Source organism: Ambystoma mexicanum, chromosome 9 (genome assembly GCF_040938575.1).
Source record: "Ambystoma mexicanum isolate Mex_15411 chromosome 9, UKY_AmexF1_1, whole genome shotgun sequence".
NCBI classification, from domain to species: domain Eukaryota; kingdom Metazoa; phylum Chordata; class Amphibia; order Caudata; family Ambystomatidae; genus Ambystoma; species Ambystoma mexicanum.
This window is the reverse complement of record NC_090931.1, coordinates 1,299,956,983-1,300,245,340: the sequence shown is the minus strand read 5'-3', so window position 1 is coordinate 1,300,245,340 and position 288,358 is coordinate 1,299,956,983. Positions and strand designations below refer to the sequence as shown.

Sequence of the window (288,358 nt, the reverse complement as noted above, 5' to 3'; positions counted from 1 at the left end):
GTCAATGGCTAGGACAAAAATGTCCTCTAGATTTGGGAAGGATGTTGGTCTGAACCTAGGTTCGGTGGACGCTTGGTCCCTCAATCTGGTCTGGGTGGCTCCTGAGCTGCAGGGTTCCCACCTTTGCTGTTGAGGTCCTAGTTCTTATTGCGGTAGGAAGATAAATGAAGGGTCTAACTCCCAGGTCTTGTGTTTGGAGACTCTGGCCAACCTATATTTGGTCAAGGCTTGCAATCCCACTTCTCATACATATGTCACAATCACGAATCAGCAGTCAAGTTGAAGTCAAAGTAAGGTCACAGTAACTTCACTATGTATAAAGCAAATCTGGGGATTAGGGTTAGCTGGGCACATGGGCTGGGGTACTGAAGTGGGTATAGCTTAAATCTCTCCTATGACTATGGCGTAAGTCCTTCCCTTTACCCCAGACAAATTCACCTTGCTGGAGCAAAACAGTAATTCACTGTCTCTGGAGTTTATAGTGCCTTACTCTTCTTACTTGGTCTTGTGTAGGGTCTTTCCGGGCTCGCCTTGGTATGTCAGGATGATGCCTTGAACCTCCTAGGTGTATTGGTTACCTGCCACTACAATTCCTCGTCCATTGGTTCATCTGTAAGGGGTTGGGTGCCAGATCTTTTGAAGATTGCAGATCAGGGTGGCATGTCATTGTTTATCATGTTGGACCTGTCTGCCGCATTTGACGCGGTAGACCATAGAATTTTGTTGAGATGGCTCGGGGAGGTTGGAAGGGTCTCAGAACAGGCTAAAAAATGGCTTGAGTCATTTTGAACTGGAAGGGAACAGAGAGTTAAGTTGAGGGATTTTCTGTCGGACTCTTTCTTGCAGTTGTGTGGGGTTCTCTAGGGTTTTTCACTTTCCCCACTTCTTTTTAATCTATATATTAAACCCCTTAAGGAAACATCAGGTAAAATTCCATTCTTATGCAGATGACTTTCAGGTGTTCCCGAGAGTAGAGAGATCAGAGGAGACTTTTGAGCTGGTGCAACAGTGCCTAAAGGAGGTACAAGCCTGGATGTGTTCCAATCAGCTGCTGCTAAATGCTAACAAAACGGAGGTTGCATTATTTGGTTCAAAATATCAGTTGCAAATGAATATGCAGACATTATCAACATGTTTTCTGGAATCGCAATTGGAGTTCTGGGAGGACAACATGGGATGTGGAACACAGGTTAGCGCTAAGGTGCAGTCTGTGTTCCACACCCTACAAATGCTCAGACAGATCCTGCGGTTTATAGCAGAAAAGAACCGAGCAACAGCTATAGGGACTCTTACCAATTCAAGATTGGATTATGGAAATGCACTGTTGACGGAAATCCCAGGATTCCAACTACGAAGACTGAAAGTAGCGCAAAACAAGGCAGTCAGACTGATGGTTAGAGTGACAAAATCATCTCCAACCTACGGAGATCCCTACATTGGCTGGCGGTGAAAGAGCGCTTTGAGTTCAAGATCCTCTATCATGATTAAATGTATGAACCAGTTAGCTCCAAGTTATCTCTCAGATAAAATCCTGTCCTACATCTCAGCTCGCCATCTACGATCTAGTAACAAGAACTTGTTGAAAGTACCACGCTCTATATGTGTAAGTAAAGGGGACAGAAGATTTAGTGTTTACGGACCAAGACTCTGGAACAACCTCCCGAGAATTATCAGAAAAATAAATACTCTCACAGCATTCCGTAAAGCCGTAAAGACCTGTTCTTCTTAGAGAATATCATCTGGTATAACTATTGAATGGTGTATGGTTGTTCTGCCCAACTATCGCTTTGAAGAAGCTTTGTTGTTTTTTTGTTTTTGACATCAGCACCCAGATACGATTAATTTTTTCAGGTGCGCGATATAAATGAATAAAATAAAATAAAAAATCAGAATCTTTCACAATTGTAGGACCCTCTGTTTGTCAGGCTTAAACCTCTTTCCCTTTTTTCAGTGGTGAGCCTTTCTAGATGCTCCAGCTATCAGGGGTTCTGTAAAGCATTTTCACCTAGGCTTCAATTTACACATGATTGCAGGTTTCAGGCATCAATCTTATGCCCTGCTGCTCTTTCCATTGCCCCCTTTCACCTTTACTCCCTGCCTCTTACTATTCATCCTTTCTTCTTATTGTGTTTCTCCTTCCTTGTCTTCTGTCTGCTGCTTGCTTCCTTTCTTCTCCACTAAATGTACCTTCTCTCCCTTCCTTGATACCCTCTCTGTTGCTAGCACCTCGGGTCTAGTCTCTCAATTGTCCTCATTTGTGCTCTCTTCATCCCCTGCCTCTTTCTCCTCTGTGCCTCCTCCAATCGTCACACTCTCCTCTATCTTCTCAAACTCCTTTTCTCCTCCCCACCTCCTCCATTCTTCTCATCCCCTTTTCCCCAATACTCTCCTAAGCCTCTTCTCTACCTCCTTCACATTTGACTCTGTCCCAACTATGCCCATATTTCTCCATCTTTGATCTCTGCTCATCTTTCTCTATTTTCTGTAAAAACTCTTTCTTCTAACTCTTATGCTATTATTTGTTGTTGCTTCGAAGTAAAGTGGTGACTCGGGAAATATGTGTATGGTGTGAGTTTATTAAGCATCTATCGAAATGATAATTTCCCACTGCCTGGATACATCAATGCTGGAGCAATCCGCTTCGGCTCCCAGCAATGTCTGTCCTTCACACGCCAAGCTTTGAACACATGCATTGAGCCACAAGCCTGCCCCTCAGGCCTCTGTATCATCATGTGTGCACCTCAGAGTCCTTCGAAAGCACACACTACTGGGCCACCAGATAACTCCTTTTCTTAAGAAATAATGTCAGTGTTGTGGATACAGTTCATTTCATAGTCACAATATTTTGCTGGTTTTCTCTTCTTCCTTCTAGGATTTGCATGGATGGCATCTCTGAACTAAAAATATTCTAAGAAGACCCTGATATGGATTTATCAAGGTCTATAGCTTCTCTTTCTTGATGTCCATCAAAGTCACTGCTTCTCTTAGAATTTCCTTGATCTAACAGAGAAGCACTTTCTTGCAAATTCCTACTGCAGTTGGGCACATTTTGTTGACTTTCACTATACATCTCCATGGGTTTTGCCTCTGATGTGCAACTCCAGTGTGAACCATGTTTCCTACCAGATACTAGCTATTTGCCTTGAAAAAAAACCACGAACATTTGAAACACGTGTTGGATGGCTGTTTTTAAGCTTGTGTACACTAATCAAATGGCTTAATTTTTCTGCTTATGCACATTGTTAAGGATTTCAATCAGGCGATACACTCTGCTCTCGGCTTAGTGTACAGCGCAATGGAAAAACTTATTTGATATATGGATTAAATTATTTGGAAGATGTACCACTCGTATCACACCCCTTACTTTAAAAATACCCCGAGTCACGCTGGACCAGGAATCAGGCTGGTTTGTAAAAGGTATTATTTATTTATTTAAGATCAAAATCACAATATAGATATTAATAGGTAAACAACAATCACCAATGGGGTGACAGAACACAGAATAATATCTTTAATACACTAGAAATAAGCAAAACAAATGCAGCACAGAAAATAATACTTTTGTGTTGGTTCAGATCAGATAGCACTATGGTTAGAGGTTCCCCCTGCAACACACCTCAACCCCCAATAGGCAATGCAAAGAGATGGAAGGAGAGAGCAGGTATTCAGGAATAGTACAGATCAAACAGTGCCTCCCTTCCCCCTTGCCCCCTTACACAGAAAGAGAAAAACGAAGTGGGCTTTTCAATTGTCAGAATGATTTTTAAAGTGGCTGAGCAACAACTCTAAATGTGTGGAAAAATTCTTAAATTATGCTAAATTCTTAAGAGAGCCGCTTTGAACAGTTGCACACAATCACCAGCAATGATTTAGTCCAAAGAAAACATTTGAAATCTTCAAATCCAGGTCGGTAACATATAAAGATTTCTCAAAATGGGAATTTGCGGGAAACTTTCCCGTGCGCATATTTGCGATAACGGGGGATAACGTTAACGATAACGGGAGAATCGCACTGTTTTCGGGTTCAATGGATAGCTATAGAAGTTAGGTACAAGTAGGAATTGAAATGTCGTTTCTATCACAAAAACTGAGGGAGTTATAGAGGTTTTAGTAAAGGTCGTTTTTGTGAGATAGGTGCGAGAATGGAAAGAGGCTTCCGTTTTAAAATCAGAAAAATATTGACTATGGACTAGAGCATCCAAGCTAAGCCACCAGGATGGCACAGATAAGAGTCGGGAGCGATTTGCGACTCAGTCCTGGTTCCTCGCTATCCACCTTGGAGCGCTAGGCTGGTCACTCGAATTAAATTAATAGATCAAAGTTGACAAAGATGACTAGGAAAAAGGATGTTTTACAGATAGACAGAATAAGATTTCACTACGGATTCAGACAATGTTACTGATTATGGAAGTAAGGATAGTTCAAGGTTAGGAGGGGACAAGATAATGCATGGGAATCAACAGTTTCTAGCTTCCTGTTAATACTCGCAAGACAAAATGGATTTGAGATTCTGGACCGTCAGGATTCTGGACCGTCAGGATTCTGGACCATTGAATCGGATCTATCAGGGACTGACAGCTGGGCACATCGGACTGGACAGGTTCAGCAAGGCGCTCTGGTCACAGCACGGCACAGGACTGAACGGAATCTGCGCTTCTTGGTTCTGAGGATATTTCAATTCAGCAAGCAAGCATTAACAGCACACCCGGCTGTATTATGCTTCCCCTAGGCTTTTGGGGTTCTGTTCTAGAATTTGAGGCCTAGCTGAGAATGGTTCAGCTATGCATGGGCCTTTGCTTTGCCAAGTTTCTGGAGTCTGGAACAAGGAAGATATAGATTCCAGCAGGAGGGCGCTCCGCCAGCATCAGGAAAGTGAGTGGATCTGTCTGTCTTTATGTGCTTTTAGCTGTCTCTATTTATGCTCTAAAATGACAAGTGTGGCCGGTTTAGCTAAGCTTGCCCCTTTGAGCTGGGATAGGGTCAGCACTTCATCTCCGCCTTGCATTTGGGGTGATTGGATCAAGGCCGGCTGATGTCACATTTTATGATTTACTTTACAGTCCTCAGAGACCTCCCTTTAGCCACTGGTCTCAAAATCGGATTTTACACTAAACACACATTTCTACATTAGTCACCTTTATATAAATCACACACAAAGATGCCATATTTTGTGTAGCATCTTTCATCAAAATCTCACAGCTGTAGGATCTTGTTTTAACCTTCTACAGAATGTTGTCCTTTTCGCTATGCACACAGTTTCCAAATGTTATGCAGCTTTCTACAAATGTGCGTGTTTAACATAGGGATAGGCGTGTACATTTTCACAATTCTAACAGTAATACATTTTGCATAAAATCACATATCTTGCCATTCCTGTCCAGAACATGTCACACAGTTCTGCCGCCTCTTCACACGTGCAGCCAGAATTTAAATTAACAACTCTTTTTTGAATTTTGAATAGCAAGTTATAAGTCTTTAAAAATGTGTTATTTGTTCATGTTCAGCAACAGATGGTCGCTTGGTTCCACCTCTTTTTGTCTCCCTGCAGTCCAAGGCATCCCCCTCCTGGCTTGTTCCTTCCAAGGGAGTTTACAACTGCCTTCACACCTCCAGTTTCCTGGGCTGCAACTTTGTCATTGTTCCTTTGCCTTCTGTAGACAAGATTCTGCTGTAACCTGCAATTAACACCTCCCCGTGTGTTTCTGCTGAGAGGAAGGCCCTCCTTCTGGGAGAAAGACCTGCGTTTCCAGTTTTTTTGCAGCTTCAGCCAAGCTGATTAACTTTTAAACCTAGCAAAAGCCACATTTGTTGCATCACATACACATACATTTCTTTGTTGGCCTTAAAATATGTGGAATCAAAAACACAACTAAAATCTGTGTTCCTATTTGGCAACAATCCTTTTTCTGTTTGCTAATCCAGCAGGCTTTTGACTTCTTGCTCACTTTAAAAGTTTCATCAGTCTCTTCTGACAGCTGTCATTCAGGCAGCCCCGGGTACTGCACCCAGATTTTGGCATAGACTTTGTATGTTTCACAATGTTTCAATTGACACATGAATTTTAGCACCAGACAAGATTGTGAATGTTGAAAGTGTTGTGTTATAGGCATTTTGGAGTTTTTGGCAACAAAGTAAATGTCATTTCTAGGCACATTTATGGGTTTCATTTGCAAAGTGCTGCCTCTCTCTCTGCACTCTGTTCGCTGGTTATGGAACCCACTGGCACATTTCTGCAGGGTGTGCACCATTCCGCTGCACATGCAACATGGGTGGCAGGTTGTGCAGCCCTCTTTATGTGTGCTGAAGCACACGGTTTTGGTAGGTTTTTGTAGGTTTTTTGCATGCACAAGGGTTTTGCCGCCATTGTTGCTGTTACTTTCCCCATAACTGGCAGGGTGATGCCTCATAGCACAGCGGAGTGGGTCAATTCATACCACAACATCAATTACACAGCCCTTTGGCATCGTTTTAAAATTACTGTTCTTTTGTACGTGTAAATCAAATCAATCCCCATACGGCTTGAAATATTACCTTTCTACAATTAGTTGGAACTTGCACATTGCTGTCAAAGACACCATGCCCTTGTATCTGCTCTAGTGAGGGAGCCTTGGGCATTGGGCTCATAATCCCTGACACACACTGCAGCTCACACCCTGGAGATAGCCCTTCTCAAACAGATAAATTTAGGTAGCCAGCGCAGTTGGTTCGTTTGTTCATGTGCCCCATCTACCAAGTCATTTTTCTATGTTCCACTTTCACTCATCTTCTGTAACTAGGAGGTTTTAGCCCACTTTGACTACCCTCTGTAGTGAGCCATATTTCGACAGTCTGTCTTGTGGTTTCCCTTAATTATGACGAGTCACCTACCTTGAAGGCTGGACTTCTAGCATATTGCTTTTCATCATAACCTGTCTCTATGTTTCTTTCTCAGTCTCTCCAATCTGTCTTCTCGATGTGCTGCTATGGCTGTCTGATGTAGGTCCATGTTTGGGGTCTGCTGACAGTGTTTGGCTACCTTTAATGAACATGTTTGCACTTTCCATGTGCCCATTGTCCATGGTTGAGAGCAGTGCAGCATAAAGCTGCCTTGCTCTGGGTTATGCTGTTGGCCGCTAAGAACTTCATGTCTACAGAGGCTAACTGGTCCTCATTGTCGGTTTCATCTGCCATGGTATGCATTCTTCTTAAGGATTTCTTGGAGGATCCTGTTGAATGTGGACATGGAGATTTTAGATAAGACCTTGAGGTTGATAAATTTGGAGAAGTAGTCAACTGAAACCTACCCAAGCAATGTCGCCCTCACCCATAAGTTATCCAGAGAGCAAATAAAGTTCAGGCCAATGGAATCCCTCCTGTTCCTCCAATTCCTCTTGTACTGCAGTGGTTGGCTGGTAGGCATTGTCCATGGTCCTGGTGAATGGATCTGCGTGATCCGACCGCGGCTGATTTTCCTGCGGCCGGAAAGTTTGCATGAGAAATGTGCGAACCACCAAAGGTTCGCACATTTCCCATGCGAACACACGCACACAACACCTACATACCCATACCACCACCCGCACACATGACACACCCCCACTCATACCCTCAACACACCCCCACCCCCAACATAAACATACCCTACTTACCTTTTTCTTCACGCTGAATCCCTACGGTGCCAGTTTATTTTTTTTTAAACAGAGGCTGCAGGGGTTTCCACCGCAACCCCCGCTCACTGTACTGTAAAGTATAGTGAGCGGAGTGTTGCGGGGGACACCCCCGCAGCCCCAGTTTTTAATTATTTTTGGGTGTGCTGCGGGGGTGTCCCCCGCAACACCCCGCTCACTATACCACACAGTATAGTGAGCGGGTGTCGCAGGGGACACCCCTGCGGCCCCCGCAGTTTTTTCTTTAATACTTTCCTATAATGCTACCACCAAAGGTTCAAACTTTTGGTGGTTCGAACCTTTGGTGGTAGCATTTTTAGGACTTTTTGTCCATGCAACTTTTGGATGAGGTCCGTTCGTACAATTCCCTTGTAAATTCAGACTGAATTTTAAAAAGGCATGGCATTTGGAGCTACTGAACCTGTCAGTTTGACCTCAATGGAAGCCCCCTCTAAGTAGTTATCTTCTGTCGCAGATGGGGAAAGGGGTAGAGTAGATCCTTCCTCTGATCCTGGACAGCGTGAACCTTCATGTCTGGCTATTGAGAGACAAGGTCCATCATCAGGACCTCAATCAATGGATGCAATGTTGTAGGCCTGTAGTCAATCCACAAAGGGGGTCTATGCCTTCCAGTGGAAGAAATGGTGCCTTGTTCAAAGTATGGATTCATTTTACTAAGCAGCTTTTGTTGTAGAGGTTTATTTTTTCTTGGCCGATTCTGGTATTGATGTTAGGTTTGCTTTTAAGGGGGATCTAGGAAGTGTACTTCTGAGCAGGGTTAGTATTATACTATTTGTACTGCCAGTGTCATACTGATTCTGAAACTGGGGATTACTTCTTCCCTCTGAGACCTTTCTTTCATCTTGGGACGTGAGCAATATCTTCAAATTTTTAATGGCAGTTCCTTCTGCCGCTATGCATTCTTGCCCGCTGCTTCTCCTCACCATTAAGACCATCTTCTGAGCAGCTATGACTTCTGTGTGTCGGGTGACTAAACAGGCATTTTCTACAGAGACTACTTTCTTGGTGTTCTCAAAGGTAAAGGTTATTTTGAGATTGAGGTTTTCTTTTTTTCCTAGAAAGATTTTTTTTTGTATTGTTGTGTCCTCCTATACATCCTTCACGGGTGTGGCAGTGGTTTCATCTCTGTGATCCAAAGGAAGCAATGAGCATCTATGTATCGAAGGCCCACAACAAAGGCCCTTCTCTGTTCCTTGTCCGCTACCGGAACTCAATGAGGACTTCTTCCCCCTCTTGGACGCTCTGAGCATGCCACTCCTACAACCTGCAGTGAGCCAGAACTACTGTGTCTCCTTCTACACAACTATTGTTTGCCTGCTTCCACCTAAAACTCTCCTTCCCTTATGACAGTCCAACCTTCTCTCCATCCCACCCGATTACTCATCACTTTGCCTGTGACGCACTGTAACTTACATCCTCTGCTGCAAACTCGAATTTCAGCTTTTTTTAACATCTTCTGCAAAATCGAATTGTAGCCTGTTTTAATATATGCTGCAAACTGGAATTTAGTTTTTTTTAACATCTGCTGCAAATTTTTTTTCTTTTCTTCTGGGCCTTTTTGTTTGACTGTGTACTTCTCTCTTAGCCCGGTTGCCAGTGACTGCATTGTGCTTCTTTACCCCGCTGTTCCTAACCTGTTCCTCCTCCCCTGCTTACCCCCTTGCTCTACTTCACCCACGGCACTCTGTTTCTCCTATCTTCTCAAACTGTTTCACCATCCACTATCCATCCCTTCTCACTAAGTCTGGTAGGAAGAAGTTCAAAAAGGATATCTTAGGCCTTTAACCCTGGTCTCCCTATTGCTGACACTTATACTAGCGCTTCTGCCAGACAGACTCTTTGTCGTTCCCTCGCCAGACCTATGGACTCATCATATGGTCTCTGTGCTCAATCCTTTCTCCCTTTCTCCCATTAATGGTGGCACCCATTGGGAGGTCCTCCTAGCCCCCTTCGACTCCTCCAAGGTCATCATTAACGTCTACCTGAATGGCGTCGTCCTCGTCCAAGGCCCTCAGGCCAACCTCCTCCTCTTTGATAGACGCTTCCCATGCCTCATCAATTTCCTTTCATCTCCTGCTGTCCCTTCTCTCCCATGCTTGTCTTCCTTGCCTCTCCCCTCTGCTTCCTGCTTGACTACCTTTCCTTCTCCTCTTTCCTCTTCTATCCTCCGCCTGGCTCCTTTCAAACCTCTGCAGGGCGTACCTCTTATCTGTACCCCTCCCTGGAAGTCCTTCAAGGATGGCAACCTTCTCCATATGGCCACTCTCAACTCTAGCTCTACCGTCAAACACTCCTCTGATATCTGCCACCTCCTTGAAGAACTTGACCTTGATGTCCTCGGTCTCACCGAGACATGAATGCAAAAAAGGTAGCAGTTGACACTCTCTCAAAAGAACATGGCATGATAACAGGTTCTGTGGTTTTTACCCACTTTGAGAGTCTGCAGCCATAGCTTTTAGCTCCATGTACTTTTCACAAAGGAGGAATATCCATTTGGATATCATTCTTTGTCCCGCCCACAAGGGCAGTCCAGCACCGAAAGGGCAGGCAAACCTCCTTTGAACAAGAGTACCAACAACAACCCCATAAACATATTTCAGCTTTGTTGGGCTTCATCATTGAGGTGGAGCTGTGCCTCTCTGAGCACAGTGCCAAGGGGTCCACGTCTGGGTTCCCCCAGGTAACTTCTGGGAACCCAGACGTGGGCTCCCTGCTCACTGTGCTAGGAGATGCACAGCTCCACTGCACTGATGAGGCCCAACAAGGATAAAACATGTGTATGGGGTTTATTTATTATTATTTACTATTAACATTTATAAAGCGCGCAACAGTCCGAGGGCATCGTGGAGCTGTTGCTGTAGGTACTCTTGTTCAGAAGGGAATTGCCATAGCATTTCGATGCTGGACTGCCCATGTGGGCGGGACAAAGACTGATACGCAAATGGATATTTCCCATCTGTGAAAGGTACAGTGAGCAAAAAGCGATAGCTGCGGACTCTCAAAGTGGGAAAAAAACACAGAACAGGTTATCATGCCCTGTTCTTTCTAGAGATGGGCGTCTGCTACCTTTTTTTAAAAGAAAACTCACCGAGACATGGTTCACGGCCAGCTCTGTCATGAGCTTTGACACTCTCCTCCATGAAGGCTACAAGATCCTCTCCGCTCCCAGATCCACATGGTCCGGAGTGGGTGCCTGATTTTCCCTGAGTGGATTCCTGCCTCTGTCATCCCTCTCTTTCGAATGCGTTGTCTGCAGGCTTTCTGGCTCTCCTAGCCACTCTCTTGCTGTGGCTACTATCTATCGGCCACCTGGTCTGATCACCTCCTTCCTTTCTGAGTGGGCGGACCTCTCCTCCTCCCCCCCTGGCATCCACCACTCAACTCCTCCTTCTGGGTGACCGCGATTCTCCCTCTCTTTATATTCTCCCCTCTGCAGGGCACACTCTGGACATTCTGATCTCCTCTGACTTCCCCCTCTGCACCCCTCTGACCACTCCTCTTTCCTGGAGTGATCACTCCCTCCTTTCATCCCATCTCTCAATTTCTACCCCTCAGGCTAAGCCAACTCAAATACTGCCACCTACCTTCTCGGTCATCCGACCCATGAAGCGTGTCTGTCAAGGCTTTTGCTGCCACTTTTTCTCCCCCTCCTCCCGCTCTGGCTGTCTCACATCCTGACACAGCCCTCTCCTCACTCTACACTTCTAGCTCCGATACTCTGGATGTTGTTGCCCCTGTCATGAGGATCCGCTTGAAGCCCAAAGCCAAGTGCAACTCTTGGTACGACTCCATCCTAGCTACCCTTAAACGGGAGTGCAGGGTGGCTGAGAGGAAATGACGGGCTTCTTGTACACCCTCTGACAAACTGGCCTGCCACCTGCTCCAAAGTCAATACCGTCTCGTTGTCCAAACTAAGAAGATAACACATTTCCAAGCCCGGGTCTCTGCAGCATCAAACAACTCAGCCTAACTCTTCAAAATCTGCAAGGAGCTGGCCAACCCTGCTGCAGTCTCTACCTCTCCTGTCACTGCCCAGGCCCTTCGCACAGCCCTGGCCTCTCACTTCATCAAAAAATAAAAAGACAGGACTTGATGTCTACCCTCCCTTCCTCTCCTCCTCTTCGCCCATCTTTATCTGCCCCTCCTGCAGGCACCACCCCCTCCCTCTTTCTCTTCCTTTCCTCTGTTCTCCCCTGATGAGGTTTCTAGACAAGTCCCATCTATGAACGTCTCATGAAAACAGGTTCTTCCCTGTTCATCAAAAACCATCAAGGACCACATTGAAACCCTTGCTCCTGCTCTGGCCGACTTCTGCAATCTCTCCTTTGCCTCTGGAGCATTCCCCTCCCCACTGAAGCACTCAATTGTGCACTCTCTTCTCAAGAAACCTCCAGCTGACCCCTCTAGCTCAGCTAACTTTCGCTTCTTGTCCAACACTCCATTCCTTGGCAAACTCCTGGAAAAGCTGGCCATCTCCCAGCTTAATCTTCACACTGATTCTGTGCGGTTGTCTCCATGACCATCAGTCTGGCTTTAGAGCTGCCAGAAGCATGGAAACTGCTTTCCTGAACATACATGAAGACCTGCTCTCAAACCTTGATTCTAACATACTTTCTGTCCTCATCCTACTTGATCTCTCTGCCTTTGACACTATCCACCATGCTATCCTGCTCAACAGTCTCCGTGATAACCTGGGTATCACTGATCAGTCCTTGGGCTGGCTGACCTCTTTCCTCTCTGACCGACCCTCCCAAGTCCATCTTGGGTCCTTCCTTCCCTCTATCGCACTCTTTAGCTGTGGTGTTCCCCAGGGGCCTAACCTCTCTCCCTGGCCCTTTAATCAATACCTGGCACTCTTTGCCCAAAGTATTGCTGATCTTTGTTCTAACTTTCAGTGCTATGCAGGTGACACTCTGATCATTTTCAGGCTTCCCTCTGCCACCTCTTCTCCCTTTCTCATCTCTGATTGTCTGTCTGCTATTCAGGAGTGGTGTGCCACCAATGATCTCTGCCTCAATGCCAGTAAGACGGAGATTCTCCTCATCGGCACACCTGCACCCTCCTTTACTATCATTCTCTGGCCGGACTTACTTGGCTCTCTTCCTGCTCCCACCCGCGAGGCTAAGAACCTCAGTGTCTGCTTCGACTCCACACTTTCCTTTTCTCCTCGCAGCTCTGACGTCTCTAAAAAGTCAAACTACCAACTGCACCTCCTCAGAGGTATTCTTCCTTTCCTCTCCTTCACCCAGACGCTTACTGTCTCCAAAGCACTGGTTCTCTCTAGGCTGGTCTACTGCAACAGCCTCTTTGTAAATCTGCCTGCTTCTACTCTCTGCCCTCTGCAACTCATCCAGAACAGGACTGCAAGACTTGTCCTTGGCCTCAAGCCCTGGGATTGTATCTCTGCAGCCCTGAAATCTCTTAATTGGCTCCCAGTGGCTGGAAGGATTAAATTTAATATCCTCTGCATTGTCCAAAAGGCTTTCTGGGGCCGGGGTCCAAAATACCTTCAACTCTCCCTCCGTAAATACCTTCCCGCTCGAGCTCTCTGCTGCTCTGCCTCCAACTCCCTGTGGGTCAGTCGTTTCTACAAGCAACGAGTTGTGGGTAGATCTCTTTCCTCGGCCAGGGCCTCCCTCTGGAACAGCCCCCCTGCCACTCTGAGCACGGACTCGGGGATCGAACTTGTATTGCTTGGTGTCATCTTGCTTCCAAGGTGAGCACATTGCCCATGAGATATCCCCCCAAGACTATATATAGAGCAAAGGCCTGCAAGACAACAGCCCACTAGACTGATCCTCCAACAGACCACTCCAGTCTTCAGCTTGCTCTGACTGGTGCAAAGAGAGGGAACTGCTAAGCGAAGCAAAGAGAGCACGCACAGCCGTCAGGAACGCTGTGCATGACCCAACAGTTGCAACAAAGCATCCCAAGGAAGATATTTATGAATTCACCACAGAACAGTTTCCTGACAAAACCTAAGATTGTCCCATAATTACCATGGATGGATCCCCTAGAACGAACCGGAACACTTTCCAATACGGGCCGCCATGTTCCTGGCACTGCAGACCCGAACAGAGAACCATCTCCGGTTCCGGAAGTACTTCAAGACCTTCCTCTTTGCTTCTGCATTTGCTCTTCCTCTCCCATGCTAATCTTGCTGCTTCGGCACCTGCACCTGGCTACCCTCTGATTTTGGGCCCAGGTCCCGGCCCACCCAGCCACACACCCGCACTGCCACCTGGCAACCCTTGCACTTGGGTCTGTATCTGTTACCCTACAGTCCCCTTACCTGCACTTATCTGACATCCCTTGCCTGAGCTTCTAAGCTTGCACTTGCCACCTTGCTGGCTGCACTACCAGTTTGTTGTTGTTTATAACCCTTGCTCAGCACTTCTCCCCTCACCCTCTTGCGTTCTCAATGTTACTGGGCCCAGTAAGATCGTTGTTTTTGTCCTCCCTCATTCCCCTCCTCTCCCTTGCCTTGTCGCGCTCTGAAACACGTGTGTATGAGCGTAATACAAATAAAATGTCATGTCATATCATATATACAAGCAGTACTGGATAGTTCATTAGCTGTGTGCTGGGTTTTCTGGACAAACGGACCACCTCTACATGTATTTATTTATTGGTTATTTTTTAGGCACTTATACAACAAGTAAATTGCATTTCAAAGAGCCCACAGGGAAACAGGGAGGGAACATGGGATAGAAAACAATGAATACACTGGAAGATAAAGAAGAACCTACTAGGCGTTTTGAGCATTCACAGCGTGCAAGTGCAGAGAGAGGAGAGGGGAAGAGTGGGGTCTGCGGGGTAAGTGCTGGAGTGCCCAGGCTCGTGAATGAGCAGTAGGTGTAGGTGCCCAGAGTAGGAAGTGCTAGGGAACTATCGTCTGTAAAAAATTTAAAAAAATGGGTATGTGCAAGCCTACAGTGGTGAAGGCCAGTAAGTGTCAAAGCAAGAGCTGTAAGTAGGCAGAGGAAGAAGGTGATGGGGTGTGGGAGGCCAGGACCCCGAAGGACACATAAGGGCCCTGGTCCCCAATCACAGCAGAGGAGGGAAGGAGGGAGGGAGGGGGTGAAAAGGAAAGTCTTGAGGAGCTTCTGGAATTTTAGGAGGTCCGGCTCAAGACGAATAGGAAGGGGAGGTTGTTCCATAAGAGGGAGCCAGCTGAGGAAAGAGATCATCCTCCGGCCCTTTGTTTACGCTAAACGCTTGACACACAGAGAGTTGGTACAGAGGAACGTAGCGGTGTAGAGGGACAATATTTAGTAAGAGCAAGTTGCAGATAGAGTGTCCCTGGCCCCAGACAGCTTTATGGGTGATGCAGAGGAATTTGAACTTGATCCTTGCAGCAACAGGGAGCCTGAGAAGAGATTTTAAGGCAGGAGTGAGGGGCTTAAGGCGAAGGATGAGTCTCGCTGCCCTATTATGGATTAGCTGGAGGGGTCGTAGAGAGGAAGAGGGTAGATTCAAGAGAAGGCTGTTGCAGTAGTCTAGCCTAGAAAGAACCAGAGCTCTGGTAACATTGAGCTTCTGGGGGATAGTGTGAAAAGGGAGAATTCCTTTGAGAAGGAAGAGTTGAAAGTTGGACTTCTTGGCAATGTTCTGAATGTGAGGGAGGAAGGAAAGAGAGGATTTGAAGATGACTCCAAGGTTTCTGGCTTCAGATGAAGGGGGAGAGCCCATAGAGGATGGCCAGAGTGAGGGGAAAAAAGAGGGTGCAGAGATCCAATTGGAAGGATCTCAGTCTTGCTGGCATTGTGGCAGAGATCCTTGGAACTGCAACAGGACTGGGTGTCAGATAGGCAGTCCGGGACAATGGAAGGTGCCAGAGGGTCTGCAGGAAGTTTGAAAAAGAGTTGTGTGTCATCTGTGTAACACTGGAAGTTGAGGGAGAAGGAGGAAATGAGGAGTGCCAGCTGAGCGAGGTAGTGTTAAAGAGCCAGGGGGAGAGGTTTGAGCCAGGGTCATCATTCAGGGGACGCCAGAGGTCGCAAAAGCGACCTCTGCCGATTGTCTGGCGACCTCTGCCAATCTCTTGCAACCTCTGAGGGGGCAAGGCCATGAGGGGGCGTGGCCACCACAGCAAGCAGGGTGCCGCGTGTGGCAGGGCTGCGGTGTGTACACTGCCAGGGGTGAACAGTTTCTGAGCCCGCCCCAGGTGCTGCAACGTGCACACATGCAAAAGGGTGGTGATTCTGGGCCTCTGTGCATTGGCGAGCACAGTTCGGGAGCGGTTTCACATCAGGGTCCACAGTGCGTGCACTGAGAGGACATGAGCTCTGTAGTGAGCACTAGTCGGAAGAGGGCGTGGTTCTGGGACTGTTTGCTGCTGCATGCGTAGGGACGATACGGGACGGCACCTGGAGCTGAGTGCTGCGATGTGCACCAAGCAGTGAGTGCTTGTGGAGCTGAGCTGTTGAAGGAGGGACCCTGGTTGGTTGCCGGCAGTGGGTAGCATTGAGCGGCTGCACCGCCACACCTGTGATCGCCCCGGTGCCGGGACGCCCCTCCGGCGTCCCTTTCTCTCCTGGATTTCCGGCCCATGGCGGCACTGCAAGGCGGGTGCGGCTGCACCCTGACGCCCTTCTCCATCCAGGACATCCTCAACAAGAAGGAGGATGCGTGGAGGGAGCTTTGCGCTCCATCCGGTGGGGGCTGGTGGCGCCTCTGCCCCGGCCCGGGCAGCGAGTCCTGCTCCCTGGGACCAGAAGAGCTGGGCGGTGGGGATTCAGCGGCCAGCGAGGGTGAGGCCTGCGGGGGAGCTCGGGATGGGCAAGGAGGCAGCCGGGCCCGGCCCGCACCGAGGAGGAGGAAGAGAAGCCGGCGGGGCACAGTGACAGCGAGATGTCCACAGGAGCCTCAGGTACTGGGAGTTGAATGCCACACTCTGAGCAGTCCTGGGGGTCTGCAACAGAGGGCCCGGGGACGAGGGTCGAGGTAGAGTGGGGCTAGGGGCTAGAGTAGAGGGCTGTGTGGGTTCCTCAATTTTTCCTTTCATCCTTCCGAGAGTCCCACGCACTGGGCTAATAATCTCAACTGTTATTTCAGGCTTTGATACATTTGGGTTTGTATCAGCACTATATGAAAACTAGATATTCCCCTGGCACCTATCAAGTTCCCCTGCCCAGCCTGACATAGCTATCAAATCACAGACCCTCCTACAAAGCTGTCTCCTGAACTATACTCTGGTCTAGCCCCTCCAATCAGCAACATTAAACACATGTTTAAATTCTAAATCTGCGCGTATCTCGTGCTCTCTCTTTGTACCTGCCAAGTCACCACAGCCCAGTCCCTCTCCAAGATCTTGTAACCTGTAAATTTCCATTAAACTGAGGCTATACTGAGCACCGACCCAACTCGTGCATTGAAAAGGTATACATAGAGTATTCTTAATTTGAGTATTAACCCTGCTCTATGAGTTACAGCGTTTCCAGTATTTCTACTGCTTAAATCTGTTTTACAGCATTTTAGAAACCTTTTTATACTACTGAAAGCAAGAGGGAGGGGTGCCTGCACCCCCCCTCTCGCCCCACCACCCCTCCACATCCGTTTAACCTGACCTCCAACCAACCCACCACCTACCTTTAGGCGGCAAACAACGGAAATTAAAAATACCGTTAAAAAATGGAACAGCTGAATTCTGACAAAAGCACATGATCGTATTATTATATCGTTTAGAAGCGGGATGAATCCAGTGTGAAGCGCTACATTAAAAAAAATCTGATACTAGTGTGCAATAACCGGGAATCCTTTTTCACGTTTGACACGATTATTTTGCGTGTACACTCATTTGTGTTTATTTAAAAAGTACACAAATAACCTATTTTTGCAGAGCTGATATCTGTATAAACTAACTTATATTTTCGGATGCGAGCTTCCCTTACCCCTAGGTCCCTTCTTTATACCCTTATCATAGTTATGTTCACAGCAGTCCTCGCTATAGGGATGTGGACACAGGCCTGTGCCAGTGATAGGCTGGTAGAGCTGGGGCAGAGTCACTCACATGCCAAGCTCTGCCTACAAGACTTGGGTCAAAGGACATTCACTGTCGTGGAAGGTACTGCTCACAAGGCCTGGGAAAGGCCAGGCACATGTACTTGCTCTGCCTGCAGTGCTGGGGCAGCGTCTTTCACATGCTAGGACAGGCCTAGAAAGTACGAAGCAGAGTCAGTCACATGTAATGCTCAGGGTACCCATTGATCAACTGCCGATTTCCCAAACATTTCTGCTAATCCACAAAAATGTGCGTCTTGGTTGGTTTTCATTCACTTTACCTTCTGTTTTCTTCCTAGCACGTGTTCCTCTTACCATATATTATGGCTCCTCTCTGATACTGGCGGCAATGGGACGTTTTATCCTGGCTCTCCCCTATCCCCGCCTATCTGCACCTGTCCCCCCCCCAGAATGTGAATTTGCTCTGTAGTCCTGTTGAAATAACAGGGCGGATCCACATAAAGAGGGGATTTGGGTTCATACATTTCCCATGGCAACCTGGGCCTTGACAACTTGCTATGTATGATGATCCATTCTTGTATGAAATGTCACAATACAGTGTTATTGTAACCATATTTTTCTTAGTACTGAGGGATGCTATATGATGCCACTTCCTGTGATGTCAAGTGGGGATGGGGTCAAATGACATCACTTCCTGTGATGATGTGGCATTGTGATGTCACTTCCCCTGACATTTTGGTGAAATGACGTCTCTGGTTGGAGCCTTTGAGGATCCCACAGGTGGAGAAAGAGGTAGGTGAGGAGAAGGTGCCCAGAATAACCTGGGATGAACAGTCAGTTAGGAAGGAGGTCAGCCTTTTCAGTGCCCGGTCTGAGATACCCAGGGTATCATGGAGCCGTTTTATGAGGATGGAGTGGTTGACCATGTCAAAGGCTAAGAAGAGATTGAGTAGAATGAGGACAGCTGGAGAGTTATAGTCCAGAGATGCGAGCTGTTCTTCACGGGTGTTCAGAATAGCAGTTTCCGTACCTCTGGATGCTCAGAATCCAGGTTGATGGTAGTGGTGACCGCCAACAATTTCAGTGTGTTTAGTAAGTTGGGGGAAAGCTCACTTCTCCAGGAGTTACCCAAGGACGGGGGAGATAGAAATAGGGCGGTAGTTGGCTGGACAGGTAAGGTCTGCTGAAGGTTTTTTCAGGAGGGAGCTTACAAGGGAGTGCTTGAGGGAGGAGGGGAAGAACCAGTACCAAAGGAGTGGTTGCAGAAATCAGTGAGTGCAGGAGCAAGGGAGCCAATGTTGTCCTTGATAGTTCTGGAGGAGCAAGGGAATCCTGTTTGGAGGAGACCTTCATAGAGCAGACAACTCTAATGACCTCATCCGGTGTGACAGGGGAGAAGGAGGAGAGAGAGGCAGAAGGAGGGTGGGAGGGGTTGTGGGTGAGGGTAGCTAGGGTGCTCATGATGTTCAGCGTTTTAGTGGGGAAGTGTGTGGCCACTGTGTTGCAGGGGAAGAGGGGAGGAGGAGACTCCGGAAGGGTTGGCTAATTCCCTGCAGATTTTAAAGAGTTCAGCCGTGTTGTTGGATGCACCCGATGCCCGTGCCTGGATGTGGGCCATTATCTTAGCACGGATGGAGAGTCTGTATTGCCTTGGGACCAGGCAACAGACCAGTTTTATAGAGGGTGAGCCTGAGGTTTGCCACTTCCATTCCGCAGCTCTGCACTTGTGTTTCAGGGTTGCAAGTTCGGAGTCGTACCAGGTGATGTGCAGGATTGCCATGCTATGCTATGATGTGCAGGATTGCTATGTTATGTTATGTTATGCAATGCTATTGGGCTCTCCCATACAGTTAAGCCTCAGACCATCCATGTGACCTCCTTCAGGCACCCTGGGCCTGCTCTGCACGACACCCACGACAGGGCCAAACCCCTCCTAGGGCCGAGGGCACATCAGGCATTCCGTTACGCTTATTCTCTAAGTTAAGATATCAGAAGGGGTTTCTGCGAATTCAGCTTATTTATAATACAACACAATGTCCCCGCAGGACTGCGTCACAAGGAAGATGTCGACAGTTATTCCCAAAAATCTGTAATGTCATGCCAAGTAACACCCCCATTGTGAAAGTACAGAAACATAGTAGTGTTTGCCTATGATATGCTATATAAACCGGAACTCATGGATGGGGGAGCTAAAGCGAGCTCCTTGTGCCGACTGCCCGGACACTTGCATGCTGTTTTTTCCTGCTGATTGTATGCTGTTTATTTGTGATTAAAAATACATGAAACTGGATTTACCAGCCGGCTATCTGATCTCCTTATTTGCTGCAAACTGAGGCTTGTCGAGGGAGCCTTATCTTCTGGTCAGGACTGAGCAGGACCACCTCCACCGCCAGCCCGCTACATTAGGTCCTCATACTGAGCGTGCTGTTAAGAAGCATTGGCACACCTGTTATCTGCAAAGATGCCACATTCAGTGGTGTGATTGGGGAGTGGCATCCGGAAAACCTCTGTCGCAGAGCACAACCGTGAACCTGTTTTGATTTTCCTCAGACAGAGTGGTAAATATTAACCTTCTGCATATAGCACTGTGTTTTCTTGGCACTGCATGTTATTCTGACTAAAATGTCTTATATGCTCTTTCTCTTGCTCTTTCTCTTGCTCCTTACATGCCCTGATGTTTTGTGTTGAGTATTTATATGTGATAGCAGCACGGAAGAGAGTTTCGGCTCTGTCGAGCACATTCATTGTGTTTGTCTATGGTCTGTCTGTTGTGGGCTTCTAGGTGCTAGATGCTGGCTCTGGTGTAGAGATAAAATTGAATAACTAAGATTGAGTGCAGCAAGCTATCTTGCGTGTAAGGATGTTTCTTTTTTACTAGCCATTTACTGAGAGATAAATAGTATTACAAGTTTGTGTACAGTTTATAGCAGGCAAATAGAGAAATTGATAGTGTCCCATAGTATCGCAGATCAGTGCCCTTGCATTTGCCCATGATCCGCTCTTCCCTGTATCAGTGCAGAATGATCTGAATGCGGAAAGCGCTGACACAGCTCAACATCGAAGCAGAATGTTTAATGTTCAGTGTTTGTTTTCACAAATGTTCTCGACAAACATAAAACAATGATAAAGTCAAGCTCTGGACTACAGAAATTATGAGCAGTGTTGTTTTTTTTGAAAGGGCCTTTCTGACGAACAACTGACCTATCGTGGAATGTCATTTCTGTCTATTTGTCATGTTTTGGGTAAAAATGAAGGAAGTGTTGTTTATACTGCTGGTATATTTGGCATTGCTTGTTGCACTGGCTGTTTGGATTATACATTTGTCGTGTTGTGTTTAACTGTTTATGTTGCAGTTCGTTTTGCTGCTCACACTGTTTGAAGATGATGTTTAGATACTGATTGCATTTTCTTGTGATTTAGGAAAGTGTCTGTGTGCTGCCCGAGTCGATTTCTGGTTTTGGAGCTAGTGAGACATGATGCGGTCTCCTAGTTAAGTCGGTTGTGAGTCACTGCGCCCGTGGAGTGTGTGCTGTCACATAAACACGGTTTGTGACTAGGTGTGGGGGGTCCAGGTGTGTTGCCACTCTGTGGCTATTGAAGGTATTTTCTCGGGATTGCTTGTTGTGCATTCCTGTGGGCTGCCGTTTCCAGGATTGAAGCAGACAGGATTTGTCTTGTTTTTTTTCTTACTCTCTCCACCATCGTATTATTTTTTTCCATTCACAATCTATTGCAAAAACAGGACATGTCGCTGCCCCCAGATGGAGGGAGTTGGTAATTCATTACTGCCACAAGTACCACGATTTTGGTCCCGGGTTGGTGGTATCATTGGACAGGATTGTGCGCAGATTTTGATGCATATGTCCTTCGCTGGTTATTAGGAGCTCTGTGTCTGTGTTGTGTTCTGTGTCAGCACACAGTCACAGTTTTATTTTGGTGGTGCACAGCTGATTGATTGTCCTTGTGATTATTCTCTGTTACTGAGTTAGTTTTGACTTTCTACATGCCGTGGCTTACATTTGCTACTCAATTAAAGGGTCGCCGTGGTATGCCATTACCACACATCCATGGCCTACGCCAGACGTCTTTAAATTGCTGCCTGCAGGCCCGCCTTGTTTATGGAATTACCATATTCCTTTGGGGTTACTTGTAATTGTCATTTTTTTGAGGAATTGACTTTGGGTTTTATTTCTTGATTTATGGTGGGATTTGTGCATGTACTGTGCATGCTACAGCAAGCTTAGTACCGCAGAAATACCTATGCGCTTTTCTTCTAGACAGGGAGGCCTTCATTGACAAGAAGAAAGTTCCTGCTTAACTACATTTGCGTGATTGGCCTCCCACTTTCATTGCTATACTTATCACAACACTCCCAAGCCCTGCGGACGATATCTATGTTCTTATTTCAGTTATAGAGGAGAAGTAAAGGGCATTTTGGCCATTTAATAGTTGTGTCAAATTTTATTGCTGAAATAAACCAGATAAGGTTCCTCTGGTCCTTCTTGTATATGACTATATTCAGCAAACGCTATCAATACTTTCTTGCTCTTGTCTCCCTTTCGTGTACCACCTCTCCTGTTTGTCTTTAAGCTGTCACCACCTGCAAATACTAATGGGCGGGAGATTTTTTGCAATATCCCTCTCGGTCTGCAGTACCTTCGGGCCTACCTACCTTTGTGTCTCCCCCGCTCTTTTGGATTTCTAGACTTAGCTGTGGGCTCTGAGCTTTCCACAACTTACTCCTGGTGTAGAGACAAAGGCCTTCTTCATGTGTTCGACGAATGGTGCAGTCACCTGTGAATATTTGAAAGTGTGGAATTATTTGGGTCAAAAGGGGTTTCAGTGGCCACTGGAGGGGGAGTTTCAGGCAGACCACCTTGTTGTCTTGTGCGAGGCTTTGGAACAAAGAAAGTGCAAGGTGTCTGATGGTCATTGGTCAGTTTCTTTCGCATGGTACAAAGTGTCTATGGACAGACTGCGCAACAGTCACACTAGATCGCTTAAGAACTCTCAGGCTAGGTTGGAGAAAGAATTAGTGCAGTACAGGCTGCTCACAAAAGCCAGCCGGCAAAGAGTAGACACACGGGCAAAACAGGCCTCTACCCAAGTGTTTCTGCAGTCACCAGTAGAGATGTCGGTTCAGAGGCACCTACAGCACCACCTGTTGACATTTTAAAAGAACTGGCACCATACTCTCCTCATCTAAGAGCATGCACACCTCCTTTTCCACCCCCACCGCCACCAGCTACCCCACCACCAACTGCCACATTCCCACACCACTCTCCCCTGCCTGCTTCCTCAACCGATCTATCCTCTCAGCGAGGAGACAGGACAACGTCTCATCATCATATCCCACCTCCACGTCTGCCACCAGCAGCCTCTACTTACACGCCACCCTGGACCCACTCTCAGTCAAGTAGGTTCCCACCTCAAGGTACATTCACTCCCTTACCCACCCCCCAGTCCTACAGGCGCATGTCTTACTCAATTTGCCATAAATACATGGAGGACCTGCAAGCACTGTCCGACTTGGACGCTTTTAAATCCAGGCCAAGACAAATGACCAGGCAGGATGTTCAATTGTCAGATTCATCCCTGTCTGAGCCTCTCTCGCTACACACTATGGATGCCTCCACATCCTCCGCTGTGGCCACCACCCTTATGCCTATACGCACCTTCCATTGGGCAAATAATGAAGCAGAACCCATGATAATTCACACTCCCCGGAGCTCCACTCACTTATACCATATGGCTCAGCAATTCACAACATTGCCTGACAAACAACCCCACTGCTTTCATGTACCATTTGAACACAGTAATTGCCTGTTATGATCAAACGACTGGAGGCCTTAAACAACTCCTACGGGCGGTGCTCAAAGATACTATAAAAAGAAAACACATTTGGGACAAACTGCAATGGCCTAAAACCCTGACGAGGGGGGGCTATTACTGCAAATATTACAACACTTACCACCCTCATCAAAGAGAAATAACTGGTCAAAGATGACTGGTCAAAGATCGCCACGTTCAAACAAGACCAGTAGGAATCTACCTCTGACTACCTGTCTAGATTAACTTACTGTTTCACTAAATACTCAGGTATTGCGAATGCAGGGGAACAAGCTAAACCTGCATTAGTTTCTCATTTTGTGAATGGTCTCCTTCCTGATATTTCAGACAATGTACAGAATGTGCAAATTGGGTGGCAGGCTGAATCTATTGAAAAAGCACTGCAAGCAGCACAACATTTCTATGACAAACTCAAATGCCAGGATTAAGATGGCACTGCACGCCCAATGGCTTTGAAAATACAGCAGGCTCAACAAAAGAGGGCCTCTGAGGACCGGGGACGCCTTGGTATTCCATGCCAGACCTATGGCCAACAGATTCCTCCTCCACAACAGAATTTTGCGCACCCATTTTTGCCTGCACAACAACCCCTGCCAGGGCAACCTTTCTGCAGATATTGTAGGCAGGTGGGTCATCTCGTCCAACAATGTCCTACCAAACCTTCCAGACCACGGCAATATGGTCCCACTTCTCCTCGCAATGATTTCATTCCTCTTAACAGTTCTAATGGCTACCCGACACCCACACAACCTGCCCCTTGACCTCCTCCTCCTAATGGGGGCTACCAGGATATTCAGAACCCCTATGGTCCACCATGACGTTGCCAGAGGAACCCTGTCGGTGCGGTCTGCTGCTTTTGCTACCACTGGACCGGTCTGGTCCCTATCTCAAATGTGACATTCAGGGGAAGAGAGTGAACTGTCTGATTGATACTAGGGCCAGGCACTCCACGCTGCGAGCGGCTGAATTTCCAAATGTGGATGTCTCAAAGGAAATTGTCAATGCTGTTGGCATATCTGGCACCACTATCCGACGCCCAGTATCAAAGGAATTGTCTGTGTCTATTGGTCCCATTTCGGAACACCATGTCTTTCTGTTAAGCCCTTGCTCACCTGCTAACTAGTTAGGTATTGACCTCCTTTGTAAGATGCATTGTACAATGTATTGTTCACTCGAGGGCAGTGCCTTAAGTGGCACTACAAATCGAGCCGGGGCTCATCGAGGGGGCGTGGCCTAACAACAGGGGTCTTCATGGGCCGTTAGGCCACGCCCCCTTGACGAGCCCCAGCTCAATGGGCTACTGGCAACCCTGCCAGGCAGCCTTTTGTAGAAATTAGCACCCTCTCCTCTATAGAGGAGAGGGTGCTGACCTCTGCATTTATTTTGTGTAGGCTTGCCTGGCAGGGGACAGCGCCTCGCCTATTCAGCCTTAATGGTGGCGCTGCCCCTCGCCAGCTGGGGAGGGGCAGCGTCACCATTAACGCTGAAAGGGTGAGGCCACTGGAAGCAGAGGCCTTTTTCCTAAAGACTGAAACTCCTGCGAATCCGCGGGAGCTTCAGTATTTAGAATGCAAGGCCTCTGCTTCCAGCGGCCTCACGTTTTCTCCATAATGGTGGCGCCAGCCCACGTGCATCACTTGATTAAAGGGATGCCTCGCGGGTGCGGCGCCACCATTATGGCTAAAAGGCATTTTGTTCTGAAGCCTGAAGCTCTCGCTCACGAGCGAGAGCTTCAGGCTGTAGAAAAAAATGCCTTTTCGTATAGTGGCCGGGGCTGCCAGGGGAGATTAGTGGGCCCCGGCAGGGCCCCGCGTCAAAACGAAATTTCGGAGCCTGCCGGGGCCCAGCCCCGGCAGGCCCCGGCCCACTTAAAGCCCTGCTCGAGGGTATTTATCTAGAGGTTCCACAATCTAGGCAAGCTGAATGTTTGTTTCTCCTTCAACAGCCCACTCACAAGGAGCCTCCGACACAGCCTCTTTCATTATTGACACCTGTACAAGCTACACATGAACAACACCCTATTGACTCTGTGCCGGTGGCCCTCTGGGCAGCACATGCCAATGAGGTAGAACACATGGACACATTCTCTCTGCTAAACCCGTGTGCCTCATCCTCAATCCAGAAGTTCCTCTCTTGCATGTGCCCCAGTACAGACTATCCCCTTGAGCAGAGGAAGGTATCAAGCCTGTCATCTCTTCCCTCATTGAAAAGGGAATTCTGTACTACACCACTAGCCTGTGCAATACTCTGGTGCTGCTGATTGAGAAAAAGGGCACAGGAAAATTCCATTTTGCTCACGATCTGCACGCACTTAATAAGGCGGTGATACCCTCCCATCTGGTGGTCCCGAACCCCCAGACCATTCTCTCCTGTGTCCCAGCCCACGCACAATTTTTCACTTGCATTGATCTTGCCTCTGCCTTCTTCTCTTCCCCCATCCACCATGACTCTCAGTATCTCTTTGCGTTCACATACATTTGGCGTCAGCTCACCTACAGGTCCCTTCCGATGGTCTTTGTGGACTATCCCTCCCTCTTCTCCCAGATTCTGCAGCAAGACCTCCAGGATGTCACCTTCCTAGGTAGCTCTACTATGATCCAATACATGGATGACCTACTATTAGCATCACCTTCCTTTCAAGCCCCCCTTCGCCGACTCCAAAGTGCGCCTCACTGACTTGGCAGAAAGAGCTCACTAAGTGTACAAAGCAAAATTGCAGCTCTGCCTAACTACAGTTTGCTACCTAGGACATGACATTTCACACAGCGCTAGCCGCCTTGCCCCCTCTTGAGTGTCCTGCATCTTACAATGTCCCATGCCTGCCACTAAAATGCAGCTGCGCTCCTTTTTGGGAATGAGCAATTTATGTTGCCCCTGGATCCTTGATTATGCCTGCATAGTTGCACCTATGCAGGTGATGCTATATGACTCCCAGTCTGACAAGGTCATGTGGTCTCCAGCACTTCCACAGCCTTCGCCAAGGGCAAGACAGCCCTCTCCATTGCTCTGGCCCTCGCCCTTCCCGACTACGGTAAATTATTCACCCTGTTCTTTGATGAGAAAGATGGGTATGCCTTAGGCATACTCACACATAAGCACAGGGACCTACAACGCCATGGAGCCTAGTTTGGCTCACAATTAGACCCTGTGGCTTCCACATTTCCCAAATGTCTCAGGGCGGTAGCTGCTGCACTTCTTACAAAAGCTGACATCGCCCTAGCACAACACGTAAACGTAGCAGTACCACACGCTGTATTAGCACTCCTCCTCAGGGGTAGAACACAACACCTATCGGCTGCACGTCTCACCAAATATGAAAAACCGCTCCTCTCTGCCACCGAAATCACTCATCAGATTCGTCCCATTCAACCCTGCCACCTTCCTGCCTACACCCAATGGCGGTCACCCGCACGACTGCATGGCAGCGGTTGACGTATCATCACCAAGACCTGACCTCAAGGATATCCCGCTCCCCAATGCAGACCTCATTCTCTTTGTTGACTGGTCTTGTCTTAGAGATTCAACATGTAGTATCCAGGCAGGTTTTGCCGTGTGCACCTCCTTTGAAGTATTGGAAGCTTTTCAGCTCCCATCAGTACAAGTTGCTGAACTCATTGCCCTAACACGGGCTTGCACGATCACCACACAATGCAGTCACGATATACACAGGTTCAAGCTACGCTTTTGGTATTTCACATGACTACGGGACCCTCTGAAAACAGAGTTCTCAGTGCACCCTATGTTGAAGCCTTGCTTAATGCGATGGCCATGCGAAAAATGTGGCCCTCTGGCTCCAGATTATGTGCCACTGTTTCTCCTCTCAGTGGAGGACCCCCTATCATCTCTTTCCGTCCTGGCAGACCTCCAAGACGCGGCCCCCCAGGCTGAGATACAGGGCTGGGGAAAGCATGAATGCATTTGTTGGTCCGATCGCCTATGGCGTGATAACACAGTCCGGTTAGTGGCCCCACTAGCACTCCTACCATACCTGCACATGTTGCTCACTCTGTGTCCCATTGAAGCAAGGGGATAATGACCTCTGCGGTCCAGAAATATTGGTTCGCCCCCAGGTTCCCCCTCCATTGCTCAGAAATATTGTGCTCACTGTCCAACATGTCTCACGTTTAACCCTGGAAAGCCTATGAAAACCACTCCAGGGGCACATGAAGTCCCTTATGGGCCTTTTGTGAATATCCAAATAGATTTCATTAGCGTACCCAAATGTGCCTCCTTTAAGTACGTCCTAGTAATAATTGATACATTTTCGAGATGAAATGAGGCCTACCCCTGTAAATACGCTGATTCCATTACGGTGGCCAAGAGACTGCTAAAAGTGTTTATTCATCGCTTTGGCCTTCCAGTTTCCATGAACTCTGACAGAGGCACCCATGTCACTGGAAAAATTGTACAGAACATTTGCAGTGCTTTGGGGGTCCTCCAGCACCTGCATTGTAGTTTTCACCCACAATCGGCAGGGTCAGTGGAATGCTGAAAACGTCAACGTGAAGCTCCACCTTGCCAAGGTCTGCCAGGAACCCGGCCTAAACTGGCCTGATGCCCTCCCTCTTGTCCTCATGAACCTAAGAAACTCTGTAAACCGAGTACATGGACTCTTCCCCCCACGAGATCCTCATGGGGAGGCCCATTCAAATGCCAGTACTCCACCACCTTCCCCTGAGCTCTTTGGCTTACAACTGAATGATGATCTGGTTGTGTCATATTGCAAAAGACTAATGCTTATTATCAGTTCTCACTTCCAGCAACTCAATGAAGCTCTGCCTCGACCGCCTGAAACGCTGTGCCACAGCCTGCTGCCAGGAGATTGGGTGGTCCTTAAAGTACATCAGCAAAAATAATCTGCGCATCCTCCCTAGAAAAGGACCTTTCCAGATATTACTGACGACCCACACAGCCGTTCACTGTAGAGAAAATGACTCCTGTGTTCACGCCAGTCAGTGTGTGAAAGCAGCACCTCCACTCGATGATGGAAAACAACCAGGTTCAGGACAAAGCCAACTTGCCGTCTGTCAGCTTCGAAGACAGAGCAAACTTGAAATCTGCAGGGGTACAGGAGAAAGAGACTCCTTTAGCTGCCCCCTGTTGTCCAAGAAGCAGAAACACTGGGAACTCTGCATCCACCATTCCTTGATGACGAAGTTCCGCTACCGGTCTCAAGGTACAACTTGCGGAGTGTGGCCACCATCTCACCTGTCTCCGGTAGGTGACCCATCGCTATTAAAGTTTTTTCAGCCCCATGCATCCGTCGGCATCACCCTGACGGGGATCCTGAACTTTTACATAATCTCTCCTGCCTACTGGGTCCGGTGACGACGGACACTCTTTGGAACTTTTGGGCATAAGGCCCCAATCTCTGTAGGATTGGACTGCTAAAGCTAGGAATATTACTGCTATTACATTAGTATATGTGGAATATTTGCACCATGTAGCTGTTTCTTACCATGATATTTGCTCTACCCCACCGTACATACACTATCTTACACGCAGACACCAACACCTTCCTCAACTTCTCTTGGGTCTAAGCTGACCTAATGAATGCTTCTGATTGCTATAAATTGCTCCCACACTGCATTGTACGTCAGTGGGGGGATTCCCTTCATCCCTGTCCTGTTCAATTTTGCTGAATGGTGTTATGACCTCCAGATAAACAACGCTTAGTGTCCCAATATGACGCATCACTTTCCCCGGGGACTCTTCTACCCCAGCCGGGTAGAATTCAAACGACTTTTGGTTCACTAGCTTCTTCCATTCTACATGGTATTTTAATAATTGTTATAATTGCCGCCTTTGCAATGATAGTTTTTCTTATTTGCTGCCTTCTATCATGCTGTTATAAACAGGTGTCTCACTTGCCCACTAAGGCTAGACTGCTGCCACCTTAAATAGAGAAATTTCACATTACGGATGATGCCTCCAATGAACGGGAGATGGTAGATGTTTTAGGTCACATGTCCAACACCGAATGGGTTGAATTATTGAAATAGCATTCCTGCTCCCTGTAGGTCTGTACCCGGTTCAGGGACATCCAAACGGGGGGTTGACCCACAAGCAGGACACACTCTTAATGCCTTCATCCACTCTATTACGTTTGGAGGCAGGTTACAGGCGAATCCTCATGACTGGGGCAAGAATGTCCAGAGTGTTAGTAATGGCCACATGGAGGTTGCTGAGAGCAGAGTCAGAGGTAGAGTCTGGTGTGGGGAGACAGGGGGGTGAAGGTGGATGTGAAGGCAGCAACTGACACACTTTTCATCGGATGGATGTTCGTGAACGAGGTTGGCAAGGCTGGAGGATGTGCCGTCGGAGGGCCGATTGGTTCCAGGTAAGAGGAGAGGAGAGAGTGGTCTGACTAGGAGAGAAGTGTGATCAGTGGTGGGGCTCGGGGGGACAGTGAAAGATCGGAGTGGATGAAGGCATCAATAGTGTGTCGTACCATGTGGGTAGGACCAGAATGGAGAGGGAGAGCGAGGTACATAGGTCAAAGAAGAGTGTGGATTCTGTGAAAGTGAAGTCCAAGTGGATGTTGAAGTCGCCCAAGAAAAGGAGGTAGAGAGGAGCAGAAATCAGCCCATTCAGAGAGGAACTAGGGTGGCAGCGCCCGGGGGCCTGTAGATCGTGGCAACGGTCAGAGAGGAGGAGGGAGATATTACCAACTTGCAAACCAGGCTCTCAAAGGAGTAGTAATGCTGGGTGGGTATGAGGGAGGAAGGAACCCACTCAGGGAAGATTAAGGCAACCCCAGCAAGTAAGGTTGTGACTTGCAAATGATCTTGTAGCTATCAGGAAAAGGGAGTTAAAAGCAGTGACTGAGCTGCCATTGAACCATGTCTCGGTAAGAGCAAGAATGTCGAGGTCAATGTCTTGAAGGAGGCAGATGTCAGTGGAGTGTTTGCTGGCTGAGTGGGCGTTAAGTGTGGCCACGTGAAAAAGGTCTCCACCTTTGAAGGTTTTCCGAGGAGGAGTACAGGGGCATGGTACACTGGTCAGAGGGGGGGAGACAGAGACAGTGGTTGGGAGAGAGGCAGGAGAGGGAATCAAGTTAGTGTGGGACAGCAGGCGCCGGTAGAAGAGAAGGAGGTTGGGTTGAGGACCCTGAACCAAGACGGTGCCAGTGTGGTAGACATTAATGATACAGAGGGATGATAAGCCCGCCAAGAGGGCTTCCCACTTGGTGCCACCATTAATGGGAGAGGATGTGAAAGGAGAGAGAGATGAGATGAGGAGTGCATAGATCTGGAGGTGCGGGGGGGGGGGGGGGTTACAGAGAAGAGAATATCAGTGAAAACCTGACTGGAAGTTGCACTGACATAGGTATCTGCGATAGGTAGGCCAGGGTTGATGGTCAGGGTGTCTTTTTATTGTGCTTTGGGTAAGAGAGAGAAGGTAGGTGATAGTGTGGCATTTAGAGAAGATAGGAGAGGTGGTGAGTGCCATCAGGGTGGCAGAGGATCGAGGAGTGGTTGCACTGCACAGTCCTAGCCCAAGCTCACAAAGTCGCCTACTGGTTACAAGTGAACACAAAATGCAATGCAGCAGTGGGGTGCAAGAAGGTAAAAGCACACAAACCCAAAATCGAAATCAACAACAGTGCACAGAATGCAATGTAGCAGTGGGGTGCTAGATGTACCAAACACACCTAAATTTGAAAATCAAAAACAGGGCACAGAATGCAATGAAGGAAGGGAGAGGTAGAATATGTGAGCCAGGGAAGGCAGATCGAGGAAAGGCAGTTATGGTTCAGAATGTGAGTGAAGCAGGCAGTTGAAAGGTTCAGACATCACTCACACGCCGAGGTGCAGGGGTACAAGTTTGTGTGAGTAGTGGACGGCAGCTTCATGTGGCTGCTTCATTGTTTGTAGGGCTGAGAAAGGTTGGAGCCCTTCTGGCCCTACTCGGCCCGGACAGGCACAGACAGGGTCTCAGATGTGGGCCTTTGCTGAAGGGGCTGGCTTCCGCCTGCCGGCACCTCTGATCGGCTTAAGATGAAAGAGGCAGCCAATCATGTTGGGGGCAGCTTGCAGGCCTCGATGGCTCCTCTGCACTAGGAAGGGGCGGCCATCTTACAAGTGTCCACATTACCAGTGAGATACTCGTGGGTGGCAAAACACCCCCAAAGGAAGGTTGCAGTCCTTTACACGTGTTCCAAACAAGAGTGCTTTGATATTAAATTAATAGTGCTTATTCAGAGTCAATTTAGAGTGTGCTGCATGCTCAGCAGCGAAAATTGCAACACATTCATTCTCCCGAATGCCCAGCCAGTAACAGACCCCCTCGGGGCTTACCTTCTATGGATAACAGCAACAACGCTGTTCCTGCAGCTCCAGGTGCACAAAGTTCTTCCTCCTTTCAGGGGGAGTAAAGTTGCTTATCATTTACTCGGCTGTCACTTGGTTGTCTCTGCATGCTTTACAAAGCCTTTTCTCTGTCTTAATAACATGTCCTCTGAGATGGTGCCCAATCGTTAGCGTCTACAATCACATTTTAGGTCAGAGGTCTTTCCCCAGAGCAGAAACATCTATTTGCAAATCAGTCTGGTCACACCCACAAGGACAGCCCAGAACTGAAATGTTAGTCATTTCTCTTCTTCTTGATAAGAGTATCCGCTGCAACCACATACATGTATTTCTGCCTTGTTGGCAGTTATCAGAGGTTTGGATCATCACAGAGCGGCTGGTGGCACCCTCCCCCAGGCTCACCCAAGTCCCAACTCTCAGCCTCCCCCATAGGACTTGGCCATGCATCCTTGTGATAATGAGCTCTCAGCACTTTTTTCTCTATCAGATATAAAGCAGGCCTGAATAATTTCATAATAAGCTTGAGCCAGGCTGCTGTGCCATAGCACCCTTTGAAGATTTACATGTATACATAGACTAAGCACATGAAAATGACTTGCCCTCATAAAGCACCAGTAGTCCAGATACAGCTTTTGGCAAATCATCTTGATAAATATATGAGCATGAACACCGAATTGGAACTAGTCTCTTGTCCATTGATGTTCTCGAGTTTATTGTTTCAACACAGCCATGTTAAAACATGGCTTTTCCCATTACTGCCTGGACTCTTTGGCGTGGCAGATGAGAACCACCTATTGTAACGGGCTGCCTTGCAGCAACTATGGTCTATTCCTGTATTATTGTGCTGCTTCATCCGTCTTTCAAAGGATGAGTTATTTGTGCGAGGCTGATGTCCATTATAAGAAGGAATTACTTACATTAAGTGTTCCTTCATGTGGATGCTGTCTTCCACCCACAGAGTCTTTGTAGCTGTCCCACCTGCCCCCCAACTGTTTGTAATTATGTAACCACCATGACGCTTTGTTGTACAGTTTTCAATGCTTTTGAGTGTTCAAAAGAAATTACCACAGTCATGATGCATAGTAAGATTCTGAAACATTTCCCCAGCCGCCCTTCCATATGCCACAACCTTCTTCCCCACGCCAACAGTTTTCATTCCCCTTGTAGCCAAGTGACTATCTCATAAACCTGCAAACATTAGCAGAGCTCAACTTGACTGTAGTCCCCAATAGTACCCAAATGAGTCGAGTGATCTCAGATGTTTGGGATTTGTTAAAAAAAAAAAAAAATCTCTAGCATTGGATAGTTCGTAGTCACATGCTGTTTGAATATTTCCCGATTGTCAGGCTGGTAATTCTCAGTAACATTAAGCAGTTTCATAGAAATGCAAGAAACTGTATTCACTTTAGTGTTCTCTTAGTTTTCCATTATGTCATTTACCCTTCAGCCAATAGGCAGAGCCTCTTTTAGCTCCACCTGTGAGAACCCTGAATGTGTGTCCCTGACTAGTCCCCATGCATCTGTGATCCAGATGGCCAGGACATGGCCATCGCTATTGTATCCAGTACCTGGGGTTGGACCAGTGAGGGAGGATCACCTGGATGGGGGATCGTCGTGGAGTGGAAGTGGGATTCCCCCTTCTTATAACACCTTTTCCCCATCCGACCATTTCTGACACTAACACTTTTGCACACCATGAAAGACGACGGACAAACACTAGAGACATGACATGTCCCAACACAAGGGCCAGGCAGAGTCAGGCAATTGACCAGAATCACACACACCTGGCGGCCCTTTCCCTTCCCCACAGGGAGAAAAGGTGGAGAACAAGATGAGCAAGGCAGACCGCACGACTAGAGAGCTAACTCAGCACAGCAGTTCAAGAGGAGGATAAAGACGGCGCGAATCGAGAGAGTGTCAAGGAGAAAAGCGACCTTGCCCTTTACGAGCCAGGCATGCGAAACCTTTACGGATGAAATTGTAAGACCGTGAACAATAGCCAGCGTGTGTTGCAGCAGATGTCAATTGTACACAGGGCCCTCCTCTGCTGATAACCAAGCCGGGGAGAGACACTTGCGACCGTGGTATCAGCATTGACACCAGACTAGAAAAGCCAAGCGGTTCATCACAGCCGGTGAGTCGAGGGGAGAGCCGATAAGAAACCGAACTGTGTTGAACAAAAGTAGCAAACCGCTAACTGAAGAAGGTACAAAGAACTGTTAATACGAGAGGGGAAAACCAGCTACAGAAGAGTGAGGCACCACATGGGTGCTCCCTCGTGAATCTCTGGGCGATTACCCCATTGTTGAAACTAACGTTACCAAAAGGCCTTGGGAGAGGCGCGACAAAGGAGTCAAAGTGGTCATACATGGGTATAGTAAAATCCTCTGTACAGTCGAAAGTCTTTGACAGGCAGATGATTGTGAAGCTAAGCTAAGGGAAGGAAATCCTGCATCGTAAGAACTGTTCAAAGAAGTTGGCAAGTGTGAACCCGACGGAGGGATGCCGATGAAAAGGGGGCAAAGACTAAAGTCCCAATAAATAGTGTGTTGACAAAAGTGAACCTGGCAGAGAGATGTCCACAGTGAACTGCTTAAAAGGACATTAAGATTTGTGAATGCTACAGAGGACATTGTATTGAAAGCCATAGTGAACCCGAGGGAGGGAGGCTAACATTTGAGAGGGGTCTGAGCCTGGAAGAGATGGATCCAGGAGTGAAAAGGCGTCACCCAACGTGCATGCAGAAAGGAACTTTTGTTTATTATTTTTGGGAACACATCAGGTCCTCGGAGGCAAGAGACTTTTGGTAGAAAAGAGACTTAACCACCAAAGGTCCTGATACCTGAGAGCGGAACTGCAGTCTCGTGCTGGAAAAGCTTGCGCGTGCGCTGTGCTCCAGAGTCCGGCCTTGTCCCGTGCTCAAAATGTGGGGAAGGGAGACCCAGACTACCACATCCTGACTTTGTTAATAACTATAGGTTACCAATCAAATGATCTATTTCTCACTCTTGATGTTGGCCGATGGGTAACACAATCAAAGTACAGCCTACCTTGTCTTCGGAGCTGCAGGAAGTGATGAAAGTTCACCTGCCGCACTCTCCTCGCGCTTGTAATTAAAGCTCTTGGAGACCACAGCAGGGAAACCCTCGAAAGGGAAAAAACCCTGGGCTGCTTGAGAGCGCTGGTCAATAGAAATTGGGGTGCGTGGCTAGAGAGCGTAGTTTGATCCCCAATGTCTAGCAGGTGTATTCTACTTCACGTGGAGGTAACTATAATATAAGGAGAGAATTACTAAGCTGTTTTTGACGGAAAGGTATGTCAAAAGATATAGGAAATGAGGATACCTTTCCGGACTGTATTTCTGTTAGAACGGGAGAATAGACAGATGGGAAGTCCTGCTGTTTGAAACACGCTTGACTCCTTTGGGTAAAAGAGTAAGGAAAAAGAGAGGTTTGAAAGAAGGGAGTAGGAAGTCTTATTCAGAATACCTATTGAGGAGTTTAGTTTACCTAAGTTGACGAGGACAAGGTTCGTGACTTGTGGAGAAGGGGTTATGGGAAATGTAGTCTGATACCACGAATCCTCGTTAGCAGAAAGGAACACAACCTGAAAGGGTCGAGAATTACTAACAGCAAAAAGTAGCCTGATGGGAGTCAAGTATCTGACGAGGTACGCGACCTACTTGAAAAGAATCTTCCTTAACAACGGGGAACGCTGCTTGAAAGGGTTCCTGCGATAAGCTCGGGGCCGTGGAAGTACTCTCTGCGCTCGGTGGGCGCGGAGGAAAAGAAAACCTGGAAATATAAAGGAGTTGAAAGGTAAGAAGCAGAGGAGTTGCGGAAAGGTAGGGAAGCAGGAGGAATGTTCGGAACTGTTCGATTACTCACATAACGTAGCTACAGTAAGCAGTAGCAACGCACCCTCCTCCTGGCTTCTGCTTCAGATGTACCGTCTCCAGGAAAGAGGGAGGAGCCTCTTGTCCGCCATTCTGCAGGACTAGACTGTTACTCTCAGTTCGATGCGCCATTTTGGAAGAACTATACGTCAACTTGGGTTTAAAGCGATATGTTGACGAGATGTGACGCCAACGGTGCCAAACCGACCAAGTCCGCCGTCGATGCATAACAGACTTATTATTTGTGAACACTTCTTTCTTTCCTGTGAATCCTATCCCACACTCTTTGTATTTAGTGCAAGGATTGGTAGTAGATTTTTCTTAGTATAGGCCTTTTACTTGCCAAGACACCACTAGGACTGCCTCATTATTATTTGATGGTCGTAGCTTGCTCCCATCTTAGATGTAGATTAGACGTTTTTCCAACCTGCATATGCAGTTTAATAAACACCCTTGAACTGTGATCACTTGTCTGTCTATTCTTCTATGGTTACTCACTAGATCCTTTCTTGTCCTCATTGGAACTCTGAATTGGTACATTGGGAACCTATTGAGAAATTGAACTACTGTCCCCTTTGGGGTCGGACTAAGGACAGAGTCATCACTTCACTTCTTCACCATTTCAGACAGACCATTATGTCGGCCACGACTGACAATTCTGAGACGGTTTAGCTTGTTCCAAGGTGAGCCTAGATTTCCTCTCTCAGCTATTAGATATGTGGTCTACTATTGGGATTTTCACTGGCCAAGGTACTCTTATGTACATCATCCTGTTCTTTTCAATTAACTATTATACATATTTGTTTAAGGAAAAGAGGCCAGTTCTGACCGTATTGGGCTCTCTTGCTTCACTTCAACTCTGGAGAAATTAATGACCATGCATGGCAATTTAATTACTTAATTTCTATATTTATATCTTGCATTGTAGATCCAATTCATTTGAGATCTTTTTTCTGGTGTGGCCGGATTGTTATTTCCTGGACTTATAGACAGGCTTTCGGGTCCAGCCCCAAAGGGTCGAGACTATGATAATCATCTTTCTCCCTAATGTAACACGACATGTCCGAACCGCATGATATGGGAGAAGCTCCCTTTGTTACACTCACAGATCACCAGTTTTTAACCTTGCATTGATTGTGTTTTCTTTTTCTTTTTTTTCTCCTGATATTTTGTTTTAGGTGCAATTCTTGCCCTTTACATGTTTAAAAATGTCAAATTGTCTATTGTAAAAGTTTTTAATATCTAATCTGGGTATGTTCATTAAAGACACAGATGAATTACCAAGAATCAATGATGTTTACGGGAATGCCACGTCCTGAAGAAGATGGACATCATCTGCATTTAAGTTAGATGTGTTATTTCCATCGAAACTACTAATTCTAATGGTGCCATGCTTATTGCATTGTTTGTTTTTGTCATTATTTTTGCATGACACTCTAGTAGTCGACGTACAGCATCCCATGGCTTAATTGTAGCGTGTGTGTCTCTTGTTTTTTTGATTTATGACTCTTACAGTTTCATGTTTGTTATATAATTGGACTGCCACAATTGATTTTTTTCTTGATTATTGTTACGGTTCAGATTCCATTGGTACATTAGTTGGTTTCCTATTTAGATTTGTTCAGATGACCAGGGGTTCCCCATCTGAGTGATCCCCTTCACTCGCTGGGTCATCCGTTCTGGCACCTGCATATCAATATTTAGGATTATTGTGATTTATTCCTTTGTTATTACTTTTTTGCAGCAGCCAATACTTGAAACTAGCACTTTATCACATCATGCACTTTATTCTTGTTGCACAGTTGTATGTTATATTTTTGTACATTGTATATGAGCATTTGAATGATTTAATACTAATTTTTAAAGATATAAATTCAAATAAATAAATTTAGTATTTTACATCTATTCCAGTTTTATGTAAGGTGATCTGCGTGGTGGACTAGGGGACTCTTCCCTTCTCGTTTGGTGGGACGATGTCCTTTTGAGTGAACCCATTCTTTATTCCGCTGGTTTGACCCCTGTTCATTACTGTCTAGTCTTATTAACCATGTCTTACTTACACACCCCTTTAGGCCATCTTCAGATTCTTTAGTGCACGTTGAGAGTCCTCTCCAATGTTCTCAATTTATGCAACATTTGTACCAAGAATATTTTAATCTACAGCCGGGAACGTCATTTCACCCAAATGCCAGGGTAGCAGATGTGACATTACATGACCCCCAACGACATCACAGGAAGTGATGTCATTTGACCCACCCCCACCCCCCAAGTGCCATAACAACTGTTTCCAGGCACTCTCATTTCAGCCATATATAAGAACCAAGGCACAGAAGGAGGTGTGATTTGTCCACAATCACACATTTGAGGAATGTCATTTTCCAGATTCGACGTGGGATCTATATGTAAAACATGCATAATGCAGTACTTGTAACAGGGTAACCGAAATCTCTAATGCAGGCTACAGCTATTAAATGCAGGTGGTGTGTCTCTATTTACTCCTTTGTCAAACTGGATATTAAATTATGCCTCCTGGTGTAAACGATTGTATGTATATTGGCCTACGCCAAGTCGCATAAAACTGTACGCGAATAACTCTCTACGGCAAGGTCTTGACCTTAAGAAAATTGATGTAAGTCGCCATCTTGAATCAACCCGCCATTTTAGGTTCTCTTGCTGTGTAAAAGTCAAGCTGAACATCAAAATGGTGGACGATGCCATTCCGAACAGAACCTGGTCGGCATGACCCCGTACAGCTAATGTATAACTTGCCTGCAGGCCACTTGTTAGGGTCGTGAACTGAGACCTTGTTCTTCTGTTGACCTGCATGTAAATGGATTACCTGTATCAACGGAAACTGATCTATGTGCATACTAATGAATAAATTAGAGTTGACCTGGCAGAGACCCTAGACCTGTTATACATTCATGGAATGGTTAACCCGCAAAGGGGTTGGACAACAGGCTGGAGAAATGTATAAAAGCCTGAATGTCCCAATGTACAGTCTCTCACTGAATACATTGAACCCCGTTGAAGTTTGTTGTGTTGCACTGAGGGCCGATAGCTATCTGACCTGTCATTTGACTTTGCCATTGCTTGACCTCAAAATAAAGTACTTTCTATGTTCCTTTGTAACCGGTGTTTGGTGTGTTTCCTTTGGGTTCGCCGGCCTCATATTATTTTCCTCTTTCCACAGTTGGCGCCCGAATAGGGACCCTCAAGATTGATGCCGGACCATTGAAGGTTGACGCATGCTATCGGACCGGGATCGGATGGTGTGATACTACGGGCCCGACTGAACGAGACGCGACACCTCTACAGCGCTGCACGATCCGATCTTTGGACGATAGCCGTGCGGTCTGAGACAGCATCTTGACGAGGGTCCACTTTTGAGGCGGGCAGATTTGCCGAAATCACCAAACACAAATTTGTTAGGTAAGTTCTTTGATAAACCGTACAGTCCTCCTTAGGTTTGGTCAGGTGAGTCGTGACCCGACTCTTAATTTAACCCTGACAATTTGAATTTGGCGCATTGTATCTGCAGACACAATTATTGACCAGGTAACACCAAGTTTTTGAGAAATGCTTGGGAAATTGTCTACCTGCCTTAGGGCATTATTCTGCAGCGATCGACAATCTTTTGAATTTAGCCGCCCGGCACTACAGGAGGGGTCGCCGGCATTTACTATGTATTGTAAACATGGCATTGGAAATGTAGTATTTAATGATATTTGGCACAGACAAACCAGACATGCCTCCGAACTTCAGTGGCCAATCAATGGTAGTTTTGAGATCCCTCGTATTGAATACTTAGTCGGTCTTGTTAAAGAAAAAGGCCAGACCTGCAGCATTTGATGTTCTACAGAATTGAAAAAAGAAGCGTTGCAGCAGCTTAAGACTAGGGAAAAACATGCGCGCCGTCATAAAACGAACGCTGAAAAAGCATTGTTATATGATCAGGACAAACAGTCTGAGTCAGTTAAGAATATGGATAGGGCTTTCTCACTCGGTATTCAGAAAATCTATCCTTCTAAAGACCTTCATGTTTCTGACAAGTTTCTCGACAAATTGTTAAATGAGCGAAGGCCTGGTGCCTCTGCACCACCTCTGTATGATCCTCTTCCTGTTGCTTTGCCTCTTCCTGCTGTTATTCCTGCTCTCCCTGCTCAACCTGTTGCTCCTATTATTCCGGCTGTTGTTCCTCCGCCTGCTCTACTACCTCTTCCCATTGCACCAGTAATAACACCTCCATTGAATCTGCCTGCACCTCCACTCCCGAGTGGTTCTGTACCGACTATAGTTGATCGGGGTGCGGGGTCGAAGGTTGTTACTCGTAATACTGTCCCTACAGATAAAAAGCGGGATTTGTTTGCATGGGCTAAGCATTGTATGGAGAGAGATGATCGAGCTAATGTTTTTGCCACACTGTCTAATATGGATAATATGAGAAAAATGTTTTTATTGAAGGTTTAAGGATTCATTTATGCGTAATGTGGGGTAAATTAAATAATGTGGATCTCCCACAAGGGCTGAGGGATCTGAATACTTTAGCACTATCCAGAGATACTGTGGAGAAAGTACATGAGCATGTCGAGAGGTTGTTTGAGTATAGGAGAGATTTGGAGAAGTTTCGGAATGAGGATGATGAAGAAGAGAGTATGTATGTACAGAAACGATTTCTTCCGTGTCGTAAATGGGCATCTGAGGAAGCACAAATTTGTACAAGAGATGCGATTAGATGGATTTTGGATTTGGTTGAGGTATATGACATATATAGTCAATATACGCTAGAAATGCAGAGGAAGGTGATTCAGGTAATGGTAGAGTACCTGCAGGATGAATGTGTGAGGAAGAAGGTTAGTTGTCCCACAGAGTTACTAGGTATTTATAAGAGAGCTTTTTCGCTTGACACTTCTTCGACTGTTTTAGCGCTCGACTTAGCTCTGTTGCTTAGTAAGCGTTCGGAGTTGCCTATATCTCAGTTGCCTATGAGAGAGGTACCTCCGACATTTGTCCCCAAAGTTGAGATTGACGCTAATGCTGCAGCAGGTATAGCTGCTGTGGACATTCCTGCACATTATGTATCACAGTTTGTTCACGTCCCATTTTCGCGACAGGAAGCGAACACTATTAGGCAATCTATTCCCGACATTAGGAAAAATCCGACCAGATTCTATAAAGAGATAGAGTCCGTCTTGCAGTCCTCAGTGTTCACCCTAGGCGATATTGACTTATTTCCTGTACTTCTGCCCATAGATTTGTGGAAATAAGTTAGAACAATAGATGATGCACCTGGGTTAGGAGATACATGGGCTAATATAACTAGACTTGACAGGGAAAGGCCAGCTGGTGAGAGACCGCTTCAGGTGATACTCACTTTGCCTGACAGAATCATTGCGAAATTAAAAACTATAATTCCCGCAAAAAGAATTATTTGGGACAAGCTTACGGCCTGTGTCCAAGGAAAATCTGAGGGTGCCACCGAGTTCTTTAATTGGTTTGAACAAGTATTCTCGGACTTCAGTGGACAGGATTTAGGCACAGAATCTGGGAAAAGGTTATTTGTGGACAGATTTGTGCGTGGACTGCTGCCTGACATCCAGTCACAGATTATGTCTTGCGAGAGCACTTGGCAGGCGGAATCCCAATCAGAAGTACTGCACATGGCTCAGTACTATGAGAACCGTGTCAATAATGAAAAAGATAGAGTAGAAAAGAGAAAAGGAGACTTAAAGACTTAAGTATTGTTACAACAAATTGTTAGAGGCCCCAGAGGGGGTAGTTCGCAGATTAGAGGTCAGTATGTTCCACAAGGGAATGTGCCCTTGGGTCCTGTGAACATTAAACAGTGTGCCTATTGTCGCCAGGAGGGTCATTGGCGTGCACAATGCCCCGTCCTTCGACAGAGGTCGAATAACACATTTGGGAGTATGAGTAGACGACCCAGAGGTCGCCCCGGGGTGGGGGGCCCTGGTAGAGGTCAGTTTTCACAGGATCCTCAGCAACCTTTTTCACAGGACAATCGGACTTCGGTGTGGATACTAGAAACATATTCGATCACCCTTCTGCTGCTTACCTCTCTGAGGAGCTTCCTTCTGATGATATTCTGTTTCGTTAGGATTGCCCAAAGCAGGGTTTGGAACCTACACCTATTCCCGTTAGTCAGAAAGGTCCCTACGTTGAAATGGTAGTGGGAAATAGGAAACATCAGTTCTTGATAGACACCGGAGCACAGAAGTGCTCCATTGATCATTCTCGGGTTCCAAACATTCCACTGTCAGGGCAAACCAATGTCTCCGTAGGCACACCAGTCATTTGTCCAATTTCTTCGCCGGTACCTATTTCTTTGGGTCCCTTTACGGACCATTGTCCCTTTCTTTTGACTTCGAATTGTGGAGAGAATTTGTTGGGGTTGAAATCTGTTGAAGGAATTAAATGCGGTAATTTATTGTTCACCTGATGGAGTGCGTTTGACGATTTCACCACAGCAGTTTTCTGTTTCACAATTCTTGACTAGACCTTTGCCACCAGAATTCAGTAATGTCCCGGAGTGTTTGTGGGCGGCTGACGACAATGATGTTGGTGTTCTATAGATTGAGCCTGTTAGAATAGTCTTGAAACATGGTATTAAGCTGCCACGTATTCCGCAGTATAAGATCTCGGTTGAAGGTGAGCGAGCTTTGAAGAGCATTGTTTCCGATTTTGTGCATCGTGGGGTGATTGAGGAGATTACAGGAAGTTTGTGCAATAGTCCGATCTTACCCGTGTACAAGAAAGACGATAATGCTATTCCGTTTCGTTTTATAATTGATTTGCGTGCCATCAATAGAGTTGTCGCTCCACAATTTCCAATTGTGCCTGATGTGACGACGATATTAACTATGATTCCAGCTACGTCTACTTACTTTAGTGTTGTGGACCTGAAGAATGCTTTCTTCAGTATTCCTATACACAAGGACAGTAGAGGTTCGCGTTCACCTTAGGGGGACGCTCGTTCACATTTACTTGTGCACCTCAAGGTTACACCGAGAGTCCTAGCATTTACAGTAGGGCCTTGAAAGAACAGCTTGATACTCTTGAATTACCCCCAACTTGTATGCTGCTTCAGTACGTTGACGACTTGCTTTTAGCAGCAGATTCTGAGAGCTCTTGTAAAGAGGGCACTGTATTGTTGCTCATCCATCTAGCTAAGCATGGTCACAAAGCTTTGCTTAAAAGTTTCAATATTGTTGCCAGGAGGTCGCCTATTTAGGCTACCTCCTGTCAAAGGAGGGAAGAAGATTGACACCTGAAAGAATAAAACACATTTCTGGCATGTCTGTCCCAAGTCCACAGAAGGAAGTCAGAGCCTTAATAGGTATGGCTTCTTACTGTAGGTTATGGATCCCAAACTTTTCACTTGTGATAAAACCGATGTTGGCTTTGACAAAGAAGGGCATTTCTTCGCCATTGCCATGGAAATCGGAACATCAACAACCATTTGAGCTTCTCAAGACTGCATTATGCTCTGCACCGGTTTTTGGTACACCAAATTACAACAAGGCCTTTCTGTTGTTTGTGCATGAATGTGATGGATGTGCTTTGGCTGTATTAATGCAGGAACATGGAGGGAAGAATAGGCCGTGCGGTTACTTCTCTTCCGCCCTTGATCCTGTCGCATGCGCTTTGCCAAGATATTTGCGAGCTGTCTCTGCTGCTGCCGCATCTGTAAAACAGAGTGAGGGAATGGTCCTAGGCCATGATCTAACCCTGATGGTGCCTCACTCTGTAGATGTTCTGTTGAACAAAACCCAAACGCAACACCTCACTTCCGCACGATTGACGAGATATGAGTTAATGTTATTTGCTGCCCACATACAAATTAGGAGGTGTTGTGTTCTTAATCCGGCTGAACTCCTACCTTTCCCGCAAAATACTGTGTGCGGTGATGATGAGTCACATGACTGCCTGTATACCACTGAACAAGAAACGAAGGGCAGAATTGATTTTAAGGACATTCCTTTGGATAATGCGCAAGGGGAGCTATTTTGTGATGGCTCCTGTTTCAAACTTCCGGATGGTACATCCACAGCTGCTTATGCAGTCACTACATTGAGCACGGTTGTAGAGACCAAGCGAATTACACATAACTTCGCGCAGGCCGGAGAGATTATAGCATTAACCCGAGCTTGTGAGCTTTACGAAGGGCGAACAGTGAGTATGCTTTTGGGGTGGCTCACAACTTTGGGAGACTTTGGTCAGAGAGAGGGTTTCTAACTTCACATGGGACCAAGATTCAACATGGCCCCCTGATAGCACAATTGCTCTCGGCGCTTGCGCTCCCTAGTCAGTTAGCGATCATGAAATGCGCAGCGCATCGCAAGATCACAGACGATGTAGGAAAAGGGAATGCTTTCGCTGATCAGATAGCCAGACAAACTGCCACAGATCTTCGCACAGAAATGTATGCTCTAAGAGAAACTAGGGATGTCTATGTAATGGACGAGGATATTGGGTCTGTGCGGGATATTCAAGCTGATGCCACAATGGAAGAATCTAAGAAATGGGCTGAAGGCTTGGGGTGTTGGGTGGACACAGTTGAAGGGAAATGGTTACTTCCTAATGCCTACATAGTCATGATGGTTACTATGGCACATGGTCCCACACATGGGTGTGCTCAACAGATTATGAAAATGTTAGAGAAAGTCTGGGTAAATGATAAGATTTCGAAAATTGCTCAGCATTATGTCCAAAATTGCATGATTTGCCTACAGCACAATGTGGGGAAGGGGACGGTAACTCCAAGGGGTAGCTTTGGGCCTCCTTCTGTCCCATTTGAAGTGATACATTTTGATTTTATTGAGATGGAGCGGTGCAATAGTTTAAAATATGTCCTTGTGGTCATTTGTGCCTTCAGTAAATGGGTTGAGGCTTTCCCTGTCAAAGATGCTACAGCCATGACCACTGCAAAAATTATGATAAAGGAGTACTTCCCGCGGTTTGGGTTGCCAAGAGTAATCTGGTCGGACAATGGTCCACATTTTGTTGCTGCTGTAATTTTACAGATATGTACGGCACTACATATTGATAAGCGATTTCATTCAGCTAGACATCCTCAAAGTGGTGGAGAGACATAACGGTATCCTAAAGAACAAACTCGCTAAGACGTGTGCCGGTACCAAACTAAAATGGCCGGACGCCTTACCGATCGTGCTATTAGCCATGCGCACTACCCCTCAAACTAAGACTGGACTCTCTCCATTTGAGGTGGTGATGGGGAGACCTGCCAATATTTGGGGTCTTCCGAAACCTAAAGCACTGAGAAATGTTGAGAATGTATTGCTTTCAGACTACTGTAACCAGTTTAATAAAAATCTGTATTTCATTTATCATCAGGTACGATCAGCTTTACCTGTACGTTATGAAGGCCCAGGACACAACATTCGGCCTGGAAGCTGGGTCCTGGTGAGAGCATATGAACGGTCCTCTTGCCTCACGCCTCGCTGGCGGGTACCATTTCAGGTCTTATTGGTCACCCAAACGGCAGTACGGGTGGCTGGAAAGAAGAACTGGATACATGCGACGCATGTCAAGAAACTTCCTCACCCGACGCCGCACTTTACAGAAGAAACAGAACCCCTCGCTAACGCTGCAATCGATGATCATGAAGCAGCAAATAGCACTGTGAGTGAATCGGAGAATCTCTCTGAGCCCGTGGGGCTTGGGGAACCGTCCATTTTGTCTCCACACTCTTTGGAAAAGTCATTTCCGGAAACCATTGCTTCGAATTCTGCAACTTCCGTTGCCTCTGATACGTTGCTTCCCTCAGGGAGTGACGTTACCTTATTTCCGGATCAAACAGTACCGGGAACCACCAGATATAATCTTCGACGGAGAAAATAGACCTACAATAGACCTACAGGACAGTTCGACTGTGCATTCAAAAGAAGGAAAGAATCGTCAAGGGCTTGCTTTTTGCCCAAATTTGAGAAAGGGGGTTCTGACGGCTAGGGTTGGGGAAGGACTAAGAAGCCGCGCGACTGGGGGGTTGCCAGCAACGAACATTGGGGTTTCCATCTGAAGACTACGATGCCTGCCACCGCTACTGCCCGTATTGGACTTGTAAATAAGGGGGTGACCAACTTGGACAATGAACAATGTGCCTGGGCCCCGAAAACTTATTGCTGTGTTTTGATGATAATAATTGGGGTTTTTATAGTAACCGCTCTAGGATTCTGGTACGTCGAGGAGATTTATCCTCTAGAGCCTCTTTTGCCAACTGAAATTGCACCTACTGTTTTTACTCCTTTTGAACACCTGCATACTCTGTCACCTAGGGACTCTCAGCATAGACAGAAGTATCACAATAACCTTATGATGCTAATTATGAATTCAACACATGCCAATTTTAACAAAACCAATTGTTGGGTCTGTTCACATTTACCGCAACATGGGGATAAGGGGCTAGGTTGGTATATTCATCCCTTACCTTTGACGACTGCTTGTTATGCCTCTCTTAGAGCACTGTTCTTTGGCCGATGGAATGATAGCATCTCGGGGAACTTCGATGGAACTAATTTGAATGATTTTGAGAAACGTGTTCTGACTCCCCTGGGATGCTCGCTTTTCGCAAATAGGAGCAAACTCAACGTTGCTTCAATTAAGCCTTCTGATAGACTATCTCGTCCTTTCCAATCTTTAGTTTCCTTTAAAATGGCTCCGATAGGCAATAAGGATGCTGTGCCTCCTTCTTACTCTGTTAACCAAAGCCCCCGATTCAGTTTCTTTCTGCATACAGAGGAATGGTACCCGGTCAATGGGAGATTTTAAAGGCTGTGCCAACGTTGCAAATTTGACTGGGGAAGACAGACCTTTGTATGTGGGCGAACCTATCTATTTCGTTTGCGGTAATCTAGCATTTCCATGGTTACCCAGGGATTGACAGGGAACCTGTTATTTAGGGATCCTGTTACCTGGGGTATTCATAGCAAGTACTTTGGAAGTTTCAAAGGCTCGTCCATGATGGGACGAGAATGGTGATACCCCCGCACAAGTGATGGGAGATATAGCGAAATCAGTTGTGCCATTTTGGGGGCAGATAGCAAATTCCGAAGACATCAGGAGACTAGCGAGAGTACTGGAGAGAACCATTTACCGACCCACAGATATACTCTATAACATGACATTAGAGCAGAAAGCGATAAGATTAGTAGCACTCCAGAACCGGATGGCATTAGATGTCATTCTGGCTGAACGTGGTGGAGTATGTAAATTAGTGGGGTCCGCTTGCTGTGTTTTTGTACCAGACTCCTCCCCAACCATTTTCAAAGCAATTCAGAATCTGCACGTCCTTAGCTCAGAAGTGCATGTTCCCGAGGGGAACTGGAATCTTAGTGCTTGGTTTTGGGATTTCTTGCGATCTTGGGGTTGAAAGGTACTTTCAGTTTTGTTGATCATTTTGGGAGTTCTGCTATTCCTTTGTTGTTGTATCCAATGTCTGCCTAGTATATGTTTGATGCTAGGGGGATGTTGTGCTCAGGCAATAGGTACGATAGGACACAAAGTACATGCCCCGGATAAATCTTCCAAGGAGTATGTGTTAAAAGAGATCTTAGTGAACGACCTGATGGCCATAGATATCTCTGACAGCGATTCAGGGTGTATGGACGATGACGTATGGAGTTACTTGCAAGGAGATCAGAAGTAGTCTTAGCACTTGGCATAGGCCAAAAGGAGGGTTTGTCAAACTGGATATTAAAGTATGCCTCCTAGTGTAAACGATTGTATGTATATTGGCCTATGCCAAATCGCATAAAACTGTACGCGAATAACTCTCTACGGCAAGGTCTTGACCTTAAAAAAATTGATGTAGGTCGCCATCTTGAATCAAACCGCCATTTTAGGTTCTCTTGCTGTGTAAAAGTCACCCTGAACATCAAAATGGTGGACGATGCCATTCCGAACAGAACCTGGTCGGCATGACCTCTGTACAGCTAATGTATAACTTGCCTGCAGGCCACTTGTTAGGGTCGTGAACTGAGACCTTGTCCTTCTGTTGACCTGCATGTAAATGGATTACCTGTATCAACGGAAACTGATCTATGCGCATACTAATGAATAAATTAGAGTTGACCTGGCAGAGACCCTAGACCTGTTATACATTCATGGAATGGTTAACCCGCGAAGGGGTTGGACAACAGGCTGGAGAAATGTATAAAAGCCTGAATGTCCCAATGTACAGTCTCTCACTGAATACATCGAACCCCGTTGAAGTTTGTTGTGTTGCACTGAGGGCCGATAACTATCTGACCTGTCATTTGACTTTGCCATTGCTTGACCTCAAAATAAAGTACTTTGGGTTCCCCGTCCTCATATTATTTTCCTCTTTCCACACCTTCTAATAGTAGAGACGGAACCCCTAAATAGGTCTATGCATAAACAGTAGACAGGACTATCGGTTAAACATGTGGAGGAAAGAATAATAAAAAGGAAGGTTAGTAAGGACCTACCCCAGACGGCATGAGAGCACGCTAGCGACTCTACAGCAAGCACCAGAATACTGCAAGGCGTCTCTTTCAGGGGCATGCTTCTTCAAGTGTTTATAAATGTCCACCAGAATTCAAAAAAAGAAAAATAACAAATCAAGGTCCATAATTACAAAGCCAAGGGAAATCCGATGCAATCCTGTGTTTAGTCTGAGGTCATTTCAAGGAGGGGGGGGCGTCTGCGTCACAAACCGTGTTTGTTTGTCGTGTAATGAGTAGCAGAAGAGGAGATGTTATATCCTGATTCGGGATCGAACGCCAAAGAAGAAGCAATATCAAGGAGGATCCGCGGGACAAATTTAGTTTGTTTGCCGCGTGACAGAATGGTAGAGTAGATGACAATTCCTGAGTCGGGATCAAAAAGCTAAAGAAAAAAACAAGTCCAAAAAAGTGTTTCAGGGAAAAACAAACAGAGCGAACGTTGTGGGATCAACTTACGCTTGTGGTGTTGCCATACGCGCCATGGTAACCGCCACCTCCGTAGCAGTGAAAAGGGATGCCGAAGCCACCCGCCATACATGCAGTGCGTTGCGCGGCAAACCATGACAGGGGGTCCTCGCTACTCCAGTGCCCAGGAGCTTCTGTTTATAAAAAACAAAACTTTTTTTTTAACACAGGGGTAGCAAGGGAGACCCCTGGTAACCCCTACCACCCCCCCTCCAAATGACATCCCCGTCTACAGCTTCAACTTTTATCTCTTGAAAGCTACAAATAAGTACTTCTACAATCTCTTGGTCCTCTTCCAAGGGGACACAGGTTTATTCAGTCTTCCTTCAGGGAAGAGTCCATTGAAGTGTGCCTTCCTCTGCTCATCATGACTAGTGGCTTTATTGGCTTTGCTCACAACTTGGGGTCCGGTTCTATTTTATTTCAAGTCGTTGGTCAAGGAGGTTTTGCAAAAATAATCTACATGGTGCTTATAAAACCTCTGATCAAATTGTCTTTTGTCTGATATCTCTTGATTTAATTATTCAAAGATATTCTGAAACTAATAGCTATGATATAAATCATTTATAATGTGCCTGTACACAAGTGTTTCTAGGTGCTACAAGACAAGGAAGGGGAGACAAAGGGAGGACAAAACAAACAACCTTGTTTCATTCAGATTGTGCGAGGTGGATCTAGAGGATAAGTGCCAGGGGGAGGGAGGGGTGAGAGTGCAATGTGCAAAGCTCAAGTAAGTGTCACTGAGGTGGCTGGCTGAAGTAAGTGCAAGAAGGCAGGGGACTGTAGGGTTGCAGATACAGTCCCTATGTGCGTGGTAAGGCCGGAGGCAGTGCAAAGGGCTACTGGTCATGAAAGAGCCTGGTGCCCGTGAAAGTTCAGAGGGTGGCCAGGTAACCAGTTAGCACAGCAGACCGGTATATTAGCAGGGGGTGAGAGAGAGAAAGCAGCAGGGGAGTGAGAGAGAGAGAAAGCAGAAGCAAAAAGAAAGGTCTTCAGTTGCTTGCAGAACCTTAGGTGGTCCTGATCAAGGCAGGGAGCCTGTTTCAGGGGAATGTAGAAGCCGAGGAGAGAGATCTACCCCCACTCTCTGGATGGAGAAATGCCTGACCCTCAGAGAGTTGGAGGTGGATGAGCGGAGGGCTTGAGAATGAAAATACTTAGGAAAAGAGCTTTGAATGTAGTGTGGTACTCAGCCCCAGAACGCCTTGTGGACAATGCAGAGGGTCTTGAACTTGATCCTTGCAGCCACTGGAGAGATTTCAGGGCTGGAGAGATAACAATATCTGGGCTTGAGGCCAAGGACAAGTCTCGCAGTCCTGTTCCGGATTAGTTGCAAAGGCTAGAGGCAGGCAAATTTAGAAAGATGCTGATGCAGTAGTCCAGCCTACAGAGAAACAGAGCTCTTGAAACAGTGAGCTTCTGGGGGAAAGTGAGAAAAGGAAGAATACCTCTGAGGTGGTGCAGCTGGTAGTGGGACTTCTTAGAGATGTCTGTGATGTGAGAGAAGGAGATGGTGGAGTTTAAGATGACATCAAGGATGTTTGCCTCGCAGGCATAGATCGTTGGAGGTGCACTATTCTTGACTCATGGATAGATATTCAGGAATGAGAGGAGAGGAGCCTGAAGGAGAGCGGAGTGTCATCCGCATAGCACTGAAAGTTAGGAGAGAAGGTAGAGATGAGTTGGGCTAGAGGTGCCAAGTAAAGATCGAAGAGCCATGGTGAGAGGTTAGAACTCTGGGGAACACCACATGTGGAGAGAGAAAGGGCCTGGGAGGGTTGATCGGAGAGGAAGGAGGTCAACCAGGCTAGGGCCTGATCTGTGATGCTCAGGTTGTCACAGAGACAATTGATCAGGGTGGTGTGGTTGACTGTGTCCAAAGCAAAGGATAGATCAAGGAGGATGAGGACAGATGGAAGTCTAGAGAGCAAGTCTTCTTGCCCAAGAAAACAGATGGCAAAGCCCTTCCGCTTACTTCCCTGGGTTCCCAACAACATTTGGAAGGGTTGTATGTTAGAAATCCAAATTTGTCATGTTTTGCAAAAGCTCGCTGAAAAGATCACCACATTTTGGGGATTTCCTCATTTATGTCATATTACCAGAGCCTGTCTATGGCCAGACTTCTGAGGCAAGGCATGTAGAAATCATGCCCAAAATCATGCCCAGGAAAACTGTGCACAGCCCCTCTGCTTACTCCCCTAAACCTCGAATGGCCAGGAGATATATATATATATATGTATATATATATAAAAAAACAAATGATGTGCCAACATAGTGCTCAGCCTGCATGTAGCTGGTGCTAAGGGTAGAAATCTTGGCTGGATTTCAAAATAAGCCTGAGGAAGCTTGGTAAGCAAGCGGAACGCATGGCGGTTTCCACCCTGGTGGGGTGAGTGTCCTTACAACCTGTTTTGTCAATGAGGGAGGCATGGGAATGATGCCTATCCCTTTTTAGCCATTTGGCAATGTTGGTTGCACAAGAACTTTTTGTATTGAAATAAATATATTTTTGGAATAAGCGGCTTGGTTTTGTGTGCAGGGTTAATTTTTACATGTTTGGGTTTTTTTGAAGTACTACTATATATAAAAAAGCTGGAAGGATATATGGTCACAATTACCTGAGGGTGGAATTTCAACCCCGGCTTTCACAGTCTGGCCTTGTTAAGTAATTGGACTCAAACAAGGAACACACGTTTGAGTGTTTATTAAGTGGTGGAGAAACGCACGACAGCAGGCAGACCCCAACTGACCAGTTTAGAATCACTCATAAAGGAAAACACTCCAATGTAGAATAGTGTGACGACATAAAACAATTCAGCACACGTATAGGGAAAAACATGTGAGTGGAATTCCACGAGTTCAGAACATACATAACTTTCTATTCTATGTCTATCTTAGTACATGAGAATGTATAATACATATAAATAAACATCCCAACACATCTCCTCCCCTACAATATTGACAGAATTACTCAAGGTAGTAGTCTCTCAACCAGAGAGGCTTGTTTCTTATCCTCTCTGAATTTGCATTCATTTTATTATCTTCCTGTACACCTTTGTTCACTTCTGACTCATACAACTGCTCATTGTCATTGCTATTTTCACTTGTCTCATGGTCCTCTGCCTCACCATTATTGTTGCACTTTACCAATCTGGACATGGACCAACACTCTTCTCCCCTCCATGATAACTGCATTGCCTCTCACCACAGCAATTTTCTTGGGCCAATAAACTTACTCTCGATGCATTTGGGAGACAATCTGGGATTCTTGACATAGACCAGATCCCCCTCGTTCCAGATTATCTCCTTGGACTTCCTTTCAGAATTAAGCCTCTCCTTGTATTCATTCTGGGCTTCTCTGATAAGTGTCATGATCTTATCTCTATCTACATTCACACTCTTTGCCAAGTCTAACCAACCCAGACAAAATTTCATGCCCGGTTGTCTACCCTTGAGGGACATAAAAGGAGAGACCTTTGTAACTGTATGTGGAGTTGTGCAATAATTCCAAATCATCTCTCTCAATAACTTCCGCCAGTTCAAACCCGCTGCCATCGCCAGCTGTAGACCCCCTTTTACGAACCTATTCACCCTCTCTACCAGACCATTTGCCCTGGGTTGGTAGAGAGCCGTCCCAGAATGTTTTATACCAAACTTCTTGAAAAAATCTACCATCTTATCAGAACAGAACACCATTATCCGAAATCAGTTCCGTAGGGAAACCCTCTCTATAAAATACTTCCTCAAAAAACAAAATCATTTGGGAGGTGGTAGCTTCGCGAACCGCCTTACACTCACAGGAATAACTCAGAGAACTCAAACAGGCAACGTAAGATTCCAGACTCAGATTGCTCTTGTATTCGTTGGAAAAACTTGTGCCTTTCAAAACGGATGTTTTTCCGTGGTTCAAAATGGTCCTGCAGTTGTTTGAGAGCCAAGGCGTATTCATCCGCATCACCAGCATCTGGCACTTGGTTTCTAGTTAAGCCATCAAAGATCCTGCGCCCCTCCACACCCAGATCGCAGGAAGGGGCAGAACTCGGCCGATACAGGGCACGGAGGGCTTGATGGACCACAGATAGTCCCAATGAGGCTCCAAGGTGAGTCCGTGAAAAGAGTCCTCGTCGCCAATGTTAAGTAATTGGACTCAAACAAGGAACACACGTTTGAGTGTTTATTAAGTGGAGAAACACACGACAGCAGGCGCTGCCCTCAAAGGCAGACCCCAACTGACCAGTTTATAATCACTCGTAAAGGCAAACAATCCAATGTAGAATAGTGTGACATCATAAAACAATTCAGCACACGTGTATGGAAAAACATGTGAGTGGAATCCCACGAGTTCAGAACATACATAACTTTCTATTCTATGGCTATCTTAGTACATGAGTATATATAATAAATATAAATAAACACCCCAACAGGCCTCCCAAGAGGTACCCGAGTCCTGCTAGGGGCTTTAAGGTAATATTTATATTGGTGCGTGAAGGACTCCTCTCAGGCTGAGCGCTTATGAGAGTTAATTTACATAATCCAGCCTGACTAGCCTTCACACCCTGGGCTGAAGTTACTGTGTTCTGTTAATAGACGGCATTGGGCAAATGAATGTTGGGTGTATTTTCTAGTCACCAGGTTAGATTTTCAGGTCTACCTACTGCTTTTTTCTTCTTCTTTGCATGTTTAGGGGGTTGCTACCTGCTGTTTTATGGCTGCTTCAAAGGCGCTTGAAAAGTAGACATTTAAAGTAGAACATTGTAATGAAACCACAAAACAATCTAACATGACCTAACCAGCTAGTATACAAGAAAATTGACATAGTACCTCCCCCCTTCGCCAAAAGGAGTTAATACAGTAGCACTCATATTGCTATATGTTCCTTCCCTCGCTTTTCAATTTCCTAACTTTATGTAAATATGTGTAAATTTTAATTTTTCACCTTTTGAATTGTAATTTGTAACTGCTTCGTAAACGTGTAACTGCCTTCTTAAACATGCGCCCGGATGCCCACGGGCAAGGCGCGCACTACAAATAAAATAAATACAAAATTGATATATATTCCCATACCAGGTGTGATATATCTTAACCTAAATCACTTATTATATGATAGGTTATTTATAATGCGCTTAATACCTAGAGACTTCTTAGCGCGGACCTGTGGTGCTCCGTGCTGTCTTGCTTCCAAGGCGAGCACGTTGCCCCTGAGCTATCCCCCCCAGATGTAATCCATGATCACTGCTGTCTACCAGGCAGAATTCTCCACAGGTAGTTGCTGGTCCCGAGTATCTGCGCTTGATATAGTACTAACACGTCTCATTCGGAGGCCAATACTGTTAATGGGATATTAAAATCACTTCTCAATAGTGCGCAGGCACTCTGGATAGTCAATGCCTGCATTTCTAAATTTCCAATAGTTCTACAATTGGTAGCAACACAAAATACAGTTATTTGACAGACATTAGACCGCTCCTTCTTTATTCGAATGTTGTAGAGTGCAAAGCATATTTGAGGTTTTGTCTTTTGAGACGGACACTTTTAAGTCAGGCACAATGTTGTGACCAAAGCACGCCGCCAGAGGGGGCGTCTGCGGCCACGTGCCCGCCAGTTGCCCACAGACTCCTGCTGTAACCCAGTAACGTTTCTCAGCCGCAAGGAGCACGGCGACGGAGAGACCGGGGAATCTGCCCCACAGGCCACGGCCACCTTAAGACCCCCCACTCCCAATAGAGCCATGGACGTCTAGTGAATAAAGATATTTAGAATTCTGTGAGCAGCCCTTAGAAAGAAAAGTTTTAATCTCACGAGCTGCTCGCCAGATGTTTAAATCCCCCGCGACTGTGACGTCACGGGGCTGCGACTGGCTGGAGGCGCGCTGCTGTGATTGGTCTGCTCACGCAGCCTCCTCCTCTCGCGCGTGTCGCTTCAAGCCTGCATCCTTCTCGCTGCAGGACCCGGGGTGCGTGCAAACATGGAGGCGCTGGCTCTGCGGCTCTTTGAGATCGAGGCTGTCAAGTTCGGCAGCTTCCAGCTGAAAAGCGGACTCCTCACGCCTGCGTATTTTGATCTTCGGGGCATAGTATCTCACCCGGAACTCATGAACCAGGTGCGGGGAAGGTCATTGGGCTCACACGTAACGGATAGGGTCTGGAATGGGCTTGCAGCCGGATGCATGCGTTTACGAACCGTTCCATCTCCAAAACCCGAGTGCGGCATCAGGCGACGGGAAGACCGACTTTTTAAATAACAGGGCGGAGGAAGCTATGGGTTGCAGAGATACTTTTTGTTTTTAATTTATTTTAAAATGTTGTAAAATATGCATCTATATAACATGTGCTTGTAGGATAATCTGTGTATAGCGCTGGTGCATACTGTGATATCCTATTAAATCGGCATTAAGCCTGTAAGGCAAAGAACAAGCCAGCCATGTCTTTGTCAAACACAACTATATAAAGCAACTGGTAAACATCATTCGGGACTTACTAGAGTCGTAAATGTATGAACGATTTAACAAGCCTGGGAGAGAGACCGAATGATACGGAAACTGGAAAATGTATTTGGGGTTGTTAAACTAGACGGGTTTGAGGTGGCCGTGGTGGAGAATGGGCAGGGGTTGGTCGTTGCTATAATTAAAGTGGGGCATGTGGGCAGGTATGTGTGTTTTTGTGTATAAACGTTGAAACTTGGGAGGTGTTGGATCAGAGACTAGACTGGACTCTATGGAAAGATACAGGATCGTGAGAAATGGAGTTTGGCCAAGCTGTTGAAGACCCTTATTGCGAGTTGGCGGTGCAGTAAAAAAGCAGCAGTATTTCAGTTAACTGCCACTTTTTTGGATGCAACAGTATTATTGATTTTGCCACACCACCGAGTTACAGCTCCCAACCTTTTATGTCACCAATGCAGGTGAAAAATCCTGATTTTTCTTTTTGGCGGGTGAGAGCCCATAGAAGTAAATGGGCGTATGAGGGATTCAGTTGCTTGGAAGGCGGGTAACGCACGCCAAAAGCCTCGAGTTGAGTGCTATGCCGAGTTCCACTTGAAGTGGAAGGTCTACCACCGTCATCAAGGTGGATAAAAATCCTACACTTCGAGGGCAAAAATGTGTGTAATTAATTAATGCGGCAGAACCAACAAAATCCCAGTACACTCTAAAAATGGGGATTAACACAGCCCTTCCACCACTCTTAATCCTGTAGTAAGCCCAAGGAACTGAGTGGCGGTAATGATAGTCTATTTTGGCATTAATTAGACACATTTACAGCCAATCAGGTAATGAGGCCGAAAGTGATTGATGGGTCCCTTTTTTTTTTTTCTTTTTTTTTTTTATCCCTACACAGGCTTAGTGGTGCCACCAAACTGGATTACCACACAAAAACCTGAACTTTCCTTTGAGTTTATGGGTGGAGAAAACTGAATTCATTTTGTTACTATTTCTATTGGTAATTTATATGCTAAAACGTCAGACCCCTCCAGCTTCTGAGCTCACACTGGGGATTGAAACCATGTGTTGCAGAGCATTTTCTTGTCCCCCATGGTGGTGTTACCCCTGATCTATCCCCCACCCCACAGCAACCTTTTTATAATCGACTGGTAATAAAATCATGCAAGGGACAGTCTACGATTTTCATTGAAACATAAGTTAAAACTAACCAAAGTAATGCGTTCCTAGATGGAATTATCAACTGCCTCTGCATGTTAATGCAGACCAAAAACCCACATGCTACTAAATGGATCCAGTAAAAACATTAACTACTGGGCTGAGATTTCTACCAACGTAAAATGAGGACGAGCTTTTCCAATATAGGTTCACCCAAGGCTATATAACAGTCTGCTTCCTCGTTTATAAACCGTGCCATGCATCCTTAACCAGTCTACAATGCACCCTTCTTTAGAGAAGACAAACTCAACTTTGCCAAATAAGTGGCCGTGCCTGAGGCATCCTCATTCACGTTGCGTATTCTGTTTTGTGCCAAATAAGAGCCAGATATGTTATTTTAACCCATATTCCACCCGGTTTCCTAACAGAAGTGCTCTAGGAGGTACTAGCAGAACTGCTACATGTTGACCACTACTTAATCCATGACATCCACTAAAGGCAATGTTGCCACTAAGCCAATGATCTGGTTAGACAGAACCCCAATGCTGCTTTTGAAAATGTCTGGGGATTGCTATTGGTTCTTATATGTAGACGTTATTGTCTTCATATAAGAAGCAGCAGTGAAGCCCCCTGGTGTAAGCACTGTCCAAGCCCCATAATTGAATGTGTGCACCAGTGACATACTGCTGAACTATTTGTATTCCTAGAGCAGTAGAAATAACAGGACTCGCAAAATCTACTAGCTCACTTGCATTGGCGAGATTTTATGAAGGGTGAGGGCCATTTGCACAAATGGCAAATAAGTTTCACTGTGCTAGGCTGGCAGCATTGCTCCAAATATGAAGTGTGCTTATAGTGACATTCACCATTTTACTCAAAGTACTGTTAAATATTTTGTCACCCCTCACCATGGTGCAGGTGCATTTCTCCAAGGTGTAGGGTATGTAAACTAAGGAACTCGCCCTTCAGGTCAAGTGGGACTTATAAGAATTTGCAAGGCATGAATACGATTTTGTTTTTTTTGCTGTAACCATCCCAGTTAACCATGTGGCCAGATATACCCATATACTGTGAGGATGGAGGCACTGAATCGATCCTTGCAGAATGTGGGGAACCGGAATGACGCTCACAAGCGCGTTTGTGCACCAAAGCATGGACCACTTTCTATGACTGCATATGCTGCGTAGAGGTAGGGAGAGATCCGGGCTCCTGTGGAACAAGAGGTAAGAAGACTGGGGTATGGGGGTGGAGATTTGGCAGGTTAGATTTTGGTGGGTAGGTCGGTTTGCGTCAGTGGACCAGACTTGGAGCAGAGTTCAAACTTTATTATGCCAAGCCCCCCTTGAGGTAAACGTTTTGAAGTCTGGCCATTGAGTTCCCTGTATGAGGGGCAAACAAGGCTTTTAAGAGACCACCTACCCATGGTCACAGACGCAGCTCTTAGCAGGGATTATGCCAAGTAACTGCTTGCACTCACCTCTCGAGTCTACAAATGAGAGAATTGAGAAGTTTGGTTATGTGGTGGGTGGGTTGAATCAGATGCTTGTCTGTTAATCCCTTCTGTATCACACTTCTTCCCCACAGTCTATCCCAATTTTAACTATCTGCTGTGTTTCTCTCTTCCTTCTTTACTTCGCATGTTCTGCCTCACATCTTCCTCTGGGCTTGACTACCATTCTCTTTTTCTCTTACCTTCCAACTTGCAATATATTTTTCCTTCTCATCCCCTTAAATTCAGTCTCTTATCACTCTCCGTACAGACTTCCCACTCTCGATTCGTACAGACTTCCCACTCTCCATTATGCCCCCTATTGACCCCTCACATTGTCTCTTCCTCCATTTCTGTCTCTTATTTATCTAGCCTGCACCCATTTGGTCTCTTGGCTCTCTAAACTTCTCATTCTGTCAGCTCTTTATGGTTCTTGATTTGTGTCTTCTCCTTTTCTCCCTCTGGCTGTTTCTCCTCCGGAACCAGTCGTCTCTCTTTTTCCCATCTGTTCTTTCTTTTAGTTTCTCTCCCATTCTGCCTGTCTTGTCCCTTACTGTGCCGACTTTGTTTCTTTCCATATTGTCTCATCTTTCAGTCTTCTGCCCTCTTATCTTTTTTATTAATGTGTTTAGGTCCAAAGAACTTGACACATAAAAGTAAAATGCAATCAATGTAACATAATAAAAAGCAGAAAATAATGAAATAGTTACACAAGAATTCGGAAATGTGTAATTCATATCAGCATCACAGGATACACAAATCATTTCATACACTAGACTTCAATTTGCCACCAATCACTATATATATATATATATATATTTATATATATATATATATACACACCAGCTGAATTTTCGGTTTTAATCTTTTGAAACGCCATACTTTGGACTTTTAATGTTTTAATATGATTTGAAGAGCACCAATAAATATATTTTGCCAAGTACATGGACTCTGTTTCACTGGTGAAACTCATTCTTCAGAGAGTGCAACTCGACTTACTGGTGCGTCTGCAGCAGCTCTTGGACACATATCATATATCAATCACAATATACCATATAAAACCAATAAAAGTTGTACATTCTCAGAAATGAGGCAATAAAGCCAAAACGCGTTGTCCTGTATAGAGGATTGATCATACACGAACCCTGTCAAACCATGCATGTAAAGATTTGCTAATATCTTTGCTAAGAGCTTCGTTTCACTATTTATAAGTGAGAATCGGTCTTTACGCACAGCATAGTTCTGGAGGTTTATGGGCTTTTGGGATCACAATTATAGTAGCTTTCCTAAGGTCTGCTGGTAGGTGACCTTGCTCCTTGGCATGTCGATATATATTTAGTAAGTGTGGAGCTAGTTCACTCAGACCTATTTCCTTCCAAGTCTCAACCTGAAAGCCATTAGGGCCCAGGGTTTTGCCAGATTGAAGCTGCGTCATTGCCACGATCAGTTTCTCTTCCGTGATTTCATTATCTAAAAGGTTTTCTTTTTGTTCGGTGCTCAGGGATGAGAGGGTGATCCTGTCTAAAATGGAGGTATCAATGGGGGCCTTGGGTGGCTCGTATAGCTTTGAATAGTAAGCCGCAAAGCCATATCTCTGTCTGACCAGAGCGGGTCTGCGCCAGTCGGTCTAATCATTTTGACCTGTCTGTGTCCTTCATCTCTGCATTCCAGCAATGCCAGCATTTTCCCCGCCTTATCACCAGTTTCATATATTCTAGCTTTCATTACTCTGAGCTTGGTTGGCGTTGTCTAGTGCTCTGCAGGCGTTTTTTTGCGCAACCACAAGCTCTCTGTGTGTTTCAGGTCGGTCAAGGGCTAGGTGGGTTTCCTCCGCTTGTGTGACTTCCCTTTCTGCTTCCACCATTGACTGCTTATTTCTTTTTTTCCGCTGCAGTCCAGGAGAGAATTTCTCCTCGGAGCACCGGCTTATACGCTTCCCATAGCACCCCAGGACTTTCCACTGATCCCACGTTTAGCTCAAAGTATGACTTGGGGGCAGATTGTGTATGTTCTATTAGTTTTGGGAATCCCAGATAACTGTTGAGGCGCCATGACCTGGGAGGGAGTGGTCTCTGTCGCCAACCCCAGTAATAGGGGGAGTGGTCTGATATACCCCTCGGAAGGAGTTTTGCCGCGATCGCCTTGTGAAGGGCCGTCGCTGGAAGAAATAAATAGTCTAGTCTTGACATCAAGGCGCGCGCCCCAGAGTGGAATGAATATTGTCTTATAGCAGGGTGCAGATCTCGCCATACGTCCCTCAGCCCTAAAGCATCGGTAAAGGTGGCGGGTTTGGTTTGGGTTCTAGGGATCCTCACCCTTAAATGCGTGCATTCCAGTTCCACGTTCATTAAAATCGCCCCCCAGGACTAACATGTCTTATGTATCGTTGGCAATCATTGGGGGAATGTCTTTTACTAGTGTCGTTAACGGTGCATGGGGCGAATATACCGCCAATAGGGTGATTGTTTGGTCCAATAGCGTCCCTGTGACATATGTGAACCTGGCTCCTGTATCTTGTATCACTTTCGAGAGGGCAAAGGGAAGTCTTTTGTGCACCAATATGAGTACACCCCTGGAGCCCATGGTAAAACCAGCATGTATTACAGCGCAGTATTTAGTGCGTTTTAAACAGGTTGCAGGTTGTGCCTGCTAAATGGGTTTCAGTGAGAAATACTATGGTGAATGCTTATTTAGGATTTGTGTGACTAAACGTCTCTTGAGCGCGTTACCCAGCCCGTTGACGCTCCTGGTGAGTAGAGTACGGTCCTTGCCGTCAGTTGAGCTTAGACTATGAGGAGTGAATGCGAGGGTGTGGTTTGCCATGATGCGTGGGTGTTCATTTAATCACAGTGCTTTGCTGTATTAAAAGGATGCTTGTGAGACAATACATGAATCCGTGACCTACCAAACAAGTCCCCTACCCCGTGCCAACCTACACATAACCTCTGTAACCAAAAGACAGAACAAACATTCCCTCCCTCGCTTCCCCCACCGCATACTCTGCACCAACCTGAAGTATCTGTCGCCCGAACATTAGTCAAGAAATAACTATAACCTGTTCCTGACTTCAAACAATACCCCAAACTCGTTGCCTGTAGGAAGGCCCTTCCAGACAGAAGGGGGAGGGGGAGCTTTCCTACCCCCGGGCTCCACAGCCCACACCGCCTTTCTGAAACTTCCGTGAATAGTTGGCTTTGTGTGTCAAGGGAGTTGATCTGGGATTCGGTGTGTCTTCGCACTACGGTCGTCCGTTTTACCCCACAGCAGTGCTCATCTCGTTTTGCTGCTAGTTCCGGGATTGCCTGCTCCTGAGCCTCTGGGTGTCTTCCAGGGGGCGCACGGTCCGGCCTGGGCCTTCCTCCTTGCTGTGTCGGTTGCGCAGTCCAGTCACCCTCGATATGTGTCTCTGCCCATTTCCAGGCTTCCTGTGGGTCGCTGAAATGCACTGTGGTCCCTTTGTGGTAGATTTTGAGCTGCGCTGGAAACAGTCCACATTTCACGTTCATGAAGGCTAACTGTCTTTCGAGTGGTTCGAAGGATTGCCTTGCTTGCTGCACCTCACGGGTGTAATCGGGGAAAAACGCTATTCGGAACCCATTATGGGTAATCGTACCTTTCGTGTGAGCCGTCTGCAAGAGTGCATCCCTGTCACGATAATTAAGCAGTTTGGTGATTACTGTCCTTGGTGGTGCACCTGGTGTTGGTCTACTGGAGGGCATCCTGTGCGCTCCTTCCACTGAAAAGAATTTGGAGACGGAGTGAGGTGCAAAAATGTCCACTAGCCATTGTTCCAGGAACAGTTCCATGCTGGGCCCTTCCTCCCCCTCCGGAAGTCCGTGAATGCGCACATTGTTACGGCACGATCTGCCCTCCCCTTCGTCCACTCAGGTCTCTAGAGTTTTCAGGCGATTCAAGGCTTGAGATAGCTTCTGGTTGATGCCTCTGATGTTGTTTTCTACTCCTGAGATGCGTTGCTCCGCCTCTCCCATGCGGGAGGTGAGTTTCTGTAGATCAGGCGAAGGAAGGAGACGTCTGCCGCAATGCTGTCCATCGTCATTTCCATAGAAGAACGGGAACTGGCTATAGCATATCTCATCCCGTAATGAGAGGGCTTCCTCGCTACTGGAAGAGGACGGTCGTGGTATGTGGCTCTTCGGTCCCGAGTATTAGCAATCGCGTATTGATCCATGCTGCTTTGTGACGACGTTTTCCGCTGTTTGTCTTTGCCCATTTTGCTCGGTTGGAGGCCGAACTGCCCGATTCACTATCTCCGGGGTGTTAGTGATTGCGGCGTATGTGCTATGCTATTCTGGTGCCTTCAGTGTGTAGCCAATGCCTCTTGCGCCTTTGCTGGAAGTTATCCGTGCTGAGTAGTATCAGTACTTTAAGGGTTCCCCAAGCTCCCATGCGGCACACGGAAGCTGATGGCGACTGTCTATACACCCAGGGGTAATATCCGAGATCTGATTGGCAGCCTTCGAGGGCCCTAGGGGGGGGGTGTGTTACTTCCGCAGGTCAACCAGAGGCACAGTGGCTACCTTATCGTAGAATCCATGCTGCCTCATTCCCATGTCCATTAGACAGTGACCCCAATGTGTCCAGTGTTGGGATGTTTATCACACTGTCATGTGTTCTTACCCAGGAGATGCTAGGGTATTTCCAGCACACACGTTTCGTCAGTAGGGCACAGCAATTAATAGATGTCTTTTAAGACATTTGACCGGGTCGCCGGCTGCGCTGTCTACTGATGCTCTCTGCTACTCGCACCTTGTCTTGGGGCTCCCAGGCAAGCAATGTGTGGCCAGTGACACTCCAGTGTTTCGTTTCGCTCCCCAAGTGTGTTATTGAAGTGTTAGGGTCTGCCCCTTAAGCTCTCGTGCCGCCGTTCTCTACCTGGGCGGTCATTAAGCTACATTAGCGTCGTCCCCCAGCGCCCACAAGGAAGCCCACAGTAACCCAGCACGCACTGACACCGTCGGAGTATCCAGGGCACGACGGTACCTCTGCAGTGTGTCCCATTTCGCAGGGTGTGTTGAGGTCCCTCTTGCTTGTGGCAGCGCAGCGTGTGTTGCCAGCTCTCGCCACTGGTCGCTCTCACAGCATCAGCGGCTCCCTGCGGGCTCTGCCCCAGCGCTACTGGGCCAAACACTTTATCTTGGTGGCGTATTGTGGTGCGCCTGTACCTGCTCTCTGTCGACATAGCAGGTCTGTTGCCGCCTGATAGACGTGCGGATCCAGAGGGACTCCTCCGCTCTTCGATGCGTTACATGTGCCGTCGGGGCGTTTGGAGCCGGTCGCTGTTCTTGCCTCTCCTCCCAGGTGTGGGAAGCGCAGGATCACAGCCTATGTAACCGCGGTGCTCCTTTTCTGGCGCCCTTGGGACTGTGTTCTTGGCGTTCACTCACTCCTTCCCCGCGTCTCCTCACAAGTAGGGGCCTGGGCAGGTACCCCGTTTCGTCGACCTGCAGAGCCAGCCCTGTCGTTTGAATCACGGCAGACACGGGTGCCCTTGGCTGGGTCAATCCAGTAACACGGGTGCATGGGGCGCCCTCTCCACAGTCAGGCGGACGATCCAGCAGGTAGTGTCGGCTATCTTGGGGAAGCGGTTCACGCCAGGGCGGCGCACTGTTCTCTTACAACAGTAGGTGCCAGAGCACTTCCTCTCGTTTTTCCCTCGTTCGTGGTGGTCGTCCATTCTCCCACCCTTGGGCAGCTGTACTTATGTCCGTTATTGTGCACGGAATCAGGATTTGGAGCAGGATATCTGCTGCGTTTGCCGGAGCTCTGATGGGTGCACGTCTACTCGACTTGCATCCTAACCACGCCCCCTCCAAAGTTGTCAACATTATTGATCTTCTTTTTTTTTATTCGACATTTTCACTGATTAATTCCCTTGCTGAGATCAGGATCACTAAATTGTCCTATAAATTAGAAAATGTTCTGCTATTATTGCTTTTGACATTTCTAGCCCACTGCAGTACAGCACAGTATTTCTTTTCTTTCTCTCGTGAGAGCCACCTGTTGACTAAGGTACTACTGCTCTGGCTCCCCATCATTAGCTGGTCTTGCACTACCCAGAATGTGCTAGTTACAGGAGTGGATCTCTACTTTACTTCATTATGGCTATGCTCTCTGGAATCTACTATTATTACATCACCACCTTGAACCTGACCAGGGGAAGTACAGTTTTGGGGCTCAAAGTTCCCTTGTTCCTCACTGTATAAGTTACTTGGTTTTTCTTCTGCTCCCCTTGACCTCTTTCTACTTTGTTTTCAAGCATGGGCTCGGAAGTGTCCACAAGATAGCATTTAGTCGTATACAAACAACCCTATATACCTGGTATGTTGTTGCTACTCATTTATAGGCACAGGTCTGTGCATTAACCTTCAGGTCTTCCGGCATATGCCCAAAATATGTCAGAGCGGAGTGGAAAACGACAGTGGAAGTATGCCTGCTCCAAGGTTATTCAAGTAATGGCACTGTGGGAATTGATCTGGTGTAAAACCTCAATAATCTAACGTAATATTAATGTTGTGTGCTGGTACAATTTGTCATTGTGGACATGCAAATTGCAGTGTTTTCCTTTTCCCCCTGTCTGCAATGATCGACATGTACAGTGGCGGCTGTGGGTTGTATGTGATTTTTAACAGTGGGAAAACACTGATATCCATAATTAACTGAATTTAAATCTTTCAATAAAATAACGAGAGCTCTTTTACCTTCAATATCAGTTTCTGGTCTTGAGTGCCATTTAGTGGTTCTTTTGCGAATTGGAATACATTTGCCTACGTTTTATGGCTGTATTTTCCTTACTGAACTTACGTTCTACCTACACTAGACTATGAGTACCTCTTTACGGAGGATACCACCAAACCACTTTGCCTCTTCTACCTCTTAAGCCCCCCCACCCAGCCATTGCCTTTTGCATTTTTTTTAACTAACATATCCCCTTCTTGCACCCTCAAAAATTCCAACATGCAGTTTGACTTTATATCCCGCAATTCGACATTTAGACATAATTGAATTTTTTTTAACCCTTTGTCTGCCGAAATCGATATTTTTTGTACTTTTTATTTATTATAGTGAAGTTTTTTTTTTTTTTTAATCACTGGCCACATCTGCTGTACAAGGGTAAAAGCTTTGCTGCTATTGTTTGACTGATCATGGACACCATCTAGGTGAGTGCAATCTATGCTTTTACAGTACCTAAATCATCAGTAGAGTTGTTAGAGGGTGTCTTTAATTTCCATGTTAGTGAATTCTTTCCACAGCCCTCTGGTAAGGGATGTGAAGCCATGCGCCCTAAAGTCAAGACAAGGTTTCCAACCAAAATATAGACCATACCCCATGGAGCAGTCAGCCTTCCCTCAAAGGAGGGAGGAAGGCTAGTTGTGAAGTGGAGTTAATCCACACAGTTATCCCCAAAGAATACACTGCACTAAATCACATAGCATTCTTATTAGGTCGGGGCTCGTAAAATCTACTAGCCTTGGCAAGTAGTTTTTATGAAGGGCGAGTACCATTTGCATGATACTTGACCTTTCTGGCGAGTATGGGGATGTTAGAATCTTATTTTTCATTTACTGCAAACACACTTTGTTTGCAGTAAATGGCAAATACACGTTTCACTTTGCATGCTTGACAGTATTGCACCAAATATGAAATGTGTTTATGGCAACATGACCCATTTCACAAAAAGTATTGGTAAATATTTTGTCACCTTGGAAAAAGTGCATTTCTCTTAGGTCGAGTATGTAAACCAAGGAACTCGCCCTGCAGGTCTAGTGGGTGTTTTAAGAATTTGCAAGACCTGTAGGTAAAATGAGTACTTTGGGTTCAAAAAAACACATGTCGATATACAAACGGTAGTGGTCTGTTAAGGCCTAGCACACTCCTAAACTTCCAATGCGTTGTCCTCAACCTGGTTTTAGACTCAGAACAAGGCTAAGGGATGGGAAGAAAAGTAACGCTAAACAATGCAACCTTTGTGCATGCAGTCCTGATCACTGTCTAATATGCCCTAACATTAATTGATCAAATGCACACCATAACGCACCTAAACATGCTACTACCTTGTGGCCCAAGGCCACCAAAAGTCAGGATACAGTTGGACCAATAGTACCAAACCTACAAGGTCACAATTCACTCTAGCTATATAAAAATACAAAAGTAACCACACGTGTAACATGGTAGTAAGACGTTTCAGTAGACAGGAGTGGTACGTGGTAAAATTCTAGTTTTTGGCTCAAAACTCCCTGGACGCAAGGGGACCCAGGAACCCTGTCCTAGGGCATGGAAGAACCTTCAAAGTCCTGATTAAAGCATTACAGGAAAGTTCAAAATGCTTCCTGTAGGAATCTATTGGGCAAAGTCTGCAGGCACAGTCATGGTTAGGGAGAACATTTAGATACGTCTCTGTTCACAACCACAGGTGTAAATAAGACTGCATCCTACCCCAGTAATGATCCTCAAGAAGAGTTCCAGTTTCGAGACCCTGCTGCTCCTTAGCAAATGAAGGGGCATCAGGATATAGGCCAATGCAAGTAAATGGCAAAATAACACCCAAGAGTAAGTATCTTGAATAACTCGGGTTCCGGAGGTAAGTACAATGGTGGATCTTGAAAAGTTGGCTCAGTAACTGCAAAGCAAGTTGGTGAATACAAGATCTTCTCTTGCAGGATCTGGTTGCCCAGTAAATTGAACCGCAGACCAACGATGACTCGCACAACCAAAAAGACTAATCGGCGTTCACATGAGTGGGACCCACAAAGCAGGGTTTTGGGGGTGGGTTGATAGACTCCAGGGAGATGGAGGAACCCGACCAAGCAGATTCCAATGGCCGAAGAGAAAATATGGGCAAAAGCTTTGCATCAACCCAAGACACCCAGATGAACAGCCTAGATGGGGTAGTGTTGTCCCACGGCCCTTCAGACTTCCTATCCCAAGGTACTGACCCAGATGGTAATCTGGGAAGACGAGTAAAACGGCCCAGAAACTGTCCCAGCACTGGGATTCAAGCCCATCCTCTGTGGAGCCCCAGGGGATGGACTAGGACAGCCAGAAAGGATGTCCAGCCGCCAAAAACAATAACCAGGACACATGACCCAGTGAATATGGTCAGACCTGGTCTTAAAATTACATTGGCAGCTTTGAGGCCAAATTCTTCAGGAGGTAAGTAAGCCTGCCTGTTTGAAGTGCAGTTAGGGGAACCCTCCAGATTAAGGAAATGCTTGCTAGAATCAATGTGACAGCTAGGGCAGGGGACAACGTTTCAATTTATCAGAAATGACCAGCCGTAAAAAATATTGTCACCTGAATTATACACACACACAGCACACCACTTCTTACTTGCCAAGAGTGAAGTATAACTAGCCACTACCCGTAGTAGAGTGCAAATTAAGATACCTGATCTGTGATGTATAGGTAGTCCACTGCATGTGATCTTCTCCATTGCTACACTTCAAGCAAAACGGCGTTGGCTGCTTTAACCCTCTACCACCTACCTGTTTATTTTGCAGTGTATGTGACTTCTCTATAATCTGAGCACCCATATTCTTAATTTGCTAGAGCAAAGCCAAGACATAGCTAGCCCTGTGATAAATACAGCGGTTTTTAGTTCTATGTGGTTTCTTCCCCAATAATCAGAAAATGGAACATTTCGTTGTGCCCATTTGACTTTTTTTTTTGCTTTTGTTTTGTTTGTTGCTTTTAGCGTGGTGTTCTCCACTGCCCTTTTTATTATATTATTGCTTATTTACCACCACCTTTTGAAGATTTGACACAGCTTTCAGTTAAAGTATCACTCTTATGCAGATGATACACAGATCTTTGTCACGGTTTCTGGCCCTTTGGACACATTTCCGCCCTTGGTTGAAGGGTTAGCCAAGGTTCATGAGTGGCTGACTCTCAATGGTTTACAGCTTAACCCGAGCAAAATGGAGGTCTTCTTGCTGGGTCCGAGCTAGATAACTCACTGTATCCCTCCCCCTCCCCTCTTTGGGCTCCCTACTTCGTATGCATCAACAGTGAGACATTTGAGGATTATATGGAATCGGGACTTATCTTTTTCTTCACCGGGCAGCAAAGTCTCTAGAGCTGCCTTCTATCACCTTTGGCTATTGAAAAGAGCTCTGCCTTTCATTCCCAAAGACTATTGGCCACTGGTTACCGGTACCCTAATCAACTTCAACATTAATTATGGTAACGCTTTATACGCTGGTCTCTCGAACTATCAAATCTCCGGCCTCCAACAAATTCAAAATGCAACATTGAGTCTCCTTTTTCAACTTCCTAAAGTTACGCCCATTACATCTTTTCGGCGAGAACTTCATTGGCTTCCCGGTCCAGCAGCGGATAGTTTAAAATTCTCTGCTGGGTCTTAAGTGCAAGCTGGGCCAGGCTCAGTCTTCATTTAGTGCGTTGCTTAATTGATTATCTACCAGTAAGATGTCTGAGGTCAATGCACAGTAACCTCCTGTTAATCCTCCACACATGCTGCTGGTCCAGGGGCGATAGACGTTTTGCAGTAACTGGTCCCATAGGGTGGAGCACGCGTCCCATGGAGGTCCGCAACGCTGACTTGCTATCACTTTTAGGAAAAAAACCTAAATTCTTTCTCTTGTGTTTGATTCATGATGTTTAGTCTGGCTTCTGTATTTTAACAGCTGCATCAAGATACAGGGCCTCCTGCCCGGTCCCTCCGGCATTGGCGCATGATAAATATACAAATACCTTGGCATTGTTGGTGCTGACACCACTGAATGCGCTCAGTAGGTGTGTAATAAGTTAAGCTAGTATTGTATCTGATTAGTTAGAGGACTTTGCTCTTCTGTGCTGTTTATTGCACACTCCGGTGTGCTTTGCTTTTCCTTGTGCAAAGTGTTTATATGTTTAGTTTTCTTACCTTTTTGGGACTGACTGACAGCTGTTTTTTTTTTCATTTGCATGTTTTTGTTGTCAAGGTCGCAGAACTTTTGTACCAAACTGCTAAAGATGCTGGGATCAAGTACAACTCGGTGTGTGGCGTCCCATATACTGCTTTACCACTGGCAACCGTCATCTGCTCCTCCAATCAAATACCAATGCTGATAAGGAGAAAGGAGGCAAAGGATTACGGTAAGCCTCAAGGGTAACTGAGAACCTATATACAAGATTTTGTTGGATTGTGTATTTAATGTATATTGGCGTTGCTGTAGAAAAGATGTCTGGTATACTTCGAAAATATTGACTGATCTACTTTTGATGTTTATTGTGCTCGGGAGAACAATATGCTGAATGCTCGCCCTGAGACATGCCTGCATATTTGGGCAAGAATCATCCCAGAACAAGTCTTGTTGTAGCCAATTGCGCTGCTGTTGTGGTGAATAGACTAGTGCATTTTTGGCAGTCGAATTGATGTTTTTTTTTGTGGTAGTTTGTATTTGATTGTATATAAAGTGCTCTTTGAGAGCGAGGGAGACACTGACACTTTGGGTGATGCAATTGAGCTTAAACCTAAATACCTTCCTTCTCGAGCTCTTCGCTCATCTACCTCAAACTCCCTCAGGGTCAGTCGCTTCTCCAAGCAACGAGTTGGTGGTAGATCCCTTTCCTCGGCTGGGGCCTCCCTCTGGAACAGCCTCCCTGAAACTTGAGGAGAATCATCTTCGGTTCCGGAAGCACCTCAAAACCTTTCTCTTTGCTTCTGCTTTCTCTCCATCTCTCCCTGGCTGACCACCTGGCTGACGCCGAAACTGCACTGGTTACCTGACCACCCTCTGATCTCGGGCCCAGGTCCCCTCCCCCACAGTCGCACTCCTGCACTGCCTTCCTGGCCACCCCTGCACTTGGGGGACTGTTTCTGTATCCCTACAGTCCCACTACCAGCACTTGACACCTGTTGTCTGCCTTTACCCTTGCACTTGCTGGCCTTATTACTGTTATTTATTTATATCCCATGCACTGCACTATCCTCTCCCCCACTTATCCTTCCCCATCCCATGCACTTGCGCAATCTGAATGACACTTGGCCTAGTAGGATCGCTGTTTGTCTTCCCTCTGTTCCCCCTCCCATGCCACGTCGCTTTGAAACACTAGTGTATAGGCACGTTATAAATGCCATATCATATCATATGCTCTTCTGAGTAGTATTCTAAGATGGATGCAATGGCTCTTTGAGGGAAACTGACGTCTCTAGCCAGGCCACAAAATATAATTCATGCGTGCTCAAACATGCCTCTCCTTCGCACACTTACTTTCTGTAACCCCTTCCAAAGCTGGTTGGGTATGTTTGATGGGCAATGTGCAGTAGTGCAGTAGTGCAGTTTGATGGGAAATGTGCAGTAGTGCAGTTTGATGGGCAATGTGCAGTAGTGCAGTTTGATGGGCAATGTGCAGTAGTGCAGTTGCTTGCTTATGGCCCGCTTTTTTCTTTTCTGTTTTTCTTCTTTCCTTCCTCTTAGCTGGGAAATACATGGTGAAATGATTTGTTTAAATACTGTTTGTCCCCATAAGTTTGACCTCCCCAAGCGCTTTGTAACTGTAACCTGTATTTTGAGTTGGATCTTTTTTCGCTTACTGCTGTTTTTGCCATCACGTCTGCTCCACATAAAACGGTCAACCTGACCGATGAAAAGCCTCAGCGTCTTAATTTTATTTTCTAATGCCTTACAATAAAAAGGTGCTCTAATTGCTAGTTCTATACAATGTTCGATTGTAGACCTTTTTTCTTTCCTACAGGGACAAAGCGGCTTATTGAAGGCAATATCAAGATTGGAGAAACGTGTTTGATCATTGAGGATGTTGTGACCAGTGGCAGCAGCATAATGGAAACGGCAGCAGTGCTCCAAAAGGAGGGATTAAAGGTGTCCGATGCCATTGTTCTCATCGACCGAGAGCAGGGAGGAAAGTCCAATTTGGCAGCCTGTGGCATCCGCCTACATCCAGTTTGTACATTAACAAAGGTGCTCGAGTTCCTCCACCAGAAGGAAAAGGTTGATGCAGACATGGTGATCAAAGTCAAGAAGTTTCTTGAGGACAACTATGTTGCCATCTCAGCAGAGACCGATGGCGCCCCAGTGAAGATATGTAAAGAGTTGAGTTTCAGCTCCCGGGCTCTCCATCCCGGCGTGCACCCCATGGCAATGCGGCTCTTCAAATTGATGGAAAAGAAACGGAGCAACTTGTGCTTGTCTGCAGACGTAACTGATTCCAAAGAGCTTCTGCATCTGGCCACAATGCTGGGTCCTACCATCTGTATGTTAAAGACTCATGTTGATATTCTGAGTGATTTCACTGAGGAGACAACCCGTGCATTGAGAGCACTTGCAGATCAGCACGAGTTCCTGTTGTTTGAAGACCGGAAATTTGCTGATATAGGAAATACTGTGAAACATCAATATGAAGGCAAGTGCAATGTGTTTGGCATCCAAAATTTCTCTTCTAGAGCATGATGTGCGAGGCAGAGGTTTTTCCCCTGCATGATTGTGCAAGGCAGGGGTTTCCACTTCTGTTCTCAACAGTGCCTGTTCGTTGTATTTTTCTTTGGGAGATGTATAGAGTTGGGGGCCTTGCTTGGTGTACCTTTTGTAGAAATGAATGGTTGACTGGTACATAGCACATATTAATAGCAGCCAAAGGAGGTGGAAGGGTTTTGTGTTCATTTTTTCATTTTTCCTTTTTTCATTGAAGGCGCTTAAATTATTCTGCATCTATGCATAAGCACCTATAATGGGAACCCCAACCAAATAAAGGTGGGCTTGGGGAGGAGTGGTGTATGCTTTCTCATCTACCCGCAATGTTTTTTTACATTTTTTTTATAATTGGTTAAAATCATGCAGTTTTACAGCACCCATTTGTGATGAATTGGTTAAAAAAAGCATATTTGCAATACAATTTGTAAGGTAATGCACACAGAAAATCCAATAGCTGTCTCACCGACCATGCACCACATTTTTCAATGCCTTTTCCCACAATATATTCAGTTTTCTTCCAGTGTAAGACATGTTTGTGCTGCTTGTGTCAGTATTTCCACATAACCCTCATGTTGGCTTTGCCCCTAAAGCCGGTAATATAGCTGTTGGGAACCCTGCCCATGCTGGCTGTGCCCACGAATACCAGCTTTTCCAGGTAAGAACACAGCGGATCTGCCCATTGTGCCTCTAATAATGATATTGTAAGTAAACCGGTTTGATCTTTCAGTCCCGGTATTGCCAAGTAAGAACACTCATGTTGCCTGTTCCTAATTCAGCGATTATCTAATTCCACTGTAAGAACGCATGTCTTTGCTGGCTGTGGCACCGGACAATCTCTGGCCCAAGTCGGAGAGACTACTCTGGAATTGGGTGCTATCCAAATTCAATCTGAGTAAATCCATTTGTAACAAATTAAAGATCTCTGTTGCTAGGCATACATTCACACGTTTTCCTTTTTTTTCTTTTCAAGATACATTATTTTGGCAGTCCAAGAGCAATAGTGTTCCACACGCCAACCCGGTTGAGACATTTCACTGTACCGCACTCGTATGCATTGTCTCTCGCACTAGCTCTTTCCTTTATTACAATGTCCTTGTCCCACATGAAGCTGCATGAAACCTTTTAAAAAAGTTTTACTGATAAAGCCTATTGATGTGGGGGTGGGTGAAATCCTTTTTTTTTTTTTTTTGTTTTTTTATTTTTATTGAATATAGTTCAATTTAATCAACTTTTTTCAATCAATACAATTTTATCAATCATTCAATTTGACAAGAGATTAGAAAAAGATAAGACAATTTTTACATATACAATTACAATTTTTCAATTTTAAGTTAATTTAAAGTGCATCTGTGCAGGTCAATAAAATGCTGTTCATTCCATTTTCAAAGCTGTCAAAAAATTAGTGGTGGCTAGACTAATACTCATTGATTTAGAGGCGGCCAATGCTATCGGCGGTGTTCAGGGTTCATCTGTGCAAAATACGCAAGATGTTTTGAAAAATGAATCCTCCTTAAATTTGTAAGCGCCGGACAGTCAATTACATGTTTCAGCGTCTCAACAACACTATTATCATTACAAAAATGACACCATCTCTCATCAAAAGGTATCGGTTTCCTTCTGGCTTTAATTTCGCGGGTAGGCCAGATATTAAATTGGAAACGTAATATGGCATATCTTGATGCAGCTGATGGTGCTAGATTTAAGTAGGAAGCCATTTCTCTATAGCATTTAGGACTGAATACTGAGGCATTAAAGTCCTTATATTGGAGACATCTATCCCTCGTATCAATCCAATCCATCAGATACATTTTTTTTAGCCCGGTCTGGATTAAATAGGAGGGTCTCAAGAGAAATATCAGCATGAAGCATGACAGAAAAGATGTTATTTAACCACTGTCTCGGAAAGCTTTCAGAGGTTTTAAATAAGTAGCTGGTAACTATAGCTAATGTGGTATTGTTGCTTGAAGACATCAAACATTTCCGTAACAAGGCACATAGACGCCAGTTATACATTGCAGGTAATGAGATTAACCCAAGTTCGTAGCGAATAAACACTCCTGGAATACATTGTGGTAAGTGTAAAATAGCACGCCAAAATTTTGTTTCTAATGAATTCAGAAAAGTCATTGAAATTGTACAATATGTCTCAAGACCGTATAATAATGTAGCAACTACGTTCTGACTCCAGTAAATAATAGCAGGTTTTAATGTAAATTTGCCATACTTGTAAAGGACTATTCTGGTTTGGTATAGCTTTTGTTCAATTTTACATAGTTGCGAATGGTCGGAGGGACGGCCATCAAAAATGAGACCCAAATAAATGTAATTTGGAACTATTTGTAAAGCAATATTTTCTATTCGCCAGATCATTCTCTTTCTTCGCATGCCCGTTGGTACATATGTAACAATTTGGGTCTTGGTACTATTAACAACTAATTCATTGTCTCGAAAATATGAACATAGTGAATTTAACAAATTATTTAATCCACTTGGGGTCTTTGATACCAAAACAAGATCGTCTGCGTACCATAAAGCATTAATCTTCACACCATTTAATTTTGGAGCATCAGCTACGAGCTTGGGGAAAATCGATTGCACATCATTAATGAAGAAGTTAAACAATGCCGATGCCAAAATGCATCCTTGTTTTAAGCCTCTATTTGTAACAACAGCCCTGGAAAATAGCCCTTCCATATTTAATCTTATGAATACCTTTATCTGGGAGTGAAGCAAAAAAATATCAATCAAGGTTGGAGGACAATCGGCATGAATTAGTTTAGCCATACGTTTTGGTCTGGAAACGGAATCAAATGTGGAGTGTAAATCCACAAATGCAAAATAAAGTGGAAATCTTAGTTTGGGCTTGATGTCTAATGGCATTCAAGGTGGTAAGATTTACCACAGTCCCCAAACCCGCAACCCGATTTGGACAGGATCACGGAGGCCAGCATTGTCTGTCCATTCATTGAATTCCCTTAAAACCATCCTTGAAAAGATTTTCCCCGGCGCATCTAGCCATGCTATCGGCCGATAGCTTTTGGGGTCCTTACGGTCACCCTTTTTTATATATTGGTACAATTATAGATGAACGCCATGAATTGGGAATGGTTTTGTTTTGTATGATGTATTGAAAGGTATTATTTAGAATATTTGCCCACTCATTTACATTTTGTTTAAACATGTAATTCGAAAGGCCATCTGGGCCTGCTGCCCTTGAGGAGGATGATTTTTTAATAAAGTCCTCAACTATTGCTACAGAGCACTTCAAACGCCACCTTCGAGCCATGCTCGTATTGTGATTGTAATTGCACATTTTACTGTCGGCATACAGTTTAGTAAAATGATTAATCCATTGTGCTTCTGTCACAGCATTAATTTGAGAACTCATTTGAGAACCAGCCTTACAAATGTTTAGTAATTTCCATACCTGGGCAGAATTTTTTTGTAACATGCTGTCAAAAATGTCCCACTATCACTTTGAAAAAGAGCAGCCTTCCTTGATTGAACCCAATTACGATAATGACAGCTGATTTAATAGCTTTTATTTGATCAGCCATGGGTAGTTTACAGAGGCTTCTAATCTCTTTTCTATGTGCCTTTTTGCAGGCATAAAGTGCTAAGTCAAATTCATGGGTGTGAATCACGGAGGTCTTATGTTTCAGCAAGTGAATATTCTTAAAAGTATTTAAGACATCAACATATGATTCAACATTGCTCGTTCCATGGCTGTTCAAAATAGCAGTATTTAAGGCTGATAGTTTATCATAGGACCAGCTAAAACGATTTCTACCATTGTTGACCACAAGAGTTTGTCTATACCATTGTTTGGTGGTCGGCACAATTTGATTTTCAATGGACCAACCGAGGGATAATAAATGATGGTCACTTTGTACCTGTTTAACAACTGCAAATTTAGTAGTATTCATAAAAATATTATTACTCAAAAAAATATAATCAATAGTGGATTTGCAATTTCCTCTCTCCCAAGTGTTCATTGGAGGAATATCGCCAATAATAGCACCATTCGCCATCCTTAGATTAAGGTCATTCATAAATAACAACCATCTCTGACTATTAGAATTTGTACTCTTTTTGTTAGTTTCAAGGCATGAGAGATTCAAATCACCCATTACCAAGATTCCAGAGATCTCTTTGTCTCTAGCAATTATTTCAAAAAGACTCGACAGAGTATTGTAGAATATTTCTTCGAGAATACCCACTGGATTTCGATAGATTAATCAGGGCGTTTATTTCAGAGCCAATGGTGATTCTGACTAACTGAATAAACTTATTTGGAGATTTCCATGCCGAGATTCCAAATCCTCTACTAGATTTCACTGGCACTAGCAGACCAGAAGTTGGTCTTCCTTTACCAGAGAATTCCGCAGGTAGTAGGACCAGATCATGATCGTCCCATATGGGAGCATGTAACATCCATGTTTCCTGCAAAACTACGATATCATAGGTATTCTAATGATCATTTTTGGTCCACTGGAGATGAGAAGAACCTCGCGTATTCCAACTGGCAAGTGAAATTTCAATACTTATAACTCTCGTTCGTGGTTATGAATGAGTGTTATGCATTGGTAATGATATTGAGTTGTGGCTGGTTTCATTGACACAAAAATTACATACACAAACTGGCTCTAATGCAGGAGGTGTAAGTATCTCTACATTATCAGGCTTAAGATGGTTCTGTCGGGCCGGATCTTGAGCCAATAAAAACCCCATATCAAAGAGTTCCATTCTTGCATTCCATAATAGATTACGTACTACTCCTGATTTAACCCATAAACGAACAGACAGATTCCTATCGCAAAGAAATTCAATTTGATCTATATTACTCGAAGCAATTGCTTCCAATCCTTTAACATCACCAAAAATATTTAGCACACTAGCACGACATAGATCGTATTTAGGGAAATCACCATCACGGCATTTCAAAATCAAAGTATGATAAGTTTTAAATCTCAGAGCATTAGAATCTCTTATCACCCACATGAACTTTTAACACTGTTTTCTGAGTGTCAGTGTTTTTGGAAGTTTGAATGGCCCTAGGCCCAGAGTAGCCACCAGCTATAGAGGCTGTGGAAGACTTAGGGTTTGTCGTTTTTGCATCTTTAAATGGGATATTAGTCTGTTTGTTGCTAAAATGTACTGTTTTGGGTTGAAGGGACTGTGGATTGACGGGAGTTGATTCTGGCAACACCTCTGACAATCTATTCAAAAGATAGGAATCAACTGCAGCTTTGAGAATACTCAATCGATTGTCAGGGCCTTGTTGTGGTATAGCAGTTGAAGTGGAAGGTTTCTCAACACCAACTACCATCACTCTTGAGTGTGTGTGTGTGTCATGGATTCTGCTGACTTTTGGAGCTGACCTGGTATATCTATATTTAAATTGTGAGACACTAATTCAATAAGATCATCTAATGGCGTGTAACCCAAAGTCAAGTCTTGTGTCACTGAATGATTAACTGGAATGGGGACAGATCTTAATGGCACAGGTACACTCGAGTGTGGAGTGACATTATTGGTTAAAGGTTCTCGAGATGTCTCTATTAACGCTGGTATAAAGCAATCAAAATTTATCTGATTCACTACAGAGACATTTTCTTGCTGTGCATTGGGCTTAGGTAAAGCATTCGTGTTTCTTAAAGAAACTTTATGTTGTGCCGTTTTCTTTTTATTGCTTAGTGTCGGTCGTTGAGATTTTTTTTTTTGTGTAGTTCTATTGTCAGTTTTAGCACCCCACTGGGCTTGGGTGGTGTTTCTCTCAGGAGAATCGACACTTATCCAAGAGTCATTTTTTCTTTTGGCGGTGATCTCTGTACTTTCTACAGGACAAATGATATGGGTAAATGCAGGCAAAACTGAGTCTGTCATGGTGGGTGGGCTGCGAAGAGACTCTAATGCTCCGAGTCTCTGTGCAATACTTGAGCCAACATGAGTTTGATCAGTTTGGTTGGACAAACAGAAGATCTCTAAACTAGACAATCTTTGCATGATCTTTTCCAGTGTCAATGTATTAGGGACAAAGTGAGAGCTAACTTTCAAGTCATTTCCAATTAAATCTAGCTTAGAGGCAAGAGTAGTGATCTTACAATCTAGGGACTCGTACAGTTTAAACAAACTAGATATAGTAGTGTTTATGGCTCCAAGGGTAATCTCCATGAGAGCAGGATTGGCCGAATGTTCACGCGGTTTCCTCGTGGATTGACATCTGCGCGGTGTTGGTTGTAAGAAGGATATATCCTCACCATGTCTTGTTGAGTCCATAGAGCCAGGTAGATTATACTCTGTCTGGACTGATGCTCTCGAGCTTTCTAATTCATGGCCATCTACATGGACTGATGTATCTAGTAATGGGACCTCCTCTGACACCGCTTCTATTATTTCAATATTCTCTATACCCATTATCGAATCACTCCAAGCTATTTCATTACTAGATATTGCATTTTCAGTCAAGGATTCCTCTATTACCACTGGGAAAGTTTGTGGACATTTTTTAATTTTTTGAGGGGACTGCAATAGTGAGTATAGTAGAATCAGAGATAGTAATCCCTAGTTTCGAAATATTGGAAGCACAAAATGACACTGCTACTTCCTGTGTCACAACAATGGGTGTTTGAGAAATAATGAGTTCAGTAGGTTTAGATATTAAAGTCGAGTTATCACTGTGATTAGAGATACTCGTAATCTTCTCGTAAAAATTACGGATGTCATGATTGAAAACAGGCGTTTCTTTGATTGGTGTTAAAGTTATGTTTTTTTTTTTAAGTTCGTGTAAGGCTTTTAGTCTTATCACAAGATTTAAGTACCAGATCGTTAATCGGAGTGTTCAAAGAATAATTTGCGAGTGCACCAGTTGGTGTTCTGCAAGAATTATTGTCAAACATAGTCTTGTCCATCACAGATGGCATTCCTGCGGTTAGATTATACATAGATTCGGTCCCTTGGAGTCAGAATCAACTTAAGCAGGGAATGGAAAAGAAAAAGAAGCTTAACTCTTCAAGGTTAGAATGGCATATAACTTAGTAACCTGTGATAAAAAGAACGTTCAACTTTATAACATTGGACACGTGAAATGTTGGTATCCGGAGTGGATCAAATAGATTAAGCCTCCACAGTCCCCAAACCGGTATAGTGCCACCAGCGCCTGACACCCGCACAACAGCACAGCTAGCCGCCTTGACCCCGCCAGGCTTAACGCCGCAAGGGTGGCTGGCAGTGCACTTTAACACTGAGGCAAGTCACGTGATGGGTCACGTGCCGAGTGGAAGGCCCGCCCCCAACAAACAGCGTTCACTCCCCTGCAAGAGCCCCTTGTCAGCTTGCAATGCAGGATTGGGCAAGCAAGCAAAAACGAACGTCGTTCTCCACAGAAAGCACTTTTTAAAATGATGAAACACACCTTTATTCAAAGGGGTAGAGTCCCTCTACATATTTAATTTTAGTATAGACTTCATTCTAAATCGAACGCGTTAAACAATCTATACCTCAAGATCGACTCCATCGAGGACATCCATAGGCTCACAACCTGCCTCTCGCTGATTCAGTCTTTGTTGTCCAGTGGATACTTGAAGCTCAACCCCTCCAAGAACAAATTCCTACTCCTCACCAACACCACCGAACACCCAGACATACAGACTTGGCAATCGACCATGAACCCTGAGGGATTCACACCAGAGCTCACCTCCTGCGCCAAGTCCCCTGGGTTCCACATAGACAATCCGCTCTCTTGCAAGACACACATAGCTAAGAAAGCTCAGACAGCTTGGTGTTCGCTCTCCCTCCTCTGGAAAGTCAAGCCATTCCTCTCTGCCAGACCGCTTTAGATAGTCCAATCCCACCTGGATGGGGGCAATGTCCTCTTCGAAGGCCTCCCGTCGTCCTCCCTTGTGCCCCTGAGAAGTGTCCTACACGTGGCAGCGTGCCTCATCGAGGGTCTATGCAGATACCACCACATCACCCCAGCCCTCATCACCCTTCACTGGCTCTCACTGCACACACAAATCACCTTCAAGTCTTGCTGGATCTATAAGGCAGTCGCCCTTAAGTCACCCAGATACCTTGTGGAGAAACTTGCCATCTCCGGCGGACAGCACACCACCAGAAGCAGACTTGAAATCTGCCGCTGCAAAAAGGAAAGGACTAGAAAACCAGCCTTCTCTGCCTACACCCCAAGACTATGGAACCTCCTCACCAACGGCATCAGACTTTTTTTTTTTTTTTTTCTCTCCCCCACGCTCCTACAAGTCAGAAAATAATTCAAGACCCACCTCTTCAGGGAGTCTCTCCTTAACACTGTAGGCCATGACGTCTCATCTCGCACCACCTGACTCGCTAGATGTCGCTCTCCCCTCTCTTCCCTGGTAAAGCTGTACCGCTCCTCTGTGTCTCTCTGTATTCCACCCCCGCTGTATATCTGTGCCGTTACCTCTAAAAGCGTGCTGTTACGTATCTGTATTGTATACTTCTGTAAAGCGCTCCAGTGCTTCTCAAAGCTAGGTGCGTGCTCAATAAAAACCATAAAAATAAGAGATGAGGCAAACTGGTTTATAGAACCCAACGTCATGAAGGCTTTTCATTTTATTTCTGGAACAATTTTGTGCAGTATATTACCTCGACTACAGAATGCTCTTTGTGTGTGTGTTATTATAATTTTGTTTGTTCTTACCTTCTCTGCTTTTTTGGCAGTGTTTATTTTATACTTCTATCATGGTCAAACTAGATATTTTCTATTTTTTTAAACATTATTTGATTTCTATGTGCCTACACACGTTCTGGTTTCTACTAGGGTGTTAAGCGAAGTACAAAAGACATGCCTGTGAAACGTGCATACTGAAACTGGTTTTCTGCAGTCATACACACACTCACAATCTGGAAGTACAGCCTTCCCTCAATAAACTGTTTAATCCATTACATTGCTACCATTCTCACATGCAAATTGACTGCTCGGTTAAAAAGGCTATGTCAGTTAAGAGCTAAAAATGTCATGCAAATGCAGTTTATATGCTACTTGTGCTTGGCGCACGTAGCATCATACGAAAACCACCCCAAAGAAGCAGAAATCTTAAGTCCATTGCTAACTTTGAGAATGCAAAGGTTGCGCACCATTTCTCTGCATGCATTTGGGGCAGAGGCAAACAAAGTGAGCCATACGGGTCATTGATGGATCTGGTGCACAGCATTGCCCGCATTCAAAAGCACAATAGCCTTTCATGTAGTCTGGTCAATTACCTGTGGGCCTTTTTTCATTTTAGTTTTGGCTATTGGGTGTAGCTGAATGTGCTACCTACAAAGCCGAAACTAAATAGGGGCTTTGAATGTAGGTTTGTAATGCTTTTCTATGCAGGTTGACATATGAGGATGGATGTATGTATGTAGCTTAGATGTGTCCCACCCATTTAATGCCCATTGCTAAGTGAAATGTATGGGATTTGCCTCCCATTCCCACCCATTTTCTTTCCAACCACACCTCCTTTTGCACTCTTTGGCTCAATTTCACTGTGTGGTGAATTAGTCAGCAATGTTTACTCCCAAAATGGCAGCCTCCATTTGTTAATGTCATTTAAAAGTTATTTGACTTGATTGATGTTTTAAAACATTTACTGCAGTGATGTTACACATTTTCATTATTTTTTATTAAAAATAAACAGGATAGTATGTTTTGGTTTAAAATGGCACTGAAAATGTACATCTAGTGATTTGTGTGGTGTTGGTGTAGTCTTTTTGATGTAAGCAGCACCTGATTGGCTATTTAGTTGGTGATGTCATTAGGATGTGCTTGGCTGTGCAGTGTCTGTTTTGTTTCCTCAAGTAAGCCATTTTGTTTCTAGTAAGCCATTCCTTTCGACATTTGAAGAGAGCAGTGAAGCTGTTTGTTTTGTCTGGTTAACATTTCATGAGGGAGGTAAAGCTGTGTTCCATCTGTTTAATTGATGTTTGTATTTGGTTAAAGAAGTAATCCATCTATTTCCACTGCAATTTAGTACAGAGTGATTTTTGGCCTATCATTATATTAGCTGAGCGCTTGTTTTTGTCCACACGCGCTATGCTCCAGGAATACTTTGGTGTGCGGCCCCTCCGTCCCTGGTCTAACTGCACATGCTGTAGTGGCTTGCAGCTTCCCCTTTGCTCCTTGAAATCATGGTCGCTCCCTCCCTCCTTCAGGACGCCCAGGCATGTCCTTCCTCTGTGTAGTCAAGACCCCTTAAGTCTCGTAACATTTTGAAAAAAAATGAACTGAAAGCCCTCCTCAACTAACGGAGCTCCCATTTTCCTTGCCATCAAATGGAAGTGGCCAGAGACACAAATCACGAGGGAAGTTTGCAACCAAAAAAACATGTTTGTGTGCACTTTAATTACAGTGCCTGCGTATGTGTGGTGCGTGAATGGATGTGCAGTGTTTGTGCATGCTTTCCTGACTGAGATTAAGTGGTGGGAGGGACAGGAAGTGGGATCCATCTTTGCTCTTTTCGGCGGTTCCCTCCGCCTTCTAGCAACTTTCCCTCCGCTCCCGCATATGGATTAATCGCCTCCGTCTGCACTGTTAGCAAGGGGGAGGGGGCAGCGTTCCACTGTTTCAAAATCTGGGGTTGGCATATTTCCAACGTTGATAAAACCAATTCTTAGCCAGCATCGGTTTTGCTTTATTGATGCCGCTGCCGGTTTTGCGTTTGTTTTTCTAACGTTACAAATATGCCTGCGGCGGATTAATGTTGTTAACCCGCTGCAAAACATTTTTTACGTTGGTGAAACTAATTCAGAGCCGGCAATGGTTTTGCTTTCCTGATGGCGACGCTGGCTAAGATTTGCTTTTACTAACGTTCCAAATATGTGCCAGTGGCGGCTTAACAACATTGCAAGCCGCTGCCGGCACATATTTGGAACACTAGTAAAACGAGTAAAGTTTCTGATGGCTGCCATTTTTTATTTTTTTATTGTTACTTGGAGCCGGTGGCGGTTTCTCTTTCGTAATGCAGCGTTACATATATTTGCAACGTAGTGAAAGTAATTTACAGCTGGCGGCAGGTTGGCTTTTCCAATGATGCCGCTGACCCTGATTTTGTTTTACTACCGTTCCAGATATGTGCCGGTGGCTATTTGCAACGCAACAAGTAAAGTGTCCATATGTGCCGGCAGCTTCAAAAGAGTCCCTTGTGATGGCTGAAATTTCTGAGCACCTAGGAATGTTGTCTTTCTAAAAACTCATCTAGCCTGGACTTAAGTATTGATGCGGTGCAAGTATTATCCAAAGGGGACGAGGTTGTCAAATAGCGTACTTGCCTGCACCATTAAAAATGTGTACTATGTGAAGGCACCCGCCAATCAGGATTCAGACCGCAGCACGGTACAGAAACTGCTTTAATTGATTTGATTGACGAACTCAATGACAAGGGAAACACCGCCATGCTGCTACTCCTCGATCTGTCGGCGACCTTTGACCTGGTGGATCATGCAGTGTTGTGCAAACACCTGGCATCGGCTGCCCACTTTTAAAACGAGGCTATAACCTGGATCCAATCATTTTTAGACAACCGCACAATGAGTTTTCTCAACATTGGCATCGGCAGACCCTATCAAAATAACTTGCGGTGCACCCCGAGGTTCTTGCGTTTCGCCAACTCTATATAATCTCTTTACCAAGCCCTTATTTGACCAATTGGACAGACTGGGTGTCACCTACACAAATTACGCAGACTACACCCAGATCCTCATTCCCCTTTCGGGCAATTCCGACATGGATACGGCCTTGGTAAATAAAATAAATCTTCATCATTCAGACATGGATGGCCACACATGGACTATGCCCGAATGATGATAAAACTGAAATCCTACTTCTCGGATCCACTGCCAACTTAAAAAAACTTAGCCCCGACATTTAGCATTTAACATTGATGGCAATATAATCAGTTTCCAAATTAGTAAAAACATTAGGCTTTCACCTTGACTCGGCCCTAACACTAAAGAAACAAGTTAACTCCCTTGCATCCTCCACAGCTTACACCTGCAAGCTTATCAGGGCAAGTGGAGCCTTCCTCTCCCAAGGCAGCTGCATCATCATTGCCAATGCCCTAATACTATCCAAACTTGACTATTGCAATTCTATGTATCTGGGAGCTAACAAATACATCCTTGACAAAATTCAAACACTACAAAATAACACCCTTAGAACTGCCCTCAATTTACCCTCCAAAGAACACATCTCTAACACTAGAAGAAAACATAAATGGCTAAAATCTGTGACAGAATTTCACTTAAGACAGCATCACTCACCTACAAATGTCTTAATAATACAGCCCCCCCCACCTAGCAGCAAGAATCGTGAAGAAAACTTCCACTCGCTCCACCAGAACCGCCAACTCCTACTGCCTCCAGATACCCAAATTTAGACTAAAAAAAACAGGCGGCAGTAGCTTCCCAGTTAAGGCGGCCCAATACTGGAATGCCCTCCCACTTGACATCCGAACAGACCAATCCTACTACAGCTTTAGACGGAATATACTTGCATGGCTACACTCCAATGACCCCCAAATTTAACCACTGACCAATCCATACCTACTAACCTGACTGTACATATGTATATTCCTGAACTAATTTGTCGTGATGTCAAGTATATGCTTTTACTCGACACTGACAATGTAATTGATGTAATGTATATGCTTATACTATGCCTCGTAACTAAGCTTTTAAGTAATCTTGCCTCCTGTTCTCTGTAGCGCCCTGTTACCTTTCGGTTTGGCGCGCCATATAAAATCAATAAACAAACGAGGACTGGGCAATTTTAGCCTCAGATAATGTGTGGAAAAATTACATTATCCCTCTGCTAAACAGGTTTAAATTACTGGTGTGTTGTTTATATAGTGCAGACTGGAGCACCGTGTATTAAACAAGTGCTTTATAATGGGTACTTTGTAAAAAAGGAACGGCTGATTTTAAAACCTTTTTTTTTTTTAAAAAAACCTGCACAGCACAACCCGTAGGCAGACTGCAAAATATTGCTTTAAAAGGGCAGTTTGTAGGTTCACCAGCCAGTGGCTTCCTACATTTGTGTCTCTAAAGAGCTCTTCCGTGCATGGATATGGAAGCTGTGGGGAATAGTTTATCGACTGGGGGGAGGGCGTGATCAGAAACCCCCGCACAACCATTAAGGCCTCTCGAGCAATGTTGTGTGCAACCTGTAGTATTTAAATGGGTTGCTCAATAACTCACTCTCCTACCAATCGTGTTACCTTGTCAGCCCTTCCTTCCAGCAGAAGTATTAATTTGCGAGATATCTCCAAGACATTTCTTCAGGGGGCAGATTTATTTAATTTCCGGCAGTGGATGAGATACTGCTACAGATATACTGATTTTCCAAGCTGGTCACTGCCTTGCCTCCCCCATCGGCATATCATTTGCAATTTCTTTGCATTATGTGCTCTTAAAGAGTTCTGCCCTTAGTGCCTCCTTTATTTGACCTTTATCACACCCCTCAACCATCACATTCTCTATTTAAAATGTATTTTTGGAAAGGATGGCTCGGTGGTTTTGCACATCTGTAATAGGTGGCCCTCACATCCCATGATCCATGCAATGTACGTTTCTTAGTCACCTGTCACTTACTTTAGGATCTTTCTCATTGTGATTAATTAAGCCCTCCCTGCAGCACATTGTACTCAATCGTGGCACTGACTGCAGCCTGTCCCGACCAATTGTGGCTCAGTGCTAACAGCCTGCTCGATCTCTGACTAGCCTGGCCTTTTACTGATAAGCACTGTGTCCTTCACTGACGTTTTGGTAAAAACGAGCATTGCCACAGCCAGCTGTTTTGGCTCGTGTGTAAGCATTGGACATTTGCCAGGCACTGCTGTTAAATGCCCAGGTACTCTCACTATTTTCCACCTGCTACCTTTTAATGGTCAGTTAATACCACCTCAGGTGTGCCTACAGGCGCATTTCCCTTTATTTTTATGCAGTAAATAAAATGAATACTCTTTAGTTGGTTAACAATAAAATTAGTTATTTTTAAGGCCACACGGCTATTGCTAATCACTGTTATGCAGTGAAGTTTAATTCCTGTCTGGTAGCGTATGCTGTATTATTGCTGAAGTTTGATGGATGAACTTAAAAGAATGGCTGCTTTGACCTCTCTTCTGTTTTTTTCTGGGGTCTCAAGGATTTGCTGAATGGTATTGATCTGAAAGTAGAAACAGTTCAGCTAATAGTTTGCATTGTTTTTTCTTTGCATGCAATTTTTTGTTACCTATTTCACAAAACCAAAGAAGATTTGCATAAAGGTAGTATTTGTTTTGTGCTAAAGTTCTCCATATTGGTTTTCGACATATCCATAGCAAGTAGTCGTCAGGACACCTAGTACCTAGTTTGTATCTGTTAATCCTAGACATATATGATCTAAAGGGGCCCTAGTAATCTAGGGGTCTGTTACTGATGGGCAGTGAACTGCATAAGATGTTTTCCTTCATATTCAACCATTCAGAGAAGCACAGTGCCCTGCGTTTACCCCATGCTCTGGCAATTAGTGTCCTGGCTACCACTGAAGCCATACCAAGTAACCTCCGTTCAAATTTGGGACAGCCCTCAATCAAGGCCAATAACAAGAGCTCAGCCGAGTACACTCATGGGGTGGGGAGCCAATCTGACCTCGGCCTCTCTATTGCTTCCCAGAGCCATCGTATTTGAGGACAGGCCCACACTACATGTAGATAATCCGCTCCCTCCACAGCACATCTAGTACAAAAGGGTATCTGTCCGGGTAAAAACAGTGCAGTCTTGCTGGGGAGTAGTGTACCTTTTGTAGGAATTTATATTGCGTCAACCGTAGTCGATTATTAATGTCTGCATGAAAATGATTTTCCATTGCGAGTCCATTAGTTCCTTACCCAGTGCCACCTCCTAATTAACTCTATAGCTGTGCAACAGAGGAGGTTTCAAAGATTTAATGATTTTATAAATACAGGAGACCAACTTCCTGTTGGATACTGGCTGAGTAACGTACTGAAGTAAAGGGGAGGTGGTGGGAGCCCGTGGGTAATCGGGCCACTGAGATTGAAGTACTGCTTGCAAGCGGTAGTATAGCAACACTGTGATTGCGTTCCACTCACCCTTCTCTATCAGGGCCTCCCATGTGATGAATTGTCCCTCTATTATGAGGTCTCCCAATGTGTAAATTCCCAGCCAGTGATCGGCACCCCTCGCATTGCATATATAAGGAGCATAGGAGAGTGGCAAACCGCTTCACCTGCCATCAGTCCCAAACGTGCCCACGCTTTGCAAGTAGTCTCCACTGGTTGGCTCTCTGAATGTTCCACCATGGCAGGACCTTTCCACAACAGCCATCTCAAATTGTCCGGGAACATTATCGCCTTTTTTAATGAAATATGTGGAAGTTCGGGGGATGGAGACCACCACCATCATACCGAGTATTGGATCTGGGCAGCGAGGAAATAGTGATACATGTCCAGGTATTCTAGGACTCCCTCTTCATAGGGCAGAGTCAAGGTATTATATGAAATTCTGGCTTGTTTGCCAGCCCACAGTAAACGTATCAACTTATCGGGACCAGAATCAAGATGGCTACCAGGCAATAATTTAGGGAGACGCACCATTTTGGCCAGGGAAATTATGGCTACCTGAGACAATGCTAGTAGGATCCCCCCCTCAACCCTGTGCACCAGGTTTGCAAGGACTTTCAAGTAATTCTCAGTATACAGCATAACTGGGGACAAGGCTACATGAATTCCCAGATCCTGTATCCGCTATGGGCACCACCTGAAGTCTCCCCCCTAAATCATTTAGGCACACCCCTGGTGTCGATGGCATCAACTCTGATTTAGACCAGTTTATCTTTAGGCCTGAGATTTTGCCAAATTGTGTGATTGCTTGCACCACTGGCCTCAGATTGTCACGTGGGTGCTTGATATACAGTAACATCGTCCGCGTATAATGAGACAATGGAGACCTGCAAATTGATTTTTATACCACAATGGGCGTTGTATTCCCTGAGGAAGCAGGCAAGCGGCTCTATAGCTAGGGCAAATGGAATAGGAGAGAGAGGGCACCCCTGGGGTGTGCCCCGCGTTGGATAAATATAGTCAGACCTCAAATGGTTAGCATACACAGCTTCTCTTGGTGCCGTGCATAGCAACCAAATCCACTGCAGATAGACCAGACCTAACCCAGAGCGTCGAAGAAAGGGCCATTCTATTGAGCCGAAGGTTTTTTCCGCATCTAATGCGGCTATAGTTATAGGAGTTTCCGGGTTCACGTTGCGCATAAGCATAAATGGGTGTCTGAGATATTCTGTGTACATCTACCTGTAATGAAGCCAGCCTGGTCAGGAAGAACCAGGACGGGCATGTGCGGTATGAGACGATCGCCTAATATTTTAGCTAGGATTTTATTATCTCTATCAAAGATGAGGGATGGTAGGAAGAGCACTTACATGGATTTTTGTCCTGGTTTCAACAACACCGTCACCAGGGCAGTTCTAATGTACTCTGGCAAAACCCCAGCGACAAAAGAGGACTCGTACATATTATGGAGATGTGGGATAAGCTTGCAATATTCTTTATATACCAGCGCTTTGAAGTCATACTATTGATACATAAAGCGCTATATCAATGCCAAGTAAAATAACATATAATTATGCTGTGGTGCTATCCAGGCCCCTAGGGAGAGAAAGGATCGCCGTCAGGAAGTCCTCCTCCGAGGGTGGCTCATTCCGACTACCTCCGGTGTCTGCCTTTATCCATCCCAGGGCCACCTGATCTACAAATAAAAAACAATACCAACACACACACAATTTTTCTTTAACAAATTTAACAATTGCAAAACAAAAAACGGAATTGCTCTATACATGAACACAAACATTACAATCAAGCCAACATATATCAATATTGTACATTTACAATGAAAACACCAGATGATACACTAATTATACTAGTATATAAACCTCCTAATACACATCTACAATCGCTACTGTTAGCAATAAAACTAATCGCAGAAACATATCCAAAACACAAAATCATTATTATAGGAGACTTTAATATAAACATTGCAGAACAAAACACACAAACCATTGAATTGCAACACTTTGTTAAAACACATTATTATGCAAGCAATTAATAACATATACTACATACTACTTATTAATAGACCACATATATACAAATGTATCACTTCACAATTACATTAGAATCATACTACAGTGATCACAAACCAATATGGGTAACTTTACTACAAAACAAATAACAGTCTTTATGCAAATCTTCTTTGATTTTGTGAAAAAAGTATCAAAAACAAAATTAAGCATGCAAATAAAAAACAATGGAAACTAATAGGTCAACTTTTTCTACTTTCAGATGAATACCATTCAGTGAATCCTGGAGACCCCAGGAAAAAAAGACGATATCAAGTACCAATAATGGCAAATGTAAAAAATACACGATTCAAACGCATTACAAGAATTCAAGACCAGAAAACAAAGTCCTATATCATTTAGCATTAGCAGATCCAACTGGTGCTATTAAAGCAACATGTTATAATGAAGAAATGTGCAACACCACAAAAGAAAACGAGGTAATACTTAAAAGAAACTAAAAACAAAATGATGCAAGATCACCCATCAAACCAAAGTATTTCGCATCAAGCCACTACGACTACCATCAACAATCATAAACCTGGCACAACAATTTAATTCCTCCGATCCACTAAACTCTCCTCTAAAAACTGCAAAGGCAGCAAATCTAAGAACACTTCTAAGTGTCACTGTAGCTGAAGTAAGTACTTCACACAAACCACACTCAATATGAAAGGCATACAAGTAACAAAATTATTTTAGGCACTATCAATACGGATTGTAACTATCCATCAAAATGCAACAGACGTCGGATCAATCGCACTGAAAGACTCAAGTGACACCATGAAAGTCACACTATGGCGAGAAGCAGCATATACCAAATTAGAATAAGAAGACTACCTAAATATTCCACATGTAACGGTTGGAAGTTTCAACAGAGAACTAATTCTAAACACAAGAATCAGTATTATTAAGGTAACTAAACAATGCACAATACAATAACAATACAACTATTCTAAACATGCAACTAACTGTATCATTTACACTCAACAGATTAGAGGCACCTTCTGGAGTCATCAACCTTGAAGTAATTGGATTGGAACAGAGTGGAGCAGAGACATTCACTTTAACAACCCAAATCGTGACAGTGACTCTACAGTCAATAGATATACCGTATAATACACTGTTGGACTTCCTATTTATCGAACCGGATATTGACAATGTGGATGACATTATAATAAACAACTTGCCGTTTAGTGTGAAATAAACATCTGTAAGGAAAAAATATTACATTCAATAAACCGATTGACTAAATCACAAACAAATTTCAATTTAGAATCACAAAGAAACTTCAATTTGGAATAACTTCAAACATTCATCTCCAAAATAATGCTTATCATGTACAAAATATATATATTTCAATACATTTTATAAAACATACGCCTTCATCATTACTATTCTTCCAAATAAAAATATATTCAAACTTAATGTTTGACATTAATACACAAGCAATCTATATTTAAAAACATTTTTGATGTTACTAATAAACATCATAAATATTGTTCAGTCCTAAATAAAACATTTCTTTTTCACTCCAGCTTCAAATCTCTGTACCTCACACTAGAGGCGTGCTAACAACTTGGCTGTCATCATGGGAGTGATGGGTTGTTCTCCTTTCCCTTGCCCTATGTATGGATCAGGATCCTTTTCACCACAACTAGCCAGTTAGGGTTATACCGAGTTCCACTCCGTTTGAGGATGGGCATAGTCACCTCATTTACACTTCTCAGGCTTTGGGGGTCCTGATGCATAAGGGCATGTGCAACTCGTTCTGGTGATAACATGACTGTTGGTATGTGTGGTCCCCCTCCCATCAGCGCCACCACTGCTCGCTACACATTCAAATTACATTTGCTCAAAAAACAGCAGATTGATTGTGTGCAGTGTCATGGTTGTGCCTTTTGAGCACATCCTCAGGTAGCGGTGCCATACCGTGGCCGCACCCAGGAATCTAAATCAAACTTTATGCAGTCTGCATGTAGCCCCATGTAGAAAGTTTCTTGGTGCTGGGCATGGCCCTGTGTAGGCAGTCAAGATCCCCCATCCGGCCGCCATCGCGACCACATATGCACATTTACCCGATGGCACACCTTGATGTCACTGTCTGTCTGCAGTGTTGCACGTTGGTGAGAAATGTAGGTTTTGACTCAAACTACATCTTTCAACTAGTGCAAATAACAAGGCACACTGCCCTTCTGCCCCTACCAACCGGTCTTCACTGGTGGAAGATAGCCAGAATTTCATTTAGTTTAGGTTGGCATTGGCTGAAGCGGTGGACTTTGAGATCCCTTCTGAATTGATGGTGGTCTGGTAAGTCTTTATTATTATTAACCACCATTGCTGACTCCAACTGGGATCCATGGCAGCAATTTGTCACTCGCAGAATGTTTATAAAATCCCTCATACTTTCAATAGTGAGATACATGGTGCGACATTCTTTTGATTTCCCCAGGCTAACTTTTACCACTGAAGCATACCTATGTATGTGCATGTGAGAGCATCTATATAAGACATTTAAAGCATAATAGGTCACATTTAATGTATAACTGCCATATTTAATGAGTAATTGTCTGCATCTCGTGTACAATCAGTGAATACATGCCTGAACAGCTTCTTTTCTCACTTTTTGTTGAAGCGATAACAATTTTTAGTAGTATCATTTCAAACCATAGCAAAGCACAAGGTGACGGCTGGAAACCATACCTAACAACAAAATCCCCTTTTTATAGGATGCCAAGATTCACTCATTGCCCTGCTCGTAAAGCAAACCTGTTTTGTCCATGGAACAAAGTAAACCCACAACTATTTCCCTCGCTATTGGCTTTTAAAGAAATACTTGCATTCAATTTGTGATCTCTTTAGATTTGAAGTAAGTGTTTGGTGAGCAGGAACAAAAAGCAACTTGTGTGAATCCGGCAAGAGCTATATTGGAAAACGAAGAGTCTGTGTGCCATACCAAATCGTTGGCTGTTTTGTGCATAGCCTGCTGGTGATCTAAAATTGGAGAATTTTAGTCTACTGCTCATTCGATATAGGTCAGTACTCGCATTACGGAAGCGTTTGTTGCATTGGAGCAGTCCAATCCTTCATAGCTTGTGCACTTAATGAACATTTCCGTGTGCAAAAATGCAATAAAGGAATGCATATTGACACCATTTGTGTGTTCCTGTGAACAAGTGACCTGTTGCTATGCACAGTGTCCAATGCAGACCTCTCTGTGTCTTCCTTTATGCATGCCATTGTCCACGCTCGTGTAACTCTGTTCCCTTTTGGCTCATAGGTGGCACTAGCCTCCTGCACAAGGGCATACCAGTGGTATAGTTCTAATGTGTAAATAGTTGGGGAAGGAGTTCATTTTTTCCCTTTTATGTTGAAAAGGTCCATCCTAATTTGAGTGTATCGAATAAGTACAATTCCTAGTGATTGCCGATTAGTTGACCCAAGTATTCGACCAAAACTAAATAACAAGCCAAATAGTTATGTTCCAGAACATGAGACAAATCGGAACGTTCAAGGTGGTGCTCATGTGGGCTGGTGTTCATAACGAAATGAATGAACTGCCTATTTTTCTACTTGCTATCTCTAAAGGTGGGCAATATTAGGTCCTACATATAATCACCACAGTTATTTACACCTGGTTTGCACCACCTCCTACTTTCAGAATGAGTTTTTCCTTTGCTATCCTGTTCTTGATTAGATAGTGAGTTTGTCATGTTTCATTGACGTGACATGACCATGGAAAAGTTAACTCGGAAGTTCTCGGCTTGTCATACTCCATTGAAACGGATGGCCTATAAGGACCAGTGTTGAGTGACCGCCTTGTCATGTCAAGCATAACAGCGCAGGTCCTTTTTTGGCTTCACCCTGGGTGTGGCATCTTTGCATTATTACTATGATGGTATTTATTGAGCGTAGATTTAGCTTCGAGAAGCAACGGAGCTTCTTCTCAAAGCTAGATCCACGCTCCATAAATACCATCGGCATTGCATATGTAGCAGAGGTATACAACAATACAGATGTATAACTGAACACTTTTCAGAGGTAACAAAAGAACAGGTTGCGCGCCTGGACCCACAGCAGACAGAGGTGAGACCTACTAAGGCCCGACCCTCTCGGCCATCATGTAAATTAATGTTATGGCTAAAATATCTCAAAAAGCACGCCCAGTGCGTCTTGGCCCCTCTCCCCCTGCCTGCTTCCTGATTCCTCCCCCTCCCCCACCCGGGGCCACTGATTGGCTGAGCTATCCTTTCGTTAGACACCGTAAGGCAGCCCCCGCCTGTGGCAGCCCCTGCGGCTAAGGGCCCCAAGGCAAAGGGCGGCTCCTACAGGGTCGGCTCCATATTGTGTCTGTAGGTTTCCAAAGGGGAAGCCAGCTGCCAGCCTCAACCAGCAGCGACTATTAAGGTAGGTGTGTCCCGGGTGGAGAGTACAGCAATCACTGTACTCTGGAAGCCCTGCCGCTCTACTTAACCTCAAAACCTATCCAGCCAGGATGTTAATACTAACCAGCTTCACAACCAGACAGGATTGTGTAGGTTAGCCAGTGCCCCATGTAGTACTAACTGTTAACGTTAGATTGCATCGCCTCTGGACAGGATTGAGAATATTAGCCATTCCCACATTTAGATAGAATTGCAGTTATTCCCTGCGTCCCCTCCGGACATGATTGTAAATGCTGGCTTGAACCGCTTCTAGACAGAACTGTGAATGTTAGCCAGCGCCACATTTAGATATAATTCTGTACACTAGCCACTGCCACATTTAGACCGTTCTGTGAATATTAGCCTGCATCACATGTAGGCAAGATTGTCAATATTAGCCATTGCCACATTCAGACGGTTCTGTGAATATTAACCTACATCACATATAGGCAAGATTGTGAATGCTATCCATTGCCACATTTAGATAGAACTGTGAATATTGACTCGCAGCAACCCACGTGACTCGAACCTAGAAAGTGCCCACTGTGATAGAACTATGAATTTACTAGTCTGCGTCGCAGTTAGAAAACTGCTAGAAAATTGTTAGTATTGCATTGAATCAAACCTAGAAGGTGCCCACTGTGATAGTACTGTGAATTTACTAGTCTGCTTCGCACAGTTAGAAAATTAATAAATATTTATTAGCATTGCATTGACTCAACCTAGAAAGTGCCCACTGTGATAGTACTGTGAATTTAAATTACAAAATATTTATTAGCATTGCATTGACTCAACCTAGAAAGTGCCCACTGTGATAGTACTGTGAATTTACTAGACTGCGCCACATAAGTCAGAAAATTGCTTTAGAATCATTTGCATTGCATTGACTCACGCTTAAAAAATGCCCACTGTGATAATACTGTGACTTACTCGCCTGCACAGCACGCCTGTAATTGCTCTCGCTGGGTGTGATTCACCCCTGGAAGGTGCCCACTGAGATAGTACTGTTGTTTTTCCTGTACCGCTCACCTGAATATTGACCTCGTTAGATTGATTCATATCTGGAGGCTGGAGGCTGCCCACTATGATAGCACTGTGATTTGTCTGCCTTTGCTGCTCTCCTAGAACTAGTGTTGTTACAATGATTCTACTCTAGAGGTGCACGCTCTGATGGTACTATGATTTTTATTTACACTCTTAGGAATTGTTCTTGTTAGATTGATTCACATCTAGAAAGCTACTTTAACTCACATCTTGAAAGTACCCCCTGAGATGGCACTGTGACTCACCTGCATGCGCTGCACAAGTAGACTTGCTCTCACAACGAGAAAGTGCTGCCTTAAATAATACTGTAATTTACTTACCTATGTTCTAGATCATAACTCAACCAAACACTCACCTCCCATATCACTATGCTTCCTCTCTACGCTACACCATCACACAATTAGAGTGCAGCTACACCACTCAATCAATTTCGGCATAGCTGCTCACATACGAACATTACCCCGTGAACACATCATTCTAATAAAACGCAGCTATATCCCATGACAAACCGGCCCAGCTGCACACATAAGCATCCTACAGGCCTAATGCAGCCAGAACCCAGTCTTGGTGTCCACCCGCCAGACTGCACACATTTAACTGATATCAATGCCACCACACCTAATGCGAGGTTGCAGCTACCATCAGGCAATTACATCAGCTCCACACAACTGGTGCACCCAAGCACCCTACGACCAACTGACCTGGACTATGGGCCCCGAGGGAGTTCAACCTACCAGCGCTTTGAGATCATACCAATGATATATAGAGCGCTATATAAATGCCAAATAACATAACAGATATACAGTGGGTGGTAGGATATAGAGGGGCACAGAGATGGGCTAGAGCTGTACAAGGTGGCGGGCGGACCGCGTCTAGCTAGTCAGGTGGCGCTGGGCGACATGATACCGTGGTGTTGAGGAGGAGAGATTCCTTGGAAGAGGTGGGTCTTGAGTTCTTTTCTGAATTGTAGGAGCATGGGGGCGAGTCTAATGCTGACAGGGAGGAGGTTCTTTAGTCTTGCGACATAGGCAGAGAAGGCTTGTTTTCTGGTCCTTTCCTTTTTGTAGCAGCAGATTTCAAGGTTGCACATGTCCTAGCTTCTGGTGGTCCGCTGGAGAAGCTAGTTTCTCAGCAAGGTAGCTGGGTGACTTGAGGGAGACTGTCTTTAGCTGATGCAGCAAGACTTGAAGGCGATTTGTGCGTGCAGTGGGAGCCAGTGAAGGGCGATGAAGGCCGGGGTGATGTGGTCGTATCTGCGTAGACCCTTGATGAGGCATGCAGCCGCGTGTAGGACACTTCTCAGGGGAACAAGGGAGGACCACAGGAGGCCTTCGAGAAGGGCATTCTGTCGGAAACTACCCATTCATAATGCCCACTCGTAAACACTAAGAATGTGATACTGGCATAGAGCTAGAATGACAATTAAAGTTGTATTCATACAGAATGCGCTCGAGCAGAGAGTGAACGAGAGCAAAGGCTTAGTTCGGCATCTGTCTTATTGTTACAATATCTTCATATTAATACATTTTGGCCAGCAGGATTGCTTGACACATGATTACCACAAAAGGAACACAGCGAACATAATACTCACAAGACATATTCTCAGCACACAATGTCAGTCAGCCATCTAGTTTGTTGCTTCATGGTTGACAGTTTGGTATGCACGTCGGCAAACGAGGTAGACAGAATTCACCCACTGAGTTTATTCCTGTCTTTCAAGCCACATGCTGTAAGAACTGCTTGTTCATCAAGTGGTTGTGCATACGAGTTAGAAATTGCCCCATCCAGGTGGGATAGGACAAGTGCTTGAATGGTGGATCTAAAGCTGTCTGGAGGGAGGAACCCCGCTAAATCCAATTGTATCTCCCTGAATACCTCCCTGCCAGAGTCCTTCGGTCCTCTAGCTCCAGCTCTCTGCAGATCAGACATGAGTGGGGAAGTAAATCTTTCTTCGGCAGGATGCTCCCTCTGAAGCAGCCTTCCTGCCCCTCTCAGACTTGAGCCGGACCGCCTTAAGTTCTGGAAACTTCTCAAGACTTTCCTTTTCTACTCCTTCTTCCCTCTCCTCCTCCCCTGCCTGCTAATGTTCCCCAGCCGCTATGACTGATGTCTGGCCTCTTATGTGTCTTACAGGGGCCAGACTACCTGATGCTCATCCAGTCTACCCCAGCATTCCTTAACCAGCACTTGTCCTCGGGCACCCTTCCCTGACTAGCCTGAATCTGGTCCACCCCATCTTCGCATTGGCTGACCCTCACCCCTGTTTTGCATGACTTCCCTCCTAGGCTCTCCTCAGCACTTGCCCAGCCACTGGGTCCCCAGTCTTCCTTCACTTCTACCCTCTCCACTTCTCTTATCCCTGCCCTTCCGCCCTGACCTCCCCATGCACTTATTGTCACTGCCCTTGTATGGTCCGAATGTCACAAGACCTAGTAGGACCATTGATTGTTTGTTTCTCCTCTGCTCCCTCCTCCTCCCTCTTTTGCCTTGTGGCACCCGGAAACACTTGTGTTAAGTGCCTTACAAATGTCCAATAAATAAATAAATAAAATAAGGGCTTGACTTTCCGCAGGAAGGAGAGCTCATACCAAGCTGTCTTGAGTTTTCTTAGCTATGTGCGTCTTGAAGGAGAGGTGATTGTCGATGTGCAACCTGAGGGACTTGACACAGGAGGTGAGCTCTGGTATCGAGCCCTTGGCATTCATGGTTGATAGCCAGGTCTGTATATCTGGATGTTCGGTAGTGTTGGAATTGAGTGGTTGAGCTTCAAATATGTATTGGACATCCAAGACTGGATCAGCGAGAGACCGGTTTTGAGCATGTGGATGACCTTGATGTCCTTGATGGAGGCTTTTTGAGGTATATCTGTGTGTCAGTGTATTTTTGGATGTTGTGTGTGGTTAGGAGGGCTGCCAGCAGCTCCATGTATAGATTGAAGATCACTGGGCAGAGGATGGAACCCTGCGAGACTCTGCATATCACTGGTAGCATTGGTTTTCTAGAGCAGTCCAGCTGAACAAATTGTTGCATGCTTGTCTAGCAGTGTATGCTGGAGGAAACGTTTGTCGGTAGATGCATTGATACTATTCATACAAAGGCATGCTTGGTGCAATTTATCGTTTTGCAGTTTGTAATTTACTGTTTGATTAGCCCAGGGGCTACCTCTGGCTCTCCATATGTTTTAGACGTCCACTCCGTGGTCCATGTTGGGCAAGAACTGATGTAGTAACACTGTGAGACTACACAACACTTGTCTACTTGGTATTAGATAACCCACCTTTTCGTATAGGGCTGTACTACACAAGTAGGTAGTGTGACTGAGCAGCCAGGCTTATCTCAAGAGGGGTAAATGTGAGCTGTAAAAATGAAATGTGCAAATACAAGTAGGCAAGTAACACTTACACTCGGTTTCAGTTAGTTTTTTTTTTTTAAAGTGTGTTTATTGGTTTAATAACATGAAGTAAACAAAAGAGAAAACAAACGTCATTGGTGGATGGTCAAGCATATCAAGGAAATACCCCCAACCCAACCCCCCCCCCCTGCTAACCCTCAAGACCACGGTTAGTTCACTGTTCCTCACTAGTCCGTGCCCGCGTCTGGGCAACTCCCTCCACTCCGCTCCGTATCATCCGCCTCAGGGTGGAGCAAGGGCACCGTCAGGGCCACCCAACGGTGTAGTTCCTCGCTGGAATCAAGTCTTTGCACATGGATAGCCGTTCACTTGTGACCAGAACTCCCTGATTACTGGGCAGCCCCAGACCACGTGAGTCATTCCTGCCCTGGGTTCACTGCATTTGGGGCATAATTGGGTTCCAGCACCTGTGAATCTTGATTTGGCTTCAGGTGTGAGGTACACTCTATTAGTGATGTACAGCTGGATAAGCTGCAAGCGGGAGTTCCTGGAAACTTTCTTATGGTAGTGGGTTATGTCACCCCAATCTTTGTCCTCAAAAACAAGGCCCAGTTCAGCTTCCCACCCACTCCTGCATTTAAGGTCTCCCTTGGTCGTACTCCACAACAGGGCCTCGTAGATTCGTGAGGTTTCATGGCCCCCCTCAGCGGAGTTCAGTATCGTTTCGATGCATTCATTTTCCTCAGTCAGGTCGGCAGCGACCGGCCATCTCTTGCACAAGGCCTGTACGACCACCCTGTGCAACAGGAACTGTCCTGCCGGGAGGCCCGTGGTCTCGCAGAGTTTTGAGAAAGTTAGGATTTCTTGTTCTTGAATCAAGTCCCTAAGCGTGGCCACCCTGAGGGGCTCCCATTGTGTACGTGTTTCAATCTGCCCCAGGAGTGATTGACCATAAGTGCAGCGATGGGGATCTGTGGAGACAACGGGTCGTCCGACCCAACCAGTTTGCAGGCCCTTTTCCAAAGCCGGATCCCAAGCTTGGCGAGGTAAGGGCAGTGTCTCGTAGCACCCTCCCCAGCCCACAGTATGTCTCTTAGTTACAACCGGGGGAGGGCCGGTTGGAGGAGGCGAGTGCCCGTCGTGCTCTCATCGGCCATAGATTGCGTGACATGTCTCAGCTGGCTGGCGAGGAAGTACAGCTCAAAGTTGGGGATCTTAAGTCCGCCCCTTTCGTATGGTCTTTGGAGAGTCTCTAACGCCACCCTATGCCTACCTCCCTGCCTCCCTGTTAGTGAAGTTATGTAGTAGGCGGGGAAGGGCGACCATTTTAAGGAGACCAGCCCTCCCGGCCATCGAAAGCGGGAGCCGACCCTAGAACTCCATGGATTTCGTGAGAGAGTCTTTGGCCCTTACGGTGTTAAGGATGTGTTCTGTGCCTGGGTTGCGGTGTATGGTGATCCTCAAGTATTTGAAAGAAGTTGCCTGCCATTCGAGATCTAGAGGGGGGGAGGGATCTGTATTCATCAGTGTGGAGTGCTGCGAGGGGGTAAAGGCAAGATTTGCTCCTTTTAATCTGGATTCCGGTGAGCTTGTGGAAGCAGCCCAGGGTCTCCAAGATGTATGGTAGGAGGTGCTCAGGGTCTTGAAGGTACAATAAGGTGTCGTCAGCGTACATAGAGATGAGGTGGGTCACCCCGTCTATCTTAATGCCTCCCTCCCCATATTCCTGTCTCAGGTAGGCCGCCACTGGTTCCGCGGCAAGAATGTATAACATGGGGGACAGAGGGCACCCCTGGCGGGTGCCCCTGTGTAGGGACCATTTAGTGGAATAGGTTTTGTTGGTGCATACTCTCGCGGTGGGGTTAGCATAAACTAGCTGGGTCCACTTTAGGAATACAGGGCCTATTCCCATTTTGGCCATGGTGGCATATAACCAGTCCCACCTCATGGAATCAAAAGCTTTGGTGGCATCTATTGACGCCACTGCAAGTTTCTGCGGCCTTCCCTCAGTGCTATAAATGACATGGTGTAACCTGCGCAGGTTCTCGGTGATGGAGCACCCCAGGACGTATCCAGTTTGGTCTTGATGGCTCAATAGAGGGATAACTCTGCGCATTCTATTCGCAAGCAGGGCAGTAAGGATCTTACAGTCTGCATTAAGCATAGAGAGGGGCCTGTATGAATCACAATCTGCACCGTCCCTCCCCGGTTTAAGAAGGGGTAAAATCATGGCCTCACTCATGGAGTCCGGGAGGGTACCACGCTCAAAGGCCTCATTAAAGACCTGGGCCAATATTGTGGTGAGTGTTTCCTCATAGGTCTTGTAAAATTCCCCCGTGAGCCCATCCGAACCCAGGGTTTTCCCAGCTGATCTAATTACCACCTTGATCTCGTCGGGGTGACGGGCTAGTCAAGTGTCTCAGCCAATTGCGAGTCTAATTTAGGTAGGTCAATGACGTCAAGGGCGTCCTCGATCCTGGTGTCGGGGGGCGGGGCTTCGGAGTACAGGTTACGGTAGCAGTCGGTAAAGACCAAATTTATTTCTTGTTGGGTATGCACGGCGGTGCCGTCAGGTGTGAGTATGTGGCAGATGGGTGGCCTGGGGGTCTCCCTTTTATGGAGCCAAGCTGAGAGTTTCCCCGCTTGTCTCCCAGAGCATGGATTCTCTCTGTGTGATTGGCGTAACTCAGTTTACTGAGGGATTCCCAATGAGTTAGGCAGGTTTGTCTAAGCTCGGCCATTTTTTGTAATTGGTCAGGGGATGGGTCAGCCCTGCCTTCGAGCATACTCGGGTCCCTCTCTGTGCGCTCAAGCGAGGATGTAATAGATCTCTGAGCTCCCCAACTGCTGCAATCATCTCGCCCCTCATGATCACCTTGTATGCCTCCCAAGTTGTGCTCAAGTATCTAACGCTATGCAAGTTATTTTGCCAATATTCCTCAGTGCTATCTTTTATGCCTTCCTTGAATACAGAGTCAAGTAGGGCCTTAGTCCTCAGCCTCCATGTGGGTATAGGCGGTTTAGGCCGGAACACCACCCAGGTTACCAGAAGGGGAGAGTGATCAGACAGCGCCCTAGGCAGATAGCGCGCATCAACAAATATGGACTGTTGTGTTAGGCTGAGCAAAATGTAGTCCAGCCTGGTGTGTACGGCGTGAGGTGGGGAGTAGAAGGAATACTCGCGTTGCTCAGGGTGCTGGACCCTCCATAGGTCACTGAGTTGCAACTGTTGGATTCGTTTGGAAAGTATTTTGGCTGGAGGGGAGGGTCGATCGTGTTTATCTGATCTGTCTAGTAGAGGGTCAAGGGTACAGTTGTGGTCACCCCCCATATCATAATTCTGTCCACATACGGGCTCAGTCGCGTGTGAAGGGAATGGAAGAAGGCAGTCGCGTCATGGTTGGGTGCGTAAGTGCTGACCAAGCATACCTCTTTGCCCTCGATGGAGCCGCACACCACCACCATCCTACCTTCGTTGTCTGTTTTAGTGCTAGTGAGTTTGAAGGGAACAGTGGGGGCAATCCAAATCAGAACCCCTCTGGCGTAGGAGGAGTAAGCCGAACCTATTGGGGTACCACGCCAAGTTTTGGCCAGGGCTTCGAGTTTCTTGGCAGTTAAGTGAGTTTCTTGCAGCATGGCGATTCCGACCTTGCATCTTTTCAGGTAGGTTTGGACACGCCGTTGTTTAATGAAGCTGTTCAGGCCCCTGACGTTCCAAGTGACGACCCTTATTGTGTCAGCCATAGGCGTAGTGTGGTTTATTGTGTGTAACAGGTGGAGCTCGAGGTCTTGAAGGAGCTGCGTTGCATGTGAATTGTTCCCGTGGTCTCAATGTCCCAGTGTATGTCCCCAACTTGTGCAAAAACACCCCTATTCCCACCCTCCCCCCTTACCTGTAAAATCCCCAAACATAAAACTGGCCCAGCGAGGTTACCCTGGTTATGACTGTCCAGTTTCTGCTCCGTCGGACCGTGCATTGGTCTCCAGTTGCCCTACGGGCGGGTATATATACCCAAAAATAAGAAACAATCAGGGGGTGGAGTGAACTTGGACTCCGGGTCTCCGCAAGGAGGATCCATTCAGCTGTGTAGAGGTTCGAACAAAAGTATAGTTCCCCCCCAGGATGACAGGAGGATCATTATCTAGGTCTCCGCTTCCTTTCCTCAATATCGGGGATCTGTAAACCGTCCATCCAGTCCCTGGCCTGAGCCGGAGTGTCGAACAAGTGCGCCTTATTGTTATGCAGCACTTTAAGCCTAGAAGGATACAGGAGCATGTAACGCAGCCCGGCGGCTTTCAATCTGGCCTTGGTGTGTATGAACTGCGCTCTGTTCATTTGGACCTGAAAGGTGTAATTGGGGTATATGGCGATTTTAGCAGAGTCCCGTTGGATTTGGCCGCCGCGTGGGAAAAGGCCAGAATAACTTCACGATCCCTGTAGTTGAGAACTTTCGCTATCACCGGCCTGGGTGGGGCCCCCGGCGGTGGTTTCTTAGCCAGGGATCTGTGGGCCCTCTCGATGGTGAAGCCCTGGGAGAGTTTGCCAGCTCCCACCTCTTGTAGCAGGAGGTTCTCTATGTAGTTAGTGGGGTCGGGGCCTTCGGAACCCTCTGGCAGCCCGAGGAGACGTATATTGTTCCGGCGAGCCCTCCCTTCCGCCTCCTCGGCTCTGTCCTCCAAGATCTTGACCCTTTGCTGAAGCTCATCGACGTCTCGAAGGAGGTGAGTTTTGGATTCAGTGTTTTCCCGGACTTGTGTTTCAAGCGCCTCAGTCCTGCCGGGCCAGGGAGCGGACATCTTGACGCAGGAGGCCCAGGACTGTGGCAACGGCGTCGATTTTGTTTTCCATCGTTGCCTGGAAAAGCTTGATGGCTCCGAGTATCTGGGTGTTACTAGGCTCTGTAGCTGCAACTGCTGTGGGGTTAGATTGAGCGTCCGAGACTGCTTTGTTTGTGCCCTCGGAATTTGGGGATTCGCAGGCTGCGTAGGTGTCCATCGTGGTCTGGCGCTGCTGCTTGGGCCTGCCAGACATGTCGTCAACGCAGGGCCTCCCTGCACCGAGAATGCCGGGGGTGCAATCGGGAGGGCGCTAGCAGCAGGGGAGACTCTCGTTACCGCCGCGGGGCTGACAGGGCGATGATATGAAGCTGCGGGGCAGCAGGCCAATTTCGGGGAGCAAAGGGTGTCTCAGTTCCAGCAGGCGCGCCGGACGGCTCCCACCCCCCCCCCCCCGTTGTTGGCTGTGGAGTGGGCCTCACGGTCCGCCGGGGCGTCAGTCTGCAGGCAGGGGCCAGGTGTTTTCGCCCCCCCACCCCCCGATGAGGGTTCAGCAGGCGGGGGGGGGGAGGAAGACAGCCGGGGTCTCAGCGCCTCGGGGGGGCAAGCCCAAGTTCTTGCGTTGCTACCAGCGGCTAAGTCAGGCGCAGGGGGTAGAATAATGCGCGGCCCCAGGCCCCCCACACCCAGCCGCCAATGTGGATGTCTGGGCTGGTCCTCCACCGCGCCCGCCTACCTCTGCGGCGCCGATCAGCCACTGATCACGCCAGGGGCCCTTGCGACTATCCAGGGCACACCTCCGCCCAGTCGTGCACCGCGGGCAGGGCGCAGTCCGGCAGGGGCGTCGGGGTCGGTCCTCTCAATCGATGAGTGCAGCTGTTCAGCTCCCTCCTCCAGGCCCAGCACAAGTCGGCAGCTCAGGATCTTCTTCCCCCACCGGCGGGCAGCGTCGCCAGTGGTGATAGTGCGCTCCGGCCTTTCGAGGGATCAGGGCACGGGAGCCGCTATTTTGAATCCGCTCACTGACACTTTTCGCACGCCTGGTAGAGGTGTTAGCCATTTCTTCTCCGCCTGGGAGACGGTACGAAAGTTGCTGAGGAGGTTCTGCGGCAAATGGTGCAACCTGTAGGGTTCCGGAGCACTTTAACTTAAAACAGCTTATCATGGCACATCAGCACGGAGCTCTCAGGAGACACGTCCGCTCTACATGGCGGTTAGCCACGCCCCCCGGTTTCAGTTATAGTTATTCATTTATTTAACATCAATTTTTAAATGAGCTTTCTTTAAAAAGGGCAGGATAGTGAAAGTACTCACTCCCCACAATACCAATGAAATTCAGAATAAAGGACCCATCCCAGTAGGGAATGAGACTACGAGAGATGATTGCGAGTTGTCAAATATTTGAGATTCAGCATCCAGAGAACTCTGCTGCCTCGAGAGCGCTTTGGCAAACAATACTGTTAGAGCATCATCAGTGATTCTATACAGTCTAAAAGTTACAATATCATTAGTGTGGAGGGAGGTGCACATATAGTTCTTTATGGGCCGGCTCCACGGGATTGGAATATGACTTGACGGAAGGTTGGACATTGCATGATTCAGCTGAGCCGGCCCTTGCGAGGTGAAGCTTAGGCCAGGTCGGAGAGGCACCTGGACCTCACTAGCTAATCTATACATCTATTCTAGACATGCAATAAACAATGAACATCAATATACCTTTGAATACATCTTAGAGACCTGTAAATTACACACACATGATTATATTGTCGTACATTGGGTCATTTATAAGGTGAGGGGCGCGGGGGTCTTGCCTTCTGCGATAACTTCAGGACGAGGTGGGGAGTGGAGTAGCACATGTTGGCTTTGGACAGAATATACCGTAAAAGGGGCCTGTGTTTATTGGGGGCACTCAGGGGTGGTCAGCACAGTGGTTGGCACACTTCTGTTCCATCAAGAGAATACCTTGGGAGGGCACAGGGTTACACAAGCAGTAATTTCCCAACAGTTAGGGTGAGGGGTGCAGGACCAGGTTAGTGGAGATGGATGAGCTACAAGTCATGGTTCAGACCAGTTCACACACAGGACAATGATCTCAGAGGAAGAGTGATACAATACATAGTTTTAATTGTAGTAGTTAGCTTCCGTGAATCCGTGAGAAAGGGACTTGGGCCGTGCAGTAAAGGTGGGGGCGGTTAGTGCTCGCTTGGCGCAGCGCTGCAGAGGGGGGATGAGGCTTCATGGTGCCGAATTGCGGCCTAGTCCAAAGATAGAGTCGAGGGCACACGGAATGGAGTCCAAGTGTGTCTTGCAATAGCCCCACCTCTGCTCCATCCGAGGCCTTATTCCTCATGGCAGCAGAAGGGCAATGGGGGCATCCCCCACTAGTGCAAGAGTTTCATTTCGCGTAGAATGTATGGGGGGCTAATTTGCCCCTTCCTTCCTTACCTTTCCCCCTTTCGGTAACAAATTAATTTTTATTATTGTTTGCATTCCGATAATACTCTGCCTCCATTACCGCCTCGTCCCAAGCAGGTGTCCCTTTTATTGGCATCCAAGCCCTGCATACCCCTCATAAACTCTGGCCCCTTCTAGCATACTCATCAGGGGTGCAGGTCATATATATTCCCACATCCCGGTCCACCCACACTTCCTTGTACCACTGTAACTCCCTGGGTTCCTTTATTGTAGTATGATACAAATTGTCCACCCTGTCCCCCGATAACGATACACTGCTGTCATACGATATTTGGAGGGACAAGACTCTCCTGTCTGTATCTGTGCATCTTTCATTGTCTGCACCCTTGTCGTTTGCCCCATCGTCACCATCAGCATAGCAGAGCTGGGCATTGATTTTGCACAACATCGAACCCCTACTTGACACACACAAAACATTTGTAACAGGAAAACGATGAGTGGGACAAACATTTTCATCAGCATGCTGAACCAGGACGGTATCCAGTTGAAAATGTCTTTGAACCAGTAGCTGGGGGTGATGCCTCCTTCTTTCTTCATTCTTTCACCCAGGTTATGCACCGCCGAGATCACATGTGACAGGGTCCCATTGTCCGCATCCGCAGAAAGTACGAATGTACAGCAGGCACTCCCAATTTTTCGGCAAACACCACCGTCCATTGCTGTGAGTAGATCTAGGACGTACCGATTTTGCATGGTCAATAACTGCAGGGCGCAAAGTTCCACTTCTTTGCATTGAACCCTTCTTCTGTGGTGTTGGCTAGCTGGATCAGTTCCCAGCACACGATCTGCAGCCATTTGGCGTTTGTTCGCGCCTGGAGTCCTGGCAGTAGGAGTGAGGCAAACGTTTCTGCAGAATTAAAGATTTTGTACTGATCAGGAATCTCTGCCAGCAGGTCTGAGGATTCGCTGGAAATATAATTTGATATTCGCCTGCAGGAAACTCTGTCCTGTAACTCATCTTCAGAAAGGATGTCGTATGTGGTAGGCTCTTGGTTGCTGGCTGGGGTGCCGGTGATGTTTCAGGGGGCACCCTCCACCCCCCCGCCACCCCCCCCTCATGGACATGGCTCTCCGGGATCACCATCAAAGCTAAGTGTAGCGTTGCCATGGCACAGGTACCTCTCCATGATGGCGGGAGGTGCAGGTACGCTGGTTTGCCACACACCCAGTAAGTGTCCATTAAAGCTGCTGTTCCTTTTTTCATGTCTGGAAGGATGATTGTCTTGTTGCAGTGTTTGTTGGAGCCCATTCGTACCTTCCAAAGTTCATGCTGGATCTCTTTTTGTATCTTGATCGGCTTTTCAAGTGCGGTCCCCCACATTAGTTTGGCGATGTGTTGATACCATGTTGCAGTGCATGTTCGTTTGACCCATTGAAAGTTCTCTTCCGTCAGTCCTCTCAATGCTTCAGCTTTACATGCGATTGTCTCGTCTTGCCATTTATTTTCCGTGAACATTGTCCCTTTGATGATAAAAAATTGTTCTTTCACACATTACTCCTTGAGGTTTGCTTGTGCACGTTTTTTCGTTTTGCAACCTTTGTACTATTACCATGTGTGCCTGGAAGGTACTTCGAATTCTACATAAAACTAGGTTTATTAGACACTGGGCATCTGACATGGGTGTTTCTTGGGGTATAAGAACTTTGGGTGTGCCAGAGGCATGGGGTACGAGAGAGCAAATATAACCGCTCTCATTTGTTGCTTGTTTAGCTGTGGCACTCATGTCTGAGTACCATTTATTGGACTGATCCGGGTGGCGGGGGTCTTCTATTTCATCTAGCCCCAGACAGTGTTATGCATCATAACCCTTTCTTTCCACCTCTTATTCCCCCCTTGGCCATTGTGTAACTTTTTCACCTTTTGATGTCTTATAGGAAAAATGTTTGTCCATGTTTCATTATTCTGTTCGCTACCACTCTGCCAAGATTGTGAGACAGGGTACATTTGGGTAGTTTGTTTATTCATTTATAATGCGCACCAGACCCAGGGGTATCGGGGCGCAGCAAAGTTTAGTTAACATGTCGCAGCGTAAGGGCACAATATCAAGGCAAAGAGTACAAATAAAATAGGTACAGGAATATCAGCAAAGTGGGGACGCAAAGACACATGTACAGCAGTGCAGGAATATGTACATAGGGTGCAAAGTTGAGTTAACAGGACAGAGTCGCACATCAACGGGCATTAGATATTGCTAGACTAGAGAAAGTTTATGTATCTAAGTCTGAAGTTCAGATAGGGTTGGTCTTCTCTGATGAAGTGTGGTAGGGAGTTCCAGAGTTGGGCCGCTTTAACAGGGAAGCTGCATCCACCCACCTTGGATAGCCTAAATCTGGGTATCGTAACGGAGTTGGTGTTGATTAATCTCATAGGTCTGGTGGAGGTTCTCCTCTGGATTCTGTCTACAAGGTAGCTAGGGACAGCATTGTTTAGCGCTTTGTGTGTAAGGGATGCAGTTTTAAGTTGAATTTTTTTGTGGTTGGAGAGCCAGTTGTTTTGTCGTCTTATCGCAGAGATGTGTGATCTTTTAGGTACTCCAAGTGCAGCTCTTAAGGCATTGTTTTAAAGAATTTGTGTCTTCTGGATTATAGATTTATTAGCACCGATGTAGTAGGCTTTGCAATAATTGAGCCTGGAGAGAATAAGCGCTCTGGCCAAGATAATGCAGTTATCGTCAGATAGGAAGTGTTTTCCCGTTCTGATGAGTTTACATGTGTAGGCCTTGGCAGAGGACATGGTGTTCACCTGTTTGGGGAAGGAAAGGGAGGAATCGAGGTAGAAGCCAATGGCTTAACCTCCTTGGTCACCTTAATAAGGTTAACATCGATTATAAATAAGTACTCCTGGCCTAGTTTCTTCAGATTGGTGTGGGTACCCAGGATGATGAGCTCTGTTTTGTCATTCGGGCATAGACCATGGGTGGCCATCCATGCCTGAATGATGACACCTTATTCACCAAGGCCAAATCCTTATCGTAATCCCCAAAAAGTGGGAGGAGGATCTGAGTATCATCTGCATAGTTAGTGTAGGTGATACCCAGATGGTCCAGATCGTCGAAAAGGGGAAAATGTTGTATAAGGTGGGGGATACACAGGAGCCCTGGGGCACCCCACAGGTGATGGGAATGGGGTCTGCTGATGGGGAGAAAACCCTCATAGTCCTATCACTCAAAAAATACTCAATCCATATTATGGCCTCTCTAGAGAAATGGGCAGCAGAGTCCAGGCGTCTACATAGGACCTTGTGATAAACAAGGTCAAATACAGCCGACAGGTCGAGAAGTAGGAGGAGGGCTGTTTTGCCTGTTTTCTCTGAACACATCAACCTGAGCCTTCAAGTCGATGAGGGCAGTCTCAGTTCTGTGTTGGGGGCAGAATCCTGATTGCCGCGCTCCTAAGAGTTTGAATATTTTTGGATTTGGGGATAAGCAATCTTATTGAGTATTTTTAATGAGAAAGGAACTGTCCTGATAGGGCGGTAGTTGGTGGGTATGAGCGGATTTAAGGTTTCTTTCTTTAGTAATGGGATCACCCACGACTGTTTAAGATTGGATGGGACAATGCCAGATGCAAAGGAGGGATTGATAAGTTTGGATATAAAAGGGGCAATTTCTCTTGCAGCATCTTTTATGAGCTGGGCTGGGCAGAGGTCACCCTGACGATTGGAGGGTTTAAGCGAGAGAATTACTTTCTCGACCTCATGGATAGATGCTTTAGTGAAGTTAAATTGGGCAATGGGATTGGATGGAGTTTCAGTAGCAGGGAGATCAGGAGTATTGTTGTTAGGGTATGGGAGATGCTTTAAGGATGCGTTTCTTTGGGCTATTTTGTTTTGTAGGGTAGTTACTTTGTTGGAGAGGGCCTGTTGTGTATCTGAGCACCATGTTTTGTCCTTGGTACAGATGTCCGGGGTGGGGATGGGGGACTCGTTAACTCCTTTTAATATGGTAAACAATTCCTTCATGCTAGACTTTGCGCAGTAAATTTCTTTTTTGGTAATGGGAGGAGATTTCTGAAAGTTTAGTTTTATTGGCTACTGAGGGGAATGATCTCCAGGAAGATTCACAGCTTCTCTTGAGGAGTCGTAGGTCTTTTAAATGGGGAGTGAACCATTTATTTAGGTGGGGTTTAGGCTTGCTAGGTCTGAGTTTCATGGGTGCGATCATATCAAGTGAGGTTAGCATAATTCTGTTATACTCCTTGACAATGGTTTCTGGATCTAGGTCATCCTCTAGCAAGTTGAGGGTAGGGAAGATGGCGGGATCACTTTGTCCACTGTAATACTTTTTTTATTCCTTTTTGGGCAAGGAAGGGCAATAGTTTGGCTGTGAGGACTTCACAAGATTGGATAGTTTGGGACGGGACCAATCTCATGTCGAGGATAGATTTGTAGATGATGGCGACACCTCCGCCTCGCGTTTTGTCTCTATCCTCTCTAAGTATATTGTATCCATCTGGGATTGCTAGGGAAAGCAGAGGTCTTGCCGCTCCGTGCAGCCAGGACTTGGTGTTGGCGAGAAAGTCCAGATTATCTGCCAGAATCAAGTCGGCTATGTCTGTAGCATGGGCCACAAGAGATTTGTATTTAGTAAGGCTGCTTTAAGAGGGGGTGTGGGTATTGTGGTAGTGGCTGGAGTGGGTGTTGGGTTAGCTTTCTTAGATTTGTACACTATATGGTGCTTGGACGAGGCCTGAAGGCAGGGTTTAAGCAAGGTGTGATTAGTGTTAGTGGTCTTCAGAAAAGTGGGGAGAATATTTTTTATTAGCCATGGGGAGGGATCTGGCTAAGGGCTCAAACAGTTTGCTCAGTCGAGATCAGAGTTTCAAGTTTCTAGCCTCTAAGGTACACAGGATACTTGGGAGTAGGCTAGATGTGGGGTGGCTCGAAAATCCACCGGCTTGATAGCTGTTTGGTGTCATTGTGGACAGGCTAAATGAGGCTTGTGCGCTCCGTGTGGCGAGGCACCCTCAAGAATAGAACAGGAGTAGGATGGTAGTAATACAAAAGATGTATGTTAACGTTCTGCATAATGAACTTGGGTTCTAGAGCCTCGACTTAAGTGTAGGGATGACGGGCAAACCTAAGCATATATTTATAATTAAATGTAAAGAGCTACAGGCTCGAGGCTGCTAAATTCACTTGTACAGTACCTAAAGTAGCAATGACACTGTGTCAAGCACGAGTTACAGGTGGGCCAGTATTGCAAGTAAGAATGCTGAACTCCAAGCTTGGGCATGCTATAGTTACCACATTGAATATGGGCTAGAGCAGTAGAGAAATAGCTGCCATGCTGTAATAGTACGGGCTAGGAGCAAATATGATGACCTGGGCCTGCAATTGTATCCACAACTATAATCGATTTAGGACGATCAAACCAACTGGGTGAGAGGCCAAGGGGGATAGTCTGGTTGGCTCTGCTGGAGATGGGTAAGGCCAATCGTAGTAGAACGTAAATCAGAGCTATGCATTCAAATCTACTCAAGAGGAGCCACTGAAAGTTATATCTGCACCTACATACATGAAGCAGTCAAACTAATCGTTGACCGTATCCTTAAGTATAATGAAACATAACATTTTACATACAAGCGGTGGGTACTCGCTATGCTGATCAACTGGTGTAAAAACACGGGTAGAAGGTAGCAGGCTTCTAGCCTGGAGAGGCAGTCCTGCAGACGTTCAGGCTAGTGCTGTTATATGTCCATAGGGAGAGCAGTTCATAGGCATGGGCGGTGTTAGAGTACACGAGTGTTCGGGACACGTTAGATTGTTCTTGTGCTGGTCATCGTTCGTAGTCCATGCGATACAAGGTACATTCGGATCTGGGCATATGCAATTGAGAATGCTGTGATGTGGGCACCGCCGCGTACAATCTGGTGTGGATATGAAGGGCCAGGACAAGGGGGTGGGCCACGCCACGCTCTCTTGCGCGAACAGGCGCAGAACAGGCCTTTTCCCTCGTGGGCCTTCTCCTGAATGGGCCGGCTGCCGATGGGGACTTCTGGGGGTAAAGCGGTGGCGTTGCCTAGCAGCAGGCACCAGCCTCGTTTCAGTGCCGCTCAGCGTGGTCGGCCATTTTGGTGCCAGGCGGCGCATGCAGGAGCAAAAGGAATTCAACAGCTGATCGTAGGCGGCTGCTGGGCAGGGGGTGCACCGGAGCTTATTTCAATGGCGGTAGGTGCAAGAGGAACTTGGCTGCAGTAGTCGGGTCCTCCGTATCTGGATACTCGGTCGTGGAGACTCCTGGCCGCTTTGTGGCCTGTGCGTGAATGTACGAAGCAGAATGGGACATGGGGTGTAAAGTGCATTTTATCGCCATCTGATGTAGGTTCTTCAGTTATGTGCATATTTACATATGGCGTTCCCGAAATACCGAACATAGAATAATCATCATTATACTCATTAGATACATTATCACGATCATACCCCATTGCAGCGTATGTAAAAATGGGGGTTTTAACAGTTTGGTTTTTGTGCAGAGTGGTTAAGTTGGCATTCAAGGAAGCATTGTGGGTCCAAATAACTTTAAAGCCATTCCAAATGAGGCTTGACCCTTTTTGTATTAAATGTACCCCACACCCCCTCCCATATTTATATATCCTCTATTATAAAGGGCACGCTCCAATACGGCCAAGGCAAACAACGTCACAGAAAAAACAATGGCCACAAACTATAGGCCACAATCGTAATTGTAATTTCCATTACTACTTATGTCTACCTATCACTAGCTACATTTGTGGCGTTGTTAGTGAGGGCCCTTCTTTCCGTCATATTTCCACCTGAAGGGGCGATATAAATGGGTTAAGTACACAAAGTAATCCACATTTTTTCTTTTTACTCTTCATAACCTATCATTATTATACTCATTTACATCTTTCCATATACCTTTTTGAAACCAAATAAGGGATGACAGGAAAAAGGAAGAGAAGAGCGGGAGAGAGCTGATTTTGGACAGTGAGCTAAACGGAGGGAGAGATGGAGAGAAAAAGATGGAAAGACCGAGATTTAGAGAGCGAGAGAGACATTATATTTTCGTATTCGGTAACCATCATTATTCGTTACTATTTTCATTGTCACTCCCCTACTTTTCATCATGCTCTTTATTCCTTTACCATTTGCTTTAGGGAATCGCACCCTCCTGTTCTGGTGGCTGTTCACTCTGGGGTGTGGTGCTCTCATTTGCCTTTCTCACAAAACCGAAAGATGCACCCAGTACTTCAATCCCTTACCTTTACTGCTGAGGGCGTGCAATATATCACTTCATAGAGGCCATGAAATCGTGGGGGAGTTCCACTTCCGCACGAAACTGGGAACGTATACGTATTCACCAGGCATTAGCTGTGTTGCTGGGCTGTCCTGCGCAGGTGTATTTGTATCGGTTTCATCTTCTTGCGTGAATTGAGGTGCTATTTGTTTTGCTATACTCCCAATGCCCTGGTCAGTTGTGTGAGATATTCCTTAAATTTATCCCCCAGCACTGTAGCATCTCTGTGAGCATCTGATGCTCTCCTTAGTGGAGACCATGGCGTTTGGATGCGCCTTCATGTCACTATTTCGTGCGGGCTCAAATGGTGGTCCTTACTTGGCTGCATTCTGAGTTGGAACGGTGCTAGAGGCAAGCAATATACCAAGTTTGTCTTGAGGGTGTGACTTCAATCTGCTTTTGAGGAGGCCGTTTATCTTCTCTAGCATTCCGTTAGCTTGCAGGTGATAAATCGAACAAAGTTTGTTTTGCTTCTAACAAAGTGGTCACTTCCTTAAAAAGATTGTTTACAAAGTGTGTGCTGTTGTCTGAACGGATCACATCGCATATCCTTCAACTTGGGAACACCTCCCTCACCAAAAATGTGGGCGCGCACTTGGCATCTGGGTGCGCACACGGTCCTGCTTCAACCCAACGTGAGAAGGGGCACACTACTACTATGAGGTACCTTGCGCCTTTACATCTTTCTCCCATGTCGGCATAATCTGTGTAGTTCTCAAAATGGTCCTGATGGGTGTGGCAGTGTTCGTCGCAATGTTATGAGTGTCATCCCTGAGCTGTCTTTCTGACAGGTGGTCCATTCCATTATTAACTTCGTTAAGTATTCCTGCACATTGGGTATGAACCATTCCTCTTGGATGTCTGCTGCTTTGTTACATGTGCTGGAAAGTGAAGCTGCTTTTGGAATGCTATCTGTAATAATTCTACTGGCATCACTTTTCCTGTCATTTCCTGGCGCCATAGTAGGTCTGTGGGTGATTGTTTGCACCCTCGTTTCTCCCATAACTCTTGCTCATTGGGTGGGGCGTGCCTCTGTAACTCTTATTATTTTAAGTATGGGTGTAGAAGTATACAACTCTTTGTCGTCTGGTGCTGATGTTTTTACTATACATTCTGCTGCGGCGGGATGTTTAAAGTGTGCTGCTTCTTTTGCGGCGGTGTCTGCTGCCACGTTTCCGAGTGAGATTGCATCTGTTATTTGTATGTGCCTGGCATTTCACGAAGGCCACTATTGATGGTGCTGCTAATGCATCAATGAAGTCATTTAATAGTGCTGCATGTTGTACAGGGGAGCCATCTGCTCTCCTGAATCCTCTTCGTCGCCATCGTGACAAGCCCGAGTGCATCGTTGTTGTCACGTATGCCTAGTCAAGAGTATATCGTCACTGCACACCCCTTTGCTGTATGCAATGCTTCAATTAATGAAATTAGTTCTGCTGCCTATGCTGAAAAATGTGAGGGGAGGTGCTTCACTTCGTATTCTTCCCCTTCAATTCTTACCACAGCGGCCCCTACATGTTGTTCTCCCTTTTCACAATCGATAGATGCTGACCCATCTACAAAGTATATTTCACCTCCTTCTTGGGCGTTTTCACTTGCTTTGGGGATGTCGTCGTCTTCCCCTCCATATGTAGCGCAATTGTGCGCTTGCATGTCCTCCACTGTGCAGGGCTCTGTAATGAATGTGGCTGGGTTTCACAGTTTTGCATCGTACAACGTGTACGTTTGGGCTGGATATTATTTCATATGCTGTTGCTCTCTGTGTGGTGAGTGTGGATTTTGACCTTTCTAGTATGGAAAATGGAGAGTATTCAACAAACAGTGTGACTGAAAAGCCCATCACTATGGTGGCGCTTTTCTCTGTTGTGAAGGCGGCGGCTTCGAGGGCCTGTTCGCATGCGAAGTGCCCCTTGCATTACTGATTCTCACATGCCGCTGTAGTAGGCCAATGGCTTGTGACCTAGTGAGGTTTTTGTGTGAGTACTGCTGTCATTAGTATTCTATCGCAATGTGAGAACAGGTAGAACTCCCGATCATAATCCGGGGTCGCTAAAATGGGTGCGTGTGTAATAAGATCTTTCATTTTATAGAATTGTGTGAACATTTCTTGTGTCCATTTTATGGGGGCGCTGTTCTTTTGTGCTTCTTTCTGCACGGCAATAATTGCATATGCCAAGGAACTTTTGCATTTCCTTGACTGTCTTAGGCATCATGGTGTGGCGTATTGCTGTTGCTCTGTCTGGTATAATTCTTTTACCATCCTTTGAAATTAGCTATCCTAGGTACAATAATTTTGCTAGGCAGTATTGCAGTTTGCCCTGATCCACTTTGTACCCTTTTGCTGCCACTAGGTTCAGTAGTGTTATTGAATCTGCTCTACATGATCTTCGTGCAAAATTCTGCTAAATATGCTGGGACTTTCACAGTACCCTTGAGGCAGCCTGCAATGTTCATATCTTTTTCCCCTAAGGTAAATGCTGTTAAGTATTGGCAACTGGGGTCGAGTGAATTCGATGGCACAATTATACCCTGTTGCAGTAATGCACTTATTGTCTCTTTTATGCCCTCTTCCGCCTCTGTGGACAGTGGATATTGTTTTACTCTAGGCGGTACTGCGCCTGGTTTTAGTTTAATTTTTATAGGTTTTACACCTTGCAAGAGTTCTACATGATGGGGCTCTGTTGCCCATAACTCTGGTGGTACCTCTCTCATATCTTGATCAAATATGGAAGGCGGTTTACGGACACTGGCCATGAGGGGGGGGGGGGTTATGGATGCCTGTGTTGGATCATTCTGTCACATGGCACGCATATTTCCTTTCCATTATTATTTCCCTGTCCGTGTCATTGTCAGTGAATAGCTCTTCATCTGTCAAATCTCTCAGCGCTATGTTTGGGTCTATGCATAATACTGTTCTCCACTCACATCCATGCGTGTCCAGTCCTATTGCCACAATGCGTTTGCCTGATACTTGCACCCCCTGTAGGTCAATTGAAAGGATGGTGCCGGGTACAATCTCGGGGCTTGTCACAGGGCAGAAAACAAAATCAGATGGCAACCTCGATTCTTTCCGGGTGATCTGAGATCACTCTAGCCAGAACTTGTATCCCATAGATGAACATGACAACATCCGTGGGCACCCCCTTACTGCAACCTAGTTTGCCATGGTGCTGATCATTAGCAGTGGTCGCAATGGACGCACCCCTGGAGTTGAGCACACTATTCCCCTTTCTGTAAAGGAGATGGTCATATTAAGCTTACTAAGGAGGTCCCTCTCCAGCATTTATGGGTGAATCTTCGTGGTACAGCAGGGATGCCCGAACCGTTTTCCCTCCCACCGTTATATCCAAATCTTTTGTTTAAGGAACTTTTAAAATTGCCCCAGAAAATCCCTGCGTTTGGAAACCAGCCCTATAAGCACAATTGTTCCACTCCTGAGTCCACCATAAAGATGAACTGTTTGTTTCCTATCTCCGCCCCCACTAGTGGTTCCTCGTCTGCACGTAGGGTAGTCGATAGGACTGGACGCGCAAGTGCTTTCTGTGAGCTGTCCTAATTGAGGTATGTTTGTTCCTGGGACTGAGAAAACGCTGTCTGCAATTACTGCTGCACTGCGAAACGGTGCCGGCGCGCCATTGGTAGTCGTTGCGAATATGTTGGGGGGGGGGGGGTGTTCCCCATCGTATTCTGGCGTGCTGTGGGGCTGCATGCTTTGTGGCTGTGCTTGTGGTCTGTGTTGAATATGTTGTGTTCCTTGCGGGTAGTCATTATCATTTTGTTCTTGTTGTCCATTACCACCCATTAGTAATCCATAGGGGCTACATGGGTGAAGGTGGCCATATTGTTGTTCGTTTTCCCATGGGAGGGGGGCCCTTGATATTATCCCATAGGTCATGCTCGACATTCCAGTGAAGTGTCCCAACCTTCCACAATTCCAGCAGGGCCCTTGGCCGCCCTCCTCGCATCCCTTGTCCTCCAAAACATCTATTTCCACTGACCTCCAAATCCCCCTCTTTGACCCATCTCGTCCTTTTGTGGGCCTTCCCTGCCATTGGGGTCCTTTGTACTGCTCTTCTCCATCCCATTGCTCCTGTCTGTTTACAGACCACGTGGCTGCCATCCTTGCCAGTGTGCTTCCTGTCCCCTCCTCCCAGTCTCTCAGTGGGTAGGGCTGCGTTAATCGCAGCGACCTTCACCAGTTTATTCTGTACAAGCTTCGCCTCGTCAGCCAACCTTCTCTGTTCAATTTCTTTCTCTTTCTTTGATCCTCCTACAATGATGTACTATAATGCTCTGAATTTCAGGCCAGCCTTTGGCTTCTTTCAAGGCCTTCTGTACTCCCTTTGGGAGGCCTCTCTTGATAAAGTAAAAAAGGGAGGTGGATTGGTCCCAAGCCGTGCCCGTTTCTGATCTCCACAAGTCCTACAGCCAAAGAATGAATTGTGCAGCCTCCTCCTCCTCACCCATAGTACATTGCATTACCAAGTGTAAATCTGGTGTATCAGGCAAAGTTCTCTGCAGTGCATCCCACACTTGTGCCCTCACATTGTTAAAGGCAGACCCATCATGGCGGTCACAATTTGTTACTCCTGGAAAACCTGCCTTCACCCACATCCCGTCTGCTTGATCTCCCACTGCAGGCACTATTAACTTTTTACATCCCCTATGGCCAAAGGCACTCCTGCTGTGTTTTTTTTCAAATGCATGTATCCACTTTCCTGCCCCTCCCGAAAGGGGGGGGAAGCACCTTCAACAAGTTATTTTTGTCCATCTGTGCCCATGGTATGTAATGGGGCCTCCCTGCTCCTTTGTGGATGAGGCATTTGCAATCTTGCTTTACTTCCCTTTTTACTTAACTTTACCCCTTTAGCTTTACCTATTACATGTTTCACACCCTGCTCCTCAGCCTCCCTGCCATCTTAGCCTTACTACCCCATCCTCTGGGTCGTCTCGTTCGGTAGGGATAATCCCGCTGCTGCTTCCCCCTCTTTGTACTCGTCTAAATCACTCCAAACCTCATCTATTTCTCTGTCTTGAGTCTCCACTTCCTTGTTCCTCCCCTGCTTGACTGCCTCCTTGTTCTGCCCTTACAATTTTTATGGGGGTATTTTTAAGGTGGAAGAAAATCCCTCCTGACTTCCACTCATGTTCGGACCCTGTGGGTAAGTTCCCCTGTGGTAGTGGCGAAGGTGTTGGCCCACCCGCTGCGCTTGATGGTGCTTCCCCCCCCACCCCCTCTCCCAGGCAGCATTTGTCCTTGGTCACATAATGCTCGTAATCGTGTTAACTCCATCTGTGTGGAGGCAAGTTGTCTTTCCAAATACCCAGTGAGACGTGTTAACTTTACTGGAGGGGCGCTCGTAGGTCCGTACAGCCCTCTAGGTTCATAAGGAGGCGGGGCTGTGGCTGCGGGGTTTGAAGGGGCACTTGGTTTGGGCAAATAAGATGGGTCACTGTACCCTGCAGCGGGCCTAGTTATTAATGGGTATAATCTAATGAGGTCATTGTCCCCGTTTTTACCAGTTTTTCTTCTGTTACTCACTCCCCCCCTCTCCCCAATCCGCTTCCAGCGACACCTTTTTTATTACATCATTACCAAGGGATGCATCTTCAAACATCCTGCAAAGATCTAATATTTTGCGTCTATTTTGAAGCTGCTTAACCCGATACTTTGCTAGCAGATGGGTTGTCACAAGGTCTAACACTCTATTATCAAATGACCCTCCTTCTGGTCACACTTGTGGTGATCCCTCTCCCTTTATTTCCGGGAGCCACCACTGCTCATGGTATTTTTGTATTTTCTCACTATACAGGGGGAGGTGCTGGCAGATATGAGCTAAAGGTGTGTCTTCCCCCCCATGGCTCCCCTGTTTAGCTTTGTGTTTACGTGTGTGTGTGGTGGGTGACAATATAATTGAAAAACTACATCTGTTTACTCTGGCAATACTATATGAACGACAAAGGACACACTTTCAATACTCCTTAGATGAATGACAACCTTACATATACTTTTTAGACGTACCGACAAATTGGACTTTAATGACAGTTAACATATAACGTGTATTTGCTTTGGTGTTAATTATATTCCCACCCTATCTTAGTTGCACTTATCCATATTCTGTGCTCCCATTCACTCTTCTTGCACCCTCCCTTCCCTGGGCCCCTTCGGGCTTACTTCTACAAGAGTTACGCTTACAAGAAAAAGAATATACTAAAGTTACTAATCTCTCACGAGTCAACTCCATATATAAGACTCCTGCATTTTTTATCTCCACTTATTTCCTGCACTGGTCGAGACAATGCTACGCTGCGCCGCCTTCTACCCCCCTTCGGAGCTAGGTTCCAGTACTCTTCCCTTATTCCGTTAACTCTGTATTCACAACCTAATGGCCATATAAAGAAAAGAGAAGAAAGAGCCTATCGGTTACACTCGCACAGTCCCTAGACCCAAAATCTGACTCCCCACTATTTTCTTATTGCTACCCTTACACCACTTTTATTCCCCTTCTTTGAGATTCTCGCAGCCAGTACTCAGATGTCCGAGCCTCCGGTCACGGTCTATCCACAATCTGGGCCGCACCCCAACCAAGCCGTGACCCGCCTTGGCGAGCAGTCGGGTATTTGCAATGTGAGGACCCTTGGAACCTCTTCTTTTGTGCGCACATTGGTCAGCCGCAGGAGGCGATGGTTTTGCTGGGGGCGTTCCGGATCTTGCCTCACGGCACAAAGTACTCACTCCCCACAATACCAATGAAATTCAGAATAAAGGACACATCCCTCTAGGGAATGAGACCACGAGAGATGATTGCGAGTTGTCAAAGATTTATATGAGATTCAGCATCCAGAGAACTCTGCTGCCTCGACAGCGCTCTGGCAAACAATACAGATACAATATGTTTTAAAGTGTTACATCGTCATCAGTGATGAGTTCTATGTAGTCTAAAAGTTACAATATCATTGGTTAGAAGGGAGGTGCACATAGTTCTTTATGGGCCGGCTCCACAGGATTGGCAGATGACTTGGCGGGAGGTTGGACATCACGTGATTCAGCTGGCCCAGTCCGTGCGAGGTGAAGGTTAGGCCAGGTCAGAGAGCTGACTGGACCTCACTAGCTAATATATACACTTATTCTAGACATGCAATTAACAATGAACATCAATATACCTTTGAATAAATCTTAGAGACCTGTAAATTACACACACATGATTATATTGTCGTACATTGGGTCATTCATAAGGTGAGGGGAGCAGGGGTCTTGCCTTCTCTGATAACCTGGGAACTGGGTTGGTCTTGCACATCAGGACGACGTGGGGAGTGGAGTGGAGTGGAGTGGAGTGGCACATGTTAGCTTTGGACCACGACCGGTCTGGGTTTATTGGGGGCACTCGGGGGTGGTCAGCTCAGTGGGGGCACACTTCTGTTACATCAAGAGAATACCATGGGAGGGCACAGGGTTACACAAGCAGTAATTTTCCAACAGCGAGGGTGAGGTGGGCAGGAGCAGGTTTGTGGAGATGGATGAGCTACAAGTCATGGTTCACACACAGGACAGTGAGTTCAGTGGAAGAGTGATACGATACATAGTTTTCATTGTAGCAGTCAGCTTCCGCGCATCCGTGAGAAAGGGACTTGGGCCGTGCAGAAAAGGTGGGGGCGGTTAGTGCTCGCTGGGCGTGGCGCTGCAGAGGGGAGAGGAGGCTTCATAGTGCCGAATTGTGGCCTAGTCCAAAGATGAGTCGAGGGCACACAGAATGGAGTCCAAGTGTGTCTTGCAATAGCCCCACCTCTGCTCCAGCCGAGGCCTTATTCCTCATGGCAGCAGAAGGGCAAGAGGTTCATTTCGCGTAGAATGTATGGGGGGGCTAATTTGCCCCTTGCTTCCTTACATTAGGTAAAAATCAAATATACTTCAAATTCTTTTCCATAATCCGCATAAGTTTAGTGGATACTGTTTAGAGATGCTTCATACACACTTCCTACACCGGGAGGAGACTTCATTCACAAGGACAGTAATGGCATTTCTGATGCTTGTTAACCTGCTTAGAATCACATGCTGTGCATATGGTCCGACAACCAGTGGTAACCGCAGAATATTGCATCTCGTCTTTCGGGGACCGAAGGGGGACGTCGGCATAGGCGTGTTTGTAACACTATCCCTATCGTGACGTGTAGTGTATCCAAAATCCCTCACGCGCCGAGGTCCCTCAGATTGTTTTTTTCCGCCCAGATAACTGGTCGCACTATAGCGGAGCTCTTGCAGAAGAGACATTGTTTATCTTATACCGACTTGTCGGTTATTCCCTGTTAAGTCACTTTGATCACAAGAACGTCTTCGAAGAAGACTGCGGGGTATTAGTCTACGGCGGTGGATTGAGGCACCGAAGATCCGGCAGCCGGACTTTCCACGTGGTCGGGTCCTCTGACCGACCTTCTTTACAGTAGGGAGAGTGGGGTTGGGTGGCCATATTTTCCATATGTCTTTCCTCCTTTCCCCTCTTTACCCTTTCGGTCTGGTCATCTTCCCCTTTGGCTATGGAAAGGACTCCTTTTAGGTTCTGTACTAAGTGTAGGGTCAGATATCCTTGGAAGGACGAACACAGGACGTGCAACGCCCGTCTCCCCTTAGATCACGATGAAAAGCGGTGTGCGGCCTGCAAACTTGTTCAGCCTAAGACCCTGAAGGAGCGCCGTGTAAAGCGGTGGGCCGCAAATGTATGTCGCGGGTGGAACCTCCTTGACCCCACTGCCACACCCGCTGAGCGTGACGGGGGCACCTCAGATGACCAAACATCCGTTGCGGATGTAATAGACCTTGAGGCGGACACTTCTAGGTCGGCCACGCCCGTCCCCGACCCTTTAAGGCCTGACTGTGGTCTCGCTTCAGGGACAACACCCGGCGACAGGGGCGTACAAATGCACTTCACTAAACATACAACCCCTACACTGGTTTCGGCGTCATCGTCGAAAAAGGTGAAAGCGCCAGCAGGGCCGTCCGCATCTGCAACAGCGTCTTGCGACTGGGCACTCTAAGACAAGTAAGGGCGCTACTCCAAAATCTTCAAACCTCAAAGCGCGGAAATCCGACGCTACGACGGTCCCGAAGGCCACGGTTGGCCCGAAAACTAAGACTAGGCCTCTAGTCGAAAAACCAACCGCTAGGCCCCCTAACGCTGCGGAAGGTAACACACCTATCGGTAGACCATCGGAGCAATTATCTTGTGCCGATTCTGCGATTATCGAAGACCGCATCGATTTAATTACGGCGGTGGGACTTGTCCCGGTTCCACCTAAAATCATGGGGGAAGGCCCGGACAAATCTTCGGATAAAGTTTGGCGCCCTGATTCTCCAGATGCCTATGGGGACAGTCAAGAGCCTCTTTCTGACACCCTAAGAAACTCTTTTCGGCGCTGTAGGGCGGAGGGCGACATTTTTCCACCCGTAGGCCGGCTTGGGTCCTCCAAATGGACTAGGAAGAAATTCGAAGGGTGTATGGACCGGCTGGAGAGAATTCAGTTTTTCACATCATCCACCCCCAAAAAGATCTCGTGGAGAGCCTAACCCTCAATCTTCTCATTTTCAAGAAGATCAACCTTCTGTCCCCATCCAGCAGGAAGACATTGCCCACATGGACACCAACAGGGACATTTACGATGAAGAGGAAGAGACTTCCTTTCTGCAGGATTATTAAGAGGAACAGCAGGGTACCACAGACAATTGGGAAGAAACCCAGCAAGTGGGAACAGACCCATGGACACTGCCACATCAAGATCAGGATACTGATGTTTTGTGCCTATATTCCCTTCCGTCCACCCCGGCTCGCCAGGCCTCGCCTGTAGATGACCAGATGGCCTTCAACTCTATGTTGAAGAAGGCAGCTGAACACTTTAAGATCTCTACTCAAGAGGCTGTACCTGAGCAGGATTTTGAAGAGGATATCCTTAAGGAAAAGCCTCCATCTAGCCAAGCCATTCCCCTCCTTAATTCCATCAAGAGAAGGTTGGCTCCCTCCTTGGTGTCACCAGCTCAAACCCGAGCAGTGAACCCAAGAGTGGAAAAGTTGTTTCGGCCATCTCCTTCCGACCCTAAATACATCAGGGGGCACGCCATCCCCAACTCTCTGGTAGTGACTACCACCCGAAAGAGGGCAGGGGGTTCCCCTTACCACTGGGGAGGCACCTCTGGACAAGGAATCAAAAAGGCTGTATGCTCTAGGTAAACGAGTCACCTCGGCTGCTGCATACACTCCGCAGATAGCGAATAATAGCACGCTATTTGCAAGTTACGCCGACGCTCAGTGGAACCTCCTTCAAGAAGGCCTCCAAGAGGTTCCAGAACCCGTCAAGTCCAAACTTCTCTCTATTGTAGTCGAGGGAAGAAAAGTGAACCAGAATGTGATTAAAAACACCCTGGACACAGCTTAAAAAGCAGGCAGGTCTCTGGCCCAAGGGACCCTACTCAAAAGACACGCTTGGCTGCGCACCTCAGGGTTTAAACCTGAAACGCAGGCCTCTCATTAAACCTATTGAGGAAGCTAACCTCTTCGGGAAAGAGGTTGATGAGGCCCTGGAAACAGCCAAGAAGGAGCATGAGACTCCCTGCAACAGATCACACAAAAATCTCCACCCAACCCCCCCCCCCCCCCACCTCCAGAGAGGTAATAACTCTCGGCGGTCCTTTCGAGGGCAGTCCCGTGCAAGTCAAAACAACTATGGCACGGGAAATTTTAACACAGGACAAACTTCAGGAAGCCCTGCATACTACCCTTCAAGGGGTCAGCGGCAGAGGTAGAGGCGCCAATCCTAGAGGATCCGCAGCCTCTGGTCAGAAATGACCATCAGATCAAGGTCCCCTCCCATGTCACCCCGGTCGGGGGGCGATTAACATCTTTCCTCACGGCATGGGAGGGGATAATCTCAGACCAGTGGGTCATAAAGACGGTCGCCCACGGGTACTGCGTGGAATTCGCCCGACCCACAATTCGGACCACCGCGCTCACGGCACCTTTCACCGGACGATCTGGATATCCTCAATCAAGAGGTGGAAGCTCTGCTGGGAAAGGACGCCATAGAAGCCGTCCCTATTCTTTAGGTAAACAAGGGTATTTATTCAGTGTACTTCCTTGTACCCAAAAAGGACCTCACCATGCGCCCAGTGAACAAGTTCATAAAACCTCAAAGTTGTGCATGGTAACACTACAGGAGGTGATCCCACTGTTGCAACAGGGGGACTACGTGGCAACATTGGACATGAAAGATGCATACTTTCATATTTCAATGTTGCGAGCGCACAGGAAATATCGAAGGTTCATGATGGAGGTCAGGCAGTACTCCCATTTGGCATTGCCTCAGCGCCAAGGGTGTTTACCAAGGTCCTGGCAGTGGCTGCAGCACACCTGCGCATCCATCCCAGTCTACCCTTACCTCGACGACTGGCTCATCACAGGGGAATCCTACAACACATGTTTTTCGAACACCCCAAAAACAGTAGCTCTTCTCTTCAGTCTGGGTTTCTCGATCAACAAAAAAAATCCAGTCTAGTCCCCAGTCAAACAAAACAATTTCTGCAGCCTCTAATTTGGACGGAAGACAGTCTCGTCTTGCCCTCCAACGAGAGGGTACAGAACATGCTTTTTCAGATTCCTCAATATGTAGCCAGTCTGCAGGTGACGGTACTCAAGGCCATGCGCTTGCTAGGAATGATGGCGTTGTGCATATACTTAGTTCCCCACACGCGGCTGCGCATGCTTCCCATGCAAGATTGGCTCAAAAGCCAGTGGTGTCAGGCCAGCGGACAATGGGACGATCTGGTAGTTGTCCCGCCAGCTCTCGTTCTCTCTCTGCATTGGTGGTCAAGAGAAAACCTCTTGAAGGGGGAAGACCTTCACCACCCTTACAGTGGAAGCCACTCTCACGACAGACGCATCTCTCACAGGGTGGGGGGCTTACCTGCTTCAGCAGACAGTGGACGGAGTGTGGTCCCCTCAAGTCGCGTACAACCATATAAATTTACTGGAGCTAGTAGCGGTGTTCAAGGCGTTAAAGGCCTTTCAGATGCAACTGCAAGGAAAGACAGTGCTGATTGTAACGGACAGCACTACAGCCATGTATTACCTGAACAAACAGGGGGGCACTCACTCTCCAGGGCTATCCAAGCTGTCCCAAAACATTTGGATATGGGCTCTCGGACACAAGATGTTTCTGCTGTCCCAACATGTTCCAGGGGAACTCAATCTTCTGGCAGACTTTCCTCAGCCCGAAGAATACGAATGGCGTCTGCACGAAGACATTGTGTCCAACGTCTTCGCAGAATGTGGCTTCCCAGAGATCGACCTGTTCGCAACTCAGAACGCCCAATGCCAAGACTACGCCTCCAGGTACCCCCAGAACCGCTCCAAGGGGAACGGTATCTGGATAACATGGTCAGGGAAATATGTCTGCGCTTCCCCCCCCCCCCCCCCCCCCCCCCGACTCCTTCTCAACAAGATGCACCAGGAACCAGTTACCATGATACTGGTGGGCCCGCCAACCCTGGTTCGCTCATCTGATGGAAATGTCCCTCTCCCCACCATTGAATTACCCTGCCTGTACAACATGTTGTAAAAATGAATATTGCAATTGAATGTAAATTATTATCAATTATTCAACTAATCTAGAACATTGTTTAACTTTTTTTAATAGATTTAAAGTTTTGAATTGCATATAGCCCCTGAAGAAGAGAATAACTCTCGAAACGCGTTGGGCAATCCTGTTTGGACCAATAAATCCTGAACTAAAGATCAAGTCACAAGTTGTACTTCAGTGAAAATCTATTCTATAACTCTCTCTATGTTTTAACTGTTAGGCAAAAAAACACTTGCTTCAATTAACGTTTGGTTTAAGTCTAACCAAAAACTATACCAAATACCTATATTAGATACTCTTTGAATACTTTGGCTCCATAAACCCCAGATAGTGTGCAGGGGACGGGAGTTCCCTAATAGGGAACTTACTCTGTTCTCATAAGGCATATTCTTAAGCAGGTAATTATTTTTGAAACCCCCAATCCAAAGTAAATTATCCCTTTCCCAGCTACGCAAGTTCTAGAATGTGTGACTTAGGTTGAGGGATAGTTAAAACACAGGCTTAGTCTTTCATGGAGCCAGGACAGCCAATGTTAATTGAGCAAAAGTCTAGGTGAGCTGAAGGGTATATGCCAAAAAGTCAGAGGTTAAAAAGACCTACTACCAAAAGTCTGATCTCCATTTTCTTATTTAATTTTTTGTTCGCATATAATGTGTGGGGGGTAATATAGGCGTAAGGTGGAGGGCATGGCGGAGTGCTATATATATATATATATACTCAAAGGGGGGGGGATGTCGGACATATGGTCATAGGTCTTTTTGACCTCCGACTTTTCACACAGAACACAGATCCGAGCTGAAGCACTTCTTGCAGGTAAGTAAATAAGTCTTGCACAATGTTTATTTATTTAGAATGTATAAAGTGTTACTAAGGCCCAACAGGGTGTCTAGGCGCTTTAGATGTCTTTGTAGAAAATGAAATTGCTGTTGGGCCACAAGCTGGGAGGCTTGTGAGGGGCAAAGCTGCAAGCAACTCTGCACAAGAGCAACCAAGACAAGTCTCAACTGAGAGCTAGCAAGGCTACAAGACAAGTGGTAAGTACCCCTTAGTTTACAGTACCTTAGGTCTGATGAAATTGGCTCCAGCTGGCTTCTGTTCCAGTTGTGGTATGGCAGATCCTGATGTTCCTGGGCCTTAGTCGTGGGGATAGGATGGAGGACGTCTGTGGACTCCTGCCCTACGGTTTTTGGAGGTCGGCGGCAGCAATGGGCACACTTCAGATCAGCAGCACTTTGCAGTTTCAGCATCTCGCAAATGACAACACTGCGGTTCTCGGATACCTTATGGACTTTCCTCGCATCTGGGGTCGAGCACTCTGTTGAGGTGGCTCAGGCTTGGTCAGACCTGCTTCATGGGAGTCTGGAGGATCTTCCTGGATCTCGTGTCCGACTTCAAAACGATGCACTCGATCCTGGTGTTCCTCTCCCTGGCAATCGGTTCCTGCAACAGCAGTGGAAGTACAGCCAGCTCCGGGAACGATGTACAGACGAGTTCGCCTTGGGTTTGATTGGTCCCATCAACCCAAGGGGAGAAGTTGTCCTTCGCAGGGCTTTTCTAGTTGAGGCGAATTGTGAGCTTCAGCACGGCAGGGCTTCACCGGGCAATCCAACGGTCCAGGAGTTGCAGCAGTCGTCTCTTCCAAGTTGTTCTTCGTATTCCTTCGTCCAGTGGCCGACTCTGCCTTCCAAGCAAAAGACCTCACCTTTTATGCAAGTTTCTCCCATTCATTCGCAGCCTAGCTGTCACTCGCACAGCAGGGTGGCTATCCTACAAGGACAGCCAGCCAGCCAATCACCTTTGGGTGCATTCCTGTAACCAAGGGGATTAAGCACGGGGAGTTTCGGGCAGCTCCCTCACTTCCTGCCCTGCCACACGCTGGAGCCAGAGGCAGGCTTCAGCAGTGAAACCTGCCAAAGACAAAAAAAAAAGGGACCAAACCTGGTGTGGTGCGCAGAGTAACTCTCAAGAAGGACCTTTCCACCAAAAAATGGCGAAAAAAGACCAGAGCCATTTTGACAAAATGGGCAGCGATGGGTGCTTTACTGCAGCTGCAATTGCAGCCCACGATAGAAACACTCAAAGATGGTAAAAAGTAAACCACTGCCACCAGCCATTCATTGCAGAATGGGTAACATAAAAATGTTACATGAGAAACTAGACAAAGGGGATACTAAGTAACCCCTCCAGCAACCTGTTGTAAGATGGTGTGGGCTGGGTCTAGAAAGTTACACATGCAAGTAAAGTCAATTTCACTTCACTGCTCTTGGAAACAGTAGTTTGACCAAGAGAAGGTATTTAAACCTTTGGGAAATCTGGAAGACTTCCCTGTGTCATGCACTGAAGGTGCTGTGTGACACAATGTAAAATGATGTCTATTAAGTTTGTCAGACTCCAAAACCCAAAGAAACAGTGTTCAAATCAATGAAAAATACATGAGAGAGCGGGTAAACGGTCTCTCCCTCCAAGTCCTGAAGTGCAGCAAAAGAGCTGGGGGTCTCTAAGGTAGAAGGGGAATTAGCACATTTCTGAGAATTCTCCCCAACACTGGGCATGCGTGTATGCTTAAATCTTCCAATGAAGTCCAGACAAAACCTTTCCCAGCAATAAGTCTGAAACCAAGTTTCACCTATCACCTCTGAAGGACAGAAAATATCAGTCAATGGACTAGAAGAGTCTACAGGGAGCCAGGACAGCCAAAGTCAATTGGAGCACAGTCTATGGAGCTGAGGGACTTCGTAGTTCATAAAAGCCTTGCACAAAGTGTTTTTTAAAAATCACTTGTAGGGTCCCAAGCTATTACACTTGTGGAAAGCAGAGTTGAAATCAACTCAAACAATCGTAGCTACTGCAAGTCTCAATCTGAGAAGAGCAAAGCTTAAAGACACTGAGGTAAGTACCCAAAGTCTGAACAGTACCTCTGGCTTGAAGAAGAGTGGTCCAGCTGGATTCTGTCCTTTTGCAGCGATGCAGATCCTGGGTTCCTGATCCTCCGTCATGGAGACAAGAGGGAGGACGTCTGGAGGACTCGTGCGGCAGCAATTTGGAGGTAGTCGGCAGCTACAGGCTCTTTTCGGATCTGTGGCGATTCACGGTTTCAGCGCGCAGTAAAAAGCACCCCCATGGATCTTGGATACTGGTTGTGCTTCCTTCACTCCTTGAGTCCTGCACTCTGGTGAGGGGATTCGAGCTCTGGTCGTCCTGCTTCTGGAGGGTCCTTGGGAGACACCTGGAGCTTCTGGCCGGATTGCAGACGTTGCACTCAACTATGGATTCCTCGACCCCTGACACTCTGTTCCTGCAGTAGCAAAGAAGTACAGCCAGTCGGGGAAGATGGTCCAGTGCAGTTCGTCTCGGGGTTAGTTGGTCCCACTAAACTCAAGGGAAGAATTCGTCCCTTCCGCAGCTTCTCTTGTCGATCAGAAAAAGTTTCAGCACAGCAGCAGAGCTTCACCGGGCAATTCAAAGGTCTAGGAGGATGCAGCAAGCTTCGTTCAGTTTCTTCGTCACCTGTTCTTCCCAATGATCAACTCTGCCTATAGTCCAAAAACACTCGCCTTTTAAGCTGGTTTCTCCCATTCATGCACAGCCTAGGCTGTCGCCCAAACAGCCGGGTGGTTGTCCTGAAAGGACAGCAAGCCAGCCAATCAGGGCGGTTGTATTCAGGCATTCCTAGAGACAAAGGACAGGGGAGTTTCGGGAAACTCCCTCACTTCCTGCCCTTCCGGACACACTGGAGCCAGAGGTGGGTTTTAGGACTTAAGCCCGCCAAAGGCAAAACGAACAAAGGGCTCAGTCTGGCTTGGCGCGCAGAGTAAAACCCAAGAAAGACCTCCCAAACAGAAAATGGCCAAAAAAGACCGGGCCATTTTGAAAAAATGGTCACGCATGGGTGCTGTACTGCAGCTGAGGGTTCAGCCTGCAGTAGAACAGCACAATGGTAGGAACATTAAACCACTGCCAGTCATTTAAACTAGTGAGGGTAACATACAAAATGTTACAGGAGTTAGGTGGGATAAGGAGCTACTAGGTAACCTACCTCCCAGCACTCCACATAAGATGGTGTGTGCTGGACCTACAAAGAGAAAAGGCAAGTAAAGTCAATTTCACTAGTTCACACAAGTAAACGTACTTCAACCTAATGAGAAATTTAAAGGTGCTGGGTGTCACCATACAAAAAGTAGATGCCTATGGAGTTTTGTCAGACTCCAAAAACAAAAACACATAGTCCAAATCCGGTCAAAATACATGAGGGAGTGAGAAAAAGGTCCCACTCACTCCAGGTCCTAAAGTCCAGTAACAGAGCTGGGGATCTCTAAGGTTGAAGGGAATTAGCACAGAAATGAGAATCACAATGTACTATGCTTGCAAGTGGTGATGGGGAATTTTATCTTAAACGTCTAATTTACCAAAAGTTGTCAACACCCGGATTAGACAATAAAAGCAGAAGAAATTGGTACAATTGTGGTCTTCACAATTAACCCAACATTTGTAGCAATTAAGTTTGTATCTCTGCAATAGTTTTTTAAAACTGTACTGTAAAAATGTGATTTGTTTGGTCTTTGATGCCACATTTGACATATATCAAGATATATAGATGTTTGACTTTGTTTTCCTGCTAGATTTTCAATGTTTATTTGCATGTTTGTAGGTTTCAATGCACAGTTTCTGATCTAAAAATGAAACGATCTTGGATGTCTCTAGAAAAACTTTTTTAACGTTGTATTGCGGTTTCAGGTGGCTTATATAAAATTGCCTCCTGGGCTGACTTGGTGAATGCACACGTGGTTCCTGGACCTGGAGTTGTCATGGGGCTGAAAGAAGTTGGACTGCCTTTGGAAAGAGGGTGCCTTCTGATTGCAGAAATGAGCTCCCATGGTTCATTGGCCACTGGCAACTACACCACGACTGCGGTACGTTAAGCCTCTGTCACTAGCAGCCCATTGTGTTAGTGTGTGATAGCTGTAAAACGAATCACTTCGGCGGTGCTGCAGTTTGTTTTTTGAAATGTTTGTATACTAATCTGATTACATTCATGCGGCTCTACACTCCGCTTCCAGGCACTACACTTCTCAGGCACTATGGATAATTTTACCATCGCTACTTAATCAGAGCAACTATGAACTTCAGTGGCAATGTGACCTAGCGTTTGGATTTAGAGTGCCCATTTTTGTTGATGGACAAAAGGTGCATCTGTAGAAGGTTGACCCTCTTTATTCCTTTTTTTAAGTATTTTTTTTAATTTTTTTTAACAGCACAGACCAAAGAAAAGCAAAGCTACCTAATGCTGTTTTCTTAGTTATTGAGTTTAACCAAATGGAATTTGCCAACATGGATGGTGTTTTTTTCTGTAGGGTTATTAGGGTTGAATGAAAATGTAATCTTACAAATCTATTAAACCGGGTTCGAAATTAAGATTGGCTAAACAGGAGGGTAAGTGCTGCTCCTGGGTATCCTGCATTAACGAGTAATCAGAACCTACCACTGAGAACGAGAAGCTTTAACATAGCATCCCACAAATCTAAATTCAACATAAGATGCAAACTTTATAACGTTGTCCATCATTCACTACCCTTTATAGATGTGTCCTACTGCCTTGTTTTATAGATTGGCCCAAATGTACAGAGTTCTTTCTATTCACATAGGTGTTTATTTGGCATCAGTTGGCCATGAGTGCCAAAAGTAGCTCCTGATAGCTGTTTGAAGTTAACCAGGCTTCTAGGCTAGAAGCAGGAGCTAAATGGTTCCCAGCTCCCTTCCATTTCAAACCCTGATTATACCTGGTAAATTTGTTTATGCAAATTATCAAAAGTCTGATCAAATATGCATTGGGCTCCGATTTGTATTTTCTTTGTCGATCAGGGAGGATTTGGTTTAAATCCCAATGATTTTAATCAGGATTTGAATCTCGCAATTGTTTTCAAGATAAACTCATATTTAAATCAAAAAATGGAGATAAAATATTTATAAAAAGATACATTAGGGCAAAGATACATTAGGGCAGGGAGTATCTCTGGTGTAGAGGAGTAGTGGGTCACTATTGCTCCATTTCATTCCAGTCTTGAATGATCCTGGGACACCCATCTTTTGCCTTTGTTGTGGGACTGTTTGACTATCTGACCTGTCTTAATGCTCAAGCTATCCGTATCCCTTGGTCTGGTTCCTCAGTCTTTCTGGTGCTGTCCCTGTTGCGGTTTCTCTCTGGTCAGCCATCTTCCTGGATGCACAAATTATTATTTTTGCCCAACTGGCTTATTGTTGATCCATGGTTCAAGTCACCAGGCAAAGGATCCTTGTCCCAACACTGCAATAGAATCCTCGTTCTTGCTGGCTCTCCTGGCATTTCTGAGTCGACTCTTTAGTGACTGGCACAGTAATTGCTTGTACCCAGGACCTGGAATATTCCTTGGAATAGTCTAAATAGTTACCTTTTGTCTGGGAGTTGCAGCTTTATGGAGCCCTCCCCCCTACCTTGAATCGTCCTCGACTTCCATTGGTCACAATCCTGCTTGGCTTCCATACCTCATTGGCTGTGTCTCAAACATGGGACTGGAGATCTTCAATGGGGTGTTACCTGGGGTTAGTCCGTTTTTTAGCTGCTCTTGGGGAGGGCACACAAATACTTATCTGGCCTTAATCCATAACCAGGGCTTGCCTATGTACAAACTTATGTTAACTGATTTATACTGCCCACTGCTACCATTTGCATATTCTCCAGGTGCTCCTGTTGCTATAGAAAGTGGGTGGGGGTTAGGTAAGTGAGGGAACAGTGATAGGATAGAGGTTGTGCTCTTCTGTTGGTGCTTGCAGAACCAGGTAAAACTGGCATCTGTGCATGCCAGGTTTTTGAGTGTGCTTGTATTGTGTGCACTGGGGTTATTGTGTCAGGAGGGACAACATCCAGCGTCTTGTCTGGGTTGTTTGTTTGAACCAGTTTGTGCTTTTGGCTGATGTGTGGGTTGTGTGTTAGTGTGTAGTAGGGCGGGCCCGTTGGGTTGTGTGTGGTATATGGGAGGTATTATGGAGAGGAGCGGGGGTGATTAGTACAGTGTGGTATTATTGTTGGTTCCAGGATGCGTACGGTCCCTTGCTTGTCTTGGGTCCGAGTTGATAGCTGTGGGAGGTACTCATTTTTTTGCTAGTCTCAGTGAGCTGAATAGCCAGGTTTTCATTCCTTTTCTGAAGGTTAGGTGATCTTTCATCCTCATTTCCTTAGGGATTGAGTTCCATAGTTTGGCTATCTGATGGGAGAATGCGGTTCCTCCACATTTCCTTGTTTCGTAGTGTTTCGATTTGTCGGTTGTTGCTTGATCTTGGGTTTCTTCCTCGTGGGTAGCTGTTGATTTTGGCATGGAGGAATTTTGGCTCCTTGATCATGTCGTTATTTTTGAGCGATGCAGAGGGCTTTGAAGTTAATGCTGTGTTTTCTTTTGTTTTTTTACTTGCAGCCAGTGTAGGCTTCTCGGGGTTGGTGTATTGTGGTCTCTTCTATTAGTCTCATAAGTGTCCTTGCTGCAGTATTTTGGATGCATTGTAGTTTTCTTGTGAGACGTTCTGGCATTCCAAGGTAGAGGGTGTTTGCGTAGTCTATCTTGATAATACCAAGGATATGACGACAAATGCAAATACATTAAATGCATTGTGTGAGTTCTGTTTGGGAAGGACGGGTAGGGGAGCATCCCTCTAATTAGTGACAGGAGGTAGAAGCATTTCTTTGCTGTTGCGTTTACTTGTGGTTCTAGTGAGAGTCTGTTGTCCACAAATATTCCCAGTTTTTTTCTATTGTGGCGGTTACTTCCGGTTGAGTTCCCATGCCTGGTTGCCCTTTCAGTTGTGTGTGTTGCGTTATCCTCTGGTAAGGGGATGGGGGAGATCATTTCTGTTTGGTTGGGTTTAGTTTGAGATTGTTGATTGTCATCCAGGTGTATGTCAGTGATGTATTTGTTGAGGGTGTTTTGGTCTTGGGATGAGTTGGGTATCATCTGCGGTCAGTCCATGAGCATGAGGGAGTTTCATTAGCAGGGACATATAGATGTTGAAGAGGAGTGGAGGGAAGCTATATCCTTGTGGTATGCCGCAGAAGATGTTTTTGGTGCTAAAAGTAAGTAGGTAAGTTCTTTCACTTCAGTTAGTTAGGAAAGATTTTAGCCATTGTAGAGCAGAGTCTTATATGCGTCATTCCTCCAGTCTTTGTATTAGCGTTGTGTGTCTGGTTGTGTTGAAGGCAGCTGATAGTTCTAGTAGTATGAAGGGGCAATCAGATTCTGTTTGTTTATTTTTAGGTTGTGAGTGGTTGAGTGTTGGTTTCTACATGGATGATTAGTATTTTGTAGATGTGGTTTTCAAGTAGTTTCGCTGGGTATGGTAGATTCAATATAGGTCTGTAGTTTGTAGGATCCTCTGCACTTCCAGTTTCGTTTTTTAGGAGGAGATTGATGTATGCTGATTTTGAAGGTTTTAGGTACTATTCCTGTGTTTAGGGATAGGTCAATCAGTATGGTGCTGGGGTTCTGTGGTTAAGAATTTCTTTGAAGATGGAGGGTATGGGTCGCTGGGGGATCCGGCGAGGTTGGTTTCTTTTTTTTGAAAATTCAGTTTTATTAAGAAAACAACCGTACAACCACAAGAATGGACTCCAATGCATTCACAACCTTTCCTCCCTTCCCTCTGCCCCCCTCCCCCCTGTCATGGTTCCTGAAATAACAATTGCGGCAAGGGTCCAACACAGTGTGTTACGATGCATTGCAAATAAGGGGTAGTCCTCATGTGGGGCGCTCAAAACGTAGGGTCCCGTACACTGGGGTTGAGCCCTCCACCTCGTTAGGCTCCCCCAATCCATGGGGTGGGGTCCTGTGAGACCGACTTCAAAGTCCAGCGGTCGCTCCAAGATGTTCATACTACTCGGACTGCTCTCCCATATTTATCGAAGAAGGGGAGCCATAAGCCCTCAATATTGGTCTTCGATTCGTCAATTAGGTGGGTAAGGAATTCCATGGCGTATATGGCGTAGAGTTTAGTAACCCACTCCCTTTCCCCCGGAGGCCGGGCGGCCTTCCACCTTTGGGCCCAACAACACCTGGCCGCCACTAGCATGACCTGTAGCATGTGGTCATGTGCTACTTTCGGGCCTCCCTCTACTTCAATACCAAACAGCAGTAACCATGGGGATAACATTCTTTCAATTCCATCCACCTCCTTTATCCTTGACAGGACCTCATTCCAATAGGTTTGCGCCACATGACATGTCCACTCCATATGTATATAGTCCCCCCCCCCCCCCACTCCCCTCCCAGTGTGGCTTTTCCAACAATGCGGGTCATACCCCTTCCTTCCTCATCCTAGCTAACCCCTGTGGGGGGTAATGCCATCTGTGGATCAGTTTCAGGGCCTGATGACTATATTGGGGCGCGGCTGTTGAGCGATTGGCTTGTATACACATTTTGCTCCACCTCCTGTCGGTGATGGGTGTACCTTCCCATTGTACCCGGGCAGGAGGGGGGATCCCGTGGGGTGGTCAACAACAAGAGGCCATAGAGCCTGGATATTACCCCTCTGGTTCCATTGTGTGTGATCAAGAATTTCTCTAAGAGTGTCTCCCCATCTGTTTTCAGTAAGGACCCCTTTCAATTGTAAATATCGGAAAGAGGAGAGGTTGTTCAGGCCCAGGGTCTCTTTCAGCTCCCCTATGGATATAAAAGTTCTGTCTACCCAAAGCTGCCCTGCTTAGACCCGCTTCATATCATTGTTGGAAGGCTAGTGGTTCATCGATGCCATCCATGAGCGGAGGAGCCCAAATACAGCTTAGGGGCGAGGGCCACGTTGTGAGCCACCTAAAGTAACCTCCCTCTTTCCATATGGACCACAGTACCCCCAGGACTGGGTGATTCAGGATTCTTCTCGGGATGAGTGCTTTGGTGACCCATAGCCATTTGTCGAGGGTAACCGGGGAAAAAAGTGTATTGTCCATTGCTACCCACTGTTTCTTTGGGCCCTGCACAAACTGGTCAACCAGGATTCGCAGTTGGGCTGCCTTGTAATATGTATCTAAGTCTGGGAAATTCACCCCCCTCCCCATCTTTGGGCCTTGTCAGTACATCATAAGCATTTCTATGGGACTTTCCTGCCCAGAGGTAGCGCAGGCGGGCCCGTCTGACCTCAAGAAGGAATGGCTTGGGTATTTGGGTCGGGAGCATTTGGAATAGGTACAGGAATTTAGGAAGAATCTCCATTTTAATCGAATTTAGGCGTGCCATCCATGACGGGCCGGTTTTTGCCCATCTTTCCATGTCTTGTTTAATTGCCAGCCACAGGGGTGGATAGTTGGCCGTGAAGAGGTCAGCTTGGTTCGGCGGTCTATGGATTCCCAAATGAGGGACCCTCCACCTGGTTACAGAACGGGAGTTCCATAGTGTATTGCCTCTCCGCCTCACTAAGCTGCCCTGCCACAAAAGCAACGACTTCCCTAGGTTTAGGCTAGGGCCCCATATTGTTCTAAGCTATCCAGTACTTCGGGAACCGATTGGGATGGATTGGAAAGATAGAGCAGCATGTCGTCTGCGAATAGACATACTTTGCAGTTCATTTCCCCAATCTTAATACCTTTGATTTTTTCGTTCCCTCTAATCGCTATGGCCCATGGTTCCATCACTAATGCATATATGAGGGGGGATAGAGGGCACGCCTGCCTGGTGCCCCTCTCCAGTGGGAATGTTGCTGACTCACCACCATTAACCACTACTCTCGCAGATGGGTTAGAGTAGAGGGCGGACAGCCACCCTCGCCTTTTTGGCCCCATCCCCAGGGACGACAAAACCCCCTCCGTGAAAGACCAGCTCACCCTGTCGAACGCCTTCTCCGCATCCAGGGATAGGAGAAGGGCGCCCTCTGTTCTGACCTCCCTCGTGCTCAGTATGTGCAGGGTTTTGCGCATACTGTCGGCGCCCTGTCTATTGAGCACAAAACCCACTTGGTCTGGGTGGACCAATCGGGGGAGACACCTCTCTAGGCATGTAGCCAAAATCCTGGTGAATATCTTTGCGTCGAAGTTCGAAAGTGATATGGGTCTGTAAGATCCACATTCCGCCGGGTCCTTACCAGGTTTTGGTATCACTGTGGTAGAAATGAAGTGTAGAGGTGCACTCTTGTTGTTTGTGCTAATAAGTTTGTACAGGATTTAACTAAAATTACCCTTTGTCCTATTGGAATTTAGGTGCTCCTGAGTAGGTCTCGTCTAAAAGACCATAACAAAGTAGAACAAGAGAAATGGTCCACCACTAATCGGTGGCCAAACACAGGGCACACTTATGTCTGACAAACGTCAGTCGATATTAGATTCGTTGTTAAGTAAAAATAATATTTTTTTATTTTTAATTATATTTGATTTCATTCGAGATAACTATCTCAACTGAATTAAACATGTATATCCTACAGAGGTTAACATTTCACGTACACTTTGTGTAAAGTAAATACATTGTACATAAAGAAATGTAACAATTTATAAACATTATAAGCAAACATGAGAATTTATGACATTCACATTATCTCAGTCAAGAGCATAAGGTTCATAATCTCACAAAACGTATGTACGACTCGTTTTGGGACTAGCCCTTCAGGTACAAATTTGAAGCTTTACTTTTCTTGTAGTCTAAAATACAAATAAGAAAATATCGGGCTTGTATTCAGTTTTCAAATATATATTGGATTTTAACAATAGCCATAGTCGAGTCAAAAGGTACATAACTGACCTGTGTTAAAAGGGTGCCAATGAAAACTGGACCAAATTAGATGGCATCAGAGTTGATAAGGTCTTCTAGATGTTAGTTTGTGAATTGGGCTGATACCTAATAGAGAATTGCATATTTACAAAAACTCGTCATGAGTCTTATATGTACAAAAAACCGCGAGTGGGACCGAGTCGCTCGAAAGAAGCGCTGGGTCCCACTCCACGGTTATGTCATCTGTTATTTCAAAACCAAAACATTTGTCTCACCGTATTCCTATGTAATATTTGGTTGAGTGCGGAGATTTCAGTGCACAGAACGTCACTTGTAAAGTTCGGCTACATGTCAATAGTGGTATTGTTCGTGTTTGCCTTGCGATTCTATCCACAACAACGCTCTCTGAAAGGTGACAATAAATGTTGATTACGATATTATCTCAACTACTCTAGGCATTGCATTACGGCTACTGTGCCGTGTAATTGGACCCGTTTGATAAAGGGTCAACTTGTATTGCTTGGTAGTCACAGACGGCTGGAAATGGAAGTCGTCTTCATGTCGCAAATGCGATAAAGCAGTAGAAGTTCAGCGATCTGCTCAAACCAAAAGGCACCGTGTTTGTTCTTCCTTATTCCTGCACGGCTTCACGTGATCCTTTCCTGTCCGGGGGAGACGCGTGGGCGTTTTCGCTGTCGATAAGGGCGGTGCTCTTGTCATAATGGATACAAATAAATACAAGAGGGAAATTGAAAATCAATTACGTGATTCGGACACATATCTAGAAGTCTTTGCGGATCCAACTGAAGCTGTGCGCAATATTATTGCATTGGTGCTGGAAGAAGCAGTAACAGAAAATTCTCCAGCATGGGGTCTGGCATGGATTCACATGCTCATGAATATTCCCCGTCGTCAGGCTGGGAATCCTCGGTAAAGAAAAAACCAGTATCAGTTTCGTTTCTGATCTGTCTTTCGTAGTAGTAACCAATCATTGGTCTCTGCGTCATACTGACCACAGCCAATGACTGCCCTCTACCTAAGCACCGCCTCTGGCAGCCATCTTCAGATTTTTACCGCACGTTCATGTGTTGGGATCCTCGTGCTATTGCTCTCGAGCGTTAGTGCTATTTTTTTCACGTTTTTTCTCAAAAACTTCGTTTTTTCGGTCAAAAGAGCCTCAAGCTCCACCGACTCTCCATCCGATCAACGGGGACTCGTGTCGGATTCGTCTGCGCCCCTCAAGGGTGAAGATTTCGTCGAGCTACGCTTTTGGAGGACTCCAGAAGCTTCTCAGGCCCGGACATGGCCCAGGAGAAGGGAAGCTCGACGCCCGGAAAGCTGTTCAGGGTCTGCCCTGGATGCCAGCTGCAGAACGTCTTTAAGGAGGACGAACACTCATTTTGTCTCTACTGCTTACATGAGGACAAGACGCACATGGAGAAGGACTGTGCGTTTTGCGGTAATATGTCGGAGCGGACCATGAAGGACCGCCATCAACGTCTCGCCGACTGGCTGGAAGGGAAGAGCCCGTCGGGCGAGAAGAAGAGGAAGAAGTCCGAGCGGTCTTCTAAGACCTTTGAGGACGCCCCGGCGACGGGGGTCCAACACAAGGCCAAGCACCGCGAGTCCGCTGGCACCGGGAGTGCCGAACGGTCGGGCTCTACGGGCGCCAGGCAGGGCGCACCCTCCCCGGCACCTTCAGCCACGAGCCAACGCTCTGGGTCGGGTAAGAGGAAGGGCGAGCACCCGGCGAAGCTCCTGGAGAGGCCCCGGTCGAGCTCGAAGGCCCCATCGGAGGGGGAGCGAGGCAGTGTCCCCCCCCCGCTCAAGGATAAGGCGGTGAGCGCACCTAAGGTGGTGAAGGCCTTAATCCATCCGGCCAAGCCCTCTATCGATACTGTCGCGGCGGCCCTGGCTCAGCCTGTGGAGGCTACACCAGTGGTGGCGACCTCGGGGCTCAGTCTCCCTGCCACCTCGGAGGGAGTCATCTTTTGTGCCCATCGATAGGACCCCCGTGAAATCCCCGGCGGGGAAGAAAAAGCGGGGGCAGGGCATCGTAGATTCGGCTTCAACCTCGGAGGAAGAGCTGATCGAGGTATTAAGCCACGGCCTTGGCGTGGAAGAAGACCGGCCCGTCGGGATGGATCCCGACGCAGGTGACGACATCGTCGAGGGTGCCGACGGGGCCCCTGATCGCCCGTCTGATTCCCCTCTGCCAGCGCCGCAAGACAACTCGGCGGCCATTTTGTTGGCTATACAGTCCTTATGCTCAGAGATAAGGACGAGACTACCGTTGCCGACGGAGGAACCTCTCCCGTCGGGGGATCCTGATCCGGGACCTTCTGGTGTTCCCCCGCCCAAGAAAAGGAGGATTCACCCTCCACCTCCTTTTCAGCCGTCGCGCCCCGTCCAGCCCTCCTCCCCGTCCACCCGAGGGGATGATACGGGGACTGACACGGCAGCGACGGGTACGGACGACGAGGTATATGACGAGGATCTACCGTCGTCACCTCCCACCAGGGCTTCTCCGCCCGACGAGATTGGATCGTTCCACTCCATGATCGCCAGGGCATCCGAGCTTTTCCAACTCTGCCCTGAGGAGAAGAAAAAGGAAGGATTACTTTATCAACGGCGCGAGGCCAAGAGGAAGACGGTCCTCGCGGTGCCTACTGGACGACATTTGGGATGAGGGCCTCGCCCTCCTCAAGAACCCTTCCACGACGCCAGCTAGAAGAGACCGGTACGAGAAGAAGTACCGGGTCCCGGACGCTGCCCCCCTGTGCCTCCGGGCGCAGCCTACCCCGGACTCCGTCGTCTCCGCGGCGGCCAGGAAGAAAGCGGGGGGGGGGGTGCGGCCTCCACGTCGACTTCCCCACCGGACGGCGAGGGAAAGAAATTGGACGCTATGGGACGCAGGGTCATCTCGTCTGCAGCGCCGACGATTAAAGCGGCTAACGCCTTGGCTATCGTGGCCCGCTACGACAGGGAGCTATGGTACAAACTGGCTCCCCTGCTGGACTTCCTACCGGACGACAAGAGGGCGGATGCCCTGGAGATCCTACAGGAAGGTGAGGTGGCGTCAGACCACGCCATCACTATTGCGACGGACATCGCCGACACTGGGTTTCGCCAATTGGGCAACGGCGTGTGCCTTAGGCGGTGTGGATGGCTCAAGGCTACGGACTTCCGTCAAGACGTGCAGACCAGAGTCCTGGACATGCCGTTCGATGGTAACAACCTGTTTGGGAAAACAGTGGACGATTCCCTTCAGGCCATTAAAGCAGACACTGAGACGGCCCGGGCCCCTGGAGTTCTGCAGCAACAACGGACGCCCTTTCGGAGCAGCGGAGGCAAGGGCGCCTCCAAAGGTTCCGGCGGCGGTTTCTCCACCTACCGTCAAGCGGCCCGCTCGTCGTCTCAGGAGGCCTACAGAGGACGAGGCAAGTCTGGCGGACCATGCCGTCGTCGCCAAGGAGGTCAAGGCGGCAAAGCCTCGTCGAAACAGGATTGAACCGGCCGTGGGGTCGGGCCCCCACCGAAGCACCCCGGTGGGAGGCCGGCTGGCGAGCTTCGTCAGCGTGTGGGAGTCCATCTCCACCGACCGTTGGGTGCTGGACGCCTTACCCCGGGGCCACGCTCTCGAGTTTCAAAGAAGGTGCCCGCGCGTCCCCCCCCGTGGCCAGGAAAGAGCTTCACGTCCCTCAGCTTCTCCTGGAGGTAAGGGCGATGCTCAGGAAGGGTGCCATCGAACTCGTCCCAAAGAGGCTTCGGGGCTCCGGAGTTTGCTCGAGATACTTCCTCGTGAAGAAGAAGACGGGAGGATGGCGCCCCATCCTAGACCTGCGACGTCTGAACAAGTTCATCAAGGCGCAGAAGTTCCGGATGGTCACCCTCCAGCACGTCCTGGGTCAGCTGGAGGAAGGAGACTTCCTGTCGTCGTTGGATTTGGAGGATGCCTACTTCCATATTCCCATCCTAAAGGGGCACCGAAAATTCCTCAGGTTTGTGGTCCAAGGGCGTCACTACCAGTTCAAAGCCCTCCCCTTCGGACTACGGTCGGCACCCAGGGTATTCACCAAGTGCCTTGCACCGGTGGCGGCCCAGCTGCGCCGCGAGGGGATCCACGTCTACCCCTACCTGGACGACTGGCTTATCCGAGCCAAGACGAGGGAGCTTGCCGTGGAGCACACGGCAAGGACCGTCCAACTTCTCACGGACCTGGGATTCTCCGTGAACTACGCCAAGTCCCACCTGGTACCCGCGCAAAACGCACTGTTTCTGGGAGCGAAGCTCGACACAGTGTCCCTTCTGGCCTCCCCGTCGGAGGAAAGGACCAGGTCCATCCTGGGCAAGGTACAGCGGATGTTGGTTTCCGACGCGGCCAAGGTGAGGTCCATCAAGTCCCTCCTCGGAATGATGTCTTCTTGCATCTACCTCATTCCCATGTGCAGGCTCCGGATGCGCCCGTTGCAGGAGTTCCTGGACGCGCGCTGGATCCAAACGACGGGCGGCTTCGAGGAGAGGATCACACTCGACGAGAGTTTCCGCCGAGCGGTCCGGTGGTGGGGCACCCGCGCGCATCTGACGGCGGGCATGGACTTCCAGACCCCAGACCACCAGGAGACAGTGACCACGGATGCCTCCCTGGAAGGGTGGGGAGCGCACACCGAAAATCTGCACGCGAGAGGCATTTGGCTCCCGACGGAGAAGTCCCTCCATATCAACATCCTGGAGCTCCGTGCAGTGTTCTGGGCCCTCAGGTCCTTCCTTCCGTCCCTCAAGGGCAAGGTGGTGAGGATCTTCACCGACAACACCACCACCATGTTTTACATCAGGAAACAGGGCGGAACCAGGTCCCCAGCACTGTCCAAGGAGGCGCAGGACCTGTGGCATTGGGCCGTCGCCCAAAGGATGTTTCTGGTGCCGTTTCATCTGGCAGGGAAAAAAAAAAAAAAAAACACCATCGCCGACTCACTCAGCAGGGAGCTGCGCTCGTGCCACGAGTGGGAACTACGGCAGGATCCAGTGGATCGCCTCTTCCGACGGTGGGGCACACCCCAGATCGACCTGTTCGCGACGGCGACGAACTCCAAGTGCCGGAGGTTCGCCAGCAGGTTTCCCCAGGCGAGGAGCATGGGCGATGCTTTCTCGTTCCCCTGGGAGGGCCTGTTCCTCTACGCGTTCCCTCCTTTGCCACTGCTAATCCGGCTCGTCAACCAGCTCAAGAGGTCACGGTGCAGGATGATCCTCGTCGCACCTGCGTGGCCGAGGCAGATATGGTTCCCGGACCTTCTGGACTTGTCAGCGTCCCCGCCAATCAAGCTGCCGGTGGACGCGGATCTACTCTCCAGGGAAGGAGGCGCCATCCTCCACCACGACCCGAAATCGCTGAACTTGCAGGCCTGGCTCCTGCAGCGCTAGAGTTTGGAGGATACGACATACCGGCCGACTGCAGAGAGGTTCTTGCAAAGGCCAGGGCGTCCTCGACTCTTAAATGCTACGGACACAAATGGAAGAGGTTCTCTGTCTGGTGCCACGCACAGAAGATTAACCCTCTACGGATTACGGCTCCCCAGGTACTGCCGTACCTGCTGACGTGGCCAAAGCTGGACTGGCACACGCGTCCATCAAGATTCATCTTGCTGCGATCTCCCGATACACCAGAACCACGGGGCGGACGTCCTTGTGGTCTCATCGTCTGGTGAAAGAGTTCATGAAGGGACTGTTCAGATCGTTCCCGCCGGTGAAGGCTCCGGCCCCGGCGTGGGAACTCAACGTGGTGCTGACCAAGCTCATGGGACCTCCGTTCGAGCCTCTGCACTCGGCCCCGTTGAAGTTTCTGTCGTGGAAAACAGCTTTTCTTGTGGCCATCACCTCCGCACGACGGGTGGGAGAGATCCAGGGCCTTTCCTGCAAGGCCCCGTACTTGACTTTTCACGACACGAGGGTAGTGCTCAGGACGCACCCCTCCTTCATGCCCAAGGTACCGTCGGACTTCCATCTCAACGAACCCTTGGTGTTGCCTGTGTTCTTCCCGTCGCCTTCGTCGCCGGCTGAGAGGACTTTGCACTCGCTGGATGTGGCTAGAGCGCTGAAGTTCTACGTGGACCGCACGAAGTGTTTTCGGAAGACGTCACAACTCTTTGAACTTTGGACCTGTCAATCAGGGGAAGGCTCTCTCGAAGGCTTCCATTTCCAGATGGCTCTCCGGCTGTATCATGTACTGTCATCGGTTGGCAAACCGACCGCTGCCTGGCCGTCCGAGAGCCCATTCCACCATAGCGATCGCAGCTACCACGGCGTTCCTTTCTGGTGTGCCCCTGCTGGACATATGTAGGGCTGCTACGTGGAGGTCGACGCACACCTTCACGAAATTCTACTGCGTCGATCGGGATTCCAGGGAGGAGTCCAGGGTCGGCCAAGCAGTGCTGCGCAACCTGTTCGCCTGAGGTGAGCCTGGTGAGGAGGTAAGATGCTTAATGTTGAGTTTGATGTAATGCTTAATGTTGAGCCTTTGTCACCTCCCGTGGTTGTGCATGTGTGTACTGCTATGTATTCTTTATTCATGAGCATGTGAATCCATGCCAGACCCCATGCTGGAGAAGGAACAAGTTACTTACCTGTAACTGTTGTTCTCCAGCATGGGTCTGGCATGGATTCACATGCGAACCCTCCCGCCTACCCCTCTGCGGCTCTTCACTTGGTCATACTGCCACTTCACGTGCTTCCAAATCTGAAGATGGCTGCCAGAGGCGGTGCTTAGGTAGAGGGCAGTCATTGGCTGTGGTCAGTATGACGCAGAGACCAGTGATTGGTTACTACTACGAAAGACAGATCAGAAACGAAACTGATACTGGTTTTTCTTTACCGAGGATTCCCAGCCTGACGGGGAATATTCATGAGCATGTGAATCCATGCCAGACCCATGCTGGAGAACAATAGTTACAGGTAAGTAACTTGTTCCATACATCAGTCATCGAACGAAACAATTTCTTACCAACCTTCATCCATCGATGCCAGTCATATATACTCTCCCAAAGATGCACAAGAATCCGTTGGACCCACCAGGGAGACCTATTATAGCTGCTACTAACAGCTCAGTATATCGACAGAGTGGTACAGCCGCTGACACGCAAATTTCCAACATTCATAAAAGACACAAATGAATTCTTAATCAAATTACAGAATATTCAATTCAATGAAGCAACCAATATTCTGTTTACTATGGATGTAGCTAGCCTCTACACAAATATCACACATCATGGAGGACTTGAAGCTATGGAATGGCTACTTCTTAATACGACAGAAACATGTCCTGCAGATTGTCTTTTTGTCTTGAAACTACTGAAGATCGTGTTGAATAATAATTTTTTCATGTTTGAGAAAAGGTATTTTGTCCAGATTTCCGGAACATCAATGGGGGGGCCTCGATGGCGCCTACTTATGCCAATACATACATGGCATATTTAGAAGAAAAAATTTGATCAATAACAGCAAATGGAACCAACATTTGAAAATTTTTGTGAGATACATTGATGACCTTTTTGGTATCTGGGAAGGTTCAATGGAAGAATTAAAAAACGTTTTGGGATTCATGGACACAATGGCCCTGAGGATCAAATTCACCTCAAAAATGAGTAAGACATTGATTGACTTTCTAGATGTGAGAGTCTACATTAAAAATGGGAATTTATGTACAACGATCTTTACCTACAAACAGACAAATAGTTTGCTACACGCAAGAAGTTTTCATCCAAGGAACACAATTTCAAGTATTCCGCTGAGCCAATTCCTGAGATATCGTAGAATTATCTCAGATGAAACGGATTATACAAACAAGTCTCAAGATCTGGCCAAAAAATTTGAATTGAGAGGATATGATTGGATAAAAGTAAAAAGTGCCATTAAAGCTACACAGATCCAAAGACAGGAAGCTCTTAAATTACATCAAAAGAAAAAACCAGAAAGTCTAATATTTGTGACCACTTAGCATGAAAATTAAGAATATTGTGAAAAAGCATTGGAAAATGTTATCATTGGATCCGACACTGGCTGAACTCTTTCCATCTCCACCTCTGTTTGCATACAGCAAAAGTAGGTCAATAAAAGACAACTTGACTAAAGCGGATTTTGCTGCTAAAAGAACAACTAAGCAAACCTTTAAGGGGACCCTGCCTTGCAATAATTGCAACAACCTGATCAAAGGTGAATATTTGAATCATCCGTATAGGGGAAACAAGATCCAGTTACGTCATACAACCACATGTTATTCAAAGAACATTATTTATGGCATAAAATGTCCCTGTGGAATTTTTAACGTAGGGATGACGAGAAAAGCAAAAACTTGTTGGTCTGAACACAAGTCTAATATCGGACTCAAAAACGAACGCTCACCAGTAGCACAACATTTTTTAAAGGAATCTCACACTATTGCCCAAATCAAATTCATCATTTTGGAGCAGGTAATTCTACCAAGGAGAGGGGGCAATCTGGCTAAAACTCTGTAACAGCGTGAATTATACTGGATTGACAAACTAGAATCAATGTATCCAAAAGGAATGAACGTTGATTGGGACATGAGCTGTCACCTGTAAATGATTGAACTCCATACATTTGAAACTGAACAACACCGACGGTGAACTTAATTATATCAGTCGGGAATATTTCGTTATAGCAAGTAACCATCTCGAATTCAGTGCGCTTTTTATCGACATCTACACATTTGAACGTCTTCAATTCATTGAGTTCCGTTATGTGGCAGGACATTCCAAAATGGCGCTCCGCATCGACAAGGTTAGGAGTTGGGTTTCAATTACCCAACGACCCTCTCGGTTGCGCAGCGAATTACGTCTATCGACAGCGAAAACGCCCACGCGTCTCCCCCGGACAGGAAAGGATCACGTGACGCCGTGCAGGAATAAGGAAGAACAAACACGGTGCCTTTTGGTTTGAGCAGATAGCTGAACTTCTACTGCTTTATCGCATTTGCGACATGAAGACGACTTCCATTTCCAGCCGTCTGTGACTACCAAGCAATACAAGTAAGTTGACCGTTTATCAAACGGGTGCAAGACACGGCACAGTAGCTGCAATGCAATGCCTAGAGTAGTTGAGATAATATCGTAATCAACATTTATTGTCACCTTTCAGAGATCGTTGTTGTGGATAGAATCGCAAGGCAAACACGAACAATACCACTATTGACATGTAGCCGAACTTTACAAGTGACGTTCTGTGCACTGAAATCTCCACACTCAACCAAATATTACATAGGAATACGGTGAGACAAATGTTTTGGTTTTGAAATAACAGATGACATAACCGTGGAGTGGGACCCAGCGCTTCTTTCGAGCGACTCGGTCCCACTCGCGGTTTTTTGTACATATAAGACTCATGACGAGTTTTTGTAAATATGCAATTCTCTATTAGGTATCAGCCCGATTCACAAACTAACATCTAGAAGACCTTATCAACTCTCTGATGCCATCTAATTTGGTCCAGTTTTCATTGGTACCCTTTTAACACAGGTCAGTTATGTACCTTTTGACTTTCGACTATGGCTATTGTTAAAATCCAATATATATTTGAAAACTGAATACAAGCCCGATATTTTCTTATTTGTATTTTAGACTACAAGAAAAGTAAAGCTTCAAATTTGTACCTGAAGAAGGGCTAGTCCCGAAACATGTCGTACATACGTTTTGTGAGATTATGAACCTTATGCTCTTGACTGAGATGATGTGAATGTCATAAATTCTCATGTTTGCTCATAATGTTTATAAATTGTTAAATTTCTTTATGTACAATGTATTTACTTTACACAAAGTGTACGTGAAATGTTAACCTCTAGGATATACATGTTTAATTCAGTTGAGATAGTTATCTCGAATGAAATCAAATATAATTAAAAATAAAAAAATATTATTTTTACTTAACAACGAATCTAATATCGACTGATGTTTGTCGGACATAAGTGTGCCCTGTGTTTGTCCACCGATTTAGTGGCGGACCGTTTCTCTTGTTCTACTTTGGTATCACTGTGATCATGGCCTGCAGGAATGTCGGCGGGATGGTCTCTGGGGTCCTAATCTGGTTAAATAGCTTAGTCAGCGGTTGTATCTCAACCGATTGATATTATTTAAAGAAGTCAGCTGTGTATCCATCCCCCCCGGGACTTGCCCACCTTTAGTCGCTTGATGGCCCCTTCACTTCTTCCCCTGATATTTCCCTTTCCATGGCCTCCCTCTCTGGTTCTGTAAGTTTGGGGAGAGGGTGATCCTCGAGCTATCTTCAGAGCTCCTCCGGGGACTCGCCCTCCTGTTTAGTGTAATTTATAGAACCTCGCAAAGGACTCTATTATATGTTCGGTTTTAGTTTGAATGTTTCCCCCCCCTCTCTAATACCCTCAACTCGTCTGTCTTCTCTCTTTCTCCTCAGACTATGTGCCAGAAGGGCCCCAACCTTATCTCCCTTCTCGTAATATCTCTGCTTCGTGTATCTCATTTTTTTTTAACCACTTTTCCAATTAAGACTGTGTGTAAGGCTTGTCTCTTTTCTCTCATTTCACCCAGGAGGGCTTCACGATCTACATCCCCCTTAGTGAGCCGCGCCCTCATGGCTCGTAGGTATCCCCAGAGTTTGGATTCCATTAGAGCCCTCTCCTGCTTCCTTCTCAAGCGCTCTGCAATAAGGAGGCCCCGGAAGGTGGCCTTTGCTGCCTCCCAAACTGTGACCATTGGTGTTTCCCCCGTATCGTTGGTTACAAAGTAAGCTTCCATCTCTTTCCGTAAGAATTCTTTAAATACCTGGTCTCTCAAGAGGGTGTCATTACAGCGCCACCTGTATGACTTCATGGCGTCCTGCAGTCCCCCCCTCTTCTGATACCAATACTAAATCGATTCTGGTGTATGTTTGATGTTTGATGTGGGGGGGGAAAGAATGTGTACCCCCTGGGAGCCTGGTAACACTTTCGTCAAACATCCGCCCAGTAATATTCCTGTAGGAGATCCCTCATGGCGAGATTGTCTTTTGTGGGTTCCTTTTTATCCCTGCCCCTTTGGCAGACCACCAGTCTAGTCGGGGGTCCGTGATGAGATTGAAATCTCCGCCCAGAATCATTGCACCCTCCGCCCATAACCTGAAGTACCTTGTGAATAAATTTGACCTGACCGACATTGGGTGCATATAGAGTGGCTAGTGTGATTCGCCTGCCCTGAGATAGCCCCTTGATCCCAAGAAATCTACCCCAACGCCCCTTTTTATCTCCACCTCAGTGAGGTGCAGTGATTTACCAAGGAGAATGCCCTCCTTCTTGGAAGGTTTGTGCGAGGCCCAGAAGTTCCTGCCTATCTCTTTCCCTTTTATCATCGACTCGGGCCCCCCTCCTATAGTGTGTTTCTTGTAGGAAGAGGACTAGCAGTTTTTGTTTGCGGAACATATTGCTTGTGAGGTAGCGCTTGTTCTGAGAATTTAGGCCCTTTACGTTGAGCATGCCAACCCGTCCTTCAACCATGATCGTTGCTACCCATGCCCTTAGAGTGTCAGTGTGGGCCCCCTGATCCGTCTCTTCGTGTAACTCGTAGATCCATGACGTGTTGTTCCCATTGCCCTTTTCCCCCTCCCCTATACCCCACCCCTCTTACCCATTTTGCAAGGTGTTCGTCTCCTTCACCCAACTAGCGTTGGAGTTAGTCAACGAACCACCAGGGCTATTACCCTGGCCCCGGGAAATTCAATGGTGATGGGACATTCCCTGAGGTTAGTGTGTTTTATTAGTTTGAAGGCTTCTTCATGTATGGGTTCACATATGTTGAGTGTTGTGGTTGCAGATGATCTAGTCTTACTGGATCGTACAGTTGTTCTTAGTGGTTAGTAATGTCACGTAGGGATTGTATGATGCATTTGTAGCATGATGTTGGGGTTTTGAATTTCTTGATTATTTTGAATAGTGTTTTGTGGGTTTGTTGCTGATTGAATTATTGTGGTGTAGTGTACTTTATTTGCTTTAAGAACTGCTGATTTGTACACTCTGAGTTTTTGTCCGATTGGTTGTAATTGTTTCTCCATAGATTTTCCAGTTTGCGGTTTGTTTTTCTGAGTTCCCTCAGTTCTTCTGTGAACCATTTTACTGACGTTTCTTGTTTGCAGTGACATTGAAGGGTTTTGCTGGTGCTAAATGGTCTTTGGTCACTCAAGGTGTTTAGTTTTCTTCTTCCGCTGACTCTGGAATTATTCTGCTTAGCTGGGAGATGTTTGGTGCGGTTGATTACATTGGTTCCATTAGGGATTCCAGGTCAAGAGACTTCCAGTTTCTTTTGTAGTAGCGTGTATTTTTTTTCCAAGCAGTATGTTGTTGGGGATTTTGATAGTGAATGGGATCCAAGTGGTGACCACTCCATATGATCGGTACCGCTGGGGCCGTGGTCGAGAGTCCATCACTGCAGAGAATTGCGTCTACGGTGCATCCGTTTAGTGGTGATTGGTGCGGGTTTCGAGGTGTTGGGAATTCTGGTAGGTGGTTTCCATTCTACAGCGGAGCAATTTCCTTCCTGTTTCTCTTTGTTTTTGTCCTCCTCAAATTATGCCATGTTTGTGGTCTGTGTATTAGACTAGGGTTTGGATTTGCTGTATATTCCAGGGGCAGGTATGCACCTGGGTGGCTTTCTGTCTTGGAATTAGTGTTGAGTCTGGTGTGCGGACAGTGTGTTTGGTGGTGAGGTGGCTGCAAGTCCTTTAAACTTTCTCTGGAAATTCAATTTTTTCAACAACAAAAAAGTCCTCCGTCTACTGCTTTGGTGAGGCGGTCATGGTACATATACACTGCACACGCGCGGTGTAAGGACACATGCCACGCCGACCTCAATGAACACAAACTGCATTTTGTCCCCTAGTGCATTTGACAGTGAGAGTGCTATACCTGAATTTATATCCCATAGCCCGATCCGCTGTGACAAGCCTTTACCACTAATAGGTCGGGAGTGTGTCCTACGATTAGCGGAACATAGCCTTTCCTCTCAGTATCGCTACTAATTGCAAGATAAAGTCACTCGCTTTTACCACCAATAGGTCGGGAGTGTGTTCTGCGAACAATAGAACGTAACCCTTCCTCTCAATATTTCAACTTTATCTGCTCTAATTGTAAGACAAAAACACTTTAATAATTAAACACGAGCTGTTATCTTGCCTCAGAAGTGCTTATTGAAGAATTGCACAGTGTGTGCATTGACGTCCATACTGTATCCTATACAGCCGCGATCAAGAAATCTATTGCAAAAGCTATGGAAATAAACAAGACATGCCAAATAAAGCAATTATGAAAACCAGTTCACAGAAGTCCTGGAACGGCAAAGTATGCTAAAAACTCCCCCCCGACCCCCAAAAAAAGCGGTGCATAGAAAAATGGAAATCGTGCCAACGCTTCGCGAATGGCAACTCGTTCTGTTGCCACAAGTTGCTGTAACAGCCAAGAAAATGCACCGGACATTTGCCTAATCACAGCTTTCTACCAACCTTTGACTACACGTACGATGTGTAGGAACCCAAGAAGAAGTCTTTACATCTACACAACCGTTCGAAGTATCAAACACAGATTATGGAGACATGGATAATAATTTGCTTCTTGCTAGGTGTTATATGCTATCCGGTACGGCCGCCATGTGTACTTTACCTACCAATGTACATGATAATACTGCTGGTCCAATATCGACAACTAAAGCAGATATTCATATAAATAATCACAATTCAGCCAAATAACTAGAGAACCCAATGACGCACATAGTTATTGCACATCATGGATCTGTAGACACTCCCCAAAACAACCAGGTAACTCGAACGACTATCACTGTCACCTAACTTGTGTCCAAGTACTAACAGAAGATCTATCGAGGGAAATAAAAATCTGTTAATTATTCACAATAATACTAATGACTCTTCCTCTAGTAACAATGTGGAAACATCTGAAGGTGTGCTGTGCCATAATTTGCTGTGCAAATCCTATTAAAACTTTGTGGTGTAATACTTGAATTAAAAACCCATGGAATTGCTCTCAAAGAATTAAATCTGAAACTACAACCTGAAATACAAAATTCAAAATTACTTCAGTGTTTCGGCGACGCCAATTGTCCGTGTTTCTGAAGATATTTATTGCGAGTTAAGACCCACCCCAACGACTCTAGAAGCAAAGGAAGTTGACAAGTCTGAGCTTTCTATGTACAAAACCTGTAAAGAAAGAAGCCTAGCAAAACGTGCTGGATTGCGTAAACAGGCTTCTAAGAAAAAAAGAATTGCTGCTGCTAGCCAAAAGAAACCAGCACCCCCCTGGAACGCCACTTCTATTTTGCCCGAACTGATACCTGCGGTGCAGAATCCAAAGAATACTAAGAAGAAATACTCAAAGGGGCAGAGGCGCCCAGGTACCTTGACCAGCTGACTGTTGATTGATGATTCCCCTTGTCCCCACCTGCAAATCTAAATGAAGAGGAAACCCCATTACATCAACCTAATGCTACCCAAGGCAAACATACATGTTTATTGGCTGAACATGCCCATTTGGCGTCTAGAAATATGAGTCAAGCTAATATAGTACCCCCTCAAACCACAATGTGCCCACACCCTCCTGTGATTGAACCAAAAATATTCACCAGTAGTAGAGGCCCAACAACCGTTACTGATGGCCGTACTAATAGGTCTGATCTTCTAAATGTGTGTAGCGGAATCCATGCATTACGCATGTTATCCTCTGCAAATTTCCAACCAGTGAAGTTAAATGGTGGTGATTATGTTCGTGTACAATGTTCAAATGCTGAAGTGACCTCACTCATTCGAGAACACCAGTCATCAATACAAAATGTGGGTTATGTTAACGACTGCCCCTCAAGTGTACCTACGCCTCCTGTAAAAGAGAACCCTGTTGTGGCCATACCATCTGGAATAGAGACAGCAGGTAGAACAGTAGAAACGGCCAATAAAGACGTTCTGAGCGATGCTACAGGCTGGGACTGGTTCAGAAAGTATTTAGTCTGTCAACCGACTGAGTCAAAATTAACATGGAACACCAGGGGGTTTAACCATCTATTAGACCAAAGCAGATCACTACCTCTATTATCTGAATTCGATGTATTTTTCATGCAAGAAACTTGGCTTTGCTCGAAGATTCAGTTGGTAGGCTATACACTGATTCAACATTTGCCGAAAAAAGGTGTCTGTAGTCGCCCGTTTGGTGGCCTGATTATAGAAGTGAAACGCGCTGTCCCTTTAGTAAATTTGAGAATAATAGTGAGCTTATATAACATACTTGCTATTGAAATTATAGTACAAGTCGAGGGTTGTATGCTTCCCATGCTACCTATTAATGTATAAATCCCCCCCCTGAACTAGATAGTTTAGAAGAAATATTTGAAGCAATTGATAAGACTGTTCAACATGGATGTCTATTCAAGGCCATGCATTTGCTTGATAGGTGGTGATTTCAACGCAGCATGTAGAGACCCTATGCTTGACCCCACTTATAAAAAATTAGACCAAAGAGCATCATGAGTAAACCTAGATGCAATCAAAAAGGTAAGATGTGGATGGATACTCTGCAAGAGTGGGGTTTCCTGATGTATAATGTCCATACCATGGGTGATTGCCCTGGTAAATGTACTTGGTCCACTGGCACTCGTTCTTCAACGCTTGACTATTTCTTTGGAACTAACCATTGTTCAGAAAGAGTCATACAGCTGGAATCTCGGGAGATTGATTTTAGCGACCATAGTATCTTAAGTCTCACCTTGAATATGATCACTGAGTTTGAAAAAGTGATAATCCATGCTGACGTTAAAGTTAACAATGGAGGGACAGGATCTGTTGGTCTGCCAAAAATTTAGATAAAGCAACCGTATGTATCAATGCTCTTGTTCTGAATGAATCTGACTATTGGTATAGATGTAATGCAGAATATATTATGAGCCAACTAGGAACACTTGCGCACAAAACTGGAAAAGTAAGCTACCAACAATTTGCAGTCCGTGATCGTAAGCATAAACATAACTTTGACATTGAAATACGCGATGCAAAGTGATTAATGCGTCACAAGATTAGGGATGCATGGATGAAACCTGACTGTGAATGGCTGAATGACGCTAAAGTTAAACGCATTTACTCCTACGTCCCGTCCCCTTTCCTCCATACTTATGGGACATCACTCCATCCTGTGGGACGGGACCGGAGCACTTTGTAAAAAGCATCCAAATTTTTCCAAAGATTTGTCCTTCCTCTTTCTTGTGCGGGGCCCGGCACGCGGCCGTAACCCCTCCCACCTTGGCTCCGCCCCACACATCGCCCATCAGTCCTATTCTCCGCTCGATCAGGGCCGGATGCGCTTGCATCCTCGAAGATTTTCTTCCCTTTTTTCCTCTCTGGCTCTCGCTAGCGTTTGTTTATTAGTCTGTCTTTCAAGTTAGACTTTCCAGATTGTTCATCGTGCCACCGTAGCTTCGTGAGGGCGGATCCCCTTCCTCTTTGTTTAGAGTGTGTGGGTCCGGAACACCGTTGGGACTCCTGTTTTAACTGTGACTCCCTTTCGGTCCGGGCACTTCAATGTCTGTTGGAACGGTGGGAGGAGGTGTTCCGACGAACTCCTCCTTCGCATTTTCAGGCGTTCATCGACGAGAAGAAAAAACGCCCGGTAAGTTCTTTACTTTTCAGAGCACCCCAGCCGGAGGATACCTTTCCGGGTTCCTCTCGGTCCGGGAGGGGCGTTGATCGCTCTGTCACCGGGGTTCGCCCTGAGGTGCCCGTTGGGCCTAATAATTCTACCAGAGTTTTCTCCGAGGGTCTCCGCAAGGGGCCTGTGAACACCGGAGTACGCTCCGAGGCCCCTCCTGTGGGGGCTGTTTGTAGACCCAGTTCTACTGAATCGTGGGGTAGCGGAGCTCGCTCTGAGGCCTCTGTCGGCTTCGCTCAAAAACAAGACCGGTGTGCGCCCCTAGGCCTTGGCTGGGCTTGTTGTTACCGAACGGATTTTCGAAGCCCGTGCAGATGAGGCTGTTACCGGGCCTGGGTCTGAGGTACCTCGTTCAGAGGCTAAAGCTACCAACAGTTCTGAGAGGCCGGACAAGGCCTTATCGGTGAAAGCGGTTGCTTACCATTCCCACTCTTGTGGTGACACCAGATCTGTTGAGGGGGCAAAGAAGCAAAGTTCTTCTTTTACCGGCAGTGCCGAGGTCCTTCCTTCAAAGGCTCAGTAGGCGGTTGGCATGTCTCAAAAACATTCCAGGCCTCATAGTACCGGCTCTGCCGAGGTTCCTTATGTTAAGGCTAAGATTAAGACCCCTGAGCCATCGATGGGGACCCCTGCCTCACTTCCTCACGTGCCGCAGTTCCCCTCAGATGAGGACAAAATGGCGCCCGTTCCCGCCACGACCACGGTGGCCATTTTAGGTGCTACCCCTACAAATAAGCCATCGGCCTCTGGTGTAGGGCTCGGTCCCTTGGGTGAACCGAAGGTCCCTTGTGCGCATCCTTACCGGCCGGTTTATGATTGGAACGCCCGGATGCCTCTTTCTCACAATGTTTCGTTCTCCGCGGGAGCGGCACCTTTGATTTATGTGGATACATCAGTGGAGGGGCCGGTGCGGCACCCTTCCCTGTTACGTCCCTGGATTTGTCCACCTCATGAGAGACCTCCTCATGTTCCGAAACAATCTACTGAGGACGCCTTTTTCGGTAAATTTCAAGCGCTTATGCGCACTGACCCCATGAGGGAATATTTCAAAGGGCTTTTCAAGGACATATGTCCACCTGCGTCTCCAGCTCCACCCGTTCCTCCGGTGGTTCCGCCGGCACCTCCCTTGCCAGTGGTGCCTCCCCCGGCTCTGCTGCCTGTGCCTCCATTGTCCCCAGTGGACAAGGCAGTGCCTGACACGGCTCAGCAGGATCCTGACCTGTCAGATGATCCTCAAGGCGATCAGGACAACGAGGACCTTCCCCGCTCTATCAGAGCCTTTCATGACCGGGTACTGGACATGAGCTTCTTAGATGTTCCGGTGCCCGAGGCACCTGCTCCGCAGGAGGGCGTGCTTTCTGGGGCGTTCACCCTGTCTCCCTTGGAGCGTACCGGCCTGTTCCTGCAGAAGGACGTTCTGGCCGAGGTCCGAAGAGTCTGGGAAAAGCCACACTCGGGACTTTTTGTAAATAAAGATTGACGTGAGGTACAGGCTACATTCCTTGGAAGAGGTGGCCCTGTCGTCTTGTCCGCCTCCCTCCTCCACAGTGGTGGCTGCGGCCACGTTGCAATCCAGACCTGCAGCATCCTCTTCCACGACGGCTACTCAGGTCTTGGGAAAGGAGGACAAGCTCCTTGACTCCCTAGGGAGAAAATGTTTTGCCAACTCTGCCTTGCAGCTCAGGCAGGCCAACGCTGAGTTGATATTAGCGGGAGCTAACATGCGGATGTGGTAAGGTCTGTCGGAGTTTGAGGAGCACATCCCGGTTGAGAAGCTGGAAGACTTCAAAGGAGGCCTTACCGATGCCAGGGTCTTGGCCCAGGATCTCCTGGAGGCTGCGGCTCATCACATAGACACCTTGGCTCGGGGCCTTATGCTGGGGGTTGATACTTCACGGCAGGCGTGGCTGCATGCCACTAAATTTTCTAAGTGCAAGACAAGGTGTTGGATCTTCCATTTGATGGTAAGGAGCTTTTTCATTCTTCTACTGATGTAGAGCTCACCAAGACCAAGGATAGCACTCAAACGGCTAAATCATTGTCTGTTCTGGTCAAAGCTCCTTTCAAATCCCAGAGACCGTTGTCACAAAGTCGACCCTCCTCCGGTTTTAGGGGCTTCCTCGACCGAAAATCCCGCAGAGTGGATACTCCAGCGGGGAATAACCGCCGTAGACAACAGCGCACACAGTTTTTCTCCCGCTCCTCAACCTCATAAGGTTCAGGTGGCACTGCCACCGATAAGCCTGCCAAATGAGGGTTTTCCGCGCTTGCACGAGACCCCGTGGGAGGACGCATTGCGTCTCATTTGGAGGCGTGGCAGACCATCACAGAAGACAGATGGGTCTTGTCAGTCGCTCGAGCGGGCTTCCGCTTACCTTTATCCCGTATTCCACCCCTCAACCCTCCTTTTCAGCTGTCTGGCTCGCCCTCCCTCAAAGCCGAGGTTCAGAAATTTCTGGACCTCAGAGCTGTGGAACCCGTTCCCCTCGGGGAGCGAGGGGAGGGCTTCTACTCCCGGCTGTTTACGGTGCCCAAACCCAACAAGGCTGGCCTGCGCACCATCCTAGACCTTTCCCAGTTCAATCTTTTCCTACCCCAAGAGAAATTCAAAATGATTACGCCCAGCCAGATACGCTCCTCCTTGCAGGCGGGCAACTGGCTCAGCGTTGTGGACCTTCAGGACGCGTACATGTATATCCTGATTTGGAACCCACACAGGAGATATCTCCGCTTCTCTTTGGGGAGAGGAGCACTTCCAGTTTCGAGTGCTTCCTTTTGGCCTCAGCTCGGCGCTGCCTGTCTTTACGAAGATGATGTCGTGATTGCGGCCTATCTTCGTCTGCAGGGTATCCATGTGTATCCCTATTTGGACGACTGGCTCTTACGCAGCCCTTGTCCGTTAGCAGCAGCGGGCAATCTCCTGTTCCATCCTGGGCTGTCGGTGAACTGGCGGAAATCTTCCATGACTGCCTCGCAGGACCTGATTTTCCTGGGTTTTCGCTGGAACACGATCGACTGCAGAGTGTACCTGACCGAGGACAGAATGGTGGATCTGTTAGCCACCTGTCGGATGTTTGTGCAGTCGGAGAGCATATCGGCCTGGTGGTTCCAGAGGCTTCTGGGCCTCATGGCCTCGTGCGTGCTGGCTCTTCCTCTTGCTCATCTCAAGATGAGACGGAACTAGATGGCTCTTCGGAGTTCCTGGCGTCAGGCTGTGGACCCGGATTTCAAGCTGATAATGATTCCGGATTCCATGAGAGTGGACCTGGACTGGTGGTCCTCTCTCAGCAACCTGCCGGTGGGCGCGGGGTTTCAGGACCCAGCCCCCATGGTGACGATCACGACGGACTCCTCCCTTCTGGGGTGGGGTGCGACGTTGGACCTTCTTCAGGTCTCGGACCTCTGGTCGCCTCAGGACAAGCTCCTGCACATAAACCAGTTGAAGCTTCTGCCGATCTTTCTGGCGCTCAAGGCGTTCAGACCGCTCATTGCCAACAAGGTGGTCCGCATACGCACAGACCATGTGGTGTCAATGTATTACATCAACAAACGGGGGAGGGGGGGAGAAACAAAGTCTCCCCCCACCCCCTTGTGGACCTGTCTATCCAGATATGGGAGTGGGCCGTGCTTCATGGTGTCTGGCTGCTTGCAGTACACATCCCGGGCCAGCTGAATGTCACAGCGGATGCCCTCAGCCGGCGGACAGTGGTCAGCTACGAGTGGGAGTTGAAGGCGGAGGTCCCCTTATGGATTTTCTCGCGTTGGGGCACACCGGAGGTGGACCTCTTCGCTACGGCAGTAAACAAGAAGCTTCCTCAGTATGCCCCCAGAGGGGGGCTGAGAGCCCCCTCTCTGGGGGATGCTCTCGAGATTCCATGGCACATGAGAGCTTAAGCCTTCCCGCCTCTGGCTCTAGTTCACCGTGCAATTTGGATGTTGAAGAACTCTGTGAACTGTTCCCTTCTACTCATAGCTCCGTGGTGGCCGGCCAGGTTTTGGTTCTCAGAACCTCAACACCTGTCGGTGTATCCGCCGATTAGGTTACCAGTAACTCCCGATCTTCTTCACCAAGGCGAACAGCAGATGTGGCACCCCTCCCCACAATCGCTTAGCTTGGCAGCATGGTGCCTGAGTAAAAGTCTTTAGAGCATCTGAATTTGTCTACGGATAACATACGCATTATCCAGGCAGCCAGGAAACCCTCGACCAGATCTCGGCACAAGAGTAAATGGCTCAGGTTCCGTCATTGGTGTTTGGAGAAGAAGTTGGATCCAAGAGTGGCCACGATTGACACGGTGATGTCCTTCGTGTCCTCCCTAGCAGAGTCAGGGGTTCATGTTCTGTCATGCAGAACCTACCTTTCAGCGGTTTCCGCTTAACTTTCTACAGACCAGTGCTCTTATTTTCTGAGTAACCCAGTGGTCAAGAGACAGGGTTTTGCAGGGTTGACACGCCTCTACCCTCCGGTTCGTAGTCCGCACCCGCCGTGGGACCTAAATGTAGTCCTGACAGCGCAGCGCCATAAACCCTTTGAACCAATGGCTACGGTGGACCTCAAGTACTTGTCTTGGAAAGTGTCCTTTTTGGTCGCTGTTACGTCAGCAAGGAGAGTGAGTGAGCTCCAGGCATTGTCAGTGGAGCATCCTTTCTTGGTCTTTCACAAGGACAAGGTAGTCCTTCGGACAAACCTGGCCTTTACACCGAAGGTAGTGACCGAATTCCATCTGAATCAGTCGATCTCCGTACCGGTCTTTTTTCCAAACCCTCCCTCTGAGGCTGAGAGGGTTCTACACTGTCTTGATGTCCGAAGAGCTCTTAAGTTCTACATGGACAGGACTTCTGAGCTTAGGAGTTCTTCTCAACTTTTGGGGACCTTCGGTAACCCTCAGGGCAGGCAGGCGTCTAAGGCAACTATTTCTAGGTGGATCGCCGCCTGCATCACAGAGTCTTTCACCGTCCAAGGGCTGAAACCTCCTAAGGGTATTCATGCACACCTGGTGTGGGGTAAGGCAGCCGCGGTTGCTTTTCAGAAATATGTCCCCTGGGAGTCCATTGCTAGGGCAGCTACTTGGGCCTCCCCATCTGCTTTCTGTAAGCATTATTGTCTCGACGTGATCTCAAGAGCTGACGCTCAGTTTGGTCAGGCTGTACTGAAGAACATGTTTCAGTAAGGGGTATTTCCATCCACCCATAGTTCCTGTAAGGAGTGCTTGGGAATCTCCCATAAGTATGGAGGAAAGGGGACGGGACGTAGGAGTATTACCAGGTTACTCACCGTAGTGACCACCTTATTCCTAGTCCATACTCCCCTTCCCTCCATACGCACGCCCGCCGTCCCCTCTAATAAGGTTCCTCTGTTATTGCTAATGGGTCTTTGACCCGGCGATAGAAAAGGACTGATGGGCGATGCGTGGGGCGGAGGCAAGGTGGGCAGGGTTACGGCCGCGTGCCGGGCCCCGCGCAAGAAAGAGGGGAAGGACACATTTTTTGAAAAATGTGAATGCTTTTTACAAAGTGCTCCGGTCCCGTCCCACAGGGCGAAGAGATGTCCCATAAGTATTGAGGAAAGGGGACTATGGACTAGGAGTAAGGTGGTCACTGCGGTGAGTAACCTGGTAAAAAAGAGTTTAAAAAGCGCAGTCCTTAAATCAGATCCTGGAGCTTGTGCCAAGGCACTGTATGTCTTGTAAAGTAAAATAAGCTCTGAAAAATGTGTCCCTCAATCTTGGAAGTCAGCGTTTCTTCTACCCATATACAAGAAAGGTGAATAGACTCCTTTCTCTGTTAGATGTCACTGGTAAACTGTTCACCACAAAAGCCCTGCAATCTTGGGTGGAAGAGAATAATATATTACATGACACCCAAACAGGTTTCCGAAGTGGATCTGCTACTACGCATAACATCAGACTGCTAGATGCATTAATGTGTGCAGCTGCACAAAAAGGAAACCCAGTACTTTATCTGAGTAGATTTCAGCACAGCATTTTATTCCTTCAACCGAGTCACACTGTGGAAGAAGTGGCAAAACTGCCGATGCCCAGCAAAATTACTGTCCATTATTGTACATCTATACTCTGACAATAGGGTGCAGGTACGACTTGATAATGCGGTACAGTGACATCCCATATAGAGGTGAACAGACGGTTTAGACAAGGTTGTATCCTGGCTGCCCTTCTGTTCAATCTATATTTAGCAGATCGACCAGAAAAACTTGGCTGCTGATGTCTGCTCTGTAAAGCTAGGTACCAGACATATTGCGAGTCTGCTATATGCAGACCATCTAGTCTTACTGGATGGTACAGTTGGAAGAACCAAAAACAAATATAAAACCTTAATTGATTTTGCTGATCAAAATGACGTAACTATCAACATGAATAAGATCAAAATCATGTTGGTTGCAAATAACAGGCACACCAGAGTATGATTTCAAATTGATTGCCAAAGTGTGTAGAGTACGGTGATGACCCTTACTTGGGATTTGAACTGAGCGCTGATAAAAACTATACATTTATTGTGGTGACCAAAAAAAAGAAAGGCAAGACAATTGACCTGTTTGATTATTAAATTCGCAACCAGACAGCTGTATATTCTATTGAGGGCATCCTTGGAGTATATAAACAGTTTTACACTGGCCATTTTATATGGTCTTGATGGCTTAGCCATGCAAACTCTCACATGGCTTAATGTGGTTGAAGGAAACCTTTGAACCTTTGGAGAACATTGTTACGCTTGCCTCCATCCATCTCTATGGCATATTTCCGCCTAGAACTGGGCTTGGTTTCACTCAAAAGCCAGGGTCTAATACGCGGAGGTTCTCTGTACATCAAATCCCGCCCCCCCCAATGTCCACTGCTATACTTCATAAGTGAAAATTACGATTTGAAATCATTTAGTAGATTTGTGAAACTAAATGATGAATGTTTCAAATACTTGGGCTGGTGGCCAGACTATACACGAGGGACAACATTTGGTGTTTTGAAGGGCATGTTAAAAAATAAACTCTTAACAGCAAGACTCGATCAATAATTATTCCCATCTCCGGACACTACATAATTTTTAATATGAATCCACCATCAACCACCAGTATCTTAAAACTCAAATAGTATCTTTTAAAATGCCCATGTCCTGCTGTTTGTAATTTTATAGTGAAACTGAGAGTAAACCAACATTGTAACATTTCCCTTGAACAAAGAATGTGTCGAATTAGCAAATCTCAACTGCACTGTGAAACACCCAGAAATGTACTGACATCCTGTCCGAAATTAGGTAGTCTTTACATCATCAACCTAGGCCGCTTTGTAGTAATTATATCATAAAAAATGATGAATTCTGGAACTACTGTCTTAACTCAAACTTAGTCAGTTCATATTGCTCTATTTCGGATTTGGAGTGCTGCATCTAAAATGTGGACACTATAAGCTTCACCTTTTAAACATCCGTGTTATTGTTTGACAATTATTTACTCAGCTCGGGAATCTGGGTATGTAGAGAAAGGATACAAAATCAAATGAAATGTTTTAATGATCGATATTCTGCAAGGCCTTATAAAAATTTTAGATTTTAGTTAGACTAATGTTAGTTGTATGTATTTTTAGCTAGCTAATTTAGTTGTATTTAGAAAAACGAAATCGATTGATAGGTTTGATTAATTGGACTAATTGTCAAATCTAATGAGGGAAAGTGTTGGATATGGTTGAATAAGTGAAAGCGTAAAACTCACTAATTAAGAAAACAAAATGGAATGCTACATGTTGTATGTTTTAAAAAAGTTCTTAGGTTGTATTATGATTATGATGTTTTAAATGTGGAGCAGCACCTACATGAATTTCGGCATTGTATGCGACTACATGTATGTATGTGATATGTTTTATGTATTGTATATTATATATGTTTTCGTAAAGGTTCATAATGAATCAATAAAAATAAAGTTTGTGGTAAAACAGCCTGCCACGCTGTGGCTGTAAGTTGTAGCCTTTGTTTTGGAATGTGGCATATTCCTGGGTTGGTTATTTTCCTGGTCCCTGGTTAAGTCTGTGTGGCACAGCACACCGTGGCGTCTGCTTCGCTGCAATGGTAATATTTTTCCTTTGATTTGGGTTTCTGATGTATTAAGATGTATGTATGTTTCTGATGTTTGTTAATCTGCTTAGAATCACATGCTGTGCATAGTCCGACATCCAGTGGTCACTGCAGAGTATTGCATTTTGTTTTTCGTAGTCGAAAAGGGGACGTCGACAAGGCGTGTCTAACACTATCCCTATAGTGACGTGCAGTGTACCCACAATCCCTCACGCGTCGAGGTCCCTCAGATTGTTTTTTTCCACCCAGATATTGGTCGCCTTTACGCGGAGCTCCCCGAGAGACATTGCAAAGACCATTTGGTCATTATTAATTAAATATTCACTTTTCCTTTGGTCATTATTTAACTTACCTTACGTTAGGTTCCTCCTTCGACGAAGCTGTTCTCCGCCGACAAGATCTTCGGCGGCTGTGCCTTGGACAGAGGGGATCCTTCGGCATCGCCGAACACATGGCCTGGCCTCGCCGGCCTCAAACATTAGGGAGAGTGGCGTCATGGGACATTTCTTGGTTCTCTTTAAGAATGCCTTTCTCTTTCCCCACCTTTTCCTTCGGGGTTGTTATCACGTCTTATCGTTTCCTCAGCTATGGAGAGGACACCATTTAGGTTTTGCCCGCGCTGCAAGGGCAAATTCACCTGGAAAGACGAGCACAAACGGTGCAACTGTTGCTTGCCCCTCAATCACAAGGAATACGGTTCTGCGGCCTTTTAGCTTCTTAAGCCTAAGACTTTAAAGGACCGCAGGGTCAAGAGGTGAGCAGCCTATGCCATGTCTAGGTCCGATTCCTCACCCGCCGCCGAAAGTGATGAGGAAAGTGATAACCCGACCTCCGCTTCGGAGGTTGTACACCCCTATAGGGAGCGGTCACGCTCCTCGTCTGTCCCCGGCCCGACAAGCTCGGCTCACGCCCTGCTTATGGGGATGAACACCTTGGCGACACTGACGCACACAAGCACTCACATAAGCACATGACCCACGGCTCTTCCTCGTCGAAGACGAAGAAAGCATTAGCGCCAACGGAGACGTAGGTCCTACCGGCGGCCTCCACAGACCGTAAGGGTCCAAAGCCCCCCTCGCAACCGCGACCAGCAACTGGGCTACCTCCAGATAAGGGCGCTATCACCAAACCGCGAGCACCCGTCGGCGTAGAGAACACGACACCTGTAACGTCGACACCAGAGGAACCCTCGACAGACCATTTAGTCGCAGAGAGCCTGGCTCGTATTGTTTCCACTGATAGCCAGAGATGGACGGCGAAAGAGACGCCGAATACCACTAGCAAGGCCAGGGAAACGCTGAAAGGGGCGGAAGGAAGGCAGGAACTGCCCCCTCCGTCGAAAGGGACTCCTAGCCTACTGGAAGGCTTCTCAGAAGGCGATGGGAGTTTATCCTCGACGTTATGGGATAGGTCAAAGCGTTTACAGGCCGAAAGCCTTCCCTTTCCCCCCCCCCGACCGCTCTCGGTTACCACAAGGGACCTTGGAGAGACTCCAGCTTTGTATGGACAAAATGGAGAGTTTATGTACTCAAAACCTACCCACACTCAAAAGACCAAGAGAGGGGCCTCAAGAGGACCCTAGGCTAAATACCCTAGGCTGTTTCATTCCCCCCCCCCCCCACCCCCCCCTCCCCCCCGCCCCCAGGAGGATGTAGAGTTATATGACCTCACTGAAGAGGAATCCCACTTTCATGAAGATGAGGAGTTCTTAACTAACGAACAAGAACAAAACCTAGACCAGGAAGGTTTTGAGGATAACCCAGACATGGGTGGTGGGGGCTTTGAAGAAGACCCAGAAGAAGGTGCTTCACAGCCCTGGCAGTCCCCATCAGCGTCTACAGACCCTGACACCCTAAACCTGTCCCCCCCCCCCCAGCCTCACCAATGAGGAATACGTCACCTATGGACGATCAACCTACCTTTAATGCACTACTACGCAAAGCAGCAGCGCATTTCGAAATCGAGACTGGGGAAATTTCTCCTGACATAGACTTTGTGGAAAAGATCATCAAGGAGAAACCCCCGGTCAGTCAAACCATTCCCCTCCTTGCCTCAGTAAAGAGACAAATCATTCCTTCGCTATCTACACCCGCATTGGTCAGAGGGGTCAACCCAAGGATAGAAAAATGATTTAGCCCCTCTCCATCGGACCCGTTCTACATCAGGGGCCACTCTGTACCGGACTCCCTAGTAGTAACAAATGCAAGGCAGGGGTCCCGCTATCAACCAGCGAGGCACCACCAGATAAAGAAGGTAAAAAGCTGTATGCCCTAGGTAAAAGGATTACATCCTCGGCAGCCTTTTCCACCAGGATTGCCAACAACAACTCCTTACTGGCAAGTTATACAGATGCCCAATGGAGCAAACTACGCAGGGACATCGAGGAGGTACCTGAACCCCTAAGAACTCGGCTTCTGGCCACGGTTACTGAGGCAACCTTAGTCAACCACAGCATCATTAAGAATACTCTAGATGCTGCAGAAACGGCTGGCCATTCCCTAGTCCAAGGAATCCTCCTCAAACATGTCTGGCTACGTAATTCAGGGTTCAAACCCGAAACACAAGCATCTCTCATTAACAAATCAATAGAGGATGCCAGCCTCTTTGGGAAGGCGCTGGATGATGCACTAGAGACTGCAAAAAAGCATTTTGACACCATTGAGACCCTAGATCAAATTTCAAGGCCTCCCAGCAAGCGAGGTTATGGAAACGGACACTTTTTTCGAGGCCAACGCCAGCAACAACAGCAGCAATACTCTGCAGGCAACTGGTCCTCGAATCAAGGAACCAGTGGACCATACACCCAGAGAGGACAGCGTTGTGGCAAGGGAAGAGGTCGGGGTCCCACCCCTAGAGGTTCCCAAGCCACCAACACCAAATGACCCGAATATTCGGGTCCCCTCCCATGCATCGCCGGTCTGGGGCCGGTTAACATCCTTTCTTCCAGCATGGGAGGGAATAACATCAGACCGCTGGGTACTCTCAACCATAGCCCGCGGCTACTGTATAGAATTCAACCGCTCCCCGACGTACAGACCCCCAAGAGGACGACACCTGTCACCAGAGCACCTCACCATCCTTCAAGAAGTGGACCAGCTAGTAGAAAAAGCAGCAATAGAGGTGGTGCCTCTATCACAGGTAACGGAAGGTATTTATTCAGTGTACTTCCTTGTACCCAAAAAGGACTTATCCATGCTCCCTGTACTAGATCTGCGCCCAGCAAACAGATTTGTAAAACCTCAAGAATTTCGTATGGTGACATTACAGGAAGTAATCCCCCTGTTGTCTCAAGGGGATTACATGACAACACTGGACATGAAAGATGCATACTTTCATATTTTAATGTTGCCAGTGCACAGAAAATACCTTGGGTTCATGATCGAGGCAAACACTACCAGTTCAGAGTGCTACCCTTCGGCATAGCGTCAGCGCCAAGGGTATTCACGAAAGTACTGGCAGTAGCAGCGGCCCACCTGCGCAGGCTGTCCATCCCAGTATACCCTTACCTCGACGATTGGCTCATAACAGGGGATTCTTACGAGACATGCTTCTCAAATACCCAAAAGACTTTAGACCTTTTGTTCCAACTGGGCTTCTCCATCAACGAGAAGAAGTCCAGCCTAGAGCCCAGCCAGATCAAACAATTCCTAGGGGCTCTAATTCGAACAAAGGACGGCCTCGTCTTCCTCTCCAACGAGTGGGTCCAAAATATGCTGTTTCAGATCCCTCAATATGTGGCCGGTCGAGAGGTGACGGTGCGCAAAGCAATGCGTTTGCTGGGAATTATGGCATCATGTATATATTTGGTACCTCACGAGCGACTGCGCATGCGCCCTATGCAAGAGTGGCTCAACAGCCAGTGGTGTCAGGCCAGCGGACAATGGGACGATCTAGTGGTGGTCTCGCAGGCCTTTTGGTTCTCTCGCTACGTTGGTGGTCGAAGGAAAACCTTGTAATGGGGAAACCATTCGCCACCCCCGCAGTGGAGGCCACTCTTAACCACCGACGCATCCCTCACAGGATGGGGGCTCACCTATCCCATCAGACTGCACACAGAGTTTGGACTCCGAGCGTAGCGTCCAAACACATACACTTGCTGGAACTGTTAGCGGTCTTCAAAGCACTGAAGGCTTTTCAGGCTCATCTGCAAGGGAAGACTGTGATGGTCCTCACAGACAGCACCACAGCCATGTACTATCTGAACAAGCAAGGGGGCACTCACTCTCCAGGACTGTCCAAGCTGTCCCAGAACATCTGGAAGTGTGCTTTAGAACACATGTTCCTGTTGTCACAACATGTATCAGGGGAACTCAATCTGCTAGCAGACGAACTCAGCAGAGACTTCCCTCTGCCCGCAGAGTATGAATGGCGGCTACAAGGAGACATTGTCGTCGGCGTCTTCACACGATGGGGATTCCCAGAAATGGATCTGTTCGCAACTCTGGAGAACTCCCATTGCCAAGATTACGCCTCCAGGTACCCCCAGAACCAGTCCATGGGGAACGATCTATCGATACTATGGTCAGGGAAATTTGTTTACACTTTTCCTGCCCGACTCCCCTTCTCAATAAGATAGTGCACAAGATGCACCAGGAACCAGTCGCCATGATATTAGTGGCCCCTATGTGGGCCCGGCAACCATGGTTCGCTCACCTGATGGAGATGTCTGTCTCCACCGGTGGAACTACCCTGCCCGTACAACATGCTGTCACAGGATAAGAGCAAGACACTAAACCCATGCCCACAGACCATGAATTTAGCAGCATGGCTCCTGAGATCATAGAATTTGGTCATTTACAACTCCCACAGAGATGCATGGGCATTCTCAAAGAAGCTAGAAAGCCTAACACTTGTCACTGTTATTCTAGCAAGTGGAAAAGATTCGTCATATGGTGTAGAAATAAGAGCATTAACCCAGTTGACTGCTCTCTCACACAAATTGTTCTCTACCTGACTCACCTACTAGACTCGGGATTAGTATTTAATTCTATTAAGGTTCATTTAGCTGCACTTTCCGCATAAACCACTTTTTAACTTAGTGTCGTGGTGGAAAGTCCCAGTTATTAAAGCCTTCATGGAAGGAGTTAAGAGAATACACCCTCCCATAGCTAACCCAGCTCCCGGCTGGGACCTAAATGTGGTATTAACCAGGCTCATGGGCTCACCCCTTGAACCCATGCACAAAGCAACGCTTAATGACCTCACCCTTAAAACTGCTTTTCTAATAGCTGTCACCTCCATCAGGAGAGTAAGTGAACTACAAGCGCTATCTATTCTAGACCCCTTTGTAACAGTTCACAAAGATAAGGTGGTTCTACGCACACACCCTAGGTTTGCACCTAAATTCATTTCTAAGTTCCATGTGAACCAATCTATAGAACTACCAACGTTCTTTCAAAACCCTTCAAACTTGGGAGAAAAAAAGCCTGCATACACTGGATGTGCGCAGGGCTGTTTTATATGGAAAGAACTAGACCACTGAGAAAGACTAATCCGTTCTTTGTCTCGGTGGCAGCAGGAAGAGAAGGAGATGCAGTTTCAAAATCCACTATATCTAGATGGTTCGTACAATGCATCACCCTCTGTTTCTCTCTTGCTAAGAGAGAACTACCCTTCAAGCCAAGAGCACACTCTACTCGAGGCACTGGGGCTTCCATAACATTAATTGCAAATGTCCCTCTTGAGTCCATTTGCAAGGCGGCAACCTGGAGTTCTGTACACACCTTTACAAAACACTACTGTCTAGATGCCCACTCTAGGTCTGATTCACAGGTGGGACAAGCAGTATTAAGACTCTCACAACCCACCTCCAACTCTGGGTACTGCTCGCTAGTCTATGCACAGCATGTGATTCTAAGCAGATTAACAAACATCAGAAGACAATGCATTACTTACAACCATCAGAAATGCTTTTACGGTATCTGCTTAGATTCACATGCGCCCACCCTCCCTCCCCGCTCGGATGGAAGGAACATAGACATCCTTTATCTCTCTCTCTCTTTTCTGTACTCACTCACGTCTATAAGGCTCCCTCAGGGCAGAAAAAATACAAACGGAGGACCTCGACGCGTGAGGGATTGTGGGTACACTGCACGTCACTATAGGGATAGTGTTACAGACGCGCCTTGTCGACATCCCCTTTTCGACTACAAAAAACAAAATGCAATACTCCGCAGTGACCACTGGATGTCGGACTATGCACAGCATGTGAATCTACGCAGATACAACCATCAGAAATGCTTTTACGGTAAGTAATGCATTGTCATTCCACAGGTGTGTGCCTTCCTTCAATTTGTTGCTTTCCTGGCCTTGGGTTAGGTTGGTGTTGCGGCCAGTTGTGATCATCTCGCTGAGGGCTTGTGGTGGTTTGTCTTTCTCTGCCGTCATCTCTCGCAATTGCATATTTGTGTTTTGTTTTTGATCTGGTGGGCCTGGTGTTGTAAGGCATTATGGGTTCACTGGGATGTTAAAATCCCCACATGGGCTTGCCTCTTGTAGAATTGTGGTGGCTCACTTCGTCGCCTTGGTATTCGGTTCGAGTTTGTGATGTGTTCCAGAGGTGGGTGTCATCCTGGAGTTCCTTGCTTTGCAGGGGTCGGTGATTCTGTAACCCACGATATCTGTCTTGCTGTGGTTTTAGGGCTAAGAGTTTGATTTTTCACCCTGATTTCTGTTTTGGGTTGTGGTGCATTCCAGGGGCGAGTGCGCTTCTAGATTTATTGCTTCCCTTGTGTTGGGTGAGGTAGTTATGTTGGGACCCGCAGTACCGTTTGCCTTGTTGATTCAGTGCAATTCAGGTCTGGTTGGATTCAAGGCAGCATTATCTTAATCATTACAATTCTATTCTGTCTGAATTCAGTGCAGGTTGTAGTGCGGCTACGTTTAACAGCAGCCTTACCTGGTTTGGTATATTTCAAGTATAGCTGAATTTGGTAGTGGTGTAATGTTGTTCCATTTCTCCAGCATGGGGTCTGGCATGGATTCACATGCTCATGAATATTCCCCGTCGTCAGGCTGGGAATCCTCGGTAAAGAAAAATCAGTATCAGTTTAGTTTCTGATCTGTCTTTCGTAGTAGTAACCAATCACTGATCTCTGCGTCATACTGACCACAGCCAATGACTGCCATCTCCCTAAGCCCCGCCTCTGGTGGCCATCTTCAGATTTTTACCGCACGTTCAAGTGTTGGGATCCTCGTGCTATTGCTCTCGAGCGTTAGTGCTTTTTTCGCACTTTTTCTTAGGAAAATGTTCTCTTTTTCGGTCAAAAGAGCCTCAAGCTCCACCGTTTCTTTATCCGATCAACGGGGACCCGTGTCGGATTCTTCTACGCCCCTCAAGGGTGAAGATTTCGTCGAGCCACGCTTTTGGAGGACTCCAGAAGTTTCTCAGGCCCTTCTCGAGCATGGCCGAGGAGAAGGGAAGCTCGACGCCCGGAAAGCTGTTCAGGGTCTGCCCTGGATGCCAGCTTCAGAATGTCTTTAAGGAGGACGAACACTCCCTTTGCCTTTACTGCCTGCATGAAGACAAGACGCACGTGGAGAAGGACTGTGCGTTTTGCGGCAATATGTCGGAGCGGACCATTAAGGACCGCCATCAGCGTCTCGCAAACTGGCTGGAAGGAAAGAGCCCGTCAGGCGAGAAGAAGAAGAAGAAGTCCGAGCGGTCTTCTAAGACCTTTGAGGGCGCCCCAGCGACGGGGGTCCAACAGAAGGACAAGCACCGCGAGTCCGCTGGCACCGGGAGCGCCGAACGGTCGGGCTCTACGGGCGCCAGGCAGGGCGCAACCTCCCCGGCGCCATCAACCACAAGCCAACGCTCTGGCTCGGGTAAGAGGAAGGCCGAGCACCCGGCGAAGCTCCTGGAGAGACCCTGGTCGAGCTCGAAGGCCCCATCGGAGGGGGAGCGAGGTGGTGACCCTCCCCCCAAGGAGAAGGCGGTGAGCGCACCTAAGGTGGTGAAAGCCTTGATCCGGCCAAGGCCTCTATCGAGACAGTCGCGGCGGCCCTGGCTCAGCCTGTGGAGGCTACACCAGTGGTGGCGACCTCGGGGCCCAGAATCTCCCTGCCACCGCGGAGGGAGTCCTCTTTCATGCCCATCGACAGGACCCCCGTGAAACCTCCGACGGAGAAGAAAAAGGGGGGGCAGGAGGTCGTTGTGGATTCGGCCTCAACCTCTGAGGAGGAGCTGATCGAAGTCTTGGGCCACGGCGCTGGCGTGGAAGAAGACCATCCTGTCGGAAGGGACCCCGACGTGGGAGACGACGAGAAAGTCGAGGGTGCCGACGGGGCTCCTGATCGCCCGTCGGAACCCCCTCAACCAGTACCGCAAGACAACTCGGCGGCCATTTTGTTGGCTATACAGTCCTTATGCTCGGAGATAAGGACGAGACTGCCGTTACCACCAACGGAGGAACCGCTCCCGATGGGGGACCCGGAGCCAGGCCCTTCTGGGAGCCCTCCTCTTAAGAGAAGGATTCATCCTCCACCTCCTTTTCAACCATCGCGCCTAGCTCAGCCGTCCTCCCCGTCCACGACACGTGGGGATGATACGGGGACTGACACGGCCGCGACAGGTACAGACGATGTTTACGACGATCTCCCGTCGTCACCTCCCACCCGGGCTTCCCCGCCCGACGAGATTGGATCGTTTCACACCATGATTGCCAGGGCATCCGAGCTTTTCCAGCTCTGCCCGGAAAAGAAGGAAGGTTTCCTTTATTAACGGCGCGAGACCAGGAGGAAGACGGTCCTCGCTGTGCCTCTACTGGACGATATCTGGGATGAGGGTCTCTCCCTCCTCAAGAACCCATCCACACCGCCGGCTAGAAGGGATCGGTACGAGAAGAAGTACCGGGTCCCGGACGCGGCCCCCTTGTGCCTTCGGGCACAGCCGACCCCGGACTCGGGCGTCTCCGCGGCAGCCAGGAAGAAAGCGGGGGGGGGGGCGCGGCCTCTACGTCAACCTCCCCGCCGGACGGCGAGGGAAAGAAATTGGACACGATGGGACGCAGAGTCATGTCATCGGCATCGACGACGATTAAGGCTGCCAACGCCTTGGCTATCGTAGCCCGCTACGACAGGGAGTTGTGGTACAAACTCGCCCCCCTGCTGGACTTCCTACCAGACAAGAGGGCGGAGGCCCTAGAGATCTTGCAGGAAGGAGAAGTGGGGTTGGACCACGCCATTACGATAGCGACTGACATCGCTGACACTGGATTTCGCCAGTTGGGCAACGGCGTGTGCCTGAGGTGGCGTGGATGGCTCAAGGCTACTGACTTCCGTCAGGACGTGCAGACCAGAGTCTTGGACATGCCGTTCGACGGGAGCAACCTGTTTGGGAAAACAGTGGACGATTCCCTACAAGCCATCAAGGCGGACACAGAGACGGCCCGGGCTCTTGGTGTTCTCCAGCAACGACGGCTGCCCTTTCGGAGCGGCGGAGGCAAACAGGCTGTCTCCAAAGGTTCCAGCGGCGGATTTTCCACCTATCGTCAAGCGGCCCGTTCGTCGTCACAGGAAGCCTACAGGGGACGAGGCAAGTCGGGCGGACCACGCCGTTGTCGCCAAGGAGGACAAGGCAGCAAAGCCTCGTCGAAGCAGGACTGAACCGGCCGTGGGGTCGGGCCCCCACCGAAGCACCCCGGTGGGAGGCCGGCTGGCGAGCTTCGTCAGCGTGTGGGAGTCCATCTCCATCGACCGTTGGGTGCTGGACGCCCTGGCTCAGGGTCACGCGCTCGAGTTTCTAAAGAGGTGCCCGCGCGTCGCCCCTGTGGCCAGGAAGGAACGTCACGTCCCTCAACTTCTCTTGGAGGTAAGGGCGATGCTCAGGAAGGGCCTCATCGAGCTCGTCCCAAAGAGGCTTCGGGGCTCCGGAGTTTACTCAAGATACTTCCCCGTGAAAAAGACGACGGGAGGATGGCGTCCCATCCTGGACCTACGACGACTGAACAAATTCATCAAGGCACAGAAGTTCCGGATGGTCACCCTCCAACACATCCTGGATCAACTGGAGGAGGGCGATTTCCTGTCGTCGTTGGATTTGGAGGATGCCTACTTCCATATCCCCGTCCTAAAGGGACACCGAAAGTTTCTCAGATTCGTGGTCCAAGGGCGTCACTACCAGTTCAGAGCCCTTCCTTCGGGTTGAGGTCGGCACCCAGGGTGTTCACCAAGTGCCTTGCACCGGCGGCGGCACGGCTGCGCTTAGAGGGGATCCACGTCTACCCCTACCTGGACGACTGGCTCATCCGAGCAAAGACTAAGGAGCTCGCCGTGGAGCACACGGCAAGCACCGTCCAACTACTCACGGACCTGGAATTCTCCATAAACTACGCCAAGTCCCACCTGGTGCCCGCGCAAGACGCACTGTTTTTGGGAGCGAAGCTCGACAGTGTCGCTTCTGGCCTCTCCGTCAGAGGAAAGGGCCATCTTGGGCAAGGTGCAGCGGATGGTGATTGCGGATGCGGCCAGGGTGAGGTCCATCAAGTCCCTCCTCGGAATGATGTCTTCTTGCATTTATCTCATCCGCCTGTGCAGGCTCTGGATGGGCCCGTTGCAGGAGTTCCTGGACGCGTGCTGGATCCAGACGAGGGGCAGCTTCGAGGAGAGGATCACACTCAACGAGAGTTTCCGACGAGCGATCCGGTGGTGGGGCACCCGCGCGCATCTGACGGCGGGCATGGACTTCCAGACCCCGGGCCACCAGAAGACAGTGACCCCGGATGCCTCCCTGGAGGGGTGGGGAGCGCACACCGAAAACCTGCACGCGAGGGGTCTTTGGCTGCCGGCGGAGAGGTCCCTCCATAGCAACGTCCTGGAACTCCGTGCAGTGTTTTGGGCCCTCAGGTCCTTTCTTCCGTCCCTCAAGGGCAAGGTGGTGAGGATCTTCACCGACAACACCACCACCATGTTCTATATCAGGAAGCAGGGCGGTACCAGATCCCCAGCCCTGTCCAAGGAGGCACAGGATCTGTGGCATTGGGCCGTCGCCCAAGGGATGTTTCTGGTGCCGTTTCATCTGGCAGGAATAAAAAACACCATCGCCGACTCGCTCAGCAGAGAGCTGCGCTCGTGCCACGAGTGGGAACTACGACAGGATCTAGTGGACCGCCTCTTCCGACGGTGGGGCACACCCCAGATCGACCTGTTCGCGACGGCGACGAACTCCAAGTGCCGGAGGTTCGCCAGCAGGTTTCCCCAGCCGAGGAGCATGGGCGATGCTTTCTCGTTCCCCTGGGAGGGCATGTTCCTATATGCGTTCCCTCCATTGCCGCTGCTGATCCGGCTCATCAACCAGCTCAAGAGGTCACGGTGCAGGATGTTCCTCGTCGCACCTGCGTGGCTGAGGCAGATATGGTTCCCGGACCTTCTGGACTTGTCAGCGTCCCTGTCAATCAAACTGCCAGTGGACGCGGATCTTCTCTCCAGGGAAGGAGGCGCCATCCTCCATCACGACCCGAAGTCGCTGAACTTGCAGGCCTGGCTCCTGCAGCGTTGGAGTTTGGAGGTTACGACATACCGGCCGACTACAGACAGGTTCTTGCAAAGGCCAGGGCTTCCTCAACTCTTAAATGCTACGGACACAAATGGAAGAGGTTCTCTGTCTGGTGCCACGCACAGAAGATTAACCCTCTACGGATTACGGCTCCCCAAATACTGCGGTACCTGCTGACGCTGGCCAAGGCTGGACTGGCGCACGCTTCCATCAAGATTCATCTTGCTGCGATCTCCCGATACACCAGAACCACGGGACGGTCGTCTTTGTGGTCTCATCGTCTGGTGAAAGAATTCATGAAGGGACTGTTCAGATCGTTCCCGCCGGTGAAGGCCCCGGCCCCGGCGTGGGAGCTCAACGTGGTGCTGACCAAGCTCATGGGACCTCCGTTCGAGCCTCTGCACTCTGCTCCGTTGAAGTTCTTGTCGTGGAAAACAGCGTTTCTTGTGGCCATCACCTCCGCACGACGGGTGGGAGAGATCCAGGCCCTTTCCTGCAAGCCCCCGTACTTGACTTTTCACGACACGAGGGTAGTGCTCAGGACGCACCCCTCCTTCATGCCCAAGGTGCCGTCGGACTTCCACCTCAACGAACCCTTGGTGTTGCCTGTTTTCTTCCCGTCGCCTTCCTCGCCGGCTGAAAGGACTTTTCACTCGCTGGATGTGGCTAGAGCGCTGAAGTTCTACGTGGACCGCACGAAGTGTTTTCGGAAGACGTCACAACTTTTTGTGAACTTTGGACCTGTCAATCAGGGGAAGGCTCTCTCGAAGGCTTCCATTTCCAGATGGCTCTCTGGCTGTATCATGTACTGCCACCGGTTGGCAAACCGACCGCTGCCTGGCCGTCCGAGAGCCCATTCCACCAGAGCGATCGCAGCTACCATGGCGTTCCTATCTGGTGTGCCCTTGTTGGACATCTGCAGGGCTGCTACGTGGAGGTCGACGCACACCTTCACGAAATTCTACTGCGTCGATCGGGATTCCAGGGAGGAGTCCAGGGTCGGCCAAGCAGTGCTGCGCAACCTGTTCGCCTAAGCTGAGCCTGGTGAGGAGGTAAGAATTGCTTAATGTTGAGTTTGATGTAATGCTTAATGTTGAGCCTTTGCCACCTCCCGTGGTTGTGCATGTGTGTACTGCTATGTATTTTTATTCATGAGCATGTGAATCCATGCCAGACCCCATGCTGGAGAAGGAACAAGTTACTTACCTGTAACTGTTGTTCTCCAGCATGGGTCTGGCATGGATTCACATGCGAACCCTCCCGCCTACCCCTCTGCGGCTCTTCACTTGGTCATACTGCCTCTTCACGTGCTACCAAATCTGAAGATGGCTGCCAGAGGCGGGGCTTAGGGAGATGGCAGTCATTGGCTGTGGTCAGTATGACGCAGAGATCAGTGATTGGTTACCACTATGAAAGACAGATCAGAAACTAAACTGATACTGATTTTTCTTTACCGAGGATTCCCAGCCTGACGACGGGGAATATTCATGAGCATGTGAATCCATGCCAGACCCATGCTGGAGAACAACAGTTACAGGTAAGTAACTTGTTCCTTAAAGGGCCGTCGGTTTTGAGATGGAGCCGGACTTCAGGACGCAACAAGATTTAAAGCAGTGGGAAAGTTCCTAAAACGGCGGGATTCCGCACAATGGCAAACGTCGGGGCAGAGCAAGATGTAAATCAGTGGCAAGGTTCTCAAGGCAGCAGGATTCAACACAATGGTAAACTTCAGAGCGTAGCAAAGTTAAAATCTGTGTCAAGGTTTCTATGCAGCAGGGTTCAATATAATGGTAGAGAATCGTAGAAATAATAAAGTAGTGGTAGAATTTCAGGAGCACAGTGCTTCACTGTTTTCACAATTCAGACTGCCTTGCCCGATTGTTGCATTAGATGGCTTTGAGAGGGTACCCAGGGCTAACAGGCGATGAGGTGCCCTTCTCTGGGTGCACAGGCATGGCTGCCCCACTTCCAGATTGCAATCCCTTACAGGGAGTCGGCGGGTTCTAGAGGTGTGCGGCACAAGCTAAAAAGAAACATTGCGGGAAATGGAGTGGTGAAAGCGGCTGGGGCAAGGTCAAGATCTGGAAGCCAAGGGAGATGCCAGTCATCTGGAGCATACCAGGCTTATAACAGTAAATCAAGCCCACGTTCAGGTGTACTTGATTGTCTGTCTGCACAGCCTCCCTGGGTACCAATACATTCAGACAATGTATTTGAATATCTTAATACATATTCTGCAGAAAAACTGGAATAGTTAGTTATCCACTTTAATCTCAGTATTCCAATATTTGAATAATGGAAAAAGCAGCGATTGAGCAATTCCACCACACTCAGTAGGTAAGTGGGGAGGACCAGAATGCAGCCACCTGGGAATACTTCCAGGCCATCAGACTTGTTCGTCTATGCCCCAGTGTACAAGTAAGTAGCTTTGTGATGTCACTTGTTCATGTTGCTTAAAGGATAGTTCCGGGACTTTTTTTTTATTGTGCCTACGGTTCGGCCATGTGTTTTTAAGCATAAATCGGTAGATCGTAGAAAACTTTCCTATGGACCTTACCCGACTTTTCGTCCATTAACGCACTCGAAATCAGCCGCCATTTTCTGATAATCCTATCATTTCCCCCCATCGACCTGGCTCACCTGCTTTTGCGGCACTAAATCAAATCCCCCGCCCCTGAGCCTGACATCAGCAGACGCGTACCGCCCATTTCCCAACACCAAAGCACGTTTCGTGTCAACAATCGCTGCGCCTCAGCTAATGAAGTGTCGCCATGGAAATGGCAGGACGCCTCTTTCCTCAATGTATAAACACACCGTTTCACAACACATAGCAGCAGATTTTCGATTCCATATAGCAGCAGATTTTCGATTCCATTACTCTCTCTGTTACTTTGAGTATTCTGTGACTCGTTTCTGTGCTCTGGTTTGCTACCTTCGCCGCTTCTAGGCCTTGTGAACACCTGTACCATCTCTGTAAATTATTTTACTTTCTTTACCACACAATGGCTACAATAATGCCGTATATGTACGAGCCCGAGTACACCGAGGAAGAACTACTGGAAAGGCAAGCACGCGAAAACGATGGGGATTCGGGCGGCAGTTGGGAGGACCAGTCAACGGATGAAGAGCCTGGACCATGTCGCATGGACGGCGTCTCCACCTGGTGCACGTGCAATCGGTGCGAGCTAATGCCAACTGAGGAGAACTGCTGCTGCCGTGAAAATTGCGGGTGCTTGGCCTACATTTCGGAAGGCGAGCCAAGTCCGCAATGCATCACCGAGCTGCATCACCGAGCTGCCAGAGTTCAGGGAAGCCTGCCTCTCACGGACCGTGTTGAGGATGATGATGGTGCTTATGCACGAACTTCGCGGCACTGTTCGTCCGCGTAATCCGAGTAACGAGTAAGTATACTCTGGTTGTGATATCAGTGATGCCACTACTATTTCATGGTCGTCTCCCACATATAAAATTACATCTACATATCATTCGAATGCATGTAAATTGGTTCCATATTGTGCATTTTCTAGATAGAATTTTTTTCAAAGCAGAATGACATTTTTTTACCTGAATCGACAGTGATAAGAAAGTTTTGTCATTTTAATACAGTTTGCATCTTTCTTTTTCACAGGTGGTACAGGCTGGTGGCCTATCGTTGCTTCACTTGGTGGCTTCACGGGAGGCTCGGACACCGCGTTCGGAGAGTAATACCTGCCTGTGCGGTACTTGCCATTAGACAACATTTCCCCAGCGACAGTGGACAATACCGCGGATTTTCCCTGGATGTCCTGCAACCGGAACTTTACAATGTGTAATGTTTATTATTTATGTTCAATTGAAATTAAGATCTAAAATAAAACCCAACATATATTTTAACAATGGTTGTTTTGATTTTTTAAATGAATCTAGTGTGTCTCCATTGAATAGTCTTCCTGTGCCTTGTCTTGTCACACCACATGTCTCCGGCCAGCATCCTCCCTCACGCTGGCCGCCCACCTTCAATCCACATAACCGTTGAACCCATATGCAGCAGACATACATATGTTATTTTGCGGGTTGGCATCAAGCCTCCCGGCCTTGCCTCCTCCCCCAAAAATACTTACCACACCACTTTGTTCAAGCGTTGGCAATAAAAGGCCGTTGGATTTTATTGATACAAAACATGGTTATAGGTAAATAATCAATATAGTTGATCATAATAAATCATCCTTTTGGGCACCGGGTACAGAGATGACCCCCTCTGGCCCGTGCCGCCTTGCCACCACAGGCCAGCCTGCTGCTGATTAACTGCCTAGACATCCAGGGTCTCCAGGGTGAACTGCACCCATATATTCTCCTGGGAGGGTGAGGTATTTATAAACTCACCCCCCTGCCTTCCATGTACTAGATCCTGCAGCCTGCCTCTTACATGCAGTTAGATGGCCTCTCCTTGGTGAGGCCCTGCGGCAAACGAGTCTTGTCTGCACGACCACCGCCCCAATCCACCCCCCGCTCTATCAAAGGCAGTTCGCACCGGGGTACTTGTGCTGGCAAGTGGAGCTGTCAGGGAGCGATAAAGGCCAAGAGGTGCCAAAGACCATGTACACTTCAAAGTGGTCTATAGAGCATGGGTTGTTGTTCCCATGTCTACCTCCAGACCCCGTGTCTCCTGCGAAGCATCCCCCCTCACGCTGGACGCCCCCCTGCAAACCGCATAATGCCACGACATATACACGTCATTCATTCACAAACACACCCCTGTTTCGAATTCTTTATAACCCACTTCATATTTCTAATGAGAACTTCTTTGCGCTTTGCTAGTCAACCCGTGAAGGTGCTGGTTATCTGCTCTTCGTCTCTGTGAACTTCCGTGACCACTTCGAGGAAACTCGTCAGTTTGCAACCTGTGAACTGCTCCCTGTTCTACGACAAACTACTCTGATCCCTGCATCTAACTGTTTGTTCGTCAAGGTAAGGCCATGTACCATAATCATTTTGCATCCAATTTCTTTTCGTTCAAGACAGTACATGCAAGGAACTAGTCACATGTTCTGAGTTTAGTCAAATTATTTTTTTCTATTTTTTTAAAGTTATTCAAATACTTATCCGCATGTGAATAACGTGTATAGTTCCAAGAACCAAAACAAACCTTGCATTGAACCTTTTATGTGTCATTTAATTTTTTAACACATTGGTATTCATAGAGAATTGTTGATCTTTACTTTTCAGAACTTTCCACAATGCCTGCCTGTTCCATTGGCGGTTGCCCTTCGAAGACCCATAAAAAATCTGAAGGTACTATAATGCATGTTTTCCCTAAGACAATAGATCAGATAAGAGAATGGGTCCGATATTGCGGATATCCACCGTCTGAGCTTGAAAGTAGAGTCCTAGAAGTCTTTGCGGACAAGAGGGGTGATCGATACCGCATCTGCAGCAGGCACTTTAGCTCAGACATGTACTCCACATCATTGCTAATAAAGAAGAACACACCGCGAGCGAAGCGAAAATTGCTCTCAACCGCTATTCCCACTCTATTCGTCCACATCCCTCCACTGGTGAGTCAAGTTTACGTATTTATCTCTCGGCCTTGCGGTAGTGTGTAGCATTAGCTAACAATAATTTCCCCATTTATGTATCCACTCAATATGAAGGCGGAAAATTCTCCATCCGTGTCGTTATTGCAGTCATCAGCCACTTCAAGCGCCTATCGGGTAATCTTACTTAGCTATTCTGCCACTGACTTGTTTTAGGCATGTAAATCAATAGTTTTAATTTATCGTGTAATTATTTTACCTAATGGTACACCCTTGTACTCGTCCTCTAGTCCTTGTTTTCAGTTATAATCATTGTTATCCAAAATAATGCAAGTACTGTCTTTCAGGGAGATGCTGAGGAGTCCAACGTATTGACGACAACCGTTGATGTCACTCAGATGCTCAAGGTACGTTTCCGGACAGTTCCATCGATGGAGATCATCAGATCTTGCATTCTTGTAGCGTGATTGTTACACACAATGTTTCTTTCGTTTTTAGCCATTGATATGTCCTTCTGTCGTCGCCCTCCTATGTGTCTTCTTTTTTCAATATTGTGTTCATTACTAATGAAAGTCCTATGTTTCAGGGAGTCGATGGAGCATTAGTCCAAGAAGAAGGGGGAGCATGCAGTTACGGGTCGGCGCAACAGCTTGCAGAAGTGTGCACCGCAGTTACATCGTCCCTTGATGTTCTTATGCATTTCGAGGTATGGATACTGACAGTTCGATCAAGCGAAATCATATGACGTGATTACATCCGCTATACTTCCTTCTTTATTAACGCAAGTACTATGTTTCAGGGAGATGACGGAGCTTCTTCTACAAGAACATCACCCCTAGTAGTTGATGCAGATCTCTGGGTGGTGACACTTCCAACGATCGAGCAAATCGAATCATATTTAGATATCCATTATTTATTTTAGACAACTGATCATTTGTGCAGGTCTATTTAGATGAGCCGTTGACGCCTGCACAAAGTTTATGTTCTTTTTAACAAAATAGAAAACCATACTAATGCAATTACTGTGTTTCAGGGAGTTACTGAAGCATCATCTTCAATAATATCATCAATGGAAGTCTATGAGGAGCCCGAGGTATGGATCTTGACAGTTACATCTAACTAGATCAACAATGCGTGAATAATTGTCGTTTGAATGTTCTACACAAAGCGTTCATTCGTGTTTTGCTATTGAGATGTACGTGGGTATTGGTCCCCAAGTACATTTTGTGTTTTCAATATTATTATACATACTAATAAAAAGTTCTATGTTTCAGGGAGTCGATGGAGCATCAGTGCGTGATGGATGTGCTTATCATGAAAATATAGACAGTGGAGACATGCACACACGAGTCGGAGCAACAGCGTCCTGATGTTGAAGTTCGAGGCAAGAAAGTTTCAAAGAAAGCAAAAGAAGGTTAGTGTCCTGGTCACTATATTATGTTGTTTTTCACTGTTAATAGTTCAATACTGTAAGTTGTGTTTAAACTGAACATCCCTTTTCCAATCTGTCCTCTAGTTGCGAGTAGGTGTACGAACTAGATCTACACAGACAGTGAAGCAAACGAGAGATGTTGCTCGTCAAACCTTTTGGCAGGGACTTGAGACTGGAGATGCATCGTGCCAATGGGAAGAATATGAAGTGATTGACAACGGAGCTATACCACCACCAGCCATTGATAGTGAATGTCCTCCTGGTAGTTCGGATGCAGTCGGAGATCAATTCACAGAATCCACACCCGCAAAAACTAAGACTGTGAGAAAGTTGAAGAAATTGTTTTATTCACCCATCGCCGGAGAAGGAACAGATGTTGCAATGGAAGAGAATGAAGTGGACGACAAAAACACCATCAATATCACTGAACATAGCGGAAGACGATATCAGAGATTCTACCTTTCATGTGAGTGACATGTCCTCAACGTTACAGGCCGAACCAGCTGGTATGCAGAGTGACAGTATAAGGAAAGAGGCCAAATTCATTGTATTCGATAGTTGTTTGATATTATTATTCGGATGAAATGTGGGCATTCGGTTGGTGGGGAAGTATGTGGGGAGCCATTGATTAATGTGACTCGTGCAATTCGAGGCACTAACCTTAAAATACATGCCACCTGTACAAAATATCATCCTTTCTCATGGTCTGCACAACCCATGCTGGGGCAACTGCCAGCAAGCAATCTACTTTGTGCAGCGGCTGCACTTTTTAGTGGTTCAAGTTTTAAAAAATTAGAATCTTTCTTTCAGTTTGTGGGAATCCATTTCATTGCGAAAACTCAGTTCTACAAATACCAAACCGATTATCTATTTCCAGCCATTAGCGAAGCTTGGAGAATGGAAAAAATGTCTATTGATAGTACATTCGCGGGCAAACGGTTCAGGCTAGCCGGTGATGGACAGTGCGACAGCCCAGGATTTTCAGCCAAGTACTGCACCTACCACTTTCAGGACATGGAAAGTAAGAAAATTGTGAGTTTGGTGGTCGTGCAGGTGTCACAAAGTTCATCCTCAGTGGCCATGGAGAAAGTTGGCTTTGTAGCATCATTGCAAGAACTACAATCGCGGGGAATGGTGATCGACCTGATAGCCACGGACAGACACGTTTCAAATGCCAAGACAATGAGAGAAGAGTACAAAAATATAAATCACCAATTTGACGTTTGGCATCTTGCAAAAACAATCAATAAAAAAATGTCGGCTGCAGGTAAAAAAAAAGATATGCAAGGTATTTTACACTGGTCCAAGTCAATCAGCAACCATCTTTGGTGGAGCTCAAAAACATGTGGAGGGTCGATGGAAATTCTACTGGAAAAATGGCGGTCAATAATGCTACACTGTAGCAACGTTCACCGCTGGACCACAAACCAACATTTCCACAATTGTGAACATGGCCATTTGTCCACAGAGGAGGCACGGAAGAAGAAGTGGTTGATTCCTTCATCACCCACTCACACAGCCATTGAAAAGATTGTATTTGATAAAACTATAACAAGAGATTTGAGGGGACTCACGGAATTCTGCCACACAGGAGATTTGGAGGTGTTCCACAATATGTGCCTAAAGTACAGGCCAAAACGATTGCATTTTGGCATGGAGGGCATGATAAATCGGACTCTTCTAGCGGTCTTGGCACATAACCATAATGTTGGCCGTCAACAAAGTAGGACGACCGGAACTTTAGGGACGCTTCGCTACAATAAGGCCTTCACTAAAAGAAGTAAACAATGGGTGATCAAACCAGTGTTTGAGGATATGCAATATGAGTTTATTGAGAGACTTATTGTTGATGTCCTAGATAGGCACATACATGGAGTTGTGAACGAACCTGTGCAGGGGACAACTGCATTGCCACCCAACATTGCCTCTGTTCCATGTCCACCTAAAGCAGAGCTCATTGAGAAATGCACATCACAGTTTAAATGATTGTAATTTGATTGTCTGTTCTCTCGAGTCTCCTCATGTCGCAGGCCCATTGAATATGTGTAGCTATGTATTGTGTAAATAAAAGTGATTGCTCTGTGAGTCCTGAGAGATGGCCTTACACTGAATGTAGCTAACTAGGAATGTGTGCTCGTTCAAAGTGAAGGTCAGCTGCTTTGATTTTTTGCTCGGGTGTCGGAATGGCCCACGACTCAGTATAAGGTTCTATTGTTATTTGACCTTGACAGGCCGGGACCATCCCGAAAGACTTCTTTTTGGGGGTGTGGGGCAATAACGTAAGAAACGATAATGAATATAATTTCAGAAACGAAAGCCATTTAATGTTCGTTCACTAGAAGAAATAACGTCGGCATAGAAGGAGTGGTATTTCGGGGCTGCCCTACGCACAGGCACAATGGAAAATGCAAATATAATGTAAGTAACTCTTTAGATGAGTTTATACTGCAATTTAATTACTATACAGTAGCTTTAAAGACGGGTTAAGTTGTACTTGTTCGTTCTATGTGGCATATTGTTTTGTACCGCGCACTATCTTGAGGAGAACCATCTCCTTTTACGGAAGCACCTCAAAACCTTCCTCTTTGCTTCTGCTTTCTCTCTCCCTCTCCCCTGCTACAACTGGTCCACTGTCTGCGACCTCGGTCCTGGGCCCTTCCACTCTCCACCTGCACTGCCTCCCTGTCAACCCCTGCACTGGGGGACTGTCTCAGTATCCTACAGCCCCCCCTTGCCATATAATACCCAGTTGCACTGTCCTAGCTATGAAATAATTTCCCGACCTAATATATAAAATGAATAATTTTAATAAAGATCTGATGGTGAGACTAATTTCATTTTTTATGTTTTTAAAACAGGTACATCCTTCAGTATTGTATGTGTCACGAGTACCAGACACCGGCGGATGGCTTTTACAACCGCCAGTTGCTTCTCCGCGTGAACAACGTTACCACCCTGACCATTTTATGGGACGATCGCCAAGTACAAGTATGCCCTTACGCGGTACTAACGGCTAGATGCAACATACAGACCGTTGTGGTGGCCTAGTGCCTCGTTGTTGGAACAGCCATGCGATTATCAGTGCGACCGAAGAGCTTATTGTATCGTAAACCAACACCCTGTGTACTGCACATGAACATCGCTTGCCTCAAGACGAACTATTTTGGATCGAGAGCAAAGAAAAATGCAAATCGCTGAATATTCTCTAAACATTTGATGTCCAATAAATGTACTTTGACAAATGTACAATCTTGCCGTTTGCTTTTAAACCACAGTTTCATATTCCGAATTGTGGCGCTGTATTGTGAGATGATCTAAGACCCTGTGTACAGCAAAGGAACATCGCGTGCCTCAAAACGAACTTTTTGGAACGTGAGCAAATAAAAATGCAAATCGCTGTATATTCTCTAAACATTTGATGTCAAATAAATGTACTTTACCAAATTTACAATCTTGCGGTTTGATTTAAAAGTACAGTTTCATATTCCGAATTGTGGCGCGCTGTGTTGTGAGCTGATCTGTGTTGGTTTCCGGGTTCTGTGTGGAGTCGCGTAGAAGACGCCTGGGCGCGTTTGCCTACGCAGCACAGTCACGTCACGGATAGAGGCGGGGAATATGAATGTTTTGATAAAGTCTGTTTCAGGGGCGGGGGATTTGATTTAGTGCCTCAAAAGCAGGTGAGCCAGGTCGATGGGGGGAAATGATAGGATTATCAGAAAATGGCGGCTGATTTTGAGTGCGTTAATGGACGAAAAGTCGGGTAAGGTCCATAGGAAAGTTTTCTACGATCTACCGATTTATGCTTAAAAACACATGGCCGAACCGTAGGGACAATAAAAAAAAAAGTCCCGGAACTATCCTTTAAGCAAACATGATTTGGTAGCTTTTAGGTAGGTTTTTCATTTCTATGCCAAATCTCCTTATCCTGTGAGTCACCCCAGTACTTTTTGCTGGACTTATGGATTTTTTGGTCTGTTCTACTAAGTGGGAGCATTTTTCCCACTCGCTCATATTTTTTCTCTGTCTATGGGAACACTAGTTCATTCTTTTTGTACTTTATTCTATGGAGTCATGTTTGCTGGCATATTTCTAAGGCATCTGTAATTTACTTGTGTAGCACATGGCACCTTTTGTGCCATGCTACTGGGAACCCTTTGGGCTTCCCTTTGTGTTTTCTTTTATTTTGTGTGATCTGCTGTTCCCAAGGGTAGAGGGGATACTTTGTATCCCTTCTACATTTGATATTGTTAGATCAGCACACCCCACCTTATGTCGAGTGCTTAGGGGTTACACTCTATCCCCTTTCTCACTGCTCCTGTAACGTTTCTGTTGCAGTGACCAGCATATCTGAATGGCTGGTGGCAGTGGACATGTTTTACCGACTTTTGTGATTATTATTTTTTAACCTGCAGGCTGTGTTCACAGCCCCGGTAATGCACAGAAGGGTCCCCAGTTCCCCTGCATTGTTTTTTCTCCATGTCTGTGTGCTTGTCCTTTCTTGGTCCTCCTGACGTCCTGGGTGGGAGTGTCCTGGTTTGACTTGTCTTCAGGGGGATTCTTTTGAGAAGCCTGCCGAGGGTCCAGGCTTCCATGTGAAGACATGAAACAAGGAAGGAGTCTGAAACTCTGCAATCCTTTGACTTCTAGCGTGCCTGCCTTGACCCAGTCCGAAACCGAAGGCTAGCAGTCCTGCAAGGACAGCCATGCCCCAAAACTTGAATGTAGCATGAATGCTGATTGGCTGCGTTCCTGGATAAATGGCCTGAATCTGGAAGCTGAAGACAAGTCAACCACTGGAACAGAAGATGAAGACGACCAGAGACGTCTGCTGCCCCTTCCAGTAACTGGTGAAGACTGCTGAAGTGACAGCTGTTGTCCTGAGCCTGTTTTCGAATCGACGGTGAAGCTCTGAAGACGACTTCCTCCCATGGACCAGTGGGCATAATCTGTCCTAAAACGACCTGCAACATGTAGAGGAGATTAGAAAAAGACGAAGGCGTTTTGCATCACTAATTACATTGCTGCACGAGAAGTAGAGGTCACTAGACCAGGAGGTCTGAGGGAGGGGTAGCTTGGCACTTTTGTATAATAAATATTTCCCCTAAGGCACCCTCCACGCCCCCCCCCGCCCCAACCCTCCGAAAACAAACGATGGGGCCAACCCTTTTTTGTTTAATACATTCCCACTGTATTGTACACCAACCTGGTGTACTTGGTAAATTATGAACCTTTTGCCTCGAATTGAATATCCATCAATGTCTGTCTTGTCTGTCATGTGAGAGCTCTTCATTCTTGTTTGACTTGCCTATCTTGGTGTGCCTTTTTTCAGACCCATGGCAATCACCATAGCACTGGTGACATTGAGGGCTTTTGCAGTGCCAGATACTCCCCGCCACCTTTTCGTTTTTCTGAGCTTCCTTTTCACTTTACCTCAGGTACCCTTCATGATGCTCTCGTTCAGGTCAAATAAAAGCACCCTGTGAGTGAATGGTGACTGATAAAGGACTGTTGGCAAGTGAAATGGTGTGCTATGTGGAGAATTCGGGGGGGAAGTAACTTGTTATGCGCCTAGTAGCTTACTTCGTGAGCATTTTCACCCATTTTATGGATATGCTGGTAATGCAAATATGCCTATTTATTTATAGGGTCGTTTCTGATTTATATTAATTGGGTTTCACAGAAGAACCCTCTTGAGATGTTCTGGATGCCAACTGTAAGGTTCAAGCAGTTTACACTTCAGTTTCAGAGCAAACATTAAATGGTACCTTACCTGAGCACTTGGGCTTCGACTCAGTGGGCAGACTTGGTGTAAGTCCAGTTAGCAAGAGTAAAGTCTGGTAAGGAACAAAGGACCACGCAGGTAAGTTAAACAATCTACTTATGTAGCAGAAATGTGTAAAATCAATACACTGATGGTATGTAAAGTCACTATTAAAATAAATATATGTACACCACAGTTTGATAATACCCACGTGGTTTACTTACCTGCTAAGATGGACTTAAAATCAGCCCTGTGGGCAGGTTAAGAGAGGCCACCCAATACTGGAAAGCAGGGAACTAGCCAAACTCGTATCAAGGTAGTGTGGCTGAGCAGTAAGGCCTAGTCTTAGGAAAGTGTCAAAGTGGTGAAGGGCTCAATTAGCACACGCAACACACTCTAAATAACACAGGTTTGGGACAATGTAAGTGGATGGCTCCATATACACTACAAAAAATAAAACAATAGGATCTTACAGTCAAAACCATGACTTTTGTACACAATAAGCAACCCATAAATGCAATAGAAATATTACAAACACAGAGTAAAAATCACTTGTTGGCAACATCTACCAGTTCAATAAATCAGATTAAAATCCATTAATAGGTGTATCTAACAGTGCCTTGATGGATTAATGCACAATTCTGCCAAAGCTTTAGACGAAAAGAGCAGATGTTTAACAGTTTCCACAGCTGGGACTTCTCACAATTGCAGTGTCCCGACACTCTCAAGAGATGCCCTTGCACCAAATACATCCAAAGTCTCTACTTAGTTAAATTTGATTCTTGCCTACTTTTTGTCTGAAGCTGCTGGGCAATTCATTTAAGTACACATTTTCTTTTGGGATGCTCTGGCTACAGAGCACGAACGCTTTACTTTAAACATAGTAAGATCAGCAGTGAAACACTGTAGTGTAGAAAAGTTAAGTGAAGAAAGCCAAATGGAAGTATTAAACTTTTGAGAATAAATAGTTTGAGTTAAAATAAAAAAGTACAAAACACAATACATAGTCTTAGAATTAGAATTCACTCCACTTTAAATGTCCTTCCCTTGCTAGAAGAGATGGGGCCTAATGCCCTAAAAGTCACAAGTACCAAATGAACGCTTTGCTGGAGGGAAGGAGTCTGATGTACCTGACCGGCAGGCTCCTTGCACCCGTAGCTCTGGAACACCTCATTCGAACCACTGCAACCCACGCCTGCCCCAACGACTCGGGGTGGGGGGTGTGGCTAAGTAAATGCAGTGCATCTGCTCCAATATAAATACGTGTTGAATTTGTGACCTTTTAATGCATTTATTAACCCATGGTGAGATGTATATTGTTTTTATTAAATATTGTGGCAATAAGACCCGAGGCGGTGGGCCAATACCGCCCCGGGGTAATGCCCACGGGGCCGTAGTTATAAGCCCGAGCGTAGCCCTGGGGGCATTACCGTGGGCGGTATTGGCCCGCCGCCGAGGGTCTTATAGCCATTAGTACCCCGGCCCGTTAGACCGGGGTACTAATGGCATTTGTTTGTTTTGAAACGCTGCCGCGTTTCGAAACAGAAAAAATAAAAGTTGAAATAAATGCCTACCGGGAAAGGGAAAACGGACTACGTTTTCCCTTTCCATGGCGCCATCAGGAGCGGATGCGCTGGGAACAGAAGTGTTTCCAGCGCGTTCTCTCCAAGAAAAGAACAAAGAAGGTAAGTGGGGTTGGGAGGGTGGGGAGGGGATAGTTTGTGGGGAGGGGGATGGAGGAAAAAAAACGTACTCGAGTCCCCGGCGGGGGAGGAAGGCAGCCTCCAGCCATGGGGAGGCTCGGAGCGGGGATTGCCCCGTTTCGAGCCTCTTCATTGGCTAAGAGGCTGCCACGCCCCTCGCCGGGAACAGAGTACCCGGCACGCACGGCGTACACGGGAATACCATGTGGTATGGCTCGGAAAAGAGCCAATCCACGCGTTGTATTCCCGGTGCGCAGCGCGTGCCGGGTACTAATGTGCAATAATACCTGCTAGTTTCATTTTTCGGTGTTTGTAAAAGGCCTAAATACATTTGTAACTGTTTACATTGAATTATTTTGTGGACTCATTGAGGGACCCAGACCCCACTCAAACTCTCCAGAGAATAGCCTGGACTACTCTCCATGTTTACCTTGATTGGGTTATGTCTTACCTCTGAGTTCACTATAACAAGGTGGCCTCCTAAAATCTGTCCACTAGGCCGGATTCTAGAAATCCATCTTAACATCCGGCAAGTTCTTGGTAAAAAAAAATCAGTTGAATTGTTGGAAAGGATCCTTCTCCAGTTATGGAGGGCGGAGACTGCCAGTCCCCTCATGACTGGAGGTGGCTCTCATGAGGCACAATGCCTACGGCCTGGTAGAATAGTGAAGATTTAAGAGGTTTGTGCCTAATGCAAGTCATTGGGCATAGGGGCACTTACCTCGACTCCCGGAATCTGACTTGCAGCACAACGGCAGGGAATCGGTGGGACCACTAGTTTCAATGTAGTCTTTGCTGTAGGAGTCTTGCAGGTTTGAGGCTTGCAATGATGGTTTCGATCCGGCTTCAGCAAAGATCCCAGGATCGAGAGGACTACTCTTAATTCAGTTCAAGCAGTAAGGGATGGAGGCCCCCTCAAGAGCAGAAGATTTGAGTGCACATTGGTGTGTGGCACAGGACAAGGTTGGCCGACACTCTGCAGTAGTGTTGTCTGACTTTTGGTTACAGAAAGCGCTTTGTCGTGGTGAGAGAGGACAGAAGCAGGTTAGCGGGATCCCTTCTGAGCACTGAAGATGCCAGTACAGTGTTTCTAGGTGCAAAACATCCTTTGGTCCCTCCAGTCCAGAGGAAGAAGGCACAAGGTTCAAAGAATGTCTCCTCATTTCGAGCTGGGGCGGCCCCACTCAACCTATGAATGTTGCAGGTCTCCCAAGCAGGTGGAGGCTGTCCAATCCAGGAATGAGAGATGCATTCTACCCAGCAACAGCACATACCTTGACTGAGCGGTTTCTGACATGAAAGGAAGTGAGATTGCCAACAAAGAACAGGCCTTTGAGTGTATAGCACTCAAAAAAGCGTAATTGCATTTAAACAGATGTGCATGGCTGTGAAACTGGAAAAACTGTATCAGCCAACATCCTGTCCAGTCAGTACACATCAAAGAAAGGACTGGTATGTTTACTTAAAAAAAGAAGTACCCAAAATGTCTCTATAGCACAACACTGAAGGGGGGCTTGTCCTACACAATAAAAATAAAGGTGAAAAACCAAGGAAGGTGCATTCTGTGCACTGATAGCCATAGGGACGGAATAGCGCCACTGCAACCAAATGAGTGAAGGAGAAAGGGCTCAGTCACCCCAAAATCTATTGGGTTCCAGACAGCATGCAGATGTGCTTGTGGGCTCCATTGAAGTCAAAGAACAGTTCCTAACATTTATGTAGAAGATTTTGCCCCTGTGATTTTTCTTTATCGTACCATTCTTCAAATTCCTGATTTTATGTTTAAACGTTGTTACAAAAACTCACTACATCCCCACTTCTCCTGCCCCAACTAATCCAATATTGATCGCTGTTGATTTGCATATGAAGGCGACATATGGAGAGGATGGCAAGCAATAGTCTGTGTTCATTAGGTATACTAATGTGGCACTGCCTTCAATATTATGATTTTCGGTCCCTTCATTTAAAAAATAAAAACTGCCTTCTGTTCGCAGCAGAGACAGTTCATGACTTGGAATACATTAGTTATTTATTTTTGATTCAAGGAGAAATGGAATGGCTTGTGTCATTGAAGTAAGGTAGTACGCTGATGCAGAGAGAAAGTAGTTGGCCGTTAAATGTACAGCATGACTGTATAGTGATGCAATCTTTGCAGCGTTACTGTGATGCAGAAGGAAGAATAGACCAGTACTGAGCTGGGAAGTGTTGTATGAATCTAGAGGTTTGATCATTTGTTTGCGAATAGATCAGTGAAACCCATGAGGAAGAGGTCGAAATAGTAATGTTGTGCGATTCATATCACTGAAAGAAATGATTTTGCGAAGAAACCAGAAAGGATGCATTTCATCACTGTCCGTTTAAAGAGGTGGGCGCATGGGCATGATGTGAAAAGCAATTATTCCTCCTTTTCATGTCTTGCATGATAAATCCAATACTAAAGAAATGTTTAAAATTCTTTTTCAGGTAAAACTGGCAGAGGAACATTCAGATTTTGTCTTTGGATTTATTTCTGGTTCGAGAGTGAGCAGCAAGCCTGAATTTCTTCACCTTACTCCTGGTGTCCAGATCGAAGGTGGCGGTAAGCATTGTAAAGAACTGCAGTTTAATTGCAATTTTTGTGACTGACACACACTGCCCTAGGACTGAGTGCTGCCCCTTGGCATCCTCCAGCATATCTGCTTTTTGTCCGGATCCTAGCAGATTTTTGCAATGGGTCTCTATTATTTTCCACCCTTATTTTTACTTCTTTGGCACAAACCACCTACTGTTGAGTTTTGTCGGGACATTTGGTATCCTTTTTCTTTTCTTCTATAGAAGTAGCAACATAGTTGATGTGCAATAAACCTCTTTCCTTGGTGCACTTATGCACATTTCGTCATAATGCTTTTTTTAATAGGATATACTACAAAAATAAATGGCTGCTCCTCGTGGTAAAAGCCCCTTTTTTGTGCCATCTTTCTTGGTCTAAAGGTCGGAAATTGCCAAATGAGGCCATACACTTTCATGGGAGTCTTGAACACATTTCCTTTTCGCTGCTGTCTGTTGTGAGGGGTCACAAATGTGAGGCGGACACGCACATTTCTCAGAGCCTGTCCTTTATTAAACAATAAAGGGTGAGATGAATGCCCATCTTTCCCATTTTAACGTGAATGTCCCTACCTGGCAAACGAAACTAAAGAATGATGACCTAGTGTCCAAAAAGTCTGACCCTCAAACTAATACAAACAGCAAAATAATTTATAAGGAATATTTGGCATTCTTCAATACAACACCCTAGTGCAAATGTTCAAACATATAGAAGTTTCAAAGAGTACTCCTTGGGACCAGGGTTGTGCTCCCTTCCCCTGGCTCAATGCAGGAACACTCGTAGAAAAGGTCTGATTCAGCCAAGTTATATTCAGTCCAACAAAAGTTCCCTTTCTCCCAAATCGACCTTCCCTTGGATAAAGTAAATGTCTCTTTCATAAACGCCTGTTCCTAAATAAGCAAAGCCCTTGTGGTTCTTCTCAATATCCTTCTTGGTAAGGCAAATGTCTTTCTCACAACACACTTTTTCACTTTAAAGCAATTAATATCTTCCACGATATCCTTCTTGACAAGACCAATGCCTTTCTCACCAAACAGTTCATCAATCAAGGAAAGTGTTCTATTCAAGAAATAGAGCAATTATTAACATATCCCACTTATTTTTCCAACTGAATACTTTTGTCAGGATACCAAACAATTTCTTCTTGTAAAGCAACAGTTGTAAAGAAATGATAGTGGTAGTAACACTTTCTTTCTACCACGCTTTTTGCCACAAATACATTATTTCAAAACATCTTCTTTCCTGGTCCACTCGTTTGCCTGGACTAACTACTATTGATCCCTTTCGTGGTTTACTCACCTGCCAGGATAAAAAATACTCCTACTATTGTTCACCGTCACAATATTTGCTCGAAGACTCTCCACCCCAGCTTCCTATGTGAGGAGAGCTGAACAATGGCTGCCACTTTTCCAGTGTGGGTTACCGGTTTGCCCCAATTGGTATCCCACCAAAGAGGAATTGCACCTTTTTGTTTCTTCTGTGCTGCTTCTGTATGGCCTCTTGGCAATGTGGATTATAGGTTCCCCCAATTCTCTTCCTATAAAAGTGAAATTACGCCCTTGTTGCTGTTGTATTACTTTCTTTGTTCGGTATTCAAAATGATTATTTGTTATCAAATTGTCTTCTCTGAGCGCCCCGGGGTCACCTCAGGGGTTTAGGTCAACTCACTGGTCTGACTTGGCATCTCTGCTTCTTGGTTAACTGAGGCGGCGGACCTCCCGCTAAATTTCAGTGGACTGATTCTTCCTCCTTTTGAAGCTCTGGTGCTTCTCTGCTTCACCTTGCAGCGTCACTCGCCTGAATGGGAGCATGTCTCCCCTTCAGCTGGCCTTCGTTCGCTGATGCCGCTTCCTGCTGTGAACACTCTGCATGGTCTTATGGCTGCTGGTTTCTCATCGACACAAGCTGGGCTTCCTGCTGCTTTCACAGCAAACTCAGCCCTCCAGTCTGCTCCATCTATGCCGTTCACACCTTCTCTCAGCTGCAATTAATTTCTCCATTTTAAATGTCCCGCTCAGGTGTTTTCCTTTACATCAACTAGACCTCTCATTCTAATAAGTTGCCATTTGAATCCTTACTAATTCTGAGCCCCTCTTCCTCGTCCCAGTACTTCGGACATTTTGGATCTTGAAGTCCCTAGTGGTTTTGATCCTTTGGTACTTATTTTAGATTGTTTTGAAAACAGAGTTGTCAGAGTTGGGAAATATTGTAAAAAAGGTTTGTGTTCGAACATTGGGATTTGGCCCTCTATTTGAGATGGCTACAACACCCTCTAATTGTCATGAGTCCTGAACTCCCAAGGTGCACACTTTAGTTTGATTAGATGACTTTTCAAACCATCTTCTCTGGGTAGTTAATAGGAGGGAATTGAATAATGACAACAGGCCATTGGGTATCTGTAAATTTTAAGATTCTCATCCTCCGCAAAGGATGAATACCACTCCTTTCCTAAAGGAGTCGCCAATTCACCCTGTCAACCATTGCCTCACATGTGATCCTCCCTCCTGATAACCCCCATGGTTAGGATCAGGTAGCGGCTGCTTTTCCCCTGGCCACATCGAAGATGTTGGGCTTGGGGTCAGTGATGACTGTGCCGCATTGCACAGCATCACCCATGAGGAACTGCTCGCATCACTTGACTCAAATTCTGCAGACGTTTTCATTCTACTTGATCTCTCCTCTGCATTTGACAGTCAACCATTCCATCCCCATAAAACGTCTCTACGATAACCTAGGTATCTCAGAGCGGGCACTGGACTGGCTGACGACCTTCCTCAATGACCGCCCATCCCAGGTTATTCTGGGCTCTTTCTCCTCCCCCACCTTGATATCCACCTGCGGCCTACCCCAGGGCTACAACCTTTCTCCCTGGCTCTTTCACATCCATCTTGCTCCGTTTGCATAACTCAATTCCACCTTCTCCCCCAACCTAGTGTTATGTAGATGAATCACAACTCTTCAAACTTTCCTCTGATCCTCTCCTTACTTCCTCCATCATTCCTGACTGCCTATCGGCCATCCAGTCTGGTGTACCTCCAATGATCTCTGTTTCAATGCCACCAAGACAGATGCTTCTTATTGGGGCTCCAACTCCCTCTTTCCTCCCTTCTCTCTGGCCATGTTCTATGGGCTCTCCCCCTTCTCCTTCATCTGAAGCCAGAAACCTTGGAGTCATCTTTAACTCCTCTCTTTCCTTCCTCCCTCACATTGTGGACCTTGCCAAGAAGGTCCACGTTCAACACCACCTCTTCAAAGGAATCCTTCCTTTCCCCCAGAAGCTCATTGTCTCTAGAGCTCTTGTACTCCAGAATGGGGTCTGGCATGGATTCACAAGAAAAAATCCGTATCCGTTTCGTTTCTGATCTGTCTTTCTTAGTAATAACCAATCACTGGTCTATGGGTCATACTGCCCCCAGCCAATGACTGCCGTCTCCCTAAGCCCCGCCCCTGGCACCATCCTCAGATTTTTACCTCAGGTTCAAGTGTTGGGAGTCCTCGTGCTATAGCTCTCAAGCTTTTACTGTGTTTTGCGTTTTTTCAAAGAGTTTTCTCATTTTTTCTGTCAATCGAGCCTCAAGCTCGACCGTTTCTACTTCCGATCAACAGGAACCCGTTTCGGAATTTTCTACGCCCCTCAAGGGTGAAGTTTTCGTCGAGTTACGCTTCTTGGAGGATTCCCGAAGTTTCTGAGGCCTACCTCGTGGACATGGCCCAGGAGAAGGGAAGCTCGACACCCGGATCCAAGCTGTTTAGGAACTGCCCTGGATGCGGATTACAAAATGTGTTCAAGAAGGACGAGCATTCTAGATGCCTCTACTGCCTTCATGGAGACAAGACGCACGTGGAGAAGGACTGTGCGTTTTGCGTGAACATGACGGATCGGACTATGAGGGATCGTCGGACCCGTCTCGCCAACTGGCTGGAAGGAAAGAGCCCAGCAGGTGAGAAGAAGTCCGAGCGGTCTTCTAAATCCTGGTTGGGCGCTCCAGCGACGGGGGCCCAACAAAAGGCTAAGCACCGGGAGCGCCGAACGGTCGGGCTCCTCGGCTGCCAGGCAGGGCGCACCTTCACCGGCACCATCAACCACGAGCCAAGTCTCTGGCTCGGGGAAGAGAAAATCCGAGAACCCGGCTAAGCTTCTGCAGAGGCCCTGGTCGATCTCGAAGGAACCAGCCGAGGGGGAGCGAGGCGGTGACCCTTCCCCCAAGGTGAAGGCCTCAAGCGCACACAAGGTGGTGAAGGCCTTGATTCACCCGGCTGCGACCGCTATCGAGGTAGTCGTGGCGGCCCTGGCGAAGCCTGTGGAGGCTACCCCAGTGGATGTGGCCTCGGGGCCCAGAGTTTCCCTGCCACCACGGAGGGAATCCTCTTTTCAGCCCATCAAGAAGACCCCCATGAAGACCCCGGTGGAAAAAGAGGGGGGGCGGTGGCTGTTACGGACCCGGATAAAGCCTCCGAGGAGGAGTTGGTTGAAGTCGCGGAGGGCCTCAACAAGAAGTTTGAGAAGGTCCGGTCCCACGGGAGGAATCCCGACGAGGACGATGAAGAAAACGACTGGGGTGCCGACGAGGTTCCTGTGGAGGAGGAGCAACCATCGCGCCCATTGCAACCCGCGCCACAGGACAATTCGGTGGCCATTTTAATGGCAATCCTAACCTTCTGCACAGAGATAAGGATGAGATTGCCCCTACCCCCAACGGACGACCAAGCAGAACTGGGCCCGTCGGGGAGCCCTCCAAACATGAGGAGAGTTCATCCACCCCCGCCCTTCCAGCCCTCATGGCCCTCTCAGCCTTTATCTCCTTCCCCGGTCCCTGGAGATGACACAGGAACAGATATGGCCACGATGGGGACGGATGACGACGGTGCCGATGACGGGATGGGCCTTCCATCACCACCCCCTCGGTCCTCCCCGCCCGACTAAATTGGTTCCTTCCACGCCATGATTGCCAGGGCATCGAGCTTTTCCAGCTCTGCCCCGAAGAACAAAAGAAGGAAGGTTTCCTCTACCAACGGCGCGAGGCCAAGAGGAAGACGGTCCTCGCGGTGCCGTTGCTGGATGACATCTGGGACGAGGGACTTGCTCTTCTGAAGAACCTGTCCACGACGCCACCCCTTTGTGCCTTAGGGCACAGCCGACCCCACATTCAGTCGTCTCAGCGGCGGCCAAGAAGAAAGCGGCGGGGCCTTCGGGGCTTCAGCGTCAACTTCAACTTCCCCACTGGACGGCGAGGGAAAGAAACTGGACGCCATGGGACGACGAGTCATCTCGTCTGGGGCGACGACGAGTAAGGTGGCCAACGCCATAGCGATTGTGGCCCGCTACGACAGGGAGTTGTAGTATAAGATTGCCCCCTTGTTGGACTTCCTACCGGACGACAAGAGGACAGAGGCACTGGAGATCTACAGGAGGGGGAGGTGGCGTCGGACCACGCCATAACGGTGGCCACTGACATTGCCGACACCGGGTTCTGCCAGTTGGGCAACAGCGTTTGACTTCGACGGAGGGGGTAGCTCAAGGCGACAGATTTCCACCAAGATGTGCAAACCAGAGTTTTGGACATGCCCTTCGACGGGAACAATCTGTTTGGAAAGACAGTGGATGAGTCGGTTCAGGCCATCAAGGCCGACACGGACACGGAGACGGCTCGGGCCTTGGGAGTTCTGCAGCAGCGACGGCCGCCCTTTCGGAACTCCGGAGGCAAGCAAGGTGCCTCCAAAGGATTCGGCGGTGGCTCCTCGGCGTACCGTCAGGCGGCCCGCTCCTCGTCACAGGAGGCCTACAGAGGACAAGGCAAGTCAGGTGGATCTCGCCGTCGTCGCCAGGGAGGCCAAGGCGGCAAGGCCGCTGCCAAGCAAGACTGAACAGGCCGTAGCGTCGGGCCCCCACCTGAGCACCCCGGTGGGAGGCTGGCTGGTGAAGTTAGTCAGCGTGTGGGAGTCCATTTCCACTGACCGTTGGGTGCTGGATGCCCTGGCCCACGGGCACACTCTCGAATTTAAAGTGCCCCCGCATTCCTCCCGTGGCCAGGAAGGAAAACCACATCCCTCACTGTTAGAAGTAAGGGCGATGCTCAAGAAGGGAGCCATCGAGCTCGTCCCAAAGAGGCTCCGGAGTAAACTCAAGGTACTTCCTCGTCAGAAAGAAGACAGGAGGATGCCGTCCCATCCTGGACCTGCGTCGATTAAACAAATACATCAAGGCACACAAGTTCCGGATGGTCACCCTTCAGCACGTGCTGGGCCAGCTGGAGGAAGGCGACTTCTTATCGTTGTTGGATTTGGAGATGCGTACTTCCACATCCCCATTCTAAAAGGACACCGAAAGTTTCTCAGGTTTGTGGTCCAAGGACGACCATACCAGTTCAAGGCCCTCCCATTCGGATTGAAGTCGGCGCCCAGGGTATTCACCAATTGCCTGGCACCAGTGGTGGCGCGCCTGCAGGGGATCCACGTCTACCCCTACTTGGACGACTGGCTCATCCGAGCAAGAACAAGGGAACTCGCCGTCGAGCACACAGCGAAGACCGTCCGGCTGCTCACGGACCTGGGATTCTCCATCAACTTCCAAAAATACCACCTGGTTCCGTCGCAGGTCGCACTGTTTCTGGGAGCCAAGCTCGATACAGTAGCACGATTGGCCTCGCCGTCGGAAGAAAGGACGAAGGCCATCCTGGGCAAGGTGCAGAGTTTGCTGGCCACGGACGTGGCCAGGGTGAGGTCCATCAAGTCCCTTCTCGGGATGATGTCCTCATGCATCTACCTGGTGCTCCTATGCAGGCTACGGATGCGTCCTCTACAGAAGTTCCTCGACGCCCGTTGGATGCAAGCGGCGGGCAGTTTCGAGGACAAGATCCCGCTCAATGAGGTTTTCCGCCAAGCAATTTGGTGGTGGGGCACCCGCGCGCATCTCGCAGCGGGCACGGACTTTCAGACCCCAGCACACCAGGAGACGGTGACGACAGATGCCTCCCTGGAGGGATGGGGAGCGCACACTGGAGAGCTTCACGCAAGAGGCCTTTGGCTCCCGGAAGAGCGGTCCCTCCACATCAACATCCTAGAGCTCTGAGCAGTGTTCTGGGCCCTCAGGTCGTTTCTTCCGTCCCTCAAGGGAAAGGTGGTGAGGATCTTCACCAACAACACCACCACGATGTTCTACATCCGGAAGCAGGGAGGAACCAGATCCCCAGCCCTATCCAAGGAAGCCCAGGATCTGTGGCATTGGGCTGTTGCCCAGGGGATGTTCCTGGTACATTTTCATCCAGCAGGGATACAGAACACCATCGCAGACTCCCTCAGCAGGGAGCTGCGCTCGTGCCACGAGTGGGAACTGCGTCAGGATCAAATGGATCGACTCTTCCAACGATGGGGCAAACCCCAGATCGACCTGTTCGCAACGGCGACAAACTCCAAGTGCCAGAGGTTCACCAGCAGGCTTCCCCAGCCGAGGAGTATGGGCGATGCTTTCTCGTTCCTCTGGGGCGGCCTGTTCCTGTATGCGTTCCCTCCGTTGCCGATGCTACTGCGACTCGTGAACCAACTCAAGAGGTCGCGGTGCAGGATGATCCTTGTCGCACCGGCGTGGCTGAGACAGATCTGGTTCCCGGACCTTCTGGACTTGTCAGCATCCCCACCAATCAAACTGTCGACGGATGCAGATCTTCTCTCCAGAGAAAGAGGCGCTATCCTTCATCACGACCCAGAGTCGCTGAACTTGCAGGCCTGGCTCTTGCAGCACTAGAGTTTGGAGGGTACGATATCCTGGCAGACTGCAAAGAGGTTCTTGCAAAGGCCAGGGCGTTCTCAACTCTGTGCTACGGACAAAAGTGGAAGAGGTTCTCTGTCAGGTGCCGTGCACAGAAGATTAACCCTCTACGGATTACGGCCCCTCAAGTGCTACCGTACCTACTGTCGCTGGCCAAGGCTGGACTAGCTCATGCCTCCATCAAGATGCATCTTGCAGCGATTTCCCGATACACCAGAACTGCAGGACGGTCATCCCTATGGTCTCATCGCCTGGTGAAGGAATTTATGAAAGGACTGTTCCGATCGTTCCCGCAGGTGAAGGCTCCAGCCCCGGCGTGGGAGCTCCACGTGGTGCTTACCAGGCTCATGGGGCCACCATTCGAGCCTCTGCATTCGGAACCGTTAAAGTTCCTGTCATGGAAAACAGCATTCCTTGTGGCCATCACCTCCACACGACGGGTGGGAGAGATCCAGGCCCTATCATGCAAGCCTCAATACTTGGCTTTCCACGAGACGAGCGGGTGCTGAGGACGCACCCCTCCTTCATGCCCAAGGTGCCATTGGACTTCCATCTCAACGACCCATTGGTGTTACCAGTTTTCTTCCCGTCGCCTTTGTCGCCGGCCGAGAGGACTTTGCACTCGCTGGATGTAGCTAGAGCGCTGAAGTTCTACGTGGACCGCACAAAGAGTTTTCGGAAGACGTCACAGCTTTTTGTGAACTTTGGACCTGTGAACCAGGGGAAGGCCCTCTCGAAGGCTTCCATTTCCAGATGGCTCTCCGGCTGCATCATGCACTGTCACCGGTTTGCAAACTGACAGTTGCCCGGCCGTCCGAGAGCCCATTTGACCCAAGCGATCGCTGCTACCACGGCGTTCTTGTCTGGTGTTCCCCTGCTGGACATCTGCAGGGCTGCTACGTGGAGGTCGACGCACACCTTCACGAGATTCTACTGCATCGACCGGGATTCCAGGGAGGAGTCCATAGTCGGCCACACAGTGCTGTGCAACCTGTTCGCCTGAAGTGGGCGTGGTGAGAAGGTAAGAGTTGCTTAATGTTGAGCCTTGCCACCTCCCGTGGTTGTGCATGTGTGTACTGCTATGTATTCTTATATTCATGAGCATGTGAATCCATGCCAGACTCCATGCTGGAGAAGGAACAAGTTACTTGCCTGTAAATGTTGTTCTCCAGCATGGGTCTGGCATGGATTCACATGCGAACCCTCCCTCCTACCCCTCTGTGGCTCTTCACTTGGTCATACTGCCACTTTACATGCTACCAAATCTGAAAATGGCTGCCAGGGGCGGGGCTTAGGGAGAGGGCAGTCATTGGCTGGGGGCAGTATGACCCAGAGACCAGTGATTGGTTATTACTAAGAAAGACAGATCAGAAACGAAACTGATTTTTTTCTTTACCAAGGATTCCCAGCCTTACGACGGGGAATATTCATGTGCATGTGAATCCATGCCAGACCCATGCTGGAGAACAACAGTTACAGGTAAGTAACTTGTTCCTTCTCTAGGGTAGACTACTGCAATAGCCTCTTCCTTAATCTACCCTCTTCTTCTTTACGGCTAATACAGAACAGGGCTGCAAGACCTATCCTTGGCCTCAGGCCCAGGGACTGCATCTATCCAGCCCTATAATCTCTTCCCTGGCTCTCGGTTGCTGCCAGGATCAAATTCAAATCCCTTTGCATCATCCATAAGGCTGTCTGGGGCCTGGGACCATGCCATCTGCAACTGGCTCTCACTAAATACTCTCCCTCCAGATCCTTAAGTAGTTCCAGCACCAACTCTGTGTGCCAAGCGCTTCGTTAAACAGCGAGTTGATGGCCAATCTTTCCTCGGCAGACTTCCTCCTATGGAACAGCCTCCCCTTCCTTTCGAGCCAGATCTTCTCAGATTCCGGAAGCTCCTCAAGACCTTCCTTTTCACTTCGTTCCTCCTCCCCCCCTCTGCTAAACCCCACAGTTGCTAAGATTGGTGACCCGGGCCCCTATGTGTCCTCCTGGGTCCTGGCCTCCAACACCCAATCTCCCTCAGCCTGCGCCCACTCCCAGCACTTACCTTGGTACCCCTGGCCTATGCCACCACAGGCCTGCACTTATTTATTGGCAGTTGACAACTCTCACCAAATCACTTAACAGCTGCTCACTCCCTAGCACTTCCCTCTGTGGTACTCCTAGCACTTACTCCTCACTCCCTCATCCCTCTCTGCACTTTTTGAATGCTCACAAGGCCTAGTAGGTCTGCCTCGATCTTTCATTGTTATATTTGCTTTTCATTCCCATGTTCCCTCCCTGTTGCCCTGTGGGCACCTTGAAACACAATTTACTTGATGTATAAGCGCCTTACAAATGCACAATAAATACACTTCAGCCATTGTATGTCCTATTGTTGGTCTGGTGTTTCTCCAGCCTGAATTCTGGATGAATGTAGAGGACCAGGAGTCATATGAGGTCATCGCCAACAAGATGCAAGCATCTGACACCGAAGGACAAACAAAAACCTGCTGGAGAACTGTGACCGCAACCATCATTGGCAAAGCAAATGGATCCATGGTTTCATGTTGACTGGGAGGACCTAAACCTGGACTGGGGACCAACTCTGTCTGAAGCCTGGCTCTGCATCCATCACTGTTATGGTCTGAGTCGCTGATAGGTCTGCAAACAGCTAGCACCTACCTGTAATTGGTCTGCACAGTTGTATGGGCGCTTTCCTGTCTCATCGCTAGAAACTTTGCCATCCTCTGAGCTCTGCAGGGACCTTGTTAACCTGCTGCTGGTGTCTCACCTCATATCCGACTGCGCAGCTCCAGAGGGCCTGCTGACCCTGTGCTGGGGTAACACCAATGTCTGCTCCAGTCTGCTGCTCCTGAAGGGGTGCTGCTGGAACCAAAATTGAGAAATCTTAATAGTTCACGGATCTCTGAAAGGGCCTGACCTAACCACTGGTGAAATCTTTTGAACCCCCAGCCTGTGAGCCTTCATCAGTGAAGTATATGGAGAGCCCTGTGTAGTTGCAGAGTTTCTCTATGCTTGGATTTGCATGTTGGAATCGGGGAGTGGGAGGGTCAAGATAGCTGCCATCTCTAGGCACTCCCCTCTCCATTGACTCGTGTTGGGAGTTTAGGTCCTTAAGTGGCTGATTCCACTGGGCTGTAGGCGGTGGAACTTGTCGGTTCTTTCAGCTCGACCTGAGGACTGGTAATCTGCTCCTCTATAGCTGAAGAACTGACTGGAAACGTTCTGCATATACCTTCTAGAAAGACCTTCTTGATAAGGTCTTCCTGTCCGTAACAGACTGAACTCTGAAAAGGGTGGGGATAGACTAATAAACATTGTTAAAACGGTTGGTAAGAACCACGTGTACTCAGGTGCTGGATACTAGATTTATTAACCAATTGAGTTGTGTATATAAAGCGAAAAAATTAGAAGTCTTGTCACTTCGGTTGGATTCAAGTGGTGGTTTATTGGCATACAAAGTGCTGACACGTGTTTCGACCCAGCAAGGTTCGTTATCAAGACTGTGGTGTTTCAAACAAGGTCTGGTGTACATTGTTTCATTGATCGTGGTAAATCGTGAGAAGTAGTGAAGATGATGTGGTAGGCATGGTGGTGAGTACAGTCACATGGATTATATTGTTTACACACAGTCATTGCGTAATACATATTTGTTATGTCAAACACAGAGGGACCGAAAATGCACCAAGGGACGAAAAAAGAGAAAGTCGAAGAATTATCTTGCAACTGGGTAAGTTTGAGGCCCATAAGGAAAAGGGCTCTGGATAGTTTCTTACTTGGTTGTATGAGGTTCTGAGCCTTGAGTCTGGATGTAGAGCTCCAGATTGGTGGTTCTGCTGATTAGCAAGCTGTGGCAGAGGAAGGTTGGATTATAACCATTGTTCTTATGTGTTAGTTTCCTTGCTATTTTAAAGCTTTTGAGTCTATTTAAAACCTTGATCCTCCTATCCCCACACTAGCTACATGATCGTGTATATACTTATGTCTGTGTTGAATTCTAACGTGATAGGTAATCTTATGTCATAACACTGTGGATGTACATGTATTTAATAGTTGTTACTTGCCAGTAATGTGTTCAACTTGATACACTATTAAACACAAAGTATGTCCTATGTGCACATCTGTTTCCTTACAGACTTTGCTCTTGTTAACTGTACGCGTTGGGTACGTTTTTCTAGACTTCTCTTGGATTCAGAGCCCCTACTTGTAGCATAGGCCTGCAGTACCCAAGGTTGGTAGAGTGGTAGAGCAGCCTGGCTTATCTTAGGAGGAAGAATGTGTGCTGTAAATCAGTACAAAGAAATCAAAACATACATAGATCCTGAGAAACAGAAATAGTGTTTTATTTTGATAGGTAGACAAGGCATTAGGTATTTAAAGAAATGCCGTATCAACTAATAACATTGAAGTGCACCGCCCTTGCATGTTCACACCAGAAAAAATACAACCCGCTAGGGGGAAACGGGCCCAAGACACTGCTTGCAAGGATGACAAGTATTTACTTTTACAAAATATAAATGTATCAGCAAAGAACTGTGCTGCTGCCCAACGTTCTGGCAAATCGGGGATGTCGGCAAGCTAAAATGCCGGCCACAATGTCACCAGAAAATCATGTAAATGGCGCTCTATTCATCAAATAATGTAACTAAAAACTATCTGCCTCACCTGCAAAGCCCTAAACCATCTAGCCCCACCCTATCTCACCAACAAATTCACCTTGAAACCTGTTACCAGAATGACCAGATCCTCCAATACTCTAACAGTGCCCAGATTCACTCTAAAAAGAGCTGGTGGATCCAGCTTTACAGTCCTTGCCTCCCAACTTTGGACCACTTTGCCATTAAACATCAAATCCATCAAGTCCTTTCAGCCTTTTAGGAAACAGGTCATTATCTGGCTACTGGAAAAACAACAATCACCTCTTCTCTTTGCTAGGTCCGCTGAATTTGCCTATACCTTTCTGTGCTCTGTACCAAGCAAACTGTATAAATGTAAACTGTATACAATGAATTATGTAACCATTTCCTTAATACGCCCTTTTACCCCTGGGTCAAGAGCACTATATAAATAAAATAAACAAACAGAGATGGGCACAGGGGTAGAGCCAAGGTCATACCAACTCGTATACTTCACTCACTCCTGGATGCGCCAGCAGCCTCCAAGGTCCTCACCCTAATTTCAAGCTATAATTTCATCCCTCCCTGGCACCTTACGGCACAAATCATGTGACCCAACTGTGAAGGCAAGGTAGCTTTGCTTTGTGATCTTTTTGATCGATTGGGGCGGGGGGGCCTTAGTTTTATGGTCAGTGGTCTGGGTCTGGCAGGCACTGTGGTATGTGGAGGTCTTAGAATAAAAGCATTGGAGGGCTGTAGTTCTGATGCAGAGGCGGTGTTGGTGTTAAGGGCCATGGTATCTGTATTGTGGGATGGTAACTGCCAAGAGGCGCTCTGCCCCCTTCTCGTGGCCTTGCAGAGCACATTTTTTCTGTGGCGCGAATATCTCCAACCTTTGAACAATGAAAGGCTTGTAACTCTCTGACGCTCACTCTTGGTGTGAATTATGTCTGTACCAATAATACAAGTCTAATACTAACACGGTTGGTGCTTTTGCTGTGCTTAGGCTTACGTTCCAAAATGGCTGCCAATAACTGAGATGGCGTTTACACTCGCCTCTACTATTTAGCTCCTAATGCATGCACTACGCAATTGTGTACTCTCCTGCGTGCACACCCCCTCTGAGCAATCCCCCTCGCCCCCTCGAAGTGTGGTTTATTGTTCGTTTCTCATTCGGAATCGCCTAATGCAAGTAAATCACAAACTCTTGCAACCAATCATGAATGACTTCAAATAGGTTTGTAAAAACCCTTCTTTGAATAAATCAGCAATACTTAGTTGTAGGAAAATCAAGAATGGAAGGAATCAACATTAGCAAGTAACACTGTACATTTCTTATCAGAGACTTGTAATATTAAGGCAGACCTTTCCTAATCTAGGAGTTCTTCAGCTCAGGGTTTTGGAGGGAAACGAGCAATGCCACAGTCAATAGTAATGGAAGGTTTTCTTTACGGGAACCAGCAAGGCCAAAGGCAATGGGTTTCTGATGCTTGCTAATCTGCTTAGAATCACATGCTGTGCATATAGTCCGACATCCAGTGGTCACTGCAGAGTATTGCATCTTGTCTTTAGAGAATCGAAAGGGGATGTTGACATGGGCGTGCCGGTAACACTATCCCTAACGTGACGTGTAGTGTACCCAAAATACCTCACGCGTTGGTCCCTCAGATTGTTCTCTTCAACCTTCGGTCGTATATATATTTCTGATGCTTGTGGAATCTGCTTAGCTCACATGCTGTGCATAGGCCGACATCTAGTGGAAGCTGCAGAGTATTACAGTTGTTGTTTTTTCGAAACTCGAAAAGGGACGTCGAATAGGGCGTGCCAGTAATACTATCCCTAGTGTGACGTTGCCTGTACCCATGATCCCTCATGCGTGTAGGTCTCCCAGATGGTTTTTTCTGCCATACTAGTCGGACACATGTGTGAGGAGTTCCTTTCGGCGTAAAGTCTTATCTAGATTTCAATTACCGTTAGATCTCTCCCTATCCTTTGTTCACCGAACGCCGAAGAACGACGACTTCCGTCGAAGACTGCTGCAACAGGCCTGGGCCTTGGAAAGCCACCTCGGGCCTCGGCCCAGTCAGTAGGGAGAGTGGGGGGGAGGTCATACATATAGATATTCCCCTTTTTTTCTACATATATTCACCCTGCTGTCATATTTTGACCTTATGGAGAGTACTCTGTTTAAATTCTGCCCCAAGTGTAACCAGAAGTTTCCCTGGGTAGATAAACATACTGTTTGCAATTTGTGTCTCCCTCGGGACCACTTTGAGGCATCATAAGGCTTGTAGGCTTTTCAAGCCGAAAACCCTAAAGGACCGTTCCACGAAGCGCTGGGCCATGGACGTAGAGGGCGTGTTCAGCAATGGCAGCAACGCCGCCGAATCTGAGGGCGACGGGACGGCTTCAGCTACCCATGCGCAGACCCCCCCGACCCTGTAGGACTGGCCGACGGCCATGTTGTGGGGACCACACCCGGCAGCAAAAGCGCAACACGAACATCCACCACCAAGCGCACTAGCCCCAGCCGAGACTCGACACGCCTGTCGAGTGATCGGCACCTAGAGAGCGGTCCACAGAGTCCTTGTTCTCTGGGCAGTCCCGATCGCGCACGACAAGGCCCACTCGTCCTCGTGCAGAAAAGGTGTCGTCCATCAAACCACTACCGACACCCGGTCATCCGATGACTACCCCGTGTCTCAACCACTACTGAAACTAGACCCTCCGCGTCTAACCCTACACCCAAAATTCGACGCTCCTCGTAGGATCACTGTGCCGAAAGTCAACGCGATGTGTCGGTCCAAGTGGAAAACCCCAAAAAGTCTAGTAAGACCCTTCTAGCCATGGGGGAGGGGGTAAACACCTCAAGAAATCGTCTAAAGATACCCACACTTCTAAAGGAGCATGGGGAGGACAGGGCTGCTAAGAAATCAAAATAACATCAGTCAGCCCCCAAGACCAAAGTTATACCTCCCACAAATGAAGACATGGGCCTTAATACTCAGTCTGTGATTATACCAAGCTCCAAGGAATGGAGCTCTCAGGACATATACGGGCTAATGAAAAGGATGACCTTTATGGCAAATTTTATGAAAAAGATGCTAACTATTTTCACAGTTGTAAGAATACCCCTCCCACCTCAGCTCCTTCTGCTTCCAGGGCCACTCCTATGTCTCCTCAACCCCCTCCTAAGAGGGCTCGCGCTGATGCTCCCTTTCAGGACTTAGTAATAGACCCCTTTGTGGTGTAGTCTTATGACCCAAGCTCTTACCATGAAGAACCTGACCCTCAATTCGAGGAGGGACAAGCTGCAGACCCTTACTACGACAGGGATGATGACCAGGAGGCTGAAGATGAGGCTGAAGCTTGCACTTTAGACTCCCCAATTCCTAAAGACCCTCCTGTTAATGATTCGCCAGTCGATAACCAGCCTCTCCTTAATGCGGCGTTGGCTAAGGCTACTGAACACTTCCAGATAAACACACAGGAAGTTCAGGAGGACCAGGATTTCGCAGAACAAATCCTGGGAGACAAAAGGGCAGTAAGGCAGTCATCCCTTTACTGAAATCAGTCCAGCGTTAGAATTCTACCTTGCTTGCAGACACCTAACCTCACACATGTGCAGTAAATCCACGTGTTGAAAAGTTATTTTGTGCTGCTCCCTCTGACCCTTTATATATCAGGGGACAACTAAAGCCAGATTCCCTAGTCGTTCCCACCAGTAGAAAGAGGGAAGGAACCCCACTTGCTGAGTCTTCTCCAGATAAAGAAAGTAAAAAGATCTAAGGTCTAGGGAGGAAAGTCGCTTCATCTGCAGCTTATCAGCCTAGGATAGCCAACAGTGCCACCCTCTTAGCAAGCTATAATTGCCATAAGTGGGAGGAAGTATCTGCATTGCTTTTCTCCGCACCTCAACCCTAAAGTCCCAGTTAGCGCAAGTAGCAGCTGAGGGGAGGGCAGTGTCGGGCTGTCTCCTGAAAACCAACTTCGACTCGGCTGATAATGCCGGTAGAAAAATCGCTGAGGGCACGATCATTAAGAGGCATGCATGGTTAAGACAGTCAGGATTCTAACCAGAAACTCGGGTGACCCTGATAGACATGCCGGTCGAGCCTGATGTATTATTCGGCAAAGCCGTTGAAGATGCACTCAAGACGGCGAAAGATGAGTACGACACATTGAAATCACTTGGTCAACTCGCCAACAAATCCTCTGGACAGAGGGAAAATGGTAATTTTCGCCGCTTTCGTGGCCAGAATTCCCAAAGAGGGTAAACTATAGCCAAAACCAGGGCTCCTCGTGGGGGAATTACCAGTCAATCTTCCCAGGGCTACCCAAGAGGGCAGCACAGAGGTCGTAGGCGGGGAAGAGGCAGCCCCGCTAGAGGTGGTACGCCACCTACCTAACAGTGACGCTCCGCTCCTGGTCCCCTCCCATGCATCCCCAGTAGGGGGGGGCGTATTACCAACTTCATCCACGCAGGGGAAGGGATCACCTCGGACAGATGGGTGCTGTCCACAGTGTCTGGAGGCTACTGCATCGAATTACTACAGCGCCCCCCCGACCCTCCTCCACGACAAAGTACACTCGCAGGAACATCAGAAAATCCTCCTCAGAAGAGATCGCAACTCTATCAAAGGACGCCATAGAGGTCGTCCCGGCGCATCAGGTAAACAAGGGTATTTATTCAACCTACTTCCTTGTGCCAAAGCGAGATCTTACAATGTGCCCAGTATTAGATTTGCGCCCTGCAAACAAGTATGTCAAACCACAAAAGTTCTGCATGACTACGCTACAAGGAAAAGGGGATTACATGACAACACTGGATATGAAAGATGCCTATTTTCATATTTCAATGTTCCCAGTGCACAAAGATTCAAGGTGCTGCCCTTCGGAATAGCCTCAGCTCCAACGGTGTTCACCAAGGTAATGGCGGTGGTGGCAGGGCACCTGCGCAGGGAGGCAATCCCAGTGTCGTCTTACCTGGACGACTGGCTCATTACAAGGGATTCCCCCCACCCTTAATTTGCATAAAAAACATCAAATGAACCATCAACCTCCTCTTTTCAATTGGGTTTCTCCATCAACGAGAAAAAGTCAAGCCTCGTACCAAACGCTTGCAAACAGTTCCTAGGAGCTGTCCTAAATACTCAAGAGGGGTTGGCCTTTCCGTCAGAGGAAAGAATTTGAAATTTATTGCTGCAAATTCCTCAATATCAAGCCAGTCGCCAAATAAGGGTGCGCAAAGCTATGCGTTTGCTAGGCATGATGGCGTCTTGCAGTTACCTGGTTCCCTACACGCACCTGCGACCCATGCAGGAGTGGTTGGCGAAACAGTGGTCTCGGGCAAGTGGTCACTGGAACGATCTAGTGGTCGTTTCGCCAACACTAGTACAGAATCTTCGCTGGTGGACAAGAGAGAATCTAACGAGAGGAAAAGCCTTCTACGACAGAGGTTCAGGTCGTCCTCACAACAGACGCCTCCTTAAGAGGGTGGGGAGCTCACTACCTCCACCACACAGCTCAGGGTCTGTGGTCTCGCAAGGTTGCGCAGGACCACATCAATCTGCTGGAACTTCTAGCAGTATTCAGAGCGCTTCGGGCATTCAAACCCCTCTTATCGAACCAGTCAGTGCAGGTCCTTACAGACAGCACAACTGTATTGTTTTACATAAACAAGCTGGGGGGCACTCGTTCTCAAAATCTGTCCAGGCTTGCCCAACAAATTTTGAAATGGGCACTCAAACAGAAGATTTACCTGTCAGCCCAACATGTTCCAGGGGAACTCAACTCGCTAGCAGACTCTCTGAGCAGAGATCCCCTTCCAGAGGAACATGAATGGCGACTACACAAAGACGTCCTAGAACACCTCTTCTCTCAGTGGGGTTTCCCCACAATAGACCTATTTGCCACAAACAAAAATAGTCAATGCCCAGACTTCGCGTCCAGATTTCCCCAGCCGGGCTCCAAGGGGAACGCCCTATGGATGAACTGGTCAGGGATATTTGCCTACGCTTTTCCACCGACCCCTCTAATGAGGAAGGTGGTCAGCAAGATGCACAAGGAACCAATGACGCTTATCCTAGTTGCTCCTATGTGGGCGAGACAACCATGATATCCACATCTGCGCAAATTGGCGATGTGCAATCCCCTTCAAACTCCCATGCTAGTACAACCTACTCACCCAGCACGAGGGGCTAACAGTGCACCCACACCTGCACTCAATGAACTTGGCAGCATGGCTCCTGAGGTTATAGAGTTTGGGTATCTCAACCTGCCACAGAGATGTATGGATAGCTTGAAAGAATCAAGAAAACCAAACACTAGGCACTTTTACTTCGACAAATGGAGAAGATTCATAATCTGGTGCCCGACTAAACAAATCAACCCTATAGAATGTACTCCATCACGCATTCTAACTTATATGCTCCATTTGCTAGATGCAGGGTTAGTATTATCTCCCTAAAAGTCCACCTGGCGGCTTTGTCAGCCTACACGACCTCTCAGAATAAGGTCTTGTGGTGGAAAGTACCAGTCATCAAAGCGTTTATGGAAGGGGTAAAGAGACTCCACCCTCCAATTTCTAACCCACCGCCAGGATGGGACCTCAATGTGGTACTCGCTAAGCTCATGGGACCCCCTTTCGAGCCTATGCACAAGTCTAGTCTCAAACACCTGACTTATAAAACTGCCTTCTTAGTGGCTATCACTTCCTTAAGAAGGGTCAGTGAAATTCAAGCTTTGTCAGTGCAGGATCCTTTCTTTGTTGTACACAAAGACAAGCTGGTTTTACGTACTCACCCTAGGTTCTCACCTAAATTAATTTCCAAATTTCATGTAAACCAGTCAATTGAGCTACAGGCTTTCTTCCAGGAACCCAAAAGCTCAGCTGAGGTAAAACTCCACACACTAGATGTGAGGAGAGCGATCATCTACTACATAGACAAGACCAGACCGCTAAGAAAAACGGATCAACTGTTTGTCTCCATAGCGTCAGGCAGAGAAGGTGACCACATTTCAAAGCATGCCATCTCTAGGTGGCTAGTCCAACTTTGCTATTCCCTATCAGATAAGACACTGTCTTTTACGCCCAGGGCTCATTCCACAAGAGGTACTGGAGCCATTCTGGCTTTTGCTGCAAATGTCCCTTTTAGATAGTATTTGCAAGGCAGCTACATGGAGCTCAATACATACTTTCACTCAGCACTCCTGCATTGACACCCATTCCAAGACAGATACACAAGTGGAACAAGCTGTTCTAAGACATTTATTCGCTCATGAACCTTCTCGCATCCCACCGCCTTTTTCCACTGCTCGCTAATCTATGCACAGCATGTGATCTAAGCAGATTCCACAAGCCTCAGAAGGGATACATTACTTACCATAATCTTATTTCTGATGCTTGTATCTGCTTAGATTCACATGCGACCCACCCTTCCTCCCCTCGGAGAGAAGGCGCATGGATGCTTATTAGCTTGTTCTATCTTATCTGCTTGGATACAGCTGTACTCGTGCTACACCTCATGTCAGAAAAATACAATCTGAGGGACCTACATGTGTGAGGGATCATGGGTACAGGGGACGTCACACTAGGGATAGTGTTACTGGCACGCCCTATTCGACGTCCCTTTTTGAGTTTTGAAAACAACTGTAATATGCAGCTTCCACTAGATGTCGGCCTATGCACAGCATGTGAATCTAAGCAGATACAAGCATCAGAAATAAGATTACAGTGAGTAATGTATCCCATATTAAAGTTATCGATATTACCCTACCGTCCCTTTCATCGACGGCTGTTCCAGATCTCCGCCGAAGACGGTCCACGGATCTTCGATGGACGGTGTCCTGTCTGCGCTGCCAAACAAGTGGCCGGGCCTTCTGGCCGGCCTACACAGTAGGGAGAGTGGGGTCGGGGTGGACATTTCCCTTTCTGAGCATGCCTTTCCCTTGCCTCTTTGTTCCCTGGGTCTTTTCGTCACAATTTATTTCCTCAGCTATGGAGAGGACTCCATTTAGGTTTTGCCCTGTTTGCAAGGCCAAAATTCCCTTGGATGGATAAACACGAAGTGTAACCAGTCTTTACCCCTCAATCACGACGATTCGGTTTTTGCGGCTTGCAAGCTCCTGCCCCCGAAAACTTTGAAGGAGCGCTGTGTTAAGCGGTGGGCGGCCTATGGAATTCCGCAGACCAAGTCTAATTCTCCCGCTGCCACAACCGCAGAATGTGATGAGGGGCTGAGTGACGAACAAGCCTCCGATTCGGAGGCAATTGACCTCTAGGGGGAACACTCTTGCACTGCGTCATCTGTCCCCGGCCCCGCTAGGCAAGACTCAGGTACTGCTATGGGGAATGTTCGCCCGGCGACTTAGACGCACATGTTCCCCACACTAAAGACACAACCCCAAGGACGTCTTCGACGAAACTGTCGAAGAGGTCCACAGCGCCAACGGGCACACCTAAAACTTTGGCCCTGTCCACCGACCGTCAGGGTCGGCAGACCTCCCTGCAACCGCAGGTGCGCATTGCGACTGCACCTACTAAAGCAAAGGGTGCTGACCCCAATATCCACCATTCCGTCGAGACGCATCGCAAGAATGCGTCCACGGCCAAAAAGGCACTGGTTCCGCCGAAAGTAGTCCCGCAACCAGAGGCCCGTACTTCAGAACTTCCTGATGCTGAAGTGATTTCTGAAAGCATCGGCAGGATCATTTCGGCGGATTCTCACAAACCAAGGTCCAAGGATTCATCGAAATCAAAGGGCAAGCACAAGGATTCGTCGAAATCCAAGGATAGGCCAGGAATTTACCGGAACCTACGCAAAGGTCCACAGACAGACAAGAGGACGCGCGTCAACCGTCAGAACCCCAAAAAGACTTTTCGGAAGCTCCTGAAGGGATTTCTTCGGCATTGAAGAAACAATCTTGACGTTTGCCGATAGAAGATCCAATAGATGAGCCCTTTCCACCCCTGGGCCGCTCTAGTTCATCTGTTTGGACCGGAGAACAATTTGAAACTTCTAGAAACCTACGTATATAAACTAACCCATGAACACGTAGAAAAACACCACCTGCTGGACCAAGCTCAAATCGGTTTCAGACCAGCGAGAGGAACAGAAACAGCACTACTATCCATCTGGGACGACCTCAAAACTAACGCAGACTCGAACACTACCTCAGCCCTTATTCTGCTCGACCTCTCTGCAGCCTTTGACACAGTTAGCCACGACACCCCGACCAAAAGACTAGAAGACATAGGCATAACAGACACAGCACTATGCTGGACCAAATCATTCCTGAACAGAAACTGTATGGATCAAACCTTTCAAATCCACTCCACGAGTTAACGACACTGGAGTGCCACAAGGATCCTCACTATCTCCACTTATTTCAACATCTATCAGACTCCGGTCATCAGAATCTTCAAAAAATACAACATTACATGTTACAACTACGCAGATGACACTCAGATCATCTACAAAATCAAAGACACTGTTGCCGACCATTCAACCCTAATCGACTGTCTAAAAGAAGTCTTCAACTGGTTGGATGCCAATAACCTGAAAATCAACCCAGGAAAGACAGAAATCATGATCGTATCCAAAGACCAAGAGAACGAAACCACCATTGTGTGGCCTACGGAAATGGGAAACGCACCAACACCATCGTAGGTAGTAAAAAATCTGGGAAGTCCTAATGGACAACACCCTAACCCTAGAACCACAAATAAATGCAACAGTGAAGAAATGCTTTTTCCTCCTCCACACGGCAGGAAGAATTCTACCTTTCCTCTCCTTCGCACAAAACCCTATCGTCGCCCTAATCATGTCAAAAATCAATTATGCAAACAGCCTCTACCTCGGAATACCAGAATACCTCCTGAAGAAACTGCAACGGATCCAAAATGCAGCAGCAAGACTACTCCTCAAACTATCCAGAAGAGACCACATCACTCCAGCCCTAAAACACTACACTGGCTCCCAGTAAAACATTGGATCACCTTCAAAACAATGTGCATAACGCACAGGGCAATCGGCGGACATGAAGCAGAATTCCTACAAAAGAAAATAACAGTCTACAAACGGAGACCCCTCCGATCAAGCAACGAAATCCACCTGGAACTCAAACCATACCTTAAGAAAAAACGTGGAGGCACCTCCTTCTACCACTTAGCCGCAAAAACCTGGAACAACATCCCAAAAGAAATAAGTAACACTGAAGATCACCTAAAATTCAGGAAATCACTAAAAACCTGGCTCTTCAACACCACAGACTAAATATGAAAACCAAAACTGGAAAAAGGATGACTTACCTGGAAAGGACACGGACATCCCCGACCTGACAGGGTAGCTCCCACGGCACCTGGACGGGTGACACCGGATAGACTAACACAGGCGACACGCACAGAGATTGAGTCAACTACCCCAGACAATCCCACCAACACTTTCGCGCGCCTCTTAGTTACCGCCAGGTACCACAGTGTTGTGGAATTGTCTAGATATTGGCAATCACCACACTACCTGAGATGTTGACATTGGCAGGTGCACTGGCCACAGGAGTATGAAGGGAGGATAGGGGGAGCTATGAGAGAGCATGTTAGAGGTGGGGGCCAGAGGAGTAAGGAACCTTGTATGCCAGTCGGACCCAGATCAGGACAGAGCTGCATCAGGGGAGACTGCGCAAGCCGAGTGCCTGAATTCAGGATAGAGACGCAAACTAACCAACCCTACTATCAATTTCCCTTTCTGCATGCACCTCTCAAACTCCAAACCCAACCAAAACCTACAGCACAACAAACTTCACTACATTGCAACAACAAAACACAAACACACATAGACTCGCGCAACAGTACACGACAACTACCGGCCGCAAACACCCCAGGCCCAGCCAACGGACCCACCGGGCTGACGCCGCCAACAGCACATCACTGCTCTCTTGCACTTTTCCTGCTTCCTCCCACTAGCTCAACCTCCCCTCCTCTTTCAGAGCCGCTAGAGCGCCAGGGGACCACTCCGGTGGTGATAGTGCGCGATACAAATGTCCTTTAACATTAACATGGACAGGCTAGAGAGGTTTGTGGAACTCTCTGAGAAGCCCACACCCAAAAGGTCTAGGGATGAAAATCTCCTGTAGTTAAGCTGCAGAGGGTCTTTGACCTTACTCGAGATGAAGAATACATTTATGACCTCACTGAGGAGGCGGCTCAAAATGTTGATCACTTTGTCGACTCTGAGGAGGTCCATTTAGACCCCACTGAGGGTTGGGGAGTAGACCAGACTCATTGATCCTCACCCTTGGCAGTCATCTACTACCCCATTTTGAAAGAAAAACCTCCTGCTAGCCAAGCTATTTCTCTACTAAATTCAATTAAAAAGAGGTTCGCCCCTTCTTTATTAACACCTGCACTTACCAGAGCAGTGAATCTGAGGGTAGAGAAGCTTTATTTGGCCCTCCCCTCTACATAAGGGGTAATTCTACTCCAGATTCATTGGTTGTTACAACTACCAGGAAAAGAGCAGGGGTTCCCCTATCCACTGGAGAGGCACCCCCTGACAAGGAATGCAAGAGACTTTATGCTTTGGGAAAAAGGATCACTGCGGCAGCGGCTTACTCCACTCATCGGCAACAATAAAACGTTGTTGGCCAGCTATGCTGATGCGCAATGGGCCAAGCTAGAGGAAGGCCTTCAAGAAGTCCCTGAGCCACTGCGAGCCTGTCTGCTCAACAGTGACAGAGGGCAGGCAAGTTAACCAGAGTATGTTAAAAAATACTTTGGATGCAGCAGAAACCGCTGGAAGGTCTTTGGCTCAAGGTAACTTCCTGAAAAGGCATGCATGGCTAAGGAACTATGGGTTCAAGCCAGAGACACAAGCCTCACTTATAAATGAACCAGTGGAGGATACTAATTTATTCGGAAAGGCAGTGGATGAAGCCCTCGAAACTGCAAAAAAGGAGCAGGACACCCTTAAGACTCTGGATCAGATCACACAGAGACCTTCACAAAGAAGGGGGAGCGGGAATAGACGTTCCTTTCGTGGGCAACGATTCCCTCAAAATCAATACAGCTTGGGCAATAACTGGTCCTCTTCCCCCAGGAACCAGGAGTTACAACAGCTCATAAGGGCGCATCGACGTGGTAAAGGAAGGGGCCGAAACTCTATGCCCCGAGGCTCCCCGGCCTCAGGCCAGAAATGACCCGCAGTTCTGGGTCCCCTCCCATGCATCCCCGGTCGGGGGCCGGCTAACATCGTTTCTTGGACCATGGGAGGGAATGACTACAGACCAGTGGGTGCTAAAGACTGTTGCCCACGGGTACTGTATAGAGTTCAGCCGGACCCCACAGTTCAGACCGCCACGAGCAAAACGCCTGACGCAAGAAGTCGAGACCCTGCAGGAAAAGGGCGCCATAGAGGTTGTACCTCTTCTACAGGTAAACAAGGGTATTTATTCAGTGTACTTCCTTGTACCCAAAAAGGATCTCGCCATGCACACTGTACTAGATATGCGCCCAGCGAACAAATTTGTGAAGCCCCAAAAGTTTTGTATGTTCACTCTGCAAGAGGTAATTCCCCTGCTCACACAGGGGGATTACATGGCAACATTGGACATGAAAGATGCATACTTTCATATTTCAATGTTGCTGGCGCACAGAAAATACCTCAAGCACTATCAGTTCAATGTTCTACCCTTCGGCATAGCTTCTGCACCAAGGGTATTTACAAAGGTACTGGCAGTGGCAGCAGCACACAAGCGCAGGCAATCCATCCCAGTTTATCCTTACCTCGACAACTGGCTCATAACGGCATTCCTACGAAACCTGCCTGTCAAATACCCAAAGAACTATAGATCTTTTTATTCAGTCTAGGATTCTCTATCAATGAGAAGGAATCCAGCCTAGACGCCAGCCCGGTCAAACAGTTCCTAGCGGCTCTTATTCGAACAAAGGACGCTCTGGTCTTCCCCTCCAACGAGAGGGTTCAAAACATGCTGTTTCAAATCCCTCAATATGTAGCCAGTCGAGAGGTGACGGTACGCAAAGCTATGCGACTGTTGGGAATGATGGCGTCATGCATTTTCTTTTTTAGACCCCACGCGCGCTTGCGCATGCGTCCAATGCAGGAGTGGTTAATCAGGCAGTGGTGTCCAGCCAGTGGACAATGGGACGATCTAGTGGCTGTCTAGCCAGCCCTCGTTCTCTCGCGCAGTGGAGGTCACTCTAACTACAGACGCATCTCTCAGTGTGGGGAGCTCACCTGCTTCAACAAACAGCGCAGAGAGTTTGGTCGTCAGACATAGCATCCAACCACATAAACCTGTTGGAACTATTAGCAGTATTCAAAGCACTGAAAGCTTTCCGAACACAACTGCAGGGAAAGACGGTCCTCATCCTCAGACAGCACCACGGCCCTGTAACATCTTAACAAACAAGGGGGTACTCACTCTCCAGGGCTGTCCAAACTGCCCCAGAACTTTTGGAAATGGGCTCTCAAACACATGATGTTCCTGTTCGAACAACATGTTCGAGGGGAACTCAATCTTCTGGCAGACGTACTCGGCAGAGATTTCCCACTGCCAACAAAGTACGAATGGCGATTACACGAAGACATAGTCTACAACGTCTTCGCGGAGTGGGGCTTCCCAGAGATCGACTTGCCAAGATTACGCCTCCAGGTAGCCCCAGAACCGTTCCAAGGGGAACGGACTCTGGATAACATGGTCAGGGGAATTTCTCTACGCTTTTCCCCAGACTCCCCTACTCAACAAGATAGTGCACAAGATGCACCAAGAACCAGTCACAATGATATGGGAGGCTCCCATGTGGGCCCGCCAACCCTGGTTCGCTCATCTGATGGAGATGTCCCTATTTCCTCCATTGAAATTGCCTTGCCCATACAACATGTCGCAAGACAAGGGGAAGACACTTCACTTATGTCTGCAAACATTGAATTTAGCGGCCTGGCTCCTGAGGTCATAGAGTTCGGGTACCTGCAACTACCTCAGAGATGTATGGACTTACTCAGGGAGGCAAGAAAACCTAACACACAATATTGCTATTCCAGTAAGTGGAAGCGTTTTGTCATCTGGTGCAAGTCTTAAGCGCATCAACCCCATTGACTTCTCTCCTACACTTATCGTTTTGTACCCGACACATTTACTTGGCTTAGGCCTGGTCTTTAACTCTCTAAAAGTTCACGTAGCTGCTTTTTCAACCTACACTACATCACAACAAAAGGTTTTTGTGGTGGAAGATACCAGTTATTAAGGCTTTCATGGAGGGAGTCAAGATAAATCACCCTCCCATTTCTAGCCCAGCTCCCGGATGGGACCTAAACGTGGTGGTGTTATGGGGTCCCATTTCGAGCTCATGCATAAAGCAATTCTCAAAGATATCACCTGCAAGACTGCCTTTTTAATAGCCATAACTTCCATTAGGAGAGTCAGTGAACTACATCTTCTAGACCCATTTGTAACTTCACAGAGACAAGGTGGTTCTGCACACTCGCCCTAGGTTTGTGCATAAATTAATTTCAAAGTTCCATGTGAACCAATCCATAGAACTACCAACGTTCTTTCAAAACTCCTTAAACATGGGAGAAAGAAGCCTGCACACACTGGATGTACGCAGAGCAGTCATGTTCTACATGGAAAGAACTCGACCACTAAGGAAAACAAATCAGTTTTTCGTTTCAATGGCAGCAGGTAGAGAGGGAGACCCTGTCTCCAAATCTACTATCTCTAGGTGGATTGTAAATGCATCACACTCTGTAACAATCTTGCTAAGAGAGAACTGCCCTTCAAGCCTAGAGCGCATTCTACTCGAGGCACTGGGGCTTCCATAGCACTCATTGCAAATGTTCCCCTAGAGTCCATTTGCCCAGCGGCAATCTGGAGTTCTGTACACACCTTTACAAAACAATACTGCCTAGGCACTCATTCTAGGTCTGATTCTCAGGTGGGACAAGCAGTACTAAGACATCTTTTCACTACTGTTCCTTCTCGCATCCCACCTCCAACTCTGGATACTGCTCGCTAGTCTATGCACAGCATGTTATTCTAGGCAGATTAACAAGCATCAGAAGACATGCATTACTTACCGTAAAAGCATTTCTGATGATTGTATCTGATTAGATTCACATGCCCCCACCCTTCCTCCTCGCTCGGATGGAAGGAACATAGACGTCTTACTACTTTCTCTCTCTTTTCTGTTCTCACTCACGATAGTCCTAGGCTCTCACGGCAGAAAAAATACAATCGGAGGGACCTTGACGCGTGAGGGATTTTGGGTACACTACACGTCACGTTGGGGATAGTGTTACAGGTACGCCCATGTCGACGTCCCCTTTCGATTCTCAAAAGACAAGATACAATACTCTGCGGTGAGTATTGTACCTTGTCTGACCATATGCACAGCATGTGAATCAAAGCAGATGCAATCAGAAATGCTTTTACGCTAAGTAATGCATGTCATACAGCTGTTTTGATGAAAATCTTCTCTGTACAGTTAAGTAACAAGCTAGTTTGATTAAAAAAAGGCCCTACCTAAGCCCCGCCTCTGGCAGCCATCTTCAGATTTTTACCGCACGTTCAAGTGTTGGGAGTCCTCGTGCTTAGCTCTTGAGCTTTTACTGCGCGTTTCGTGCTTTTTTCAGGTGAATTTTCAAATTTTTTCGGTTAATCGAGCCTCAAGCTCCACTGTTTCTACTCCCGTTAACGGCTACCCGTTACAGGATTTTCCTACGCCCCTCAAGGGTGAAGATTTCGTCGAATCAACTTCTTGGAGGATTCCAGAAGATTCGCGGCCTACTTCGAGATGGCCCAGGATGCGAGTTCGTCGCCCGGACCCAAGCTGTTTCGCAGCTGCCCTGGATGCGGGCTGCAGAATGTGTTTAAGGAAGACGAACATTCGCGATGCCTCTACTGTCTTCATGGGGACAAGACTCACGTAGAGAAGGACTGCCAGTTCTGCAAGAACTTGTCGGAGCGGACCATGAGGGACCGTCGATCCCGTCTCGCAAGCTGGTCGGAGAAGGGCTCGACGGGTGAGAAGAAGAAAGGGTCCGAGCAGGCTTCTAAGTCCTGTGCGGGCGCCCCGGCGACGGGGGCCCAACACCAGGCCAAGCGCTGCGAGTCCGCTGGCTCCGGGAGCGCCGAAAGGTCGGGCTCTTCGGTCGCCAGGCAGGGCGCACCTTCCCCGGCGCCGTCAACCACGAGCCAACGCTCCGGTTCGGGGAAGAGGAAGTCCGAGACCCCGGGTAGGCTTCGGGAGAAGCCCCGTCCGATCTCAGAAAAGGGGGGGGCGAGGCGTCGCCCCTCCCCAGAAGGAGAAGGCCCGGGACGCACCTAAAGTGGTGAAGGCCCCTACCCAGCAGGCGAAGGCCTCTATCGAGGCTATCGCGGTGACTATTGCCAAGCCGGCAGAGACACCGCCAGCGGAGACTGCCTCCGGGACTAGACTTTCCCTGCCGCCAAGGAAGGAATCCTCTTTTCAGCCCATCGTCGTGGCCGCCATGATGGAAGAAGCGAGGGGGGGCACGGTGCCCTCCTCGAGCTCCGAGTCAGCCTCGGAGGAGGAACTGACCGATGCTGTGAGGAACCTCGAAGTCCAACGGGCGACTTTCGAGAAGGTTCGATCCCGTCAGGAAGATCCTCGGGAGATAACCGAGGAAGACGACGATGGTGAGGAAGAGCGGCCTTCCCTTCCGGCACAGCCGGATCCTAGGCCTCAGGATGGCTCAGCGGCCATTTTGTCTGCCATCCAGTCCTTATGCTCTGAGATGAGGATGAGATTCCCGCGGCCCAGGCCGGAGGACCCGCAACCTGGCCCGTCGGGAAGTCCTCAGAACAAACGACGGAGGACCCAACCCTCTCCTCTCGCCCCCGTAAGGCCTACAGTTCCCTCCTCGTCCTCCCACGAGTCGGGAGATGACGGTGCGTTGGGCTCGACGACAGGTTCTGAGGGCGACGATGACGGAACGGGTCTCCCGTCGCACGGGCCTCGCCGCCCGACGAGATTGGCTCATTCCACGCCATGATCGCCAGGGCGTCCGAATTGTTCCAGCTCTGCCTGGAGGAGCAGAAAAAGGAAGGTTTCCTCTATCAGCGCCGGGAGGCCAAGAGGAAGATGGTCATCGCGGTGCCCCTAATCGATGACATCTGGGAGGAGGGCCTGTCGGTTCTCAAAAACCCCTCCACGGCACCAGCCAAACGGGACCGGTACGAGAAGAAGTACTGGGTCCCTGAAACTGCTCCCCTGTGCCTCAGGGCCCAGCCAACGCCAGACTCGGTCGTCTCGGCGGCGGCGAAGAAGAAAGCGGCGGGGTCAGGAGCCTCGACGTCGAATTCCCCGCCGGACGGCGAGGGAAAGAAGTTGGACGCCATGGGTCGGCGGGTCATTTCATCGGCGGCGACGACGATCAAAGCGGCCAACGCCCTGGCGATCGTGGCCCATTACGACAGGGAGCTCTGGTTTAAGCTGGCCCCCATATTGGACTTCCTGCCGGACGACAAGAGGTCCGAGGCCCTGTAAATACTGCAAGAGGGCGAGGTGGCGTCGGACCACGCCATAACGGTGGCAACCGATATTGCTGATACCGGGTTCCGCCAGCTGGGCAACAGTGTTTGCCTACGACGACGGGGTTGGCTCTGGGCGACCGACTTCCGTCAGGACGTCCAGACCAGGGTGTTGGACATGCCGTTCGACGGCAGCAACTTGTTCGGGAAGGCGGTGGACGAATCCCTCCAAGCCATAAAAACGGACACGGAGACGGCCCGCGCCCTAGGAGCCCTTCAGCGACGATGGCCCTTTCGGAGCTCCGGAGGCAGACAGGGTGCCTCCAATGGATCCAGCGGTGGCTCGTCGTCCTACCGCCAGGCGGCACGCTCCTCGTCTCAGGAGGCCTACAGGGGTCGCGGCAAGCAGGGAGCGCCTCGCCGCCGTCGGCAAGGTGGCCAGAGCGGCAAGGCCTCCACCTCCAAGCAGGACTGAACCGGCCGTGGTCTCGGGCCCCCACCGAAGCACCCCAGTGGGAGGCCGGCTGACGAATTTAGTCAGCGTGTGAAGTCCATCTCCACCGACCGATGGGTGCTGGATACCCTTGCAAGAGGACACTATCGAATTCCTGAAGAAGTGCCCTCACGTTCCACCTGTGCCCAGGAAGGAAAATCACGTCCCGCAACTGCTGTTGGAAGTACGGGCGATGCTCAGGAAAGGCGCCATCGAGCTTCTCCCGAAGAGGCTCCGGGGCTCCGGGGTGTACTCAAGGTACTTCCTCGTCAGGAAGAAGACGGGTGGCTGGCGCCCCATCCTGGACCTTCGTTTGAACAAATACATCAGATCACAAAAGTTCAGGATGGTCACCCTCCAGCACGTACTGGGACAGCTGGAGGAAGGCGACTTTCTATCGTCGTTGGACCTGGAGGATGCTTACTTCCACGTTCCTATCCTCAAAAGTCACCGAAAGTTCCTCAGGTTCGTCGTCCAGGGGTCGGTCCCCAGGGTCTTTACCAAGTGCCTAGCACCAGTGGCAGCGTGGCTGCTCCTGCAGTGGATTCACATCTACCCCTACCTGGACGACTGGCTCATCCGCTCAAGGACGAGGGAACTCGCCGTCGAACACACCGCGAGGACCGTCCAGCTACTCACAGACCTGGGATTCGCCATAAACTACCCGAAGTCCCACCTGGTGCCGTCGCAGGTGGCCCTGTTTCTGGGAGCGAAGCTCAATACAGTGAGGCGCCTGGCGGCCCCGTCGGAAGAACGGACGAAGACCATTCTAGGCAAAGTGCAGCGCCTGCTAGCCACGGACGTGGCCAGGGTGAGGTCCATCAAGTCCCTCCTGGGGATGATGTCCTCTTGCATCTACCTGGTGCGCCTCTGCAGACTACGGATGCGCCCTCTTCAAGAACTTCTCGACGCCCGTTGGATGCAGGCGACGGGCACCTTCGAAGACAGGGTCCCCCTCAACGAGGTGTTCCGGCGGGTGATTCAGTGGTGGGGCGTTCGAGCGCACCTCACGGCGGGCAAGGACTTTCAGACGCCGGCGTACCAGGAGACGGTGACGACGGACGCCTCCCTGGAAGGTTGGGGCGCCCACACCGGAGATCTCCATGCAAGAGGCCTCTGGCTCCCGGAGGATAGGCTCCTGCACATCAACGTCCTGGAACTCCGAGCCGTGTTCTGGGCTCGCAAATCATTCCTCCCGTCGCTCAAGGGCAAGGTGGTGCGGATCTTCACGGACAACACCACGACAATGTTTTACATACAGAAGCAGGGAGGCACCAGATCCCCAGCCCTATCCAAGGAGGCACAGGATCTGTGGCACTGGGCGGTCGCCCAGGGGATGTTCCTGGTTCCCTTCCACCTGGCAGGAGACAGCAACACCATCGCCGACTCGCTCAGCAGGGAGCTCCGCGCGTGTCACGAGTGGGAACTGCGCCAGGATCAGGTGGATCAACTCCTCCAACGATGGGGCAAACCCCAAATCGACCTGTTCGCAACAGCGACCAACTCGAAGTGCAAGAGGTTCGCCAGCAGGTTTCCCCAGCCGAGAAGCATGGGCGGTGCGTTCTCGTTCCCCTGGGACGGCCTATACCTGTATGCGTTCCCTCCGTTGCCGTCGCTGCTTCGACTCATCAGCCAGCTCAAGAGGTCCCGGTGCAGGATGATCCTCGTCGCACCGGCGTGGCCGAGGCAGGTCTGGTTCCCGGACCTTCTGGACTTGTCAATGTCCCCTCCCATCAAGCTGTCGGCAGACGCGGACCTTCTCTCCAGAGAAGGAGGCGCCATCTTCCACCACGACCCGGCGTCGCTGAACCTGCAGGCTTGGCTCCTGCAGCGCTAGAGTTTGGAGGCTACGATATACCGGCCGATTGCAGAGAGGTTCTTGCAAAGGCCAGGGCGTCCTCGACTCTCAAATGCTACGGTCATAAGTGGAAGACGTTCTCTATCTGGTGCCGAGCACAGAAGATCAACCCCCTACGGATTACGGCCCCTCAAGTGCTGCCGTACCTGCTATCGCTGGCGAAGGCTGGGCTAGCCCATGCCTCCATTAAGATTCATCTGGCGGCGATCTCCAGATATACCAGAACCACAGGACGGACGTCCCCGTGGTCCCATCGACTGGTAAAAGAGTTTATGAAAGGACTGTTCCGGTCGTTCCCGCCGGTGAAGGCCCCGGCCCCGGCGTGGGAACTTAACGTGGTGCTGACCAGGCTCATGGGGCCCCCATTCGAGCCGATGCACTCCGCACCAATGAAGTTTGTGTCGTGGAAGACTGCATTCCTGGTGGCCATTACCTCCGCACGACGAGTGGGAGAGATCCAGGCCCTATCCTGCAAAGCACCATACTTGACTTTCCATGCCTCGAGAGTGGTGCTTAGGACGCACCCCTCCTTTATGCCCAAGGTGCCGTCGGACTTCCATCTTAACGAGCCCTTGGTGTTACCTGTTTTCTTCCCGTCTCCTTCGTCGCCGGCCGAGAGGACTTTGCACTCGCTGGATGTGGCTAGAGCGCTGAAGTTCTGCGTGGACCGCACAAAGAGTTTCCGGAGGACATCACAGCTGTTCGTGAACTTTGGACCTGTGAATCAAGGGAAGGCTCTCTCGAAGTCTTCTATTTCCAGATGGCTCTCCGGCTGCATCATGTACTATCACCGGTTGGCTAGCCGACCGCTGCCAGGCCTTCCGAGAGCCCATTCGACCAGAGCGATCGCTGCTACTGCGGCGTTCTTATCTGTGTGCCCCTGCTGGACATCTGCAGGGCTGCTACGTGGAGGTCGACGCACACCTTCACGAGATTCTACTGCGTCGATCGGGATTCCAGGGAGGAGTCCAGGGTCGGCCAAGCAGTGCTGCGCAACCTGTTTGCTTAAGGTGAGCCTGGTGAGGAGATAAGAGATGCTTAATGTTGAGTTTTTGTATTGCTTAATGTTGAGCCTTTTACCACCCCCCGTGGTTGTGCATGTGTGTACTGCTATTTATTCTTATATTCATGAGCATGTGAATCCATGCCAGACCCCATGCTGGAGAAGGAACAAGTTACTTACCTGTAACTGTTGTTCTCCAGCATGGGTCTGGCATGGATTCACATGCGAACCCTCCCGCCTACCCCTCTGCGGCTCTTCACTTGGTCATACTGCCTCTTCACGTGCTACCAAATGTGAAGATGGCTGCCAGAGGCGGGGCTTAGGTAGAGGGCAGTCATTGGCTGTGGTCAGTATGAAGCAGAGATCAGTGATTGGTTACTACTAAGAAAGACAGATCAGAAACGAAACTGATACTGATTTTTTCTTTACCAAGGATTCCCAGCCTGACGACGGGGAATATTCATGAGCATGTGAATCCATGCCAGACCCATGCTGGAGAACAACAGTTACAGGTAAGTAACTTGTTCCCTCCCTCTTCTTTGGGTAGTATTAGTGTGGAATTCTGTATCCTCTGTCTCTTTTCGGCCCATAGGAATCTGAGCAGGGTGCGTTTTACTTCTGCTAAAAAGGTTTCCGGGATGATGGTTGGGAGGGATTGAAACATGAATAGGAATCTTGGTAATGTATTTATTTTTATAGTAGTGAAACGCGCTGCCCATGACATGGGGAGTGTAAGCCATCTCTTGATGTCTTGTTGAATCGTTTTCCACAATGGCATATAGTTCACTTCAAAGAGGTCTGAGAGAGACTGTACTGTTTACCCCCAAGTATCTCACCATGGCCGTTTGTACCTTGAAGTTCCAGTTCGTGTGTAAGAGTGTAAGTAATTCGTCATTTCTTTTTAGGGGGACAGCTATTTTTTTGCAAGTTGGCTTTAAAACCCGATAGGGCAACGTAGTGTGCCAGTTCCCCTAAAAAGGCGGGGACTAATTCTACTGGCTGTGTGAGATGCAGTAAAATGTCGTCGGCGAACATGGCCAACTTGTATTCCTTTCCCCCCCGGGGAATAACCTTAATCATTGGATTGGACCGAATGGCTTGGGCAAAAGGCTCTACGACTAAAGCGTAAATGAGGGGGGAGAGTGGGCACCCCTGCCTCGTGCCCCGCATAAGGTTGAAGAGATTGGAGGAAACTCGGTTTATTGAGACCTTGGCCTGGGCTGTCCTATATAGGCGCCTTGCTCCTTGTAGCCATGTGGCTCCCAATCACGCCCATTTCAATACTGCGTTCAAAAAGAGCCATTCTGTGTTGTCAAATGCCTTTTCGGCGTCAACAGAGAGCAAAAAAGAGTCACTTCCAGTTTCTCGAAGCGTGGCCATAAGGTCGAGGGTTTTTCTTATATTGTCTGCCCCTTGCCACCCTCGAACATACCCTACTTGGTCTGTGTGGACCTGCTTGAGGAGGACAAGTGCAAGGCATGAGGCCAGGATGTTCGAGTAGATCCAGGCGTCTACGTTTATTAGGGAAATCGGGCGGCATGCAGAACATTCCGAAGAGTCTTTGCCTTCCTTAGGGATTACTATGATAATAGATTCTGTAAAAGATTTGGGGGCCTGACCCGATTCTAGGATCGAGTTGAATAATTTAGCAAGGAAGGGGGATAGTATGTTGGAGTTTGCCTTATGGAACGCCGGAGTGTATCCATCTTGCCCCGGTGCCGAACTTGCCTAAGGGCAGCAATGGCTCCCTTTACTTCTATTTTGGTTATGGGGGCGTTCAGTGTAGTTAAGTGGTCAAAAGATATAGGCGGGCGTGGGAGGGTGGCTAAATATTCTTCAATGGATGATGAGGGGTTACTACCTTCTACAGTGTATAACTGCATAATATCCCGAAACGGTTGACAATGTCTTGTGGATTCGTGAGGGAAGGGCCTGATTCGTTGTTAATTTTAACAACTGCTCTATTTGCTCTCTTCTTTCGAAGCCTATTGGCCAACATCGTGTGGGCTTTATCTCCCCTTTCTAAATATTTTTGTTTGCGATATCTGAGCTGCGTGAGGGCTTTGCCGTTGCATATGTCCTTTAATTCCTTCCTCAGTTTTTTAACTTTCAGAGCCACCTCTTCATCATTGGTGGGGTGCTTGCGTAGGGAGCGCTCCAACTGGGTGATGTCTGCTCTCAGTTCTTTTTCTCTTAACATTCTGAGTCTTTTCTTGGACGCACCCTCTGATATCAAAAGCCCTCTTATTGTGGCCTTTCCTGCCTCCCAGACCGTATTGAGAGGCATACCAACTTTGTCATTCGTCTCAAAATACTCTGTGATGGCTTCGGCTAAGGTTTCCTTGAATACGGGGTCTGTGCATAGGAAATCGTTACGCCACTTGCGATCGGGGGTAGGAAGAGGGCCCATGTCTAGATCTAAGGTGCATAACTCATGATCCGACCAAGCCACAACGTGGATGGCGGCTCCCAGTATGTCACTTTGGCTTTCTGCTCCCAGTAGGAGGTAGTCAATCCTGGAATATGTTTGGTGCGGGGGCAAAAAAAAGTGTAAGAGTTACCCTCAGGGTGTGATGTACGCCAAGTGTCTATGAGATGGTGCTCCCTCAGTAGACTAAGAAATCTGTCTCCCTGGGATTACCTGGGGGGGTGGGCACTGCCGCAGCGAACACCAGTCTCCATCACGATCCGCTACGACATTAAAATCCCCGCCACAAACAAGGGTTCCCAGGCTTCCAAAAAATCAAGCAAAAGCTCAAAGAAGTTAAATTGTCCCTGGTTGGGAGAGTAGGCCGAGCAAAGCGTGATGGGACGGGTTCTAAATTTTCACTTGAGCGCTACATATCTTCCATGTTCATCTTTATACACATGTTCTATCTGGAGTCCTAGGGATTTACGAAGCAGTATGTCCACCCCCCCTCTCTTATGAGGACCAGATGCCCAAATCGGTTCACCAATCCCTCTCCCCAGAATTTTCCTTTCTGAGCCATTGGTGTATTTTGAGTCCTGAACAAAGAGAATATCAAGTTTTGATTGATTGAACTGGCGTGCTAACATTGACCTCTTCTGAGGGGAATTTAAGCCTTTTACATTTAGGGATCCAAAGACTATGCGATCGGGACGGGCCATGCCATTTGTGTGTATTCATCTTAAGTGGCCTCTCGCCTTGGCAGTTGCTCAACTTTTTACCCCTCACCCTTACGGTGAGGTGGTAGATCAAACGCAGTGCCGAATGATGTATGCACAGAGCATTGATGTACTTGGTTCCTGTTGTCTGAAATATTCTAGCAGTTCTCCCCTCCCCCTCCCAATATCCCCCAGCGAGAAGCTAACAAGAGCAGGTCCCTCGGCGGGTGGGGGGGGGTACAGAAAGAAAAAAGAAATATCAACGAATGAAGAGAAACCGAGACTCCCTTAATAAAGAAGGGCCACTGTGGGTGGACCCCTCTCCGGGCCTTGACCTTTGATTTAACGTTCGTGCTTGGGAGAATAAAAAACCATTAACACATGAAAAAGGGAACAATGCGGTTACAGCCATGTAGAACTTTCCGCTGCTTATGCAACATCGTCTTAGACCTGCGCTAAGAGTTTTTTGTGCAAAGTGTAGTTCAAGAGAAACAGACTTTTATAAATATTCCTGGTGTGAGTGCGCTCTGTAAGACCTTCAAGGAGTGTTCAAACGTTTGTATTTCCATTTCTGTTGAGAATGCCCACGTCTAGGCGGTTTATCAGTCGACTCTCTGAGAGGGCATGGGGGATTTCTCACACGATTCAAGTCTGAACCTTTGGCTGGGCTCTGGAGGTGGTTTCGAGCTCGCTCTGCTTCTTCCACAGAGTTAATCCTGAATTCTTCGCCCTCGTATTCAAATGTCAGGGAGAAGGGATGGCCCCATCGGTAACGCACTCCTTTTTCTTGCAGCCATGCTGTTAAGGGGCGACATCCTCTTCTTTTTGCTAGTGTTGTTGCTGAAAGATCTTGAAAGAGTCGGAGGGCCCCCTGCCCTATGCACTCTGTCGAATTCCAGCACAGGAGCTGTAGTATCGTATAGGGTCGAGATTAGAGCTTTCACTTTACTTTCCAGGCTCGAGGGAGTTTCCCCCTTTTCCTCCTCCAGCCCTATTATGCGAATATTTGATCGCCGCTCTCTATTCTCCAAATCGTCGAGTTTGGATTCCATGTCCCGTTCCTTTTGCTCCAACTCTTGAGTCTGGCATCATATTGCATGTTGGCTATATCTCCCGATTGCTGATTGTTCTCGACCGCCTCTAAACGGTCCTCGACCTTTGCCATCTTTGTCTGCAGGTCTGAGACCGTTTCCGTAAGGCTATTCTTTATTGATCTGATTTCGCCAAGGAGTAGTCGAATATCTGATTCAGTAGCACTGTCGCCATCATTACCTGGGATGTCGGAGGAGCTCTGGACGACTTCTACTTCCATAGCTGAGCTTGTGCGACTAAATTTCCGCGGAGCAGCTATGGTGCGTGGGTCCAGTTTTGACTTGGGCAAGGTCTGTGAGTCCAACTTGCGGTGTGGGTGGCTGGTGGACAGTGGGCTTGCACTACCCATGTTTTGTATGTAAGGCTCCTTCTGTCGTGGAGTGGACCGCCTTATTTCCCGTGAGTTTTTGCGTTGATCACCCCCGCCGCAAGGAGCAGGCAGTCACGCGGCCCTCCTGTTTACCTGCTGCTGCGCCCTTGCAGTGCTTCAGGGACGATAAGTCTATTGCTGTTATTATGGGTTCTGGCTCCGTACAACACTATAGGATCGCAGCGCTACTCTTCGAGCAGTATAGTGGGAGAACGTTTCCAAAGTTGTTTCCTTAACTGTATCTCAGGCACCCTATTCTGCAGGAATATCTGGTGTCACATGGCCAACTCGCCGTTTAGGAGTAAAGGCTTATAGTGGTGGAGCATGCCCATGCTTATTGGGTTGAGTGGGAAAGAGCGGGAGGCTGCCATTGGATTCAAGGTGCCTGAGTTGGTGAGTAGCCTGTAGTTCTGGGGGCTCCCCTTCAATTAGAAGATTGCAGTTACTCCGTTCACTAAATTGGGGGTCATTAAGATGCCTTGCGTAGCACCTCGCATTCGGTCCCCTTATGGTGTGAGGAAGTTACTTGGCGTTTGCTGTTAGAGCAGAGCCCGCACGCGGTGTGGGCATGGTAAGTGAGGTGACGCATCAATCCTCCTGGGACCGTGGAGATGACGGGTCTTCGCCCTGCATGCTGCCCTGCGAGCAATTGTTCTGAATGGGGCCGCTCACCTAGGCTCAACACGGAAGCTCCACTGATCAGGGCTGCTTGCCTGGATCAATTAGCCGGTGAATTGGAGTGCTTTATGAAGGGGGGAGATGGGCAGAAAGCGCGAGCTGTCTCCTCCACTTGTTTGCAGTGTCCGTGCGGGTGAGCTGAGGGAGGAGGTGGCTGCAGCAGACGAGTCGGCAGGCGCTCGACGCAAGGCAGAGGGGGCCTCTGAGATGGTATGGGTCCTCTTTCTTCCCCAGCGCCACTCGTGGCCGCTTTACGTTCTCGGTGACTGGGAGGTGGGCGGGGGGGGGTCCACTCGATGCGACGGCGGCAGGAGGCGTCAAAGTCTGGCCCCTCCAGCATGCAGACTCCTCAGCGCTACTGCAGAACAGTGTCCGGTCTGCGTATTTACTATTGTTTCCTTTTCCCCGGTTCAATGATGCCGCACTGAAGTCGCAGCCGTCATTTTCTCCTTAAGTGCTCGCTGTGTAAGACCGGGGGGATGCGGGGGGCCCAAGTGCCGAAATCAGTTTGGGCTGGTTCTGCTGCTAGGTCTCAGAAGTAAATCACTCCATGGCTGCACCTTCGGTTCCTTTTAATAAATATGCACTTTTTGGGCGGATTTTCTCATCGTGCACGGACGCTCATGTTAGTTCCTTTCGGCTCGGAGAGGGAGACGGTGGCACAGGTTGCCATCTCGTCCGCGCCCCCTGGTGGAATCGAGTGTTTTCTTTTTTACTACCTGGTGACCTGAATCTGCAAGCTGATACCTCAGCTGCAGTACAGCACCCAAGGGTGACCATTTTCACAAAATGGCCCTTGTTTTTTTGCCATTTCTTGTCGGTTTCTTCTGGGCTTTTATTCTGTTGTTTGAATCAGGTTTGAGTCCTTTGGGTGTTTAGCCTTTGGTGGGCTCATCCCTGAAGGCTACCCAGTCTGCAAAGGTAGGAAGTGAGGGAGGGTCCCAAAACAGCTTTGTCCCTTGTCTCTAGGTGTGCCTGAGTGAAACCAGTTCCAATTGCCCGGCTGGCTGTCTTGGAGGACAGCCACTCTGCTGTGTGATTGACAGCCCAGGGCTGTGAATGATTGGAAACTTGTATACAAAGCAAGGTTTTTGGGACTAAAGGCAGAGTCAACCATTGGAGGACAACATCCGAAGCAGAAGACGAGAAAAGATGCCAGCAGCACACTCCTGGACCGCAAAGTGCCCGGTGAAGCCCTGCACCTGTGCTGACCCCGTTTTCTAATTGACAGCGAAGACCATTATGGGATGACTTCCTGCCTTAGGCTGGTGGGATCAACTAGCCTCAAGACAAACTCTATTTTGGTGCAACCCTCGACTTGCTGTGACTTTCCAAGGCTGTAGAATCGCAATACCTAGGGTACCTTAACGACCTGTGAGTGCATTGTCATCCGAAGTGCGAGTCCGGCCAATTCGTAGGCATCCAGAGGGACCCTACAGAAGCCGGAAATCCACGTCCAAAGCCCCCTCACCAGAGTCCAAGACCGAGGGATCAAGGACCTTCTAACCAGAGCTGTTAGTTCTTCTTTGGTACTGAGACAAAGGTGCCAAAACCACAAAGAGCCGCTGAATCCCAGGGAATCCATTGCTGCCGAGTCCCTCTCTCAAGTGCTGCTGCAGGAGCCTGACAGACGTCCTCCCTTTCGTCACCACGACCAAGGACCAGGAGCAAGGGTCTGCTGCACTGCAACCAGAAGGCACCCAGCTGGAGCAACATCTTCAATTTAAAGGTACTGCGGGGCTTGGGGTACACTATCCCTTTGCCATTTGGGGTGCTTGCTACCTTTGGGAGTGCTATTTAACCATACTCTGAGTTGACTGCAACTCACTTGCACTGGCCTTTCAGCTTGTGCTTCTTGAAGGTGACTCCTCTTGAGTTGCTGTGATTTCTTTTTGAACACTGACTATTTAACAAAAGTTTTCGAAGAAGAAGAGCATCAGAACTTTGACTTTGTCCATTGACTTTGGCTGTCCTGACTCCCTAAAGGCCTCATTCTGAACCTATTGACTTTGTCAGTGCTTGTTCCCTACAGGTTTTAATTGTTGAAAACTTTAATGATGGGATAAAAGACTGCCTGCATCCCTTTGGGAGAATCGGAATATTTTCATAGAGTATCAGTCTGTTCTGATCTAACACTAACCTTTCCCTTCTTAATAACTCAACACTGCAAAGGTGATACAAAATAAGTGTTATATTGACTTCAACTGATGTCCCCTCTGGGTGCTGGAACATGTGTAACACATGAATTAAATACTCGCCTGCTTTATTCACTTTTTGAATTGAATCCTAATTTGGGATTAATGTTACTGCTAGTTGCTGCTTTTTAAAGAATGCTTTAAATCTTTGTGTATACATGAATACATATTTATTTAACTTTTAAGTGTGTAAGTGTTTACTTGATTACCTGTATTTACTGATTTCATTGTACAGCTCTACAGCTCACATTACCCCTCTTAAGATACGCCTGGCTTCTCAGTCACACTAACAACTTGTGTGGTACAGGCCTATATTAAAAGGTGGGTACCAAGAGAAGTCTTGCGTAGTCCCACACCAGTTGGACTGCACTCATTCTTACCGGACACTTATCAAGCTGCTTTTTCCAAGACTCTATATGCCGAACGTTTCCAGTCAGTTCTTCAGCTATGAACTGTAGATTACCAGTCCCATTCTACTTCAATGGAAACGGTTCACTGAATCCTTTTGTGCTGGCATTTGCTACGTTTTTGTTTTCATTGTGTCCATTCAAGTTTTTAGTCAAACACCTTCAACCGTCTGGCCTTTCGTGCACTGAATACAAGGGAAAGCCTTGTTCTAGAGGAAGATGTTCATCTGGAAAGGTTGTAGATTTGGACAATTGCCTGTTTTGATTTGTTGCAGATTTCCGATTGGAACCTTTCACGGTTGTTGGTACGTTTCGGAATGAGCACAGGTCGGAACAGAAGAAAGCGTTTCAGTATAAGAAACTCATTTCAATGTGGAACAATGCTTTTCAGAATGGCGCTATGCTTTTCAAACTGTATCGGCATGTTTCCGAGTGGAGTGAAACATTTTGGGATAGGACAAAACTGAGAACATGTACAAGTGCACAGTCAAGATAAGGCGAGACCTTTCACTATGAAAAAACGTTTTGGAATAGGCCAGCACATTTCAAAATTGCACAGCTCAGGTTTCTGAATTGGATGACCCCTTTCTTTCACAAGTGGACCGTGCGTTTTCAGAACCTGGTGCCCGGTTATGATATGATAGTATATTTATATAGCGCCTATACACAATGTGTTTCAAAGCGCTTCAAGGCAAGTGAGGGAAGAAGGGAAAATACAAGGACATTCTTACAGGCCATGAACAGTAAGGATGTGAAATTAACTATCGTACTCGGCCTGACGACATTTCAGATAGTGCAAGAGCTAAGACATAGATAAGGAAGGGAGGGGAGAGTGGGAAGGAAATGGAAACAGACAGGTGACTACCGTACTAGGCCTGACAACATTTTAGATAGTGTGGGGGGGGAACAAGTAAGGGGGGAGGGGAGGAGACAGACGAGGTTGCTATCGTACTAGGTCCAAGGACAGAGTAAGTGCATAGAAGAAAGTAAGGGGAGGAGATGTGGGGGGGGGGGGGTGATTAGGAGGGAGAGGATGAGAGAACAGAGTAAGCAGTCAAAAAGAGTGGGGAAGCAAGAGGAGAGAGTGAATACAATTGCAGAAGTCAGTATTAACACATAATGTTGCAAGCCTGGATACAAGATGAAGATGGCAACAGCATGATACATGGCCACCATGAGAAAGCGGGGGACCAGAGGAGTGGGGGTGGCCTTTGGGGACAGAGGGGGGGTAAACACATATTGATGCATGCTTACCTGCTGTCTGAGCAGGGGTTCGGGCCCTGGATCCTCCTGGTCGAGCAGGTCCAAATAGAAATTGCCCTTCGCTTCGGACGCCCTTGATCTAAGAGTTAAGAGCAGGAAGGAAGAGGCAAGGCTAAGAAGGTGGGCGCCGCTTAGGCCAGGTGACTGTCATGTGGCTCTTGTAGCCCTCCCACATACTTATGTAGGTGGCTCTCAGTTCGGGCCACTTGACCAGAAGAGGGACGTTGGGCTAGGGAAGGGGGCGGGTACAGAGGGGTCACGTGGGTCTGGGTTTTGGAGGTTTGCCACCTTGTGAAATAAAGTAAAGACTTGTAATTGACCCCACTGTTTCTGCGTACTTTATGGCCCTGTCGTGGGGCCCAGAAGATCTGTTCGAGACAGTCTCTTGCACTGCCTGCGTGAGGGCTCTGACAGTGACCTAGATCCACTTGCACCTGCTCCCCATCTGCAAAGGAAAAGAGGCTGGAGGGCTCCTTAAGTAGGGAAAAAGAGTGGCAACCAGGAAGGCACCAGGTGGGCGGGGCTTAGGCCAGGTGACCAAGATCCCCTTGCCCCTGCTCCTCATCTGTTTCATAATTAATAATGTCGCGAAGTACCGCAAAGGACTGTTTGCTGTGCTGCCGACTACTTCTCAAGCAGTCCGCTGTGGCTGAAATCTGGCGCTCCCTTCATTTGAGTTGCCGTGCTGATCTTGTCGATCGTGGAGGAAGTCCATTTCTGCAACACCGCTTTGTGCCTGACCTGCGTCATTACAGGAAACGGGTGAATTTCAGCGTGCCTCCTCTTCTCCTCTTGAGGCTTGAGGCACATGGACTGTGAACTACACATATTGAACTATGGAATGGATCGTGACTGTTATAGGCATAATCTTTAATATCTGCATTTTTGTGCATTGCTTTCAAGGTACTGGGGACTGGTTACGCCTCCTACACCTCGGGTAACGCCCTTCCGGGTGCATTTAAATACACCTCGTCAGCGCACCCGCGTTGCGCACCGCGAAGTACCGCAAAGGACTGTTTGCTGTTCGCGGCTCGTGGTGTGTGGTGTCTGTCTTGCATTTTCAAGGTAAACTTGTTGCTTTTGGTAAGATCTGAGTGGTAGATTTTTAGCACGACTTTAACTCCATAAGCATCGGTAAGCTTCCCCTAGAGCTATATATAAGCACTTGTTTACATGTTTTTTTTTTTCAAGGCGATATATAGGTATCTTTTTGGGAGGAAAACGTTACTTTGTTTGATCTATAGTAACTACTCGAGCTTGCTCTATGGATTCCCCTTTACTCACTTTAAGGAACGGTAAGCGACTTAAAGATACTGTTAAAACTTCTGGGATCAAGACATTCCCTAAAGTTAAAATGGAAGGTCCGCATGCTATTGCAACAGGTCAGCAATCATTTTTATCTGTCTCCACACAAGCAGATCCCTTACTCAACTTTGTAGAGCAGTTGCCTTATCAAACACCCATTGATCATCGCACTGATACTGAATTAGCTGCTTACAATTTGGAGGCAATAGATAATACACCTTTCACATTACAAATTGCTAACGACACAAATATTAAGGCAGATACCTGCTTGGAGGTAATTGACAATACTCTCCTTCCTATTGAGGATACCTCCTTGCTAGCACCGGCTGTAATTGCTGCCTTAGAGAGATGCATTAGCCTCTCATTAGGTCCTTCCACCCCAGTGACAGCGTCCTGTGGACTGTGTGAACAAGTGCATTTTCATCCGATGCCTTTTGCCACCTTAGCTCCATCCAACTCTCTTACAAAGTTTAGTAATTATTCAAGAGATTCTTTTGCAGCTAGTAAACTGGGCAGCTCGCCTACCCAGGATTCCCAGTTTCAAATAAAGTTACAATTAGATGATCCATTACTTCGTGACTCTTCTAATAAATACATGGCACAGTCATCTATTACTACTCAGCCGTCGACTCATTCTCCATTGTCACCAATTCCACCTAATGAAAATTCTTCACATCTGTTAGAACACGAACTTCACTCATTTCCTGTCCTTACTCGTATCCTAAATTTACTTGATAAGGGACATGAACTTACTCATGTACTATTAAAAGACATCAATGACTCAATTCTAACAAACTCCATTAAACTCTCTAAAATCGAAGGTTTCATGTTAGCTCAGGAAGCGTGTCACAAATTCCATACAACTTGTCCAGAACGGATGGCTGAGCTTGTAAAGAGGAGCTTGCCCGCGAATCCCTCGATGCAGGCCTTGTCATCGCAATGTACTCAAACGGATGAAGTTACCTTTTTGTTAAATGGCATGCCAACGTCATTTGCGAAGGCAGTGGCTAAACCTACCTTACAGGAGCCGTTCTCACTAAATCCCCCAGAGTTTGACGCAGTCGAGGTTGCGAAACTTCAACACGAGAGAATTCTACAAATTGAACAGATTTTATTTAAATCTCATTTGTTTTCGGCAGAATTACTTCAAAATGAGACAAGTGCTACGGTTTCCGCTCCTGCAGAACCCCCCCCCCTGATAGTCCTTCAGCGATTACGAATCTGCGTGAGGAATCTACCTCAGCAGTATGAATTGATACATCTAAAAATTGGTATCATCCGTCGCGCAGAATGAAAAAATCATACCAGAGAGCACTGAAACGGAGAAATAGATCCAAGATGAACGATGCCTCTATTTCGAGGGTTAGCAATGCAGTTTCCTCCTTGCAATGCTCAGCCGAAAATAGTGACAAAGTAGATGCGGTGTTGAACGCCACTCAAATTGGTAACGAAGAATTTCAACTTAATGTTAGTCAATTGAATGAAGAGAGCTTAATGGCACTTCAATTAAAATCGTCTAAAAAAAGCACAAAAAAGAACAAAGAAAGGCATAGGCGCTTTTGTGCTTAAGCCTATTGAGGAGAATGTATCAGAAGATCATATTAGTGTTGGCACAACTGTTGGTTGCGCAGGCACTATACCCGCGAGTGCATTAACACAGACAAACTTGAACACTTTTCTTCCTCTTGTGGATAATAAAAAAACATTGTGCTGTAGTACTAGCAGTACCCCCAATACGGATGCACTTGACTTGAAGGGACCTAGTCTAACGGTTGCTCATGCATTGATCCATCAACCTCTGTCTGTGCCTCCCCTGCTAGAACTTCAAGCATCCACACACACATCATCTCAGGCGCCTCTCTTGGGGACTAGGTCTCAAGAATCTGTGTCCAAGTGCGGACACTGCAGAACAAGCAGCCGACGCAAGGCACAACCTTTCCCAGGTTGCGGCGGTTCAAGCACCGAGTATATCATGCAGTGCAGAATCTAAATCTTCTCCCCCCCCCCCTTATTATCATCAATCGCGACTTAAGATAATTTAATGATATCCCAGATGAAATGCAAACTTTAATAGGATGGTCCAGTAACCAGCAAATTAACGGGGCGGTTCCTATTAATCGCTCATTTTTGATGAACACTCTCTATAAAATTCCCTCTCTGCGCAACTTAATATCGCAAGACATAGAGTGGATAAAGTTACATCTGATTAACAATAATCGCATGTTGTGCAAAGTAATATCGCCTATTATAGCTAAACTTATTTGGGAACACAAAACCAACTTGCTTTTTCTGGAATTCGAATTACAAGCATTCCCATCCTTTGAAAAGGCAGTGCAATTTTTGGAGTTTACTCCTCCTCTTATCCCAAAAAATTGTACTACTGCAAATAATTCTGGTTCTGCTCCATCTGAGAATGACAAAATCTTAACACAATTGGCCTCTCTAACTACTGCTTTGAATGGTATTTTGGGGATCTTGCCTGCAGCAAAAGCACCACCACAATTAATATCTATGAACTCCAATGATAAGATAGCTTCATAATGTAACAAGCTCATTATTCAGTCCTGGAACGGTTGCGGATTCAATAATCTCTTAACATGGTTCCCAAATAGGAGTAGGAAAGACCTTCCAGCAATTTTCTTTGTGGAAGAAACCATGAGTTGTAATACATTTTTTCTGGATGGTTTTACCGCTGTTCATAATGTTGCGACTCAGCCCTGGTCTGGGCGTCCTGTAGGGGGATTTCCATTTTACTCAACAATGACCTTTTCTTTACAATCAATTCTAACGTGTCCAATCAATTGCTCTTAATGATTGACATTGATATCAACATCTTTGGTCCAAAAAGAGTAGTCTTGATATCCATTTATTGGAATCCCTCCACCCTTGGCATCGAAGAAGCCATCTCCATTCTAAATGAAACACTAATGGAAACTTTTTTTAATCATCCCACCGCTGAAATTTTGATCTGTGGTGACTTCAATGCATACCTACATGCCTCTTCAAATTTTCCCTTGTCAAATGAATCGCCATACCACTTTAAAATTGCCTACGCAAATGGTGTAAAATGGATAAATTTCCTCTCTAGCTGGGATCTTGTGGTGATACAACCACAGCATCCTCAGGCCTGCTCAACTTGGCGTCGAGGAAATTCATGCTCTGCTATTGATTACATAATTGCCTCCCAATATCTTTCTGGTATTATTTCGCTTACTAATTGCCATTTTCCTCCTCATGGCGATCACGCCATACTCTCGAGCACCATGTTTGCTGAAAGTAAATTGTTTGATAAGATGCAGGCTCTTGCATTAGTACAGACTGAGAGACAATTATTGTCAATTTGTTGGAATATTTCGACTTGCAGACAACTAACATTTTTAGTCAATCGGGTTTGGTGGCCTGATGTCGCCTTTGAAGACAACCCTTCTCAGGCTATTCTTGAGTGGAATCTACAGATGATTCAAGGACATCTAGCTGCCATAGCAGAAGTGGCGCAGTTACAAACGAACACTAACTCCTCGGATTCGTGTTTGGCAATCACACTTGCCAAACTAAAAGCAGTGAGAAATAGCGAATTGAGAACCCTTAGGCGAAATGTCCGCGCTAGCGATCACATTATTTGGCAGCTAAAAAATTACTTGTATGTAAACATAAAAATAGTATAAAAGCTGCCCGTACCTCGTTTCACCTAATAGGCAACCAAAACATGGTAAGCCTGATTTGTAAGCATAGTACTCGAGACATATGGAAATTACTTAGGGCAACTAATAAAAACTCCAAACCACACCTAGAATCAGCCATCGATGGCAATTCTTGGTTCGACTTCTTTCAACAGAAATATCTTTTACCTGAACGATTTTCTCCTACTAACATATCTGAGTTAGTCACTTACATCCCGGCACTATGCCCATGGTCTGTTGAGGATATACCCTGTGCTATTACTAAACTAAAAACCTCGAAATGTGCCGGCCCAGATGGGCTGCCTCCTTGCGTGATTAAGGATGACCCGTTTTTCTGGGCCACTGTATTGTTGAGGATTTTTCAATCAATCTTCACCCTAAAATCTCTTCCGCCCTCGTGGGTGAGTTCCATCATTATTCCGTTGCACAAAAAAGGTCCGTTAAATAACCCTCTTAATTTTAGGCCTATTGCCCTGATGGATGTGGCGTCTAAAATTTTTGCACTCCTCCTACTGAAGGATGTCGAAACCCACATTACGGAAAATCGTATCCTAAACAAAGTACAAACTGGTTTCCGTAAAAACATGGGGACACAATTAAACGCCACTGTACTGGCGCATTTAAATGCGAAAGCACACGGTCCTCATTATGGACCGATTTTCATTGCCTCCTTAGACTTATCTGGCGCATTTGACTGCGTAATTCGTAGCAGACTATGGGCTAAAATGTCTGAACTCAAATTTCCGCTCTCTTTAATAGCACTCATTGCGTTGCTACATCATAATACATCCTTCAGAGTACGCATATCAAGTGATGGTCGCCTGACCGACCCCATTCCAACGGCAATTGGTGTCAAGCAGGGATGTAATCTTGCGGCAGTCCTCTTTAACCTATATTTATCAGATCTTGAAGGAATATGGGACTCGGCAAAATCCTTTTTTGTCCGTCTCGGTGAGCTGCAACTCTCGTGGTTAGCATACGCTGATGATGTGCTTTTGTTTCATAGCACCCAAGCTGGTCTTCAGAACAAATTGGAAACCTTTCATCACTTTTGCAGAGCAAACAACTTGACGATAAATTCCACAAAATCGAATATCCTTGTGCTATCTTCAAGGAGAAAGGTACGCAAATTTTGCTGGTAATTGGATTCCAGCTTTATTCAAATCGTCACAAAGTTTACTTACTTGGGTTATACTCTTGCAAATAACATTTCTGTTATCTTTTGGCAAACAACTTTGAATGAAAAAGTTCTTCCTTTGCAAAACCAAATGAAAATAATCTTTCACAAATATTGTAAGTTTTCTTTAGTTCCACTCTTCGAATTCTACTCTAAAAAGGTAGAGGCAATTCTCCTACATGCATTAGATCTATGTTTACTAGATCTCTCCACCTTCCTAAACAAATTGCAAGCTAAATTATGGAAAACTACTCTCGGTTTACCTGCCTATCTTCCGAATGCAATCTTACGCCACGAACTAGGATTAAACTCCTTGGCATCTCGGCACAATTGGCGTATACTGAAAAATTATGCAAAGATGTGGTTTCCCCTCAAACTCGATATACGAAGATTTTTTTGTCATGCTGAGAGAATCCCATCCGGCTTTGATTGCAAATTTCCATAAGCGTATACTTTCCATTTTAGCCGGAATTAATATTTCGGCTAGGGATTTACATTTCAGACTAAAAACAGCTCACAAACGCTTGATTCGGAATGACTGGGCTGAGTCTTGTTCTCAGATATCTTCTTATGGATCATTTAAGGAATACGCAATATTTAGACACAAGCAATCGCCACGTTTACAATATCTTATTCTTTGTCCAAGTATTGAAACCAGGACATTTTATATGCGATTCTGCTTAGATTTACTTCACACGAAAGTGAGAACTAAATATTGGAATTGTAACTCCAACAATGCTTTTGATACCACCTGCAGATTCTGTAATAAGGACGAAGTAAGTGAAACCTTCTCATATGTCCCTTTTTTGAAACCGAAAGGCTAAAAAAACATCAATGCGTTTACTTCTACTCCCTCCGTTATTGGAAGGGAATTAATATGGTCACGATGTATGTGGGGCTCTTGTAACTCAATAATTCTAGCGTCTGTACGTCTAGTGAAAGTTATCGAGGCAGCCTTATCCAGTGATGAAGCGACCTAGAATTTCTTGATTTATGCATATGTTTGGCTCTATGAATTTGTTTTATGAAATATGAAATGCTCTTATGAAAAAAATGATTTTCATATTTTTATTGAATAATCAATTTTGGATGTTATATGATCTGCCTAAATGTAAACATTTTGTAATTATCTGGTTTGTCGTTTTACAAATATGTATAGTGAATGTAGGTAAAGATATTTTTCTTTTAAATGTAAATGAAGTGTACTATTAATTTTGTAAAGATGCGAAAGCATCAAAAACAAAATTTAATCAATAACATTTTTTTTAAAAAATGTCAGCTTGCATTCTCGAATATGGATATCTCACAGGGTCATTTGACGTTGAGTCTTGCACGGCGGTAAATAAAGTTGTAACCTGAATTTAAGAAAGAGTTCAAGTGGTTTTACATAGTACACCCCCCCCCTCCCCAATGTCCTCGGATTTCATTTCACAAGATATTTTCTAAGTTGTGCTGTGATCTGCGCCTGGGCATGGCCTGAATCTGTAGTAAGGTTTCTGGAACTGCAGGGCATTGCAGAAACTCCCATATTGGGTCATCAATCAATATTTTCCCCACACCCTTGCTTCTCTGGTGCCATGCTGCTTTGCCTCCTTTGGCTAGTGTCACAGCGGTTTTGGCAGGTGTGGGCTCCCTATTAAAGCCCTATAACTGACTACCCGGAGCGCCATCTGTCGCTTTGATCCCACACTAACCTTTCTCTTCCCATAAGGATAATTAATCCAGGGGACCTTGCAGCCCTTTCCTAATTGACCCTCAAACATTGATACGGGTGTGATGACATGCGTTGATGCAGAGATGTCCCATCCAATTGTTCACAAGGGCTGTGCTCTTTAGACAAAAGACATGGTGGTCACTGTGGGGTTTACATATGGCCCCCCCCCCCTTGCCGTCTTCCCCCTGCTCACCAACCTCTGGCATGAAGTAGCCTGTTTAGAGCGAGACACTTTCCTGAATGGTGGGCGGAAAAGGGGAACCCCAAACCCTTAGAGCTGGGACACAAAGGGGGAGGGGGCTTTACATGAGTGGAGTTGAGCATGCGCTGCTTTGTCCATTTCCAGTGCCCTTTTTGTTGTAAAGGAGCAGCTATCCTTTTGAAGGAGTTTGTAGAGTGGGGAAAGTGATGTATGTTGGGTGCCCCTCTACATTTTCAACACTTCTGCTGAAAATGATCTGTCTGGGTTTCAAGTTTCGAGGGCTTCAGTAGATGAGAACTGGTTCAATCCTTACATTCTCTTCCATTGTTTTCAGTCTTGCTTCGGTTTTTGTTTAGTCTGATTACTATTTTGTTTGCATTTGTCCGCTTTGTTTATTGCACAGGAAAGGAATGCATTTTTTTAAAAAATAGTTTATTTTTATTCAGGGTTATTTGCAAGAGAATGGAACCATCAGTTACCAGGCCACTTACTTCTAGGAGCGTTTGCATTGCTTTGCATAGTAATGTTACTTTGATACTGTCCCACGTCATGTATATTTCTAAATGTTGCCCATAATGAGGTTGGTTTAGTAATGTATCTTTTTGTTTTTCCAGGTGATACTCTTGGACAGCAGTACTCCACACCTGAAGAAGTCATCTGCACAAAGGGCTCGGACATCATCATTGTGGGACGTGGTATCTTATCGGCACCCAATCGGTCAGAGGCAGCAGAGTTGTACAGAAAGGCTGGCTGGGAAGCTTATTTAAGAAGAGTTGGTCCATAGTAATGCCTGTGAACCTCTTAAGACTACACCAGCGCTTACTACCATATGCTTTAAATTCCTTTTCATGGGGCCAATGAAATTAAGTTCCGGTTTAAAAGAGTTGATGGCTCAGCTTGCATCAACATTATTTTTGTATTCGGAATTAAATTAAGCAACGCAGTAGCCTATTTTCCTAATTTCTTTTCTAAAACTTTTCTTAACACGTATGGACCTGCGTCCCACCAAGTTCCTGTTGCAGTGTATCCTGAATCTGAACAGTCCAGTATGTGTCACCTTTTGGTTCTTGTGCAAAAAGCTTTGCAGCGGATTATTGTGCCAGTGCTGATCGGGTTTGCTTAGCACTGAAGATTCAATTATCTGCACGCTAGAGGGGACACAGCTGTTCTGCATCTAGTACATGAAGAGCAGGTGTGTTTGCCATCCCTCTTCTGGAATTGAGGGCATCCAGCCTGCAAGATTGAAAGGTTGTAGTACTTGAGTAATGTAATGGGCATTTGGACTGCAGCCCTTATACTATTGGTCTCCTGGCTTGTCAGTGGCTATTGCATATTGTGCCCACAACTGATGGTCTGATTCAGTTTTCCAATGGGATTGCACCATTATAAAAAAGCTTCTGTGAATCAGGCCCTAGGTTTCTAAAACCTTGGTATTTGATGGAACGATAAGGGGGTAGGTGAGCGGAGGTTGGGGGGGGCAGGGGAGGAGTTGGTAAAAAGCAGAATTGGGAGACGCACAGCAGGAGGTAGAAGGGCAAAGATAATGAGCTGACAAGGGCAGGTGGGTGCCCGATAAAGAATTCTACACAAAAATAATTTCTAGTTCTGTTTTAGGTCAGTGGTGCTAACTGGCTGTAGAACATGGCGTAGAAAATAAACCCTTTTTTGTTGCACCTTTTTTATTGTATCATTTAGTGAGTGATCATTTATTGTGTAATACTGTTCTTGTAGATTATCCCCAGCCCACCCCTTTTAACCAGACACAACCCAGAGACTTGGTGCTACTGGTTGAACTCCCTATGCTTAACAACTGGTACATGCAGCGGTGAGTGATAAAGGTTTGTTTGGATTCAACCTAGGCTCTAGTCATTGTGGGGGTCAGCCTGAGAGCCCTGTGCCTATTCATTTAGTCATATTTCTAGGGAGACCCGATTTAAAAAGAAAAAAAAAAAAAGAAACCGCGGGGGGAGGGGGGTGTATGGGACGAGCTGAGAGATGGGGCAGGGTGGATGTAAAGTGTGATGTTTTTAGCTGTGACTTAAGCATACTAAAAACAAAGGTGCCCCAAGCTGTCTATGGCCCAATTCGCGAGTGCACATTTGAATCTGCACCGAGACTCCTCCAAAACCGGGACTGATTTGAATTGTAAAAAAGAAAGAACCCCTCGGACCGGTGGACAAACTGGCCAATTCCGGGATTTCTGGTCACCCTACTCAATTTCCATTGTTATCCTTTACTTTATTGTAATTGAAGATCTTTCGGCTTTGCAGGTCTGAGGGCTTGGTAAAGATGGCCAGCTTCAGCATATGCAGATTGTGGTTGGTGTGCCCTACTTTCCTTGTGGTGTTGGGCAGTCTTTAGTTTACCAATACTTGAACTGGATTTGTAATCTGTTCCTTTTTGCATCTTTCTACACACTGACTTCAGTGGAGGCACACCTGCTTTTTGTCGTGATTTTGATGGATTTGTGGGGAGGAGATTTGGCATTTTTGCCTCACCTGCTTCCCTCATTTCGTTTGGGGTTTACTGGTCGGTCCCTATAGTTACCAGTGCAAGGAATGTTTCACTTTTGTTTTTCACCTTTTTGTTTTTTACAGAGCCACACAAACCAGCTTCTTTGCAGTGCTGCAGGGTTACTAAGTCACTTGTATCTTTCCTTAAGTACCATCCCTGTTTCTTTTCTGACATGTACTGGACAGTCTGGTGGCAGTAATAGGCTCTTCTTTGTCCTAGTGCATGCTTCTGCACCTTTTTATTTTTACAGCGATTTACTCTTTAGCGTCTGTTCCTCATGGTGAAAGCCTGGTTGGTTTCTATCTTCTTTGTTGCCAGTCTTCCTAATGTCTCGGGTTGTAAATTGCTGTAAAAGGGCATGCCCTTTTTGGCAATGGAGCTCTGGGCAGCCAATCAGTATTTTTTATTTGAACTTGCTGAAACTGGTATTTGGGACTGTCTGGTCCCAATCTACTCTTCATGCAGGGTATTTAATGATGCTGGTCAGATAATGACGTTGCAGGTTGTCCCTGATTGGACAGCCTCCTCCTTTTTGAATGGTGCAGGGCTCTCCACTAGGTGGACTGGGACAGCCCTCATTCAGAAATATGTATAAAAGGAGAAGACCTCAAGCCGTTTGAGATATCTGACCACACGATCAAAGTGTCTGAAGCTGAAGGACCACCATACACCTGCCATAGGACTGCTGATGTGACCAACATTCGTGAGGCCAACCACTGTGTTTCGGGCCACTACCTCCTCTGGACTAGTGAGACTGACAAGTCTGAATCCCTGCTCTGCCTCTACCGCTATTTCAAAATCTAAGGAGTCACCTGGTCTGCATTTGAGCTTCCTATAGCTGAAACTTGACTGCAGGTGTGCAATTATGCTGCCATGCTTTGAGCTCTGCTGCAACGACATCTGCTGTGACATCTCACCACAAAGAAGGGCCTGCGGGAACCCAAACTTGTCAGTGCTGCTCCTGAGGGCCTGCTGATCCTGCCCTAGGTCTCACTAATGTTCATTCGCATCTAGTTCTCCTGAGGAGGACATCTGTGCTGATTGAATTGGCGAGGTCTTCACCCTGTCCTGGGGTCTCTAACTGACTCTGACCTGACCCTCACTGGAAGCCTTGAACCCGCATCCTATGTTGAGCCTTGTTGTCACCACCCCTATCCCGTAGTGGTGTACGTTGGAGCCTGGATGTCAAGATACCTCATCTCTTTACGTGCCTTTATCCCTATTGACTTGCATTAGCTGTGAACCCCTAGCTCTTATTGGGCCATAGGTTGAGTCGGGCATTCTCTCTTCGGTCACTGAGGGACTGGTGGTAGTCTACGCCTCCATAGCTGGAGAGCCCTTTATGAACATTTCTACAGTTTTTTTCTCCGAAGACCTGCTTATGGAGATTAAGAACACCTATCTGTAATAGAAAGAACTATAAGCTAGCGATGGGCTGTGTTGCTTTTGTTGCTAGTGTTGTCTAGTCTACCTAAGGCTTTGCAACCTGTTATTAAACCTCCCCTCTCCCCACCTCCCTTTTATCACTTTATCCATTCACATTGTAGATTGCATGCTAAGTGGTGTATTCTGTTTTAGACTTGCCATCCTGTGGTGTATACATAACGGTGACTTTACTTACCAGTAGTATATTGTTTTTTCTGATTGCCTGTGTATAATACATTTTGATATTTTTGAACTTGCCTCTGTGCACCTCTGTTCCTTAACAGACCTTGCTGTGTGAACTACGATTTGCACCATGCATCGCCCCCTCCTGGGTTAGTGCAACTGCTTATCTTGCATACCATTGAGCATTTGGTCTAGTCTAGTGTGAGCTTGTAGCACCTTTTTGAGTTGGTTTCTCAGATATTTTCCCTAGAGTTGGTTCTGAAAAACACTTTACATCTGGTCGCAGGTTTGAGAACTTGGTGAAGCAAGCGCAGAGCTGTGAACGCAGGCCCATTAACGGCTGCATTTAGTAAAGGTTACTACTAGTGTAAGTGTTCTTTTTAGACCAAGGAACGTCCGAAGAAGAGGCTTTGATTAAATTCAAAGTAGATCAAGAATTGTGTAAAGGCAGAGTCTCAATGTCACTTGTCTTTAAAACTGATTTAGTGAAAAGCTGCCTTGAATAGAAGTCTGTTCCCTCCTCAGGCTTCCTAGATGAAGAAATATGGAGTCTGGCCCTTTTATCCAGAATGCCTTTTATCCGAGTGCGTTCTTGTCTTCCTCTACTGTCACTCTTCTTGAGTGCAGAGTAGTCTGTAATATTAACAATAGAGTATGACATGGAGATCAAAAGTTAGAAATTGAATTGGACATGATGGAAATGTAAGGGAAAGGGCTTTCATGGGTTTATCGGGAGATTGAAGAACTGGGAATGTTCCCGATGAGTTGAATGTTAACAAATCTGCTGTTTCAGACTCTAGCCCTCGCAATGGCTCCACTTTCTCTCCTCCCATATTTCTGAAAGACCTGGTGAGCATATATGTGAAGAATGTTTTGGATTGACTGAATGCTTTTAAGTTGGAATATGACATGCACAGAATGATGGAGGATGAGCAGACTGACTGTCTCCTTTAGTATACTCCCCGACCCCCACCTGTATCGTGGCTACAATGCCATCTTGAAGTTGAGTGCTTCCGACAGGAGTCACCGTTTGGGAGGACCTCTGTTTGTTTACAGCAACCAAAAGTAGAGGAGTCTCTTGTGGGTGACTTGTTAATGGTAAACCTGAATTTTTGGATTGGTGGCCACCAAGTTAAAGCTCTTGAAGCCATGGTTCATTTGGCCATGCTGAAATAGACATTTGATTACTGTTCCACTGAGCTGAAGATGTACTTGGTTGATTCCAAATAGTTTGATGCAGAGAAGTTGGCAGTAGCTGCTGACTTGTGGGGAGTGGGTGGCTCACATCTGTGAACTTGGCAGTTTCTGAAGATGTGTAAAAACTACCTGCTGAAGTTTCTGTAGTGTCCCTGTGAGCCACATGTATTATATACTCAAAATGAGGTTCCTGATGAGAGGATCCTCCAACTCGCCATTCTGGCTGCTGCACCTCCCTGAAAGTTACCCCATGATGTTGGTTGTATTGGTCTACATTTTCAAATGTATTTTATTGGTATTTCAAAACAAATAACACAGACCCTGAAAGACCAATTACATCTCATTAAACCTAAGGAGCATATCATGAAAATCCTTCAGTCACCCCCAGCCCAGATGCCAACCCCACCATATAGCACCCGTCCCTTAAAGCTTTGTCCTACATTTCTCCAAAAACAAAAATTGAGACTGCATCTAGGATCAGTATTTAACGATAATTGATAGACCGTTCCAAAAAAAAGGCACATGTATACACACAATTTACTAGGTCAACATTATTTGCAGATTAACTTCATACCCCTTGTGTACTCTATATATAATCCAGCTTCAGCTTTAAATACTAATCCGCCCAAAAAGAATAAGTGTGCACAGTTGCTCTGGGCATTTAGGTCCTCTAAAATTGGAGGCCAAGATAGATGGCAAAGTTGCCACTTGTTTTTAAAGGTAGTCTGGCCTTCCACAAGATCCATAAATGTCCTCTTTATTGCCAGGAGATGCCATAGCCTTGGCCACCTCCGATAGTATCGGGAGCTTCTGGTTTCCTTCACATTGCCTCGTAACTAATTTGGCTGCGAATAGCATGGTCTATAATTCTCCCCTTAATAAGGGAGGTGGCAAACATGCCCGGATGGGAGCCCCAACAGAACCCCACGCGATCTCATTGGTAATGTTTTATCAATAGCTTTTAAAGACGTTAAGGACTGCTTGACAGTAACACTTTCGTTTGTGGCGTTACCACCCTATTTGTAGCAAAGTACTAGAGGACCCACATAATCGCTAACAATGACCTTGTGAGGAATTTGATCATTGGCATGGGGGGGACCACACGGGGGCGGTGTCGGCTCACCCGGGCTTTTTTGACATTTTTTAGTACATGGACAATGTTGGACCTGTCTCGGGAAAATGTGTGGGGCTAATCCACACATTTTCATATGCTCCCATCACAACAAACACTTAGACCCATGTACTCCGGCATGGACATAGCCTACAGGTACAGTTCGCCCCTGTCGTATTTAGTTGAAAGTATGACGGGAAAGGAGGGCACAATGTCATCCCAAGGGTGGGTGGTGGCAAAGCTTCCCCCTGCCATGGACAGCCTGATTAGCTGACAAGGGCTCCATGAAATCGTCCTGCTCCCTACATCTGGTGGCAGCGATTTGCGTACCAACAGAGGGTACTTTAAACAGGCCCCCAGGGGGCCTGGCTGCAGAGGATAAGAAAGGAATCGGGAAACCCAACAAACCTTTCAGGTTGTTACTGTGACAACCTGAATCAAGCTCCTGCCCCTCTGTATCAATGACAGTCAACGGACATGTCTTGGTCTATTGTTGCAGTAGACCACCTTTGCTAGGGAACCAGGCTGCTGTGGTCACACCTTATTAATATGCCAGAAAAAAAATTATGCTGGAGACTAAGTCCAATTGCTGTTGTGTGATAACGCGGGACGCGGCAATGATATTTGCAGTTGGGATTGATCCCCGTTATTACACTTCCAGTAATGATCAAGAGAAATAAAGTTGGATAAGCCCTGATTTGAGAAAGGCACCTTGCCGAAACACGTGTAATCCACAGGGCAGATCAATTAAACTTTCTTATCACACAATAGCAATTGGACTTAGTCTCCAGCATAATTTTTTTTCTGGCGCTGTAATAAGGTGTGACCACAGCAGCCTGGTTTCCTAATTAAACAAACGGAGTTGAGGAACTCGAAGTCTCCGTTCTATGGCACACCAATGCGACAGTGCAAATTTTTGCATTTAATCAGGTTGCAGGGGTTCTAAGTGATATCAACCCAAAAGTTCCTTCAAAATCTGTCCACCTTTGCTAGGGGACCCCATTCATAAGATACAAGAATGTGGTTTGCAGAAGACAGTCTGGTGTCTCGGCATCTTCAAACGAGATCTGCCGCTTTAAAAAGGAACAACATGGAGAACCGATAACCAGGGAGACTCTTGGAAACCGCCATGCTGCACCTTAAATCCACCTTGGCCGGCATGGTGGTTAATGGTCATCCTGCCCTGCTGATGCTTCTGGATTAATCTGTGGCCTTCGATTTGGTGGACCAATCTCTCTTGGTGACAAAACTTGGTGGTGGTTGCCCATTGTTGCAATCTCGCCTCCCAGTGGATCTCATTCCTTGGTCCCCACACTGTCCGAGTGGCTGTTGGTGAGGAAAGCTCCAACCCCAATTTTCAAACATGTGGGTTCCCACAGGGTTCATGCTTGTCTCCGACATTTTTTTTATATCTACATTCGACCACTCCTTGACATGCTGGTTGCATTGGGGTACGGTATACAAACTATGCCGATGATAACCAGGTTGTCTTGCAGCTTAGCAGGAATTACGAGCAGGACTCAGCTGCCATAAATACCATCTAAAAAGCCATCCAGGCTTGGCTGGCAGTCAACTCACTTGCCCTTAATTGTAAAAAAACAGAGCTCTTGATTGTGGCATCAAAAGCTTGTCTGGGCAAATTAGATCCTGCCTATGCCAACTTTACTATTGCTGCTAATACCATCCCAGTATTAAAGAAGGTGAAGACGCTGGTAGTCATTCTTGATGACAAGCTATCAATTTATTTATCAATGCGGCCACATATCTCCTTTATTCGCTCATCTTGCAGCTTTATCACAAAGCAAATTAATTATATTCGCTCCTTTCTTTCCACCAACAACTGTGCATTGCTTGCCACCGCACTAGTCAAATCAACACTTGACTATTGTAATAGTCTTCTAGTAGGCACCTCACAGTCTAATATTCAAGCCCTGCAAGTTGCACAGAACGTGGTTCGAGCCATCCAGGGACCGCACAAACGTGCTAATATCTCGGAGGCCCGGAAGACACTTCATTGGCTGCCTATTCGACATAGGATCACTCATAAGATCTTGACCCTGTCCTTCAAATGTCGAACAAATGCTTGCCCGATCTATCTCATTGACAGAGTAAAGCCTCAAATGGGCGAAAGAAAGCTACGCCCCTACACTCATTTAACCTAGGTACACACTGGTGCGCTTTGGAGGTACTTCATGCAATACCCAAACACCACTACAGTGGAATCTTCTTCCAGGACATATACGCATCGCGGAAAACCTGGCTCTTTTTAAAAAATAAATAATGTTCCTGTTCAACCTGAACCTGGGCTGAACATAGCCTGCCTTCTCTCTCTCTGCTGACACCCCCTGCTCCCCACCTTTTATCTGTTTGTCTGTCATTTGTTTTTCTGTGCATTCTGAGGCCCACGGGCGTGTGGCGCTTTACAAAAATTTAAATAAATAAGGTGGGTGGGACCTAGTATCACAGGGGAGTGAGCCCAGAACTCTGAGAGAAGGTTTCAGCCGTGTTGTGTCCTGCGACACCCCTTGTTCCTGTAGAAAGCAGTCTAGTTATGACTTCACACATACAGAAAATTGTTGGTAGGGACCCCCGTGTTGGTTCACTAAGGTAGACTCAGTCTACACCGATCACTGTGGCCCACTTGGCTTTAAGAGGGCTGGAGCCCCTCTTTCAGCATATCTGAAGACTTCACTTGAAGCACGAAGAACTCATCCCTGGACCCTGGCTGAAGGTACAGTTTGCCTTATGACTTACAGCTTCCGCCAGTGAAGGAAGGCCACGAACGGCCATAGAGGGAAGCAGGACCCCCCTCATCTCCCAGGGAACAGAGGGAGAAAAGAACTTGGAAGACCCTCCAGCCGCTTCAGAACCGGTACACACTGTGCCCTGCTAGGCTCTGCAGCAAGCTCCCTGGGCAGGGAGTGCCAGAAAGTCTTAGATCCTGAAACCAAGGACAAGGCAGCTGCCTGCAACAAACTCCCTAGCTCTCAGCCTTTGCCTTAAAGGACAACGCAAGCCAGTTAAAGAGGTGGGGAGTAGTGCAACACGCACCTTCTGCCTTCAAAAGGTCCTTCTCGAGCCAGTCAAGTTCCGTGATCCACAACTGCTTGCAACGCTGACCTCCCCCTGAGCTACCGCCGCCAAGCCGCAGTCGTTGAATGAAGCGACGTCTCGCAAGTGCTTTAGAACACCTGATCAGCACTGACAGAGACAATGATTCCAGACCCTGATTCGCTGTGAAGGTCAGCCTGCAGCCGTTCGCCAAGCTTTGCCTGCCGAACTGTCCGGGTTGATACCCGTTGCTGACTCCCATCTCGAACTATGTTGCAGAAAGCCGACTCAATGCTGTCAAGCACCATAGTACAACTACAGCAAGAGGTACATTGTGGTTTTGTCCCCTTGTTCTTCCCAGAAAGCCTGTAGAGACATTTTAAGATCCTTTCTCCCTTTTTGCTGAAACCAAGAAGCCTTTTAAAAAACGATGATGGTTATTAACCATACAAACTACCCTCTTGTCAGTATCCAGAGTGCATCCCTTTTCCTTCTTAGAAACAGTCTGCATTCCTTTACAGGGTGAGTTGTATGTAGTAGTGTAATTAGATGGTCTGTTGTGATAAAGTAGGTATTTGTAGCCAACTTTGACTGGGCTCTCCTTTTATCATTGGGTAATTGTATTTTTGCTGCGTTTCAAATAACCAACGTTCCATGACCTTAGAGGATAAAAGCCTGCCATTCCGTCCACCTTACCAAATTGGACATAGACGTTTATAATTTTAATTGTATTTAATTAAATCTGTTTGGGTCTGTTTCTGGTGTATTGGAGGTGTGGGGCTGATGGTTTAGAAACCGATATTCCCCCCCATGACCACTGGTACCCTGGAATTTGATTAGTCACAGGCCTGATATTAACAGCATTTACTGTCATCTTTGAGGGCTCATATACCACAAGCATTGAAGCATTGCCAGTGCCAGCAGTTTGGGCTTTTGTTTAGGCATGGGGAAGGCACTTCCCAGGGACTGCTGTAGCGGTATTAACTAGTTTTTCATGGTAGCAGGTGCACAATGGTCCAAGTATCTGGACATCTAATAGTGCCTGGCAAATGCCTATTACTTATACACAAGCCAAAACTGTTGCCTTTGCCAGCGCTTTTTTTAACGGGTCTTCAGTGAAGGACACGCATAGTACTTCTAAATTGAGTGGCTGATGGAAAACCTAGACATTTCTATTACACCAGTAGCAGGTTTAAAACTCCAATTAAGTCATTCACTCCCAAGAAAGCTTTGAAAAACAAGCACTGGCAGCCACTTCAATTACAAAGTCTGATGGTAAGGCTCGATTTAAAGTGAGTGAAAAGAGTTCCAATGAGGTGTTTTGGGCAGGAAATGGGTGGCAGTGGCCATAGGGATTGCCATGGCCATGGGCAGTCAATGGGTGACTCCAAGCTTTTTGTCCCTCCTCATTTGCCATTTTCCCCTATCTGTACTCTAATGCAATAGTTCTGTCTCATAGGTGCTCTGCCATCTAATGGCCCACACTAAAAATGGAAAGGCTAACTCTGTACTGCATTCACTTTGAGGAACCCTTAGCCCTCATCCATATCGCTCAAGGATTGCTCTGAGGGGGCTGTCCCCAGGTCCTTATGCCGTGATCTTGCTGTAAAGACTGGAGGGTGGTGTTTGTGGTACTACCCACTATATGGTTTAGGTAGAGGCACAGAGACACCCCAGCCAAGGCTTTCAAAGGGCAGCAATGGGCGACCAACCAAGGCTGAGATTCAAGTGAGGTGATGCAGGCTGGTTCTTAGGTACAGTGAATCCCTATGCCCCCCACAATAGAATTGCCACACACTGTTATGTGCTAACATACATCTTTTGTTAAATAGATGGGTTTATTGGTGGTAGTAGTAGTTTTTCATTTATAAAGCGCAGTTATCCCTTTAGTATGACCTTTGTGCTTGTGGAGGGGGTGGGGGGTCCAAGGTATGGGAAAATTGTCAGAAGGGTTTGAATGCGTGTGTGCGTTGGCTACAATGGGCGGGATTGCAGAGTCCCAGTTAGCTACCCATGATAGTCAGGCATGTGGATAGGTGCTGAGAGGTGGTCAGGAGAGTGCACGAGTGCAAGAGACTCATGTGTCCAGCCAGACCACATTTGTTGTCGTGTGACTTAGTTGCATTTTGATGGCAGAGATGTTGTGTGTAGTGCCTTAGTCTTGTGTATGGATGTGTAGAGGTGGGTGGCTGTGCTTGCTGATTGTTTTCACCGCAGTGGTGCGTGACTACGTGCCTTGAGAATCAGTTTGCTTAGAAGTGCTTGTGGAATCGGTTTGTCTGGTCTGCTCTGAGATTATAGTTTACCTTGTGTTCAAGGATATACTGGGCGGGTACAAACCTATTCATGGTTTAGGTGTCATGAAGGTCTGTCAGGTTGCTGGAGGGAAGACCCAGGATTTGTGGGCTTTCCTGAAGGCGAGGTGATCCTCTTCGTGGCAGATGCTGAGTGGAAGGGACTTCAAGGGGGTGGGAGCTTGAACGGATAATGAGGCTCCTCCAAATATGGTGGAATTGAAAGGTGGATCACCAGGTGGGGCAGATAAATATATGCACAGAAATAAGGTTCACTTTGTACTTGGGGGGGAACTCTACTTCAATAGTAAACTCAATATATACTGTACGTGATGACCCGCGTTTCACTCTTGATTGTATTTAGTGCTTGCTCTGTATCATTGGCCAATCGGATCACTTCCCACCTCACTATCTACAGCCATTTTGCATTTGCTGCAGCCTAGGCCCCTGGTTGCAGTATCGACGCAAAGAAGACCTCAGCTTTGTTGTACAACTGATAGTTGTCAGGAATTTTGTTCAATTTGCAAGAGTCCTCAGATAGTAGTTTGAGTGCCTTTTCTGTCTTCTTAATGAGCACTTCTTTCTCGCTCGTGGGGACTGGGGCGTGGGTAGCTCTGGTTGTGTTGCGCAGGTGGTTGGTGCTATCCCCAGATGCACCACCGGAGCCACAACGATGGCTGAATGCAGCGTAGCCAATGAAGATTGTCCAGGCTTAACAGCTCAGGCAGTCTTGATTCTATTAAAGACAAGGAGGCGAGCATTATACTTTAACTTCTTTAATTACTGCTCCCAAAGCAATTCAACAAAACACATTTTTATTTTTTATTTTTTTAAACTTGGTAACACTGTTTTACCCTTCCAGACTCCCTGGAAGCTTCCTGTAAACACAGGGGTATCATAGTTTGAAAAAATAACATAAAATAACCTAAGACCTCTTCGGACTACTAATGCCCACAATCCTCTGTGTCCCTGTTGTCCTGTAACAGTCACGCTACCCAATCAGGACCAACCCCTGTTCATAAGAGGGACCCTGACTACTCTCCAATCCTCTTTCTTTGGCTGGCGTCCAATGCTTGTAGCCCAAACCCCTCAGACAACGTAAAACCAACGACTGTGGGGATGCAATACTTCCTCTGGCGTAGAGATGATGCTGTAGAACTTTCCTACACGAACTCCACTATTCGAGGTCACAAATCCTTATTTATGCCTGCTTCTGGTCTTCTGAAATCAATGGAAGACGAGATCGTAAGGGTGGGTTTTTGCTCAACACAATATCATAGTACAGTTCATGCTCTGTCATGACCCACGAGGGTGGGATATAATGCTCGCCTCCTTGTCTTTAATAGAATCAAAACTGCCTGAGCTGTTAAGCCTGGACAATCTTCATTCTATGACAAGACGGAGGCGAGCATTATGTTTGTTCAAAGTCATTAATAACTCTACTAGCAATTTGTGAGATGGGCTTAAAATAGAAAGTTTAAAAGGTACGTTCATTAGACCAATCATAATGTCCTGCAAGGACACACCTGATGCAAATGAGCTGGATGCCATCGCGCCTCTCGCTGAAAGCGCCCCAAACTGTGACAAGTCTATTCCTACCCACTGCATCACTTCTCTAACCCATCTCGCTGTGGTGGCTGTCGCAACTTTGTGAAAAGGCTTTCTGTGCGCAATCAGTAGCTGCGTCACTCCTCTAGGCCTCAACGCTGCTGTAGTTGCTTCATAGTCTCTTATGCACGAGAGGATACGAGGATACGAGATAACCGTAGAGTCTGACTTCACGATGGAGAACGCCACCCCATCTGGGTAGAAAATCTTCCGGTCTATCTCTAAGGCTTTTACATCTGATACCCGTCTACACGCTATGAGACATGGGAGCATGGCTAGCTTCCCTGACAGTTGGGAATGAGAGAGATCCATATTATCCAGCCAGGACATAAACAATTGAAATACGGAGCGTACGTCCCATAGCACAAAGTATTTAGGCTCTGGTGGTTTCCTCAGCTTCACTCCTTTTAGAAGCCTAATCACTGCAGGGTGCTCTCCTATCGGGTGCCCTTCTACTTTGGCCTGGCCTGCTGATATGGTCAGATCTGTATACTCCTAAAGTTCTGCAAGCACAGCCCTTGCTACACTTTTGAGCTAAAAAGTTCAGCATGTGAACTAGAGGGGCTGAAATGGGATCCATACCGATGGTTGCGCAGTACGATGACCATCGATCCCAAGCGGAACCGTAGCTCCTAATGGTGGAAGACGCCCATGAGCTTCTAATACAGTCCGCAGCGAACTGCAAAATGCCTGGCAACTCCCAACGTCGCCTGAAGCCCTGCAGGCTAGCAACGTCAGCGTGCCCTCCGCTATGTGCGGGTGAGGCTGGCCGATGGGTCTCAGTAGGAGGTTTGCTTCGTGAGGAATCACTCTCAGGAAATCCGTTGAAAGTTCCATCACTACTAGAAACCACGGCTGTGACTTCCACATCGGGACTACGAGAACCAGCTCTGCCTGATCTCTCCTCACCTTCGCTAACACTCGTCGGCATGATAAATGGGGGAAATGCATATATAGCTGGTGGTATCCAAGCCCTCCTCGGAGGTGCCTGATCTTCAACCGTTGCAGGGCCCTGTAGTGCAAGGGACCTGGAAAAATTACCTGAATGGAGGCTGCTAGCAGACCCACTATGCAGGCTAGATTGCGAAGCAAAATAACCTTCACTATCACTCCCCTTAGTTCCTTCCGTAACCCTCGCACTTTCTGCGGCGGCAGTTCTAGAACTGCCTCCTTTTTGTCCATCACAAATCCTAAGCGTTCTATCCTCTGCGTGGGGCAGAGATCCGATTTCACGGAATTGATGATGAAACCGAGGATGTCACTTGAGTGGAAACCCATCCGCTTGGACCTGCAGCTGAGCTGCGCTCTGACCCATAATCAGTATATCGTCTAGGTAAATAATAATCCTTATTTCCCTCTCGCGGATAGCTGCTGCTACTGGGCGCATGAGCTTGGTGAAGGCCCACGGAGTGGACGCTAGTCTGAAAGGTAGGCAGGCGAACCTCCACACTTCGGCACCCTACCGGAAAAACGTAGATGCCTCCGATGCTGTTCCGCAATCGGTACTGTGAGATAGGCGTCTTTGAGTTCTAGTCGGACGAGCCAATCTCCTGTCCTGAGAAGATACTGAAGAAGATGAATTCCCTCAATCTTGAAATGCCTGTAAACTACCCATTCATTCAGGCTTTTCAAATTTAATACGGGCCTGGCTTTCTCCCCTCTGCGTACTAGGAACATGTTGCTGATAAAGCCTGGATTCTGCAATAGCTCTCTCTCTATCGCCCCTTTGGCAGCTAGGATGTGTAATTCGCTGAAGAGCCAAGCTCTTTCGCTCTGCAATTTGAACCTAGGAATTGGGGCTTGCGTCTGAACGGGAGTACCTACAAACTCTAGTTGCATACCTGACACTGTCTGCAGAACCCACGCATTGCTGGATAGCTCGCGCCATGCATGCCCAAATTCTGCTGTCCTGCCCCCTATTTTGTAGGGAATTGGCTTAGTACTCACCACTTGGCGCACTTTGCTGTCTATAAGCTCCTCTCCCCCTTGTGTTTCTAGGGAAACGGCTCCTCGCTGGGAAGAAGTTGTCCTGCTGCCACGATTCCCAGTATTGTGACCTTTGATTGAGGTCTTCTATTGGAGGTGAAGCGACCGTACGCTCGACCTCTCTGGCGTCCGTCCCGGAAAAAACATGACTGGGGAAGATCCTCCTGCTGGAGCTTTGTGCTTTCTCCAGGGCCGAGTATGTCCTCAAAAACTGGTTCATTTCTTTTGCGAATGCGTCTCTGAACAACAAAGCTTTTTGCCCCTTCGCCTACTTCCTACGAAGACAGATCGCTTAGTTTACTGTCTATTTTCAACAAAACACTGCGTCCTCTCTCCCAATAGAGTGCGCAGTTCGCATTTCCTAGCAAACAGACAGCCCGTTGAGCCCAGTTGGCTAGGGCGTGGGGGGTCTACCGGGGTGCCTGTGTCAATGGCCCTCTCGGCCAAGTCCATGATCTTAGCGAGGGGCCCGGAGATGTCCAGTAACTTATCTTGGCAACCTCGTCATGCTGTCTACTCCTTTTCTAACATCTTTGGAGGATTTCGTCACAAAGGTGACAATTTTAGGGTCGAGGTCTGGTGTGTCAGTGACCTTGCCTGGCAGCTCTGGTCTGGGACACTCTGCTCGCATCTTGCACTTTACCTCTCGGTCGAGAGGCTTTCTAATGTGGAGAGTCATATACTGGGCGACTCTGGGTGATGGCACCCAGTCTGTTGATCTAGGATGCCTTATCGCCTCTGGATCAAACATATGTCCCAATTGTTCCTCTTCCGGGAGCTGATCCTGCGTTCCAGGCAGACGAGGGGTGATCTCCTCGTCCCCGCTCCCGTCTGGTGTATAACCGGCATCCTCCATCTTTCCTAAATTGTACTCCCCTGGGGCAGGAGGTCGAGAGCCTAGCACCGTTGCCCTTTTCAGTCTGCTGACTGGGTCAACTGGCTCTTGAGGTGTCAATCCTACCTCTTCTGGTCTGCTCGGGGGCGTCAGAGTCTCTGCTCTGCCGAGCCTTTTTGCAGCTCTTCTGATCAACCCCAGGATTGGGGTGTCTCCCTGAGGTCCCCTCGCCAGGGCTAAGCGCCCTCCTCTTGCTGGACTGGTCTTGTTCCGCTTTCTGTTTATTTAACATAGCTTCCAAAAGATCAAGTCTTTGGGTGAGAGGGAGGACTCCTTCCGACACTGCCTGGGATAATGAATCAGAAAGACCCTTTTGCAACTCAAGCTAAGGTCCTGGTCCTCCTGAATGGTCTCCTCTACCCCCTCATCTGAAGTCCACTCTGGTGTTGTGGATCTGGATCTGGGTTCTCTATATTGTGCCATAATAATGGAATGGGACCTCAGAGTTTACTATACTCCTCTGTATAGCTTTAAGGAAACTATATCCCTTTTAACTTTTATTTTTTTATTTATTTTTTAATAATTTGTTATATGCCCAGAAATGTAGCACACTTAAATCTGCCCACACGACTCTCCTGGAACTTAACGTTCGAGAAACTAAAACTCCTTAATAGAGCTCCGTAATCTGCGTCGTTCTGCTCGCTCTCCTCTTCACATTACGCAATTTCAAGCTGTCCCGGCTCCTCGATGTTGACAAATACTGGTAACAGGTGCCCTCGGGCCGTGGCGGTGACACGAGAGAAACAGGCGTTCCTCATGCAATGTTTATTGAAAAAACAAAGGAACGCTAGCGCTGCAGCACAAGCTAAGTAAAGCGCGCTGCGCTCGCATTGATATAAAGTATATTCAAAACACGTATCGAACAAAACATTCATGAGGTGACTTATCTTATGGGAGCAGCAACAAAGAAAGAGGATTGAAGAGCAGTCCGGGTCCCTCTTATGGACAGGGGTTGGTCCTGATTGGGTAAAGTGACTGTTACAGGACTACAGGGACACAGAGGATTGTGGGCATTAGTAGTCCAAAAAGGTCTTGTTATTTTATGTTATTTTTTCAAACTATGATACCCCTATGTTTACGGAAAGCTTCCAGGGAGTCATGAAGTGTAAAACAGTGTTACCAAGTTTTAAAAAAAAATTGTGTTTTGAATTGCTGTGGGAGCAGTAATTAAAGAAGTTAAAGCATAATGCTTGCCTCTGTCTTGTCATAGAATGAGCATGTGCCCCTCATGATGATCGGAGGTGCAGATATGCCTGCTGGCCGCACACCCAGTACATGTCCATAAGTGCTGCAGTGCCTTTCCTTAGATCTGGAAAGTGCAAAGTCTTGTTGCATTTATTTTTTCCTACAGGAATAGTTCCAACCCCTTGAAAACACACCTGCTATTCCTCTTGCATTTGCACCTTTACTGGAGTTTCTTTTGCTTAAATCCATGTTGGTTTGGAAATGTGTGCCATCCAGATGTTATGGCATAGGTTGTTAACTGGCCATATCACTTCTTCACTGAACCCTGCCAGCCCCCCTGCTATGCAGCTAACCACTGCTCCTTCCCATCGGTTGGATACAAACAATACACATCCATCTTTATGAGCGGGTGCAGCGTGCATTGAGTGTCTTTCATGTTCTCGGCACACCTTTTGTTATCTTTGTCCATTAACAGGAGTTTTATTCCATGCACCTGGAACAAGCTCTGCACACAACTTGGTACTAGATGGACTAAGCACTGAGTATATAATGGCGTTTCCTGGTGTACTATCATCTTGGGCGCCTCTGATGCTTGGGGGATCAATGAGCAGACCTAGCAGATTTTGTTTGCCCCGTCTTTCCCCACTGAGCGCATGTCGTTGTACCACATGTTGCTAAACTATGGATGGTGCACCTCCTCCATTGTTTTTACACCAAGACCCCTATATTCATATTTTCTTCTGGTACCCACTTCTATTCTCATTCTACCTAACCCTATAACAGTACTCGTTAGTTGTGCTGTAAGTGATAATTCCGAATAAGTTTCTGTTAACCTCCCTCCCACATCTGCCCAACCACCTCTATCACACACCCCTTCATATGTCCCCACCATATAACCCTATTACTTATATACATTGTCAATCCAAAAAGGAAACCTAAAAATATACCTACTATTGTATATATCACACAATTATAATGAGAATAATACTGTACATTTTTTCTTTTTTTTTTTTAAAGTACTATATAGTTTTGAAGGTGCAGGAAAATAAACATTTGTACCTTTTTAGTAGCATTCATAAAAACTGAAAGTTAATAAGGTTTGACAGAACATGAGTGTGCTGAAATTCTGTTGCACTTGTGAAAAACCAGAGGGTGTTTCACAACTTAGTCCCTGGGGATCACATACTTAGGTGGTCAAGGAAAGGCCATCTGCAGAGGAGCAGCCAACTGCCCCTGCAGGAAGTCCCACCCCCTCCACCTACATGCTGGAAGCCTAAAATAGTGCCATGCTTGGCACCAGCAGTTGAGATTATTCTGCATCGAATCTTCAAGAAAAGGTATCCACTAAGAAAACCCTATCAAATGTATTCCCGAAGAGATGAGTCTCTTGGAGGAGATCCCCAAAGGAATATGAAAATGAGGAAAAGAGAAGTTGGTGACGTCACAAAAAACGAGCGAGATGTGCTGAGAAGACTGGCTGAAGAATAGAATATATGCGCCTTATAGAAACTGATGATGAAGTAAAGAATCCAGTAAACTTTCATATGTGAGACAAAGACTGCACGTGTGAAGAGCACAGCAGAAAATGTAAGCTGTTCAATAACTGTATAAATGCAGTAACACAAGTAGACGAAGTGATCATAGAAGCTAGCTGTACGTACAGAATACACTGCAGATGGAGCTGCCATTATATAGAAGCTGGACATCGGTGTCACCATTTTTTAGTAAGTTCAACCCATGGAGATAAGGGCTGAAAGCTGTGTCGCAGCAGAGAATTAGCTGGGAGCATGGAAGAATCGAGAAGGCCTTTCTGGCCAGGTGTCAAGGCTGGAGCTGCCAAAGAACGGTTTATCTATCCTTGAACAGTGAACGTGAGACACTGAATCATCCCTTGTTAAGGTGCAAAGAAAGAACACCATGAGTGCCAAGTGTATTCATTTAATACAATTAAATGCTGCAAAATGGGTGAATTGCGGGCTCCTGTCATGTGAGCCGAGGATGGAAATAAAAGTTGGGCATGCAGTCCAGAACTATGATAAGCATGTGCCTGCACTCCCTTATATTCCCAGAGATGAGAATACGTAGCAAGGTCAAGTTCAAAGTCAATCTTCATGGCAGAAGACATGGGTGATGAGAGATGTTGGGCTATTTGGGCAGGGATGTAACGTCATGGCCATCTCCTGACACCTTGGGGTATGAGCTTACGTGCTGCTAGTGAGCCGAATGTTCCAGAACGGCACGAGCATGCCAACCAATTGTAGCGGGCCATATAACAAAGGGCCTTATAGTTTGAGAGCCAAGGTGTACCATGTTTCTAATAACTGATGAAGATGACTTGCACTAGGGGTGGGCATGAGTTGTCCACATGACTGTAGAGACCCAATCACAACGTAACCCCTTATAGAAAGTATACTTAGATGTTCCCCTTGAGCCAACCACAACCACCCGTAGGTCTTTATTTGCCACGTAGTATGACGTCACGTATGATTGTTTTTACTATGAAAGTAACATTTTTTGAGATGCTTCGAGTGATAATCCTGTGCGACGTCTGTTGATGTCCATTATAACTCTTTGCTGTTTTATTATCAATCTTCTAAAACGAACAAACTTTGCCATCTTGCTGAGTTGGTTTGATTATTTGGTGTGAAGAGTTACTCTGCATCCCATCTGCTCCATGACGTGCTACCCGCGAAGGGCCGTAAGCTCACATCGCTTTTGGATTCCGACCCTGGGGGTGGGCAAGCAAGGGAAGATCACCTGGGTAAGGGGTCCTCTGAGTGGGGGAGAATCACCCAATGGCGAGATATGGTATCCCCTTTTCCCACAACCAATCTAACCCCTATCCCTGCTTATTTTTTGGGAAATTACTCCCAACTTTATTTTGACAACAGTACTGCGCAGAGGAAGATGAGGAATGAGGTCAGAAACATTACCTCCCCTCACTTGCATTGGCCCTGTCCCTGTAATGAAGCCAGTTGGGTCAGGCACGTAACTCTAACAATGCACACCTGACACATTAACACTCCCGGTGAAGCTAAAAGGTGGTGCACGCTTTGAATGGATTGTGTCCTCCAACCTATTCCACATCTTTGATGTCCACAGCTGCTGCGGAAATTTTCCGGCAGAAGGCGTCCTGCGTCGATGGTGTCAGCTCGATGTCCCTTGAAGGCCTCATTCGAGGGTGACATTGGATGTTATAAGTAGGATGCACGGCGCCTGTAGCCTCAGTACTGTTTTTTCCGCAAACATGTTTGCTTCCAGAACTCGGGGCGCCTTGTGTTATCTACTTCGATAATGTCTTCTACCCCTCCGACCCCGCTGTTGGGCTTTAAAAAGTGCAGTGACTGTAATTCCAAGATGTCCATCACGGACCCGCACTGTTTCTGCTTGTGGTGTCTGGGCGAGAGCCACGACACTGACGACTGCTCGAAGTGCCAGTCGTTGACTCCCAAGGCCTTGCGGGAGCATAAGGGGAAGTTGCAGGTAGGTCAGGTACCCAAACCCTGTAAATCCAGTAAAACTACTGGTCTTTCCACTGACGACTCGAGGGGTGTGACTCCCCGTCTGAGGGAGTCCAGGGGATCTCGGTCCCGGAGTAGATCTCGTCCTCGTCGAGGCACTCCCAGAAGCGGCATCACTGGTTGCCTTCCCCGTCCTCGTTGGATGATGGCTCCGTGAGGAAAGTGGCTTCCCCCACTAAATCCTCTACTCCGGAATAGTGGGAGGCATTAAGGGAGAAAATGCTGGAGATTTTTCAATCTCAGGGCACTGTCCCGTCCACACCTTCGGTTGAAGCCGGCAGGCATGGTCTCGGTCCGACGCTCGCGCGCCTTCGGGCCCGGGCAGTCGGCGCCATTAAACATCGGAAGCCGTCGAGGTCCCGTTCAGACAAGGCTCTGGTATACCGCCAGAGACGTGCCGGATCCAAGTCGCAGTCTTCATCCCCGACGAAACCGTTGAATTCTGGGAAAGTGTTGAGGAAGGTGTCGACACCATCAGCGCCGTGCCCATCGAGTGCGGCTGTCGGGGCCTTGCCCTTGGTCAAGCCTTCAGCGCCATTGCCAAAGCCGTTGGCGCGCTCAACGCCATCTGGGCCTACAGGTCTGTATTTGCTGGTGGAGGCCACTAGAACTGTGGAGCCTCCGGGAAAGGCTCTATCTAAGACTGTGAGGCCTCCTCTTGACTCCAGGTCTGCTTCTGTACCTACAAGGGAGTTCTTTCATTCTCTACAGGATATCTGAGGATGAGGTCTAATGTGGATTTGGAGCCTTTTGGTGCTCCTGGTGACACTCCTGACATGGTCTTTTCTGAGGACAGTCAGCTGGAGGATCTGCGTCAATCTTTATATGATGCCAGTCGCCTGGACACATCTCCTGAGATGGAGTTTGGCAGGCCAGAGCCTGGGGCTCATGCTGAATCCTCCTATAGGAGGTTGATGTCGAGAGTTATGGAGTACCTTGGGTGGTCCGGCCCTCCAGTTGAATTCGATCAGGATGACCTGACTGACATTTTAGATCAGGGTCCATCCACTGACTGTGTTGCCTTTTCACATGGCATTACAGAAAAGGGTGGCTGCTGCTTGGATCACCCCGGAGTTCTTCCAGTTGTTAACAAGTAATTGACTAAGAAATGCCACCCATCCATTAGCGACCCCAGCTACCCATCCACACACTCCACTCCTGATAGTTTGGTGGTTCAGGCAGCCACAGCCACCTCGAGGCAGGTGGCGTACCCTACCATCCCTTCAGATAGGGACGACAAGGGCTTCGATGGATGGGCATGTAAGGAATTTTTGGCTGGGTGTATGGCCCTTAAAGCGGCCAACTCCACCTGTGCTTTGGCAACATTTTTGCACATTCTGTGGAATTGTCTGTGGCGGCTGAGCATATTCCCGAAGGGGAAGAAAGGGATGGATTCCTTGCTATTATGCAGGATGTCAAGGATGCCATGTGTGAATCCCTTCAGTCTGGGTTGGCCACGGCAGATAGTATCAGCTGGTCCATGGCTGCGACCACCGTGATGCAGAGGTTTGCGTGGTTGCGGAAGTTGGGCTTTGCACTGGATGTGCAGGTCCGTCTTCTCAACATGCCCTGTGACGGCTCATTTGTTTGGCAGCAAGGCTGAGGAGAGCCTTGAGAGGTTGCAGACCGCCAAAGCAGCTGCTAAATCTTTGGGCGAATCTGTGCGTCAACCTCTGCCTTTTCGTCCTAAGGGACAGCAGTGGAGGGGTTCTTTTCGTTACTACTCCTCTTTTGGTAGAGCGAGAGGAGCGGCTAGTCAAAGGGGCCACCGTAAGTGTCCTCACGGTGGACAGGGACGAGGTGCCAAAGCCGCTCAAGCAGCTCCCTCTTTGCCTTCAGGCGATGCCACAGCCGCTCCAAAACATCTGAGGCCACATCTCATTGTTCGCCTGTTGGGGGCAGACTGTCTCAGCATCTCGAAGAGTGGCGAGCCATTACTTCAGATGCTTGGGTTCTGGAAACAATAGCCCATGGCTACTGCCTACCCTTCCTAAATCGGCCTCACGACAATCCACCTGGTAAACTCTTTGAAGATTCCGGATCCGCTCCTTGTACAGGAAATCTTGACCCTGCTGGAGAAAGGCGCTATAGAACTAATGCCTGTGGCAGAGAGGAACAAGGGCTGGTAATCCCCATTTTTTAAAAATTTCCAATAAAGACAGAGAACTGAGACCCATCTTGGACTTGTGTCGATTGAACAAGTTCCGGAGGAAGGACAAGTTCAAGATGGTCCTTCGACTTCAGGATTGGTTGGTGTCATTGGACCTACAGGATGCTTATTTTCATATGCTGATCCATCCAAAGCACAGAAAATGCCTGAGGTTCACAGTTGGCAGCTCGCACTTTCAGTTTCGGGTCCTGCTGTTCGGGTTGACCTCCGCCCGAGGGTCTTCACCAAGCTCATGGTGGTGGTGGCAGCGTATCTCAGGAGATGGGGCTTCACGTCTACCCCAGCTTGAACGACTGGCTGATCCGAGCACGTTCTCCCGACCAGGCCTTGGATCATCTCAGCCTCACCTGCCACTCCCTTCACAAGCTGGGCTTCTCCCTCAATTTCAAGAAGTCCCATATGACACCTTCCCAACAGCTCCAGTACAATGGGGCTGTGTTGGACACCTCCTTGGGGAAGTGCTCGCCACCTAAGGTGAAGGCTCAACACATTGTCCAGATGGTCGACAAATTTCAACATGCCCAGAGTCTCCCAGCTTTCGAATTCTTAAAGGAATGGTTTGGTCAAAATGTTTTATTGCCCCTACGGGTCGGCCATGTGTGTTTAAGCCTAAGTCGCTCGATTTTAGAAAAATTTTCTATGGACCTTACCCGAGTTTTCGTCCATTAAACGCACGCGAAAACAGGCACCAGGGAGCTGCCATTTTGTGATAATCCTATCATTTCCCCCATCGCCCTGGCTGACCTGCTTTTGCGGCACTAAATCATATCCCCCGCCCCTGAGCCTGACATTATCAAAACATTCATATTCCCCGCCTCTCTCCATGACGTTACTGTGCTGCGTAAGCAAACCCGCCCAGTCGTCTTCTACGCGACTTCACACAGAACCCGGAAACCAACACAGATCAGCTCACAACACAGCGCGCCACAAATCGGAATATGAAACTGTACTTTAAAATCAAACAGCAACACGGTAAATTTGGTATAGTACATTTATTTGACATTAAATGTTTATAGAATATTCTGCAATTGCCATATGAACTCCGAAAGTCATTTATTTTCTTTTATCTCTATCCGCAAATCCATAAAATGTTCTCGGGAGTCACGCGCTGTTCCTTTATGGTACACAGGGTGTTGGTTTTTGTTCAAAGAAGAACTTTTGTCGCACGTTGAACCGCAAGGCTGTTCCATCAAGTAGGCACTAGGCCAGCATAAAGGTTGATATGTTGCTTCTAGCCGCTAGTACCGCGTAAGGGCATATGGGCCCTTGGCGATCGTCCCATAAAATCATCAGAATGGTGCAGTTGTTTACATTAAGCTGCAGCTTGCAGTTAAAAAAATCCATCTGCTGGTGTCTGAAACTGGTGGCAGGGGCAAAAGGGAAGGATGTACCTATTTTGAAAACATAAAATGTATACTTAGTCTCGCCAGCCGATCTTTATTAATATTATTCATTTTATTTATAATGGCGGAGCTGAAACTATTTGCTTTCGAGGATAGTGCAATGGAGTATGTTCGGCTCTAAAATCAATGCGAAAACTAACTAAATAAATCTAGGCTAGTACACAATGAGAAACGACTTTTTGTCTACATGCGTGTGGAATGTGGACCTGCATGCCCATGTGCCCGCTACAAGGACGATCCCACAAACCTTTTCAAAGCTCTTCATTCATTAATTTATTCATGCATTCATTAATTATTCATTCCGGTATAAAAGCGTCTAAAGAGTTACTTACATTATATTTGCAATTTCCATTGTGTCTCTGCATAATGCAGTCTGTAAATCCCACTGTGCTCTTGACAACGATTTTTCGTATACTGAACTAACATGAAACTCTGTCTAGTTTAAGAATTTTCTGCCTTATCGTCTCAAACGTTATTGCACCCCTAAACCCCCCCACCCCCTTCAAATGAAGTTCTTTCTGTATGGTCCCTGTCTCTCAAGGTCAAAAAACAATAGAACCTTATACTGCCATTGCGAGTTGTGGGTGTCTTCAGGGCGTGAGCTAAAATTCAAAGCCGCTGACATTCACTAGAAATTAGCATACATTCTTTCTTTGCAACATCCCGTAGTAAAGCCATCTGTGAGAACTTGAAGTTTCGAATCCATCTATGTAGTGCGCCTCAATGTGCAAATGCGAACTGGCTTCTCTCCCATCTGCAATGGCTCGCTTGGCGCGTTCTAAGGCCCCAATTTTGTCCTCGTTATCTGCGAGCTTTGAAGCCCCAAAAAACCATAACTATTGAGACTTTTAATTTTTTGGGGAAGGTCAGGGAAAGTATAAAGTACCCGAGGAATTGAGTTGAAAGTGAGATTTATTGTTTGTTTTATTATTTGCAATACGCAAGCCTCCCCTCGGTTAACAGTGCCCAGCATTTATAAGCGATTGCGAAAATTAGTTACATCAACAAAAATATATACATACACATATAGACAAGGTCAGCAATATGAGGTGAATACAGAGAGAATTCAAAGATGACACCCTTGTAGTTCGGCATCCAGGATGGTGAAGGTAGGGGCTAGGGTTCTCCAGCATGGGGTCTGGCATGGATTCACATGCTCATGAATATTCCCCGTCGTCAGGCTGGGAATCCTCGGTAAAGAAAAAACCAGTATCAGTTTCGTTTCTGATCTGTCTTTCGTAGTAATAACCAATCACTGGTCTCTGCGTCATACTGACCACAGCCAATGACTGCCCTCTACCTAAGCCCCGCCTCTGGCAGCCATCTTCAGATTTTTACCGCACGTTCATGTGTTGGGATCCTCGTGCTATTGCTCTCGAGCGTTAGTGCTATTTTTCGCGCTTTTTCACAAAAAACTTCGATTCTTTCGGTCAAAAGAGCCTCAAGCTCCACCGATCCTACATCCGATCAACGGGGACCCGTGTCGGATTCGTCTGTACCCCTCAAGGGTGAAGATTTCGTCGAGCTACACTTCGGAGGACTCCAGAAGCTTCTCAGGCCCGGTCTCGGAGATGGCCCAGGAGAAAGGAAGCTCGACGCCCGGAAAGCTGTTCAGGGTCTGCCCTGGATGCCAGCTGCAGAACGTCTTTAAGGAGGACGAACACTCTTTCTGCCTTTACTGCCTTCATGAGGACAAGACGCACGTGGAGAAGGACTGTGCGTTTTGCGGCAACATGTCGGAACGGACCATGAAGGACCGCCATCAACGTCTCGCCAACTGGCTGGAGGGTAAGAGCCCGTCTGGCGAGAAGAAGAAGAAATCCGAGCGGTCTTCTAAGACCTTTGAGGGCGCCCCGGCGATGGGGGCCCAACATAAGGCTAAGCACCGCGAGTCCGCTGGCACCGGGAGCGCCGAACGGTCGGGCTCTATGGGCGCCAGGCAGGGCGCACCCTCCCCGGCACCATCAACCACGAGCCAACGCTCTGGGTCGGGTAAGAGGAAGGCCGAGCACCCGGCGAAGCTCCTGGAGAGGCCCCGGTCGAGCTCTAAGGCAAAGGAGGAGCGTGGCAGTGCCCCCTCCCTCAAGGATAAGGCGGTGAGCGCACCTAAGGTGGTGAAGGCCTTGATCCATCCGACCAAGCCCTCTATCGAAACGGTCGCGGCGGCCCTGGCTCAGCCTGTGGAGGCTACACCAGTGGTGGCGACCTCGGGGCCCAGAATCTCCCTGCCTCCTCGGAGGGAGTCTTCTTTTGTGCCCATCGATAGGACCCCCGTGAAACCCTCCGTGGGGAAGAAGGGGGGGGGCAGGGCGTCGTCGTAGATTCGGCCTCAACCTCAGAAGAGGAGCTGATCGAGGTCTTAAGCCACGGCCTAGGCGTGGAAGAAGGCCAGCCCGTCGGAATGGACCCCGACGCAGGTGACGACGACGACATCGTCGAGGATACCGACGGGGCCCCTGCTCGCCCGTCGGATTCCCCTCTGCCAGCGCCGCAAGACAACTCGGCGGCCATTTTGTTGGCCATACAGTCCTTATGCTCCGAGATAAGGACGAGGCTACCGTTACCGACGGAGGAACCTCTCCCGTCGGGGGATCCAGAGCCGGGACCTTCTGGTGTCCCCCCTACCAAGAAAAGAAGGATCCATCCACCACCTCCTTTTCAACCGTCGCGCCCCGTCCAGCCCTCCTCCCCGTCCACCCGAGGGGATGATACGGGGACTGACACGGCAGCGACGGGTACGGACGACGAGGCATACGACGAGGATTTTCCGTCGTCGCCTCCCGCCAGGGCTTCTCCGCCCGACGAGATCGGATCTTTCCACTCCATGATCTCCAGGGCTTCCGAGCTTTTCCAACTCTGCCCTGAGGAGAAGAAAAAGGAAGGCTTCCTTTATCAGCGGCGCGAGGCCAAGAGGAAGACGGTCCTCGCAGTGCCTCTGTTGGACGACATTTGGGATGAGGGCCTTTCCCTCCTCAAGAACCCTTCCACGACGCCAGCTAGAAGAGACCGGTACGAGAAAAAGTACCGGGTCCCGGACACGGCCCCCCTGTGCCTCCGGGCGCAGCCTACCCCGGATTCCGTCGTCTCCGCGGCAGCCAGGAAGAAAGCGGGGGGGGGGTGCGGCCTCCACATCGACTTCCCCGCCGGACGGCGAGGGAAGGAAATTGGATGCTATGGGACGTAGAGTCATCTCGTCGGCAGCGACGACGATTAAAGCGGCCAACGCCTTGGCTATCGTGGCTCGCTATGACAGGGAGCTCTGGTACAAGATAGCTCCCCTGCTGGATTTTCTGCCGGACGACAAGAGGGCGGAGGCCCTGGAGATCCTGCAGGAAGGTGAGGTGGCCTCGGACCACGCCATCACCGTGGCGACGGACATCGCCGACACTGGGTTCCGCCAGCTGGGCAACGGCGTTTGCCTTCGACGTCGTGGATGTCTCAAAGCTACGGACTTCCGGCAGGACGTCCAGACCAGAGTCCTGGACATGCCCTTCGACGGGAACAATCTTTTTGGGAAGACAGTGGACGATTCCCTTCAGGCCATCAAGGCGGATACTGAGACGGCCCGGGCCCTTGGAGTTCTGCAGCAACGACGGACGCCCTTTCGGAGCAGCAGAGGCAAGGGCGCCTCCAGAGGTTCCGGCGGCGGTTTCGCTTCCTACCGTCAAGCGGCCCGCTCGTCGTCGCAAGAGGCCTACAGAGGACGAGGCAAGTCTACCGGACCCCGCCGTCGTCGCCAAGGAGGTCAAGGCGGCAAGGCCGCGTCCAAGCAGGATTGAACCGGCCGTGGGGTCGGGCCCCCACCGAAGCACCCCGGTGGGAGGCCGGCTGGCGGGCTTCGTCAGCGTGTGGGAGTCCATCTCCACCGACCGTTGGGTGCTGGACGCCCTGGCCCGGGGCCACGCGCTCGAGTTTCAAAGAAGGTGCCCGCGCGTCCCCCCCGTGGCCAGGAAAGAACTTCACGCCCCTCAACTTCTCCTGGAGGTAAAGGCGATGCTCAGGAAGGGCGCCATCGAACTCGTCCCAAAGAGGCTTCGGGGCTCCGGAGTCTACTCGAGATACTTCCTCGTGAGGAAGAAGACGGGAGGATGGCGCCCCATCCTAGACCTGCGACGTCTGAACAAGTTCATCAAGGCGCAGAAGTTCCGGATGGTCACCCTCCAGCACGTCCTCGGTCAGCTGGAGGAAGGAGACTTCCTATCGTCGTTGGATTTGGAGGATGCCTACTTCCACATTCCCATCCTAAAGGGGCACCGGAAATTCCTCAGGTTCGTGGTCCAAGGGCGTCATTACCAGTTCAAAGCCCTTCCCTTCGGACTACGGTCGGCACCCAGGGTATTCACCAAGTGCCTCGCACCGGTGGCGGCGCAGCTGCGCCGCGAGGGGATTCACGTCTACCCCTACCTGGACGACTGGCTCATCCGCGCCAAGACGAGGGAGCTCGCCGTGGTCCACACGGCAAGGACCGTCCAACTCCTCACGGACCTGGGATTCTCCGTGAACTACGCCAAATCCCACCTGGTGCCCGCGCAAGTCGCACTGTTTCTGGGAGCGAGGCTCGACACAGTGTCCCTTCTGGCCTCCCCGTCGGAGGAGAGGACCAGGACCATCTTGGGCAAGGTGCAACGGATGTTGGTGGCCGACGCGGCCAAAGTGAGGTCCATCAAGTCCCTCCTCGGGATGATGTCTTCCTGCATCTACCTCATTCCCATGTGCAGGCTCCGGATGCGCCCGTTGCAAGAATTCCTGGATGCGCGCTGGATCCAGACGACGGGCAGCTTCGAGGAAAGGATCAAGCTCGACGAGAGCTTCCGACGAGCTATACGGTGGTGGGGCACCCGCGCGCATCTGACGGCGGGCATGGACTTCCAGGCCCCAGCCCACCAGGAGACTGACCACGGATGCCTCCCTGGAAGGGTGGGGAGCGCACACTGAAAATCTGCACGCAAAGGGACTCTGGCTCCCGACGGAGAAGTCCCTGCATATCAACGTCCTGGAGCTCCGTGCAGTGTTTTGGGCCCTCAGGTCCTTCCTTCCGTCCCTCAAGGGCAAGGTGGTGAGGATCTTCACCGACAACACCACCACCATGTTTTACATCAGGAAACAGGGCGGAACCAGGTCCCCAGCGCTGTCCAAGGAGGCGCAGGACCTGTGGCATTGGGCTGTCGCCCAAGGGATTTTTCTGGTGCCGTTTCATCTGGCAGGGATAAAAAACACCATCGCCGACTCACTCAGCAGGGAGCTGCGCTCGTGCCACGAGTGGGAACTACGGCAGGATCTGGTGGATCGCCTCTTCCGACGGTGGGGCACACCCCAGATCGACCTGTTCGCGACGGCGACGAACACCAAGTGCCGGAGGTTCGCCAGCAGGTTTCCCCAGACGAGGAGCATGGGCGATGCTTTCTCGTTCCCCTGGGAGGGCCTGTTCCTCTACGCGTTCCCTCCTTTGCCTCTGCTAATCCGGCTCATCAACCAGCTCAAGAGGTCACGGTGCAGGATGATCCTCGTCGCACCTGCGTGGCCGAGGCAGATATGGTTCCCGGACTTGCTGGACTTGTCAGCGTCCCCGCCGATCAAGCTGCCGGCGGACGCGGATCTACTCTCCAGGGAAGGAGGCGCCATCCTCCACCACGACCCGAAGTCGCTGAACTTTCAGGCCTGGCTCCTGCAGCGCTAGAGTTTGGAGGATACGACATACCGGCCGATTGCAGAGAGGTTCTTGCAAAGGCCAGGGCGTCCTCGACTCTTAAATGCTACGGACACAAATGGAAGAGGTTCTCTGTCTGGTGCCGCGCACAGAAGATTAACCCTCTACGGATTACGGCTCCCCAAGTACTGCCGTACCTGCTGACGCTGGCCAAAGCTGGTCTGGCACACGCGTCCATCAAGATTCATCTTGCTGCGATCTCCCGATACACCAGAACCACGGGGCGGACGTCCTTGTGGTCTCATCGTCTGGTGAAAGAGTTCATGAAGGGACTGTTCAGATCGTTCCCGCCGGTGAAGGCTCCGGCCCCGGCGTGGGAGCTCAACGTGGTGCTGACCAAGCTCATGGGACCTCCGTTCGAGCCTCTGCACTCGGCCCCGTTGAAGTTTCTATCGTGGAAAACAGCTTTTCTTGTGGCCATCACCTCCGCACGACGAGTGGGAGAGATCCAGGCCCTTTCCTGCAAGGCCCCGTACTTGACTTTCCACGACACGAGGGTAGTGCTCAGGACGCACCCCTCCTTCATGCCCAAGGTACCGTCGGACTTCCATCTCAACGAACCCTTGGTGTTACCTGTGTTCTTCCCGTCGCCTTCATCGCCGGCTGAGAGGACTTTGCACTCGCTGGATGTAGCTAGAGCGCTGAAGTTCTACGTGGACCGCACGAAGGGTTTTCGGAAGACGTCACAACTCTTTGTGAACTTTGGACCTGTCAATCAGGGGAAGGCTCTCTCGAAGGCTTCCATCTCCAGATGGCTCTCCGGCTGTATCATGTGCTGTCACCGGTTGGCAAACCGACCGCTGCCTGGCCGTCCGAGAGCCCATTCCACCAGAGCGATCGCAGCTACCACGGCGTTCCTATCTGGTGTGCCCCTGCTGGACATATGCAGGGCTGCTACGTGGAGGTCGACGCACACCTTCACGAAATTCTACTGCGTCGACCGGGATTCCAGGGAGGAGTCCAGGGTCAGCCAAGCAGTGCTGCGCAACCTGTTCGCCTGAGGTGAGCCTGGTGAGGAGGTAAGATGCTTGATGTTAAGTTGATGTGATGCTTAATGTTGAGCCTTTGCCACCTCCCGTGGTTGTGCATGTGTGTACTGCTATGTATTCTTTATTCATGAGCATGTGAATCCATGCCAGACCCCATGCTGGAGAAGGAACAAGTTACTTACCTGTAACTGTTGTTCTCCAGCATGGGTCTGGCATGGATTCACATGCGAACCCTCCCGCCTACCCCTCTGCGGCTCTTCACTTGGTCATACTGCCACTTCACGTGCTTCCAAATCTGAAGATGGCTGCCAGAGGCGGGGCTTAGGTAGAGGGCAGTCATTGGCTGTGGTCAGTATGACGCAGAGACCAGTGATTGGTTATTACTACGAAAGACAGATCAGAAACGAAACTGATACTGGTTTTTTCTTTACCGAGGATTCCCAGCCTGACGACGGGGAATATTCATGAGCATGTGAATCCATGCCAGACCCATGCTGGAGAACAACAGTTACAGGTAAGTAACTTGTTCCTTAGCGTACTTTGTATGCACACTGTACAATAAAATTTATTTACAAAAAGACAATCGTATTTCAATTATTTAAACCGGGATTTGTACTTCACAACCAGCTCTCCTTTGGGTGGACATGGCACAGTGGCAATGTTGGGTGGCAATGGATCAGTGCTCTGCACAGAAACGTTCAAAATTCCATATCTGTGCTTCTCTAATACAGCAACAATAAGGCTTTTGACAAAGTCGAACTCCATTTCCTCATAGACTGGTTTGATCACCCATTGCTTACTTCTTTTTGAAAAGGCCTTAGTGTAGCGAGGCATCCTTACATTACCCTTAGTCCTAGATTGTTCACGCCCGAGATTCTCGTTATGGGCCAAGACAGCAAGTAGAGTCCTATGTCTCATGCCCTGTATATGCTGAAATGCAAGCGTTTGGCCTGTACTTTAGACACATATTTTGGAACACCTCCAAACCTCCTGTGTGACAGAATTCTGTCAGTCCCCTCAAATCTCTTGATGGAGTTTTATCAAAAACTATCTTCTCAATGGCCTTGTGTGTCGGTGAAGATGGATTCAACCACTTCTTCTTCCGTGCATCTACTGGGGATAAAGGGCCATGTTCATATTGGTGGAAATGTAGGTTTTCTGACCAGCGGTGCACATTGGTACAGTGGTGCATCAGTGACCACCATTTTTCAAGTAGTATTTCCACTGACCCTTCACAAGTTTTGGAGCTCCACCAAAGATGGTTGCTGATAGACTGGGACCACTCTGAAATACTTTCCAAACCTTTTATTTTCCCTGCAGCCGAGATTTTCTTATTGATTTAGCAAGATGCCATACATCAAATTGATGTATAATATGTGGGAACTGCTCTCTCATTGTCTTGGCAATTGAAACGTGTCTGTCCGTGGCTATGAGGTCGATGTGCATTCCCCTCGATTGTAGATATTCCACTGTTTTTATAAATCCTAAGTTTCTCCATGGTCACTGAGGATGTACATTGTGTTACCTGCACGACCACCGAACTCACAATTTTCTTACTATCCATGTCCTGAAAGTGGTAGGTGAAGTACTTGGCAGAAAATCCAGGGCTGTCGCACTGTCCATCGCCAGCTAGCCTGAATCGTTTGCCTTCGAATGTACTTGCTAGAGACAATTGTTCAATTTTCCAAGCATCACTAATGGCCGGAAACAGATAATCATGTTGGTATTTGTAGTACTGTGTTTTTTAAATGAAATGGAGTCCCACAAACTGAAAGAAAGACTGGAGCCACTAAAAAGTGATGCAGCTGCACACAGTAGATTGCCTGCTCGCAGTTTCCCCAGCATCGGTTGTGCAGACCATGAGAACGTATGATGTAATCTACAGGCGGCATGTATTGTGACGTTACTGCCTTGTTTTTGACGAGTCACATGAATCAATGGCTTCCCACATACTTTCCCTCTGACGGAATGCCCACATTTCATCATACTTATAATATCCATCAAACAACTGTCGAATACTATGTATTTGCCCTCTTTCATTAGACTGTCACCCTGCGTCAAAGTTGTTTCGGACTGTGACGTTGAAGACATATCACCACATTTGAAAGAAATATCGCTGCTATCAAGTTCTGATGCGTCGGTGAATGCTGCTGCTGGTTCATTCTCTGTCATTTCAACATCTGCTACTTCAACATTGATGGGAGAACACAACAATGTCGACAGCTTTTTTAGTGGCAATTTATTGGCGGGTGTAGATGGAGTGAATTGATCTGCGACTACTTCAGAGCTATCTTCAATACATCCAGCATCATGTTTTCGAGGGGATTGGGTCCTCCGACGTATTCCATATCTATGACATGTAATCACCACAGCTGTGCTGCTTCGGAAACTTTTTTCGGCGTCTGCGTCCTGCGTCGATGACGTCGATGCGCCGTCGTCGAGGACCACGTCCGACGTCATCCGATGTGATAAGTAGGACGCACGACGCCCATAGCCTCAGTTCCGTTTTTTCCGCAAACGTGTTGCTTTGTGTTTCTCGGTTTAAACGCCTCGACTCTTTGGAGTTCTGTTCTTCTCGGTTCTTCGAACCTGTTCGTTTTGTGAAAATCCTTCAGAAGATGTCTTCTACTTCGTCTTCGACCCCGCGTCCGGGTTTCAAGAAGTGCGGGGAGTGTGGGTCCAAGATGTCGGTGACAGACTCGCACGACGCCTGCCTCTGGTGCCTCGGGGAGGCCCACGACACGGATGACTGTATCGACTGCCAGTCGCTCACGTCCAAAGCCTTACGCGAACGTAAGAAGAAGTTGTCGGTAGGTCGGGTGTCCAAGCCCCGGAAGTCGAAGTCTGCGGGGCTTTCGACGGATGATTCGAGGGGTGACTCTCCGCGTCATTGTCGGAAGTCTCGTGGGTCTCCTTCTAGGAGTCGGTCTCGCCACTCCTCAGCCTCTTCGAGGCATTCTCGGAAGCGCCGACACCGGTCGTCTTCCAGGTCCTCTTCGGAGGACTCTGCCCGGCACGTCGCTTACCCCTCCAGCCGTGCGACGCCGGAGGAATGGGCTTCCTTCGGGAAGAAGATGCTGGCGATTCTTGAGTCGCAGGGTACTCAGCCGTCCGCGCCCCCGAGTGGGGTCGGTCGTGTGAGGTCGAGAGACACCGCTCGCAAGAGTGGTCGGCACGAGTCACGGGAGAGGTCCCGTTCGGACAAGGGGACTCGTTCTCGACGTACCCGTTCCAGGTCCCGGTCCTCGTCGCGTTCGAGACCGTGTGCACCTGTGAGGTCTTCGAAGAAGGCATCAATGTCTGTGGCGTCGAGGGCGTCGACAGGCTTTCTCGAGGCTCTGGCTCCGAGGAAGTCGTCGACGCTCAGGTCGTCGAGGGACACGCTCGGGGCTCCGGCCTCGAGGGCTGTGTCGACGCCGCCGATTCTGGAGGCGCTGCATCTGACGCCGACACCGATTTCCTCGACGTCGACGCCGATCCTCTCGGCGCCGATGCCGGTTCTCTCGCCGCTGGCGCCGATTCGCTCGACGCCATCGACGCCTTTCGTGTCGGAGGTACCCCGTGGCACGGGTGGACCCCCTAAGAAGGCTCTGGTTAAGAGCAAGCACTCTAGGGTGCCTTCTTTTCGCCACCTGGACTATATTTCAGAGGCGGATGAGGATTCTGATGGCCTGGTTCCTAGTCAGGTTCCGGATGAAATTGTCTCGGGCCATAGTCAGTTTGACGAGTTGAGACAGTCACTGCATGATGCCAGTGGACTGGACACCTCTCCGGAGGTGGAGTTTTGTAGGCCTGAGCCTGGCTCTCATGCTGATTCCTCGTACCGGCGCCTTATGGCTAGGGTTTCTGAGTACTTGGGATGGTCTGCTCCCCCAGGGGAGTTTGTGCAGGATGATCTGACGGACATCCTTGATGTTGGTCCCCCAACTGACCCGGTTTTGCCGTTCCATATGGCTTTACAGAGAAGGGTGGCGGCGGCTTGGACTGCTCCGGAGAGTCTCCCGGCGGTGGGCAGATCCTTGTCGCGAAAATACCGTCCAGCCAGTGGCGACCCCTGCTACTTGACCAGGCACCCCAATCCGGAGAGTTTGGTGGTGCAGGCGGCCACGGCCCCGGCGAAGCAGGCGTCGTACCCTACCATCCCTCCTGATAGGGACGACAAACGTTTTGATGGCTGGGCTAAGAAAGTGTTTTCTTCTGGTGGTATGGCGCTTCAGGCGGCCAACTCCATTTGTGCCTTGTCGCGTTTCACGCACACTCTGTGGAACTGTGTTGCGTTAGCGGCTGAACATATTCCCGAAGGGGACGAACGGGATGGTTTCCTTGCTATGGTCCAGGATGGTAAGGATGCCATGTGTGAGTCCGTTCAGTCGGGTTTAGACTTAGCTGAATGCGTCAGTAGGTCCATGGCGGCGAGCACCGTGATACGCAGGTTTGCGTGGTTGCGGAAGTCGGAGTTTGCTCCGGATGTGCAGTCCCGGCTCCTCAACATGCCCTTTGACGGTGAGCACCTTTTTGGCAGCAAGGCTGACGAGAGCCTTGAGAGGTTGCAGACCTCGAAAGCTGCAGCGAAGTCGTTGGGCGCTGCAGTTCGCCAACCTCTGCCTTTTCGTCCTAGGGGACAGCAGTGGAGGGGGGTGGTTCCTTTCGCTATTACTCGTCCTTCAGTAAAGCGAGAGGAGCTGGCAGTCAAAGAGGCCAACGCAGGGGTACCAGAGGTGGACGACAGGGTACCCGTGGTGCCAAGGCCGCTCGGGCAGTTGCCTCTTTGCCCTCAGGTAACGCCGCAGCCGCTCCCACTCAGTCATGAGGCCATGTCCCATGGTTCACCGGTTGGGGGAAGGCTGGCGCAGCATCTTGTAGAGTGGCAAGCCATTACTTCAGATGTGTGGGTTCTGGAGATCATAACCCACGGCTACTGTCTTCCCTTTCGGCACAGGCCTCACGACAATCCACCGGGGAACCTCTTTGCGGTGTCCGGATCCGCTCCTTGCGCAGGAAATTCAAGCCCTGCTGGAGAAAAGCGCCATAGAACTGGTGCCTGTAGCGGAGAGGAACAAGGGATGGTATTCCCCTTATTTTTTGATTTCCAAGAAAGACGGGGGATTGAGACCCATCATGGACTTGCGCGGTTTGAACAAACTCCTCAGGAAGGACAAGTTCAAGATGGTTACTCTCTCTCAAGTCCTCCAGGCCCTTCAGCTTCAGGACTGGTTGGTGTCACTCGACCTCAAGGATGCTTACTTCCATGTGCCGATCCATCCCAAGCACAAGAAGTACCTGAGGTTCGCGGTTGGCGACTCGCACTTTCAGTTTCGGGTCCTGCCGTTCGGATTGACCTCCGCCCCGAGGGTTTTCACCAAGCTCATGGTAGTGGTGGCAGCGCATCTCAGGCAAGGGGGGATTCACGTCTACCCCTACCTGGACAATTGGTTGATCAGGGAGAGCTCTCCCGAGCAAGTCCTGGATCATCTATCGGTCACCTGTCGCTCCCTTCACAGGCTGGGCTTCTCCCTCAATTTAAAGAAGTCCCTTTTGACGCCAACACAGCGGCTCCAGTACATCGGAGCAGTGCTCGACACTTCCCTGGGGCAGTGTTTTCCTCCCCAGGTGAGGGCTCTTCACATTCAGCAGATGGTGCACAAGTTTCAGCATGCCCAGACGCTCCCAGCGTTCGAGTTCTTGAGGTTGCTCGGCCTCATGGCATCCTGCATTCTTCTGGTGCCAGAGGCTCGCCTGCGGATGAGATCTTTGCAGTGGGCACTCAAGACGCAATGGTCGCAGTCCTCCGGCAGGATGTCGGACTCGATTCAGGTGCCGTCCTCGGTCGCCCGGGACCTTCTGTGGTGGGCCGTCGAAGGCAACTTGATGAAGGGGGCTTCATTTTGGCTTCCCTGGCCGGAGGTGACGATAGTGACGGATGCATCCCTCACGGGATGGGGAGCTCATGCCAACGGGCTGACAGTCAGCGGTCGTTGGTCTCCGTCGGAGTCCAGAATCCATATCAATCTGTTGGAGCTGAGGGCCGTCAGGCTAGCCCTGAAGGCTTTTCTGCCGTCTGTGCGAGGGAAGAATGTCCTGATCCTGACGAACAACACAGTGGCCATGCACTACCTCAACAAAAAGGGGGGGGGGCAGGGTCACTTCCTCTGTGCAGGGAGGCGATGCAGCTCGAGTTCTGGGCCATCCAGCAGGAAGTTTCGATCTCGGCAGTTCATCTGGCCGGAGCCGAAAACGTGACGGCGGACGCTCTGAGCAGGCAGAGCGCGATCTCTCACGAGTGGGAGTTGGCTCAGGAGATTCTCCTGGAGATCTTCGCCCTTTGGGGGACTCCTCAAGTGGATCTCTTCGCCTCCAGTGTCAACCGGAAGTGCGAAAGGTTTTGCTCGCGGGAATTTCCTCCAAAAGGAGCCTTAGGAGACGCGTTCGTGGTGGAGTGGTCATTCCCGCTGCTGTACGCGTTTCCTCCAGTCCCCGTCATCCCGCAAGTGCTGCGGAGGTTACGGAAGTTCGGTTCCCGGATGATCCTCATTGCTCCGGCGTGGGCTCGGAGGATGTGGTACCCGGACCTTCTTGTCTTGTCCATCTGCCCTCCACGTCGTCTTCCCTACCGAGACGATCTGCTCTCACGGGAGGGGGGTCAGGTTCTCCATCCAGAGGTCAGATCCCTCAACCTTCACGCTTGGCTTCTGAGAGGTTGAGGTATAAGGATTGGGACCTCCCTGAAGACGTGATGGAGGTGTTGCTTTCGGCCCGAAGGCCAGCAACAAAGTCTCTGTACCGTTGCCGTTGGCGTAAGTTCTGCGACTGGTGCAGAGTTCAGAATGTGGATCCTTTTGCATGTGACATCCCCATGGTTCTGTCCTTTTTACTTTCTTTGGCCCACAGGGGCTTGCAAGTGGGTACCATTAAAGGTTACCTGGCGGCGCTGTCCATCTTTAAGCGCTCGTCTGAAGAGTGTTCTTACTTTAAAATCCCTTTAATTTCACAGTTTCTGAAAGGGCTCACTAATGTGTTCCCTCTGTCACCTTTCCTGGTGCCTGGTTGGGATTTAAAGCTTGTTCTTAGGTTTCTTATGGGTGCTCCGTTTGAGCCTTTACATTCTTGCCCTTTGAGGCTGTTAACTCTGAAAACAGTGTTTTTAGTTGCGGTTACTTCCGCTCGCAGAGTGAGTGAGTTACAGGCACTTTCAGTTAAGCCTCCCTTCACTGTATTTCACAAGGACAGGGTTGTCCTTCGTGTTCGTCCTTTTCTTCCGAAGGTAGTGTCGGAATTTCATTTGGCCCAGAAGGTTGTTCTTCCGGCATTCTATCCTCCTCCGCATCCTGGTAAGGAAGAGGAGAGGCTCCATAGGCTTGATCCTAGGAGAGCTTTAAGCTTTTATGTTTCACGCATGTCCCGGGTCAGAGCGGACGATCAACTCTTTATTGGTTACGCTGGGAAGCGTTTGGGGCAAGCTGTGACGAAACAGACTTTGTCTCGCTGGATTATTTTAGCCATCTCGGAGTGTTACCGTTTGGCGGGTAAGGACCCACCGGCTGGCTTGCGGGCCCATTCTACCAGGGGTGTGGCTGCATCTACTGCACTGCAGAGGGGTGTTCCTATTCGCAACATCTGTGATGCAGCCACCTGGGCTTCAGTACATACATTTGTACGTCACTATTCCCTCGATTCCATCCGAGGGCAGGATCTGGCCTTTGGCAAGGCGGTCCTTTGCTCTGCTATTTGATTGACTGTTCTAAATTTTGATTCTAAATTCTTTCCCTCCTCCTTGCTCTGGTACTGCTTTGGGAGTCTGTCATAGATATGGAATACGTCGGAGGACCCAATCCCCTCGAAGAACAAGTTACTTTCTTACCTGGTAACGTTCTTTCGATGGGATGGTCCGACGACGTATTCCATATCGCTCCCGCCCTGCCTTCCCCGCTGCAGAATTTCTTTTGCGATTGCAGCTTACGTTCCGCAAGGCTTTGTGTCTGACTGGCAGTTGACTTATGTCACACGTTCTGGGGGAAAAAACTACAACTGAGGCTATGGGCGTCATGCGTCCTACTTATCACATCGGATGACGTCGGGCGAGGTCCTCGACGACGGCGCATCGACGCAGGACGCAGACGCCGAAAAAAGTTTCCGAAGCAGCACAGCTGTGGTGATTACATGTCATAGATATGGAATACGTCGTCGGACCATCCCATCGCAAGAACGTTACCAGGTAAGAAAGTAACTTGTTTGTTGCGGTGGTGCGGTCGTACTGTAGCAATTGTCCAATACAACTTTGCCCGATTCTCCGGACACATTCATTTCATTTTTTGGACATGAGCATCCTGAGTCTCAACACGCTGCATCTGAATTAATAGTTCCTCCATAGCCTCCATAGTGTAAATGGTCTGGCAAGCAACATCTCTCATTCGCTTCACTGTGTATGTATAGTTCGTAGACCCATGGGTAACTAGAGGACAGATTGGAAAAGGGATGTTCAGTTTAAACACAAGATAAAGTATAGTACAATTGACTGGAAAAAAAACATAAAATTGTCCCCAGCACAAAAAAATTTCTAAAGTTATGAACTGTTAGTAACTAACCTTATTTTGGTTTCTTTTCTTTACAACTTTTTTGACTCGACCTTCAACATCTGCACGCTGTTGCTCCGATACGTATCCGCATGTCTCCACTTCCTCTTGCGCTGCAACGACTATATTTTCTGTATCCGCATAGACAGCACGGAATGAGGCTCCATCGACTCCCTGAAACATAGTATTTTCATTACTGTGTATCAAAATATTGTTAGCGTAAAACGCACGTGAGGACGAACACACATGTACATCTCAATAGCCAAACATGATTTAAACATTATCTGCAACAATCAAACGACAAGTATTCGAGCTCTGATGACCTAGTTCGATGGAGATGTCAGTATCCATACCTCTGGCTCTACATGGACTGCCACGAATGATTGTATTGAAGAGGAGGCATCAGCAACTCCCTGAAACACAATACTTGCGTTAGTATGGTTTTCAATATCGTAAACCTAACACACACTTGGGGACGACAGCACAGGTACATATAAAGAGATAACCACAAATGTTGCATTGTCTAAAAGAATCAAGGAATATTTAAAAATGATCAGATTTAATCAATTTATTTCTCCGATTTCTTTACATCTGCATCATCTAAATGGGATCTTGTGAGTGTAGTGGAAGCTCCATCATCTCCCTGAAACACAATACTTGCGTTAATAGGGAAGAAAGTATAGCAAATGGAATCACGTTATATGATCACGCTCGATGGAGCTGTCAGTATCCATACCTCATGCTGCTGAAGAATATCTAGGGCTGTTGTCAATGTGGTGCGCACTTCCGAAAGTTGTTGCGCCGATTCGTATCCTCATGGTCCTGCTTCCACCGGAATTACTTGAATGTCAGACTCTCATCAAGTGCGTGGGTTGACGATTCAACAACTGCCTGAAACATAGTATTTGCATTAGTAAAGATTACAATATTGAAAACACAACACACGCTTGGGGTCGACCGCACAGGTACATATCAACGGCTAACCACAAATTAAACATGGTGTAGAACAATCAAACGACAAGTGTTCTAGTCCTGATGATCACGGTCAGTTGAGCTGCGAGTATCCATACCTCGGGCTGCTGAAGAACATCTAGGTCTGTTGTCAATGTGGTGGACGCTTCAGCATCTCCCTGAAAGACAGTATTTGCATTAGTATGGATAACACTAATTATAACTGAAAACAAACACCAGGGGACGACAAGTAAGGTGTATATCAATTGGAAAGCACTAACCAAACAATTGGTAAAATAATCGCACGATACATACAAACTATTACTTGACATGCATAAAACAAGTCTGTAGCGGAATAGCCAAGTATGATTACCTGATACGCGGTAGAAGTGGTTGATAACTGCGAGCACGTGACGGAAGTAGAATGTTCTTGCTTCAGATTCAAGGGATAGTCAAGAAGTTGTAAAGGTAAATTATTGTTTGATAATGAAATGCCAATATTTAAAATTGCCATGTAAGGAGACAGAATACTTGAGTAATGCGCAATATAGCACAGTTCCCTGTGCCCATATATAGATTTTGTTTGTGGGTTATGAAATCTAAAAATAATATATTGATAAATGTCATTATTCAAAAAGCTATACATTCATATCAATCTCGAAAGTATTACAAATTGGAAACAACACCTAAAATATCAATGAATCCATTCGGCTACCTACACACTACCATAAGGCCTAAAGCTAAAAACGGACACTTGACTCAGCAGTTGCGGATTGTGGATGAATAGAGTGGGAATAGCGTTTGCGAGCAATTTTCGTGTCGATCGCCGTTTGTTCTTCTTTGTTACCCAAAATGTGGTGTACATGTTCGAGGGAAAGTGCCGGCTGCAGATGCGGTATCGATCACCCCTCTTGTCCTCAAAGACTTGTTGGACAAGGCTCATCCAGTTGATATCCGCAATGTCTGACCCATTCTCTTATTCGATCAACAGTTTTCGGGAATACATGCATTGTAGTGCCTTCAGATTTAGCATGGGTCTTCGAAGGGCAACCGCTAATCAAACAGGCAGGCATTGTTGAAAATTCTGAAAAGTAAATATCAAGATTATTATAAAACCTTGATGAATAAAAATGTCATAAAAAAGTAAATGAACCATACCATGCTCCATGCAAGGTTTGTTTTGGTTGCCGGAACTATACCAGTTCATCATGTGCGGCATAGTATTTACATAAGTTACAGAAATTTCTGTTTTGTCTAGCACGAAAAGGAACCATGCTTACATTATAGACTGGACCCCCGAAGGATGCAATTCGATGACGATTGACACAGATGAAAATAAATAGATCTATTGATAGCATAACAATTGAAACTCAAGTCAATAGCAATGAGACCAATGACCATAGCTCTATTGGGTACTGTAATAGCAAATAGTTTGAAATGTAAAAATGACCGAAATATGACTAGGATGCATGGCCTTACCTTGACCAACAAACAGTTGGATTCAGCAGGCCGAGCAGTATGTTGCAGGAGAACAGGTAGATGGCCACAGGTAGCACACTGACGAGTTTGCTCGAAGCGGTCACAGATAGCATGGCGATGAGCAGATTAGCATAGATCTCAGCGCTTCTCAGGTAGAAGGTTCAGGAGTTGACTTGCAAAGCACAAAGATGTTCTCATGAGACATATCAAGTGGTTTATAAAGTATTAGAAACAGGGGTGTGTTTGTGAATGAATGAAGTGTGTATATCGTGGTATTATGTTTATTGCAGGGGGGGTCCTGCCTGGAGACACAGGGTCTGAAGAGGCCATGTGAGTGATGGCCCCTGGGCGTGGGATACCTTTTGAAGTGTACATGCTGTTTGGCACCTTGGCTGTTTACGCCCGTCACAGCCCCCCCATGCCAGCGCTCATCCCTGGGTGCGAACCGCCTTTGATAGAGGGGGTGGGATGGATGGGCCTGGGGCGTGCAGATAAGGCACAGGAAGACTGCTGAATGGAGACACACTTATGTGGATTGCAGGGGGGCAGCCTGCCTCAGGGGAGGCCTACCTGGAGACACGGGGTCTGAGGTGGCCATGTGAGCGATGGCCCCTGGGCGTGGGATACCTTTTGAAGTGTACATGCTGTTTGGCACATTGGCCGTTTGCGCCCGTCACAGCCCCCCATGCCAGCGCTCATCCCCGGATGCGAACCGCCTTTGATAGAGGGGGTGGGATGGATGGGCCTGGGGCGTGCAGATAAGGCACAGGAAGACTGCTGAATGGAGACACACTTATTATGTGGATTGCAGGGGGCGGCCTGCCTGGAGACACGGGGTCTGAGGTGGCCATGTGAGCGATGGCCCCTGGGCGTGGGATACCTTTTGAAGTGTACATGTTGTTTGGCACCTTGGCCGTTTGCGCCTGTCACAGCCCCCCATGCCAGCACTCATCCCCGGGTGTGAACCGCCTTTGATAGAGGGGGTGGGATGGATGGGCCTGGGGCGTGCAGATAAGGCACAGGAAGACTGCTGAATGGAGAGACACTTTTGTGGATTGCAGGGGGGCGGCCTGCCTGGAGACACGGGGTCTGAGGAGGCCATGTGAGCGATGGCCCCTGGGCGTGCTCAGTTTGAACCTTTGCGCTCTTGTCCTTTGAGACTGTTGACCTTCAAGACCGTTTTCTTGATTGCAGTTACATCTGCTCGCAGAGTGAGCGAGTTGCAGGCACTTTCGTCTAAGCCTCCCTTTACTGTGTTCCACAGGGATAGGGTTGTACTAAGGGTACGTCCTTCCTTTCTACCTAAGGTAGTGTCTGAGTTTCATTTGAGCCAGAAGGTGGTACTTCCTGCTTTCTCTCCTCCTCATCCTGGTAAGGAAGAGGAGAGACTCCATAGGTTGGACCCTAGGAGAGGTTTGAGCTTTTATATTTCTAGGATGTCCAGGGTCAGAGTGGACAACCAACTTTTTGTGGGGTTCACTGGACACAGATTGTGCCAGGCTGTTACCAAACAGACCTTGTCCAGGTGGATTATCCTCACCATTACTGAATGCTACAGATTGGCTGGCAAGGACCCTCCTGAGGGTTTGCGAGCTCGCTCATCCAGGGGCGTGGCTACATCCACTGCCCTACAAAGGGGAGTTCCTGTTAAAAACATTTGTGTTGTTGCAACGTGGTCTTTCATCCACACCTTTTCAAGCATTACTCCCTGGATACTTTCCATGGTTAAGATCTGGCCTTTGGTAAAGCAGTGCTCTATTCTGCCATCTGATTGGGTATATCCAAATTCTTCTCCCTCCTCCATTCCCTGATACTGCTTTTGGAAGTCTGTCAAAGATGTGGAATACGTTGGAGAACACAATCCATTCGAAGAACAAGTTACTTACCAACTGGTAACGTTCTTTTGACTGGATGTTCCTCCAACGTATTCCACATCGCCCTCCCAGCCTGCCCCTCTAAAGAATTTCCTATGCTATCGGAGCTGTGTTCCCACAAGGCTATGTGCAGTCATGGAGGCTTGGTGTGTGGTTATGGCACACGTTGTGGAGGGGGAAAAAACATGAACTGAGGCTACGGGCGCCGTGCGACCTGCTTGTAACATCCGATGACATCACCCTCGACGGAGGCCTTCGAGGAACATCGACCCGACGCCATCGACTCAGGACGCCCTCTGCCAAAAAATTTCCGAAGCAGCACAGCTGTGGACATTACATGTCAAAGATGTGGAATACGTTGGAGGAACATCCAGTCGAAAGAACGTTACCACTTGGTAAGTAACTTGTTCTTTGAGCGAGACTAGGTACGAGAGGGAACCGCTCTTCCAAGGCTAATGCAAACCAGGCTGTGGAAGTTGGAAGGCCATCAAGCTGATCGGCAATTGGGTGGATGAAGAGAAAGCCAGGCAAGATTTCCAAGCTATCGGGTAGCCGTGAGCGTTGGAAGAGCAAAGCCGAGTGAGCGGAGGAAAGAAACCTTCAAGTTGCCAGAAAGCAGCCTGCAGCCCTCCCAGGTGAATGGCAGATTTGGGGAGGAGCAGACGAAGCGTTAGTACCGACCTTGAGCTGCAGGGAAAAGATGAAAAAAAATCCCATTAACATGACCAGTGGTTATCGAAGGGAACAAAAGTCTGGTTAATGTTAAAGAGAAAGTAACTGCACTTTGAAGGTTGCTGTGTGTGCTGATAAAACACAAAAGAAGAGAGCAATTGATGGAAGGAAGGAATACAAAGTTGTAGAGGGCCATATAAAGAAGGGTCTTATAGTTTGAGATCCAATGGTGTACCGTGTTTCTAATAACTGATGAAGATGACTTGTACTGGGGTGGACATGAGTTGTCCACCTAACTAGAGACCCAATCACAAACCGACCCCTTATAAAAAAGTATACTTGGATGTTCCCCATGAGCCAACCACAACCCCTGTAGCTTTTTCTTATTTGCCACGTAGTATGATGTCACATATGATGAGTTTTTACTATAAAAGTATATTTTTTATTAAATGCTTGGAGAGATAATACTGTGCAACCTCCTTTGATGTTTGTTGTAGCTCCCTGTTTTAGACAGTTGATAGAACAGTAAACAAACTGCCATCTTCCTGAGTTGGTTTGATTGTTTGGTGTAAAGAGTTACTGTGCATCCCATCTGCTGCATGACGCGCTACCCGCCAAGGGCCCTAAGCTCACGTGGTAGGGTGGTTCAGACCCATCGGTCAGTTAGATACAGAGTTACGGACAATCGGGCATCCTCTGCCATCTAGCCGGAAGATTGCAGGGTTTCCTGTGGAGAGTGGCTGAATAGAAAACTTGCAAGAAGAACCGAGTCGGTGGGTAGGGTCCCTCTTTGACAAAATCCCTACCTGGTTTCCACAGGCGCTCTGCGGAAGGAAGTCAAAAGTGGTCGGTAGGTGGAGGAGACGAAACCGAAGGCCTTGAGTCAAACGACTGAATGGTGAGTAGACTGAGAGGTTTGGCAAATTAAGGAGACAGGGTTGTGGTAATTTAAAAGTAATGGGAAATATTGTCTGGAGATGGAGAAGCGCCCAGAAGTCTGACCTAAGGGGGTCCAGAAGAAGTCGTCTCGCAAGCCAGTGGGAGTCACTAGGCTACATGTGAACAGGTTCACATAAGGAGACGATTTAAATCCTGTGACAAGATATTTGAATAGGGGCGAGGAGAAAAAATGGTGATCAGAGTATTTTTAGTAAATGCATAAAGTCGACTAGTCGGTCTGTATTTGTGTTGAGTTAAGGTGTTGAAGAGTGACCCCAGTTGTGAAGGAATTAAAACCAAGTTAAAGAGCTAAAAGGACTATCTAGGGAAGTGGTTGGTACCCATCCAGAGATAATCAGAGATAATTGAAATGGTAGAGGTTTTGAGCGGTGATTGTCAGAGGGTGCTCATATTTGGTGTTTTAAAAGTTTTGAAAAGGTGGTGATAGTATTGTATAAAATCTGGTAAGTGTTGACAGTCAATTGAGACCTGTCACAATGGGAGACGCTCCCCTGATGCATTTATGTAAGACCTTGCCAAAGCACATGCCAAGCTCAAACAGTATAGTCCAGAATGGGTGAAAGGCACCGCACATAAGATGTTCAGGCCGTGACCACGGGGGGGGGGGGTCACTGTCAAAAGCGGTATTGCAACACATGACCACATGCTTGCATGCTGTGTTCACAGGGAAGATATTGGAGAAATGATTAGCTATCCTAGAGCTCTGGAAAATGTACCAAGAAGAGATAGAGAGAGATAGAGAGAGATAGAGAGAGAGAGAGAGAGAGAGAGAGAGAGAGAGGATCTTCCACCCGAGGAGTGGATGATTAGCCAGTGTAAAGAGGAAGGTGTTGAGTCCTCAGCTTGCCTTACCTCGCCCGAAATAAAAGGTGCTAGTGCGGAAGAAATAGGGTTGTATCCTCTAAAGGAACTGAAAGCGGCGATGTGGTATAGTAATCAGATATACAAACCGCCAGTCTATCGTAGTGACGATAGTCCAGAGGAGAATAAGAGAAGAGGAGATCTTTAAGATCATACAAGATAAAGAAGAAAAGAGTGAGTGATCAAACACATCAACAGAATTAGAAAGGGAGATTAAGAGATGGAAAGGGGAAAAGGACAAAGCTGACGGTAACGCTTGTGCAGAACAAATGGATGGGATGACGGATATTACTCAAGCTAGATGGGAAAAGCATTGAGGAAGTAAGGCAAAGAGAAGATAAGGATGAGCAGGATAGAAAAGACAGAGCGGGAAAAAAGGTTGAAGGAAGACAAGCATAAAAGAAAGGAGGGAACGCTGAGAACAGATGTATCAAGAGGAGCAAGAGAAGAAAGGAGCGGGCAGAGGAGCAAAGAAAATATGACAATAGGCTGAGAGCAATAGAAGATGGGGATATAAAAAGAAGGGAAGAGAGGAGGTGGAAGCGCATAAATTATGGGACAAAAGGATACAGAGACGAAGAGAAGATGGAGAGGAGGAGAGAAGAACAAAGGCAATAGGAGGAAAGAATTAGAAGGGACCTGAGAAAATGAAGAGCATTAGATGAGGAGTTAGAACGAAGGAGACAGTAGGTATTTGATAGTAACCTTCTTCGTAAGGAACTAGCAGAGCCAAGCCCAGCAAAATGATGGGACAGAATAGAGGGAGTAACGTCGGGGGCATCTAGAGTAGTAGCAGAAGAAGAAAATGTTCACATAGGAAGTATCGGAGACTGGATCGACGAGGTCGATCAAGAATTAAAGGAAGGTAGCAAATCTGGAAGCTGAAGGAAGGGAGATCAGTCCCTAGTATTCCAATCACGAAGCGAATAAGAAAATGTATTTAGTCTTGAGCAAAGAAGTTTGTCCTTAAGCAAACTGACCTTCGATAAAGGCAAAGGAGACGAGAGTCCCACTAGTTGGGGATTAGACATATCAGATGAGGAAAGGGAATCCTTCCCTGGGGAAGAGGGAGGGAGTGCGGGTGCCCCTGAGGGAAGCCTGCAGACAGACAAAAGTAAGATGGTACAATCTAGAGCAACCTAAGCATAGGACACCAGATCCCATAGCATATCCAGAGTGTCACAGAGGACAATTGTATAGTGAGAAGGGAGAATCCTTGCCATATGTGAGCAGTTTAAGATCGCTAAAGGGGTATGGGGTGGGAGGCACTACTGCAAGTTCATATAATCAAAAATAAACATGAACATAGATGCTTGTTCTTACAGATTTCGAGCAATCAATTAGTTAAATAAATAGATTTCAGGTGCAGCAGGGCAGATCCCGAGGCCACTCGAGATCAAAACACAGAAAGAACATCAAACAAACATCGGGTGTTGCCAGCCGATAGCCCTGTGTTGCACTCCTAATGGGGTAAAAACCCTTGTGTGATTTAATGATCTATCGTGAGAGGGGATCTCCCATTTACCGGAAGGCACCCTCCCACAGGTGTACATAGAGCTCTCCGATAGACTTGGGTAATCTAGTACTCATATATGTACATAACAGTCATGAACTGTGTATTTTAAGTAAATGAATGTCCATCTGGTAGTCTGTTCAGGAGCCACCAAGAACCTTCACACTACAAGTGCACAACACATGTATTTTATATGTCACAAGGTAATTATACACATTACAAAAAACATTAAGTGAAATAAAATTAGATTCCAATTCAAGTCTCAAATTGAATCAGATATCAAACTCGGTGTTTAACAGGCAGCATCAAAAGACCTTTTCCTTTGGTGCAATTGTACAGTACAATACATATAGTCGTTCAACTTCAAAATAAACTGGCAAAGTGTAGAGTATCCAGAAACACAGGATTTCTGTAACTAAACATACAGTAGTTCATATTTGCAGATAATAAACGTATTTGCAGATAACAGAAGTATTTTTCAGTCCTAAACACTCCTAGATGTAATTAAGT

At 47.5% G+C, this 288,358-nt stretch overlaps 1 protein-coding gene across 1 annotated transcript; it reads left to right on the top strand.

Annotated features, from left to right (window-relative positions):
- The first annotated feature begins 54,556 nt into the window (after positions 1-54,556).
- On the top strand, positions 54,557-241,407 carry UMPS (uridine monophosphate synthetase). The gene is made up of 6 exons (XM_069616659.1): positions 54,557-54,752; positions 68,697-68,850; positions 70,453-71,118; positions 129,018-129,193; positions 189,145-189,259; positions 240,344-241,407. Exons 1-6 carry the CDS (start codon positions 54,618-54,620, stop codon positions 240,511-240,513), a joined length of 1,416 nt encoding a protein of 471 aa, XP_069472760.1. The 5' UTR covers positions 54,557-54,617; the 3' UTR covers positions 240,514-241,407.
- The last annotated feature ends 46,951 nt before the right edge of the window (positions 241,408-288,358 follow it).

Bases quoted from the DNA above. Each gene is read 5' to 3' on its own strand.
- UMPS (XM_069616659.1), top strand. From the start codon at position 54,618: ATGGAGGCGCTGGCTCTGCGGCTCTTTGAGATCGAGGCTGTCAAGTTC. The intron at 68,851-70,452 runs GTAAGCCTCAAG...TCTTTCCTACAG, and splicing joins AAAGGAGGCAAAGGATTACG to GGACAAAGCGGCTTATTGAA. The intron at 189,260-240,343 runs GTAAGCATTGTA...TTGTTTTTCCAG, and splicing joins TGTCCAGATCGAAGGTGGCG to GTGATACTCTTGGACAGCAG.